The 288,358-nt window shown below is 44.8% G+C and overlaps 1 protein-coding gene across 3 annotated transcripts; it reads right to left on the bottom strand.

Annotated features, from left to right (window-relative positions):
- Nucleotides 1-127,436: 127,436 nt before the first annotated feature.
- Nucleotides 127,437-278,095, bottom strand: NPL (N-acetylneuraminate pyruvate lyase). Of its 3 annotated transcripts, XM_086955621.1 has the most exons (13): nucleotides 277,846-278,095; nucleotides 267,957-267,998; nucleotides 195,520-195,588; nucleotides 190,734-190,807; nucleotides 185,378-185,465; nucleotides 179,757-179,814; nucleotides 168,695-168,770; nucleotides 156,442-156,534; nucleotides 155,694-155,860; nucleotides 136,793-136,839; nucleotides 135,855-135,939; nucleotides 129,683-129,722; nucleotides 127,437-127,838 (listed from the first exon to the last, which is right to left on the bottom strand). In XM_086955621.1, exons 3-13 carry the CDS (start codon nucleotides 195,579-195,581, stop codon nucleotides 127,660-127,662), a joined length of 969 nt encoding a protein of 322 aa, XP_086811747.1. In that variant the 5' UTR covers nucleotides 195,582-195,588; nucleotides 267,957-267,998; nucleotides 277,846-278,095; the 3' UTR covers nucleotides 127,437-127,659. The 3 variants fall into 3 exon arrangements, with proteins under 3 accessions (XP_086811747.1, XP_086811757.1, XP_086811762.1); XM_086955631.1 differs by lacking the exons at nucleotides 267,957-267,998; nucleotides 277,846-278,095 and adding an exon at nucleotides 247,900-247,965; XM_086955636.1 differs by lacking the exons at nucleotides 267,957-267,998; nucleotides 277,846-278,095 and adding an exon at nucleotides 237,275-237,390.
- Between the last annotated feature and the right edge of the window lie 10,263 nt (nucleotides 278,096-288,358).

Below are 288,358 nucleotides of genomic sequence, written 5' to 3'. Positions count from 1 at the left end.
TGGCTGTTTTCTTAACTCCTGCCCAGATGTTACCTACACCCCCTCCTATATTTATTGGGCAACTTTGCATCATTCAAGGAGTTGTTGGTCGTTCAGTTTCCCTCTGCTAGGTCTAAGGAGCATAGAAAGGCTGCTCCATCCTGCTTAAAGTCCATGTGTATTTTTGTCTGTCTCTGATTTCACCACAATGAGTCTGGCACTGGAACATATCAGAGACTACTGACGGCAGTGAGAGGCCTGAGGGCCTATTAATCACTTCTATAGCAAATCCCTGCACCTCACTTACTGCTTCTGTCTGCCTTGTCGGATGCCAGTGACCTAGTGTACCGACCGGATTTTTGGACCAGATGGGATCCGCCCCTAGGGGCCCCTCTAACCCAGCCGGAACGTAACCATCTCCCTCCTCAGGACCATCTATCCAGGCACCTGGGTACCTACCTGAGGATGGGGAACTCGCAATATACAAGCTCATATTATCAGAAACACCACTAAATCTATAGGGATACTAAGAATACTCACTGATTACTAAGGATATCTATGCCCCACACCACACTCATACCTTATAGTCTCGCGACCACATGGGTCCAGACTAATCTACCCTGGGGCAGTTCTGATTATCTACCATTACACACCAACCTCAGTCAGTGTTCTTATTAACGCCTCTTTCTCTAGAGACGATCTCATTACACACCACAATCCTGTGGGTATACACACATGGGTCTGCAGCCCCAGTGCTCTCATTTACACACGGTTCACAATCTGGCGAACCTACACACCCCTCTGTCTTAGGTGCTCTCATTTACACACGGTTCACAATCTGGCGAACCTCCACACTGGTCTCCTCCCCAGCGCTCTCATTAACGCCACTTACCAATGACGACCACTTTCCTATGAATACCTTCAGCTCTCTGTCTCTCTATGTTGGGAAGTCTCTCTCTCTATTCACTAAGGGTTTGCTACTACAATAATAGAAATTGGTCAATATGTATACACTTTATCCCTTGGTTGCAGGTCTCCTATCTCCCTAATTATTCACTATTACTTACCTGATCAGGGGTAACATCTGTTCAAACAGTAATACCTGACTAGGAAATAAGGTTACCTTCACTGTATGGGGACAAAGATATACACCACACTAGTTCACTAAGAAATGGGGTGTTTTATTGTAACAATGATACAATACACATACATAAATCTATGTGGTCTCTATAACTAGCAGTAACTTTAACACACCGCTGAAAGAAAAGGATTAGACATACAATTTATCTGCGGGGTAACAGGAACTTTTAACACACCACTGAAAGGGAAAAGATTAGACATACAATAGCCTAGGGAATAAGAACAAGATTAAGGAACGAGGTCACCTTGGGAGTGTGAAGTCTTGCTCTAGCTGTCATCTGGGCTCCTCTCTCGTCTGTGTCTTGGCTCATCTCAGACTCTCTCTCTCTCCTGCACTCTTGGATACACCTCTGCGCTGATCACTTTGCACTGGATTTCTCTCCCCCACGGACTCTCTCCACCTTCCAACTTCAATCTAATGGTTTCTGCCGCTCTGATAACCGTTCATTCCACTAGCTTGTTCATTCTGGGTACGATCTCTGTGCCAATGTCCAATTAACTCCAGCTGCTCCCACAGGTTAATCCACGATATAACTTCAGTCTCTTCTAAAAGGCATTACTTCAGACTCCAGCTATTCACAACTCCTCCTGATAAGTAACTGCTTCTGACTGCTTCCTTCAGTTCCAGCTCACTGACTGTCTGTTTGTCTTCTCTCTGTTCCAAGCATTTTCTGTCTCTTCTCCTCCTGCAATTCCACTCCTCCAACTCTACCAACACTCTCTGCTCCTCCAACTCAACTAATGGCAACTTCAGCTCAGCTCTCTCTCTCTCTACTCTTCCAACAACTCCTCTCTCTTCTACCACTCCAGCTCAACTCACTGACTCCGCCTCTGCACTTCACTGATATAGAATGCTGTTTCCTCATGGAAAGTTCCAGCCATCAGCCTGCCGCCCATCAGATCCCTGCACCACTCCGCGTCAAGGACACACACCCAGCCGGCCGGCCTTTTGTTATGTCTTCCACACAGAGAATAATACAGCCTACCGATAAGGGCTGGCCCAGACCGGTTCTCTCCAAGTGAACAACAGCTTTAACTATAAACTTTACCTTTACCCCTGAAGCCTCTCAGCTCCATCAAGATGGAGTCCCTCTAGTTCTGGGCCTATACGCCCAAGAAGGATGAAATAACCCTTAGCTCTGTCAGAGTACCTACATAAACCATACCAATGTGTAATATAAAGTCAGGACCACAGGATCCAACCTCTACTATGAGCAAAAATAACAGGCCAAAGCCAATAGGCAATAGATGGCCTCTTCTAGGTCTGGAAGAAAGGGCTTAAAAGGGCCAACACAAGCTAAGAATACATATCCTAGATGTGAGCAAGATTAAAGTCTATATCACTGCTAAATAGAGCCAAAAACCTTGTCAAGACACCTAGATAGACATTGTTGTGTAGTACTAAAACAACCATTGACCTAGCACAATAGGACTTCGCCCAATAGCCTGCTGATGTTTGTGGTGGAGTCACTGTGTGATACCATTCTTCCTAGCCTTGGTACTGTGGAGTCCCAAACTGAGTTCCAGCGTTACATTTTAACTAAGGTGCAATATGGTTTTAGGAAAGGCATGGGTACACTCGAGCAATGTGTAAATTTGGATCTTTTAATTAATAAATACACAGAAGCTAAAAAGGGCAACCTTTTCTTATGTTTTGCTGACTTGAGCAGCGCATTTGATTTAGTTGATCATGGTATTCTTTGGAAGGTCTTATTAGAGCTAGGGGCACCAAAAGAAATAGTTCATTTTTTGGCAAGGATCTACGAGAAACTTTCTTGTAAAGTCCGATACGGCACCCTAGGCGAATGCACACCGTTTCTTAAAGTTTCAAGGGGCATCCTTCAAGGATGCGTGTTAGCCCCTCTTTTATTTTCCCTTTTTATTAACTGTATTGACCGCACTTTAGCCGCCATACCAGCAGACGCTCCACTGATTGGAGGCAAACCTGTCACAATCCTACTATATGCGGATGGCGCTGTTCTTTTATCCCGCACGCAGATAGGCCTAGAGCGTCTCATTGACAGCTTTATGCTGTTCATTCAAAATAGGAGACTCTGCGTGAATAAAACTAAGACGTATGTTATGTCATGTGGCCAGTCAGCTAACAAATTGAAGCCCAGTTTTTATCTAGATAGTGACAAAATGGTACAAGTCAAATCATTCTGTTACTTGGGAATAACCTATGCCAATGACGGGTCCTGGAAACCTGAACTCGATAACATCAGGATGAAAATGTTGCGAACCACCAGCAGCGTATTTCGATTTGCTTCCAAGCTCGGATCGAGAAGCATCCGAGATATGGTCAACATCTACAACATACGCTGTGTTCCCTCTGCACTGTATGGGGCGGGTGTGTGGGGTCACATCGATGGCACTCCTTTACAAAAAGATGAAAACACATTTTTAAAAAGAGTGTTATGTGTCCCCCAATCTGCTTCCGTTCAAATAATCCATGATGAGGTCGGGATCGAGTTTATCTCTGACTTAGCAGCCGTTCGTCCACTCCTATTGTGGCGCTCTATTTGGGCTAAGTCAGAGACTCGATTCACTCAAGAAATTATTCTTGACTGTATAGGATTGGACTTCTCTCCTGGATTCTATGGTTAAAATACATTCACTTCTGGTTTAAAACTCTATTTGATATTGATGTTTTTCTTGACCCTGAATCGGCAGTTGAAATCCCCAAAAAAGAAATTAAACAAACCTTTTTAAAATACAAAAAGAAAGCGCGAGATGAGGTTTATGGCAAGTTGGCCACTGTGAAGTTCTATAAGGAACTAAATCTACCATCGGGGTTCCAAGCCTACCTTCTGAAAGTCTCCCGCCCTTCTCATCAATTTGTCCTAACCCGTGTAAGGTTGGGTATTGTACACCATCTGGTTGCGTTCCCAGTACAGAAACTTAAATCTGATTCTCCCTGCCCTTGTGACAATATTTCACGCCAGAGCTGCTGTCACTTTCTACTTTTCCGCAAATTGTATCACTTTTTAAGAATAAGGTACCTAAAACCCATTTTTATTACATATAATATTCGGTCTTTTAAGAATGCCTTAGCGCTTCTATCATCCCTTGAGAATGTGGACATTTGTTTTTTTGTTGCCACTTTCATCTTGAAATGTACAGCTGCCAGGAAATGTATTGTATTGCAATAATTTTATCTACTCCTGTCTGTACTTATCAGTCCTTAAACTGTACCTTGCACCTGTAGCCGTAACATGTCTTTTTTACCCTGGGTCTGATTTATAATGTATAGCTGCCAGGAAGAGCACTTTGTGCGCTAATTACTTTTAATTCCTGTCTGTACATGTACCCCCTCACGCTTTTTAGCTTTTTAAATGTTCTTATTATTTGAATTGTACAGCTGCCAGGAAGTGTCTAGTACTGCTATAATTCAACTCTTTCCTGTCTGTACCCACAGTTCTTTAATTTTACTTTGCAAATTCACAATGTTCCATTATTTGGCTTGGTGTTTGTTTCAAAATGTACAGCTGCCAGGATACGCACTATATGTGATTACTATTTTATTCCTGTCTGTACAAGTATGATTCTCTCATTTTTCAGCTTTTTATTTATTCTCAACTATGAATTGTTGCCCAGTGCCTGTCTATATATGTCACCTCCCTCAGGAAACATTACGGAGTTCACTTGAATAATTTTGTTTTTAAATTTAATGAATTGTTTATAATTTTATGCTTGTATGATTTGTACTTTCAAATCGAATAAAAGCTTATGAACTTGAACTTGAGTTCCAGCCACTATAAGACCATCTCAGGGCAGACTTTTATCTCTCTATAAAGTAGACGCATTGAGTCACAAAGCAGGCTTTTTTTCTTCTTATCTGTCCATCTCTGCTTAGGAAAAAAATGGCAACATGTGCCATTTGAACAAAGTTATGCTGCAGGAAACCCGTTTAATGCTAACACACTTACTTAGCCAAAGAAGATGACCTTCAGCATTGATAGTAATATGCAAAACAAGCATTGGCATAGCCAATAGGTCTCACTTTGGGACCTTATAAGCGTTTGTTTATCCAGCACAATATCCTTGGTGCAACAACATCAACTGTTGCATGGCTAAACACTTAAAAGGTCCCAAAGGCGAGACCTATTGGATATGCCAATGCTTGTTTTAGAAGTCTTTCCTACAGTCTGAAATCCTCAAGGTATGCAATCACTGTCTGAGAGTGTCCTTCAATTTTGGACTTAACAAAATGGATTAATTGAGCTCTAGCAGCCGTTAATTCTTATGGTGCCTTATCAGTTTCCGTAAATGAAACTTCTTTAATCCATTAGGATAGAGCATGTTCCATATGAAAATTGCCCTACAGTCCTTCTGGTGTACCACTACATCTTATATTGGATCTACAGGAATGGTTTTCTAAACCCTCTGTTTAGCATTGGAGTTTCTTTAGAGCAACGTCTATTTCTGAATTTGGATTAGGTAAATCAACTCAGTTTTACACGTGTTTTTATTCCAAGTCCGTAATTTGTAGCTAGAACTGCTAGAACTGGGGGCTAAGGCCCCCTATATATGATTTAACCTCACTCTTTTCTTGTTCCAGATGTTCCTGTGTAGCACTGGTTTTGTTAACTTCTTTCAAAATTGTCCTTAGCATGTAATACCAGGAGGGAAGAGGTTCTTCTTTTCAGTCTCGGCATGTTCACTTTCCATTTCTTTGTTGGTATCTCATAATCCTGATGAACTCAAAAGTTCTTCATCAGATAAAATAGGGTGCATACTTTCCATTCTTTCATTCCCCTCAGTAATTGGATTTGGCTTGGATCGTACATTCTGTCTGATTAGACGATTCATTGTTTCGATTAAGTTTCTTATTTTCAATCTCTGTTCTCTTGAATTTGTTTTGTTCCTGTGTTGTTTCTTAGTGATTCCAGTATGGCATCTTGCAGCGGTGTATAGGGGTTCCCTAATAGGTGATCTGTGATTAAATGTGAGCCTCTTGAATTTATTCTACATTGTTCCAGAACTATTTCAGCCCTCTTAGGATTGTCCTGTCTTTTCAAATCTGTTTTAATACCGGTTCCTGAGTCAATGTCAGAAGGCTGTCTGGTGGGGAGCAATGGAAGGCTAAATCTTCCTTGTGCTCCAATTCAAACTTCTTGCAGACCCAGCGATGTGCTAGCTTCATACCAGTTATAGCTAGGCTTTATGTTGTGGAAGGCATATGCTGATGCCCCGATTTCCCACCATTTGTTTTATCTTCTGCTAATTCTGGGTTTTAGTAACTTCTCAATTTTCTCCATGACCACTGGATTAGAATGTGTTTCTTGTGGCATTTCTGAAATGTTCGGGAACAGATTTTTGTTCTAGTTGGCATTGTTGGGGCTATTGTTTCATTTTCACCTTTTTTCTGAGTGAGAGCTTCTGTAGATTAAAATGCCAGTTTCATCAGCAGGTTGCTGAACGACATCACATGGTTTAATCATACTATTGTTAAGGTCTTCTCTTAAATGCTGGAAGTCCTGATTTTTTCAAAACTTAGGGGTTGATAGCATTTCTCTCTTGCTGCGTACTTGAACGGGAAGTGGAGGTTTTTTTCTTTCTTCTTTTCAATTTCTATGATAGATTCCCCTTATATTCTCTATTTAGAAGCATTCCTTATTTAAGTTTGGAGTTACTGTCCTAGTTTTTTAGGTTTCGGCCTGATTCAGCGCATGCGCTGGTCTCGGCTGAGACATTTTGGGGCTCTCAGAAATGCTACTTTGCCAGCGATCGGCTTACTAGAACACGTACAAGAGCGCACGCGCATGCGTATTATAGCAAGCTGATCGCCGGCAAAGTAGCATTTGCGGTGACACGCGTGCACACACTCGCTTTTTTTTTCTCGCAGTTTTTTTTTTGGTTCTTTGCGGCCCGGCTGCACGGCCAATGCTTGTTCTTAACAGTGCGCCTGTGCCAGTCCTACTCAAGCACTCCAACTATTATTTTTTGTACATTAGCAGTTTACGTCCGCTCAGAGCTTTCATCTCTGGTTAAAACTGTGTATTCAGAAGCGCGTGCCGAACTTAGTCTGGATTATTAACGCAACCTTTTTTTTAAAAAGGAAGCTGTTCTGCCCTTTGGTTGATAATAAGTAATACAGCCATTCACAGAGGCAGTGTGACCAGGCTTCTGCCATTCTGCAACTTCGTGGAAAGTACGGCCTCACATCTCGTGATTGTGAATACTCTAAGCGCGAAATCTTGATCTCTACGTTTTCGTAATGTAAAATCTTATCTAAATAGATAGCTGTGTTACTTGGCATGGCTTTCAATTTACTGAAGTGACCTGCAGCCGTGGCTGTTTGATACCTAAGTTAGATGAACAGTTGCTGTTGGTCTCGCTGAATGTAGCCATCACAGGCAGGTGATCACTACAGACTTTTCTAATTTGCACTGCCTTCTAAACGGTAACAAAGGCTTTCCACGCCTCATCCTGCTTCAAAATACAAGACATTGGAGCTTCCAGTCGTTGCTCACAATTCTGCCTTGTCTTAGTAGTTATTTCAGCCATCTAAATGTGTTTTCCAGGGGTTGTCACGTGCGCAGATACTGCCTTTAACGGGCCCTGTGGTAACCTCAATTAATTTAACAGATCTGAGTCTCCTCCCCCCCTCCTTCTCCTACCTTCCATTGGAATTTCCCGACCTGTCATATTACCGCCCCTCCCCCACGCCCTTTGAGTTTAGCGCGCCTCATTATGCAGGAGCTGCGCCTCTCGCCCCGTTATGATGTCTCGGGGGCCTAAAAGAAAACCGTTATTAAACCGCAACACCTCGCAAGTTCCTTTTTTTAATTATTATTTTTTATACTTTTTACGATTTATGGCATATTTAATTTTACATTGTGTGTCATTTTATTAACCGATGTCCTGTCCCGCCACTCCCCCACTTCCCTCCTCCAAGTAATAAACCTCATTTTGAAAGGCGATTTAATTACAAGGACTCTGAAAAACCAGACAGGATCGATAGGTGAAAAGCAGACAGGGGGGCGGCCTTGCCAGGTCCCCCGCTGGGAGGGCTTGGGGCGCAGAGCGACACCAGAGCTCTGCCTTTCTCACTTCCATGAGTCTGTAGTTCATCCAATGCAGACATTTCTGAAATGAAGAATAAATTCAGGAGAAGTAGATAATATCCTTTAATCAATCGAAGAGCTCAGTACATGTCATCCAGTAGGTTCAGCATCACAGGAACAACTGTTCTTTACAAATGATGCACAATATTATGACATGTACAACATTCCGGGCCTGATTCCGATCCTGGATTTTTTTTTCCATACAAATAGGATTTGTAGTTTTTTTCCATACAAATTGTACAAGTCCATTCCAAACCGTGTAGTACGATTCGTATGAGAAAAATACATACAGATCGGCCCAATCCTTACAAATCGGATCGGGAAAAGCTGTACGACACGGACTTGTAAAAAAGACCATACAAATTGTAAAAAGGCTGTCCAACCCGTCAAGTACGATTCGTACCAGTTTGTCAGCATACGATTTGTATGGAAAATGGCCTATATACGGGGAATGACTCGTACCGGGCAACGAAGCGAACTCCTATACGCCTCATACCCTGGTATGACTCGTTCTGGGGGTACGACTCATACCGGGGTACGGGTTGTATAGAGGTATGAGGCGTACAGGGGTCCCCCCACATGTGAGGCATGTGTATGGTGCATACACCAAAATCGCATATGTGCGCACCGTACCCCAAAATCGCCCGTTTACGCACTGTACCCTAAAATCGCGTATGTACGCACCGTACCCCAAAATCGCGTATGTATGCACCGTACCCCAAAATCGCCTGTGTATGCACTGTACCCCAACATCGCGTATGTACGCACCGTACCCCAAAATCGCGTATGTATGCACCGTACCCCAAAATCGCCTGTGTACGCACTGTACCCCAACATCGCGTATGTACGCACTGTACCCCAACATCGCGCATTTACACACCGTACATACGTGATTTTGGGGTACGGTGCGTACATATGTGATTTTGGGGTACGGTGCATACATACGCGATTTTGGGGTACGGTGCGTACATACGCGATTTTGGGGTACGGTTCGTACACGGCCGATTTTGGGGTACGGTGCGTACATATGGGATTTTGGGGTACGGTGCATACATTCGCGATTTTGGGGTACGGTTCGTACACAGGTGATTACCCCACTTTCCGTGTCATCCGTACGCACTGTGCATACGCACCGTACCCCTGTATTCATGGGGTGTACGACGCGTACATGGGGGAGTCTGTCTCGTACTGTTTTAGGGGTGTACAAGGCTTTTCCTGCACTTTTTGGCTCTTGTAAAAAAAGAGCCGTACCGCATGCCGTTTGTACGAATCGTACTTGCCGGGTTGTAAACTGCTGCCGGGAATACATGGGAACGTCGCGTACAGAGCAATCCGAATCGGAATCGCTTGTATATACGAGTTGCATGGTCTTTTTTACAATTTGTATGGAGTGCGTCTATTTGTACGGATCGTACTTCCTAGGTTGTAGGGGCCTCCTTACAAGTACGAGTTGTATGGAGAAAACACTCCATACCACGGTTTGTACAGCGTTTTTCCAGGATCGGAATCAGCCCCTATATGTTCTAGCAATGACATAACTAGTACAAGCACAATTAAAGAAGCAGTACAATTAAGAATGCAAACACAACACATCCCCCTTTCCTAATAATAAAAGAAAAACAAAAAAATAAAACAATAACACAAAAAGATATAATTGAGACTCAAGAATACATACAATACTTAACTTCTGTCTAATACTTATTATTCACAATGTAATCTTTAAGCCAAAGAGGAACCACCCTCTTCCTTGAGGAATGAGGCCACAAAGATGAGTCCTCACTCACAGAAACAGAACTCCCTTCTTCTGGGACCACCATTGATCCAGAACTCCCTTCTTCTGGGACAACAATTGATCCTTCAGAATCCACAACACCACTCGCAGAAGGAACCTCACTTAAACTAGGACAATTAACCACTTCAGGATTAACATGCAACTCATCATTCTCAGAAGAACTATCTAAATCCAAATCCTCTGGTTTCCACAGAGTGCGAGAATTACCAGGTTTACATTTCGCAATCTTACTTAGATTCCAAACCTTCCCATTGCTAAGCTTAATAGAGTTTCTCAAAACCTCCGCCACCTGAGAAGGTTCAGAGAAATTAGAATCACCTTTTTGAACCTTAAAAGGTTTCTTGACTCTGATCCAATCTCCAACCTTTATCTGAACCTCCCTAGAACCATGCTTCAAATCATGATATTTTTTACTTTTGTCATGTACTTGTTCCAAACGTGCCTTAACTAAATCCCTAGACCAAGGTTCAACCTCACTAGAAAATAACCAAGCAGGAATGGTCTTAGAACGTGGATTCCTGCCTTTCATTAAGACAAAAGGGGAAATACCAGTAGAGTCATTATTGGTGATACGGTAATTCCAAACAACCTTACCAACTTGAGTAGGCCAATCTAAATTATTACCTATTGACAGCTGAATAGTATTTTTCAAAACCCTATTAAAACGTTCAACAACGCCATTACCGCCAGGATTATAAAGTGATGTTGTCCTATGCTTAATACCTAGTTTACTGAAATACTTTTTGGCTCTTAAAGATAAGAACTGAACTCCATTATCCGTGAGGATGCAAGAAGGAATTCCTTCAGTAATAAAAGTCTCATCCAGGAAAGAAAGAACTGAATCTGTGTCAGCCCTTTCGACAACCTTAACAACAGGCTATTTCGAGAAAAGATCCATAAGGACAATTAAAAAATGATGAGAACCATCCTGCTCCTGAATAGGACCCATAATGTCCACTGCTATACACTCCCAGGGATGTTCAGGAGATGAACACTCTAACATTGGAGGACGAAAGGTACGTAAAGTCTTATCTGCAGAAGCACAAATAACGCAATCTCTAACAACCTTTTCTGTTTGGGAATCACAACCAGGCCACCAAAACAAATGTTTAACCAATGACTTCGATCTTACAATTCCCGGATGACCCTCGTGGCAAAGCTCAATAATCCCTTCACGTAATCCACTAGGAGGAATTATCCTCTCACCTCTTAGCAGTGTTTCATGTGCCACAGAAAGTTCAGACCTAACCTCCCAAAAAGGTCTAATGGCATCATCCAACAAATCCTTTTTACTTGGCCAACCATTAACAGTAAATGAAATCACCTTTTGCAAATTCTCATCTGTAGCATATTCACTATTTCATTCCTCCTTACTGAAAGCTGAAAGACCTTCATCATGAACAAAAGCCACTTGCAATTCATTCCATTCATTATTGTCACACTCCTCTAACATGACCGGCATTCTTGACAAAAAATCAGCAAGAACATTGCTTTTACCTGGGACATACACAATCTTGTCAATTAAATTCTGTAACCTCATTGAAATTCTAGCAAGCCGTGCAGAAGCATTGATCACACCTTCTGTTGTTAAAATTTTCACCAAGGGTTTCTGATCACTACGCAATAAACACATTTTCCCCCAAACAAAAGATTTAAAATGATCCAATGCCCAAGCACATGCTAAGGCTTCCCTTTCTATTATTGGGTACTTTTCCTCACAAGGGGACAAAGATCTTGAAGCGTAAGCAATAACTTTCTCCATGCCATTCTTATCCACTTGCATTAAAACAGCTCCAAGACCTTTGTTGCTAGCATCTGTTGTAATTACATTCTCTAAAGATGGATCAAAACTATGCAAAGCAGTGGCCTTGGCAATAGCAAGCTTAATGTTTTTGAAATCTTCATTACAAGAATTAGACCACTCAAATTTTACATTTTTCTTTAGAAGTTACCGAATATTATAGGTAACATTTGCAAAATTGGGAACATACTTTGAACAAAATTCTGCCATCCCCAAAAATGACTTAATGTCTTCCTTACACATCGGAACAGGAGCCTCTGAGATAGCAGAAACCAAGGAGGGTTTAGGTCTAACGCCTTCTTCATCAATGATATGACCTAAATAAGTCACGCTCCTTTGTGCAAATTTGCTTTTTGAATGTTCAACAGTAAGGCCCTTGCTCTCAAGAATACTCAAAACTCTCTTCAACCTTGACAAATGCTCATTCTCATCATCCCCAAAAACAAGGATGTTGTCTTGGAAAAATCTGACTCCCTTTTCCTCCTTAAAAAGCTGATACATTAATCGCTGGAAAACAGCGGCTGCCGAAGCTAAACCGAAAGGCATCCGCTTATAACGGAAGCAACCAAAAGGTGTCACAAAGGATGTGAATTTCATTGACTCAGGACACAAGGAAATCTGGTGATACGCAGAGCAAAATCTGGCGGAGAAAACAAGGCTGCAACGCGTCCAAAATGCGGCAGCCAGAGCGCTGACCGGTATTCCCCGGCACCAGTCAGTGGCAAGCACCTTAATTAAACTGCACTGGCTCCCGGTGGAGAAGAGGATCCACTTCAAGACCTTATGCATGGCGTTAAAATCTTGAAAACTGTATCACCGCCCATGCTTACTCCCCTTCTATCACTTTACTTACCCAGACGCACCCTCCGCTCAGAAGGCCAGAACCTAGCAAATGTCCCGCGCATTAAGCTAGCCCGGATGGGTGGTCGCTCCTTCCGATATCTTGCGGCCAAGCTTTGGAATGCCTTACCTCCCCTGATCCGTGGCCTGAACGATCTTCTATCCTTTAGAAAGGCATTGAAAACCCACCTCTTCTGCTAAGCTGGTATTGTTATGTTCACTGCTAGTTCCATCTGCAGCTACACCTTTTGTCTTTAAGAGCGCCGGGACGCCCCTTTGCTGGGGCAGCCGAGCGCTATATAAGCTCTTTTAACATAACATAACATAACGATAGGTCTATAGTCGAGAACCATCGTGCGTTGCCTAGACTAGATACCATTTCATTAATCTTAGGGAGTGGGAACTTGTCAACCACAATGTTGTTATTTAAATATCTTAAATCTACACATAACGTAATTTTCCCGTTGCTGCGTCTCGCGACGACAATTGGAGAAACCCATTCGCTTGCTTCAATTGGCTCAATAATATCAGTAGATACTAACTTGTCCAATTCTTTACTGACTTCATCTCTCACTAAAATGGGAACATTTCTACATTTATGCACTTTGGGGCAAGCATCTTCCTTAATTATGATCTTGTGCTCAAAACCAATTAAATTTCCCAGGGTTTTGCTAAAAACTTTTGGAAATTTATGTAAAATTTCATTGGTGGCAGTAGTACTATCATCCAAAACCAACACTTGTTCATGGCTGTTTGGATCCAGAATAATGTGTAATTGCTTTTGGTCGAACCACCCTAATACAGGTGGCCCTTTCTTGGCAATGTATAATTTCCCCCTACATTCTCTGCCCTTAAATTTAAATATAAACCAACGGAAACCAAGGATAGCAATAGGTTCCCCCATATAACCTTCAGGATGAATATCTGATGGCAATAATTTCTCACCCACACGATGAACAAAAGAAGACCTCCACATTTCCTCATTAATAATTGTATAGGGCGAGCCAGAATCAGCATAGATCTTAACATCCACCCCACCAATATTCATTAAACAAATTGGTTTGTTAACTACATCTTCATCACGTATTTTCAAAGCTAACTTGTCATGTAAATTCATAACTAAATTGTCCTCTAAATCATTCTCAAAAATTTCCTCTTCATCCATGTCATTCACAAAATCCACTTTACTTTTCTTTTTCCTGTTGCAAGCTTTTGTCAAATGACCTTTTAACCCGCAACTAGTGCATTTTGCTTTAAGGCCAGGACATCCTTTAAAGTCTGCCAAATGCTCCAAACTACTGCATCTATAACACTTAAGCCTGGAATTTGAAGAGGTTTGGGAGAGTTTGGCATAAAATGGTCTGTTACCAGTGCTCATAGTGTTCTTTGAATTATAGTTCAACTTCTTTCTTTCAACAGCATTCACTTTACTAACGACCTCATTAGTGAGAGAACCACTATCAAGTTTAATTACATTAGCACACCTGCCAGACATTTCCGCTTTGCGTGCAATGGCAAGAATATCATCTAATGGAGAATCTCCATTAATCCATAATCTATCTTGTATGGAAGCATTGTACGAATGCATAACAATTTGGTCTCTAACAAGTTCTTCTTGTAAAACACCAAATTTGCAATCCAAGGACAATTTCTTAAGGTCAGCAAGATAATGGTCAATATTTTCATCTTTAGCTTGTTTTCTTGAAAAAAACTTGTATCTTGTTACACCTATACAAACTTTAGGAGCAAAGTAAGTATCTAAATGTAAGAGTGCTAACATATAAACATTTAAATCTCCCGGAAAGGAAGGTTTAGTCATAGTTTCAAATACTTTCAATCCCACAGGAGCTAAAGAGTGTAAAAGTAGTCTTTTCGTTTGTGCATGAGACATTTTTCCATCCTCATCCAAAGCGTCAATATAATTGCAGAAGTAAGGTTTCCACTCCAACCATTTAAGTGGAGGTTCACTGCCAGAAACCCAAAAGGCCTGAGGTGCACTAATATTATAATTAGGTTGAGTCATAGTAAAAAAAAAAATTAGCTTGAGTAATGTAGTCAATATGTTCTAGACAATACCCTCAATTAATTCAAACTCACTGAACAATACTGGACACATCAATTGTTAAAATTAACATATAATTATCGCGCCACTTAAAGTAAGAACTCAGTTTAAGAATTGTCAAAATAAAATAAATAAATAAATAAATAAAAAGAATTAAAATAACAGATGAAAGGTGTGCGAATCACCGATGATGGTAACGCACGATGGATGGTCCATGAAAAATGAAAGTTCGTTAACACGAAGAATCGTTGTGCATGCAGGATCGTTGATCGTTGCTGAAACAGGAAGGATCGTTGGTAACAAGAGTCAAACCCAATGACTTCAAGTTTAACAAAGATGGCCGCCAAATGCGTGTTACGTCACACGCAACGTACCCACAATGCAGTTCCGGGACGTTGAAGAACACAGATGAAGAAGAATCCAATCTCCGTTGAAGAACACAGATGAAGAAGAATCCAATCTCCGTCAGAATGGAATCAACTAAAAGGCGATTACTTTTGAAAAACGGTGCGTGCTGGTAACAGAACAAGGCAAAGTACGGTAACGCTGTTCCCTTATAAATAACAGTGATATGCTGTAAAGTGATGGTTTTCAACAGCAACCAAAAACGCGATGCTTGTTAAAAATCGCGCAAACACTGTCAAATCAAAAACAAATCTTGTTGAGTCCGTTTAAATATCCATCAGGAGTAAGGAAACACTTCTTTAATTCTAGCACTGCACAAATAATTCCAGTAAAATAGGATCGCGAGTGGAGAAACTCTTCCCTTATAGGAGAGAGAGTGTTTTAAACTCCTTTATTTCCAAATTTTCTTAAAGTTGAGAAAAATTCCGAAAAAAGAGCACAACAAGGAAAATCAAATCAAGTTGCTCACGTAGGTTCTGCTCTCCGAATCCCGTCGCCAGTGAAATGAAGAATAAATTCAGGAGAAGTAGATAATATCCTTTAATCAATCGAAGAGCACAGTACATGTCATCCAGTAGGTTCAGCATCACAGGAACAACTGTTCTTTACAAATGATACACAGTATCATGACATGTACAACATTCCATGTTCTAGCAATGACATAACTAGTACAAGCACAATTAAAGAAGCAGTACAATTAAGAATGCAAACACAACAATTTCGTTTGTATTCTGGGATCTGGAGTTCTGGTAGTATGGGTTCGTCAGGACTACAATTCCTCCCAGCATGCAACAGAAAATACCTAGACTTGAGCTATTCCTCCATGTAATCTGAGAGCCCCAGGACCTAACCTGAAATATAAAGGTCCAAACATCACATATTCATAGGTAAAACCACAGAACCGCACACATCTTTTCAAGGGAATACGTAATACTCTAAACAGTAATTATGAAACCACATAAAATGCCTTAAATAATGTCTTTCTGTGCTCATTTCTGGAGGGAAAACACCATGGAGGGCAGTGGTTTATTTGCCCTGAAAACTCGCTTCCAGGTCACTGTTTCTGTATTGCTGAATTGACAAAGCCAATCGGTTGACATTTTACAGCGAGAAAAGATTTTCCCACGTTCGAGTGAGCTAGTCTCACCCTCTCGGGGAGCAGCAGTGTATGTAAGCTTCAGAAAATAAAAGACTAAATTGGAAACTTAGTTCAGCTTATGGTGAATGCAGCAGCGTAGTGCGTCCATTCGTGCAGCAGGGGCAGTGGTACCGGGCCACAGAGGCTTGAGGGGCCCACTGATCCCTGATTATTGCTGTTGTTTACAATTTAAACAGCTGTGTGGGGGCGGCTTTATTGCATTGGAGCCCATAAGTCACTGGTTGGTTCAGATGAGTCCTGTCCAACATAATTATAACTCATTTTAATTTAGAGCTTCATACACAATACTAGCTCTAGGCGCTGTAAATACCAGTCGGGCCTGTTGCCCAATTTAATGTACTCCATTTATCTGCCGAACTGATATTGCCCAGATTCGAACTGTTGACTGAAGGTCATAAAAACCTTAACACTCCTAGGCACTAATGTGTACATTTTAGTGTTGTGCTAATTTATTCCCAGGTGGTGTTTATCAAAGGTTGGTAAATGTATCCTGCAAAGGGGGATTTTCATATAGACCAGAGTTGTGCTCGAGGTGCCAACGGGTCTAGGATTGTGCCAGTGACCAGCGTTCAGGTTTCCCCGTTCCATAGAGGAATAGCTCAAGTCCAGGTACTTTTTGTTGCCTGCTGAGAGGAATTGTGGTCCCAATAAACCCAGAAAAACAGAACTTCAAGTGCCAGAATTCAAAGAAAATCCCAGTTTTGGATGAACTACACCAAGGGTACTCGCAACATTTTTCCCAGGGGCCACAAAGTATGGGCTGTGGTGTACCCGAGGGCCGCATTTATACCAGCACAGTGGCAGTGGAACATTTTATTATGCTGTATCTGAATCACAATCCCTCTTCTGCACCTTGGGGTAAGCCTTCTCTGTTTTGTATCACTACCTTGGGAGAGTCAAGCGTAAAACAGAAGTAACTTAATTATTGAACTGGAATTAATTAGAATTGTACAATATGAAACCATAAAACATGGGATTAATCATGGCTTCCCCACTTGACCAAATTGCGCGATCTTAGGCAATTGTCTAATTTCACTTTGCCTCCTTTTCCTTCATTTTGTCATATACGAGCATCTTGAAATACAAGTGGTCGAGATGTACGCTGTATAAAACTGTCTCGTGTGTTTGATTTATTAAACCAAAATGTTGTACATCTTTAATAACAACCCAAACCATCCAAAGGGTTCCTCTTGATAACTGGCTTGTGACTCTACTTATGCGTCACTCTGCTACTGCATGGCAATGAAGCAGCGACACCGGAGGCTAAAGCTCTGCTTCTGCCGCCTGTGAGGACAGGCCATCGTGTGACGAAGCATTCCCACCACACCAAGCAGGGGCCCCTGCCACCGCCGCTCTGGCTGCCTGAAGTATCACGTTGAGCTTCCAGGATTCTTTGTTTTTTTAGATGAGCATAAAGTCTTTGCTCAAGTCCTGGAGCAGTAGCAGTAAGTATAGCCTCCTCAATGTGCACTAGAATTACGAGACATTTAAGTGTTAGCGACGATACACATTTTGCAGTAACTTAACTCACCGTACTAAATCCATTTCTGCGTGCTGTTAACTGCTCTGCTGCAACCAGAGCTGCATTAACGTTTGCTTTAAGTGATCTGTATGTTAAGACTTATAGCGGACGTTCATTCCGCTTAATAGTGAAGGTGTAGAGCCGGACTACTGTACATAACCGAATATTGCTGGAAACTTGCCTGGGCAGGTTTTGTATTCTAACCAAATTAGTGGTTGACTGCGGGGATAGAGCATGAAAGGTCAATATCTAGTTTAATGTGCTCTGCCATTGTTATTTGTATTATCAATACATCTAAGTCACGCAAATACAACACATATTGCATTACAAATGCTATAGGTGTCACATTTGCGAAAGTTAAAACTATTGGCATTGTAAATGACAAAGCTATTCATTTTGCTATTTTCAAAACCAACACAAATATAAAAATTGTCATTTACAATACCAATAGCTCAAACTTCCCTAATGCGAGACCTATTGCATTGCAAATGCGTGTTCCTTTTGTGGGCAAGTGATTACTTCTTGACAGGGCCGCTAATTAAGTAGATTTTGTCAATATGTGTTTTCCCCTTAAAGTAGACCTTAGATTTCTTTTTTCATCAGCAGATGAAAGCCCCAGTCATTGTTGAAGGGTAACCCATAATATTTTTGAAGTCAGGATGTTCTTGTTCTATGTCAGTATCTTGGCCAGAGTTATCATTTAAGTTTAAATTTCAAACTTCTTGAAAAATCTTTACTAACTACCTTGACCTGGCTTTGAGGGCAAGGGGTGACATAATCTAGCAGCACTTCATGAGGGCTCTGCTCTTTCCAAATTTCAAATTCAAGACACGTACAATTATGTGCACAATTTCCTTTTGTTGAGTCTAAGGCTACATCTCTAGGTCTATGTAAGTTAGTTGTGCCCCCATTAAATCCACCTCCTCCTGTCAGGCAGTTTGAATGCTGCTCTATCACTGCTGCAGTTATGATGTCCACAGAGAGCAAGATCATCTGGACACAGTTCTCCGTGGGATCCATTTCACCGGGGACGTCAGGTTTTAATCGTTGTGGTGTCCTCTAACCTGCAGTTCCTGGTTTCCTCACTAAGACAGAAACCGGTGGTGGGTGTCCAGCCAGGCGGAAACCCACAGTATCAGTAAGGCACTGTGAGGAGTGAAAGCCGCCTCCAATCTAGTTCAGAGAGCGAACCAAGCACACAATCCTTACTGTTGTTCTTCTCAGCCTTGCAACTGGGGTGCCTCGTATCCACCTTCAATGACACATAAGCAAACCCACTGACCATCCCCTTTGGAACTGGCATCAGCTTAAATCTATGAGAAATGTTATTGATTTAAAACTTTCTCTCCACACCCTTCACAGAGCTCAGGCAGAAGTCTGCTGCCCAGCGAGCTCCACAGCCTCAATCTTTCTGGACAGCCTTGATGTCTCAAATCATTTTGGATGCAGATTATAAGGGAGCTGTGCACTGTGTTGATCTTTCAGTGATCAAGTAGCTCCTGTCGTCCCAAAGCATTCCAACTCTTTCTTTCACAGGTCACTGCATAAGGGCTCTAGTAATCCAGGCTTGTCCCCAGCCAGCGGAAGAACCAAGACCAACAGGTGAAAAGCCCCTGGTAATTCATCTGCCCAACACTTTTTTGACAACTTTCCTGTTTGTCCAGTGTAGAATGTCAAAGACTCTACTTCACTTGTTGGGTTCTCTTTAGGTCTCACCTGAGGCAGCACCTGTGCTGTTGCTTGTGAGATCTTTTGTGAACTTAAGGAGAGCTTAGAGCCTGCCCATTATATTCCATTGGTTAGCTTCATCATCACTCTCATTTCCTTACTTTTCATTGCTCTCATGTAGGTTTCACTTTCTCTCTTCGTGTGTTTGTATCTTCGATGGCGCATGGATCAAGTGTTGATTAATGTCTTTATTAGTCCTCTTTGGCTGCTCATGCTTAAATGCTCGGATTAAGCTCCAAGATGATAATGCAGCAACTGACTTATTTAATGTTTAAAAGCATTTCGTATTGGGGGGCGTGGCCGGGGAAGATGGCCGATCGGACGTAATCTGTCTTGGCTCCCGGTCCACAGGCTGTTATGAGGGGAGATCTCGACGATTACGGCGATTACCTCCTGTCCACAGTAGCGGATTACGATGGGGGATCATGTGAGGCAGTAGCAGAGAGCGGCGCTTGGTGTGGATCGCCCCTTCATCCACTGCATTTTACCGGATTGTTGGCCCGGAGTCGGAGTGCCTCTCAATATGGCAACGCACTCTCAGCGCATCCTCCGAGGCGATCACAACTCGTGCCTCTCTGGGACCAACTCAGCTCTATCTACTCCTCAGGCACATTGAGAGGCAAGTGGGGGCGAGTCTGGGGGTGCTTTGGCGGGCCCCCCACCTTCAGCTGGCTCGGCGGATCCTCATCACCCTCCGGAGTGCCTGACTTTAAGATGGCGGATGCCGGCTACCGCGACGGCGATGTTTCGTGCCCACCGCCTCTTTTGCAACTACCTTTAGCATAGGGGGCCCCTTGCAAGCAATTACAACTGCCTCTATCCCACCGGCACTGAATGAGGACCCCGACCTCCACCTTAACGGTGATCTGTGCGACATTGCTAGGCCCCTGCACCTTTCCCATAAAGCGGTCCCGCGAAGCAGACACTGCGGATGCCTTGCAGCTTGGACCTTTTCCTTTGGTGCGTAAAAGCTGCCTCACCCCAACTGCGCCTCTTCCTTACCGGCGGGCTCCCCACAGAGGAGCGCTCTCAACAACGGGTCCCTTGGGGCTGTGATAGCCGCGCCCCCAGGACCGGCTGCATTAACAAGGGTGGCTCTCTGGCGGATTCCAATTTCGATCCTGCGCGGGGAGGTGTTTGACCAGCTAGACACCGCTACAGTTTAATTTTCATCCGGATAAGGCTCCCTGTGATACAGACAGCTGCATCAATCTGCGGTGCCGCCCTATCCGCCTAAAAAGACAAGGTCCAAGAGACCGGTCAGGGTCTCTGACTTCTTCACATCTACGGAAAAACAAGCAGCGCTGAGGGAAGACGCAAACACCGCGCGATGGGTCTCACAAAAGCAGAGCTCCAGGCCATGCTTAAAGACTTTAACCACTTCCATGCTAATGACAAGGTCAACTCGTCATGGGTTTTACCTGCCCTGTGCTTATGACGAGTTGACCTTGTCATGAACAATGGAAAATCTGAGATTGCAGCACCCAGCGGGAAAACCCCTTAGCAGCCAAGGTGTTAAATCGGATTTACGTAAGGACATTCACCAAGATATCAAAACCTCTATTGATAAGCTGCGCTCCGACTTGACAGAACGTCTTTCCTCCCTTACACAAGATGTGGATTCGGTTGGAACTAGGGTCCTTGATTTGGAGTCTCACCACCAGGAGCAAGAACGACTCTCAACCGAACTTCGGGAAGAAGTGAGTACGCTTCAAGATCAACTACATCAGACGCAACTGAAGGCGGAGGACCTTATAAATAGGGCTCGAAGGGAGAACCTCCGCATACGGGACCTGGAAGAAGGTGCGGAGGGGCTGGACCTAGAGGCGTTGTGATTGGCCTCTTCTCAGAGATTGTGTCCCCGCAGCCCCTCAAGATGAAACTGGACCGAGTTCACTGAGTGGGAGCCTTGCAACAAGGAGAGAAGAGGAGACCAAGGAATGACCTGGCCAAATTTCACTTTTATAAAACCAAAAAAGCGGTACTTCAGGCAGCCCGATCTCGAGACACCGTCGCATTCCAAAACTTTTCATGCAACATTTTCCAAGATGTCGCACCGGCAACTTTGGGGCAAAGGCAATCGTTCAGGCCTATTACTACCAAGCTGAGCGACGACAAAATCAGGTACAGATGGACTTACCCCTTCAGCCTCAGTTTTGAATACCAGAATGAGCGGCGCCATGTTACCAACCTCCAGGAGGGACTGGATTTGTTGGGCATCTCGTCAAGCGCGGAGACCACTTCACCGAGGAAGAGCGGAGAGACCACCGGGTAGAGGCGGTGCCCTCAGCATGGTCGCGAAGGGCAAGACGTTAACTACATGCAGATGACTGCTTGGATGGCACTCGACTCTACCCACTATTTGGTCGTGCCAGTAACTGTCCACGACCACTTCAGAGAATTGGTGGTGGGGGCCTGCATCTACCGGGTGAACACAGCAACCAACTCATGATTTGGGCCTTCTCGACTCTTGGCGCTTGCTTTTCCCACAGGCACGTGACTACACGTTCAATTCACATGTACATTGTACCTGCTCCAGATTGGATTACATCTTCCTCAGTCAGACACTGCAGGGTGAGCTCCAGGAAGCTAAGATTTCCTCCCTGTCGATCTCTGATCACAGCTTGTACACAGTGTGTCTTCAATGGAGGCGGAATGCCCCATCTGCCCCTAAGTGATACTTCCCCGCGTCCATTGCTCGGGATAAGGAATCTTGTACTAAATTACATTCTGCCCTCACTGAATTCTTCATGACTAACCGCCCGGAGGATACCTCGGAGTTCAATACCTGGGATGCTCTGAAGGCAGTTCTTCGGGGGGAATACATCGCTCTTAATGCTGCACTCAATAAGCAACGTGCTCGAGAGCGAGAACTCTTGGAATCTGAACTTTCTTCCATTGAACAGGCCCATACGGCTAAACCTACGAGACAAATGTTACGCCAACTCACAGCTCTCAGGGGTAAACTACGGTCCATTTATAATAATAGGGCGGAATTCACTCTCGTCAAGCTGCGGCATTTGTCTTACACTCAGGGCAACAAAGTGGGTAAGCATCTAGGAAGACAGTTGAGGGATAAACGAGAGAAGGAATATATAGGAGGCATCTTGGCTCCCACGGGAGAGTTGATGCACAGAGATGAAGATAAAGCTGCTCTTTTTGGTCTTTCTATAGGGACCTCTATACAGGGTACTCTTTAGCCGAGGAAGCCCTATGGGACTACCTTCAATCCTTACCTTTACCCCAGGTCTCTGAGGCGTGGAACGACCTGCTTACTGCCCCTATCACTTTGGACGATGTCACAGCGGCCATCCAATCATTGAAACCTAATAAAGCCCCTGGCCCTGATGGGTTTACAGCTCTCTTTTATAGAACATTCGCCCCCGATCTTGCTCCCTATCTTGTGACTCTTTTTAATAAAATGGCAGAGGAGGGTGTTACTTCCGACTCCATGGCGGAGGCTGTGATATCAGTCATTCCCATACCTGGGAAAGACCCTCAAAGCTGCCCCTCTTGCAGGCCAATAGCTCTGTTAAACCTTGATGCTAAACTGTACTCCTCCATACTTGTCAAAAGATTAAATGACCTCATGCCCGCTCTTATCCACCCGGACCACTCCGGTTTCATTAAGGGGTGCCAAACACATGACAACATCCGTAGATTCATGCATTTATTTGAGAAAGCCAACAAGCGTAAAATTCCGGCGATACTAGTTGGTTTGGACGCTGAGAAGGCCTTTGATAGGGTCGACTGGGCTTTCCTATTTAGCACACTCACGGCGTTTGAGTTTGCGCCCAAATTTCTTAACATGATAAAGGGCGAATTACCGTCTCCCAAATTCCTGAGTCGTGGTCAATGGAGTACAATCTCTTACCTTCCCGCACTCGAGAGGCACACAGCAGGGTCGCCCCCTCTCCCCTTTACTTTTTGCTCTCAGCATTGAACCACTAGCCCTCGCAATACGGAATAGGCCAGAAATTCATGGTATACCGTTCACGGGGGAATCCCATAAAATGTCTTTGTTAGCTGATAACGTGCTTTTATACCTATCAGAACCTGAAACTTCCCTTCAGGGCTTGCAGTCTGAACTCACAAGGTATGAATTAGTATCAGGGTTTAAAATCAATCTAGGTAAATCATATATTCTCAACCTCACCCTGTCATCTGGAGCAGCCCTCCACCTTCGTAACCTTACACCATTGGCGTGGGCTACCCCATCCATACAGTACCTTGGAGTTCATTTGACTCCGAACCTTGAGGGACTTTACGCTGCCAACTTCCCTCCTATTCTTGCGCGTATCCATGCAGAGCTTGTTAAGTGGAAGCCCCTTTTTCTCTCTTGGCTCGGTCGCATAAATGCCATAAAGTTGACTCTCCTACCTAAGCTGCTTTACTTATTCCAAGCCTTACCTATCGAGCTGGAGCACGGTTTCTTTCGGAGAGTGAAATCGATGATGCTATGCTATATCTGGCAAGGCAGGAGGGCCCGTTTCTCTTATTCTTTGTTGCGCCGTTCCCGCCATGATGAGGGAGTTGGCTTGCCCGATTTTCTTTTATACTACAAAGCGGCCCAATTGAGAGTCTAGGTTGAATGGTCCCAATTAGAATCTGAGAAACACTGGCTGCATATGGATCGTAGTGTGACTGGACGGACTATTTGGGATTTAATATGGCGCCCATGCACGGACAGACCCCCGAACACCTACATTAGCACCCCCACATGCACCACTCTGAGAGTTTGGTATATGGTTTCTCCGTTCATTCCGATCCATTTCAATCCAGCCTTTCCCCCAGCACAACACAAGGGACCCTTTGAGGCCTGGAAGAAAGGGGGGTGCCTAGCCTTGACTCACTTATTCCACAACTACGACCCCTCACCTTTGACCACTGTAAAAGGAATTTTGCATTAGAGAACTCAGAACGGTACCATTACACACAACTGATGCATTGGGCGCTTTCCCCCTCGGTTAGGGATGCGACTACTCGACCCCTTACTAAATTTGAGGCCTTCCTCACCAAATCCTCCTCTATGAAGGGGGTGATTTGGTTCATTTATAGCTTTCTGCTAAAAACACTTCTCTCCCAGCGCCCTAGATATATGTCTATGTGGGAAGACATGATCCAACGTCCGATCCTTGATGAGGAATGGGTTCATCTTTGGTCGGATATCACACGCTTTAATCATTCTGTGGACCTAAGACAGGCGCATCTCAAGACCATGATGGACTGGTATTTACATCCTTCAAAACTCAAATTGATCTTCCCAACTTCCTCAGATAGTTGCTGGAGGGGCTGTGGTCTACTAGGAGACTTCCGACACATATGGTGGGACTGCCCGCCTATCCGCCCATTCTGGGAAGAAATTTTAGCACATATCAAAGACATGCTCGGGTATCCCATCCCTACCACTATAGAGGGAGTCCTTCTGGGTCTTCGGGGTCCTTCCCTTGATCACCAGACTCGAGCAGAAAAAAAGATCATGTGGCTCTGCATCGGAGCAGCTAAGGTCCCCCTGGCAGCTGCCTGGAAAAGGAAAGAGGCCCCGGCTATTTCCCTCTGGCACTCACGGCTCTGGAGGCTGCTCAGTCTTGAACAAATGGCCGATATCTTCAGAGATAACTTTAAGAATTTCGAGTACCAGTGGGGGGCCCCAAGTTACCCATGGCCTTCTATCTGCGGTCTGTCCCTCTACCGTTAGAGCCCTCCATCTTTTTCAAGCCTGATGAACATGCCAGTGACACTTAATCCTATTCTTGTAGCTGTACTGCCTCCACCATGGGTAGGGTGGGGAGGGTAATGAGGGGGAAGGGGTTCTGGAAGGGAGGGGGATTTTGTAAATTTGGGGTATGTGTCCCGCGTTGGGACACGTTTTGTTATGCTCTGTTTACTTCGCCTAGGGCTTTCCAACTGGACTTCTTGAGAGATGGCGCCGCAGATACCTGTGGCGCACACTATTGCTCTGCTCAGAGGTACAGTCAAGTTGCTTGGTTACAAACGCCCTTTTAGGTTGATTCAAGGAAGCAGCTCCAGTAAATTAAGCAACTGTATCCCTCATTTTGCTTTTTTATTGTGCAGAGGAGCTGGTCTAGTTTGTCTTCTGCAATTTGCCTAAATGTCAGATCTCCTTGCTGGAACTCGTTGATCCCCTGCGTGGGACTACAGAGCTGTTGTTTTTTCATTTGTGGAATGCATGGTACAAATTTCTAATAAACATATCCTTGACCAAAAAAAAGCACTTCGTTTATTTTCCAAATGCAATTTTTAGTATACCATTGCTTTTATAACCTACAGGGTGACACTGTAGCCACGGACTTATGTAAAAGCATATTCTTTCCTTTCAGCATCCGAATTTACCTTTTTATTAAAGCAGTTAGTGGGACTGCATATTTTTCTTTGCTGTGCTTCTTCTCTTTGCTAACACTGTAGTCAAGGCAAGCAGTTTGTGGCACTACATGTTTTTGCCTTCTGTGCCCCTTCTCTGTACCAATACTTTTGCCGTGGACTTATTTAACATTTAAAAGCTCCAGAACAATACTGTAGCAATGGACTTATTTTTAATAAAATACACTTTGTTTTACAAATGCAATCTTTACTACAACGTTGCTTTCAGATTATTCATGGCGACACTGTACGTATGGATTTATTTATTTGTTAAAAACATTTCCTTTTTATCAACATGCAAATACACTTTGTCCGTTTTATAAATGCAACCTTTAATACAATGTTGCTTATATATCCTCTCAGTCAGCACAGTAGGCACAGAACTATTTAATGTTTTAAAGCATTTTCTTTCTTTTCAACATGCAATTTTATGTTTTTATTAAGGCAGTTTGTGTAACTGCATCTTTTTCTCTGATATGCCTCTCGTATGTGCTAACAATGTAACTATGGAAATCAGTATGTGCCATACCATATCATACAAGGAAAGACCATACTATACAATGACAGGCCATACCATAGCATACACAACATAATACACTATAAAATGACATACCAGACCATACCATTTCGTACCATACAAAACTGTACAATACCAAACCATGCACCATACCATACCTTATCATTTTATACTATACAATGAAAGACCATACCATACTACACAACATTGTACAAAAGTGCCCTTTTGGATGGTCCGCCTCACTTTTTTGCTCTAGCTGCTGTGGAGTGTTTTTGGTTGCTCCTGCGGCTTCCCGTTCAGCACCAAGGACAGCCAAGTCACCTCTGCACCCAGACTCTCTGGGCAGGGTAACATTGTTCTGATTGTGTAAGCTTGGTCTGTGGACCTGTAAGACCTTAACTCAAAGTGGGTTCTATGGAACTCACCCCACAAGTGACCGAGTGCCACCTGAGATTCCCAAAGGGATTGTCCCCATGTACAGTGCTGGAGATGACAGATATAAATGGTTTGCAGCTTTTGAAAGGACTGGCAAAATTAGGAAAGAAGGTCATCCACACGGATGCTCTCTACTCTGGGAGAGATAGAACTCTGACCCTTAATGAGGAAGTGGCTGAGTCCTACGAGCACATGAAGGAAACTCTCATAGAAGGATATGGACTCACCACAGAGGAGTACAGAGTCAAGTTTAGGGAAACCCAAAAAGGCAAAAAAACAAGCTTGGGTAGATTTTTTTGACTCCTCAGTCAAGGCACTAGAGGGCTGGATTAAAGGCAATGTAGTGGACACATATGGTGGACTGTGTAATCTGTTGATGAAAGAGGACATTCCCACATATTGTTCCACATAGCTATTGTAACAGCATCTAGTAGATTCTGAGTTGTCTTCTCCCAGAGTATTGGGAAGAAAAGAAGATAAATGGGTCAGATCCAGGGTATCCCAGAAAAAGACCTAAGGAGGGGGTGACTCCAAGAAAGGTCCACTGCCTACCCAACAGGAGAAGGAGGTGAGCACTTACAAGTTCACTAAAGGCCCCCCAAAAGACTTCTCAGTAGGGTGGGCCCTGAGACTTTTCCCAGTCCAAAAGAAAGGGGTATCAAGGTAAGAATTGGGATCTAAGAAGACTGGGACAAGCTTTGACTGTAATCAGCAAGTGCAAAAGAAGGGTGATGCCAAATTGAACAAGATGTCCCCCACTGGTGGACAGTCCAAGAGATTAGCTAGTGTTGGGATGTGAGTAGAAGTGTACTCTTGAGAGGCCAGATGCTACACTGCGGCTGTTTTAGTTTTCCTGGGAGGGAGTGGACACCTAAGCCTTGGCAGTTTTACCTCCAAAATTGGAAAAGTACAAACAAAGGCCAAAAATCAGTGGGACTAGAGTAGAGGCTCGGAGGGATACATGTGCCAGTGTCACCATGGTGGCAGCCAGACTGGTTTCCCCAGATCAAATGAACCTTGGTGTTAGTCACCACATTACAAAGGCAGATAATGATATTAAGCTTCATCCACTGCCATTGGTGACCTTAGAGTAGGAAGGAGTTACTGGCCCAAAGAAGGTGGTTGTGTCTCCTGCTATAGCAGTAGAGTGTCTATTAGGCAACTATCTGGAGACTTCGGCAAGGGCAGAGGTGAAAAAGAGGGCTCATGCAGAAATGCGGGGTCTGCTTGACCCTCTTGCTGCATCTGGAAACAGATTTATTCTAGTGATAGAGGACCATGCCACTAGATGATCAGAGGTAATTCCCCTCAGGACTACAATTGGGTGCTCAGTGCTGATGTGGTGGTGGTGTACTGGTGCAGAGGCAATGCTGAGTGATACTGAGGTGGTGCTGAGTGATGCAGAGGGGGTGCTGACTGATGCTGTGGTGCTGAGTCATGCGGAGATGGAGGTGCTGCACTGGTGCTCAGGGGGTGCAGAGCTGGTGCTCAGGTAGTACTGAGTGATTCTGAGGTGGTGCTGAGCTGCTGCTGAGGTGGTGCTGTGCTGTACCTGAAGTGGTGCTGTGTTGGTGCTGAATTGCTGCTGAGGTGGGGCTGCGCTGGTGGTGGTGCACTGATGTAGAGGTGGTGTTATGCTGATGCTTCGATGGTGCTGCGCTAGTGGTGCACTGATGAGGAGGTGGTGCTGTGCTGATGCTTCGATGGTGCTGAATGATGCAGATGTGGTGCTGAGTGATGTTGAGTGAAGGTTTGGTGAAGCTCAGGTGATGCTGAGTTGGTGCTGCGCTGGTGCACTGATGCTGAAGTGGTGCTGTGCTGATACTGAGGTGGCGCTGTGGTAGTGTTGAGTGATGCTGCAGAGATGCTGCGCTGGTGCTGAGTGATGCCGTGGTGGCACTGATTGATGCTGGGGTAGCACTGAGTGATGCTTTGGGGGCACTGAGTGATCCAGTGGTGGTGCTGAGTGATGCTCTGGTGGCGCTGAGGTGGTGCTGGGTGATGCTGAGGTGGTGCTGAGTGATGCTGTGGTGACGCTGAGGGATACTGTAGTTGTGCTGAGGTAGCGCTGGGTGATGCTGAGGTGCGCTGGGTGATGCTGAGGTGCGCTGAGTAATGCTGTGTTGGCGCTGAGTGATGGTGAGGTGCTGCTGATTGATGCTGAGGTGGTGCTCAGTGATGTTGCGTGATGCTGTGGTGATGCTGAGTGATGCTGGGTTAGCACTGAGTGATACTGAGGTGGCACTGAGTGATGCTGAGGTGGTGCTGAGTGATGCTGTGGTTTCGCTGAGTGATGCTGTGGTGGCACTGTGTGATGCTGTGGTGGCGCTGTGTGATGCTGTGGTGATGCTGTGGTGACGCCGTGTGATGCTGAGGTGGTGCTGAGTGATGCTGTGGTAGTGCTGAGTGTTGCTGTGGTTTCAAAACAATAAGATGTCCCTGAGTCTCTATTTCTTACAAGCCTTTCTGACTTATTAGCTTATAAGCCAAACACATTTCCTTATGTTTGTACTTGTATTTCATTTGTACTTATTTTTTGGTAAAGAACTATTTTCTACTTTGTCATACAATTTTTAGTGAAAAGGAAAAATAGTGCATACTTTACAAACATTCAAAGAATTATTTCAAAAATCAATCGACAAACATTTACATTACACATACTGTGCTATACATATTACATTACAATACATATATCTATATACAAATACCACATTAAACCAATAATAACCCTAATTGAACGTTATGCAATAAGTCAACTGATTTCATTAATTTTCCAAATCCATAAGAGCACAGAACCATTGAACATTCAATTATTCAAAATCGGACAAAATCCCTTGTTTTATCTGTGCTCTTTTTTCTCGATGTGCCGATGCGTTTCAAGTCATAGATACCCAATTTTTAGACTCTCATCAGGGCTCTCTGATTGTCTGTATAATATGTATAGAAATAGATACAGAAATACTTTTTTTAGTGAAAGGAGGGAATTTAAAAAAAAAATACTGATTCGTTCTCTTCTTATTTAAACTAACTCCTAGCTTCACTATCTTTGTACCTTCTGAGATGTGGCTATTCCTTATCTGATATTCCGCCAATAGTTCTCTGTTTGTTCCATTCAGCAGAATGCTTTCTTTTCTTTAGAAAACTGGTTCCCTGTTGGAAACACAGTGAATCAATACCAGTGATATCCGCATTTGACGCTTTTATTTATAGGAGCCTGTTTGGCCCATAACATACCTATTATGTTCCTGACCTCGACTTCAATTTTACCACATTGCCGCAGAGACCTTTTTTTTTTTAGGAGATTTTGGTATCTTGTTCTTCAGTTATATTTGGGTGCCCTCTCTCTCTATCTGTTAGGGAGAAAACTTTATTTACAATGTGCTACAGTGACCGTCCCTATAAATATATTAGAACAGTTGGGGAGCCATTCATACCGGTTTTTCAGTTTGACTTCAGATCACGTGCGCTTCGATCGTAACCAGCGTTTATTCTGTCTGTAACTAATGTAGCATTATAGAATTAGTTTAGCGTATCCTGCAACTTTGTTGCTGGCAGTTAGCTTGCGCCTTTTTTGCCAAATGCCTACCTTGCTCTTTGGTCTTTAGTTCTTGGAGTCCCGGGTCGCGGTATTCCAACTGGCTGCTCTTCAAATGTTTCGCAGCGCCCGTGTTGGAAATCAATTGTTACTATAATTGCCCAGAATTATCGCGTTTTGCTTTACAAACACGAGGACTAACATAGTTCTTGTCCTTACTTCTCAATCGCACTTGTTGGCCATATCTCTTCTCTCCGTGTGGCAAACCTCTCACAGGAAGGAAAGCAGTCTTTTTCTCAAAAAGACTAACACGTTTTTTCCCCCTTTTTTTCGTGTGGCTTGATCCCATTGGTGGCCACGCCGCACTGCATTATGGGACATGTAATTGATCCCCATTCTTCTGTATTTTTCTGTATTTTACTCATGGCCGGCACTCAACCCACGGATCTCACATAATTATATCCTTAGTTCTATTGACATTATATCAAAAGAGTTAAAGATCAAAAAGTGACTCTACCTATTTCATATTTTATGAATATCCCTGTGTGCCCAGATGCATTTTGGATCTGCATTTAGTGCCTAGCCAATGTATTCCAACCATATATTTGCGAAGGGGGATATCTCTATATCCTGGTGATTTCAGACATATTGTTTGGTCCAGTTAGAGCACTGTTGAATTTCAAAATTAAATAAGCCTCTTTCTGGAGCAGTGCTTTGTCGACATCCAATGGGCGTTTCGTTGCATTTATGTTGACTAAAACTGTCCATTTGAAATCAGTCTCTACGTGTGTTTTCTCAATAAAGTGTTCCACCATAGGGGCAGTGAGCACTTTCTTTTTAAGTCTGGATCCGTGCTGTGTGATTCTTGTGTTAATCTGTTGGTTTTCCCTATGTACACCTTCATACACGGACAAAGTATGGCGTATACTGCATTCCTAGTCTTAAAATTTGTAAAACTAGGATGCTTCCACACCAAACCTTGGTGCCTGACTTCAGTGCCTTCAATCGTACTGATGCAAGCCACGCAATTGCCACATTTGCGATGGCCCTCCACTGGTTTCAGGTTCCACTTAGGTAACAAATCGCTTCAAGGTTTTGGTCAAGAGATATCTGCTCTAACTATTTGCTGGCCTATGCTCTGATTTTTGAGCAATGAAAATATCGGTTTTGGAAAAGGACACTCTAGATTCTCAAAGAGATGCCAATTTTTGAGTACAATTTGTTTGAATTTATTAGTCTCTGGTCCAATAGTTGTTACACAGACTATTTTATCCAATTCTTTTCTTTCTTTCACTTGTAGCAATGTTTCTCGTGGTGTAAATGTGGCTCTTTCTAAAGAGTGTTTCAACAACTTTTTAGGATAACCTCTCTGACTCATTTCATTGCAGAATTCTGTAGCATGATGTTCAAAATCCCTGACTTCTGAGCAATTCCTTCTTATCCTAAGCAGTTGTCCATAAGGGAGATTCTCTTTCAAACTCCTAGGATGAGAGCTCTTGTGGTGTAAGATAGTGTTTTTATCTGTTTCTTTTCTTTTCTATAAAGTGATGTTTTCAATTCATCTCCCACATTATTTATTTCTACATCCAAAAAAGTCATTTCTGTTTTGCTCCATTGGATGGAGAACTTAATGTCTTCATGTCTTGTGTTTAGCCACTCATGGAACGCTACAAGCTCCCTCTGGCTCCCCTGCCACAGGAGCCAGATGTCGTCAAAATAGCGAACCCATTGCTTAGTTTGCTCTTTAAAGGGATTGTTGCATTCTACAAACCTTTCTTCGTACTGTGCCATATATGGCACTGCCATTTCTGTGGCATATGGACATCCCATGGCAGGGACCTTCACTTGAACAAAGAATTGTTCATCAAATTTAAAATTATTTATTTCGAGAGTTATTTCTGCAAGTTTTAGGATAAATGAAGTTGGAACTCTATGAGGTTGTTCTCGTCTCTCTAAATATAATTCCATCACTTCAAGTGCTTCGTCCTGAGAAATCTGTGTATATAGCGAAGTCACGCCCATTAGTTGTGATTTTTCATCGAAGGGCATCCCTTCTACTTTATTGAGGAAACCTGTTGTGTCTCTTAGGTAAGAGTGAACCTCTTTCAAAAATGGTTTCAGAAAGAAGTCCACAACCTTTGGGATGGGCTCTAATACGGAGTCGCACCCCGAGACTATTGGTCTGCCCAGGGGTTCCTCCAAATTTTTATGGATCTTGGGCAGAAAATATAAAATGGGAGTTAGCGGAAATTTCTTAACCAGAAATTCTTGTTCCTTTGGACCCAAGAAACCCTCATCAATGCCCAATTGTAGAGTTTCATGAATGGTATCTTTTATTGACTGTACCCTTTGAAGAGCAGCCGGTTGGAATACTGCAAACCGGGACTCCAAGAACTAAAGACCAAAGAGCAAGGTAGGCGTTTGGCAAAAAAGGCGCAAGCTAACTGCCAGCAACAAAGTTGCAGTATACGCTAAACGAATTCTATAATGCTACATTAGTTACAGGCAGAATAAACGCTGGTTACGAGCGGAGCGCACGTGATATGAAGTCAAACTGAAAAACAGGTTTAATAATTTATTTATTTGAAACCCTCGTGTGCAGTCTCCCGTTCTCCATCAAACATCCGGCAGTGAGAGCAAACCTTTTGGGGACCTTACAAGAAATCTATATCCTGGTTCTACAGTGTCAAACCGGAGTTTTGATTGACTTTTTACTGAAGATTTGCCATTCAGTGTGAATTTCACAACTACAGGACTCCCCTTCAAACACTTTTGAAATTTTGTTTGGATAAGAGATGAGTACTTTTGCGTGCCGAACCAAAATAAGTGGTCGCTTTCACTCTAGACGTCTATTGTCCTGATGACCCTTAAATCAATTTCAGGTCGAAACACCGTCGACGCTACTAACATGGCCTAAATCAGAGAGGACATTATTGTTTGATTGTGTACTGTGTTAATTGTTGTGTGTATATTTTTCTCTGCCCCTGTTTTTTGATTTCACACATGTCAATGTTATTTTAGTGTATAGTATGAGTGTAACTGTCTGAGCGCCCTTTGTTTTTCATTAAATTTATTTATATAATCACTTATGTACATGGTTATCTGTTAAATTATGTTAATATAATGTGTTTTCCCTCCCCCCCTCTCTTTCATACACAGTTTTCTTATTTAATTAAATTTTTACTCAATTGTTTAGTATGTTAACGTAGCTCAAGAACCATTGTTTGGAAAATAGTTACTGTTACCCCTGGTTCTTGCTCTAGGGTCGCCCTTGTGGTCAGTAAATTAAGCCAGTGTAGAGGCAGCAAAGAAGACCAACACTGCACTGAACAAATGGTATTCAGCAGGCGGGAGCTACATCCTTTACAGAATACTACAGGTCTTGCAGACAACACATGTGCTGCCTAGGCTCGACCTAAAAATAACACTGATTTTCATATATATTTTTTAACCAATAACTTTGTTCAGAGGTAAGTACTCTTTATCTTGTAAATTATCAAAGTTTGGAAAATAGTTCACAGTTGTGCGCAGTTGCGCACAATGGATTCCTATGGGGGGGGGGGGGAAGCAGAAATGCATACAAAATCAAGAAGACAGTTCTAGGGGTACACCTTCTGGGTTCGGATTGGTGGCAAATTAAGGTCCAATGTTCTACTAGCCGTTCGTCGGGAGAGAACCAGATTTGGCCGGAAGCAGGGTGCTGAAGGCATTGATAGCTGGCGCTATGAAGAAAGGAGGGGGGGTTCTAGAAACAGGCTGAAGAGGAGGACTTGTAGGCAAGTCCTAGAGCTCCCAAGCGTGGGTTCAGGTCAGCAGCACAGGAGCACAGCTAGCCGATTCATTGTAACCCAGGCCGGGCGGTTGGGGTGCAGAGCAGGTAATGCGGCTGGGCTCTGTGCGCAAAGGCAGTTTTCACAGTCAGATGCAGACAGCTGGCAGGGATATGTTTAGGACTGCTGAGCCACTCCAGGAGTAGTCTCAGGGCTACTGATGTCCCTTAACGGGTGCATGCTTCCTGGGCAGGTTGAGACCCGACAGGACTCTTTGTGGTAGGTCTTGGTGCAGGGCATTCGGTATCCTGGGGATTGGTACTTCACAGTTCAAGTAGGCCCTGGTGCCTCCACACTCAAGGAGGAGACAGATCGGACCTTTCAGAGCACTAGTACCTCTTCCTGGTTGGTTGCTGAGTCGGTCAGGCAGTGAGCTGCTAGTCGATGGACCTGACTCCTGCAGTGTTTGGTGCCTGCAGACTGCTGAGGAGTAACTCCTCTACTCCAAGGAAGTTCTTGGCAATTGGCAAAGGTTGGCATCCCCAGGGGTTCTTAGAGGCCACACAACAGCAGGATGAGACAGGTCACCTTGATTGTGGAGTCTTGGAGAGGCCGGCAGGGGTTCACACTAAAACTCAGCGGTAGGGTCTCAGTTTTCTATTTCAACAGCTCCTCTCTGTCCTTTTCTTCTTTAGGTCCATCAAATTTGAAGTTCTGGGTCAAGGGGTGCCACCTAATTACTCAATTTAGGGTGTTCAGGGGAGCACAAGGTTGTTGCCAATGGGCTACTTACCTTAGGGTGACTATGCCCTCTATATGGCCACTTCCTGTGGAGTGGGCATAACTCTGACCGTAATAGGCTAAATCGCTCCAACACAAGATGGAAGATTCTAAAAAGTGGGGTCCACATCAGCTAGCCCCCTTAGGGGTTGTACTGCCAAGTGTGGGCCCACCTCCTAATCACACTAATTTTCCCACCTGTCCTCCTGCCGAACAGTGGGGAGAGGACAGGGGGGTTGGTATCTTCCACTCTTTGGAGAGGCCAGAGTCGCATTTCAAAGGCTGCCTGTCCTTCAAAGCTTCCCGCCCTGGAAGGCGGTTCCTGCTTGGACGAGGTGTGAACACCTTTGACCAGAGCAGGCATTGTTCCCGGCCTCTAAGAGCAAAGGCTCTCACCCCAGAAAGTCAGAAACATGTCTAGTGGTGGCAGGCTGGCTGTGTGCCAAGTCAACTCAGTTTTGAATGCACCAAGACACGCAGCCTGCAGTGGCAGTTTTCATGATCTTGGTGGGGGGTCCCTAGGGTGGCATAATTTGTGATGCAGACCTAGTGGACCGTCTTCAGTCCCAATGCCCTAGGTACTAGGGGTACCATTTACTAACTACTTACAAAGAGGCTGAAGTTGTGCCAATTGAGGAACAATGGTAATTTTTGGGGCAAGAGCTCTGGCACTGGGGAAATGATTAGCAGGGACCCAGTGTACTACCAGTAGACATCACATCAGGCAAAAGGTAGGGGTGACTATGTCAAAAAGGGGCACTTTCCTACATCCCTACAGTGATCTTTCCATTTAAAGATACTGTAAGTGAATGGCAGTCCATAGGTTAACATGGACTGGCAACCGGATGATCCAAGCTAGCCAGTTCCATTATGGTACCGCTGAATTTATTTGTGTTTGGTATCAAACACAGTGCTTTTTCACCCCTGACACAAATGTCGTGTTTAGGATGAACTGGTATGTACCCAGGTGGTATCCTCAGAGATTGCCACAAAGATGCCCCAGTCTTCCTGTGCCTTGACGGGCTTTTTGGCTGTTTGCCACTGAGACAGAAGTCTGTTTGGGAAGTGCTATCACTCCCTGAGGATGGAAAAAAAATGCTTCGGCAGGTAGGTGGTCAAGCCTCCTGTTAGAAATTGGGGCTTCTAGATGCAGTGGCTGGCACCCTGTCCAGGTAGGGACCCTTGCTTCTAGTCAGGGTAAGGGGGTTACACAGCTAAGATACCCCTTGCTCACCTCCTTGGTATCTTGGCATGAGCAGTCAGGCTTATCTCCGAGGCAATGTGTAAAGCATTTGAACATAACACACAGAGTAACACAGTGAAAACAGTACAAATGGACACCACATCAGTTCAGAAAAAGAAAGTACCTTTATCTAAACAAACAAGACCAAAACGATAAAAATCCGTTGGATATATGTCAAAATATCACTTTTAAAAGAGTTAAAACAGTTTATTCCATATAAGACTATGGATGCGTCACTTTATGTGCAAAGTACCTGAGATGCGTCAAAATCACCAGATGAAAACAAGCACAGGATAGGTGAGGCACCGAAAAGCACAGTGATGTGTCTGTTCCTTACTCGCAATGAAGGTGTTGCACGGACTCCTTACTGCTACGCATAGGAGGTAATGCATCAGTTCCTTACTGGGGAGGAGGTGATGCATTAGTTTCAAATTGCAAGGGGAGATGAGGTTTTGGTTTCTTACTGATCTAGGAGGTGATGCATCGATTCTCTGGACACGGGCCTTGGTTCCTTACTGAAGCCCGGCTTTGATGTAGATTTGGCGCACAGGTGCAATGCATGGAAATCCTGACGCATTGGAGGTCGATGCGGTGACAAAAGGCGCAGAGTCGATTTCTTCAGCCGCAGTCCACAATGAGTCAATCTTTTCAGCCGCACAGCAGGGCCTGTGTCAGAGTACATGCGGTGGTTGTGGACTCTAGAGACCGGTGCACTGAACGGGCAGGCTCTGCTTCAATTTCACCTCCTCGATGTGGTCACCTCAGGGGCAGATTAGCCACAGGACTAGTTGCCCATTGGCTACTAGCCTTCACACACTTGCACACACTCTAAATCCAGGATTTAAGGAGCACTCCTGACACCAGAACTCCAGATCTGCTCTGAAGAAAGATAAAGAAGAGACCCGTATCTGCACAAGGCAGGACTCCACAAAGAAAAGGAGAGAAGCTCTGCACCTGTGCCAGCCCCCCTGAACCCATAGGATTACGACTCATCCTGGGCACCGCTAAGGACCAGCCTGAAAGTAACCAGCCAGGTGCCTTCTGGGAAGCGAACTCCAGAACCTCCTCGAGTCTCAGCCCTCTACAACGTTCCCCCTCCGCCTGGAAGATTTGCTTCATCGTTGCACTTGCCGTGGCCAAGTTTTGTTGGGGGTCTTGCTGACTACTGACTACTTTACTTGATGCTCCAAGAAGAGGGAATCGTTTGTTCCATCCACCTTCTACTTCTGTGGCACACTTGTCAAGTACTTGCATCCCAAACCTGTCTGCGTTGGCTCGCCTGGTAAAGTCAGCCCTGTAGCTCTCGTTCAGCACCACTGATAGCAAGGTACAACTCTGCACCTAAGACACCCGAGCTAGGCAGAGCTGTTCGGCCTGATGATTCATGGTCCTGTGGGCCATCCAAGCTTAACCTAAAAAGGACTCTTCTGAACCTAACCTGCAAGTGACAGTGTCACAAAAGTTTTTTGACAGCTCCTGTGACTCCCCGTTCAGCACCAAGGAGAGCTAAGTCACCTCTGTACCCGGATTCCCTGGGCAAGGTAAAATTGTCCTGACGGTCGAAACTTGGTCTGTGGACCTGCAAGACCTTTAACATTTTTCCCCGTTGAACACAATGGTAAATTTGATCAGTTCTGCAAAGTACTGAGTCTCTGAACACTTTAAAACCGATATTTCCGGTTATCAACATTGTATTGGCTTCATTTTGGTGTCTAAGTTTATGTAAAAACAAGCTATAGTTTTATAAATGGGTATCAGATCTTTTTCGAGTCGTGTCAATCACTTATCGTTGTACTCTGAAATGCTTGACCATGTTCCTCTAAGTAAGCCTGACTTCTCTTTGCCACTCTACCAGGATTGAGCTAAGGATTATTAGTCTGAATCCGAGGTCCACTTTTGGGTATTGTGTTAATATTACATGTTAAGGCTTCTCAGCCATACCACATAATATTTCCACCTTGCTACAAATATAATGACAGGTTACACCACACATACTAAGCGATAACGGGTCACACCATACCACGCTACGCTATCACAGCCTAAAGCATACCATACTGAACAATCACATACCATACCATACCATACCATACCATACCATACTATGTCAAGCTATGGCATAATATATAATGCCTGACCGTACCAGACCATGCTATGCTATACAATGACAGGCCATGCCATACTATACCATACCATACCATACAATATAATGACAGGTTATACCAAACCATTTGATATGTTATGTTATAGCAGGATTTATAGCGTGCACAACTACTCCAGAGTATCCTGGCGCGATATCACATCATAACATACAAACCATATTATACAATTACAGGTCATATTATACCATACAATGACATGCCATACTATACCATACCATACCATATCATAATTAACAATGGCAGGCCATACCATAGCATTCTATACAATGACAGGCCATACCATACCATACAATACTATAATATACAATAACAGCCCATACCACATCATACCATACTACACAATAACAGGCCATAACATAGCATACTATACAATAACAAGCGATATCATTCCATACTATACAATGACAAGCTAAGCCATACCATATCATATTGTACAGTGACAAGCCAATACCATACCATAAAATATCAGGTCATACCGTGCCATACTATACAATGACAGGCCATACCTGACCTTCTATACAACATAACTAAAAATCAATAACAAAGTCATTAAATCTTGCAAAGTTAAGACCTATTGGCTTTGTCAGTGTCTGTTTTCACACTGTGATTTACATTGAATATATGTGTGAAGCATATTGATCCACCTCATCACATGTAAAATAAATGAGATTTTATATTACTTGTACTTGTTTCTTCTAACAGAAATTTAAAAAATAAAAGCAACCCCTATCGCCACTTTTTCTGACTGTAACACAACCAACTAAAATCTCATAGTTGGATGAAAGTCCACAGTAGACTTCTTAAGCTGTTTTCACTTAGAACTTTTTATGCTGTTTTCATTTAGCTGTAGTTCTAAATGTGTCATAGTAGGTGTTAGAAATGGGGATCTCTAGTTGGCAGCGGCTGGCGCCGAGGTCCAAATAGGGATCCTTCATCCTAAGTCAGAGTAAGGGGGCTACACCCTTTGATAACCCCTGCTCAACCCTGTGGTAACGAAGCACGAGCAGACAGGCCTATCTCAGAAGCAGTGTGTGAAGCATTTATGACCATACCAAATAACGCAGAAGAGATGCTACAAACGGACACCATAAGTAGTTATACAAAAATAGTTATCTTTACATAAACTGAACACGAGGCTAAAAGCACTCAAGGAGCCACAATGCATGTAATTACAGATTCACTTCAAAAGCAATGAAGGCACTCGAAAAGGATGTGGAACGGACTTAGTTCGAGGCCTGGGTCCACGCAACCTGGAGATGCACAATGTACCTGAGATTTAAAGTTGCACGTCACGTAGCCTCACAAGGAAGCCGCGGTGATGACAGGCGGACTCGCAGCGGCCACAGCTCCCGGCTGTAGCGGTCCGCTGCGTGCACTAATGATAATCCTGGGACAGGGCTTAAAGGCGGGCACCCAGCGCACACGCATGTGGTAACAAGATCCTTGAAGTGGTGACTAGGGGCACTCAGCAGCACAGCTCCTCAGCTGCAGAGGCCCACAATAACGATAGCGATGATTCTCGCAGGACGGCAAATGCGGACACTCAGCGGCACAGCTTCTCAGCTGCAACGGCCCACAATAGCGATAGCGATGATTTTCATAGTACCGCAAATGCGGGCCCTCAGCGGCACAGCTCCTCAGCTGCGACGGCCCACACTAGCGATACGAAGACTTTCAGCCCCCATTCCCCGCAGTAGAACCAGAGGCTCTGGAATTCTCAACAGAGGCCTCACCTGCGAGTCGAATCCCCTTCAAATAGGAATCCAAATGGCTGATGGGTGAAGTCTAATGTCCCTAAGACTTCAGCAGGAGGCAAACTCAAATCAGGCCCTTGGGTAGTTGCTTCAGCAAGATGGATGAAAGTTTCAAAGTCCTTTACCTCCAGTTACACAGACAGAGGTTCGTCTTGATGCTGTAGGGGTTTTTGCACAGATACTTATACCCCAAAAAGTCTTTGTTCTCAAAAGTCATAAAACCCCTAAACCCAGCCAGAACCAGTTTGGTGTCGCTCTGGAGCACTTTGTTTACAAGGCTGCATCCTGCCTTTCAGGAAGAGGGGGTCTGCCATCAGACGCACAGTGGGAGGTGGAGCCATCATTCACCTTGCCAGGCACAGCCCTGCTCAGATCAAAGGGTCACCCCTCCCCATACTCCAATTGCAGATCTCTCTATTCAATCCAGGTCGGGTTCAGCCTGCCCTGTCCCTCCAAAACCAGACAGCCAATCCACATAACAGCAGAGCACACTGGAAGGCTTAGGCAAGAAAATACCTACTTTCTAAAAGTGGTATTTTCAAACACAGAATATAAAAATAATCTTCACTAAAAGATGCACTGTAATATTCTGAGCTCAGGCATACTAAGTTTGACTTTCCTATCATGTTCCTTGGGTCAATTAGGATTATAGAATATATTAATCAAACTGCCCATCCTGGCCTAAGGGAACAGACAGATAGCCTTGCAATAGTGAAAAACGGGAGTGTAATTCACTATCAGGACATGCTACACAGACCAAGGCATGTCCTACCTTTCACATACAATGCACTCTTTCATAGGGGTGACTTACATGATGTCAAGGGAAGGTTTAGGGACTGGGAAGTGGGTTCACTTCAGTCAGCATGGCAGTTCTGGACTGCATACAGACTCTGCAACGGCAGGGCTGGGATACACTTTACAAGCTGCTTCTGTGGGTGGCGCACTCAGTGCTGCAGGCCCACCAACAGTATTCGGTCTACCAGTCCTGGGCACGCACGGTGCACTATACTAGGGACTAATAGGCAAACCAAATGAGCCAATTATGAGAATACCAATTCATACAGTCAATTTACAATAGGGAGCATTCGCGCTGTGGCACTGAATGGCAGTGGCACAGCACCCAGAGCATCTAACACTAGTAAATACAGAGGAGACAAACGCGAAAAATGGAAGGGAGACCCACGCAAATGGTGCCAGGTCTAACAGTAGGCAACAGTTCTCCATATTTCCTCCACATCTGGGGCCAGATGTACGACCATTGATGTTTGCGACTCACAAATTGCATTAAATTGTGAGTCGTAATTGGTGAGTCGCAAAAACATCAATGTACCACAGTGTCAGAGACAGTTTGCGATGCCCAATGGGGTTGCAAATTACATGCCTCATGCTTATTAATGAGGCTGTTGCAATTTGCGACCCCATTGGGAATAGCTGGCACTCTCAGGGATGGTGGCCTGAAGGGGTCAGCAGGCCACCATGTCTGCGACTGATATGTCAATAAAGCTGTTTTTTTTTTAGAAAGGCAGCCCGCGTTCTTAAAGGAAAATGGGATACATTTAAAAAAAAGAAATTAAACGTTTTTGTTTCATTTTTTAAGGGCAGGTTGTGGTCCCTGGGACCACTGCCTGCTCTTAAAATGTTTTTGCACACCCATTCACAAAGGGGAAGGCTTCCCGTTTGCGAATGGTTTATCACCCTTTTGAAGAGGGCGGTAAACTACGAGTGTTTTGTGACCACAAATGTGGTCGCAAAACATTCTTACATAGGGTTCAGAGTCGCTATTAGGAAGGGACACCCTTGGAACGCCCCTTCCTAACATCGAGTCTCTAACCCTATTTTGCGAGTCACTATTACATTAGCAACTCGCAAAATAGGGTTGGTACATTGTGCTACCATTTTTTGAAATCGCAAAAGGGCAAAGTGCCCCTCTGCGACTGCAAACAATGCTCGTACATCTGGCCCCTGGTCTTTTATTAATCTTATCTGCAGAAATTCCCATATTTTCATCATGATTATCATCAGCAAGACACATATCAATTCTAATACTAGTATTCTTATAAAATCATGCAGAATAACGATTAGCAATTGCAAACTGTTGTTTTAATAAGTGATCTTCTTTCTCTATTATTATTTTTGCCCAACTCGTTATTTTTCATTATAAAGGTCACGGATCGTGCAGCTTTAGCGTTAGACGAATATCTATTTTCACTATTGGATTTCTTTCCAAAAATCATCTTTGTCGTTATAGTTAGTAGTTCCCTTCCCAATTGTGCTTTTTCTGTAGCCTGTTCCTCTGTGATTCGATCTGAAACTTACCTCAGCTATTTTTACTACTAGTACAATTAACAGTGCCCAAAGAAATTTCACTCATAACCTAATTTCCCAATGTTAGATGCTTTAATGCTTCACTTTCTAGCTTGTTTCACTCTGCAGCAGACCAAAAGTTTAGCAAAGACACAGGTTAATGTTAATTTCTTATATTCATGAAAGGCATAAGGTGACATGCATGCTGTATAGTATTTAAAAATGCATCTCCTGAAACAGGATGACCATGCCTTTCTCTTTTCCACCCTCCTAGACCGTTACACTTCTCTTACTCTTGATCCACAACCTCTCCGATCTTGTGAGTGACCTTAAGTTTTTCCAGTTTAGAGCCTCAGAGCGGGCTAATTCATTTGTGCACTTCATTTCATTCTTTTTGATCTACCAGGGGAGCCATTGAACAAAAAAGTGAAATTTGCCTGCATGTCAGACAGGCTGATATATATATACTCGTACCTTATCAACTTGAATCTAATATTACATTAAATTCTTTCTGGTGGGAACACACGTGATACGATTCTATATTGGGGTCAATATTATAAACCCAAATTAATACCAATCTCTGTACATCACCAAGCAGTACATCAGCAATGTAAGACCATTATTATTATTCTTATCTCCACAGATAGACTTTCCGTCGGTAAGTCGATGCAGTGGATGAAATATTATTGCCAAATTATATAATGCATGTGATACAGTAGCTTTTGTGGCCCTTTTTAACTTTGACATGTCACTCGCAGGTCACAAGACACAAGCTAAAAAACTGCAAAAGTAAGGATCCTATGCTTCAGCTATGGGGTGAAAGAAAAGGGGGGGGGGGACAGAAAGGCTAAATACAAAGAGAAATTATTAAAATGACAATTGACAGATAATGCAAGGAAGAGAAGAAGGAAATAAAAACAGAAAGACATTAAACAGGATGGAAATAAGGCACAAAAGAAGTATAGTAAGCAGTAAGGAAAGACGCAAAGGAGCAATGAGAAGGAAAAAGAACGGAAGAAAGAAAAAATGGAAGGAGGAAGAAACTATGGGAAGATGGCAAGAAAGTGAAATAAGAATAGAAAGCAGGATAGAAAGATGGAAAAGGAGGGAAGGAATGTAAGAAGAATTGATAGAAAGAAGGAAGGAATAAAAGGACAATAGGAAGAATGTATAATGAAGAATGAATGAAAGAGGATAAGAAAGAATGAATGTCAAAGAGAAGGAAAGAAGAAAAGAGTGAACGAAGAATAAGAAATGATGTAAAAAGCAAATGAATGACAGAAATGTCAAGACTTTCAAATGTGTACTTTTTGGTCACATTTCTTTAAAATCATGCTGTAAAATACATCAGTCAGAAGCATTTTTTTCACATTTTCATAGGCAGGGACAGTTCACTTGGCCTTAATAGGAAGGGTCGGGATAGCTCATTTGTCTTGCTCATTCAGTGCCATGTGGTTCATAGAGGGGGCCGAGATGCTTTATTTTTCTGGCTACTCCTTAGGACCAAGGCTATGATGCACTTAATTGACGAACGGGACATCCGCCACCTTGTGGTGGAGTATCCTATCCACAGAAACTCAAAATAAGGCCCACTCTCTGTTCTATACTCAATGTCAGAGTAAGATCTGGAAAGGATGTGGCATGTTTGTGTATAAGGTTGCCAGTCTCTTTCCAGAAACAATGTACTTGTTCGATAATCTATAATACTAGTTTTATGACACCATTTTATAACTTCCTGAGTGATTTACCAGCTTTTGTTTGCATTTAATTTACAATGATCATTTGTTTGTTGGAGCTGGTAAAAAAGGTGTGCTGCCTTGTTTTAGCATAAAGCAAAATAAGTCTTCATAAAACACGAATGCGGCCGTGGCCCGAGCCCATCCGGGGCATTGCGCCCCGCCTTGTCAGACTCCGACCTGTCTAGAAGCCCCGTGGCTCCAGGGATCCGGTGAGGATGCAGGAATCTGATTTGCAGAGTGTAAGAAAGGGGCTCTATATATACTGGACCAAAGTAAGGTACAGTGTGTATAGAGTCCCCAGTCTCCAGAGGTATACCAGAGGCTAAAGTCAGATATGACACTACTCTCTAAAGTGGTAGCTTGGTCGAGCAGTAAGGCAGTATCAGAGGACAGTGTAAACCATTTGTTGTACACACTCAGTCAGCAAATGGTTTCACACACTCAAGAACTGAACTCCTGGCCAATTGTTTTTATATCAAAAGATATAATTGTTTTATTTTTAGAACCAACAGGTATCAAAATATACTTTTCTCAATATGAGAGACTTTAGGTAATTACTTTGCAGAAAAGCAATAGACTAAGTTCAATAGCTACAGTGGTTGCAAGAAGCAACACAATTGTAAACACAATTTTACATTGAGCTCAATGGGTTTTTCTACATAAATGCAGTTGATTACTTTAAGGATTACTTTTCTAACCACATGACTGGATCCTGGATTCAGTCCCGGGACCTAAGGTGTAAACAGTTAAGTAAAAGCGTATTGGTTACAGTTGTGATTTTTAAAGAATATAAATGTATTTTCAAAGTTGACAATTAAAAGCTTTTCAGTGAAAAAGTAGCAAAGTTATCCTATGGAAGGAAATTCAAGTCACAGGTAGTAGGTTCTCGTTACTTTTGTAATCCAATACTGGACTCCTAGGTTCAGCACTGGGACCTCTACTTAAGACAGGTAAGCAATTACGTTTTAGTATTTGGTACAATTTTTAAGGATTATTTCTAGTTTGCAAAAATCGACAGAAGAAATTTCAGAGAAAAAACAGTCAATGGTTTCCTATGGAAGAACATTCAAGTTACTGGTAAGTACAGTTAGGTTTACTTTTTGCGGTTCAGTACTGGGCTTCTCTCCTGATCACAGGTGAGTATTTCGGAATTAGTTATTAGGCTGATTTTAGATTAATATTTTTAAAGTTTCAAAACTCCACACTTAAATTTCAAGTGAAACCAGTCAATGTTAGCCTTTGGAAGAAAAGAGTTATCAGCTTTTAGGTAAGTACTTGACTGGCAGAGTTAAGGTTCTGGGCATAGACTCAGGGGTCCCCCAGGGTCAGGTAGGTACAGTTGGTACACCCTCAGCGGCACAGGGGCAGCCGGGTGCAGAGGTAGGTAGGCCCAATGTTAAACAATGAAAGGCAGGGGGCCTTCGGTTGGTGGTTGCTGGCTAGCAGGCCACGAGGCTGTGGGAGCTGGGCTCCTGGTTAGTTGCTCAGGGCAAATTAGGAAGTAGGCTAGGACAAAGGTTGCACTGCCAGAGGCACTCGGGCGGCTGGGTGCAGGCTGCTTTTGAGCCGTTGGGCGCTCAATGTTATTCAATGGAGATTTTGAATAGGGAACAAAGGCTGCGAGGACGGAGGATCTTCTGGAGCGGCCAACACTTTGAGGGATAATTTGGGATCTTGGAGGATAGGTAGGCACCCAGGAGTTGGACACAGGGGGCCTTGGGGCGCCGGGTGCAGGGGTGTCTTTTGAGGTCAGGAAATCTTACCCCCTGCTGGTCGCGGGTGGAGGAGTCCCTTGTCCTGAGGCTGCAGGCGTCATTGGGGTCTTTGAGGAGGGTCCTTGGGCACTGGATTCCAGGTCAGAATCGCCGGGGGGACGTCCTCAGGGTCTTGATTCACTCCAGCACAGGCCAGGGTGCAGAGTGTGCTGGGTTCGCGGTTCCGGGCTGATGCAAAGGCTTGATACTTGCTATGAGCAGTACCACTGCTCGTGGGAGTCCCAGGTAGTCAGTCACATGGCAGTCAGGTCCTCTGGGGTTTTTTAGGTTGCTGACCACTGGAGATGCCAGGTTTTTGCAGGCACAGGTTCGAGGGTCGACGGGCTGGTAGGGCTGGGGCCAAATCAATTGGTGCCTTCCTCTTTTTAGCAGCTGCACGGCAGGTCTTCTTGATCCTTGTTCTTCTTTCTCGTTTCGTAATCCGGATCGGAGGAAGGAAGGTTCAGGGTACCCCTAAATACTACATTTAGGGGCATTACAGGGAGGGCGAGGGCAGGGACCCATTGATCCCTGCCCTGGGGTGGGTACACCCCTAGCCTGCTCCTCTCTTGTGGGAAGGGGGCAGGAGCCTAGGTGGGATTGGGCAGGGCTCCCCATCTTCAATGTGGCCGAAGCCGGGGTCGTGCTTCACCTCGCCTCTCCCACCTGAGGGGTGGAGTTGGCACAGGCTGGCACACCCCCCCCTTCCTGACGTAGGGTTTCCCGCCAGTCTTCCCGCCAGAGTGGGGTTCAGAACTGGTGGGGGGCAGTTGCTGAGTACAGCAAGTGGTCTGGAGAAGCTCACAAAGGCGGAATGCCTTTGAAGCTTCCCCTGACCATCCTGGGGTAGGGGGCTTGGCACCTCGTCCCAGGGTGTGCATTGTTGCTGGCCCAGGAGAGCGGGGGCTCTCCACCCAGGGGTCCAGCAACCTGTCTGCTGTGTGGCAGCGTAGGCAACCTCTCAGACAAGACATGGATTGTAGGTTAGGTTTCAGGGAGCATCTCTAAGATGCCCTCTGCAGTGCATTTTACATTAAATCCCACACTGGCATCAGTGTGGGTTTAATGTGCTGAGAAGTTTGATATCAAACTTGTCAGCCTTCAGTGTAGCCAATATGGTGCTGTGGAGTTCGTAATGACAACCTCCCAGCACCATATACTCTTAATGACATCACTGCACTTACAGTGCCCAGGAATGGCTCTGGGTACTGTAGGGGCACAGGGCTCATGCACCTGTGCCCACACTACTGGCATAGGGCACCCAGTTAGAGGGGTGGCTGATGTATGCCAGGGCAGTGGGGCTGTGGGCATGGCACACAGGGATGTGTGCCGTGTTGACTCTTTGTTTAGTTCTGCACCAGGACACTCAGCCTTCAAAGGCAGTGTGTGTGTGTCAGGGTACAGGCCCCTAAGGGTGGCACAATAAGTGCTGTAGCCCTTAGGGTCTTCTCTGGTCACAATGCCCTGGGTGCCTAGGGTACCATTTACTAGGGGCTGACTTGTGGCCAGAGATGCCAATTGGGTTTAGGCTTTAGTATAGTTTTTAGGGAAGGAACACAGGCCTTGGGTACCTGATTGGCAGGAACACAGGGCACACCAAGGAAAAGTGCATCAGGTATCAGGCAAAAGGTTGGGGGGTACTGCAACAGAAACTCACTTTCTCACACAGAGGTCCATGCGGCCGGAACTAACGCTGAACTCTTGCAATATTTTCAGTCAATAGGCAGCTGATGACACTATGACATCCGTCAATATGGAGGGGTTCATCATTGCCATGAACTGCCCTGCTAAACGTTTTTAGCTTAGCTATTGGTTATTGTTAACTTACCTTTTCAGGGCAACAGATGCTTCAGGTTTGGAAGTATAGTGTGGAGGGTGGTGGGGGGGCGAGGGATATTGTCCTTTGATTTGTTTTTGCCTTGACAACCTATCACCTTGCACATGCCACAACTTTCTATATTTTCCGAATGCTCCGCCCCCCCCTCCCCCTGGGACCCAGGCCCCTCTGGTCCTCCCTGCCCTCACTTTGCATACCATCCAGATGCCCACCAGCGGTAGACAACTCTATGTTCTGTCATGGAACGTGAATGGCTTGATGGATCGCATCAAACGTGCTGCGGTCCTCACATACACCCAACACCATGCTCCCGATGTACTCCTCCTAGAAGAGACTCACCTCACGGGAACCCACTGCTCATTTATAGCACGATACGGGTTTGACACAGTATGGCATTCTGGTTTCACGCGGGGCTCCCGGGGGGGTGGCTGTACTGATCTGGAGGGGCCTTCCCTTCATCCCTGCACAGGTGACAGCCGACCCGCTTCGTTTTAGTCACAGTTTTATGTTTTCAGTGACAACCAACCACTTGCACACTCCATTACCACCGGCAGACGGCATATCACCTTGCACATGCCTCATATTTCTACCCTAGCCGCGATGCACCACTTCTTCAGGGCTCCGGGCTCCTTTGGTCCTCAATGTCCCCACATCAGCTACTACCTAGATACATGCTCACGGTAGAACCCTCCATGTTTTGTTGTGGAATGTGAATGGTGTGTTGGATCCCATCAAACACACAGGGGTCCTCAAGTACGCCCAATGCCACATGCCTGATGTGCTTCTCCTTCAAGAGGCTCATCTCCTGGGTACCCATTGCTCCTTTCTTGCAAGATACAGATTCGATAGGGTGTGGCACTCAGGCTTCGCGTGGGACTCTCAGTGTGACCATACTAACACAGAGAGGTCTTCCCTTCACCCCTGTACACGTGTCGACCGACAGGCAGGGTCGCTACGTGGGCGTGTCTAGTAAGCTTGAAGGTCAGGTCCTGAACCTATTATCAACGTACATCCCTCCTGCCATGCTTCCCTCCACTCTCTGTCACCTTACGGAGGTAATCTCCTCCTGGCCACAGGGTCAGACAATAATTGGGGGAGATTTTAATGCAGTTATGCAACCGTCACTTGACACAACGGGTGACCCATCCTCGTCGCGCCTAACCTGCTCTAAGCAGCTATCAGATTGGTCAGCTGCCCTTCGTCTATGTGACGCCTAGAGAATCTGGAACCTCCGGGGGAAACAGTACACTCACACTTCAGCAGCCCACCATACCCACTCCTGAATTGATTTGATCCTCTTGCCCGCCACTGTCTACCAACGGGTCTCTAACATCGCTATTCTTCCCCGTGGAATCTCGGACCACTCCACCATTTCACTCTGTCTGGGAGGCACCACTGGTGGGATGCATACGGTCTGGCAACTGAACGCATGGTTCTTACAAGACACAGCGATTAGGGATCCGCTTGCTGTAGAGTTGCAGCACTACTCCCTTACAAACCAAGGTTCGGTCCCTTCCCCCGACACAATTTGAGAGGCTGGTACGGCTACCCTACGCGGCGTGGCCAGTGGCCTGGTGCACACTTAGTGGGCAGAGCGGAGTGATCGCCTGACCCAGCTGGAGGAGCAGGCCACGCAGCTAGAATTGACCCTCGCAGACACAGATGACGCTCACCCCACCAGACAGCTTGCAGTGCTTTGGGATGAGATCTGCCAGATCTCCCTGGACCCTGCCAAGATGCTGTGGCACTCCTCTGTGGCCCGTGTGTAAGGGTGGGGTGACAAGAATGGCAAATTGTTTCACAACTTGGGCTACTACCCCAAGGCTAACAGAATTGCCCCTGAAATTCGAGACTCTGCTGGAACCCATCACTGTACATCCCGGGCCATTGCCCAGGCTTCCGCAGGCTACTATGCCCAGCTCTATTCAGCCCGGACCCCTGGGGCTTCTCTGGTCGACTTGCTAGATCGAGCGGAGGCTGGCTACCCTGCCTTGCTCTGGCCGAATCAACAGACCTTGACCTTTACTTTACCCCAGAGGAGGTACACAGCTCTATTCCCTACTACGTTCTGGGAAGACACCGGGACCAGATGGCTTCCGGCAAGAATACTATGCCACATATCGAGACTTATTGGTGCCCCACTTGATCGACCTCTTCCGGCATGTAGCGGAGAAGGGCTCCTTTCCCACTGAGACTGATGTGGCCACCATAGTGGTCATCCCGAAGACCTAGCCACCTTCTCTCTCCTGTGCGGACTACCGTCTAATTTCTTTAATTCATACAGAAATTAAATTCTTTGCCACAGCTCTAACCCAACATCTTTGCCCTCTATTACACAAATTAATCCACCCAGACCAACGTGGCTTCATGCCGGCGCGTGGCATTCAGCACTGCATACGACGTCTCCAACTTGCCCTGGTCAACCGCCATCTCCTCACACCGTACCTGGCCTGGCTACTCATTGATTTTGAGAAGACCTTTCACACTGTTGACTGGAGCTACTTGGAGGACGTTCTCACCACGATGGGTTTCGGCCCCCATTTCAGATGCCTCATCCGTGTCCTGTACTCCAGCCCCAAAGTTCTGACCAGCGGCGTCTTCTCGGAGGCGTTGCCAATCCGCAGAGGCACGCGCCAGGGGTGCCCTCTCTTGCCACTCTTATTCATGCTCGCGATGGAGCCCCTGGCCTGTCTCATATGTAATGACCCCCAAACCCAAGGGTGGTCCTGGGACCCCCACCAGGTGGATAACATTGCCTTATACACAGATGACGTCCTTTTCTTAGCTGACCCAGAGAGCTCTGGCCCATGCTGTCTGGAGTTGCCCCAGGCCTCCAAGAACGTTTCGGTCTGCGACTCAACCCGACAAAGTCCACCCTGATCCCTCTCCATCACTCGAGGGCTTGCTTTGACTGGCAATCTAATATCCCCTTACGGAGACAATCATTTAGGTACCTAAGGATTTGGGTGACTCTGCTCCCGGAGCTGGAATGGGCCCTTAATATTACACCCCTGGTTACGAAAGCCAAAAGCGACTTAAGTGTTGGCTATCCCTTCCCTCAACCCCCTTGGAAGAGGGGCGCTCTTTAAAATGAATATCCTCCCCCGCTTCCAATACATTCTTCAAAACACCACCTTTCACCTTCCGGGTAGTTGGTTCCCGGACTTTGATGGGGTAATTACCAGGTTCCTGTGGGGGGCAGACCACTTATAGCCTTGGCTCGCTGCTGGATTCCCCCATTTTGACATGGGCATAAGCATGACGAATCTTCATCTCCACTATTTGGCCACCAAACTTATAATCATCCACAACTGGTTCACTGGAGGCTGGTCTGACCCTGCCTACAGGATTGGACTCCGCACTATGGACATCCCACAAATCCAAGCCTACTTATATGGAGTTCCCATTCCACAAACGATCCCCCCTATCACTAGAGCGATTTTAGTGGCCTGGCGCTCTGCCCTGCTCTATACGAGATGGGACAATAGACTTACCCAACATACACCTCTGTGGCACGGCACATGGCTACATGAAACATCGACCCTTGTGGGTTTCCGGCAGTGGGATCGGGTCAGGATCTCGCTCCTTGGGGACGTCTGGGAGGGTGACCTTGTCAGGGCCTTCCCCGATCTGCAACAGCGTCACTCCCTTCACTCTACCCAATTTTACAAGTATCTACAACTCCACCATGCCCCTAATACGCATATTCCACCAGGCACCTCGCTTCCTGAGTTCAGTCCGCTAGAATCCCAGGTCATGAAGAGGAATTTAGGCAGAGGAGGGGTGTCATGGATATATCGCCCCCTCATGAACAATGGCCCCACCACCCTAGACTCACTGTAAACCTGCTAGGAGGGATGGCAGGGCCCCCTAGAAGAGGCAGATTGGCACGATGCCCTTATGGCTCCCAAAACCTTGAGATCTCTAAACTACATCTCATCCAACTCTACTACCTCCACATTGGTTATCACACCCCTGCATGCCTACACAGGGCGGGACTGTGCCCCTCCCCAGATTGTACAGGATGTGGCCAAGCTCCGGACGATTTCTATCACATGGTCTGGTTATGCCCTAGTCTTGCTCCATTTTGGTCGGGTGTGGAGTCTGAACCTACACAAACACTGGGGTGGCAGGTTCATCATGACCCTCTACGCCTTCTTCTGGGAGTATTTGATGGTCTGGGAGGCTCTAGATCCGACAAACACTTTCTAAGCACAGTGGTGGCGGTGGCTAAGTGAGACATTGCAGCAGCCTGGGCTCAGGCCAAACCTCTTACCATTCGAAAGTGGCGACGGGGGTGGATTGGTGCGTGGCCCAAGAGGAACCCCTCTTTGAGGCCCGATGATGTCCTGAGAAATTTCATAAGGTATGGGGCAAGTGACTAAGCCTACTGTCTTGAGATATGTGGTTGATTTCTCTCCTACCTTGTTACATTGCTTCTCTGTGGGGTGGTTTGCTCGAAGATACTAAACTATGGCTGGGATTTTTGTTGTCTGCCAAACATGGACTTTGATTTACTGAGCAATCATATGCTGTCCTTTGTATGTTTGGTTTTTCAAATGCAAATACATTTGATTATCAAAAAAAAAAGAATGTGGCTGAAACATTGATTTGTTGTACTACATGAGTCTACATGCATAGAAGCCGGTCTCTTGTATGTCCTGATTTTAGAATTCTATCATTTTAGAAGTTTCTTTTGACATTTTCTGATTCTTATAGGACATGCAATGTTTTCTACCTTTTATTGTTATTTCTGATTAATACAATAAACATTATACTGATAGATGTGTTTTTGAGAAGCTATGCAATTTAACAAAAGAGGGAGGCAGAGTAATGATGTAGGATTCTTACTCCACAGGCGTAGTTACATAAACAAGGGGAATCCTACTGACAGTGACTAAGGGAAGTGTTACCCACAGTGGTGTGGGAGCACTTAGTGTTTTTTAAAATACCCCTCACACACCAAAAGGCCCCTTGGTGTCATGCTTCATCATAGGGGTCTTCGCACCCCTCTAGCGGGATGCGGCGTGCTACGACCTACGACTACGCGGGAGCACTTATAGTAATGGCTATGTGTGGTGCGTGTGGTGCAAGTGATAGGGATACTTATGTGAGTGGTGGAATTTAGTCAAGAGTTAAAAAGATACCTGGCTCATGGGTGTATCGGAAAAAACTTTATTCACAACCCCGGGCTGGTACTACTAAAAGAAGTGAAGTGCGAGGTTTGATCTGTCGTATTAATGGACAGTACCTCATTTGTGCGTCAACATGTTTCGGAACATGTGCTCCTTCTTCAGGACGGGGGCACAACTTCCCCACCTTACTCACGTTTCACTAATTTGTAACTTTAAAGTTTTGTGTAAGTAACAAAAAGTGAAAAAAAATTCTTTAAGCGGAGCAGCGTGTGGGGTAAGACGAAGGACAACTCATCCCGAGTTTATTTCACAAATAGCAATCACCCCCCAGACGTTCTAGAGTGCTCATGAAGCAAGCAAGCTATACCTATTAAGTCATGCAAATGCATGGAACTTGAGCAAAAACTGCTGTAGGCACATTATAGCCTTAATCTTTATACACTTAAATACATTTTTTTTCACTTTTTGTTACTTACACAAAACTTTTAAGTTACAAATTAGTGAAACGTGAGTAAGGTGGGGAAGTGGTGCCCCCGTCCTGAAGAAGGAGCACATGCTCCGAAACATGTCGACACACACATGAGGTACTGTCCATTAATACGACAGACCAAACCTCGCACTTCACTTCTTTTAGTAGTACCAGCCCGGGGTTGTGAATAACGTTTTTTCCAATACACCCACGAGCCAGGTATCTTTTTAACTCTTCACTAAATCCCACCACTCACATACGTATCCCTATCACTTGCACCACACGCACCACACATAGCCATTACTATAAGTGCTCCAGCGTAGTTGTAGCACGCCACATCCCGCTAGAGGGGTGCGAAGTCCCCTATGATGAAGCATGACACCAAGGGGCTTTTGGTGTGTGAGGGGTATTTAAAAAAAACACTAAGTGCTCCCACACCACTGTGGGTAACACTTCCCTTAGTCACTGTGCGTAGGATTCCCCTTGTTTTTGAGAAGCTATACACTGTGTGAGACGGAGTCCTGACCTACCTGAGGTCATGGGACTTGTGGCTGAAGTTAAAACCGAACTCTGTCCCCCTACAATAAAGGGTTACTTACCAGCAAGTGACAGCAAAGACTTTTGTAACTGGGAGACCAGTGGCGATTGGACCTGTAGTGGATTCCTCAGGTGGATCATGGGAAATCGAGTCCTTAAACGGCCCAGAACACTCAAGGACCAAAGGGGTGGCCCCAGAAAGACTTACCGGATCTCTGCAGTAACCTGTATCCCCAGCTTCAGGACCACTTATTTGCTGGACCACAATAATGGATAAAAATACAATGGAGATCCTTAGTCTGCTGGGCCTGACAGGTAACTGCCTCCCTGTGACTAGCTCCCACAAAGGCTCACCCAAGAGAGTACTAGGTGTTGTTCTGGACAATTGGCTCAAAATCAGTAAGCCACTTGGAATTATCGCATTTTAAGGATTGAATGACAATTATTTACTTTAGGGAAAAATCATATTTCTGGTTTCCCACAATAGATTTTTGTTATTTTGATGTCAATTTAAAGATGGAAATATACCCTATCTTTAAGCCTGGCATTAGCCAAGACCTTTTGACTTTACTAAAATATGTATAATGTACTTCCATATAGGGGCTTTCAACCACCTCGCTTAATCCATTGGACTGCCATTGTGGCATTCACATTTTGCTTCCGCCCACTGAGGCATACAGCATGGGGAAATGGGTCTGCCTATATAAGCACTGGTTAACTTCACTTTGAGTGACTGCATTTTGCTCTTCCCGAAAGAGCACATCCGCACACAAGCTTGTTCCTTTCAGTGCCAGTGTTTTTACTATATACTTACTTTAGGGTTGTCTTTGTGGTTAGAGGCTAAAGTGATTGGACGCTTATGATGTGATTTTATCAGATCCCATTCTCCTATCAATGCCTTTGCAAATTACTTTTGGGGTGTTTTCCTTTTCTTGCTGCTGCTTTTACATAGAATACCGTATTGTGTCCATTTAAAACTGTTCTGTATTAGGTTATCCTCTTTTTACTTTTTTCACTCTCTCTCCTTTCTTCACTTGTTCTCCTAATTTATTTCCTTATTTCTGTCCTACTTTCATTCTCTTCACATCTTTCTACCTTTCTTTCTTTCCTTATTTGGCCTTCTTTCATTATTTCCTTTCATTCATTCTTTTGTCTTTGATTATTGCCTTTTCATAACTTTTTTCTTACTTCTTTTTTCTTCGTTCTCCCCTTCTATCAGAATTTCCTTCCTTCCTTTTGTTTCTTTGTTTTTTCCTTCTAGTCCATTTTCTTTCACTTTCCTTCTTTCTTTACATCGCTTTCCTTCTTTTTTCCACTTTCCTTCCTTCACTTCTTTATTTCCTTCTCTTTAATTCCATCTCTTTCCTTTTCTTCCCTTCTATTTTTTCTTTCTTAACTTCTCTTTTCTCCATTTTTTCTCTTTTCCCTTTCTCTGTCCTTTTTTTATCTTTCCTTCTCTTGTTGTATTTCTATCTAGGACCCGAATTCGATATTCCCAATTCATGCCCTTATGTGGTTATAACAAATAGTATCCTTATAAAGGCATAAGAATCATATCCATATTTAGTAATAGCCCATGCAGTTCGAAACACGGCAAGGCTACTCCCATAGACTCCTAGAAAGCACAATGCGTTCTTTAAACAAACCAAGCCTCCAGCAGCCCGGGAATTCCCCCTGCTTTTGTTTTGATTTGCACAAGAACTCCTGGAGTCCAGAAAGAACTGTTAGTTCTTAGTGACGTCTTATGTCCAACCTTACGTCAAACCCGTCACCTTTCAGGTATAAATATACCAACGTTGCCTTAAGCAAACACACGGTGGTGTGGAGCAGAGAGGCTATCTACTTATCCGAAGCCCAGCTGAAGCGAGAGCCGAAGGAAGCCGCCCCTCCCTTTTGACGCGCTGGAGAAGCTGCCTTTTCTCACGCTGAGAAATCCAGCTCTGGTGTTCCCAAGTCACCCTCGCGGGTTGCTGGGAGATCGAGTCCTGAGAAGCGAGATACAAGACCTCCTTCATTCTATAACCAAGGTATGGAGCTGATTAAAACCTTAGAGAGAATTCTTAATTCCGATACTTGGCAAAAACCTAACTTAACTTAAAAACTGCAACTTACTTACTCCTTCCCACGTATTAGGCTTAGGTCAGGTACACCGGGGTAGGCGTATCTTAGAAGCACCAGTTGAGTTCGTTAGTCAATGTTTTTATGTATGTATATATTTTATCCATTTTAAAGTATCATATGGCTAAGAAACCATATCAATGCTTTCACAGTATTATTTCATAATACTACTTTTACTGTACGCACTTTACTTTATTATAAGTATTGCAATTGTGGCAATTCATTTCTCTTGCATGAGAAAGAAGACTGCTCAATAAAATAGCACCTTTTATTGAAAACGCCTGTCTCTCTATTTCTCTGCACTCTGGTGAAATTAAGCATGTACCATTGACTGAGTGAAATAGCTGTCTATTGTTTTCACACAACTCTAGAGATACACTCTTTATTCTGAGGGAGCAAAGTTGTCATGTTTATGCGGTTGCCAGAAACTAATCCCTTCTTGTCTAAATCAGGACGGTTAACCCTTTCCTGAACATTCGAGAAAGCTTCTAGTGACCTCTGAGCTAGCTGGCAAAACTAATTAAGTCTAGTAGAGACCTAGATGACCTCAGTCCTACGTCTACACTGCTGTTTGTGTTATTCCAATGCGCAGAGCCTATTGGGAATATAGGAACTACACTACATGGCGCCCAACGTTTGGTAAGGCGATAATCTAACGCAAGACACTAGAGTAACTCAGTCGTGCTTTTCACAGAGACCCCTTTCTCCCGTAAAAACTCCAATAGACGTCTGGAGTGGGTGAAAGGTTAATGTCCGCCGGAACTTAGTAGGATAAGAATCCTATGTATTAGTTTTTGGTTTAGTCAACGTTGAAGGATACAGTGTTCCAAAATATTGTGTACCTAATCTTTGTTTCCTTGAAACTTGCTCTGCAACAAAAACATTCTTTAGTCAATAAAATGACGGACAGTGAAGAAGAAAGAGAAAAAGAAGCATTAGCAGCTCAACTCTTAGCGGATGACACAACCATCTAAGAAAATGACCCGGGTGCTATAATCATTCCGGTCAATATAAGAAGAACTATAACTCTTAAACTTATAGAGAATGGTCTATCACCAAGAGGTGGTACGGTCATATTCGTGATAGAGGCACTTGAGTATCGGCAGACAGAGGTATTCTATTCATGGATACATTTTCCAGCAGCACACGCTGTGACAAAAGATTTCCACTATTACAAAATAGAGGAACCTCCGGATGTATACACTCCTTTCGAGGACGTTGAAATCCCACTAACTTACCAAGAGCACCTGCTCTGGTTTAAAGGCGTCCTAAAACATCAAAATCACATCACCAGGCATGGTCCACTAGGTATACCAGGAGCCACGTGGCCGGATCCAGCCAGCTACACACCACACCCAGACATTGATAAAATGTCGGACCGAGAACTTTTAGCTCAGCTAAAACTTTTAATTAAAATACATAGACAATTGGTCCAATATGTCATGCAGACATCAATAGTCCAACCAGCAATTAACATCCCACAACTGAAAACTCATCAGGGGAATACAAACAAAATTACACCACAGAACATACAATCATGTCTTGGTAAAACACCCATGAAACGGGAACAAATTCCATTCTGGTTAGCTCAAGAATTAACTCAAATAGAGGCAGTATTTCCTAATACTACACCTCATGAAAAACACAGAATTCTGACTATCTGCCTCCCAATGGGGGTCGCACCACATGTGGAGGACTGTGACACTTGGGGCATGGTCTTTGCTTCCATCTTCACAAAAACAAAGGGGTTCCCTCTATGGCGGTAATACCAGATGTACTAAGACAAATTCAGAATTAATACGGTCCAGAACCCGCTTTAACTCTGGGTATGAAATTACTAAAAGACTTTAAGCAGGTCTTGGCTATATTATTAGCCAACATAAAAGGAGAAGCAGCATGTGTGGCAATCCGCCAGAAATTGAAGGAGACCGATATAACAGACCAACCATTTGAACTTGCCAGAATCATAGAAAAATCCTATGAAGAGCTAGGAAGAGATAGTTTGGGTGGGAAACCAATAAAACCTCAATTAACTGAAAATCCTGAAAAAACATTTATTAAAAATAATCTAAATACTACAAAAAAGAGTTGGGATGGTAATAAACAAACCACTCCCAAGGAAAAACGATTCCAGTCCAGAGGAAGGTCTCCTCATCGGGAACCCTCTGAGAAAAGATACAATCTTAGAGATAGGGATAAATTCAGAAAACCTGATAGATATCAAGATATTGATACACGTCCCTCTCGCTCTTTTCAGACTTCCTCACAGAAATCGGAAAGAAGAGGACGGTCAGAACACAAGGAAGAGCACGTCAAGTCCAAAGACAAAGAACTTGCTCATCAAAGTAAAAAATCACAATTTCCCAGAAAGAAGGTAGCAAGTATTAAAATTAAACATGCTGAGGATTCTGAGGACAGAACTGAAAAACGGAGAGTGGGTCCAGACAATGCTAGACAGCGCAGCAGAAGTGACCATAGCTCGCAAGATCCTGCTGAATCTTCTGGAGACAGTGGACACGAATGAATACATTCAGGTGGAAACTGCAGACACGCGAGTTAGCGTGCCCCATAAACTAGATGAAATAACTTTACGTATAGAAGGAGATAAAACTAGGAAAATAAAAGGTCTCTTTTGGGAGAATCTTTATAAAGGCTATGACATCCTGTTAGCTGAAAAAGACTGGCCACCAGAGTTTGTCAGGGAGTGCCCTCATGGCGAAGAAACGATTATGCCTGCCTTCTCAAATCATATTCCAATTAAAAAAAAATACACATTCGCAAGAAAATGGGCAGTGGCCCAAGCCCCTGCATTATACAAAAAACATGTAGGATGGGATGAGAACACTCCTCACCACAAAATCCAGTTAAAAAAATCAACCCACTGCACAAAAGCAGTACCCAGTTAAACAAGAAGCTAAAAAGCAAGTCAGGGAGATTTTAGATCAACTTGAATATCAAGGGGTGATTGAAACATGCACCTCACAAATGAACAATACTTTGTTTCCTGTCTCCAAGCCAGATGATTCATATTGTCTAGTTTTGGACTACAGACATTTAAACTCCTGCTGCAAAACTTTTGCAGTACAAAATTCACACAGTGCAGCACTAATGAACAACATCGTGCGCAAAAAATATAAAACGACATTAGATATCTCTAATGGATTCTTCTGTCAAAACATTGCATCTGAAAGCAGGTATTTGACCGCTTTCTCAATAATGGGGTCACAAAAATATTTTTGCCGACTCCCACAGGGATTCAAGAATAGCCCAGGATTATTCTCAGCAAGAGTAACAGAATTACTACAAATATATGATGATGAGGCATTATCATATGTCGATGACATCTATCTTACAGACGATGACCTGGAGACTCACTTAAAAAGAGTGAACACCATAATTCTTGGGTTCGCATCAGAGGGTTACAAATTCAACTATAAAAAGTCAAGAATTGCCCATCTAACAGTCCTATTTTTAGGATATGAATTATCAAGTGAAGGCAAAAGCCTGTCAGACAACTTCTTAGAGAAGTGTGCAGTACTCCAAGCACCAAAAATGCTGAAAAATTTACAATCAATACTAGGCTTCCTGAATTTTGGTAGAACATACATTCTAACTTATGCAGAGAGGGTTGAACCTCTCTATGAATTAATAAAATCTGATTTCAAACCAATACATTGGACTGAAAAACACACACATTTTGAGATCATTACAGACAGACATGTTAACTAAAACAAAACTGCAAACACGCGAAAACGTACGCAACCTTGTAATCCGAGTCATCCCAGGAAAATGCGGATTCACATACCTGACCTCTAATGAGGGAGAAACGGCACCCATAGCTTACAAATCACATTTGTACACTCAAGCTGAAATGAAATTCAGCTCTACAGAAAAAATTTTGACAGCGGTTAAAACTGCTGTAGCAAGAGAAAGAGCCCTAGCCCAAGGTAAGAGAATAACTGTTTATACAGCAGAATCCGCCCTTGAGGCATTAACAAGTCCACGCAATCTGAAAACAGTGGCATTAGATCCAAAATGGATACAATGGGAAAATTCTCTTGCTACAGAAGACGTGAAATACTATTTTGACCCGAAAATGAAAAAAATAGATGAACTAGAATACGAACATGAATATCCTCTGCCAATCGAAATTCTACCTCTCGAACAATATACCTGTAATCTATATGGACAGATTTGCACATCATTACGATGTAGAGAAAAAGTCCTACAATGCAGCGTCTGCGATTGTTAAAGGTCGCTGGCGCTCTGGTAAATTCAAACTGATGATTACCAAAACTGAATCACTCAGTAACTGTTCAGCTCAGCGAGCTGAAATAAGATCTTTAAAGATGGCGCTTGAAAATGCAGATCGCGAATTCCCCGCACTAATAGTGTGCGACTCGCATTACTGCGTCAAGTCATACAACAGTGACATGCAGACATGGAGCAAAAACGGTTACAAAGATGACACAGGTGCCATAATAAAGCATAAAACGCTTTGGGAACAAGTAGTTCTTTTGCAGAAAGAACTACAAAAGACTCACGTGATACATACACTGAGTCATCAACGTGATGGCGTTCACATTGCAGGGAATTCATTGGCTAACAGAACCACACCGGCAGCGGTTCAACCGGCTTCCGTAGCCACAAAAAAGCGTTCCAAAAAAACTCATAGATGGAGAAACCATGCTGGCGGTAAAAGCGTTGTTAAAAGGCAATTATGCAGCATTACCTCTCAACTATCCACTCAATAATACATACATAATTGATGCAAACTCCGTTCCATTTGCTCAAATCCCTGGAGTGGGGGATAGAGTAATTCCAAACATGAACCAGAGAGTTTTCTTGATTGAAGACGCACACATGGAATTGGGTCTAAGGCACCAAGAGATATTGAAATCTCTGATAGAATTACAATCACAATACTGGTGGCCGGGAATGAGCGTAGAAATTGACAATTTTGCAATGAATTGTGAAGTCTGCAATAGAGATCGCAGTTGTGAACCGGACCAGACACCAGCCCAGACATCACTATTAGACAGCATCAGGCTATCTATGCGCAGACGTCCGACCGGACAAATGCGGTCCCATAATTATTAAGACTTGATTCACTAAAAATATGGCCCCTGCACTCGGCTGACGCCAGAACTGTTATAAAAGATTTGCGAGTCTTTATCGGCACATACGCAATTGGCATGCTACATTCTGACCAGGGTCCTGCGTTTAGCTCTCGAGCTTACAAAGAGGCCATGACCAGCATGGGCATTGCATTGCGGTACTCTTCTCCCTTCCATCCTGAGGGAAATGCGGTAGTGGAAAGAAAAAAACGTGACATAAAGCAATCTATAACAGCGAGGGTATTAGTTCGGGTGATGGGTGGGTCAAACATCTAATAAGTGTCCAACGTAGTCTTAATAACATGCCAAGAAATTCTCTAGGAGGTATCAGTCCGTACAAACTTTACTTTGGTACTAGAATGATTATCCAGGATCTGGATCGTCAAACTTCAGTGGTAGAAGAAAAACTTTTGATATCAAAGATCGTTTGGCTGTTTTACAGGATTTGAATGAAACAAGAAAGAGTCTAAGTAACAAAGTTTAAGCCAACAACCACTGAAGAACCACCTGTCCCAGCAAGACCTGTCTGGATTCCAAAGATTGCGGACCTGGTCAGAGAAAAGATCGGGGTGAAGAAGGAATTTGGACCTTCTTACAGAAAAACAGTACCTGCCTTAGCTGTCAGCGGAACAAGATCAGTAGTATTACCGCCACTTGCTGGTAAAAAGGAAAACAGAATTGTTTCCATCAACCTGGTGAAACCACAAACATGTGGCCGATAATAAATAGCAGGCCCAGTGGATTACCAAGAAGTAGCAGAAGACCAAACTTTGCTACAATCCAAGAGGTTCAAACAGAGACTAATCACATTCGATAAACCTGCAGTTTCTATATTCCCAATAGGCTCTGCACATTGGAATAACATAAACAGCACTGTAGACGTAGGACTGAGGTCATCTAGGTCTCTTCTGACTATGTTAGACTTAATTAGTTTTGCCAGCTAAATTTACAGAACATTATTATTTACAGGTTTCATCAAATTATGAAGAATTATACTGTTACAATCACTATGGTCATCACTATTTGCATAAATCTGCACAACCTAGAAATGTTTTTACTTATAATCAATGGGAACATTGTCCAACTCCACCAAAAGGAAGTTCGAAGACATTTTATGAGAAATTTCCATACTTCTCAGGATTTCACAACAGTGATCCAGAAACGTTTTATTTTAAAATGTTAAATAAGACAGGAATTCAAACAATGTTGACAAATACTAAACTGATTTATTCTGAAAAATTGTATGACAAAATGTCTACATTTGGTTTTGAATTTTGGAAAAATAACATTAAAACAAAAACCATCTGGGGAACAAAAGACTGGCAGGTACAAGGTCTAGAATCATTATTTAGAGCCTGCATGATCCCAGAACAAATAATATTCCTGAATGATACCATTCAACAAACTACTTGTCTTGGTTTAGCTAAGATAAAAGACTTAAATAAACCGTCTATTCCGAAGCCCATACCTGATAGTAATAGTATTACGGATGTGGAAATAGACGTATCCCATATTTTTCACCAAAACAGAACAAATCCTGATTGGAAAAAATGGTTGATCTGGCCCACAGACACAAATAACTGTCAAGATAGATTCCTGAACAAAAGACAGGGGTTCAAAGTGAACATGCCAGACCCAAGATATTCCCAGAGACAACATCCAGGGATAGTTACAACATACAGTGTAGGGAAATTATGCCTTGAGTGGCTACAGAAATCCACACTGGCTGAAATTAAGCAACACTTGACTTTACTTAAAGAAGGTGCTGACTTGCGAGATTTCATAATGGGACCTCGCAAACAGCTTCAAAAACGTTTCATAGCGGCCGCTATATACGCTGCATACAACGAAGCTTGGAAAGTAATGCAAATTGAAACACTAGAAAAAATACGAGAAATTGATCGTATAACTTTGGAAAAATCACTTTCTGTAGTGGACAATGGGTTAACGACTGTCTTCCAGAATATATTCACTGGACAGTATTGTATCATCTGCCTTTGATATAATAGAGCAAGACTTGCTAATGTTACAACATGGTCAGTCCCAATTGCGTTCTATTGTACAGCTAGGCTGGACATTGCAAAACCTACGTTCAGGCTACGTGCCATGGCGTCTAATCAACATAACGTCATTATTTTCTATCTTTAACCTTACTGATAAACAAATCAGTTTGGCACAAAAAGGAGCAGACTATACGATTCTGAGCATTGAAAAACTTGAGAGATTACCATTGACAACGTCAGAGAGACCTGTCATTGAATGGATAATACACGGAACAATTACAATTCCGATAACAACTTTCCAGTTTAAATATTGCCAAGAATATATACCAGCAGGCCAGTATGAAAGGTTGAGTAAAGGATACATCAAATCAACCTGGGATTTACCTTACACACACAAATGTTATAGTGAAGGGAAAAAGGAGGTATTCCTTAGTGGTAATAATTGTAAAATATCACTAAGCGGTACACTTCTGTGTCAAGGTATTAACTTGCATGGAGCTTGGTCTTCAAATAACCTTTCATGTTACCTGCAAGGCACTCCTGCAACACAGATAGAACCATTCTTCAGACAACTTTCCAACGGTAGCTATGTTTTAATAAATGACCACAGCTGTTGTGGAATGGTGCCAGGAGAATGCTATCTCGTAACTGTTACTTCCAGGGTCGTTTGCTGTTTGCAAGTATTGTATCCAAACAGCAATCCAGACATGGAGACGGCAATATGGCCTTATGTGAATATCTCTTCTATTCGAATTGATACTTTAAGCAGAATGAAGTCTATTCCTTTACAGACAACTGTGCCGCTGACCTCGTCCAAAGAAACGTATGATCTACAAGTTGCAAGGACAACGTCAGAGATACATACCTTTTATCGACAAATTGCCCCGTGCATTTCGTAGAAATGTTAAGTCAAATTTTAAACATGTCTGATACCAGTGGCATCGCACATGTATTTAAGACAATTTATTCGGGACTGTTAACACCATTTGAAACAGTTCTGGGCATCTTCCCGAATTTTGTCCATTCTGCATTCTGTCTTTGGCGGCCTACCTTTAATTTTGGGACTTGTAGCAGGAATTTTATTTTTGTTCCTTCTGCTCCGATATGGCAAGCCAAGCCACAAACAAGACTCCAGCAACGATGGAAGAGACAATCCTAGCAATACGCTACCGAGACCGTATCACTAAGGTCCCCGGCTAAGAGATCGGAGTACAACTTGGTTTCTTTCATTCAGACCAATCTGGCAGGATTGCATCTTACCTGTGCTTCGATGTCTGCTATGCGGAGAAGAATGCATGTTGGACGTCTGTCTTACACTACCATCAGCAGTACCAATGGATATCGATACTTTGCTTTGTCCAGTAACGTCTCATGCAACGTGTTGTCCCCAGCGGCTACCTATTCTGATGACGGCATTCGTTGAGACTTCACCACTACGAGTAGGTGGCGGTGAAGTACGAGAGGAAAGCAGCACCAAACAGGTACAACCTTCTGTGAGCATTGCTGATCCAAACATCGATGATAGCAATCACGCACAAAACTGTACAGTTACAGTATTTTCAAACTTGGTCGAACTTTCACCTGATGTTGTAGACCAAGTTTTTGGCAAGCCTGTCTGATATGATGATCTCCCCTGAACAACGAGAATGACTTTTAAAAACAACAACCACACAGCTTTTCCTGAACTCTGAATTTGGCCTTCAGTTCTGTTAAACAAAGCAACTGAAAACATTTGGAACTATTTTTTCTACTGAAAGCGAAATTATTTTTCTTTCAAATCAAAAATATTTACCATTTTTTCCGGCACATGGTACTTTGCTTAAAGTAAAACTATTCTTAGAGAACAGAGCTTCTATTTTTAGAGACATTAGAGACAATATTTTACCTCAGCCTCTAGCACTTGTACAGTATCATATAAATATGTGATGGAATGGTCTCGACCTTCTTTTCTGTATACAGAGCCATTTCATGTGTAATTTTCGCAATTCATTCAGCTGATATATATATGCATTTAACTGAATGATAACCCTGCTTGAAAAACACACAGTACCAATACTCATTTTCGTGTATAAACCATACACCATTTCAAATGCAATTATGTATTTTGGGGTGGGTTGGAAAACACACATGCATCGTATGTTTAATATTGCTTATTTTTTAGTAATGATGGACATTAATACGTGGAGTGGGTGTTGTATTTCTATCTAGGACCCTAATTCGATATTCCCGATTCATGCCCTTATGTGGTTATAACAAATAGTATCCTTATAAAGGCATAAGAATCATATCCATATTTAGTAATAGCCCATGCAGTTCGAAACACGGCAAGGCTACTCTCATAGACTCCTAGAAAGCACAACGCGTTCTTTAAACAAACCAAGCCTCCAGCAGCCCAGGAATTCGCCCTGCTTTTGATTTGCACAAGAGCTCCTGGAGTCCAGAAAGAACTGTTAGTTCTTAGTGACGTCTTATGTCCAACCTTACGTCAACACGGCACCTTTCAGGTATAAATATACCAACTTTGCCTTAAGCAAACACACGGTGGTGTGGAGCAGAGCGGCTATCTACTTATCCGAAGCACAGCTGATGCGAGAGCCGAAGGAAGCCACCCCTCCCTTTTGACGCGCTGGAGAAGCTGCCTTTTCTCACGCCGAGAAATCCAGCTCCGGTGTTCCCAAGTCACCCTTGCGGGTTGCTGGAAGATAGAGTCCTGAGAAGCGAGATACAAGACCTCCTTCATTCTATAACCAAGGTACGGAGCTGATTAAAACCTTAGAGAGAATTCTTAATTCCGATACTTGGCAAAAACCTAACTTAACTTAAAAACTGCAACTTACTTACTCCTTCCCACGTATCAGGCTTAGGTCAGGTACACCGGGGTAGGCGTATCTTAGAAGCACCAGTTGAGTTCGTTAGTCAATGTTTTTATGTATATATATATTTTATCCATTTTAAAGTATCATATGGCTAAGAAACCATATCAATGCTTTTACAGTATTATTTCATAATACTACTTTTACTGTACGCACTTTACTTTATGATAAGTATTGCAATTGTGGCAATTCATTTCTCTTGCATGAGAAAGAAGACTGCTCAATAAAATAGCACCTTTAATTGAAAACGCCTGTCTCTCTATTTCTCTTCACTCTGGTGAAATTAAGCATGTACCATTGACTGAGTGAAATAGTGTTCTATTGTTTTCACACGACTCTAGAGATACACTCTTTATTCTGAGGGAGAAAAGTTGTCATGTTTATGCGGTTGTCAGAAACGAATCCCTTCTTATCTAAATCAGGACGGTTAACCCTTTCCTGAACATTCGAGAAAGCTTCTAGTGACCTCTGAGCTAGCTGGCAAAACTAATAAAGTCTAACATAGTCAGTAGAGACCTAGATGACCTCAGTCCTACGTCAACACTGCTGTTTAGGTTATTCCAATGCACAGAGCCTATTGGGAATATAGGAACTACACTACACTCTATCATTCTTTTTTTATCCTTCCTTCTCTATCATTCTTTCTTGCCTGCCTTTTTTCTTTCTTCCTTTCCTTCTTTTCGCTCTTTCATTAATTCTTTATTTCTCAAAGGTCCGAGACTTGCAGCCAATACCAGATTGATTGACTTTTTTTTAGGTATGTGTTAGCTAAGACCTTTTGATTTGACTAAGATTATACGTATATCATAGTTACTTATATGGGCTTCAGCAAGTGTCATTCACATTTTTCTTCCACCCACTCCAGCATGCATTAAGGGGCAGTGTTTTAGCCCACTTCAGTCATTGGCTCATTTCATTGTAAGTTATGGAATGCTGTCCTTTGACAAGAAACACATCCACCCACAAGGTAGTTCATTTAGTGCCAGAGAGCACGGTGGCAATGTGTGTTTTGAGACCAAAACACAAAAAACATTTTCTGCTTGGAGCAATTTTTTTTTTTTGTAGCTTGATGAGGGCCCGGCCTATTTCCAAACAATAAAGTTTTGCATAACACTATGACACAACAAACAAATTATTGCCAGACCTATTTGGCTTTGCCAATGCTAATTTTAAATTGGTGCTGGATTTTTATTGTGTTGTGTTTTTTTTACTTACTGACTGTTTTGATACTTCTAAATGCTTTACACTTGTTCCTTGGATTAGCCTGACTGCTCTGTGCCGGAGCTACCCAGGGCTGAGTTAAGGATTTTATTAGAGAACATAACTGGATCTGATCGAGATTGAGACATTACATGGTGAGGTCTCACAGCCACACCACATAATAATTAACTTTTCTACATAAAAATAATTATTTGTGTTTCTTTAGTGCAGTGTTCAAAGAAAAAAAACTTAGTTGGAAACAGTTTTGCATCTTAGTGAAAGAAAAGATAAAGATTTCACACCTGCTCTCCGTCATACCAATAAAAGGTAAATTGTATATTATTGTTCTGTGTAAACAAAACAGTTCCTTTTCAACACTGTAGGAAGCAAGAAATGTCTTTATGACTTGATAACCTTTTCCAACTAACAGTAAAGTCATAAAGCCAAAAAAAGCGGACACTCATGGTAAAAGAAGGCAAGCTCTAGGTCCTTGTGTGATTAAGCTAGTATCCGTCAAGTGCTACTAAACAGAAACACATTTAAATACTTCACACTGTTTCCAGATCAAAATAATCTTATTAAAAACAATAACACTTTCCAAACATATTATAACTCAAATAACATCAGCTAAATGGCACACCAACAGATGAAACTCCACACACATCAGACAATACCACCCCCCCCACCAGCTTCTCTGCCATAACTTTTGTACACTGAGAGGCACAAGGCCAGCCTTTAAAATGTTGAATCATTCACTACTAAGTTACTACATGCAGCAGCTTACTACAATCATTGTAATTGGAAATTGCTTTTTTATATTGATTACTACTCTTGACAAGGTGTTGAAGCGCTTTGCGACGAGTAGCATGCTACTCAGGACCCAAGATTAGAGTGTAATAGTTAGTAGATTTGTAACAAATGTTTTTGGTATTTTTTTCATTTTGTGTTAGGTTTGTGCTCTTGATTTCTTGATTGTTTAGTTGAGTTAAAAAAAGCAATCGAATGAGGGGAATAGATTTGAAAGGAGAAGTAGTAAGTTGTTTTTGTATGTAGCTGTGTCGGTGCTTGTTAGGTGAGTGTTTTTTTTTCTTCAAAACAAAGTTTAATGGTTTTTGCACACAAAAACATACTTGAATATTACAAAACATGCATTCCTCTCATCTCCTGGAGGCATATCATGGGATACAGCATTTCTGACATTCAGCATTCTATTTAAACAAGGTTTCGATTATTCCCCCCCCTCTCCAACATATTTCTAGCTAAACCCTACCCTCCTCCCCTCCTCCCCTCCTCCCCAAACCCATCACCGACGCCTGCAGATGGATCGTACTTTCTATACAGGTGTGCGCATGAAAGTATGTGAGTTCCCACACTTGATGCCCTGTCATGTTTTAGGGTCATACCTCAATCAATGATCTAAGTCACATTCTCATCTTGCGTCTCATGGTCCCCTAACGCCTGAACTAGCGCTTCCCATGCGGTCGCTGTTTCTAGCATTTTGTCATTCTTGAGTCTACGCGCCTGTTGATACCTTAGTGTGCTTTCGCTGCTGGCCCACTTGAGTAATTCGTTCTTCTACCTATGTCTGCTGGGGCCTACTGCTGCTTTCCAGTGTTTTGTAATCTCACGCTTTGCCAGTAGGAGTCCCATGTCTATAAATGTGCTAGTGTTCTTATTTTTAGGTGTGTGAGGGAACCAGTGTAGGATACGGACGGCCATTTCAAAATCGAGCCGCCTTTCTGTTATCACGTTTAGTGTGTCTCCTACCTCCTCCCAGTATTTAGTCACTTCAGGACATGACCATAGCATATGTGCCAATTCCACTTATGCTCTCATACATCTGGGGCATGCTGCGTTTTCCACTTTAAAGAATTTCTTCACCCTCCCTGCTGTTAAGTACGCTCGGTGTAGGACATAGAAGTGTACTAGTTGAAACCTAGCGTTCCTTGTGCTTTTCCAGGTCCTTCGCACTATCTGCGCCCATGCCACTTCAGGGATGGCTTTCTCCAAGTCCTCCTCCCACTTCCCCTTCAAAGTGTCTAACGGTAATATTGTTTCATTAAGCATTCTAGAGTATAAGCACGTAACCGCCTTAAAGGTACCTGCTGCCATCATAACATATTGGCAAGCCCTCGTTGTCTTAGATCCGTTAGTCCTACTTGCCAGTGTGCCTGCATCGCTCTTATCACTGCTGCGTGCAGCAGAAAGTCACCTCTCGGTAATTCAAATCTGTCTTGAAGTATCTGGTAGGGCAGCACTGTTCCATCTTCGAATAATTCTCCCACAATTTGGATTCCCGCCTCCTCTCAAACTTGTAAGTGTGACCAGTCGCCTCCGTGTGGTAATGCAGTCATCATTCCTAAGGGAATTTCGGGCGCATACGGATGAAGCACCCCACCCCTGCTCTACGTTGAGATTGATTCCAGCACAGTCTGAGTGTGTTCTCTTCTAGTGTCAAGTTCCTGAGGTTCGGTTTCTGTTGTAGAGCTATGAATGATAAGACATGGCGTGGGGTTTCCCCCGTTCGCTTGTGTTCTGGCCCCCTGAACACTCTTGCTACCTCTTGAGTAAAAATCTGCAGTTGGGCCGCCAGGTAATATATTTCAAAATCTGGTACCACTAGTCCCCCCCTCGGCCTTAGGTCTCATTAGCGTCGATTGTGCTACTCTACGCCTCCCCGAACCCCATAGAAAGGATACTACCATAGATTTCAACAGCCTAAAGATAGAGTTAGGTATCCACACTGACAGCGTTCTGAAATAATACAGAAACCTGGGAAGCGCTATCATCTTTAACAGCGCTATGCGGCCTGTCATTGACAATGGGAGAGTGGATCAGAAGAACATGCTGCTTTTCAAGGCCCTTACTCCTCGTCCTATGTTTCCTTCCAGAAGGTCTGCCGCCTCGTGATATATGTGTACCCCCAGGTATTTCAGGCAGTTAGTTCCCATTGTACCGCCCGTGGTGTGTTGGGCCGTTGTTCCCCCTGCCGCATTGGGAACAAACACGTTTTGGGCCAGTTCACTCTCAGTCCCGAAAGTTCCCCGAAGTTAGAAAGCAATCGTTCAGCTCCTGACATTGCTTCATCAGCATCTTCGAGGAAAAGTAGCAGATCGTCCGCTATATATAGAGATATATACTGCTGTCCGTTTTTACTACTCAGTCCCTTGTAGTGGTTCCCCATCCTGATTGTGATCAACAGCGGCTCTACTGCTAAGGAGAATAATAACGGGGACAATGAGCACCCCTGCCTCGCCCCCCTCTCTACTGGATATTGTGAGGACACTAGTGTTCCCACCTTTACTCTGGCCATCGCAGATGTGTATAGAACTTTTGTCCATTGTAAATATCTGTCTCCCAGGCCGAATCGTCCCAGAACTTTGTATAAATATTCCCATTTCAAGCTGTCAAAGGCCTTTTCAATATCCACCGACAGTATCATCGGTTGTCGCGCCTCAGGGCAATCTTCTCCCAGTAGGCGCACCAATCGCCTGACATTCGCGGTTGTATTTCGCGTCGGTATGAAACCTGCCTGGTCCACGTGCACTAGTGTGGTCATATGTTGCAGCAACCGGGTCGCTAGGATACTACTCAAGATTTTATAATCAGTAGTTAACATTGATAGCAGTCTATAAGATGCTGTGTTCTTACCTTCCCTCCCTGGTTTCAGTAGGGGTATTACTAACGCTTCTCGCATTGATTGCGGCAATCGCCCTAACGTCTTCACCTCTTTGTAGACTTCGTGGAGTCTGGGTGCGAGCTGGTCTACATATTTCGCGTAAAATTCAATGGGCAGGCCGAACAATCCCGGAGTTTTATTGCGGGCCATATTTTTGATGGCGCTTCGTCTCTCTCCTATTTCAATATCTTTCCCCAGCTCCTCTGCCTGTTCCCGATCTAACTCTGGCAGTTGCAGGGCTCTGAGGAATATATCTACGGTCGGGTCTCCAGTCTCTAATCTACTTTTGTAAAGGGTTCCATAATAGTGCTCGAAGCATTGCAGTATTTCGTTTTGGGTGTGCACCTCCCATCCTTTTGCTGTATCTATGGCTACAATAGGGGAGCTTCTTTTCATAGGATTGGCCAACCATGCCAGCAGAGTTCTTGCTTAGTCGCCCTCCGCATGGGTCCTCACTGTGTATGCTTTGTAGTCAAAACTACGTAAGCGTTCTACTTCCACTGCCACTGCTTCTCTTGCCGTTCCAACTCGCTCTTGTAGCTCCGGCCAGCCAGGTCGTAGGAGCTCTATCTCCCGAAGCGCACTATCAGCCCTTTCCAAATCTCTCGTTACAGATAAGGTGGTCCTAGACGTTAACTCTACACACAATTCTTGATACTATGTTGTACAACTTAATTCAATTCTTATTCCACATGCGAAATGAATGCTGCAATGAAGAATTTTGGAGACAAAAAGGAGAAAACAATAGCCCAAAGATAAACAAAAGAAAAGACTCTACTATTTATTCTAAATAAAATTCCTCATCATAATACAATATACAAATATACAAATTTGGAAAAACAGGGGGTTACCAAAGGGTAAAGTGCATAGAATGAGAAATTGGTGCTCGTGTGGGATAGAAAAGGACCAAGATGGTCAAGAGACCTTAAATTCCAAATGTTTCTTGAGTCCAAGGTTTAAATAATCCTTGGAAAGATTCTGGAGGAGCCTGCCCTCAATGATTATATCGCAAAAAATGTGTCATTCTTTCTCGCTATATTACGGCGAACAGTTCATCCGTTGCTCTTATTTTCCAAGGGGGTGGGGGACAGGGGCACAGAAGATGCAGGCTCCAGGTAGGGTGAAAGATTGTCGACGTTTCGACCCAAGGATAAGAAGGGCGGTTGATATCCTCATGTGCGGGTCTTCATCAGGACGGGGTGGTGAAGGGAGGGAGCTAAGTTACATTGAAATCATGTAACCCCAGTGGTGTGGGCGGACACCTGTAACAACAAATGTTTGGGCTAAGTATCTCAAACAAACAACATGAAGGTCAAAACTGGATAACAGTACTCCAAAGGCACTCACCCTTTAATGGTGTGCCATGTGCGAAAAATCAATGGGTTTTTTGAAAGCCGTCCAAACGTGCTCTCGAGCACTGGAGAGAAAGGAGAACACATTGCCATCAATGCTGTATTCCCAAAGTTACAAATAAACATGAAACATTGGACCAAGACGTAACTAAACAAAGCGACATTACACAAAAAGCGCTTGGAAACGCTGGTTACACTCACCGGCAGTGGCGGCGGGTGAGTATTGATTAGTTTGCTGAACAGTTTACACGCTGCGTCTGTGGGCAAGAGTATTGTTAGCCAAATGGGTTATGAGTCCGAACCAGAGGGTTAGTCTGAGAATGACGGGAGTGTGTTTACAAACATACCTCCTATGTCGGACTGCGCGGGCTGTCAGTGGGGCTCTGTCTGCTGGCGACTGCTGAGAGATGCTCAGACGGCACCGACTAAATAGTAGACGTGACGGCAGCGTGCACGCCTCTAAGGCTCATGTTAGAGCCGGGGTGGTTGCCTAGCAACACCTAATGTTTGGAGTGAAGACAGACTCCGGGCAGATCATGAAGTTTAGGGAGACAGAGTAGACATAGGTTAAAAAGCTATATGCAGTTAGAATTATACAAAGTACATATTATAAAGTACATCAATACAGGATGTGAAATGAAATGTACACATACCGGTCAAAAAAGCTACATATAGTTTTACATGAGTGTCGACCGATCACATGACCCGCATCATAGACTGGAAATGAAAGGATTGCTAGAGTCAACCATTGTACAAGGTAGCCATTTGCCTCGTTGTTTCCTCATATTCATTTAGGCCCCGGTTGACCGTGTCAAATATATGCATCCATTTGCATTCTCGGATGCTTAGGGTGCTGGCAAAGTTCCCACCCCTTACATTTACTTGAACTTTCTCCAATACTCTCAGCAGAGTCTTCCTCACTCCCGCATATTTCCCTATGCAGAACCCCCTGACAACGACCTTGAAGGCATCCCATTCTAACGCCCGCGTCTCGGTCGTCTTAGCGTTCTCTGCAAATTACTGGGTAATCCCTTCTTCTAGTGCGGCCTGAAAGAGTGGGTCTTCCAGTGTGGCACCCATTGCATCGTGATCATTAAAGGGTTATGATCCAATATTGTCCTAGTGAGGTATTCAGAGTGGGCTACTGTGGACATAACTCCTGGGGAGCATAATACTGTGTCCAGACGCACATGAAGTTCATGCATGCCTGAGAAGTAGGAGTAATCTCGGTTCTGTGGGTGTTGTGCACGCCAGGCATCAATCAGTCCCCATCGTGTCTGCCAGTCCAATCGCCCTTTCGTTAAGCGGTGTATCGGAGAATCAGCTAAGGGTGGGTGTGATCTATCTAATGAGACGTCCGTTACAGAGTTAAAGTCGCCGCCCATCACCAATGGGCCTGCTAAATAGCGTGCCAGTGACCCCGAAATTCTTGTCAAAAAGCTCAGTTGATCAGTGTTAGGTGCGTATACGCCGCAGAAGGCAACCTCCTTACCCCTTAGTCTCCCCTCAATGGCCACATACCTGCCCTTTGGGTCTATCGACTGGTTTAATTAGCTGGAAAGGGACTCCTGCTCTGATTCATATCAGCGCACCCCTAGCATACGCCGAATAAGTGGTATCATAGACTTGGCCTCTCCACCTACTCTGCAGCGCTGCCCCTTCCGACTTCGTTAAGTGTGTTTCCTGTAACATCGCTATATGCACTCCCCTCCTAACCAAATAGGCATGAACTTTGTGTTTTCTTGTCATGGTGTGTAGACCCCGCACATTCCAGGTTATGCATCTCAAGTTGGTAAAATCACCCATAGTTCCACAGTTTCCCTCGCAATTCTCCTAGCATCTCTCCGCATCTCTTCCGTGTATCAGCGTCAGTGACAAACACTCCCACCCCCTTACTCAAACACCCCCCCCAGAACAGGACCTAGCAACAAACATCTAGTTCCCATCCAAATGATCACAACATTCAACATATCACTAAGCCAGTCAGTGGCCACTGCGGGCATGCCTTAAGGGCAAGGAGAGGGGGCCAGCAGCCGCTCGGTGGACACACGCTCAGATCGCTCCGTTCCCCGAGCCTTAGTGTGAAATACTCCCCTGTGTTCGTACCCCCCAGCGCCTCAACGCTCAGCAAACAATCAACCCCCTTCATTAAGCCATCATTGGAAGTCCTCACGGTTCCAAGTCCACAGTTCCAAGTTCACAGCTGAGTATCTTCCCTCCTCCGTCTATCCCTCATCTATCATACCTTCTGCCGTCGCAGGTGTAACCTTCGGTAGCTGTACACTGTCCGTTTCCGAATGTTCTGAATCTGATACAGTGTTCTCTCTCTCAGACCCAGTACCATCCATAGATAGGTTCTCCAGTGCAGCCGATAGCGTGGACACTGCCGTCAATGCCCCCAGCCTCTCCGCCCCTGCCTGCAATGGGGATGACCTTCTCAGCCCCCTCTGCTTGTTTTGAAGTCGTCTTGATTTCCGTTGTGGCAAACCTGCGGCAGTTCGTAGTTCTTGTTCGCTGCCGCCTTTACCAGCCTTGTATGTTTCCAGCCAGGCACTGGCATCATACGGGGTGTCAAAGACCCAAGTCTTGCCGTCAACGATAACCCTCAGTTTGGCCGGGAATAAGAGTGAGTACTGCAGACCCTCATTACGCAGCTCTCTCTTTATCGCTAAAAAGGAAGTCCGACGGCGCTGGGTTTCGTACGTGTAGTCAGGGAAAATGTTAACCTTGCTATTCTCCACCTGAAAGGGGCGGTTCACTCTCGCTTTCTGAAGGAGCAGGTCCCGGTCACGGAAATGCAGCAATCGGGCCACCACCGGTCTCGGGGGCCAGCCCTGTTGAGGTGGTCGGATCGGTACTCTGTGCGCCCGCTCCAGCGTGTAAAACGTTTACAAACCCTCCGGTGCTACCACAGTTGGAGCCAGGCTTCTAGGTAGTGTACCATATCCGATCCCTCAATTTTCTCAGGTAGGCCTACCACCCTAATGTTGTTCCGTCTATTGCGGCCTTCGGCATCCTCAGCTCTTTATTCTAGGGCCCCTACCCGTTCCAATACGTTGTCCAGGGAGGCTCTAAGGCTCTGTTGTGCCGGCGCTATGGTCTGGAGCGTGCTCTCCACTTTTGTGACTCTGTCCGTCAGTTTTCCATGGTCGGCACGGACAAAGCCCAATCCTGTGGCCACTTGCGCTCTATCCCGTTGGAGCGCTGCGCGAGAGTCTGAAATTGCTGATAGGATTTTGTCCAGCTGTTGCTGCAATTGGGGATCCCCCACCGGTTCGCCCACTCCTTGGTCTTCTCTATCAGGCGATTCATCTTCCGCCGGTTGTTGCGATCCGCTCTTTGGCCCTTTTAATTTCTCCATCTCCGGAAGACCCTGTAGTGACCTGGGTTGCTCTACTCGGCTTAATGGGCTCCGCAAAGGAAGGTTCATGGTAGCCCCACTCTGAGTTTTACCCCTCAGAGCGCTATCACCTTGTGCTCGTTTACAGCTGGTCGGAAAGGATCAGCCTCAACCTCCTGGTCCGGTTCAGGTCGACGTTCCTTATGGTTGTTTCCCAGGCCGTCAATGATAGGTCTCTAGAGTTATCGCCACCCCAATGTTGGAGCTCCCCTCCTCCGTGTGTCGCCTCTGGGGGGTCTCAGATCGCCCCAGTTGTAGTGCAGTATGGCCTCTGGTCCGTTATGCCTCAGGAGCCGGGCCGTTTCTACCGCTCCCAGTTTTGAGATGGTGTATTTGTCATCGGCACTGGCAGGCCGCTTCCACCTTCCGGGTTACTCCCATCTCCGCTTTTAGTGTACCAGGGGTCTTCCTCAGCTGTCTCTCAGGAAGCGCCCTCTCCCTGCCCTCTCCCTCAGCACACTCCGCAGCTTCAGCAGATAGCGGCGGCCCGCAAGTTTTCAGACCAAGGGCAGTCCCCCTCCTTCTCACTCTTGTGGCAGACAACTTTTGCGTGGGATCCCCCAATCTGCCCAGGCTCTTGAGAGGTCTCCAGGCTCCCCAGGGCCGACCTCAGCGCTATTTCAAAAGCTGTGTATCTCCGCCACAGTAGTCACAGCTCAGTTGCACCCCTGTACTAATTGGCGCAGGCGGCGTCCCCCATGGCTCTCCAAATCCTCGCTGCAATTCTCACCATGTGCTAGTGTATTAATGTCACTAGTAGGCCCTGGAGTATTTCTTAGCTGCCCCCGATGTTCTCTCTCTTGTGGGGGGAGGAAAGGAGGGGGGCCCCCAGGAGCATCCACCAATCCGCATCTCGCGGTCTTACTGCTGTCTCCCGGTCTTCAATATACTTGTGGCATCTGTGAACCGCTGCAGGCGTTTCTGTTGGTTTTGGCCGTGCACGCCTCGGGGGAAGTTGCGTGCGGGATCAGGGAGGCGTCTCGGGCCTCCACTGCAGCGCCCGTTGTCTCCATCTTGGCCGGGCGCCCCACTGTCGCACGCCGTGACCCGCCGTGCCCCCAAAGCTGGTTTCAGCCTCCGCCTCCTGATTTGGTGTCCCTGGCGCTCCCCGCCCGTTATCAGTGCTCCAACAGTGGCGCAGATCGGTCTTAGTTTGCGCCGCCAGACTAGGCTCACCTCCGCTGTGCAGTCGCGTTCCGCTGATGCCGGAGCACTTCAGGTCCCCTGTATGTTGGACCCGGTGTCCTCCTTTAATAGGCCGCTGCTAGTGTCGCCTCCACGCTTCCCCATGGTTCCTCTCTGGATCGGGATGATCCGTCCTCTCGGCGCGGCCGCCATTTCCCCCAGCATATTGGAGCACCCGGCTTGGTCGCGCAGGGGGTTTTCCTGCCCTCCGCTGCTCTTGCGTTAGTGGTCCAGAGAGGGGTGCCCCCTTCCCCCGCTTCAGTGTGCAATGGGGAGTGCTGGGTACCTCGTTATCAGAATAATTTCGGGCTCGGGTGCTGAGCTCCGAATTCAGGCAGCCACCATCCCTGGCTGCTAGCCAGGCCCTGGTTAGTTGAGTGCCTTGACTAAAAAAGGAAGGGGAAGTTTGAGAAGGATATTTGGGAGTTTATAGTAATCAGAAAGGTTTGGGATGAGTCAGAGAGGAGGGATGAGACAAAAGTTGAAGGGAGCATTTTCTCCATACTGTGTTGTGTTGTAAGTATAGTTGTCATGTGGGGAAGAACCAACTCTTGACTAATTTTCTGAAGCTAAGATGATGGTCAGAAACTCTTATGTCTGTGGGTAGCGAATTCCATAGTTAGACTACATGAACAGAGAAATATGTTCCACCCATGTTTTTTTTCCTCTATGTAGGACTTTTGAGGTGGTGGGCCATTCTCGAGCGTAGGTTCCTTTTTTGGACATATTTCTTGTTTTTCTTCCTGATGAAGAGTGGCCCTTTGTCATGTATTGCTTTGTGAGTAATAAAAAGCAGCTTGAAGGTTGATCTTCTGGAAACTGGTAACCAGTATAGGGCCCTCAATGAAAGTAAGATGTGTACGTGTGGCTTTATTTGTAGCGTTTTGAATTTTTTGTATTCCTCTGCGTGTCCAGTGATGTGCGTGACATTGGGACCAAGCGGTTGTAGGTTGTGTGTCCCTAGGCCAGTGAGGATAGTTGTGATATGTGTCATTTTAGGTTTTTCAAACCATCTGTTGAGGTTACAAAATATGCATGGATTTGAGTATATTGTAAGGACGTTAGAGATTGTGTCTAGCAAGGTGACTGGGAATTTTGGACTACTATGCGGTGGTTTGTAGAGAAGGAGAAAGTAACATGAAAACGTTGGTGTATTGTTGCATCTGACAAGGACAGCCTCACAACCTTCTAAAGAAACATCCTCAACTTTGGTGAGATTTATTTCTTTAAATATGACAACTAAGTAACCTCCTCTTTTGCTTACGCTATTTTGTGTTACTGTATGTTATCCTTGTGGAACAGCTTCACACAATACAGGTGACCTATTTTCCACAGCCATGATTCAGTTATGAAGAGCAAGTCAGATTCTGTGTCTATCAATAGGTCAAATATGTAGTACTTCTTTTATAAAATGGAATTAATATTTATCAGTAGGGAGTCTACAGAATCTATTTTGGAGGTGGTGTGAGGTTGTGCTGCAGGAGAGGGAGCATTGTCTTTTTGAAGGTGTGGGTAGTTTACTATTGTTGGTGGTGTTAGCTATGGGAGGACCAAGAAAGTGATGTTTTTATTCATTATCTTTCTTCAAAAGGCTTGCAAGACATTTTTTTGGTCTCGTTGTAATGGTGGTATTGCGTCTGCTTGAGATTGAGGGTTTGAGCTCGTAGTTATATTTGAAAGGTGGGCTTGTTTTACACTAGACAAGGAGATGAGAGGTTATGAAAAGTGTTGTGGAGTTGCTTTCTTTGGCATCGGATGAAGGTAGAAAGCATATGGGTGAGTGGTGGAGGAGGAGCATGAAGGTAATTTTCTAAGGCAAGGAATTCAGAAATGTATGGCAGACGTGAAGGAGTGTTGTGTGTTTTTGGACTGGGATATTGAAGAGATGGGGATAAATGCGTGTTATTTATGCTGGTATTCATAGAAGCAAGTATATGAGTAGTTATGTTGGCACAGTGGTATTTAAATGTGTAACATTTGGATGAGATACATGTTGTACATTTGTTTGTTTTTGTGGGGAAATATCTGGTATTTTGGTAGTGACTTGAGTGTAGGATTTGAGTGTGAAGGACTGGCGAGTTGTATATGTTGAAGGAGAAGGGGGATGGGATTGTGTGTGAGAGTAGAGTCTCTGTAGTGTGATCATTGTAAAAAATGTGTTTTGAAAGATGGTTGTAGGCTGAGTAGGGGGAGGAGTTTGCCTTATTGGTGGAAGGGAGGGTTGAAGGAGTGTGAGATGAAGAGGATGGTTGTGTGGTAAAGTAGTGAGATGATTGCTGGAGAAAGTGTTCAGAGGGGTGGCAAGGGTAATGCAGAGAGTACTAAAAGTGTTTTTGTTTGGCGGGGTGGGAGTTTATGAGATTGAATGTGTGTGTGTTTTATTGGTATACAAGCAAAATGTGTATTTGGTTGTACTGTAGTGCAGATTAGGGGTTTGTGTAGGAGTGTGTGAATGTAGGGTCAGAAGGATATGTATTTGTGTGTTCTACAACTGGTTAGTATGGTGATTAAGTAGCGAGTGGGTTGAACTTTTTTGTTGGTAGAGTGGTCTGTGTTTTGCGTGGCTGTTTCCTGGAATGTGGTTGTATATTGTGAAATGTGCAGCATCTCTGTCCCTCAACACGAACCGGCCCAAACAGGCAAGCTCTTGTCCTCTCGATCCCCTCTGTCCTTATCCACCACGCCTGACAGACACCCTGGTGGGAGGGCTTGTAATGGCTGCTGGGGAGGTCATCTGACCCTTTCACAGCCTCTTTGGCTCAACTGCAGGCCCAGATAAGTAGTTGCCTAGTAACCAGCAAGTAAGAGATAGCTTTTTAAGAAACCTGTGCCCTCTAAAACGTCTCACCACTCCACCAAACATAGGACGTCTCCCCCATCCAATCCAAATGCTGCTGAGGTTCCATTCATGGCCTAGTGAACGGAGTATTCACAATGTCATACTGTCAGTCAGTCAGTCAGTCAAAAAAAACTTTATTCGGTTGATTAAAACCATAAAAGCAATACATGTTACATAAAATCAGGCTAAAAATACAATTAAACAGATTTAAAGAATTGATTGCTACTACTTCCTAAAACACAGAAAAGACACATTCTTAAAAAAGCCGATAGATGTGCGGAACACCTGTAACAGGATGTTTGAAACGTTCTCACCGAAGTATACAAGAGTCAGATTTGGAGATTAGTTAATGCGGCGGCTCTAAGTTTGTTTCTCCTGGCGGCTGCAATCAGAAAACAAGCTACGCCGTATGTAACCTGTACCGAGTTCAACATCTGAAGATGTAATAAAGCTGGCCGTACCTGGGCAAAATTCAAATGTTTCAGAATAGGAACAAGGAATTTTTTCCGAGGCACCAGGTAATGCTCACAGAACATGACCAGGTGCAGAGTGTACTGTGTGGAAAAACAATCACAGGTGCAGGGGGGGAGATTTTCTGGGGTGCCCCATTCTGTGTACGAGCCAAGGACAAGCTGGATGAGGTTGAACCTGAACCTTGTGAGCAAGAGGCGATGATAGGGCTTAGTGACATATTTTAAATAAGGTTCCATAGCTGTAGATGTAGAAAGTTGGAAAAGTAATCTCACAGTAGGCTTACGAAGTTCAACCGTTTCCCTTTCCGATTCCATCAAAGTTCGAAAGTGCTGCTTCACCCACTTAGCATCCTCTTTTTTAAGATTTTGTGGAAGAGAGTACATTTCCGGGCGCCCTAGCCTCGCGCATGCCGCTCTAACATATGCCAGCCATGGTATATTGTGAGCTTTGTCCAGGGACATACAATCTTTAAGGATGCAGTGATTCAGACTGATTTCCTCATTTGTCCAGGTTTTAATCCAGCATAACACTGGGGACATTTTTAGGAGATCAGAGACATATCCCATGCCAATTTCATTGTGGATTGAATGTGTGGGGGAAGATTTCGGCAGTAACAACAGAGCTCGTATGAAATTGTTTTCAGCAATTTGTATGCCTGGGGTTGAGACGTAGCCCCAAATGTCAGCCCCATAGGATGCGATTGCCACACATTTGGCTCTGTAAATCCTGGTCATGGCTTCCATAGGTCTCGAGCCCAGTCTTTTGGAAAAACTCAGAAGCGCTGTGGTGGATCGGATGACTCCATTCTCCTTAAGTTTCATTTGGGCCTTCCAAGTTCCTCTCTCGTCGAAGGTGACGCCCAAGTAACAAAAGGAAGGGACCCTCGAAATTGGCGGGTTATTACAGCTAAAGGATCTAATCTTCGTGTGTTTCTTTCGTGGGCCTACGACCATGACATGGGATTTGGCGGCGTTAATCTTTAGGTCTAGGGCTTCCATAAAAAGTCCAAAATGATCCAAAAGTCTTTGCAGGCCTGTGCCAGTCCGAGCTATAAGGACAGCGTCGTCTGCGTATAGGAGGACCGGGACAGGTAACCCCCCCATACGCGGCATGTCCAGGGTGACTGAGTTCAAAGATTTCCCCAAGGAGTTGATGTACAGTGTAAAAAGGAGGGGGGCCAGGATGCAGCCTTGTCTGACCCCTCTGCCTGATCTGAACTTTGCTGTGCACCTTCCTTCCCTCGTTACCCTAACGGACGCAAACAGATTTAAATGGAGGTCGTGCAGAAAGTTAACCAAGGTAGTGTCCAAGCCCAAATTACGCAAAATAATCCACAGTTTTGAACGATTGACCAAATCAAAGGCGGAAGATAAATCCATAAACCCCAAATAAAGAAGCCCCCCCTTCACCACGGTGTATTTGCTAATAATAAGATGAAGGTTTAAACATTGGTCCATCGTCCCTATGTGTGCTCTGAAGCCATACTGTAAGTCTGAGAGGATCCCGCTCTCCTCCAGCCAATCCCCCAGTCTTTGCAGGATGACTCTGCCTAAGATCTTAACGGCAGAGCCCAGCAGGGAGATTGGTCTATAGCAGGCCGGATCCCCCCTGTTCCCTTTCTTGAATATGGGCACAATTATGGAGGTGGACCAGGAAGATGGGAAGCCAGCTGCCGGTATCGCGTTAAAAACGTTGGTTAAAATCTTTGACCAAAATTGTGGGTACTGGATGTAGAGATCTGCAGGGAGCCCGCCGGGTCCCGGGGCCTTGTGTTTACTTGTGTCTCTTATCGCCCTTTCTACCTCCATGGTGTTAAACTCCATGACCAAGTTGGATGAATCATGGGCATTGGCCGGTGAAGCAGGAACTGTGGATTCATAGATTCTTTCAAACTGGGCTAGCCATCTATTGTCCTCTATGACACAGTCTAAATCCGATTTCCCGTTTTCAGAAAAAAAGGGCTGATTTACAATGGCCCAAAACTTTTTACTGTCTCTCAGCACATCCGTGGATAGCAGGCTCTCCCATGCTTCTTCCTTGATTCGGGTTTTACGGTTAAAAACTGCAGTTTTATATTCCTTCCTTAAAGTGGCCACTAATGACCTATCCCTAGGTTTATGTTTTATGGCTTTCATCAAGGCACTATGTTTTTGCGAGCATTCATTATTAAACCATTTATGGATCTTTGTCTTCCTTTGCCCGACTGACCTTCGCTCCAGGTTCTTGGAGATCCTTGCACAGATCTCCTCATATGCAGCCAAGACATCAGGGCCCCGGGCGGTTGGATCTAGGCATACTGCCATATTAGACTCAGACTCTTGGGCAAGTGAATGAAAAGTGATCAGGGACAATCATCTCCCATTTTAGGCGCCTTCCCTGCTCTTTGGACTTCAGGTACCTTGGAGCTGCCACGCCAATCGTTCTCCCATTCCGGAAACAGTCTAAATCCAAAGTCAGGAGGACAGGATAATGATCACTAAAAGTGGCGGTGACCACCCCGTACTCACGTGCCCTTGCCAGCGCCCCATTTGAGACAAAAATATAGTCTATGACGGTGTTAGCGTCTCTCCCGACGAAGGTTGGGGCTCTAGGCTCAGTGATATTTTGGTCAAGTTCATAAAGGTTTAAGTTAGCTAAGAAGGTCTCGAGATACTCGCCCTCATTTGTGTGCGCGAAGTGGGGAATAGCTTCAGTCGGTATACCCCCGTATCTATCATTATAGCAGCCACCCTCACAGGGGTGAATGTTAAAATCCCCCAGGATTACCAGCTCTGGGGTGGTAGTGCAATCAGATCTATAGACTGACAGAAAATTTAACAAAGAGATCAAATGTTCGTTCACGGTGGAGGACTCCTTGGAGTTATAAAAGTTAATCAGTAAAAAAGTCTTTGAATCAGGAAGGGTCCACTCCACCGCTAACGCATTAATTGGGGCTGAATCTAGCTTTTTAAAGACCCCTGCCAGTTCCAGGGAACACAATGTAAGTAGGCCGCCCTTTGCTCTCCCTCTTGCACCTGGTACAGCAGGCGTGGAAAAGCTACAGAAACCATCCAAAGAAAAGGTAGTTGTAGTGTCCCATGTTTCTTGGATTCCTAGGATGTGATATTGTTTAATGAATGCTTGCCATATAGGGTCTAAAGCCTTTGCATTTAATCCCGCCACATTCCAGGTGAGGAATTTACATAGTGCTAAGTCTGTATTAGGGGCAATGGGCATGACCACGCCCGACTCTCACTCTCCACCAAGCTGTTTCCGGATGTAAAGGATGAATTATCTAAGGTCAGGTCCACCGTTGCAACAACCTTGCGCGAAGAGGTTGGACTAGTCCGGGTGCTCCACCCCCCTAGGGAGCCCTGTGCGTGTCAGTCCACCCAATCTGTGGTTGACAGACATTCGAAGCGATTCGCTATAGGGAAGTGCAAGGGGTTAGGTGGCCCATTTAGTGGCTGGGGGTATGGGTAGGGTTGGATGAGCTGAGGACCGTAAAAGGGACCACCTTGCCGTGGTCTACCTCCTCTACTCCTCGCCAAGTTCCAATCCCCATCCCAGCCCCTCTCCCTGGCGAGAAGTTGTGTGTCCCAGGGAAGGTTGGATCTCTGTCTGGGTATACGGTCGTGTGGTCCTTTAAACCAACTCCAGCGACTGTCCGCTTGATTGTGGGGAAGATAAAAGTACGAGAGAGGTCTAGCAGTCACCGTACTTGCCTGATATCTGGGGGCCCCGCTACAGCAAATAAAGTCTACATGTCATACTGAATCCAAATGGAAATTCACTGTCCCACCAGCCTCCATACTCCACCAAATGAGTACGTCCCAAACCAGATTAGTTGACGGTGTACTGACAATGAGAGAGCCAGGAAAGGGCAACAATCATGCTGGGAAGAATGATGGCACCACAAGAAATACCTATCCAAAACAAAATCCCTAGATCTGCAAAATGCTCTGCTGGCACACTTGGTGCAATCCATAAATCTGCCATCGTTCTCAACAGACAACCCACCTGCGCGCCATAGTTCCCAAAGTCCAAATCATGGACATATGCTCTCTAAATATAGTGAGACCCATTGGCTGTTGGAAACCTCTTTCTTTTTACAAATAATAGCAAAGTCGAAAGGTCAGCTAACATTGGGGTGTGGGGGGCAGGGGAATAAGGGTAGCAAGATCCAAGACAGCTTAACAGGTCGCAAGGAGTGGGGTCTCCAGCAATGAACTGTTGTGTTTCCTTGGTCCATGATTTAACATAAGTAATTAAAAAATAATTACATTTAAAATTCAGACACCCGATACTAACCAAGCAGTTTTTGAGCAATGCCGTGATCCACAAATGTGGGCAACATTTTTCTTTTTGGGTTGTCAGAGCCCATTTATAGCTCCACTCTAACCCCATCCAACTGACAAAAAGGAGAGGCATAGGTGTGATAGCAAAGAACCCAAAATGCACACAGAAACACAGGGAAATCGATGCACACACCGCTGACCTCCACCCCTTATTCTATGTTACATTTCTCTTCGTCAAAAATCTGCAACATTACTCTCTACCTCAGTCTTCAAGGTAAGCTCCCTGGCGTAAGTTGCGTGACTGAACGGATAAGTGTCATGTAGAACGACAATCCTGCTAATCTACTGATAGACCTGCCCAGGGGCATAGGAGACACTAAATATCTGGGGGGGATAAGGACAACCTGTTGGACTTTCCAGTGACCCTATACAAATCGGCCAATTATCCGAGAGTCGTACGCTCCATTAAGCGAATACAGTTGCATAGTTTTGTAGTGAAACATTAATAAAGGCAGGCATGTAGTCACAGTTTGTAAGTATGCTTTAATTGTTATTTATTTTCACAAAGTAATTAAGCTAAATGTGAAAAAAACATATTTTTGAATCTTACATCTTCATGCACCAAGCAAATAAAGGTGGGAAGGAAAAAAAAGCAAGAATAAACTGAATGCTCTTCATGACATTCCTAAACCTCAAAATGCAATTGGACGAATATTGGAGTGTATGAGACAGGCTGCAAGTACACACTGCCATAAGAGCAGAGAAATGTCTACTTTCTAAAAGTGGCATATCTAAAATAGTAATTTGAAATCCAACCTTCGCAGTAAAGAGGATTTGTCATTGCCATTCCAAAGTTATGAATGTAGGTGTTTTTCTCTACAAGCACATGCAAAACTTAAAAGTACATCTCCTATCTTTTAGTAACATAGCACCCTGCCCGATGGGCTAGCTAGGGCCTACCTTAGGGGGTGACTTATGTGTAATAAAAGGGAAGTTTAAGGCTTGACAAGAGAATCTTAATGCCATGTTGACATGGCAGTACATCTTTGTACAGGCTCTGCAGTGGCAGGCATGAGGCATGTTTAAAGGGCTACTTGTGTGGGTGCCACAATCAGCGCTGCAGGCCCACTAGTGATACAAAAGGAGATGATGAACGGAGCATTTGAGCAAATCAAACACTCGCCCCCAGTCAACTGATCTGGGTTTAATCCATCACCATTCTTTAGCTCACTCAGCCACCCCAGTTCAGACATGGCCATATGCAAATCAGTCTGACCCAGTGCCTCATGGGAACAGTCCAGCCCGAACTGCCAAGCCATGTCTTCCCTGGACCGGAAACAAGCATCCTGGGACCGGTTTCGGATTCATAATACTCATCAGCCAGGCTATCTTGAATCCAGTGGCCAAGTGAGCAAGGGACTCACTAGTAGCATTTAATTTACAGGCCCACAGTGTATGGTATACCACTGTACAAGGTACTTACAAGTACATTAAATATGCAAATTGTGTATATACCAATATTAACATGTTTAGAAGAGAAGCACATGCACCTTAGTATTGGTCAGCAGTGGTAAAGAGCTCAGAGTCCTAAGGCCAACAAAAAGAATCAGCAAAAAGAGGAGGTAAGCAGGCAAAACGTTTGGGGGAAGACCACCCTAAGCCCGGCAGGTCTAATAGTTTGGTATAGGATTATGTGTGTCTGTTTAAATATTGAAGTCAATCTGATCCCTTTTGGAAGCCCCTGGTTTAGCAGTGCACAAGAAGGAGTACGAGAATAGTTTCTCAAACACATTGAAGTTATCGCCTGCATTCCTGTGACTGGAGGGTGAAGAAATCCTTAATGTATCAAACTATACAACACAATACAGAAACTTTTATTGTCTAATCTATGAGAAGCGTTATTGCAGATGGATGACATGAGTATAGAGTGCACTCAAACCGCATTATCTTGCTCAAAAATATAAGAAGTCCTATGTGATAAATTTGCAGTAAGAATTAGCCTTGTGTGGGATGTTCGCAAAAATGAGATGTACAGGGTTTATGTGGAAGAGCGATGCTTACCAATGTAAAAAAGCCTGCTGCATGAGACACATATGAGATGCTCACAGATGATAGGTATAGTGACCTCTGCAAAATGAGGTGTGTGGGCAAAGCTCATATATGAGGCGTTTGTGATTAACACCAGAAACATAGTGTTGGTGCATGAAGCTTACAGTGGGTGTAAGTCCAGTCCTTGATGCCCTTAAACCCCTCCCAAAAAATAAATACAAACAATCTGGGAGGAAAGAATCACTTTCCAACATTGCAGTGCGGGAATATTCAGTGAATGAAAGAGCAAGGCAAAAATGCGGGCCCGGTAGCAGGGCATTGTTAGGGGTTCAGACTGACAGCACAAAAAAGTTTACTGTTAAAAAAAATGCCCACTGAGGTCTGAGTGATAATGCTACATTGTGAAGTGTTTTATTAACCCCTTTGCTGCGGGGTGTTTTCCCCCTGCTGTGCGGGGGGAGGTGGCCGCGCGTGGCGCCGCCGTGCTGGTGACGAGCTGAACTCGTCATGAGGCGCAGCAGAGCTGCACTCATGACGAGCTGAGCTTGTCACTGCCGCACCCATTTTTAGAACGTTCAGCACAGCGGGGTAATAACCCCCGCGTGCGAACGTTCCAACGGCCGTGACGAGCTCAGCTCGTCACGAGTGCAGCTCCGCTGCGCCTCATGACGAGCTGAGCTCGTCACCAGCACCCATGTGGTTAACACCCAACACAATGCTGAAATAACATTAATTACTGGGCTCAGTGTGCTGAAATGTGAGATTGTGATTTTTGAAGTGATGTTAATAAAACAAGTTCCCTGCTTTTATTACTAACACTCGCTAGTTAAAACACAGTGAAACAGCAACACTGAACTATCAATCCACCCAGTTATATTGCCTTCATATTTCTACCTGCAAGCATCCAGCTATGCTATCCTGCTTATCTTGCATCCCCGAACATCCATCCACACACACCCAATCATTATCTACCATCACCCATGTATATATTTACAAAAATAAACCCACAACCAAGCGTTCAACTATACCTCCATCAAAACTTGCATCCAACAGAGTATGCGACCGCAGCCATCCGTCTACTCACCTGTACACGATTGAATGCACCCACAGCCATCAAACCATCTATACGTCCAGGTATACAGCAACCAATCCATCCATCCATCCAACATTCACCCTTGCCTGCAAAAATCCATATGTCTGTTGTATGACTGCGCAAGTGTTTCTGTGGGTGGGGAAAGCATATGTGCCTCTTGGTATTGTCTGAATTTGATGGGTGAATGTTGTTTTTTTTTATATTGCAGCATCCAAACATCACAAAACTACCAGTCACTACAAAAAAGGACACGTAGTGAAAATAAGCCAGATCTATTATCTTTGCCTGTGATGTAATTGTATGTGTTCTGTCGATCATACATGGATGTGACATTCCCGCCCTGTGTACTGCAGTCCTATATTAATCCTATCTTACTGCAAATGGATCTCTGAGCCTCACCTACAAATTACATAGGAAGTAAAGTCATTTAAGAACAGCCTTGGTATGGCTCAGTAAGCAAACAGTTGAAAAATTAAAACAGTAGAAGCAATCCAGTAGACAAGAGAAGCTATCCCTCTATGCCGATGAGGTCTTGTTGTTTGTCACATGTCCAAGTTGCACGATTGTAAATGTAAACCCATGACAAGTTCTGACAATGCCCGGGCTTCAAGATACACTGGCAAACGCCTTTGGGGTTCAGGACACGGGTGGCTAGAATGAGAGACTCCATTACATTGGGGGTCGGAAAAGGTGGGTTTAGTTACTTGGGTATCGATCTAGCAAGATACAAGGCCTCATTCGGATCTAAAAACCTGGGCGGGCTGTGATTAAATTTAAGAGGCAGTAATGCACTGGTGGAAGCTGCTGCTGTGAATACTAGGGAGAGCAGCGCTATTGAAAATTATTTCCTTACTGCACTTCCTGTATATCACACAAAACCTCAATACTACCCGTCGGACTTCTTTTTCAAACAACTAGAGGGGGAACTGAGGCACCTACTATTGGATAGGACAAGCTCAGGCATAACACTCCCCACCCTATACAGATCACCCTTCACAGGTGGTATCGCACTCCCAAATATGCAATACTGCTATCGGCCCTCAGCTTTCAAGGAGTATTTGAAATAGAGAGGGAATTGAAGAGGAGTTATTTGTAGGACCATGGCTGAACAAACTCCCTTCAATTCCACCCGGAACAATTCTGCAGGAGCACCCGTCCTGCCGGCTTTTCCCTGCGAATCGGGGATCTCGCTGATGAGCCTCCACACTTTCTGTAATTACTAGTGGATGCCTTTACCATTTCAAGCCATTCTGTCACAGAAGTCGACTCAGAGCACCAAATATCCTAATTTTAAGTTTTCAAATCGCATTGAACATATACTGGTACTGGACAACACACTACGTCGATTTGAAACCACTTAACCTGGTCTCGAGCGGGGCCGGGTCGGAATTATCACCGGCTAAGCGACCTGTGGTTCAGCACCCTTCAACTATAGCCCTGAGGAGTCGCCAAAGTATTGTAATTGCTTTGCGACGAAACACGTGTCGGCTGGCCATCCATAGCAATAAAAGAGGAGCCGTGTTACCCTTCATCCTCTTTTTTCTTCAAACGTGGAAACTTGAACTTTTATATGTCCATTGAGACATCAATTTCTGTACTTTCTTTAACTGGTGTGCAACAGGTTTTCGTGTTTTGTGTACGGTGTGTGTCTCGGCACACACTCTTTGAGGGGTTTAGGGCGTTTTGTCCCCTCACCTGCATGCACCCATTCCGAATACCATTATTTCTACTAATGTGAGCAGGGCGCCCAGTAGTTCCCTCACTCTAAAAAACCCTGGACTCAATTGGTAGAACTCCCTTCAATTACCTGAGCTTTGGTACAAGTATGGAAGATGGCTTTAACAACTCTGGGATGGCATAATATTAGAACTCGAAAGATGCCACTGCAGCAAGGTTCCTTAGTGGAACAGGTAGCAACCCTGAAGGGCTTCAGAAATTGTGACAACAGGCATAACTGAACTGGGCAATATAATAGGTGCAGACGGGATAAAGTAATTTGAGCACCTCCACAAAAATAAGTATGCCCCAAGAAACAATAATAGGCTTCGGTAGAGCAGCAGGAACAACACTCGTCATAAAATGGTCCAAAAAATGGTCCTAGGAGTAAAGCTGGGCAAAGGAGCATTGCATTGACTTATCAAGCACTTATCAATAACAATTCTGATAACCTGTACCATCTTAGAGACAAGTGGGCGAGCGAAATCTGAGAATGCGAAGATGAGGATTGGTATAAAGCACTTCAACACCCAAGAAGGGTACTATTACATTTCATTTCAGGTTCATTCAGCTCAAAATATTTGCAAATAGCATAGTACTGTAGCACCCTCCTAATCATGATGGGCCTTGCGTCTAACTACTGATCGTCTTAAAAGCACAGTAAGGATAGGGAGTCATCAAGGTCCTGGCTGCAATTACAAAGGGAAAAGTCCGTAATTGAGAGAAGCCGTATAACTCACACCTAACCAGATTGCACTGTTTTCATCAGGGGAGACTAGGTTTACTAAACACAAAGCAATGTTCTGCTCTCTGGAGAATATGGTGGAGAAAGGAGAAATTATGAAACACTAGGAAGCTCAAACAGCAGCCACGCTCGAACAGTGGCAGAAGGAATGGATTATTGCATGGAAGCCAAACAACGATTTATGAGGAAAGCGGTTGCCTGCACAAGTTCCCAAAAATATGGACCCACTGGAGAGATCAAATGGGGCTGATGAACGACGTACAGTCAAAGACCTGAACAATACTCCAAATAGACCAGAACTACAGATGTGACGGAGGGGAGGAAAGGCCAAGCTGTGGGAGATAGTCTAGATTTACACATGCCACTTTTGGACACTAGAATGTGCGGTAAACTGTGTTGTTGAGATGTTGAAATGTTTTAAGAGCAATACAATAAAAAGAAATGAGAACAGTCAAAATTGCATTGCCACAAGATACACATTTCATGGTAAGATAGGTTTAGGAGGCTCAAGTTGAGAGAATACATTGTTTTGATAAGCAGACTGATTGCAAAACAGAAATATTTACAGACAATATATAAATTGTCCTTTGTCATTTTATGGGCAATTATCCCAGACAACCACCGGACAAACCACTGTCTGTGGCATATATTCTAGAAATTTACGCAGGTTAACCAGACCACCACTCCCTCCCATACAAGATCCGAGGACTCCTGAGCCGAGTTCCTGATGTTGAGAAAGCTCAACTGCTCCTTCCTGGGGACAGTTGAAACATCATTTTGTCTATTGAGCACTGCAGATCAGTTTAAAAAAACCTGAGGAATCTTGTACATTGTTCCTGCGTTATTTACCCATGATACCATTTTTCTCTGGCCACGGGTAAGGTCACTGACATGCACCTTTATGTATATTGGGGGTTGCTTAGTCCACTATAAGACACCAAGGCCTAGATTTACTAAAATTCGGGCAGTGGAGCAAGAAACTCTTGGATAAGATTTGTACTTGATCAACACCCTCCGGTACAATTTTCTATCCACAGATAACTGCCTTTGGGTAAATTGCATAATATGTGTCATATTAAATCATTACATTTAAGGAAACGCCTCTTTTTGCATAATCAACTACAAAGCTTTGGCCTGATGCTGCTGGTTTTCCGACTCTGAATGCATTGAGTTCTGCCAACCAGGCCTAAATGCCAGTGCTCTGACCCTTAAAACATATGTCTGATTGGCTTACTCATAATTGGCATGTTAACTTAATCAGAAGTCCCTAGTATATGGTATGTCTAGGGCCTGCAAGTTAAACTGTCCATTGTGGACTACAACACTTACTGTCCCACCTGGAGTGTGACAAAGTAAAACACTACTTCCAGCCTGCCACTGCAGACTGCTAGAGCAGTTTATGAACTGCTAACTCAACTTTGCCATTTAAAGTAATTGCGAAGCCCAAACCTCCGAACGCCCCACCACTCTCTGCCACCACACCTCACCTCCCGCCAAGGTAGGACTTTTCACTTGCACTCACTGTTCATTCACCTGCAACTCACCCACAAATACTCTACTCATCACCATACCCATAACGCTAGCACACACATGCAGCTCACCTGCATCCTTGTCAACAATTGCTCAGCAAAAATGTCACTGAGCTATGGGACCTCATCACCACCCTCTCACCAGACATAGCTTTCCTCACCAAAAAATGGCTCATCCCTTTGTTGGCTCTTGACATTGCCGCAGCAACACCAGGACCGAATCAACAAACCCATAGGAGGGATCGCCATCATCCACAAGAACCCCATCCAGTGCACCACCACGACGAACAATTTCACCCCAACATTATTCCTCGATTTCAGACTCCAAACCAATGGAAAATCGACCATCAGAGGCACCCTAACCTACAGACCTCTGAGACACCGCCCCAGTTTCTGCAACATCATTGCAGACTTCAGTGCCCCCCTTGCCCTAGACTTGAATGACTACATCTTCTAAATCTTATACAATGACATATGGACCCTTATACATGAAATACAGGCATTTTTAGCATGGGAGGGCAAGCTTAGTACGACCAAAGTTTTTAACTAACTGGTGTCATATGGTTACTACGTTTCTATATATTGTGTTAAGTTAGCATGAGCTTATTAAATGTTTAAACGCAATATTTTCTTTCAGCTTGAGTTTGCACACGACACCTAATTGTTATTGTAGCTTTCAACCTAGACGAAAGATGTGATTTATTTGAGAATAATATGTTATTGCTCTAGTATCAGTCGTGCTTGGTACACTTGGTACAACTGTCTGCACACTGAGAACTGCACACTCTAAGAATAACCTAACACAAGGTTGCTGAAGGCCTGATCCTCGTACCACGTTAGACATAACACAAATAATGTTGCTGCCAACATTGGGCTCTACGCGGGTTTAAGATAGAGTTACAGGGAATGAATCGACACACTTGATGCTTCGCATGCAGAGAGCTGGTAGCTGTTGATGTGATCTACTCCTACTGAGAATTAGAGGTATGGGCCCGCCCAGCTAGAACCCAAAAGAGACCTTCTTAGATATAATATAATATACTGAATAGGGTGCGCGAAATATAGGTGATACAGAATTCTATAGATTTTTGCATCATAACATGCTATCACCTTTTGCTTATTATGGATTAGTGACTATGCTGCTAACTCTGATTTTTATAATATGTATGTTGGTATTATACAAGATACTGCGTTTGAGAACTATGCATTGAAAAATAAACATTTCAAACTTGCACTTGTGTTCTTTGCCTCCCAGTTTCGGTTTGTAATGATTATATAACGAAAGAGTGTTCATGTGTTCCACGATACCTGAGGTACCCTAAGTTCATGTTCTGGATTGTCTAAGTCATTGGGAAGTTATTACTACCGATGAGACACTGTAGCTAGCTTGGTAAGGGGATTTCTGAACCAAAGGTGAGTTTTGGGTCACCCTAACTCACCCAGGTTCTAGATCTCTGTGCACAGTTCTGTGGGAGAACGGAAACCCTGCTACATGGCGCCCATACGTTGATTGGCCTTATATCATGACACTCTAGTAGTATATCATTCAAACCTTAACCCCTTCATTCCCGTTTCCGGAAGACGGCAGTGTCGGAAAAACCTACCTATTTTTGAAATAGATTCAAGCTTGAAAAAAGACATATCTAAAAACGGTTTCATTGAATTACTACCCAGTTGTGCTACAAAGTAATCTTTGTTTATTCACTTTCCTGTGCTGACATGGCACAAGCCGTGGACATCCCGCAGCATTGTCGCATTGCGGTGCGTGACCATTTGCGGGCTTATAATGTCCCTCTGGAAGGCTTGGCTGTTGTTCTAGTGGTAAGTGCGGAACATGCTTACCCGTACGAACTATTTTATTCGTGGGTGACATTTCCGGCGGTGAACGCCAATTCTGGTGTTTTCCACACCTACACTGCTACGGCTGTACCGGTTGCATATGCTCCGTACAGGGCACTGGAGGTTCCTATTGACCATGGCAGCATGGAGTTTGGTTTGGTGGCGCCCTACCACACGCTTTAACCGCTCCGAGGTTGGGTCCTTTGTCCATACCGGGCACACCATGGCCCGCTTTGGCTGGATTCACTCCTCACCCTAATCGCGCCACTTGTGGCATAGCTGATCTGCGGCAGCTTCATGAAGTTGCAGTGGAAGTGATTAGAGCGCTTGTTCATTACACTAGCCGTAATGTTCAGGACGTAGCCCCTAGGGGCGCACAGCTTCGTGCAGAACAGGCTGGTTTGAAAATCAATCCTGTCATGGTGAATTCCATGATGGGCAAAAAGCCGCAGGACAAGGATGATTTTCCGTTCTGGCTTGCAGAGAAATTCGGCCAGCTGGAAGCTGTGTTTCCTAATACAAATCCCGGTGATAAACACCGGATTCTTACACTAAGTTTACCGAAAGATTTGGCACCTGAGCTTGTTGACTGTGAGACCTGGGGTAAGACTTTTGCAGCGGTCTATTCGAGGTGCTACGGCACCCAGTCTGTGACCAATCTGGGTGCGGTCCTTAAACGTGTTCAAGATGAACACGGACCGGAGTCAGCGGTCGAATTGGGTATGCGCCTGTGTGGCTCCTTTGATGTAGTTTGTGATCTAATCCTTGCAAATGTCAAGGGAGATGCAGTGAACTTTCAGGTTGCTAACGCTTTAGCGTTAATTCCCGAGGCCGAGAGACCCCGTCAGTTGGCAAGGATCATTGTGGCTGCTTATAAAACGGTTGGCCGCAATGCGAAGGGGCTTAAAGCTTTTCCTGATAAAGAGAAAAAGCAGCCCCAGGGTCAGACATCGGAAATTAGTGGTCAACAAAAGTCCAAGAAACAAAATTGGCCTAAAAAGCAGAATCAGGGTAAGCAACAACAACAACAAACACAGGTTTCTACTCCTGCGTCTCCGTTGCCTGCGCAGTCGGATCGTGTTTATGATTTGCGCGACCGCGCGATGATTAAATCGCCTGAGAGGTTTCAGGCTTCTGACCAACGCTCTCCTCGTTCCTTTCAGGACTCATCGGCTCCGTCAACCGGTGGTGGAGGGGGCGGCAGGGGCCGGGGTGGCCAGCAAGGACGTGGTCAGCCCCGCCCGCGTAACGGTGGAGATCAGCAGGAAGGCTCTACGCCCAAGAGACCACAGTTTGCCACGAAGAAAGTCGCTGCCCTGACAGCGCATCGTTATGCCCCAGATAGTGAGAACGCGGCTTCGGAATCTGACGTGGGCTCTGACCTTGCTGGACAGCGCGGCGGAGATTACCATAGTGAGAGAGGCCCTCCGTCCACTGTTGAAGGTGACAGCGACTGACACTTATGTTGTGATTGAAACTGCTGATACGCATGTTGCTCCCCCTGAACGTCTTTTTGAAATTGTCCTGTTAATTGAAGGTGACATGCAGCGAACTGTAAAAGGGGTATTTTGGGAAAATCTCTCGTCTACGTATGACATTTTGCTTTCGGAGGCTGACTGGCCCCCACCTTTTGTTCTCGCAGCTCCGCGAGGGGAGGAGGTAATCCTGCCCAGTTTCGCGCACACTGTACCGAGAGTGGAAGCGCTGCATTTTGCAGAAGAGTGGGCTCTGGCGCTTGCGCCGGCTGTGTACCGCAATCAGTGTGGCTGGGATAAATTGTCACCAAGCCACAAGATTCCTTTACGGTCTCAACCGCAGCCTCAACCTCAATATCCCATACGGCGTGAAGCCAAAGCTTCAGTCGCGGCTATCCTTGAACAATTGGAATATCAAGGTGTAATTGAAACGTATGCGTCACCGATGAATAACCCCCTTTTTACTGTAAACAAGCCGGACGGCTCATATCATTTGGTTTTGGATTATAGGCATTTAAACTCGCATTGCCGTAACTGCGCAGTACAGAATACTCATGGCTCTGCTTTAGTGAATAGTCTTGAGCGTAAACGGTTCAAAACCACGCTTGACATTTCCAATGGTTTTTATGCCCACAGATTAGACGGTCTAAGTTCCCAATGGACCAGCTTCACATGCGGCGGTGTGCAAAAAATGTTTCGGCATCTCCCAATGGGCTATAAGAATAGTCTTGGAGTATTCTCCGCACGCATAGTCTCTCTTTTGGAGGGCTTCGACCCAGTTGCTTGTTCGTATGTGGATGACATTTATCTCACAGACGACGATCTTTGGGAGCACCTGTGTCGAGTGAATAGCATAATTTGTAACTTTGCAGACATTGGTTACAAGTTTAACTTTGCAAAGTCGCACATTGCAGAGTACACAGTGTTGTTTCTCGGTTACGAGCTTAACAACGAGGGAAAGGGGTTGGCACCTCATTTCCTGGAGAAATGTGCACAGCTGCGCTCTCCGACAACACTGAAAAAATTACAATCTTTACTGGGTTTTTTTTTAATTTCGGGAGGACTTACATTCCGGAATATGCCCAGCGTATCAAGCCTTTGTATGCTTTGATACAACCATCTTTCTCCAAATCATGCTGGCTGCCTGAGCATTCAGCCATTCTGCAGTCTTTGCAGGCTGATTTGCTCGCTTCTGAATATTTACAGACTCGTGATAACCAGACCAACCTGGTGATAAGAATTATCCCTGGGGCGGTGGGTTTCACGTACCTGACTTTTAATGAGGGAGATACAGTACCTATTGCTTACAAGTCACACTTGTACACTTCGGCTGAATTGCGTTTTTCCACTGTGGAGAAAGTTTTGACTGCTGTACAGATGGCAATTCTTAAGGAACGTGCCCTGTCACAAGGAAAACGCATGTTGGTTGTTACCCCGTGTCCTGCCTTGGAGGCGGTTACGAAAGCCAGTGTACCTAATTCCAAAGCTTTGCACCCTAGGTGGATTCAGTGGGCTGCATCCCTGACATCCCAGGATGTCACGTTTATTTTTGACGCCACTTTACGGTCGCAGGAGTACTTACAGTATGAATTTGTTCATCCTGCTCCTTTAGCAATGCGGCCGTTGGAGGATTTCCATTGCATCATTTACACTGATGGTTCGGCGCAGGTTGCGCATGGCTCTAAACATGCCTACGTTTCCGCTTGCGCCATTGTGGTCGGTGCCATGGTGAACGATGAGTTCAAGTCCAGTGTCGTGCACACGCAGACGCTTGGGGACTGCACCGCACAATTAGCAGAGCTTCGTGCTCTGATGCTTGCATTGGAGTACGCAGATCCTAGTGTGACGACTTTGATCGTAAGTGATTCTTACTACTGTGTCCAGTCTTACAATGAAAACTTGTTCTTTTCAGAATGAATTTTGTGATTCCAAAGGTAGCACAATAAAACATAAAATGATCTGGGTCCGGGTGGCGGAACTTAAAGAGAAGTTGCCACTCGTGTTTGTGATTCATACTCTCGGTCATCAGCGCGTGGGGGTCCACGCTGTTGGCAATTCGCTTGCTGATGAAGCAGCGAAGTCGGCGGTATCAAAATACTTAGTTGCAGCAGTCACGAGGTCCAAAAGCAAGATAGATGATGACATCTTGGCAGCAGTTGCTGCGACAGAGAAGGGAAGTAAATATCCTGCGGGGTTCCCTTCTAAATACACATACCACTTAAGTCCCGATAAGGTTCCTTATGTGAAAATCCCTGATGTTGGCGAACGTCTAGTTCCTAACTCGGATCGCAGGGCTGCTTTGATTACAGCGGCTCATGAAGGTGTGGCGTCTGCGCATGCGGGCGTCTCAGCCACTGTAACTCAGCTACAACAAAGGTTCTGGTGGCGGGGACTGTACAAACAGACGCGCGATTATGTCCTTCAATTTGACATTTGCCAGCAGATTAAGCCTTCAACTGCTGCGCGTCCGCCTCAGACACAGTTGTACATCTCTAATAAACCGCTTGGATGCGTTTATTTAGATCACTGCGGTCCATTTTCTTCTGATACTGCGTACAAGTACATCTTAGTAGCAGTTGATTCATGCACACGCTTTGTGTGGGTATGGCCACATCGGAGCGCTGATTCACGTACTGTCATTAAGGATTTGCGAGTCTTTGTGGGAATTTTTGCCTGTGGTACCTTCCATTCGGATCAGGGTCCGGCTTTCGCCTCTAAGGCGTATAAGGATGCAATGGTTTCGTTGGGGGTCCAAGTCAAATTTTCGAGTCCCTACAGGCCCGAGGGCAATAGTGTAGTTGAACGAATGAACCGCGACTTAAAGCAATCTTTGACAGCTCGAGTTATAGGCGCTGGCAGAAACTGGTTAGCCCACCTCATAGGCGTGCAGCGTGCGCTTAATAATCTCCCTAGAAGGTCTCTGGGTGGGCGGACCCCGTACGAAATGCTCTTTGGTATCAAGATGTGTGTCCCTGACCTCGATGGGCTAGACTGCAAGGCCCAGGCCACGGCCTTTGACGTAGATGAACATTGCAATGTTTTACAGAATCTACAAAAGACCAGAGACAGTCTTGCAAAGGAACATTTGCCCTCCACATCGGATGATGCGCTGCAGATCCCGGTAGTTGGCTGGCTACCCCAAGTTGGAGAACTAGTTCGAGAGAAGATCGATAACAAGAAAGAGTTCGGTCCCTCATATCGAGCACCGGTTTGAGTTCTTGGAGTGAAGGGCACAAGAACAGTCATTTTACCACCACTTCCAGGTCGTAAGGAAAACAGATTTATTTCTATTGACAATGTCAAGACACACAGGGTGGCCGATTCTTCATAGTATGACACCGGCTGTTTCCTGTCCTTCCATGGTGAGGCACTCTGTGCTGGCTATTACATCTGGTGCAGAACAGGAGGTGTCCCTCGAGATGCCTGCCATATCCAGTCCTTTATTAAATACTGTTCCTGTTACTAACGTTGATGAGCTAACCTACACCTATCCTGCTGATTTATCAATGCCTGATTTACAGACTCGTTTGGCCGACCAGTCCAGATTCTCTTTTGACTCTGTTTCGGAACCTTCAAAGAAACCTTCAACTATCGCAAGATATGCCACGTTGTTTAAAAAACATTTTTTAATTCCCCCTTGGACATACATTTGGTTGATCCTATTTTCATTTTATCTTTTTATGTCAATTGGTTTTGTGTTTTATTTTTTCCGCCTGATCGATGGTCACTACGTTAAAGAAAGAACAGGAATTCGGTACCTTAATGGAACATTGGCCCCTCTTTCCTCTTCACATTCAGCGCACAGACTGAAACGAAACTTAAATACAGTTAACATTACTGCTTGGCCTGTCCTTGATGGGATTGTGTGGGATGCGGTTAGGTTTCAGATACATGGGCCCACTGAAGTGATTAATGTTCCAAATGTGCTTAGAGTAAACATGGGAGATGTGATTAAACAAAATATATGTTCTGATGATTGGGATATTCAGGCCGTAGAAGCATTATTCTCTGATTTGAAATATTATGCTGCCTTCGATGCTGAGGATCTGTATTTAGATTCTATTAATTATGGTGATTTGTTTTGTTTTCAACACTATGGTAATCATTTTCTGCATAAGACAAATTCAAGGAGGGTTGCTGTAAATTATACACAATGGGAACATTGCCCTGCTCCATTAGGACGCAGCTCCGATACATTTCTGAAAAAATACACTTATTTCACAGACTTTAATCAATCGAATCCTGAGTCGTTTTATTTTAAAATGACACAAAAGTCCATGTCCAAAGTTAGACTTACCGATACAAAATTACTGTATTCGAAGTCCTTTCTAGACAGGTTGGCTGTAGATGGCTACGAGTTTTGGAAAGGAACAATTGACCTTAAATCGGTTTGGGGTACCAAGGATTGGCAGGTACAAGGCACTGAGGCTTTGCACCGTGCATGTCTCATCCCGAATCACATGTTGTTTTTAAATTCATCCATTTTCCAAACAACATGCTTTGGATTGGCTACTTCTAAAAAATTAAATACACCGACCATCCCAGATTTAGAGGAATATTCAGGTTGGGGTAACTTTACTGAATTGTCCATTCATGAGTTGCAAGCTCTATTGCACAATTCATCCTTTAACATTTCCAGTTTGGATTCCAAGGGTTGGCTGATGTGGCATAGGAGTGCTGATTCTTGCCAACGTCGTTTTCTAGGTTTGGCTGAAGGGTTCACAGAAGTCAGACCCGATCCCCGTTTTGAAGAAGATTATACTGTCACAACTTATTCTGTGGGGAAGCTGTGTCAGAATTGGTTGCAACATTCCACATTAGCTGCAGTTAAACTACACCTGTCTCAATTAAATGATAATGTGGATTTGAACGATTTTATAAAAGGCCTAGCTAAAGGTAGATCTAAACGGTGGCTTTATGCGATTTACAATGAAATTTGGAAAGTTTCCCAAATTGAGGCTGCTAAGCGCCTGAGGGCTATTGATCAAGCAAATTTAGAAAAAGTGCTTGCAGTTGTCGATAACAGTATTAACACGCTTTCTTCCCGAATTTACACGTTGAACAATATTGTGTCTTCTGTTGTTGACATTGTACATGATGAAGTGTCCGTGTTATATCATGGTCAAAATCAATTGCGTTCTGTGATGCAGTTTGCTTGGACACTACAGACTCTGAAGTCTGGTCGAGTGCCTTGGAATTTTATGAACGTCTCATCACTATTTGCCCCATTTAATTTGACTGAAAAACAGCGCATGCTTTCAATGAGAGATGCATCATTTTCTATGTTACACATTGAAAAATTAGAATCCTTGCCCTTTTCTGTGGCTGAGGTGACTGCTGCTACATGGCTTATCCATGGTGTTATTACCTTACCTTTTGCTCTGTATAAATTTACAAATTGTATGAAATATATGGCTATAGGGAGATATGAACCATTAGGCAGTGCTTTCCTCCATGAGACATGGTCTCTACCATACACTTACAGATGCCTAAAGGAGGGGAATGAAGTGAATCTGAATGGTGAAGAATGTACACAGTCGCCTGACCGCTCACTAATATGCAGACACATCCAGTTGCATGGTTCTTGTAATCAGGACAAGCCTAATTTGGCCTGTGTTTTGAAGGGGACACCGGTTCCTGCAATAGTTCCCACGTTCACGTTATTGTCCAACGGTAGTTATTTACTTTTGAATAACGAACTGTGTTGTGGGTTACAGGTCGGTATCGCTTATGTGGTTACTGTTTCAGAGAGGGTGGTTTGTTGCAAGAATGTGTTATATCCACCCACGCATGGGAATTCAGATGTTTCAATTTGGCCACGAATACCAACCTTGAAAGCCGAGTTCAATGGTTTAAGCCGTATAAGAGCCCTATTGTCTCAGAAGCAAGTGGCCCTGAGCTCTGCCCGCGAAACTTATGTCCTTCACATAGCTAACACACGCACAGAGGTGCAGGCACTTTTAAATACTGATTTGCCGTTTCATTTCTCCGAGCTGGTTCATCAAATCTTTAATGCCTCCTCCACAACAGGCCTGGCACATTTTTTTAAATTGGTTAGCAGTGGTCTCGTGACTACATTTGAAAAAGTATTTGGTATTATCCCTGCGTTCTTTCATTCTATATTCGCAAGCCTGTTTGGTGGATTTCCTGTTTTGCTGGCTTTGGCTGCAGGCGTTCTGGTGATATTTTGCTTTCTAAAACATGGATGCCCATCCTGCGCAAGGAAACGCTCAGCCCCTACTGATGCAGTTTCGCAACCGGATGCTTGATTACTATGGCTCCTTGCCGCTTGCGACTTTAAGCACGGCTTTTGGAATATCGTTCAGATTTTCCTATTTCACATGTGTCCAGCCCGTGTTTCATTGCCTGAGCTGTGATTTCGACTGGGCCATTGATTTGTGTCTCTGCTTACCGACTTCTCCTGACGTCAATTTTGATCAGCTGATGAGCCCCGTAGTTGCTCACGAGTTGGTTTGTTCTGGCGAAAGGGTTATGGCTGTGGCAGCGATGCATGGACTAATGGGTCAGTGGGACATATTCGCAGCGGCGCATGACTTTCTGGCACATAGCGTTCTCGAGAACCCACTGAGTTGTCCTCTGATGTTGCTAGAGGAATCGGTGTTGGAGGAGCACGTATGTTCTTTCCCATTGCTTAATTGGATGGCTGAGCTGTTTTCGGATGATGACAGTGATTTCATGTCGGAAGCTGTAGCTACCTATTTTGCATATTCATTCAACCCATGAGTGACTTTGAAGACTTTCATTATTATGGCACGTGACTTTTTAGTAATTCTGAATGGTGCCTTTTTTAATACGAACATTCGACTTTCGTATGTTCTGGGCCTATAAACTGGGAGTAGGCCTTAAGTTCGACTTTTATATTTGGTGTGGCCACTATAGGCATTCATACATATTTTTTATTAAAATCTTATATACATTTGCATACATTTAGCTTGGCTCAATATCATTGAACTCTGCTTTCATGTTTTACCTCTCATATGGTATTAGCTTATGTTTTCTCTTTTTTTACCGTCCTCGGATCATTGGGGGGGTGTCATATGGTTACTACGTTTCTATATATTGTGTTAAGTTAGCATGAGCTTATTAAATGTTTAAACGCAATATTTTCTTTCAGCTTGAGTTTGCACACGACACCTAATTGTTATTGTAGCTTTCAACCTAGACGAAAGATGGGATTTATTTGAGAATAATATGTTATTGCTCTAGTATCAGTCGTGCTTGGTACACTTGGTACAACTGTCTGCACACCGAGAACTGCACACTCTAAGAATAACCTAACACAAGGTTGCTGAAGGCCTGATCCTCGTACCACGTTAGACATAACACAAATAATGTTGCTGCCAACATTGGGTTCTACGCGGGTTTAAGATAGAGTTACAGGGAATGAATCGACACACTTGATGCTTCGCATGCAGAGAGCTGGTAGCTGTTGATGTGATCTACTCCTACTGAGAATTAGAGGTATGGGCCCGCCCAGCTAGAACCCAAAAGAGACCTTCTTAGATATATTATAATATACTGAATAGGGTGCGCGAAATATAGGTGATACAGAATTCTATAGATTTTTGCATCATAACATGCTATCACCTTTTGCTTATTATGGATTAGTGACTATGCTGCTAACTCTGATTTTTATAATATGTATGTTGGTATTATACAAGATACTGCGTTTGAGAACTATGCATTGAAAGATAAACATTTCAAACTTGCACTTGTGTTCTTTGCCTCCCAGTTTCGGTTTGTAATGATTATATAACGAAAGAGTGTTCATGTGTTCCACGATACCTGAGGTACCCTAAGTTCATGTTCTGGATTGTCTAAGTCATTGGGAAGTTATTACTACCGATGAGACACTGTAGCTAGCTTGGTAAGGGGATTTCTGAACCAAAGGTGAGTTTTGGGTCACCCTAACTCACCCAGGTTCTAGATCTCTGTGCACAGTTCTGTGGGAGAACGGAAACCCTGCTACACTGGGGAGTACTTTTAGTTCCAACTTAAGCTGGAAGGCACATTTCCAAATGAAATCCCAAAAGATGGGAAGAAACACAGAAGCCATTTTCTGATTTTCAATGATAGTGGACCAAAAAACATTGCCAGAGAGGATTACTTTATTTAAAACAAAATGCATTTCAGCCTCTATTTATAAATATGGGGGTATTATAACTCAGACACTCTTCAGCATATCAAAACGGCTTTGCAGCAAATTCAATTTGTCATGCAGAAGTGGGCCTTTAATTTTAAGAGGACCAAATAAAATTGGCGCCACTTTTGCTCGGGCTGAAATGTTGGCTTAATCTTGAGGCGGGTAGGACAAGACCGTGTATAACTGATTGTTTGTCTCTCCAAACGTATTTAAGATACCTGGCCTATGTAAAACATAAAAAGTATAATAGAAACATATAAAAACAAGGTACACATATATGACAAAATAAATTAGTTATTACAAAAATGATTTCTAAAACATTTTCCAAATGGGCACAATTGAGCATAATTCGTACATGTGAAAACCCAGTTAAAATAGTAAGTATAAAAAGAATTATTAAAAAAGTACAGGGAAAAAACCTTTGTCTGACATTCCAGTCAAATGCCACGGTGGCGTTACACATGAGTATATGCATCTATCCTTATACTCATTCAACAAAGTTTCTGTGCTTGTGCAACATAGCTGCCAAATATTGCGAAACTGCAAATACTGTAAAATCAGTTGTGTCATACTTTAACACTCTAAGTGCTTGCATACAATGACGAAAGCCCAGATTTTTACACAGAGGTACGAGCCAATACCTCCTCGATTTGTCATACGCCGGGCAAAGATTATGTAAGATGTTGAGCTTGAGACTGTGAAAACTTGCATCCCCATTGTGGCAATTAAAAACCTTGAATCATACTTGTGCTGGCTAGAACACAATTTTAACCCTTTTTAGATTTAATCTTATACATTTTAAAGTGGCTTTTCCCATTCAATGTACTTGGAAACACAATTTGCCACCAAGTCATTGTAATCGTGTATCTAAACAATGTACATTTTATTTTATTCTGTTTTGCCTGAGATCCGTTTTGCTAAAACCTTTACTGTGCCAAGCTGGTTGTATAAAATATATGCTCACTATGGAGTTTCTTACAAAGGCTATCCTCTTGATATATGCACTGGAACCTGAACTATATAAAGGGTGCTCTGAAAATTAACAGTTATGAACAGCTTAATTGCTAACAGGTCTCTTTTAGCTCCATGCACTGGATCTTTCCGTTCTGCTTTTAAGATTTTAATGGAATTGAGTTTTAAATTATTTTGCCATTCTATTGGATATGTTTCACGTATGTATTTATTTTATCAATGCACACTTTTATGGCATTTTAAGTGCTGAATAAAGATCATTTGACTGATTGATTACATCTTTATAAGCGACCTAAACTCCCACCTTGACCACCCTAGCGACCCTTTCACCAACAACCTCTTCATAATCATGAACAACTATGGCCTCACTCAACTTATCAACAAACCCACTCACATTGCAGGACATACACTGAACCCCATATTCACCTCCAGCAAACAAGTCAAATAAAGCCATGTCACGGACCTCACCTGATCACTTCACCATCTCCAACCTCCACTACCATGACATCCAACACCCCCCACTGCAGCTGGAGCAAAGTCACACAGACCCAATGGACTGACACCATCAACACATACCAGACACTGCAACAAACCTTGATCAGAGTGTCAAGAACTACAAAACCTGGATAGCCAACAGTTCGACTGCGTTGCCCCCATCAAGGCCAACATGCACATCAGATCCACCAAGCAAGCAAGATGGTACACCGAATAACTAAAAACAGTGTTGGAACCGGAGGTCTCTGGTTGGCACAGGTATGCACTTGTGACAAGCAAGGACCCTCAGCTCCACGTCAGGGCAAGGGAACTACTCCTTCGAATAACCCCTGCTCACCCTCTAGGTGGTGTGGCGCGAGCAGACAAGGCTAATCCTCAGGGCGATAGTAAGTTAAGCATTCATGATCACACTCAGTAAACCCACTGACCCACCACAAATGGACACCAGTCGTATGGTTGTATCAAAAATACGTATACTTTATATAAAAGATAGATTCAAGCAGGCTTATCACAAGACCAAATAACGTTTAGGAAGTTGAGGTCACCAGATTACAATAGGCAAACTTAGTCTTTCAATGTTCGTTGTTTAGCAAGGTACGATGACAGGGAAATAAGAACGTTGCGGACCCTGGATCCGATATGAACTCGAGACGGAGTTCAAGTGTACCTTGCTGGTGGAAGTCCGAGGCATTTCAGGCGTGGCTACTTGTGAGGGCGGACCCCGAACGAGGCCGACGGTTCTCCAGAGGATCTCTCCGGCTCAGTCCCCCTCGAGGAGCGAGGTGAAGGAGCTAGACTGTAGAGGGTTGCGGCGATCCGGGATCGATGCAGCTCACGGGGCGAGGCGCCGTTCAGGCCTGCGGGACGTACTACTTCTTAGCACGCCGGGTCGTACACATGGATCTGTGAGGGGCGTCGAGTTCTCGGGCAGACGGGTGCAGCACCAGGCTTCCGGTACCACGGTACGGGGAGGCCTTTCTTGAGGTGCGGCACGAGCCTTGGTATGCAGGAGCGCAAAGCGAGACAGTCAGGTACGTTACGACGTACGGACCGTCCAAGGCTATGAAATGCTCTCCGGGCAGATTCCGGCTGGAGAAGATGAGAGACACAGCGCGCTCCGTAAGCAGCGAGGTGACAGGATAGCAGGCGGCCCGGCACTGAAGCGGAGAGCGACTCAGGGATGAGCGGGGCTCTCTACGGCGGGGCGACCAGGGGGCAAGCTCTCGATCAAGTCCTTGGAAATCGTTTCAGGCACAAGTCTACAAAGTCGTTTCTGGTCCTTTCCTCTCCGTTCTCAGCAAGGCACCACTGCAGGCCAGTCCAACAGGATACAGACTGGTTTCCGTCCTTCAGCTTCTCTTGGTCCTTCTAGTCAGGCAGAGGTTCGTCGTGGTCAAAACTGGATCTGATTTGTAAGGAGCGGAGCTCCTATATTTATACTGAGTTTCTTTTGTCTTTGCAGGCCAGGGGGCCTGAGCCTGGTTCAACCCGGTTCTGAAGTACTTTGTTGACAGGACGCTGCCGTCTTCTTTCAGGGTGCAGGGCAGAGACATCAGACGCTCCGCAGGAGGTGGAGCCAGCATTGTGGTGGTGGAGCACAACCCTATTCAGAGTCAAGGACTACTCCGCCCACCCATCCTGGTGTAAGCACCCCATTCACCACCTGGAGCACCCGACTATCCCCGGGAAACTCCCAGCCCTGTCACTCACACAAACCCAGACAGCAGATACACATCCTGGCAGAGGCGGGCTGAACAGTTAGGCGAGCAAAGGCTAACTTTCTAAAAGTAGCATTTGCAAACACAGGATATTAAAATAAACCTTACTAAAGGAAGTATTTTATTATTCTGAGTTCAGGCATACTAAACTCGACCTGCTACCGTGTTCCCTGACCCTGCCAGGACTATATGGTGTAATAGCTCCGACAGCACATCTGGCCTAAGAGAACAGGTAGCCCTTCAATAGTGAAGAACGAGAAAGGGCGGTAATTCACTACTAGGACATGCCACACTCTAGGCTTGTCCTACCTTACGCCTACAATGCACCCTGCCCGGAGGCCTACCATAGGGGTGACTGATATGAAGGTGAGGGAAGGTTGTGGGACTGGCAAGTGTGGGCACTTGCACAGTCAGCCTGACAGTACGAGACTGTACGCGGGGTCAGCAATGGAGGGCCCGAGACATATCTTACGAGGCCGCTTCTGTGGGTGGCGCAACCAGCGCTGCAGGCCCACTAGCAGCATTTGTATCTGCCAGCCCCGGCACGCCTTGTGCACTTTACTGGGGACTAACAGTAAACTAAATAATCCAATCGTGGAAATCAATTACACATACACTTTACATTGGGAGCACTTGCACTGCGGCACGGATCGGCCGTGGCGCAGTGCCCTGAGCATCGAACACCAGCAAAAACATCTGAGGCACATCAGCAAAAAGTGGAAGGGAAACTCACGCCAAGGTGCCAGGTCTAACAAACAGCAAAACACGACTGCAAACAACTAGAGAAGATGGCAGGCAAGCAAAACCAACCTCGAAAGGTCCGCCTGCACCCTTTCATCTCCAAATCCAAAGCCATCTGCGGCATCCCCCAAGGATCATCCCGCAGCCCCACCCTCTTTAACATCTACATGACACCACTTGCAAACATGGTCAGATCCCACAGACTTAACATCATATCCTACGAAGATGACACCCACCTCATCCTCTTCCTCTCCAATGACCCTACCACCACCGTAACCAACTGCCTCAGATGTATGAAGAGCATTGCGACGTGGAACAAAGACAACTGTCTGAAGCTTAACTCTGACAAATATTAAGTATTAAGTACTGATCTTCGGCAACAAAGCCTCAGCTTGGAACGACGCATGCTGGCACACAAATTTAGGACCATCAATCACCCCTGCGGAAAAAGCTAGAAACTTCATCATCCTAGACAGTCCGCTGACCATGAGATCCCAGATCAACACAGTTTCCTCTGCCGGCTTCTTCAACCTATGTATGTTACAAAGAATCTTCAAGTGGCTCCGCCAGGACACAAGGCGTACTGGTCACATAGGCCCTCATCATTAGCCGATTCGACCTTGACAACTCTGTATGCAGGGATCCTCACTAACCTCCTAAAAAGACTTCAAATCCTACAGAACGTCGCTGCCAGGCTCAACCTCGACCTCCCTCACCCCACCTCAGAGGCCTCCACTGACTCCCCATACAGAAAAGATATCAATTCAAGCTGCTGATCCATGCCTACAAGGCTCTTTACAACCAGGGACCCATCAACATCAACCAACACCTCAGCTTCCACCACCAGTGAAGACATCTTTGCTCGCATCCCTCTCCCTCGCCTACACACCCCGTATCCACCGCAGCAAAAGTGGTGGGAGCTTCCTCTCATACCTGGTGGCCAAGACTTGGAACAACCTGCCCCAGCAGCTACAGACCTCCGGCTCTCTACTGGAATTCTGAAGGTCTCTGAAGTCCTGGCTTTTCGACTGAGCCCCCCAGCCCCTGCCTAACTCCCTGGGTAATTAGCCACGCTATATATAAATCCACTGATTAATACCTCCATTTTTTTAAGCATATATATCACACTTCATGCAGTCAGTCAAATTAACTTTATTCGATTCGATTAAAATCATACAAAGGACATAAAAACAGTATTATATACAAATAAAATAGAATTAAACAGTTTCTTTACAATCGAGTTCATTTGACATGGTATTATAATAAAAACAGTTTTAAAATCACTAAAAACGGTTTATACACACTGATTTGACAGGTTCTTACATCTTCTTGATCTGACCACTGCCACTAGAAAGTTTGCCATGGAGAATGTGATACGTATATTTCCCAGAGATTGTAAATAAAGCATGGCTGGTCTCACCTGGGAGAGACCAGCTTCCCTTAAAACAGGTAACAGATATTTTTTTCTTTGTGCGGAGAAGAAATCACAGAACATAATAACGTGCATCGTGTCTTGAACTGAAAAGTTGTCGCAAGTGCAAGGTGGTGCTAACTCTGGTTTAATCCAAGAGTTAAAATTGCCCAAATAAAAGTGAATAAGATTGAACCTGAATTTTGTTAACAGAAACCTATGAAAAGGGTTTGTGACAAAACATAAATAGGGCTCAATTGCAAGTGAATGAAGTGACAAATAATGCAGTCGGACAGTGGGCTTTAACAATTCTGTTTCTTCTCGCAACAAACTTTCCCTTGCCATAAATTGTTTTTTAATTACATCCACATTTCAACTGAACAGCCTCAAGTGCAATTCCGATAAGTCCGAGGTACTCTTCTTTGGGTGTGACACGGAGCCAGACTGGCAGGCTTGGTGGCCTATTAATATGTTCCCCCCAACTTGTTCATCTCAGATGGCCAAGAACTTGGGGGTCAAGATGGACAAGGGGTTGACTATGAAGTCCCAGATCCTGGGGGTGTCGGGCATTTGCTTCGGCCTCCTTAGGATGCTGCGGAGGTTTCTTCCCCTCTTATCGGAGGAGCACAGGAAGCTGACTGTGCAGGCCCTGATAGGCTCTAGGCTAGATTACTCAAACGTTCTGTACCTGGGCCTGCCAGAGTACCTGCTACAGCGGCTCCAAGTTGTGCAGAATGCTGCGGCGAGAGCGATTTTTGGCTTGAATAGACGCGCTAGTGCAGCGGGCTTGTTGCAGACCCTGCATTGGCTCCCAATCCGCAAGCGGATCGCCTTTAAGGCTTTGACCCTGACCTACAAGGCCCTCCATGCGACGGGAGCAAAGCACCTCCAAAAGAGACTTGCCTTCTACCATCCGGCTCGTTCTCTGAGGTCAGAATCCCTGTTTTTGGCGACTGTTCCACGAGTGAAGAGAGCGCGCCTGGGAGGTCGCTCCTTTGGACTACTGGCGCCACAGCTGTGGAACTCTCTGCCGCTTATACTTCGGGGAGCCACCAGCTTAATTGCTTTTAGAAAGGGCCTCAAAACCTGGTTGTTTACCCAGTAGGCCTTTTTTCTTGTTGTGTTCTTTCTGTCTGTGATACTTTCTTTTTTAAATGTGTTATGTTAGTATACTGTTGCCCTCCTTACTAAAAGCGCCGGGACACTCTTTTTGAGTAGCCGTGCGCTCTACAAAAGCCATTATAACATAACACATCCTGTTTTGTAATACCAGAGGGAGCAGTAAATAAGTCTGGACGTCCCAGGTCATTAAAAGATTTTTTTAAATAGGCCAGCCATGGAATCATGCTACTATTCTCCAAACTCATCACATCCCTCATAATCATGTGGTTTAGCGTTAGTTCTGTGTTTAGCCAGGTCTTGAGCCAGTATGTTAAAGGTGCCAATCTCAGTTTATCCTGAACATAATCCAGACCCAGTTCCATATGAATAGAAAAAGTTGGTGAAGATTGGGGAAGGTACAAAAGGGAACGCAAAAATCTATTCTCCGCCAGCTGAATTTTGTCCAAGCGTACATAACCCCATAAAGGCGCGCCATATAAAGCCACAGGGAGGGATTTGCTGTTATACACCTTTAAGATAGCTTGCATTGGTCTGTGGCCCAACCTTTTAGCGAAACCCAGAATGGCCATTGATGTCCTTGTTACCGCTAGGCTTTTGGCCCGTATCTGAGGTCCCCAGGTACCCTTGCTATCAAAGAGCACACCAAGGTAAGGGAAAACAGGAACGCTAGAGACTACCTCTCCTTTACAAAAAAATGTTTTTGCCTTAGCCTTTTTCTTATGTGGTCTGACGACCATAGTGTGGGATTTAGTAGCATTGACCCTCAAATCAAGCTGGTCCATGAAGGAGCCAAATGCGTCCAGCAGCTTTTGGAGACACACCCCTGTGCATGCTATGAGTACGGCGTCGTCCGCGTATAGGAGAGCAGGGATCTTAACTTCTCCTACACGCGGAACGTCTCTTGCTGCCCCTTCTAAGTGCTTGCCTAGGCCGTTGATATAAATTGTAAATAGCAGGGGTGCTAATATGCAGCCCTGCCTAACACCCCGTTTCGAGTTGAAACGGGTCGTGCATCTGCCTTCTTTTGTTACCCTCACTGCGGCAAATAGATCCCGGTGGAGGGAAGCTATGAACCCCACCAGGTCTTCATCAATCCCCAACTTCAAGAGAATTTCCCATAACTTTGATCTATTGACCAGGTCGAAGGCCGAGGAGAGGTCCATGAACGCTAAGTACAAAGACCTCTCCTTGGCCACCGTATACTTAGCGGTCAGCAGGTGTAAGTTTGAACACTGTTCAATCGTTCCTCTTTTTTCCCTGAAGCCGTACTGGATGTCGGCCAGACCGCCACATCCTTCCAAACTGTCCCTTAACCTTACCAAAAGGACTCTGCCCAAGATCTTTATAGCAGAGTCCAGAAGGGATATGGGCCGGTAACACCCTGGGTAGTCCCTTTGGGCCTTTTTAAATATGGGGACTATTGTGGAAGTCGCCCATGTGGTTGGAGGAGGCGTACTGTTTGCGGCTGTGAACACGTTTGCCAGGATGCCAGCCCATAATTTTGGTGAGTGTATATAAAAATCGTCCGGCACCCTGTCTGGGCCAGGGGCTTTGTTCCTTGTAGTTGCACAAATTGCCTTTTCCACCTCCGCACTGTTAAAGTGTAGGGGTGTGACCGCCAAACCGGACATGTTTTGTAGATGGGTGGAGTCGCCACTATCACCATAGACTGAGCTGAAATGAGCCAGCCACTTCTCGTCTGGGATTACGCAGTCAGTATCTGTGTTGGGTGACTCCGAGAAGTATGGATGGTTAATTACAGCCCAAAATTGCCTGCTGTCCCGCAATATGTCGGTGGAAGATAATTGTTCCCAAGCCTCCTGTTTAATGCAATCCCGTCTACTCTTAATAGCCTTCCTGTAGTCTTTTCGCAAACTTGCAACCAAGGCCCTGTCCCTAGGGTTTGCTTTAAGAGCTAATTTTAAAGCTTTAAGTGCTTTGGAGCAGGCGGGATCAAACCACCTACAGAGTTTTGACTCTCCCCTGCTCCGTGGCGCCGTAAGGTTGGAAGATACTATACTGCATATTGACTGGAAGGCATCCATGATGTCATGGCCTTGTGAGGATGGGTCTAGACAGATCATGATCTGATCATTAATCTGCGGGCCAATGTCAATGTAAAAATCACCAGGAACCACATTCCCCCACTTCAACCGTCTACCCTGGTCTATTGAGCGTAGGGCAGGTCCGGATCTGGCCTGTCCTGGCTTAGGGCCCATGGAATCTCCCCAGGACACAATCAAAAGGACAGGGTTATGATCACTAAAGGGGGATGGGATGGTACAATAAGAAGTAGTATAATTGAGAATAGCAGGGGTCACAAAAATATAGTCAATGACAGTCCCCAGGAATGACCCCTTAAACGTTGGTGTTCTAGATTCCCCCTCCCGCGCAATAAATTCATAGAGGTTGAAATTGGCCAGGAGATCCTCCAGTTCCTCACCTGCCCTAGTATGCTCAAAATGCGGCCCCTCCAGATCCCGTGTCTCCATACATTCAATTACAGTACAACCAAAATCACAAGGATGAATATTGAAGTCACCCATTAACACAAATTCATAACTAGTATGAGTATTTTGGCTGAATAGATTTAAGAAAGCATCCAATTTTGAGATGTTGTCCCCGCCATATTCCTTGTTTACAGAATTATAAAAATTAATAAACAATATACTCTTTGAAGGGCTAGTTTGCCTTTCTACAATTAGGCAGTTTGGAGAATCATATTTAATCTGTTTCAAAGATCCGATGAGATCAAGTGAAAAAAGAGTCAGGAGGCCTCCCCTTGCTCTTCCTGCATTACTAGGACTAGCCGCGACTGCAAAACCTGCAAAACCGTCCAACCAAAAGCGAGATGTCATATCCCACGTTTCCTGCAGAGCAATGACATTGTGGTCTGAAATAAAAGAAACACATTCAGTGTCACTCATTTTTGAGCTAATTCCTGCAATGTTCCAACTGAGTATTTTACAACCTACTTCCTTAGAAGCCCTTCTTTCCTCAGAGGGCGTGATTAACTCTTCCCTGGGTAGTCAGTCCATTTCCTCCAGGCCGGACAGGGGTGAGTACTGGTTACTTAGGCTCAAGCTCGGCCCGCCCTCCTTGGTTGAAACCTGAGGAACATGTTGTGTCAATGTGAGAGGGGCAGGTAGAGCTATTACTGATTGTGTTTGAGTAAACTCATTTGGGTTTCTACGTGTGGCTGCAGACCTCATACCCTGCCATCTAGCCTGATAATTTGTTTTGGGTTTATGGAAGGCTGGAGGTTGATAGAAAAAACCTAGGGGAACTGGTCTTAAACGATCCACATTTGATATTGCTGTACCGTCCCAAAAAAGTCTGTCAGCCACGTCAGCTCTACAGAAATTTACAACCACGCAATCACCATATGTTGTTTTTGGTTGTTTGACAATCCAGCCCACCCTCCTTGCATGAATAATCAAGTCCGCTATATTTCCCCCACAACATCTCACCACTTCAACACGTAACCTTAGCCATAAGTTCCCTGGTTGATTCCCGTTCCCATTCCCCCAGGGGGTCTACCCCAATAAACACTGCCACCAATGGAGACGCCTCCGGTGGGAGGTGAAGTTTGTATGTACTTGGGGTGACCCTTGTCCTAGGTGGTTGGTACTTTTGGGGCAATACCATTGGCTCAGGAGCCACATTGGGATCGTTTGCCGTGGCCTGCTGAAGGGATGTAAATGCAACCTGAGGCCTAGTCTCATTATGCAAAGTTCCGCTTGTAGGATTAGTCGTGGGTATGGCCCCCTCTACTCTCTTGCCCCTACCCGCCTCCTCAGGTTTGCCCTCACTCGTTAATATACTGTTAGAGGGAAGCGAGTGAATGATTCTGTCAATGAGGGAACATTTCTTTAAAAGTCCTTCCAGGCATGTGTTTAGGGTGTCCACAAGGTCTTTGGCGATGCCCACCAAAAGCGGTTCAATCCTAGCCACGAAAAGATCCTCCAGTTTGTCCTCCAAATTGTCTGAATTGTCAACAATAACTGGCATGGTGTTAGCTTTTTTCCCCTTCTTACGATTGTTTGTTTTTGTGGCCAACTGAGGTTGAGCTCTTGGAGGTGTAACAGATGGCCTGGGTGCAGGTTCGCTTACTAGTTGGGCATGTGGTGGGGGATTGACAATGGTCACAAGTGGTTCCAGAGGGACACAGGATGAAGTACTAGGAGAGGGGACTGCAGCCTCAGCTGTATGCGATGCTGATGATATTCTAGGGGAAGTCAGTGCAATGCCAAGTTCTTGCTCCGCACTAGCGATCTCCTTAGTTAATGCCCCTACTGCGGAGAAAAGGTAAGACATGATGGAGTTTGAATGCCTAGGCATTTTGGCATTATTACCTCCCTCCTCCATGGTCGAATTTTTATTTTCTCTTACCCATCTTGGAAGTTAGATGTTAGCGAGTTGGCCCAGCCCAGCCTCCTTCGGCCCCTGACGGCCACAGACGGCCCGCCCTCTGCCCGGGCTCCGCCCGGCGTCGCCCGTGCGCGTCCCGCGACGCGGGAGGTGTTTCTGGTGTTTATGCACCTCCGGGCGGAAGCTGCAAGGGTCAGGAGGCGGCGTCCCGGTCCCGGTTGTGCAGGGATGCTGGGAAGTGTAGTTTTCCAATGCAGGTGGCGCTCCTCCCCACTCGGCGGCCGGGGGCACTCGGCGGCGGGGGAGAGCGGCGATGTTCCGTGGCCCTCCACAGACTGCAGGTATGCTGGGATTTACTGACCCAAAAGCTGTAGCAAAGACCCCCGCTCCACTTCATGCAGGCTATTGAGTCCTAAGGCAGGGTGCAGTATATTAAGAAGCAGAACATATGCTGTACATGTTCTGACAATAAAAGTATTGTTTTTAATAGTGAATAGGGCTAGTAGCCCGGTTACACTGTGACAACTTAGCCATGCTAACTTCTGAATGGGACTACTAAAAAGGATACTTCAAGGTATTAAAAGAATTGTGACATTAAATCCAACATAATGCTTTAGTGAAATCGAAGGTAACTTTTCAGTAAAAGCCAACTTTAGAAAGTTGCCAGCCTCTCTGTTGCCCAAGTTTCCAGTGTCCATATACAGTTGCCAACTACAAGATGATTTTCTGCTCTCATGGGGAGGAGTGTGAACAACTCCCAGGAAGGAACAACAAGGGCCTGCCACGAGAAGAGGTGTACATTTCTTCCAGACTAGAAAGCAAACTGAATATCAGCCCAAAGGTTAAACTTTAAAGGTGAAGTCAACTTTAAAGGGCAGAGACTGCACACATATGGGATTGATAGCCCTTTTGTTTTAGTAGAAAAGTTGGCGGCAGGTACAGAGAGGGGAAAACTGTTGCTAAACTGTTTTGTCCGTGGGTGGGTATCCCTCTGGTAACCACAACTCTAGGGTGGGCTTTCAAGCTCCACACACACAGAAGGGTTCCACCATCTTGGGAGTGGACAGAATATTGCATCATGGGATCGCTAGATGCGACACATTACAAGACATTGTCAGACAAAAAGGAAGCAAGTATTGGTGAATGACCACTGCATCTTCAATGGCACTTTCTGGACAGAACTATGGCACTTAGCTCACATGTGGCCTGGAGAGAGGACCAAAGAAGGACTGCCTGCTGTTTCCTGGACTCTACCTTGGGCGGTTCCTTGGGCTAGTAGAGAGAGGACTGTGCCTGTGATGCCTGACTCAAGGAAAATTCATTCCTAAGCCCTAGACAGAAGAGGGTTGGCTGACTTCCCGTTTCCAGCTACAGGGCCACAGAAGCTGAGAAAGCCCACCTTGGCTAGACAGAAACTACAAAATCTTGATCGCCACTGACCGCCAACATGCAGCCTGGGAGATAGAGTCCCAACAAGCATACGTTTCAACCGCATCCACTGGATCTAGGAGAGTCGCTGGATTGCAGTTTGGTCGCCCAAGGCCACTAGCCTCCACCAAAGGGAACAGCAGATTTCATTGTGACCGAAGAACCGTAGTTCAGGAGCAACTGGACTTTAGCTGGACCATACACCAGGACTTTGAGGGACATGAACCCCTGAGGCAAAAGTCACCCCACAGAGTGTGCCGACCTACAAATAGCCCCAGGAAGCCCCTTGCCAACTGCATGGCATCCTCAGCAACCTACAGAATCCTGTGTCCCTTACATTGGGACCACTCCATTGAGGTCTATGGCGGTTTGCACATAGAGCTTGGAACTGGACTGGAGACTGCTTTGGTGACAAGGTAACTGTTCAACAATTCCTCACTGGCCTCTTGACTTGCTCCTTATAGGAGTTGGTCACCCGAAGTGGGCCAGAGAACCCAAACACAACTTTGCAAGAGTTTTCCAAAGTTTCCACTTACCGCATTTGCCAATGGTGGTTTGCATTTCTAGTAGAAAGCTGGGATTTATTATTTGCTTTAATCTTTATATCTCTGGAACCCTTTGGAGGATTTTGTTTTGGTGTCTAAAAATTTATAAAAATAAAAGCTATTTTAATAAATTGGTGATAGATTCCTTTCATGCAGCGCGACTTTCTCGTTTAGTTGTTTGGGTACTTCTGAATGCTTTGCTCTTGTTCCTTTGTTTAAGCCCGACTACTATGAGCCACAGCTACACAGGGCTGAGGTTTTACAAACAAATCTAACTGGACCCAACACAGTATTGTATGTGTATTATACAGTGAGGTCGCGTAACCTCACCACATAATACACCACTTTCCTCAGATACATTTTATGCATAGAATAATAGCACTGTTTTCCTTTTGCCCTTTGTATGCACCTCCTTCATTTGGAGATTAAATATGAAGCAAAGTCAGGTCCCTACATTAGTAGATCTGAGTTTGCATGGCATCCCAGGGGGTTTTGTGTAGTTTCCGCCATGTTTAGCCTCTTCTGCATACATTTACTGTATTTTGCATTAATCGCGAAAAGCTGTTTTGTTGTGTATACAAAAACATCTTTTGCACGCAAAAGATGATAAACACTGCCATTTGCACTGCTTTGTGTTGCACAAGCACTGGCTCAAAAGAAAATTAAATAAGGTAATGCATTTGCTTAAGAAAATATACAGAGAAACATCACTGGAAAAGAGTTTGTTTTATGTTGCCTTTCCCCATCTTATTGACCAGTTAAACACAAGCACCATTTATTTTTATTCAATATGAGATTATTTCATGGGAGGTAAATTTGAACGTTTTGTTTTGCAAATCCACAGTATTTTTGCACCCTTAGAAAAACAACGAATCAGCATTTGCTATAATGTTACGGTCATATATCGTACATGTTGGACTTACAGAAGATCAAACTTCAACTGTACGCAGGATAGTCAATTGTCATTAGTTTAGCGTTTGCAGAAAGAAAGCGAGGTATAACAAGGCAGGGCAGACAGGTGGTTATTTAAAAGATTAGAAACGCCCAAAACGAAAATTTTGTAGATTTTGACATACATTTGGAATGGAGTTTTCTAGACAGTTAACACACCTAAATCTACTCCCAGAATTCAAAAGCTTTTTAAAAAAAAAAAAAAAATTTCAGAAGGTTTCTAAAAAAGAAAAAAAAAATTCTTATGGATGAAAAAAAAACAGTAAAATGTGCTAATGCACATTTCTTTCTTACTTATTCAAATCAGTAAATATTGTAATAGACTTTAAAGTAGTACCTGTCAGGTTGACTGTGAATCCCAAAAAGTTGGAATTCTATTCCAAGTGTAGAGGGAAATCTATGGGATTAAATTTCCACTTTTTGAAGCACAGTTTAAAAAAAATCAAGCTTTCAAAAGAGAAAGTCTGCTGCTCCCCTTATATTGATGGCAGTGGGGTCACAGAGGAAGTCTATGAAGGCCAGGTTCTCTTGCATTGACTGCATCAGGTCAGCACTCCACAGTTCACACTTCAATGCAGCAATTGTTGACTTCTGGTCCCATTTAGAGTGTGCTACCAAAAGGCATAGAAGACAAATCATCAGTCAGTGCCTAGCTGGACAGACTAGCTCGTCTCGGGCTATAAGGCTCCCAGTCTCCACCAGACACACTATTACTCAAGCCCTCATCAACAGCCGCTTGGACTAGGACAATGCACTCTATGCAAGAATTACCACACCTCCTGAAGAGACTGTAGACTATTCAGAACTCAGTGGCCAGACTTATCCTCGACCTCCCTAGACGGACTCACATCACCCCTCACCTAAAGAAACTTCAATGGCTCCCCGTCCACAAAAGATATCAATAAATGATGCTGACGTACGAGTTACTTACCTTTGGTAACGGTGCATCTGGTAGAGACTATTCTAGCCGCAGATTCCTTAAAACAGAATTATCCCCAGGCGTGAGACTGGATCCGGAAAATTTTCTTTGCCCCAGCATCTCTGCGCGCAGGGTGGGTGCGGGAGGTGGGGGGATGGGGCGGTACCACGTGACTCTGTCCTGACGTCATCTGCAGGCATGACGTCAGCAAGGTCACATAAGCCCCACCTGGCGCGCTGATGTCAGTTTTTTCCGGAGAACTTTTCCGCACCACAACTCAGAGCCATCACAAAGAAAAACTGTGTGAATACGGGAACAGTGTGAGAAAGAAGCAGAGAAACAAAAAAGGGAGTAGCAAATGGAGAGTAACAGTGCCATTCAGAGAAGTGCCAGGCACTGTGGCACTGAAAGTCATAGAAGGGAAGATCAGAGCATAGCTACTGCAAAGCAACCTTGCAAGCAAACACGATATCCTCCCTGGAACAGAAAAGCTTGTGAAAAATGTCACAGCAGACGAAGAAGGTCTGCAACCAGTCTAATAACAGTGAAAGACAACAAGGCCATAACAGAAGAATAATGGCAAATTGCGCCAAGACCACACCAGCAAGGAGAGGCGCAGTCCCTGTAAGGAGTTAAAGGCTGAGGCACAGCCAAGAGACCCCAACTCAGAGGACTGCAGAGGAGTCAGAAATTCCAAGCAATGAAAAAGGGTAGAAGATCAAGAGTAGGCCCCACACTGGAAGCCCAGGGTGCAGGGATGCAGTAGAACCCATGAACCTACCAACCAATTACCAGAAAGGAAGGAGTGGATCAAACAAACAGAACGAAGCATCCCGCTAGGGAGGAAGTGAAAGAGCACTCGCAGAAGACAAAACCACCCAGAGGTGGGCGAGTGCGGAAGACCAAGCTGAAGGTCCTCGCAGAACGGGGAGGAAGGGCGGGTCGTGAAGGAATCTGCGGCTAGAAACATCTCTACCAGATACACGGCTACCAAAGGTAAGTAACTCGTACATATGATACAGACTACTAGCCGCAGATTCCTTAACGTAGAATTGATACCCTAGCCATACCCAAAGGGGAGGAGGGACTGTGGGAGAACCCCTTCAGTTGGAAGAAAGACAGAGCCCCAGCAGGGGACCTGTAATGGCGACAAGAAAGGCGGGCCAGCCCTCCCTGAAGCTAGCAAGATAAGGGGAGGGGAGGCCAGAAGACCCCAAGCCCAGCCAAGGTACCAGGGACACACTCCAGAAGACCTTGAAGGGACAGATAACTCCAGAGGAGTACCAAGGAAGAAGAATTACCTCAAACTCCAAGGAGAAGAGATAGAAGCAGAGGCAGAGCTCGCTGCAGGAGAACACACACAGTGAAGGGAAGCTGAACAGGCATCAGCATCGAGGCAGCGGACAGGGCAGAAGCGACTCCACAAAGCAGATGTGAGAAGCAAGACACAGACGCACAAAGCTCCAGCAGACAAGGGGCAGAAGTACAAGGGTGTATGCCAAGGCCCACAGCGGTGGACCAGAAAGAGCAGGCGTGCTCAGCCGGCAAGTACCTTGAAGCAGTGCGCCCAGAACAAGCCGAGCGAAAGACGAAGGCAAAGTCCAGGGAATTCCAGAACAACTCCCAAAAGAAAACAATGCCAGCCACAAACCGACCCACGAAAAGAAGTGGAACCAGCCAGAAGAGGAAGACGTAGGACGGACGATCCTAAGCCCTCAGCCAGCAGGCCGAAGCGCCGGACAAAAAGGGCTGAACATCACAATACAACGCCGTAAACGGCAAGCGGAAGCCGGTCCACTGATGCAGCGGATACTGAAGAGGACAGAACCTGGAGTAGTGCAAGCTGCGCCCAGACAAGATCAAAGAGACCGCACCAGCGGTATACAACGATGCCAGGAAAGGCGAGGAACCCGAAAATGTCCACACCCTCCCAGAAGGACAGAGCTATACAATAGGTACAAATACCCCACCTAGGGTATGACACGTCCCAAAGAAAATATGGGAACCACTCTTAGGGAAAAAATCCCGCATCAGAGGACAAGAACAACAAGCATTGGCATAGCCAATAGGTCTCGCCTTTGGGACCTTATAAGTGCTTAGTTATCCAGCACAATATCCTTAGTGCAACATCATCAACTGTTGCATGGCAAAAACACTTATAAGGTCCCAAAGGCGAGACCAATTGGCTATGCCAATGCTTGTTTGAGAATCTGACCTGCAGCACTCTACTGTAATTACGGCCCTGCTAACTTCGCAATTGCCTTGAAGAGACCCTTTCTCTTATTTTATTTAATGTAATTTTATATAGCGCGAACATTACCCGAAGGTGCCAGAGCGCTTTAAATAAGAACCAGTTGCGATACATAAGGACTTAGGATTACATGAGTTACAGAAGAGATACAAACAGAAAAAAATGCAAATGTACAAGTTGTAAAGCTCACGTGGAGGTCAATGCAGAGGCCTGCGACCGCCTAGGCCGCGCGTGAGGTAGGTTTACCAAGGTTGGGCTCCTCTGCGGGGCATCATAGTCCGGCCCCAGGACAGAGGGCGGAGGGTCATGGGAAGTGGAGGGAGACAGTGGGCGCCACTGGTATTTTCTTACAGACCGGTGCCCCCAACAAATTCAGGGGCCCAGCAGGGGGCCGCTTATCGCCAATGTATTTGCTTTGTTTATAACTTTTAAATCCCAAAGTCCCGGGGTCTCCGTCAGCAAACAGCCGCCCATTAGCACCCCATTAGACTCCATTGAACTGGCCGGGGTTTAAGTGCCACTTGTTGCCGTGGATAATCAGCCTAGGGTGCTATTTATGAGATGGGAGGGGAGGTACAGAGCATGCTGAAGACGGGGGGCTCTGTAGGGTGCTGATTGTGTAGAGGCTCCTCCGAGCGAGTGCTTGTGGCTTAATCTGTACCAGGGCCCTGCCTGGCAGCCTACGGTGAAGCCCCGCTGGGAGACATCCTGTACGATGGAAGCTACACAGCTGCAGTAACTGGACTGGAGAGGCCCCTTTAATTCTTAATTCTACAAGGTAGGAAGGCACCTGTGTGGTCTCACTCTCAGCGGCTAATGCACTGCGCCACCCTTGCATTTCTATTGTTGGCCCCGGAAAACTTCCCTATCCCTATCAAACACTTCTGCACAACTCATGTTACGATGCAGAGAACAATTTCGGAGACATCCCACTGAGCCACTCAAGATATCAGCCAGGTCGCTCAATTACATCTCAATCTGGTTCTCTGCATGAATGCTTTTATATTGTTGGTATGTGTTTGTCAGTTGGAGTGTGCCCATGGGTGCCAGTACATCTAGTAGTCTGGACAAGTCTGTCTAAGGGTGTGTTGGTCTGCCTGCAAGGGGGCCGGTTATATTTTGATCTTATATTATGCTATGTGTTTCTGGTTCCCATTTAACCACATCGCTGCGGCGGCTATTCCGCCGCAGCGCTAAGTGGGCGGGGCGGCCGCCCGGTGGCCGCATGCTGATGCCGGAACCGCTCCGTCATCAGCCGCGGTTGGGCTGTGCTCATGACGGAGCGGTTCCGTCATGGCCCGCCCGCTCAATAGAACGCGCCGCGCAGGCGCGGCGGCAGGGCCATGACGGAACCGCTCCGTCATCAGCACAGGGCCACCGCAGCTGATGACGGAGCGGTTCCGTCATCAGCATAGAAAGGGTTAAAAGGTTGCGGCCTTAGAGTGAGAGCTGCGGACTTTGTAGTTGGGGAACGAGGTTCGAGACTCTGCATCGGCTCAGCTTCCTGTGATTCTGGGCAAATCACAATCTCCCCATGCCTACCAAAAACAAGATGAGACCTTTTAGGCGCTGAAGCATCCATCACCAGACAGCAGGAAGCAGAAACTTGAATCAGCACATTACTGCATGGACACTAGTGTGTCGGCAAGCAAAACAAGACTTACGTGGGGGACAAGAAGTGGTCAAGACACCCTCACGACCAGCATATGTTACTTTTAGCTGTGGTGTGGATACCAAGTACATATGTAACCTATTCATGCTAAAAAAAAAAAAAAAAAAAAAAAAAGTCTATTTTCTATATGAATAGTTTTAGATTCGGGTTACCCACCAAAACTCCCCGAGAGGTTGAAATATGAGTCGAGATGCATAAACCAGCAGGGTGCATAAACGAGTCTAAAGATGGCCCTGACAGTGGGCTTCGAGGATCAGTTGTTAACATGGATACAATGACATTAACCCCTTTATTACTTGGGTACCTATGCATTGTTAACCTTTTTATGACACATTTAGACGTGACAAAGGCTATGAAAGGGTTGAATACTCCTAGGAATTATGTACACCCGTACTATTAGTAACATGTGCCATCTCACGGTGTATTCTACATAACGAGATACAGGGTGCTGCTTGGATGTGACTCGCGCTAGTACAGCCTCGGACGTCACAACCTTAGAAACCGGACCCTTTTAACTTAGAACTCCTATAAATTCCTAACCTTTTTAGCATCTTTTGTGCTAAAGAGAAGTCCGGAGAGTGTGAAAATGTAGACAAGATACGACAAAGACTCCAGGGTCAGCCAGCCCTGGGCAAAATACATTTTTAAGCTCATGAAATCTGCTAAATTAACATTTTATCATGCAGCTTTTTCCAGCACATAGATGACACGAGATATGTCCTACAGTAACGTACTATGTGCTTAATAGAACCAGTCATGTTCTTGGACCTACTGCCCGGAGTACTCGGCTGGACAGCTTTGTCCTCAGAAAGCATTTTTATGGTTTACTCCCTGTTAAGTGCAGCTTATGTTGCTCGTCCTTACTTCTGAAGATAATATTTCTTGAAGACCTTATTGCTTTAAGTTGGTGTGCTGCTTCCCTTCTTCCTTTTCTCAAGTCCCCTTAGCAGTGACTCTTCGGCGTTGCTTGTGTTGTGCTTGAAAATTGGCAAATTACCTATTGGGGAGTGGAAGGGTGAGGAGTGAGGGTGACAGAATGGATGCAGCAAATCTGCAAAGTTGTCTGCAATAATTTATGGCTGTATTTTAAGGTAACTGTTCATGGTCCTATGTACTAATGCAAGTTCTACACCCATACACCTTCCTGCCTTCTGCTCTGCATGTTCTCCTGCCATTCCCAGCACCTACTTGCCTAAACCCACCCTGTGCAATGAACTTGCAAACTGCGTCATGAATGTGAGCACAAAAAAAAAAAAAGAACCAGTCATGTTAAAGCCTCAAACTTGTATCTCATTCTTGTTTTCAGAACTTCACGATGCAACATAAAGGCGCTGCTGTTCGCTGGATTGATCTCGAGAAGCAAACTAGAAGTCATCATTGAGGCGTGGAAATAGAACTGCCACTCAATGAGTTTAAGAGTGTGACAGCACCACCTAGAGTGCATTCAAGGCAATTAGAAATGTTAACAAGCAATGGCCGCGCGGCAGTGAAAGTGGCAGCAGGCGGAGGGGGCATGGCAGATTTCCTTTCGGGAGCATGCGACCATATGGCGCCACCATCTGGCACCGCGCGCTCCCGAAAGGAAATCGCCAAGATGTACACGCGTTGCATTGCAAGCAATGAAGCGAGTGCACTTCTTTGCTGAAAAAGCTCTGCCGATGGCATTAGGTCCCCTCATATGCAACGCATACACGTTGCGTAGGACGAGACCTAAAAAGGACCTGCGGTTAGAACTACAGATGGCTTATTAATCAGCCAAAAAATACACGACTGCCAAAGGGGCTGTACCAGTGACCAACAGTAGAGAAGGACCAACCCAAGGACCCTGAAGGCACATCAAACCACACAGAACACAAAGACGGTCCAACCGAAACAATACATTCCAGAAAAAAGGTGGGATAACGTCTCCCATAAAGCACCAGAGGACCAACAAGCCAAGCTTAGGGGGGGGGGGGGAAGGACGGAGCCCTGCAAGGAGCCGTTGAATGGCAGAGTCCGCGTTTGTGTTGAACAAAAGAACCCCATCAAAAGGCCGGTCAACCAGACGCTCCCTAATATTTTCAGGAAAAACACCATTGCCCAACCAAGTAAGGTGACGAAGAGCCACAGAGCTGGCCATAGCACCGCCGAGAGTATCTGCAACATCCAAGACCGCACGGAGAATAAACGCGGCCCACTCCCGACCATCCAACACATGGTGCCGTAGATCAGCGCAAGCACCTTGGGAGACAAAAGGGACTCCACAGAATCCCACACGTTGGAGGTAGCCCTGGCCAACACACAAAGCATGTGGAGAGCTCGCAAAGCAGCACCGGAGGAAGCAAAGATGTTACGCCCCCAAGTATCCAACCACCGGGCCTCCCTTGGCGGAGATAACAACACTGAAGGCAACAAAGGAAAAGCAGCCTACAGGAGAGGGCCCTGAGTAGTAGGGTAGAAAGAAAGGCAGACTGGATCGTGCGGAGCAAGGCGGTGGTGGTATAGGAGTGGCTGAGGAACCGGGTCACCTGTGGCAGGATGCCCCTAGAAGAGAATTGTGGAGCGAAGCTTCGACTGGAAGAAGCAGCTCCCGTCCACCAGAGCCCTGGTGGGGAACTTCTAACAGATGATCCGTAGGAAATGGGGTGACGGGGTAACCCATCTGCAAAATGCCAGCTGCTGTGGAAAGGGCCCGAACAAAGTCTACACTCGCCTCCGTAGGGCTACGCGGGGGACAAAGCAATTCCTCCGTGGGTGACGGCTGTTCCCAAGTCCAGCTGGAGGAATAAACGTCCAGCCCCTGAAGAGCGGAGGATCCGCAGACGAGTGGCGGGTCTTAGGGGCCTCCGGGGAAAGCGGAGAAGCCGGCGGAGCCACTAACAATGAGCTGCTCAAGAGAGGGTCCGAGGGATGAGGCCGCGGGGCGGGGCCCTCCATGGAAGACGCCGGTGAAAAAGCAACAACACGGCGTCCCGTCTCCGGAGAAGAAGAGACCAGGAGAGGACACATCTCCGGGGAGGAGGGAACCTCTGGAAACGTGTCAAGGACCCGACGCCGGCACGGCGCCGAGGAGTCCGTCACAGGCGCCGGCGCGACTTTGATCAGCGCCAGAGTCATCGGGGGCGCCGAGTCTACCTCCACCACCACGTGCTCCTTAGGAGAATGGGGCGGGTCGAAGACAGGTCGGCTAAAGAACGGCCCCGAAAAGGCACCGGCTCAACCTCACATGAGGCAGCCGCCTGCGTAGAGTACAGAGAGGGGCTCGGGAAGGTGCCCTAGGCCCCGGCCTCCACTCGCGGTACCTCTGGGGCCAAGGAGGAAAGCCTTCAGCGCCGGAAAGGCATTAGCCTGGCCTCTGGCAAGACAGCCGCCTGCCCAGAGGACTGTGAGGGACTAGGGGAGGCACCTCGGATCCTGGCCACCACCGGCGGTATGGTCAGGGCCGGGGAGGAAAGCCGCAAGCGCCGGAAAGGCGCGGGCTCGGCCTCTGGTAAGACAGCGCCTGCCCACAGGACAGAGGGGGACTCCCGGCGATCTCCTGCGATGCCACATGAAGCCCCAAAGGGATTTGCGGCGAGGCAGGGATGCCGTGGGTCGAAGAGGGGAACCCCGCAGGACCGCACCTCAACGACACCACACCCCTACAACCTGAAGCCGAACTTGTCGGTGCCGGGGTCGAAGCCGCCGGCAACTCCGCGGAAGGCCCAGCGCAAGACAAGGGATCCGCGGACATCTCAGTGAGAGGAGGGGGGGTGGGCAAAGAAGCCTGCAGAGCTGCAGCCTAGGCTTTCATTTGGGCCCTAGCCGCCCCGACGCCAGGAAACGGTGGGTAGGGTGGCAACTGGCGAGGGCGCACCTCCCAAGGGGAACCCGCGCCCTCTGCCGAACGAGGGCAAGACCTCGGAGACCAGCTGCAGGACCTAGCAACGGCCCTTGCGGCCGTGGCGAAGGGCGATGCGGCAGTCGAAATCAGTGGATTCTGGTTTTCGAGGTGAGGGACGGACGCTGGGACGAGTGCGACCTGGAAAAGCGGGCCAACAGCAATTTCATCCGGCGCTCCCACTGGGACAAGCGTCGCAGTCCGTAGAGTCATGGTGCTTGCCCAAACACCACATACACATAGGGTGAGGGTCCGTCGCCGACATCTGATGCGCACAAGAATTACACGTCTTGAAGCCCGAATGCATTCGCACACTGTTCCTCAACGCGAAAGTGTAGATAAAAGGCCTGAAAACAGGTCTGGACAGGATCTGCTTCCGCGGTGCACGCAGAAAAGAGAAAAAAACTGACGTGAGCGCTGGGGTGGGGATTATGTGACCTTGCTGACGTCATGCCCGTGGACGACGTCAGGGCGGAGTCACGTGGTAACGCCAACCCCCCCAGCGCGCAGAGATGCTGTGGCAAAGAAAATGATCCGGATCCGGTCTCACGCCTGGTGATAATTCTACGTTAAGGAATTTGCGGCTAGTAGTCTCTATCAGATCAACACCTATAAAGCTCTGCACAACCTAGGACCAACATACATCAACCACCACCTGAGCTTCCACCAGTTCTGCAGACTCCCATGCTCCGCCTCCCTCTTCCTCGTACACATACTGCACATCCATCAAAACAACAGTGGAGGATGCTCCTTCTCCTACCTCACCACATACTCCTGGAACAGCCTCCCCCTCCATCTCCAGACCTCACCCTCTTCAGGTATTCAGGAGGGCACTCAAGACCTGCCTATTCAACTGATGCCACCCGAGCTGCTGGTCTCTCAGCGCCCTGATACCCTTGTGGGTGATTAGATGCACTCTATAAATCCTGATTGTATAGAAGAGAACAAGATACACCACTCTTAACACAGCTGGAGTACCCACCACATGTCTGTAGCAAATGACACATTTTTTCACACAGTGTTTGCAGGATCCTGTTCCATTGATGATCTTGAGTAATTTACTTGAAAGATCTTCCCGAGCTCTATGGTCGGGTATCTTTAATATTACTTCAACACTTTGGGCCTGATTAAGAGTTTGGCGGACTGGTTACTCCATCACAAAAGTGATGGATATCCCCTCCGCAATATTATGAGTTCCATTATATCCAATGGATTATAATGGAACTCTTAATAAGGCAGACATGATATCAGTCATGTTTGTGATGGAGTAACCCATCCACCAAACTCATAATTAGGCCCTAAGATTTAATCTCTTCAAAATAGAAGATTTCAAAAGTTACATTTTTCAAAAAAAGAATTTCAAAGAGCTATTACTTGCTAATAAGCTTTTGTTAATGCAGAACAAATTTATGACAGCACATGAAAAAGAGCCTAAAAGCATCACTGGGGCTTTATTAGTGGTTTTTCATTCAGTGCTTAAGAGTGGGAAGTCCCTGCTTCTAAACGCTCCCTCATTTATCATACATGGGATGCAAGTCAGAAAGATAAAGTCAGATAAAAGAAGTAAAAATAAAGTAAAAGCACGCAATTTGGTAAGACAGATGATGCGGGAGGCTTGCACACTTTCCGAAACAACATTTTTCAAACAGTTCCAGAACTCAAGTACACGGTTTGCCAACGCAAAGTGTGTTGTGTCATTCAGGCAGGTCTTTGGTTGCCAAGATCAAGTAGAAGTGAAAGAGTAAGAACACAGGACAGTTCACACCACTGCTACTCCAGTTTAACTCGAGATTTATTCTCGAACACCACCAAAATATGTGCCATAAAGCACAAGATTATACACCACGACAGACCCTCATCCACTGTTCCTATACAACCATTTTGCTTCTCTCAGGGGGTGAAAGACCACGTTTTATTCCATCCTTGAACGATATTCAGATTCCCACTGCGTTCCTGAATGACTGAGTGCACAAGTGGTGAAGGACACTAAAGGACACTTGGGATAACTGATCTTTGATTACTTTATTAAAGTGTTAATGTGAGTGTTCTTCCTGGTTAGGCGGCATAGTTAAGAAAGAACAGCGTTGCGTCCTTTGACAGATCCTCCAGAGGACTGCATTGGCTGACAGCACCACAGGACAGTCTGGAGAGGGGCAGTTAAGTAGCACACCACTTCTCGTTGCAAGGGGTCACCGTAAAATATGCAGGCTGGTAACAGGCAGTCCAGGTCTCATGGAGTTGAGGAGGTTTCAGAGGCTTGAGGAGTCACGTACAGTCCCAGTGCCTTCATTTTATCTAGTGCGCTAGCAAGGTTGGCGGCATCGTTTATCTGCATTGGGAGCCGTGGAAGGCCCAGGTCAATGTTGGAGACCAAGGACATGATTCTTTTAAAGTCTGCTAAACCCAGACCTACAATAAGATGGACAAATGTAGAATCAAAATTTACAAAGTACAATAATACAGTCGAAAAACATTATCCACCACATACTCTAAACATTCTCAACCTTGGTCTTGGCATCAGGGAAACCATTGTAAAAGGAATGTATAATGGTAACCACAAATAGATACAGAAACAATGTTGATTTACTTTTCTTAATTACAGGACAGAGCTACAGAAAATGTACACGCACTCCATCAGGCGGCATCCTCTTATTTCAAGCCTCAGCAACTCTGCAGTATACAGAACACTCACTCACATTACAGTGTACCGCATCACAGCTTACATTACAACAAATGAAGAAAGGGGTACACCTGCGATACCAACAAATGAAAAATACCTTACCAATGACAAGGCCAAATCACTACTCACATAATATAGTATGGTACTCAGCAACACGTGTCCAGAAGGATACAAGACAATGCATGGGCACACTATCCACAAAAGACAACACGCTCCACCATAAAGGGAGACTGGAGCAACACCCGTCACTCCAGGAAATTGTAACAAAACACAAACAAAAAACAGTGCAAGAGCTCAGCTGGTCACCAATGCACTGCAGTGTTTGTGGTGGGTGGACGGTGAGATTGAAAGCCACCATTTCACATCTTAAAACGAGATGGCCGTGAGGCATAGCGAAATCTTCTTAAACATAAGGATGTTGAGGCAGGGCAACAAAGCAGGCTTAATGTTTTTAAGGGGGAGGAGGATTGGGAGGCAAGATCATGAACTTTCCTGTGTAGATTTGAAATTGACACTTTTTCCCTGCAATCCGCAACTGGTGAGACAGGAGGGCTGGAGATGCAAAAAAACACTGTTATCTTAATCTTTTCTTGAACAGAAGCATCACTGACTAGATCCTGTCAGAGAAAACTAGGAACGTAAAGCCTTCTTGGCAGTTTGAAGACAAAAGGCAATAGGATTTTAATGACAAGGCGAACAACTGACACCTGCTAGAGTTTTTGGAGCTCGCGAGGAGTTGAAAGTTCTGGTAATTCCAATTTGGTCAAGTGGTGGTTTTGAAGTTAGATTGTCCTGGCTAGGACTGAAAAAATGGAACAGGCCTTGTAGAAAGTATGGGAAGGCACTGGATGTCCTTATCTATGTGACATTTTATTGCAGGGAACAGAACTATCAAGATTCAGGACTAATAAACACAGCAATGCACAGTGCATTTTTATGAATGTAAATATTCTCTTATGAAGACGGATGGCATCCATAGGTTTTAAGTAACTTTTTGAAGTGTGAATAAAAATCAAAGGAAGAGCACCCTTTCCTACAAGCGAGGGTTAGAGGCAAACCTCTGGCTATAGTTAAGGAGTAGAAGGGAAGTCCAATCTGAAAAAGAGTGATACAGCCAAGCCATGGTTAACGAGTAGTTGTGTAGGTACCCACCCTCACTTAAACAAAATAGTGTAAGGAGGCTTCTGTTCTGTAGACCAGGAGATGCAGTGTACTGCTGCAGAAAAAGCGCTTAACACCTCATCAAGGGTAGCAAGCGCTATATAAATGCAAACCATTTTCCCTCTTCTATCCCTCACTATCCTTCTCAATCCAAATAACTGATTAACATATCCAACACTCGAATTACTTTCATATATTTCACTATCCTAATTCACCACTAATCCTTTATGGGATCCGGTGTAGCGTGCTACTCACCGAAAAAGTGCTTTGGCGCCTTGTCTGGGGTAGTAAGCGCCATATAAATGCAATTACAATACAATACAACATGAAGTGTTGTGGGGGAAGGGGAGATAGCGAATAAAGTGGCAGAGTGGACAACGGAGGTGGTGAAAAGGCATGCAAACGTTCTTACCTTGGTGGAATAAGTAGCTTATGAACTCCTGAATCAGGAACTAGGAAAGAAGGAGACATGTGGTTAGCACAACACGTGACTAGACCCCTCCACCACTCCAAAACAGCCATTTCTCAGTTTCACTCATCTCTTCGTCAACCTTCATTTTACTATATATTTTACTTCTACAGCTTAATCACCTTACTGCTAGCAATCTGTATTCTAATTCTGAACATTTTACTTCATCCACTACCCCTCCTTCCCTCACCCATCTTCCTTTCCATATCCATCTTCCATTTACCTTGACACTCCTCCTTTATCTCCCTAAATGTGCAATGCAGTTTGTAAAGAGTTTTGAGCAGAGGAGGGCTCTAGTTTGAATCCTTTATCTCCCACTCTTTATTTATACCTCTGCTATTTCCTCCATTTACGGTGCCCCCCCCATCAAACTTTCTGCCTTTTTTGTTTCTCTTTTTCTCTCCAGTCTTCGCCTCCCAATTTTTTCATTGAGCTTACTCTCTCCTCTTTTTGTACAATCATTCATTCGTGCTTTGTGTCTCATTTACATTATTTTTCCCAGTTTTGGTACTGTCCCTCCATTTTGTCCGTGTAAAGTTCACCCACCCATGAGAGCACACTGCTTATCACCGCGTTATTTCTGACTATTTGGTGAGCTAAAAGTCTTCTACATATCTTGGAAAAGCGGTGTGCTTCGACCTTCGAAATGTTTTCTTTTTAGTAATGTCTTTCTCCAGGGAACTCAGCAATCATGCCGGTCCATTTTAGTTGCTTCATTTTTACTTTCCCATTGATCATCAGAACTGTACTGTAATGACTAGTGGCGGTAAGCCACTAACATGTTTCGCCTTCTGCGTTTAGAGTGAGGGTGGCTACAGCCCCACCATCTCAGGCTGTAACTAGTTAAGGAGAACAGTCAGTCAATGTTCCTTGTAATCTTTTGAGAAATTCATCGGCTTGCTCTCCGGTGAATGGTACATCAAATTGCATTGACTGGGGTGTCTTGCTTTGTCTTGTGTGCATGACATGGTTAGGAATTTTGTGTATGTTTGGGTTTCTGAGGCCATTTCAAGCTCATGTGCTTGCTGCATAAGGCGGTTCCTCTCCTTCATTTATGCAGTCTTTGTCCTGGAAAAGCCAGCGTGCAGGTATCCCTGCTCAGGAACCCTCTCGCTGAAACTGGTTGGAAGTCCTTTCTCTGGGGACCTGGAGAGCTTGAAGGTCAAGAAGCATAACCCTGTCAGGCTAGTGCTGTTTTCCACTGGTGTCTCAGGGCCACAATACTGGTGCACTACAACTCAAGCAGGGAAGACTTACTCCTGAAGGTTGAGAGCTTAGAGTAAGTGTGACACAATATATAACAATCAGTGACGTCAGTGCCCAAGTTACTGGGTGGTCCCAAATGAAATCCAATGAATCCGTTATGAACACACTTTGCGCTTGTGGTCAGCTGAAGAAGGCTGAACGCGTTTGCCCTGCCCATCAGTGTCAGCAGGATAGATTGAATAACATGGGCAGGCCGTGTCTGATTCTTCTAATACTGCTTTGCTTGGAGATGTACCCCCAAAACGAACATGACTGCAGCCCCTTAAGCCTCTGGAATAACCTGGAGTTATTTTTCATATAAAGAGATATTCTCTCTCTGGGGGCGGGAGGACCTTTCATTATCTGGAGGTCAAAATGGCCCCAATGAACTCTGTCTGTCTAGGGGTAACGAGGGTCAAATGATGCAATCAGCAGATGGCCTGGACCCTTACTGCTGCTGTAGAAACGCCTCCACCTCAGACAAGAGGAACTTAAAAGAACAACAGTCTTGAGACAAGCATTTGCAATGCAAACGGTCTCGCCTTTGGGACCTTATATGTATTTAGCTATGCAGCATATTATCCTGGGTGCTGAAACATCTACTGTTCTTTAACCCGTTCCGTGCTGCCGTCGGCCGTTGGCTGACGGGAGCACTACCTCCCTAGTGCTGCCGTCGGCCAACGGCCGACGCAGCCTCACCCACCCTTTACAACGCCCGCACTGCGGCGGAAAAACTGCCGCAGTTAAGGCGTTACCATGGAAGGAAAGTAAGCACCAAACTGCGCGACACAGCAGGTATGGGAACACATGTAGAGAAATATTGCATTTCAGCGGAAAATGGTATAGTCCAAATCTCTGTTTTTAATACAAAAGCAGGGCCTTCGGTGGTCATATCACTTAAAATACAAGATTTGAAAAAAATATTATTGTCTACGGGTGTTTGTGGAAGACTATTTATATGGACTGGAAACGAGAGAATGCTAAAGTGATTCTGGTATTTTACTGACATCTGCTAAAGTATATACTAAAGTATATACAAGAGATCTCGAATGCTAGACCTAAAAATGCTTTTTATTTGCTGTGGTTGCCTGAACTTTTTGATTTACTGACAGCAAGGGGCCCGAACTACCTTCCTATGGTTTTAAAGCCTCAACACAGATTTTAACACGTTTTAGATTAAATACTGTGCATTCCCTGTTTGCGTCCCTAACTGTGGTACTTGGTTTGAAAATGTCTTTGAATGCCCAGCACAATTATAATTATAGTGCACAGAGCACTTTGCACGCTACAACGCTGGGTAGAACTAAAAAAGTGAATAACGTAAGTGATATGGCATTTTGCTGATACTACTGTGGACTTGAAGCAGTGGTTACCTTCTCTCTGAAAGTGTTCAGGGGCACATGTTTATAGATATGAAAAACGTGAATTGTCAGGAACTGAATCTAGAGTTGGGAGGTGAAAAAGAACAAGCACTGGCAGAGCCAATTGCTCTTTGAAAAGACTGAGGAAGCCAAATAGTAGAGCTTTTTGGCCCCGTCAGTTTTTTGCTATCTTGTACATATCATGTACATAGAATTGTGCGGACCTGTGCAGCATGACGAAAAGTTAAAAAAAGCGATATGATACGGCCAGTGTTGAGTACGCTAGAACACTTTTTAAAAAAAACTTTCATCCATGTTGCACAGCAGATGCACTGCTGTACAACATCATTAAAAAAAATTGACAAAGCCAACAGATCTCAAATAGGCGAGCTCTAACTTTGCATATTCTTGTTTTACTGGGGAGTGAAGCTGAAGCGGATGTGCATGTTCTGATGAGAGGACTGCTTTCCTCGCAGACTCACACAGCAAGGGCTTGGCGACTTTAAACATTTTAACCCAGACATGGCAAAGGAAGTCCATCATTATATAATGTTGAGCTGTGACACTAGCACAACAGCGACTAAGCAAGTTTTACCTGTGCTGGGGAAAGGGTATCATTGTGCAGAGCCTACCTAAAGTATGTAAATGTTATTACGGTAGTCTTCAGCCGCCCCACGTGATTCTTAGCTTTTAGGCATTTAATACGACCTGTAGCACCCGTAACCAGCACTGTCAGAAGCTTTCACCTTAGAGAGAGGCAATGTGCCCTGCACCACAGATACCAATTGCCCCTTTTTTAGCAAGTACTTGGACAAGAGTCAGTCTGAACATCAGAGAGTGAGTCTGAATCCTGCACCTTAAAGAGAGGGGAGCAGCCTGTCCCTAGGGAGAAGGATTCTGCACCTTAGAGATATAGCATGGACCCTGCACATTAGAGAGGGATTCTACACCCAGAACTTCAGTGAGGGAGATTGCAACTCAGAGAAGGAGCCTGTGGCCTGCATTTGAAGGAAGGATGTGGCACTTGCACATCACATAGGAAGCATGGATCCTGTGCCCGCAAATGTTTTGAGGAATGAGTCACAAAAAATATAGATGAAGAGTGTTCCCTAAGGGACAGGTCGCACTTTAGAGAGAGAGAGAGTAAGTGCCCTGCAGTTCAGTGAGGGAGACCTGTATCCTGCAGCCCAAAGACGCCAGCATTTTAGAGAGGCAAGAGAGAGATAGAGAGAGAGCCTGTGGCTTGCACCTTAGAGAGAACATGAGCTTTGCTCCTAAAAGATAACCTGTAGCTCAAAGAGGAATCATACATCCTAGAGCGAAAAGACAAGCTTTTGACGCTGAAACACAACTTGCGTCTCAAGCGAGAAATAAACTGGCAGTGGCTCTGTACCAGAAGGAGAGAGATAGAGTGTGTGAGAGGGAGGAGAGACAAAAAGAGAGCATGGGAGATAAAAGTGTGTGCGCGAGAGAGACTTTCCTCTGCATACCTTTGGGACAGGTTGCAGCTTGGCGAGGGAAGGTGGTCTGTAAGCAAGAGTCTGTGTGTTGTTTTACAAGGGTACTTGAACAGCCCTGTCTCGAGGCAACGGATAGTACACGTTTTTCCTTAACTGCTTGTTATATGTTATTTTATTGAGATCCCAAAAAGCGCGGGAGGGACACGCCTACTCTCTGTGTTGAACCCAACATATTCCATCTTTTGAAATATGCTATAAATGTGACCAATTAGTGTTTTAAAAAAAATGATTTACCCTCAAGTAATTCAGCCTATTTTTAAAGACGTCGTTAACATCTTTACGACTTTAGTAATTGTAGTGCAGAGTAAGCATAGGTTGGTTGGTACACAAGGGGGAGGGGTCAATATAGGTTGAAAGATAGTCCGAAACTGAGTGACCAGAATGGCAGCCGAGAAGTTAGTCTTCAACTCTGCGCAGTGTATCTGGAAGCAAGCGATGGGAAACAGTCATGGACATAGAAAGGGGACTATTTGTTAACTAATGAGTAAACAAGCGATCACAAGTGTCCCGGCAGCATCGACAGTGAAAGCGTGCACATCACGCTGAATATAAACAAAGCAAGTTGCACTTTTGGCGCAAAGCGTACTATGTAAGGCACTGCTTTAAAAAAAAGCATTTGCAATGCAATAGTACTCACATTTATATGTGAGTCCTATTGCATTTTAAAAGTATGGGTGAGCAAAAAGGCACACACGGGTGTGCAGGGGTGTTGTTCAGAGAAGTTAAGGACTGTGGGAGGGGCCGGGGGAGGCACTGGGAACCAAATAGTGTTGACAGTAAAGGGGCCAGTAGCCATGGAAGGACACAAATGACGACATGGCCATCGGGAGGAGGGACTAACAAGACTAAAACCAATTGGAAGGCTGCATTTAGGACCTACGTTAATACAAAAGATGGGCGGAGAGTGGGCGGAGCTTCCACGCTATCGTATATACTGCATGCCTTGCAAAGCGAGCAGAGCATGCGCTGCAATGTTAGCGAGATCTAAAAAACGAGCTGTTACAGAGCTACTGACCATCAGGGAAACATATTCTATTCTACACTAATGGCTGGAAAAGAGAGAGAAGAAGGGGGATCACCATATATGGTGCACAGTTGTGTGCACGGTATTGGCCACGCATTGCTTTGCTTAAACACTTTCAGAAGCAGTTTCCTTTTCTGCCACAAGATAAATCGGTCCCTTTTAATGGAGAATGGGAGATGGTGAGGCTGACTAGTTACCAGTTAGATGGGTCGAAACTGCTTTAAATGGGGCAGGGATTGCATACCTGCACTTCTTTCATTTGGAAGGGATAGTACTAGCACTTCTCAGCACTGCTCCAATGCTTTTAATGTTAAAGTACCAGCACTTCTCAGCAGCAAACAGGTACTCCGGGATATTTCCATATCAAGCACAGGGTTGAAATTAGCTAGTAAGAAAGTATTGATCCTGTATGCAAACCATAATCGATGTTTGCAATGCTCCAGTGTTGGGACAGAAGTCTTCTGGATGGCTTTGTAAAACTGTGACACGCTGTCCTGTTGGTTTTCCTGTCTATGCGTTTGCTGTGAGTTCACGCCGCAATATGTTTATCCACCAGCTGACCAAAGCATGTAAAGTGAGTGTCAATTCTGATCTCCCATACCAGACGTTGACATGATTGATGCTTGGCCTCTGTATTCGAGAAACTCTTTTCGCTCCAACCATTTATATTATTGTCTGAAAATTAAGCTGGAGAGGGAGCATGCCATGCACGGGGATTTTCATTGGCCGTGTGAACAGCATCATTCTACTTGAGGGGTGGGCGGTACGGCACCAAAATCCTCACAGTAGCCCTGGATCCCTCCCATGACCAGAACAGGTGGGGTAGGACTAGGTCTCACCGCTCTGTTCTTCCCAGTGTCTCTTCCTCAGTTCCCCTTCCTTTTCTTTTCCCTGAAGCTGGATCTTAAATCAGGGGATCTTGAACTAACTTTGTGGACACAAGAACACAAGTTCCACTGAAGTACCTGTTTGTCCTGAGCACTGCGGAGGTCTCCCTTCTGGAAGTCAGACAGCATGGCACCGACACCTTTCCCCAAGAAGTTGTAAGTGCTGTTGTGGAATGGCGGCAGGAAAAATAACAGCTGCAGTAAGCCTTCAAAAGTATAATTCTGCATGCAAGTACCTCGTTTCACATAGTCAAACAGACAAAAGTCCTCTTCTAGATCCACTCAGGAAAAGTACGATTCATTCTCACAGGGCAGACACCGGGAACGTTAGTGTCTCATTCATTCATTCAGATATTAAAAGAGCAGATAAGAGTGCCTCTGCCTCAGGAGGCAGTGACACAGCAAACCAGGGAGTCCTACTCCAGAAATGCAGAACAGGAAAAGTTTTATTCCAGCAGCACAACGACTTACACGTAGGATCTCATTCTCTGAAAGAGGGATACAACGAGAATTACAGAATCATTCCTACAGAGCAGGCATACCGTTGGAAATTGGAGCTCGGTGTTGTAGACCAAACCATCAGCACAAGCAAACACGAAAATGACCTCCTCAATCTTACAAAGCAGAGGTACATAGGGAAATGGTCGAATTCTCATAAGGGAAACATACAAGGAAAACATCTGATGACCAAGACACACACACACACAACATCCTCGAAATTTTGTCACAAAGAAGACACATAAAATACCAAAGCATCTCTTTTGGAAAGAAAACAGACAGGAAGACATAAAAAAGAACATCTATTGCCACAGAATGGAGAAGCACAAGGAACCGGATCTTCACATGCACGGAATCCTCAGAGGTAGAACATCAGTCAATCAGATCGGTTGTTGTTTGGACACTGTCATACAAATCAAGTTTCCACAATTTTGTTTAAACTTTCAACTATCAAAATATTCAGTCATTACATCATCATCACATCGTCATTAAAATCAAACTAATTAAATGTGCCTTACCTTCCGACAGCTCCATTTGCTCGCAATACCACAGCACTGAGAAGTTGCTAATTAAAAAGAAAATAACGTTTTACTTTTACAGTTTTACTTGCTGAGAGAAATAAAAGTTATCGTGCAGATCACTCATCACTAAAAAAATTAGAGTGCTGCAAGCGCAGATTAGCGGTCAATAACATTTGGAACTCTGTGTGTAAATAATCTCTTGTTCAACAGACCAATTTTTGTTGGCAGTCTGTGATACGAAAAATGTGCCTGTGCATGGGTATGTACCTGATACTTTGAGAGAGAAGGCATTTTCATGCATTACATGAGGGTCACATTTAGCCGTTGAGTGCCCCTCAAACCACTGCCTTGAGAAAAACTGGGGAGAGTGTAAGTACGGATCCCTACATCTCAGCCATTCCAATTACCTGGACTTAGTGCCTCTTGGCAGCCATCTTTCTTTTAACTCAATTAAAATAAAGATGCTCACATACCCATATGCCCCTCGCACTGCCATGCTTTCACTTTCTATGCAGCTGCATCACTGCAACACTGATTGACAGTCACTCACATCGTTTCAGAAACCAGCTTCGTCCGAGTCATTTGAATCCTTGATTTTGGGAATGGAGTTTGTTGAAATAATGCAGCTGTACATAAGGGGTGGAGTGTATAACATTACCAGACCCCTGCCTCTTGCCAGACAAAGCCTTAATATTAGCAAGGTTAGCCCATTAAAATACTGCATTTTCATCTTCATTGTTACTACACCTTGCTGCCGTTCAAATGAGAATCCAATAAATTAACATATTTGGGGATCACTATGTCTAGAATTGTACAACCCATAATTAGTAGCAAATCTTGTTTTTCATAGTGGGCATTGATTTTTTACATTTGAAGAAATATCACCTTACATATATTATACACCTTACAAGAAGCTTAACGTTATCTTTCAAATTCTACGTCTGAAACCAAAAGAAGGGTTCACTTTAAAAGAAAATGATTAATGCACACTTGCCTGAAATTATCATGCTTTTTATATAGGTTTTTCTTTCCTTGCTTGAACACAGTCAAAGCCTACATTGGTCACCTAGACACTCAAGACCCTTTACTTATACACAAATACAGGGAAAACAAACTTTACTAACTGAAATGGATTACCAAATAGATGGCTACAATCAGCTAGTTACTTTGTGAATAACCCTGCACAATACATACCACCTACCAATTGCTGAACAAGCAAAATATAACCCGCTAAAACAAAGTCTTACTGTAGTTCTATCAGATACAATATCATACTATCTTTCTCATCGCAAACTGCATCAAATTTGAGTGACTCAAGTTTCATAGTTTATAAATTAATGATCAACAATGGTCTTCCTTTATTGTACAAAGATAGAACTGATCTCATCTACTCCATCTTCTAAACACCTGTTGTAAAAATCTGAAGAGGAGCATCAATATGCACACAATATACACATCCAAATGATGAGAGCCTGCTAGCCACCAAGTATAACGGACAAGCTGGGTCCTTAAATGTCAACAATCATTTTAAATGATGATTACAAATGCCGTATATGTGTGGGAAATGTAAAAAAAAAAAAAGTTGATCATTATGATTCTAATGGTTAAAAACAGAACAGTATTCGAGAATTAAAAATGTGTCTCGTCCGTCAAAATAGAATTCTTGATTTAGGAAGGGCCAATAGACCTTAATTAACAAAAGATTCATAAAATTGGTGACAGCATCAATACTATCCATTAAATATGGACCTGTTTTTGGATCTGCATGAATTAATTAAACCATTTTTCTTGAAAATCTACGCGAAGGTGTTTTGTAACATTTAAATCGTTAGCGATTTTAGTACAACTTACTAAACTTACTTCTCACTTACAGTGCACACTGTTTGATCAGAGAACAGCTTTATCACCTACAGTTACTACTATTTTCAGTTTCTCATTAGTAATATTACTCGGGGTTAAAATGCAGTTTCTCAAATAATCAAAGTTTGTTTTACAATATTTAAATTTTGTTTTGTTTGTTAGATGAAAGTGTTTAATATGTATTAATCTGAAATCATTCCTTAGACAGATAATCCTACATTAAGCAATAATAATTTTTAAACATAATATGGGTCTCAATCATGGTCACTCATTATGGTGAACAAAATATTGTGAGCTACGAAGAATATATATATATATATATATATATATATATATATATATATATATATATATATATTCACTGAAAACCCCACCATAGGTTTCAGCCACATTATAGTTAGGAATTAGCATTTAAAAAACCTTCGAAATTCCCTGAAAAACCATAGGTTTCACACATGTTTTAGTTAGCTGGACATTTCACTCATACAAAACCATTGAAATTCCCCCATTATAGTTATTTCAGCTAACTATAACTCGCGCGCCAGCAATGCACTGCTGATGACGTCACATATTACATCACTCATGACATGGTCTGTGACATCACTGATGACATCACCGATGACATCACTGAGGACATCATCCAGTGAATGTGTCTTTCTGAAAAATAAATATTTTTTATATATGTATATCTAAAGGTCGATGGAAGAATAAATGGGTAAATAAGTGTCTAAATGGATGTTTTTTTAGTAAAATTGATTGTATAACTGACTTATTAAGTATATCTTAGTGAATACATGTATTGGCGAGTAATGTTTAAATATGTAAATATCTATATCAGTGTCTCACTTTGGGTTTAAGTGGCTGCATGGGTTGCTGAGTAGCTACAGGAGTGTCTATATGGGTTATTAGTTGGTTTTTTGAGTATCCGAATGAGTGTCTGTATGGTTTGGTGGGGGTATTACTTAGCACACAGATGCATGAATGACTGACTCACTGTTTGTATGTGTTTTGAAGACAGCATGTGTGCAGGACTGTATGGGTGGATGAGTGTGTGTGGGTGTGTTAGTGAGTGAATGACCCTCTCAATAGTATCTTTACCTCGGTCTACCTAGCACAAGATGAATGCCAACACTTCCTGGTTAGAAGTGTTGACCGCCAATGAGCATGCTGCTTTCCTGTGAAAATTCGTGTAAGGGTAGGTTGCACACCTTTTTTATACTTCAATTGTCATATTACTTCACTAAACCAAGCGTGCTCAATGGTGACGTGCCCAGCCCAAAAGACACGTGAAGGTAAGACATAGCAACGTAGGGGCACTAGATAGTACCCCTGGCCAAGGCACTGTAGCTATAGTGGAAGCAGAAGTCAATGTTCCACTTCTCGATTTGAATCCTTATTTGTCATGTTTTTCACTATTATTCCTCATTTTATCATGTATTAATTCTTACACCATTCTTCATCCACTTGAAAGGAAATGCCAATTTCCTGTGCTTTTCATACTCTCGATGGGCCATCCGTGCCTCTTCATTCAACAATACGTAAAAACGCCAATTTCATCTGAAGCAGTTTATTTTAAACCCAATGCATTTCAGGCCTCCATGGGCCCTTCGTCAGGGGTAACTGGAAGTGAAGTAATATGACAATTTAAGTATAAAAAAGGTGTGCAACCTACCCTTACACAAATTTACTACATATCAGCCCTACTAGGTTAGCACCCACTGGAAAATTGATTACGAGCTTTCACGTAGAAGGAGCTACGACCCACGAGCAAGGCGGAACATCTAATTTCAAGCAGCAAGTCTATTTTGGAAGTGTCTGCAGCACGCTTGATACGACTTCATTAAATATGGGACTATGTTCACCTTGTTAATTTAAAATGTACTGAAAATGTTTTTAAAAAAACAGTCTGGACTTTAAGAACGCACGTGACCTGCCTTTGTAATAGTGTACCCTGGGAGTTGAAGTGTGGGAGGTAGTCAGTAGAAATCGCATAACGTCAGGTGTGAGTCCTGTTGCGTAAATGTGCGGCACAGACTGGGAACCAGGGGCGGGCCGAGGGTTTTAAACACCAGGTGTTTGTAGTATCACAAAAGATTTTCTCTGTTGGAGCGAGAGGAGCGCGTCGGCGTCAGTGGAGCAGGTATGCAATGGTGTTAGCGGGAGGTTAAGTATAGCAGATGGGGCAGCAACAGGGCGTTTCTAGTGGTCCGTGGTTACTGTTATGGGCAGAATGTTTGAGAGAGCTTAGGAAAGCGGTTGTGGAGTTGATTTAATACGAAGCATTGTCTCAAGTGAATCCTGTGTATGACAGCATAAACATGGAGCATCATTGGGAAATCTGTTGCTTAAAACGTGCATTGTAGCTGGGTATTATGAAGGAGTGATTTAACCGGAGGGATGCAGCGAGATGCATATGGGTTGGAGAGGAAGGGTGAGGACGCGTGATGGGTTCACTGCCGGGATGACAGGAAAACAGGAAAACGTTGTTTGCGCATAGGCAAATCTATGAGACCGGAGTGATTTATATTACCGTATAATATGAGGTGACTATTATGGGGCCCTTTGAGAATAGTTGGCAGGACAGTACTGCTGGTTGTACATGGGAAAAATATGCAAAACAACATGTTTTACTTTTACATAACGTGATGTACTGTATATTAATTTTGATAAATTTTGTTTAATTGATCTTTCCAGTTACCCCTGACGAAGGGCCCATGGAGGCCTGAAATGCATTGGGTTGTAAACAAACTGCTTCAGATGAAATTGGCGTTTTTACGTATTCTTGAATGAAGAGGCACGGATGGCCCATCAAGTGTATGAGAAGCACAGGAAATTGGCATTTCCTTGCAAGTGGATGAAGAATGATGTAAGAATGAATACATGATAAAATGAGGAATAATAGTGAAAAACATGACAAATAAGGATTCAAATCGAGAAGTGGAACATTGACTTCTGCTTCCACTATAGCTACAGTGCCGTGGCCAGGGGTACTATCTAGTGCCCCTACGTTGCTATGGCTTTCCTGTGAAAGGCATGCTGATTGGCTGCCACTGTCTGTCAACACTCCAAACCAGGAAGTGTTGGCAGCCATCTTCTGCCTCGGTAGAACCAAGGCACAAGAAAGCAGTGAAACAAAGGTGCACAACACGCAAAGGGCGCTGGGTAGAAGCACCCAGACCCCCTAGGCCTGCTCAGGGGGTCGCACAAGGCCACCCAGGCCCAAAAAAATAAAACAAATTCCAGAAAATCGCAGGGGTACGCGCACCGTACGCGTACGGTAAGCTTACTGTACTCTGTGTGTACCCCCGCGATTTTCTGAAAAAAAAAAAAATTGGGGGCCTGGAGGGGTCTTGTGGGACCCCCTGAGTAGGCCTAGGGGGTCAGGGTGCTTCTACCCTGCCCCCTTTTTGAGTTCAACACGTTTGTTTTTCTGCTTTCCTGTGCCTCAGCCTACCGAGGCACAAGATGGCTGCCAACAATTTCTGTTTTAGAGTGTTGACAGACAGTGGCAGCCAATCAGCATGCAGCTCATACTCGGGAAGTTAGAGTACAGTAAGCTTACAGTGCACTCACGGTGTCCCACCCATAGATATATAATTTGGGAAAATTCAATTTTCTCAACAACTACTGGAGCCATTTTCACCAAATTTACAAAAAGGCACTACTGCATACCAGTTCCTACCATTTTGCCAAGTTTGGTGTAATTCCATTCAGCCGTTCGGGCTGTAGCCGTGTCTAAAGGTCCTATGGAAAATTGCATTGGGCTACATTTCACATTCAATTTTTTCAAAAACTACTGGAGGGATTTACACCAAACATACAAAAGGCACTGCTGCATACCAGTCCCTACCATTTTGCCAAATCTGGTGTAATTCCGTTCAGCCGTTCGAGCTGTAGCCTTGTCAGAATGTCCCTGTGGAAATTAACATGGGGAAAACATGTTTTGGGACCCCCTTTTTTCTCGGCCCCCGCTTGACGAATCCCCCCCAAAACTTTCAGGGAAGGAGCGGAGCGCAGTGAGGCAAATTTAAGGAAAATTACAGGCAGATCCCTCAATTGGCGCCAAGGTTATTCCCAATAGAATGTTCGGAATTTCCTATGGTAACTAGGTCCTAACTATATATACCTACTGGCGACCGCAAGTAGGTAATTATATTATATATATATATATATATATATATATATATATATATATATATATATATATATATATATATATATATATATATATATATATATATATATATATATACACACACGCACACACAAACAAACATACACACAGTCAGTCCGGACTGGGAGTTGAATTTGAATTCGGCTGTTTTGCTGTTACCGCTGTACAACGGACCCTCTCTGCGCAAGTGGCTGGTTAGTGGCAGCTGGCAGCGCTTTGGCGATTTGTGGTTTACCCAGAAGGAGTATGTGGAACCAGACCCCGCAGCAAGCAAAGCAGGAAGCTAACGGCGACATCTGTAAAGAGGCAGAGCCTGAAGGTGCGGCTTGAAAGTGTTCAAGGAGTCCGAGGACCCAAGAGCAGCCAGGTTTTAACCAGAGGTGAGTCGTATGTGCAGCCATAGCAATTAAAGGCATAATTGCGGGTGCAGAGATTACAGGACAATTACGAGCCTAAACAAAGTCATTGCTGTAAGTTTGGGTTCTAAATTGAAAAGTGCATAACTACATTTCCAGCAGAAGAAGCCGCAATGGCGACAGCAACAGACGTGCTTCGGAACCGAGAAGCGGTGGCGGACACTTTGTTTTTAAATTTGCCAGATACAACTGAAAACAGGAAAGATGCAAGCGGTAGCACAAAGGATAAGAACTATGTCAAAACGTTGTTAAAACGGTTGGAAAAACTTCAACGTACCAAGCTTATAAAATGGTGGGAGAAAAAAATCCCTCGAGAAGTATAAGGAAGTGGGTAGAGTCCCAAGGGGGTTGCAGGTTCTTATTGCTTCATCTTTTGAGAACTCCAACCCCCTAATGCTGAAGGAATGGGCTACAAATAACCTCGAGGCTTCTATGAACATGGTGTGTATTTTTACAAAATATGCCGAAATAGAGTAAAGATTGTGAAACAAAACGATAGTCTTAATCCTGAATTGGATGCCCTAGGTCAACAAGAGTCAGTACAAAAGGGAAGAGATGATATAAAAAATGACTTGACAAGCATGAAGAAATAATAAATTCTCGTAAAGTGTTCAAATTTGCTCAAAATAAACAAGATTATGAAACTGGAATTTTTGTAACTTTTTGAGTCTGTTAAAAGACAAGCAATGAGCAATAAAATACCTCCGGTGCGGGCTCAACATCAAGGGGATGTGGTTACCTCCGATACAGACCTAAGCTCAGCAATCAGCAGCTTGGACTCAGACGAAGGTATTATAACAATCCAGCGGCCACAACCCCAAACTAATTTTAGTCCATTGGAGGAATTGGGGGTAATAAATCGAGGACCGCAGGCAAACGCTGAGGCCAAGACTCCCACAGAATACAAATACTGCAGGCGGAATTGGCGCCGTAAGCAGAGGCGCAAAGCGAGGCGGCAACAAGAGAGGAAAAAGAGGGAGGGGAAAAATAAATCCCAGTGCTGACACATCTACTAACACAGTAATCAATTTAACTGACAATGACCTTAATGTGGCTGAAATGCAACTTTTGGCTTTGAGACGGTTGTTCTGTCCGAAGACAAGTTTTAAATATGTGCAATCACGCATCGGTGTGTTCAAGTTCATTAGAAAGTTGAAATTAATAAAATTCTACAAACTGAACAAAGTGAGTGAGACTGTTAACTCCATCAGGGCCGGTTTTAGGATTTGCGAGGCCCTGGGCTAAAAGGGACCATGCAAGGCCCCCTCTAATTTAGATAAGTGGCCCCTTGCAAGGAGACCATTCACAGACACTGTGGGGGCTCCATTGTCCAGCATTTTGGCACCCCCACAGTTTTAACTTTTACTCCACAAGCATTTCTCACACCTTCAGTCCGATAGGTGTGAGAATTGATTGTGGTCTAAAAGTTAAACTGTGGGGGGCGCCAAAATGCTGGACAATGGGCCCCCCACAGTGTCTGTGAATTGTCTCCTTGCAATTGAGGGAGCGTCTCAGTCTCCCTCCCCTATGCCTCCTGACACCATCCATGAGAGGCCCAGGGAGGGGGCCCCTCCAATGGACCTTAATTGCAGGCGACACCTTTCTTTGTAATAGATCGCCAGGGAAACAACAGGACACATCACCAGTGCGTGGCCCCATGCTGGTGGGCTGAGTGCGAGGCCCTGTACAGCCGCCCATGCTGCCCATGCCTAGCGCCGGCCCTGAACTCCATCATTGCTGAAAGTCAACAGATTATGCAATTTCAGGCCTCGGATGTTCCCACTTTAAGAACTGTGTTTACACTGGCAGGGCATGCTGATGGACCTATTTTAAGCACGCAGGATGAACTCAACAAATGGGCATTCCCAGTGCAAGTGCAGTACAAACTCTTTTTCGCCTTCCATCAACGTTCATCCCGAAGATGCCGAGGGATGCTATTGACGTTTTTGGGGACTGTGTCACTGAGGATTTAACGGCGCTTAACAGAACTATGGTTCAAAAAAATAAACACAGAAATCATGTTGAACAGCAATATTCTCAACTTATGCGAAAGATCAGTAATAACAGGAACATCATAGTAAACAAAGTAGACAAGGGGGGCAATATAGTGTTATGGCCTCGTGATGCCTATATGAAGGAAGCCATGAGACACTTGAATTACCCCATGTGCATTAGAAAAGCTTTGTTTAATGAACTAAAATTGGTAAAGGAGCATGTGTTCAAGGAGTTATCACAATGGAAGAGAGAAGGTTTAACCAGTAAAGACGGACTCAACTTTCTTAAAACAGACAATTCTATTACCCTGACCTTGTACTTCATTCTAAAAGTGCACAAAAAAGTCAATCAGGTGCCTGGTCGACCAATAATTTCAGCACAATGTGGGTTATTAGAATTAATGTCTAAGTATGTAGACTTCTTTCTCCATGAATACGTAGAAGGCCTTCCATCCTATATCAGAGATACTGGCCACTTTCTAAACAAGTTGAAAGAAGTTACCTGGAACAAGGATTACTATTTTATATTAATGGACATATGCTCATTATATACGAGCATCAATCACTATGATGGTCTAAATGCTGTACGCCAGTTTCTTTCAGGGAGAAATGTGTTATAATCAGCACAACAAAATGTTATTGAAAATTATAGGAATGTGTTTAACAAATAACTTCTTTTTATTTAACAAAGAGGTGCACCAGCAATTGAGGGGTGTGGCTATGGGGGCATGCTTCTTCCCCAGCTATGCGTGCTTACACGTTGGTTGGTGCGAGAGGCATGTCCTTGATCGCACTCACGGAGACGCCTTTTCAAATAACATAATTAAGTGGTGGCATTTTATTGACGACGTATGTGTGGTGTGGCAAGGATCGAAAGAGTCAACACAGAATAATTTTCTTTAATCTTTAATCTGGAGAACCTTTGCTGCGATATCTGTAATGGCAATAATGAGATAATAACTAATCTATACTTTAATATATTTTTTTATCCAGGACCAATTATTTATTAGGATTTTAGCCTTACTTTTATCGAGTTTTAACTGGTTTTACTAGATTTCTGGTTTGACTGGTTTTTATTTGGTGCCTGTGGGGTATTGGATCCGGTAGTGGTTGGTCTTTAATACGTATATATGTTCGTATCATGGTTCAATTTTTTAGTTAAAGATATGTACCTTAAAAGAGATTGGATCTTATTCAGCTTTGGCACAGTTTTTTGCACATATTTATGTACAACCGATTTGCAATTCTCATGCTGAAATTTTGCACATATGTGTATTTGTTCGATTTATTTATTACAACATGATTCATTGTTGTCCAACATACGAACATGATTATGTATTAGCACTCTATATTTATGGTAAACATTTTATAAGTGTCCATTTCACCTATTCTATTAATTTCATTTATGTATTAGCAAGTTAGATATGATTCTAATAGTTATCATGCACGTTTTTGCACTAGAGGGTTAGTATGCACTTTATTTAGTCCGTTATCAGGACATGGAATTTTGCACTATGCAATTTAACGTTTCAACAGACATAAGTGATTTTGAATGTTTTATGTGTTGATAATATTTCAATACTAAACATTATTTGGGCACTCGCCCTTTGTTGCAGATATGCATTAAAAGCATACAAAGTAATGTGAATGAGAATTTTCCTATATGTTGACAATTTTACATATATAAAAACGATTACCCAATGGGAAAAGTTATATGTTAATTGATATTGTATTTAAGTATAGGATTCTCGTCAGCTACTGTTACAAATTCATAGTCTGTTTAGCTCCATGAACAAATAGGGCGGAGATTGTTTCTGTGCAAATGTATTTAAAGTCACGACTGGTCTCGACATGTCATGTGATAAAGACCGGTAAAACCCTGTCGAAACGATTCATGTTGCAGTTTGGGAAATAAAGAGCACTCAAGAAAAATTCACTGCGTGGGGCTCAGTTCTTGCATGTTTGCTGGAATAATTTCTTGCAGTCAGGACTGGGAGTTGAATATCGTTGAGAGGTGTTTGTTTGATATATATATAATGCTACTTACCAGTATGCATCTGTTCTTGGCATGCACAGCTGCAGATTCTCAAACTGAGCATTAGATCGCCACCTGGTGTTGGGCTCGGATGATTGCATGTTGTTGTCGTCTTGGAAGAAGTCTTTGTAGTCACAAGATGTGCAACTCCTCCCTTGGACGATAGTGCGCATTGGCATCGACTTCATCCTTAGATTGTTTTTCGCCATGATGGAAAATGATAGAGTTAGTAGAAATAGAAAAAAGGGATGTCCATGTGTGTATATCTAATTAAGATAGAACTGGAACAGATACAGGCCCCGGGGAGGCGGGTGTGTGTGTGATAATCTGTAGCTCTACATGCCAAGAACAGATGCATACTGGTAAATAGCATTTACCGTTCGAGGCATATGAGCTGCAGATCTCACACTGAGCATGGACTATACAGCAGTGTTTCCCCTAGCGGTGGCCAGCTGTATCTGTTGCAGTACTTTAAAAAAGAGTTTTGAGGACAGCTTGGCCTACCGCAGCTTGCTGCTTTGCTTGCACATCAACACAATAGTGTTTAGTAAAGGTATGTATTGTAGACCATGTTGCTGCTTTGCATATGTCTTCTAGAGGAATGTTCCCTAAGAAGGCCATAGAGGCTCCTAGTTTGCATGTGGAGTGCGTTCTAGGAGGAATTGTTAATGTATGTTTTGCTTTTTGATAGCATATTTGTATGCATTTTACAATCCACCTAGCAATTCCAGCTTTGGAGATGGGGTTGCCTTTATGTGGTGGTGAGAAAGCTATACACAATTGTTTTGTTTTTCAAAAGGTTTTAGTCCTAACAATGTAATATAGAAGGGCTCTTTTTAAGTCTAGGTTGTGTAGAGCTCTTTCTGCTACAGAGTCTGGGTTTTGAAAAAACACTGGCAACTCTACTGATTGGTTTAGATGAAATGGAATAACGACTTTTGGAAGGAATTTTGAATTTGTTCTTAGGACCACTTTGTTACGGTGTAGTTGTAAAAATGGTTCTTGTATAGTGAAAGCCTGAATTTCACTTACTCTCCTCAGAGAGGTAATAGCAATAAGGAACGCTGTTTTCCAAGTGAAGAATTGCAGTTCACATTTGTGTAAAGGTTCAAAAGGGGGTCCCATGAGCCTGGTAAGAACAATGTTTAGGTTCCACACTGGAGAGGGTGGTAACCTAGGAGGAATGATGCTTTTCAATCCTTCCATAAATGCTTTAATTGCAGGTACCCTAAATAATGACAGATGTTGTCTATTCTGTAGGGACGCAGCAATGGCTGCAAGATAAAGTCTTATAGATGAATATGCTAGACTACATCTTTGTAAGTGTAGAATATGCAGATAATATTTTGGATAGAAGTATCCAGTGGATCAATTTGATTTTTGCTGCAGTAAATAGCAAATCTTTTCCATTTTGCTGCACAGCAGGCTCTAGTAGTAGGTCTTCTGGCTTCCTTAATGATATTCATACAGTCTGGTGGTAGGTTAAGGCAACCAAACTCTAAGACCTCAGGAGCCAGATCGCAAGATTTAGTTGATTTGAATCTGGATGTCTGACGTCTCCATGGTTCTGCATTAGCATGGATGGTGTCAGACACATTTTTTGGTGTGGAACTATTGAGAGTTCTAGCAGAGTTGTGAACCACGGTTGTCGTGCGCATGTGGGAGCTACTAGGATTATCTTGAGAGATTGTTGTCTTAACTTGCGTACTACTAGTGGGAGTGGCGGAAAAGCGTACCCAAATCCGTCTGACCAGTTCATCTATATTGCATTGCCCTTGGACAACGGGTGTGGAAACCTGGCGGCGAAGTTTGGGCATTTTGCGTTTTCGTGTGTGGCGAACAGATCTATGTCTGGATGACCCCACTTGTGAAAGAATGGTAGAAGAACTTTCTGATGTAGTTCCCATTCGTGAATCTGTTGAGTCTGCCGACGTAGATCGGCTATCTGATTGTAAACACCTGGAAGGTGTTCTGCTAGCAGATATATCTTTTGTGGAATGGCCCATCTCCAAATGTTCTGTGCGAGCTGGGACAGTTGCAGAGAGTTTTTCATCCCCTGTTTTTGAATATAGTACATGGCTGTCATGTTGTCCGTCCAGATCAGGACAGTCTTGTTCTGTACATGTACTTGGAAGGACTTGAGTGCTAGGAATATTGCTAGCAGCTCTAGGTGATTGATGTGGAGCATTTTTTGTTGAGTGGTCCATTTTCCTCGAGTTGTATGGTGTAGGAGATGGGTTCCCCATCCTGTAAGGGATGCATCTGTTGTAAGTACTATTTGTGGAACAGGCTCGAGGAACTGCCGCCATCTGGACACGTTTTTTGTGTTCCACCACTGCAGAGAGCGATGTGTGCGGCTGTCTACCAACACCAGGTCTGTAAGTTGTCCTTGAGCCTGGTTCCACTGATGTGCTAGACATTCTTGCAATGGGCGCATTTGCAGTCTTGCATATGAAACAATGAAAATGCATGATGCCATCATGCCTATTAGTTGCATGAACACTTTGGCTGGGAGAGAGTGTTGTGTTTGATACTTTGCGACAAAGGCTTGGATGCTCTGTATCCTGGCTGGACTGGGATAACCTAGAGCTGTAGGTGTGTTTATTGTCGCCCCTAGGTATTGATGTACATGAGAGGGCTGAAGATGTTGTAGTTGGTGTAGTTGATTGTGAATCCCAAGTTGTGCAATGTTTGAATCGTTTGTAATGTGTGTTGGGCACACTGATTGAAAGACTTGGCTTTTATAAGCCAATCGTCTAGATATGGGAAGACATGGATGTGTTGTCTTCCGAGATGTGCTGCTACTACTACTGCTAGGCACTTTGTAAACACTATTGGTGCAGTTGTGACTCCGAATGGAAGGACTTTGAACTGATAGTTTTGTTCTTCTAGCACAAACCTTAGATACTTCCTGTGAGAAGGATGTATGGGAATGTGGAAGTAGGCGTTTTTGAGATCTAGTGTAGTAAGGAAATCACCTTGTTGCAACAATGGGAGAACTTGTTGTAAAGTGATCATATGAAAATGATCTGAGTGTATATATAGATTGAGGGGCCTGAGGTTGAGAATTGGTCTTAGTGCCCGTCCTTCTTGGGTATTCGGAAATACACGAATAAACCCCTATTCCTTGATGTTGTAATGGAACTATTTCTATTGCATTTTTAGGAGCAATGATAGAACCTCTTGTTTGAGCAGAGTTAGATGTTCTGTAGGCATTGGACGCTATCTGGGTGGTATATGTGGAGGGGTAGCTGTAAGTTCCAGGCAGTAGCCATACTGGATAATTTGTCTTAACCACTTGTCTGTTGTGATGGAATTCCAGACAGGTAGGAACTGTGTTAGTCTGCCCCCTGTGGAGTGGAATTTTGTTGGGGAAGCAGAAGGAAGTCACTGTTTTGTGTTGGGAGAGGTTTGATAATTGTTATTTCGTTGAGGTCTTCCCTTGTTGTTGTTGCCTCTATAGCCTCCTCTAAAATATCCTTTACTGGAGGATGTTTGTGTGTTGGTTTTAAAGGAAGCTGAATTGTCTGCTCCAGCTTGTTTAGAGCCTACTCTGTAAAAGGAGCGACGAAAGGAGCCTCGTGCTTGGGTGGACTGCAGAGCTCCCATAGATTTGGCTGTATCAGTGTCTTTCTTAATTTCTTCAAGTGCTGTGTCTACCTCTGGACCAAACAACTGTTGTTGGTTGAATGTCTGATTTAAGATGGATGTTTGCACTTCCTGCTTAAATCCTGAAATGCGTAGCCATGCAGGTCGTCTAAGTAGGACACTAGTGCTTATTGCTCTAGATGCAGTGTATGCTACATCTAGTGCGCACTTGATTGAGGCATTTGACATTAGCTTACCTTCTTGTATAAGGTCATTTGCCTGTGCTATATATTGGTCAGGTAGATGTTGCAAAAGTGTTTCTAACTGATCATAGTGAGCCCCGTCGTATCTTGCGAGGAGGGCTTGTGTGTTAGCTATGCGCCATGTATTGCTAGTTATGAAGCCATTCGCTTCCTGAAGCGCCTATTATTTTTGACTCCTTATCAGGAGGTGGTGCTTCACCTGATGTCTGTGAATTTGCTCGTTTTCTGGCGTTTGAAACAACTAGGGAGTCTAAGGGTAGCTGCCCCTTAATGTAGGCAGGATCCCCAGGAGCAGCTCTGTACTTTTTCTCTATTCTTGGATTTATGATCCTAGCTCATACAGGATCTTTAAACACTTCTGGGGCATGCTTAATGACCCATTTAACATAGGTAGTATTTGAACTGACTTTTGGGAGTGTTCAAAAGTATCTAGCAAAATATCTTCTTCTGCCTCATCTGAGTGCATTGTGACATTATGATAGATGGCAGCCCTATTGAGTAAGTGTCCAAAACCTATATTATCTTCTGGAGGAGATGGTTTGGATGGGTATGGATGTGGATCTGGGATAGCCGGTACATCTTGTGGGTTTGGGTACTCCCAGTCTGCTGTATCACTTGGGTAGAGAAAGGCTCATCTGGGTCCCCCTTCTACTAGGTTATACTCATCATCACTCTGAGGTGGTGTATGTGGAGGTGAAGAATGAGGAGGAAAATTTTGAGGTGAAAGGTTTGAAGGAAGAGGAGGTGAAGGAGAGGGTACAGGAGAAGAAGGGTGCATAAGTGATGTGGCAGAATCCTTCTTCTTGACAGGCACTGGAGGTGTAGGCGCTGTATCTTATTTCCTCTTTCTGTATGGCATAGTAGAGGCATGTCCTGTTTGTGGATCAATGTAGATCTTTTTGCAAAGGATCAGGCTGAAAAAGCTCCTCTTCTCGAGGAACCGCTTTCGGCGTCGATTTTTTCGGTTTCTGGCATGGTTGTAGCTTGTCATTAGCCTTAGGAGCTGGTATAGAGTCCTTCGGCCTAGTTTTCGGCACCGAAGATATTGTCTTTGGAGTCTAGGCCTGTTTCGTGGGCTTGGAAGCATCGGAAGCAGGCTTTGTGGGTTTCGCCACCTAAGATTTCGGGCTGGAAGCTGTTTTGGTCGGCTTGGAAGCGTCGGAAACAGGCTTAATTGTTTTCGGAGCCGTCTTATCTTTAGGAGTCGATGGTTTCAGAGATTGTTTCGGAACCGGGACTTCTTTCGGTTTCGGTGCAGATGGAGCTGGTGGTATCGGCATGTGCGGTTTGCTCGGTCCCGAGCTATCGGAAGGCTTTAATATTTTCTTCGGAGCCGGGCTCGATGGCGGGGCTTTTGAAGCAGTGTTTCGGTCGCGACTGGGCCCTGAAGGCGGAGTTTTCACCTTTGCCTTCGATTTGGAGCTGGGGCAGGGGCAGTAGTACTCATGAGTTGACCCGAAGGTATAGAGCCATCGGAGTTGCCTGCCTCAGATACGATTTGGAGATCAGAATCTTCCTCTGGGACGCATGGACCTTCGTCAAAGATATCCACTGGTTCCGGAGCCGATCTCTGCATATCGTGGCGACGGGCCCTCCGATCTCGAATGGTCTACTTGGATCGAAAGCATGCACAAGCTGTACAGCTCGATCCGTCGTGTTCTGGCGATAAGCACATGTACACACCTCGTGATGGTCGCTGTGTGGTAATTTTGCTCCAAACCCGGGGCATCTCTTGAACGTCCTTTCCATGAGTTGTAGGCATCACGGCGTGGATAGGCCCAACGACCCACGTCGACGACCGGGATCGATGTGACGAGGTCGAGTCGATATTTACTGATATTGAAACTTGTTTGGATAAGTTTTTACTCGAACTACTGGAAAAGTAGATTTCGAACCAGGGCGGAAAAGTTACATCCGAACCCCGTGGCGGAAAAAACAATCTAAGGATGGAGTTGATGCTCATGCGCACTATCGTCCAAGGGAGAAGTCACCTATCTCATGACTACAAAGACTTCTTCCAAGATGACAACAACATGCAATCATCCGAGCCTGTCGCGTTCTAATCTAGGACCCCGATCAATACTGTGACCTTATGCCCCTATACGGCTATAATCCATTTATACCCCTATAATGGCATGAACGATCAAGAGTGATATTTCAGAAACTCGTCTCTGGCCTAACACGATCTGAGCCACATTTCAGAATCTCTTCCTCTGCAGCTCATTAGAGCAAATGACACAGCAGAAGCCACTATCTAAGAATCCTAGATTACAATCAGAGTTCTTCAACAAGATAAAACTCAGCAACCTGGGAAAACCCCGCTTGCTATGTTTTGATTAGTAATAGAACTCTAATGAGCACTGAGGGACGATCACTTCCTAGTGACATCTTTATTGATGTCTTATGTCCAAAAACTTACGTCAAACCAGGCACCTTTCAGGTATAAATATTACCAACGTTGCCTTAAGCAAAGGCTGCCTCAACGACATCGATGATAGTGATGGTGTGGTGAATACAGGAGCAGAACAGCTGTCCCTTACAGAGCCCAGCAGAAACAAGCTGCCCACGGACGCTGCCCCTCCTCCTCCTCGACCCGCTGAGAGAGACGCTGTCTTTTCTCCTGCCAAGAAAATCCAGCTCCGGCGTTTCCAGCCTACTCTTGCGAGTGACTGGGATATCGAGTCCTGGAAGGAGATACAAGACCTCCAACATTCTATTCCAGAGGTATGGTGTTGACTAAACCCTTAGAGAGAATTCTTGAAGCAAACCTTGGCAAAACCAACTTAACTAAAACTGCTACTTACTTCCTCCCAAGTATTAGGCTTAGGTCAGGTACACTGGGGTAGGCGTAGTTAGAAGCACCAGTTGAGTACGTTAGTCAAATGTATATATCAATGTATATATTTTATTCATTTTCACCATTGTATGGCTAAGAAACCATATCAATGCTTTTACAATATTATTTCGCAATCCTCATTTTACTGTACGCACTTTTTATAATAACTAGTCTTGCAATTGTGGCAATTCATTTCTCTTGCATGAGAAGAAAGACTGTTCAATAAATACCTTTTTATTGAAAACGCCCGTCTCTCTATTTCTCTGCATCTTGGTGAAAGTAATCTGCACAACTGACTGAGTAAAATAACTGTCTATTGTTTCACACGACTCTAGAGATTGACTCTTATTCTAAGGAGCAAAGTTGTCATGTTTATGCGGTTGTTGGAAAACTGAATCCCTTCTTGTCTGTACCAGGGAAGCTGATCACTTCTTATTCAGTCAAGAAAGTTTCCAGTGACCTCTGAGCTAGTTGGTAACAAACCCAATTAAGTTTAGCATAGTCAGTAGAGACCTGGAAGACCGCACTTCTACGCCTATACTATTGTTTGTTATTCCAATGCGCAGGGCTTATTGGGAAAATAGGATCTACACTACAAGCCCAACAGGTGGTGATCTAATGCTCAGTGCGAGATCTGCAGTTCATATGCCTCGAATATGCCTAACAAAAGGCAGGCTCAAAATATCAGAAGAATCACTCACCATACAAAAAATATTCAAGTGAAAAATATATGGATGCCTTTGGTATCTTTATATATTTAGTAAGCTTTGAAATAAGTTCGACCTTTTTATGAGAAATCATACGTATGATGAGTAAAAGCAATTATTTTACAACTTGACACCAACCACCTACGCATATCCACCAACCAGAAAAAACCTAAATCTACAACAGCTGGATAATTCACCTTTACATTGAGAAACAACACAGGGATCAAGTTTCTCATTCTTCTTTTGTACTCGAAGACACTCCACTCGATAATACTCTACTCTTCCCTACTCGATTCAAACACTCCAATCTAAGACAGTCTACAACATCCTAATCCACAGTACAACAGACCAAACTACTGTTTCAGTCTACAATACTTGACTCCACTATATGAGACTGCCACTACACTATATAACACTTTACTACATTGTATGATCCACCACTCCACTCTATTCCATTCGACAATATTCAACTCTACAACAATAGATTTTACAACACTTACATACATAGTTCTTACTCAATGGCTGTTTGTAGGTTCTTGGCGTTATAGGGTTTAGAAGTAGTGATAATTTACCGTGCACTGCCAAGATTGCTTCCATTTTTCCCACTGGACATGCCACACCAGGACTGCATTCCACCCTCTTGCTCCACATACGTTCCAAGACCCAAGGTTATGCACACTCATCCCCCACACGCATTCAACAGCAGAGAAACTCAGTACATACTGGAGGTACCGGTTGCCCTTATTATGTGGAACTCCCACAAGTCCCTTGTAAGGCCATCCTTTTTACTCGGCACGACCACCTAGTAAGGAAGGCGCACAGGTGCTCCTATTTCCCAGCAATGACAACCCCAAGACATTCCTGATCATAAAACATTCAGATGCGCCATGTACATGTGTGTTGTCATTTGATCCGTTTTTTATTTTGGTTTATGTAGAGATTAGTTGCAGTTACAAGTACCCTAAAAGAAAAATGTTGTCAAATCATAGTTAATTATTTTACCAGTTACAAAACAGAACTTTTACCTCATCCACGCCATATAAGAAGGAAAGTTCCTGGCCATATCGATGTATACACTGCCCGAAGTCCAAGAGGTCAAGGCCAGTGAACTTCACGCCCCGGAAGTTCCGATTTAAAACACATTTGTTTGAGCTGCGTTTTTTCATCTCATCCAAAATATCTTCCACGCGGACTGTCGGGGAACAAAACCAAATATACAGAGCTCCTTTTGGGCTTGCCTATTATCAGTATCAAACTTGCAAAAGCGTACGCACCTCACACAGTCTCCCTTTCCAGTACGCTCGTATAGCCCCATATCAGGCCCCACCTAGCAAAGAAACCACAACAGCTTGCCCCTAAAAGCCTCAACTCCACCAGGGACAGCCCATCACATGTGACAAACTTTTCAATGCTACATTAACCAATACTCCAGTCCGCTGAGGCAATTCCAGAGGAGTGCTGCCTAGCACCAAGGGAGATGTGGGTCCGACACAAACTTCCCAAATTATCCAGTCTACCAGTTGCAGCGGTGTTGAAGTTATGGCCTGCTGCAGTCACCCTGCAGATTCTCTGGCCTGATACTTGCCAGCATGTGTTCTCAGCCTCGCCCTGATGCCCCATAGAATGCCTTGACCTGGTTCTCAAACCTAACACAGAGCATCAGTCAGTCATGCCCCAGCTGAGGCCTAAGACTGTTAATAACCCCAGGTCCCAAGTACTTAGCATTCGCTCGTTACACACCGCCCCCCCCCCCCACCCAGATGCAATGCTTACAGTTCAATCCAGTGAGGCTTGGAATGTGGTAGTAGTAAAAAGGAACTTCCGGGGCTGCCGATGCCACTTCATTCAAGTAAGCGACGAGTGCACCTGCAAGAATAGGTGAAAGTCATCAGGGAAAATCATGCTTTTTTCTTATCCTTTTTAACTGTGTGTTTAAGATGAACTCCATTCACGAAAACCTCCCAAATGTGAATGATTCAAACATAGTAGATTGGTATTCACTAGTCTAGTGCCAGCTCTACTGCCAGGGCCGCTCCTGGGCTATTGCTATCACTTACTGTCCATCAGTGGCCATTTAAAAGACAACCCCACGCTGGTCTAAACTTTGAACACACTTTCTTAAAAGTCAAAAGGTCAGGCTCTGGCATTTGGTGGGTGAAAGCGCTTTTCAATTATCTGTGTTCCTCTTGGCCATTTATGAAGGCTGCAGTTGAGTTTGAGCTGGCTACCACAGTGCTTATTGTATAACTTTGTGCCCACTCCTACCAGCCATAGTCCCACTTGCCAAAAAGTCCCCAGAAGCATTATTTATTCGGCAACAAATTCAATGAAATAATTTCGGTATCAAAACAAGTTTCAGTCAAACTAATACTGGTGTCCCTAGAGCTGCAAATATCTGCATCTTAAGGAATGACCAAAAGCTTCACAAGTTCTTAACCATTCACAATTGAGTCCCTCAGTCTCTTTCGTATACAATTGTGTGTAATCCCCAGGACCCTTAGACCACAATCGCACAGTGGAACTTGAGGGTGGTCTCACCCTGATTGCACTGTAAGAGATGAAGAGGTGTGTCCCAAGTAGTTCTATGGTAATATGACTCGTTATTTCGAATGCAATTAGTTGGCATGCCATTACTACGCTTTTTTTCTTAGCAAAAAACGTTACTACGCAAGTTTTTAGTTCGCATACCATTGCATTGAAAGTGTTAATGTTTGCGAACTAAGAACTTGCCTAGTAATAATAAAACCCAACACTACATACAAATACACTACACTACACATCCCAGAGTTAAACACTACCAAAACCCTCAAAAATACACTACTAAAACACCACTACACTACCATAAACACTAAATCACTATCCCCTGCACAAAACTGCCCTTAGCCCCGGTCCTGTCCCTACTCCCCAACACTACCCTGCATGACCCCCGACACAACCATAAACCCTACAATAGTACACTACACAAACACTAGTACACTACCTTAAAACACTACCTCAGCACGACCATGGCCCTACCCTCAGTCCATCCCCTACACTGAAACACTACCCTGCACAACCCCCAACACTACCCTAAACCCTAAAATACTACCCTACACAACCCTACCCCTACTCCCAGTCCGTCCCCTTCACTTAAAAACTACCCTGCATGACCCTGTGACACTACCAAAAACCCTAAAATAGTACTCTATACTACACAAACACTACTACACTACCCTTATTCCTAAAACACTACCCTAGCACGGTCATGCCCCTAACCCCAGTCCATCTTCTACACTGAGACACTACCCTGCATAACCCCCAACACAACCCTAAACCCAAAACCACTACCCTACAACACTACTCTAAACCCTTAAAACACTACCCTAAGCATGACCCTGCCCCTATTCTCAGTCCTGCCCCTACACGCAAGCACTTCGCTACACGACCCCCTGACATTACCCTAAACCACTATCCTACACTACAAAACTACTACTACAGTACCCTAAACCCTAAAACAAAATCCCAAGCACGACCCTGTCCCTAACCCCAATTTGCTCCCTACATTTAAACACTACCCTGCACGCCCCAGACACTACCCTTCACTACACAAACACCACAACACTACACTAACCCCAGCACGACCCTACCCCATCCCCCACTCCTGTACCTCAACACAAACACTACCCTACACGACCCACAATACTACTCCTCAAACACAAACCCTAAAAAATGAAACAGTCCCTCTTACCTGTATCTCCTCGGTGGGTGCCCGGAGCCGTCATCGCTGCCTCCTCGAATCCCATATTACTACACATGCGTTGTAACAGCGCATGCGAAGTAATAACATGCATACTAAAGGCTACGCGTTATTACAGCGCATGCATTGTAACACATGCGTAGTAATTGTACGCGGTATAATGACCGCGTATGGATGTTTCCCGTTCTATGGGTCTGTCACCAATTAGTGTGAGCAGTAAGGGTGGTGTTCCAGGTTAAAGGTTGGTGATAGAGAGCTTTGTCATTCAGTAACCTTTTGTAAGTTTGGCTGTGTAGCCCTAAAGTTATACAATCTATGGTCACTTCGAGAATCAAACATGAGAAAACTCACAGGTCTCATAAGACCAGACATGCGCCCTTCAGAGCAGCCCAAAAGTCTTCTACTAGGCTCCTCTCTTTCACTGAAACAATCTACTGCATTCCAACTGGCTTCGCATCAACTACATGGATAGCTCTAGAAGTAAGCAGTACAAGCAAGACAGCAAATTTCAGTAATAAGGCACTACATTTCACACTCAAAAATACTTTACAAAAAATCTCACCATTTTTGTTGAAGACGCAGAACTAAGGGCGAGATGTAGGTAATCCCAGATTACCGATTCTTAAATACCGAATCATACAGATTCGGTATTTAAGAACAGGCAAATGGGATGTAAGTAATTTTTCCGAAAAAATTACAGAATCGGTAAGTTTCGTAATTACCGAATCGGTATTTACCGAATCGGTATTTACCGATTCGGTAATTGCCATTCATTCCAATGGGCCTGGAGGCCCATAGGAATGAATGGCAATTACCGAATCGGTAAATACCGATTCGGTAATTGGGGGAAACATTGAAGGGTGGCAGGGTGTCACTTTGACACCCTGTTGCACCCCTCAATTGTGTATGGGTGCACATGCTGTAGACATGCATGCCCTAGGGGCATGTATGTCTGCAACATGGCACTGATGGAAAAGCAAAAAAAATGCTTTTTCAAGGGTTTTCATTATTTACCACCAACTTCTGGTTGGTGGTAAATAACGAATCCTTAACTGAGGAATGCACTAACTTAGAGTGCTTCCTACATCCTGGATTCGGTATTTTACCGAATCGGTATGTTAAGAATTCAGTATTTTACCGAATCCTTAATTTATCGATTCGGTAAAATACCGAATCCGCAAAAAATGCCACCTACATCTGGAAAGCCCAATAGCAGTCGGTAACGACCGAAATTCGGTAATTTCGGCCGTTACCGACCGGTATTGGGCGACCTACATCTGGCCCTAAGAAACAAATCTTTCTTCCAAATATTTTCAGGTCACCAAGTGAAACAAAAGGTAAACTTGGCAGCTTGTTCTCACGTAACATTAACCCTATTGCTAATGAGGTCTTTGCACACCCCTGTGCCACCGATTTTGTTTTAATGATGTTAAGGTGTCCAAACCCATGTACCTCTTTAGTATTTTGTGCATCCGAGAAAAGCATTTTTACGAGCCCATTCAGACCAATGTAATGGTGTATCCTCTGCATCAGTGCCACATTGTACCCCAACAATATAGTGCAATAATGCGGAGATGCGTTTTTATTTTTTTTTAACAAATTTGCTTACTATTTTGTTGCATTTCTCAAGTAGACAAGCATGAATTCTAGAATAATAACTAAGAACATGCTGCCCTCAGAGTCTGGTGTTTGGAAATACTAACTGTATACGGGTTTTCCTAGGGTATGTGGTGTGCAGTAAATTATGTACTATCACAGGGTACCGATCTGTGGAGGGATCAGTTTATGTGCACTGTCAATTTGATGATCAATATCAAGCCCATTACTACTTGGAAAGTATAAACATACGTGATTTCTAATTCTGTGCAACCTAAGGTAGCATTTGGTGTAAGCTTGAGCTCCCTCGCCCTGCCTGGATAGTGAGAGAACTCGCTGAACATGAGGTTTTATATATTCTCAGTACTTTATCCCCAAAAGATGGTAATTCTTTCCAACAGTTCTCGCACAGAAACGTATCCTGCCCCGAGTGTGGGGGACATAGGACATGTGGGTTTTCATTGGGATGCCCACAGGCAATAAACTTGGAGCAGTGCATTGAGGAAATGAAGCATAAAGAAGTGTGGAAGGGAATGGATAAGGAACAATCTTAGCTCCTTCCCTTACAATCTCCACATCCCGGTTAATTTCCACGGTTGGTGGAGTGGGAGTAGTGGTCTGAGCAGCTAGGATGCTCCTCCTATCCTCCATTTTTCCCTACCTACAAAGTAGATCTGGCCAGTGGACATTGCCAAGGAGAAGCTGGATGCAGGGGCAGCTATGGAAGCCCTCTGCTCTTATGTATGTTTGAATTCAACAGCCAGTCGCTGGCTGTCAAAGCTGCGGAAAGTTGGAATGCGCTCCCTTCTGCTCTTCAACTTATTCATGAGTTCCAACTTTTTGAAAAGCACTTAAAAACACATCTAAAAAAGCAAGTCCAACTAATCTGACTCCCGCCTCTACCCCAGCTCTCTATCGCGCCAGGACACTCTAGAGTAACAGTGCGCGCTACAAATTCAGTATAACATAACATAACAAGCACATTAATGACGCTCGCTGGAAAATACACATGGCCACGTCATTTAGGAGTGTGCTGGGTCCCAGAGGGGAACGGACACCACTAATTCCTAGTCACGACTAAAAGGAGATCACCACACATCACTAGGATGGCAGTGAGTGCACAATTAAAAAAAAAAGTGCGGGTCCTGAAGGCACAAATTGATTGGATAACTATAAACATAATAATGGCCGATTTTAGCAAACTTTCCAAAACCTTATTTGCCTTGCTGCTTATATAAAGAATTCAAGATGTGCTTAAAGTGCAACCTACTAACTACTGGTGACAGCAGTCAGTTGTCAAACTAGAGCAATTTATCTGTAATTGCTAGCTGGCGAGCTTTTGTCCTGCCAATTCCATTTAATAGAGAAATTCCCTTGGCGAAACAGCATTTAGAGCGCAGGCGGAACCACGTGTTCTGTTACCCACAAGTGTTACCACACATGCCCTAACCACGCATATGCATAGTAAAGGCAGTCAGCGCTCTAGATACAGACTAGATGGGCGGGGAGAATAGAAGGATAGGGATGCGGCTTGGTATGTAGGGCTGAAGGCAGAATGTTCAGTGCATGGGGGGGTGGAGGGGGGAGGTCGTGGCAGTTTTTAGGGCTGGGGGGGTCTGTGTTAGGGCTCTGGACAGGGGGCAGGTAATTTTTAGAGCATGGGTCAGGTTTTAGGTCTCAGGGTGGGAGGTTGTGGTAGTATATAGGGCAGGGTGGTATGCAGGGCTGGGGCCAGGTTTTAGGGCTCAGAGTGGGGGGCTGGAGTGTGATTTTTACCATGCATATGCCTTTACCAATCATGCCTTTACAACGAAATTTGTGGTAAAGGCATGTGTGATAAAGACGCGGTCATGGCAAAGACGGCGTTTTTAAGGCATGCAAAATAATCACTTGTGTGGTTCCTTCATACGACCATTCCCATGCGATATCCGCATGAAAAAAAGCACATATGTGCTCAGGGTAATTTACAACCTGAAGCACATTTGTTTTGTAAATTGAATAATACCTGCTTTCATACCAGTTAGGCTATCCGCTTTTACCTATTGTTGTTTCTAATTTTCCCATTCTGTAAAGTGCTCTACCGCCCCACAGAGGGATCAAGTTTGTGATTCACAACATTTTATAAATAAATAAGAACTACGAGATCTCTACTCAGGATTCATGTAAGGGGAAATGAGTGGCAATCTGAGACGGAGGGCAGACAAAGCCTTTCTTTAAGCCTTTCTTTCTGTGACAGGCGAACCGCCCATGAAGTGGCCTGAATGGACTAACCCCCACATGCATCAACGTGTTTAGGAAGTGCAAACGGTGCGAATCGGTAAATTCGGCCGTTTGCACTTCCTAAATACGTTTTTGGGATGCATCAAACACTTTTTCAATATTCGCATTTTTTTGCATTTCTTAAAAATGCGAATGCATTTAAGGAATCGCATTTGTGAGATTCCTTAAATGCAATGCATCAATTTGAAAAAAAATGCGATTTTTGAAATTGGAAGTGCAAATTAACACGAGGTTGACCCTCGTGTTAATTTGCGAAAATCTTTCAAAATGCAAAAAAATGCATTTTTTACACTGTCATGTTACAGTCACACATGTCCTTAGGACATGTGTGTTTGAAACATGCACTTTCAAATACATTTCAGGGGTGCAGGGGGGGGGTCCTTAGGACCCCCCTGCACCCTTGTAATGCATCAACAAATTGCGAATTCGTAAATGCCTTCCCATTGACTCCTATGGGCCTTTCGGCCCATAGGAATCAATTGGATTTGCGAAAAAGCAGTTAGGAATTCGGTATTTATTTGCGATTCGGTAAAAATTGCGATTTTTACCGAATCACAAATAAATACCGAAAAAAATGATGCATAGTATTTTGCAATTCTTAATTTGCGATTCGGTAATTTTCGCAAATTAAGAAATGCAAAATGTATGAATGATGCATGTGGGGGTAAGTGTTTTTAAAAATATATATTTATTTCCACAATTGAAGATGACACATCAAAAGGAACTTACTCCCATGAGAAAGAAGTAAACTCTTCTGCACACTCTAAATTCAGAGGAATTAAGAATTTACAATCAAATGGAGAAACAAGTCTGAATAATAGAAGAAACATAGGTGAACCAACCGCCTAGTAAGACTGTGGGGACAGGGGGTCATTTAAACATGCAATTGTCTGAAGTCTATGAGAGATCAATATAACTGTTCTGGCGGTTACTGATGCAGAAGTAAAAACGAGTCTGCTCAGTATAAATGTTGTTGAGAAGATAATGAAAAGTGTGTGTTATGTGGCATTACAGGGTATAATGTCAGTAACTGTCAGAAAAAAAGCAGATGAATTCCAATGTGACGTTTAATGTGAAGTGTGTCAGATGGATCAGATTCTCAGTCAACATGAACTGAAGAAAACAGTGGAATGGAATAAGTGTAGAGCGTGGCTTTTTGGGTCTAAATATAAATAGCAGCAATAAGCAGTATATGAGATGGAAATTGGCAGAATTTCAGTAGCAATTCTCACAGATCATGGTACACTATTTACTATTGTTGATAAGAATGTATGGGCTGATAAGTTTGTATGTATCACTGGAAATTAATAAATGCCTTCAGACATACATCCATTACGCTTCATACGGATCCGACCATTATGCTGTGTTAGAGGACCTTGTCCTATGATTTTAAAGGAAGAAAAGCATTAGGAGTGTTATATGTAGCAGAGAATGGTTCAGCTGTCCTAGCGTAGAAAGAGCAGAAAGCTGTAGACATCACATTATATCCTAATAGGAAGGAACACATGTTATTACTAGATTGCAAGAGGGATTTTGGACGGGTTGTGAGCAACGTATGTCCAAATATCTTGCCAGGATGAGTTCGGAAGCTACAAGGATTTTGTCACATCATCATTCTTAGGAAGGACTTCACTCAATCTCATAAAGTCAGGAAAATCCCCCTGGGAATCACAGCCAAATAAATAGTGATTGTGTGCGTTTCACCTGGTACGTTTTTGCAGCAATTTGAATTGGTTTCCTAATTTTTTGATTTCCTAATTTTTTGTGCAATTAGACGTAACCACTTTATGTTCACTTTTTGACGAACAAAAGATATAAACACACCCTACCTTGGCTTTCTTTTATTTTCACTGTTTCAAACAACTTTTTCCAGTACCAGGAGCTTCACTCACAGAGGAAAAGGAAACCCATTTAACAAGAAACAATTATACTATTAATCATATTCTTCCTCCTAACACCAGAATATGCGCTTTTCAGGGGCACACAGATCACTGTAGACCAGCTTTTTAAAACTCTTGAATATTTATACATTCATAGAAAGCAGTATTGTTGTACAATCAAGCACATTTAAAACAATCAATGGCAGGTCATAATGGTGGAAAATCATGGGCTGATTTCATGCAGATCTTAGGACAATTCTTGCAATATTTTTAGATCATTTGATTAATATTTTCACTGATTTACTGGGGAAAGGTACAATACACATCAGAGATTCTTTCAGGAAAATGAATCCATTGTGTTTTTTTAGGTAGAAGTCTACTAGACAGCGCAGCTGTCTGGTTTGCTATCATCATCTTGGGGACATTCTGAAAACTTCCCTGCGAATGAATTCCGCTCATTGCTAACCCTTGGCTTCGTGATTTGTAACTCACATTTGCTAGCTTTCTATGTTCCAGCTCTATTTGTTTTAGGCTGTCCGCCTGGAGTTTATCCCTTCCGTTGCCCAGTCCAATTTACTGTTTTCTTCCACCAGTCCAGGATTTCTGTAAACAGACCTTTAAATCATGTTCTGAACTTAACACATTTACTGTTCATTCAAAGACAGAGGTCAAATGTCAGGCTCGGTCTTCCAGGGAGTTTGGGTCCACATGTACGAAATTGTAGGATTGCGATTTCCTAATTGCGATTCTTAGCGTATTGCAATTAGGAAATCGCAATTTAAGAAAATTTAAAAGTTTTCAATAGCGATTCCTAATGGGTCACAAATCGACCTACTTCATGAATATTAATGAGGTAGGTTGCAATTTGCGACCCATTAGGAATCGTAGTCATCAAAGGGATGGTGGCCTGCTGGGGTCAGCAGACCGCCATGTCTACGATTATTTTTAAATAAAGCAATTAAAGTTTAAGAGTAGGCTTTGGTCCGCGAGATCACTGCCTGCTTTTGAAAAATGTTTTACCAACCATTCTCAATGGGAACCTGGTCCCTTGGGGACTCCTCTTCCATTTGCGAATAGGTTACCATCATTTTTCAAATAGCAGTAATTTGTGAATGTTTTTCAACCGCATTTCGATTGCAAAACATTCATACATACCACGGTGATGCAATATTAAGCAAGCCTGTTCATAATACGGAACCACAAAACCCAAATTGCGATTCGGTAACAAGTTAGTGAATCGCTATTTGGGATTTGTACATGCCAAAAAGCATTTTTGCTTTTGCAAACGCCGACAACAAAAATAGTTCGTAGATGTGATCCTTTGTGTTTACTTTTCTTTCTCTCACTTCAAAGCGAGAAGACTTGTGACAATCAGGCATACTACTGGGGGTGTACTTGAGAAAGACGGTATGATACTTTTTTTTCTAGCACACTACAACATTTAAATGTCTGAATAAACTGCAGATATTTCAGAAAATATCAGAATTCGAAAAGCAGAATGAAGCACATTTTTTTGTAATTCTGAAGTTTGGTGGAAACAAATATTTTAATCCGATCAGAACAAATCCATACATTAGGTGATGACATTTCTCCACATTATCAGTATTAAAGCTGGGGAATTGTGTTCGAGTCTCAGCAGGGATACTCAACATCCTGTGATTCTGGAGAAGTGTGGCTCAAGTGGTTGGAGCGGCAGACCCTGATGCAGAGGTCTGGCCCGGACCAGGGTTCAATTCCCCGCCTCGGCGGATCTTGGGCTCAAGTTTCCCCGGACCTGACAATTCTCGCCTCGGTGCCAATTCCAATCATGGAGTCCCACTCTGTAACTCTGGGCAATAGCTTGCTTAATCTCCACAACGGCCCCTCGCAGCGGGATGCCTGGCTTTCACCTTGGGGATGCCCAGTAATGGGTTATCTTGCAGGGGAATACCAGGACGGGTTCCCTAAGCAAGCGCTGGGACGCTTTCGGGCAGCCATGCGCTCTACAAATCAAATTTCATTCATTTCATTCATTCATTCTGGGCAAATCACTTAATCTACCCTTAACTAATACAATGAATGTGTTCATCTGTAACGTAACTACTCATGTAAAGCGCTCTGATACCTTCGGGTCTAGTTTGCGCTAAATAAAACTCCAGGGAAAAAAACAATGTCTGTGCAAATGTAATGGTCATTTCAATTGAAGATGTGTTATCCGAATTTACAGTACCCTACCGCGCCATGCATACTTCACTTTAGCCCATTACACTACTCTGCATCTCAACGTCACTGCAATCTACTCTGAACCATTCCACACTATGCCACTCCACTCCACACTGTCAGAACACTCTATTCTACTCCACTCCACTCTATGCCCCTCTATTCTACAGCACTGCACTCTTCACAAATGCACTCTACGCCACTTCAGTCTATGACACTCTACTTTCCAACACTTCACTCTATGCCGCTGCACTCCACGCCACTCTAATCTACACTGCACTTTACTATACACTACTCCACTCTGAAACAATCTGCTCTACACCATTTTACTCTGTGCCACTGCAGCCTACACAAATTTACTCAAAACCAATGCACTCTGTGCCACTATACTGTACTCTGCAATACTTTATGCCACTGCACTCTATGCCATTGTACTCTATGTGACTCTACTTTACACAGCTAAACTCTACTCTGCCCCACTGTACGTCACGCCAATGCATTCTACACCACTACTATACACCACTGCACTCCATGACAGTCTTGTCTGCAACACTGCATTCTCTGTCGCTGAACTCTATGCCACTCTGCTCTATGTCACTGCACTCTACTCTGCACCATTTTATTCTCACCATTGCACTATACACTACTCTCCACCACTCCACGTCACTTCACCACTTTACTCTGCCACTTTACTCTGCAACACGGCACTCACAGCCACTGAACTGTAGGTCACTCTTCTCTGCACTCCATGGCACTGCACTCTACGCCAATGCACTGTACACCACTATAGTCTCTGCCACTCTACATGGCTCCACTCGATGCCACTGCCCGCTACACCATTCTACTCGAAGTCACTCTAATCTACTCAGCACCACTGCACTCTACCCTTCACCACTCCACTCTTTGCCACTGAACTCTACATCACTCTTCTCTGCATCAATGTAATCGAAGCCACTGCACTCTACTCTGCTCCACTCTAGTCACTTCACTCTCCAATACTGCACTCTGTTACCGAATTCTACGCCACACTTCTCTGCAACACTGCACTCTACTCTACGCCACCAAACTCTATGTAACTCTACTCTGATCCACTCTATGCCAAGTATTCTACTATGTGCCATTTCACTCTGCGTCGCTGCAATCTACCCTGTGGCACTCCACTCTATTCCATTACCCTACACTCCACACCACTTTACTTAAAACTAATATACGCTATGCCACGGCAATCTATACCAATCTACTCTGCACCACTGTACTGTATGCCACTATACTCTACAACACTCTACGCCACTGCACTCTACACCATTGCATTCTCCGCCACTACTCTGCACCCCTGTACTCTACCCCAGTCTAAGCCAATGCACTCTACTCTGCACCACTGACCTCTATGCCACTGCACTCTACCTTGCACCACTCCCACTCTACCCTAAACAACTTCACTTCATTCTGAAACAATCTACTTTACGCCACTGCACTCTACACCACTTTGCACCACTGCACTCTATGCTACACCACTGTACTCAAACCCAATGAACTCTATGCAAACTACTCTGCACTACTGCACCCTACACCACTATGCTCTACTCTCCAAAACTCTATGCCACTTCACACTATGCCTTTCTACTCTGCAAGACTGCACTCTCCGCCACTGAACTCAATGCCACTTTACACTGAACTCTACACCATTTCACTCTACATCACTGCTCTACAGCACTCTATTCTCCTCTGCAGTAGGGACTCCACTCTGTTCCACCACCCTGCTCCACTCTGCTCCATTCTGACAGCCTACTCCACTGTACAACACTCTACAACGCTCTACTACCTCCAAGACACTCTACACCACTGCATGACACTCCACACCAATCATCTCTACACTACTCCATTTCCCTCCACTCTATGACGCTCCACCCTGCTCTAAGTCACTCTCCTTTACCTCAATAACTTTTAGCCATGCTGAACAGCAGCCCCACTGGTGTACAACATGGCTAAAACATATTGGCAAAGCCAATAGCCCTTGCATAAGTGAGACTTATTTGCTTTGCTAATGCTGGTTATCAAACCGTTTTGATCAGTTGCCAGGAATGCAATAGATTAGCTCTGCTTTTTTCATCTTTTAGAGGAGTCATTTTGCAGAGCATGCCAACGTCACTCTCTGTAGTTATATCTGATCTGTTGTGCAACATGAAGAAAAGGAAAACAAAAAACAGAGGAACCACCCCGCTTACTAACCATTTCCTAGTTACAAAACATTTCTATGCTTAGTCCGGATTAATGTTCTACCCTTTCCTACTTCTTCCTCCCAAACATATTATTTGTGCGTTGAGTAGATTCTTACCCACACTGGTTGGTTTCAGGAATGAAGGACTTATGGCACAGATGGCATCAGCTTGGACTGTTGCTGCATGACGAGCCTGGAAAGAAAATAAGTCAGCATTTTAATCAAGACCCCCTTTGATGCACAAACACGAGAGAACAAGCATTAGGACTTAGAGACCTGTTGGCTCTGCCTGTGTCTTTTCCTCATGCTGTACAGCTTCAAAGCAGAGGCTGTACAGCTTATAGAACATATAAAAATATATATATATAAATAAGCACAATGATGTGGGCCCTGAGCCATGTCCTTTTGTGGGCATGTGCATATGTCAAACGCGCATATTCGCACCAACAAAATGACAGACCAGAGGCTGCTTTGTTGCATTTTTTTTAAAAAAAAAAGGCTATTTGGGCTGGATTTGAGCGAACAGGAGGTATGGAGGAATTAGAGAAGCACACAGGCGAGAGAAAGAAACAGAATGAAAGCAGGAGAATAACATGAATGAGTGGGAGTGGAGAGCAACATGGAGGAGAGCAGGAAAGGAACAGAAGCATACAAACAATTTACAAAGGAGAGCAACACTGGGGGCGGTCACACAAGGACAAATTAAAAATGAGCGAGACTACTGGAATACATATGCACACTTATGGGGAATAAAAAGAAAAAAAGGTAGCTCCAAAAAACGTGAGCAGTGCAAGGACACAAGTACTTTGGCCACGCCACAGGAGAGGTAAAGAAAGTAAGGGAGACATATGCTTGCAATAACAAAATAAAACAGCAACGAGTGTCAGTGGTTTGTACGTAGTCGATCCTTATGTTAAACATCCTAACATGGCTGCCACTTTTAAAACCAATATGTTGACCATCTTGGAAAGGTAAAACAATGAGACACTGTGGTCAACAGAATACCATAATGGTAGACTGGTTTAGAGGAAGTAACCCAGTGGAATGCGGCTCACTGCACATGAAATGAGTGGCAAGCAAGAAGCCAGTCAGCACTGCCTGGGGATCTGTAGAAGCATCTATTCAAAATTAATATAGAAAGACGGATAAACTAATGAAGAGAAGAAAAGAGAAGTGAAGGAAAAATAAATGGAGAAGCAAAGAAATAAAAGGAGAACTATAAAATGAGAAAATTGAAAGCTAAAAGGGCTAGCCAACCGGTCCTGACACTGAAGCACACTCATTTTCAGGTGAATATTCATTCACAAGTGAACAGAATATGCAGTCATTCACAGAGACCCAATTACTAATGTAAAATGAACTAATAGCCGATGTAGTACGTGGTCATGGATGGAAGCATATTGTAAACGACACTCCAATGGCAAAGAAAGACGGCGGACTGAAAGGGGCCTCTGTGTAAAATATATACATGCACCGTTCTATATGGCATAGTCTCCCGTAGAAGATATATATATATATATATATATATATATCACTGAAAAAAACAAAGGTTACAGGGACGTTCTAGTTAGGTTCAGATTTCACTCTTACAAAACCAGTGAAAATCAGCAGTTATAGTTACCCTAACTAACTGTAACTTACGTCCCCGCAATGCACTGCTTACGACCTCACACATTACATCATTAGGTCTCACCTATTCTACCCCGAAAGGATAAATAGGACGAGAGTAATGCGGTTAAAACAAACTCTCTTGAACAAGCATTTCTCAGCGGATTTCTCACAATGCATGTTAATTCTTAAAGCGTGACGCTTCTCGAGCGGGGGCTTGGGCTCGCACACCACATCAAAGGCTTCTGCTCCCACTCACACCCCATCCCCATATGCTCCCTCCCTCCCTCCCACTCGCTCGCTCCCCCGCCCCTCCTCCCCACCAGGTTCTCAATGCTGGTTATTCGTGGAAGCGCCCGAGGACCGGTTTTGGTTTACATCTGTGTGAAAGTTGTGCGTTTGAGGCACGCGACCCGTGGCATTTGCCTTCAAAGGCTTCAAGTTAATTTGCTTTTTCGCCCCCCGGTGTTTCTGGCTTTTGTCTGCTCTGCCCTGTCGCCCCTCCCCGGTGTTTCTGGCTATGGTCTGCTGTTCCCTTAGGCTCTTTCCACCCCCTTCCTCTGTTTCACAGCGCTTACTAAGTATTTTGTTGTTCGTTTCGATTTGCTTTCTCGCCCCCTTGTTGTTTATGGGTTTTGTTTGCTCTGCCCTGTTTAGCTTTTAGTTGTATACATACATATACACAGACAATAGGATACACCGAGTATCACATACATTTAAACACACCGTTATGTCTCTGTGGTCACAGTTACCCACAGCCTCTGACCCCCCTCCTTTTCATCATGTCTTCCGCCTCTTACAAATTAATCTATATTTCTCCCGGGGGTTAACGTCTCGAATAGGGCATGTTTTTGCATATGCTGATGACAATGAACCTCATTCGTGAGTCAGAGCATGTTAGGCTACTGTTGGAGTATAAACAAATTCCACAGCACACAACGGGATCTCTTGGGTCTATGTTCCAATTCGTGATAGAACATAACTTGATATCACATACGCATGGATCACTTTGACATGCACGTACTAACAAAATGCAGAGATATCTGTATGATAAACAAACAGAATAACATGGCTTGCATCACAGATGCTCTCCTCAAACTAACGTTATTTGAGCTTTACAGTCACACTAGAGGAATCATAAGTATGAGAGACTTACATAACGAATATGAACTTTAATATCCTTTCCCTTTCACAAAATTAACGTTCCCTGGTTGTTTGCGCTCTAATAGAGACTTCACAGATCGAACATCCACTAAATTATAGTACAGCATAAGACGAAAGGGGGCAACTCGGGCACCATTTGCATTTGGGCATTTGAATTTGCAGCCTTCTGGGACCAGTGGATTATACCACAATGTGTTAATGTACAGAAAAACGTTAGACAATAAACACAGAAATCGTACAATTGGGGATTGCATGTTGTTTAAAGACAAACCGTTAGAAAATCTGCACTTGCATTTATATTATTTTTAAAGGAAACTTAACACGAAATGCAAATGTGCCCAGACAGCCTGTGATTTTTTTTTAAAACAAAATCCAGAGACAATTTTGGAACGCGTGTCTGTAGGCAACTTTGTAACACATCACATGTTTTGTTTTTACACTGTGCTCAACGCAACATACACTCCAAATACCACTCAGTGCCACATAATTACACTCACTTAATTACACTGCACTCAATGCAACATACACTCCAAATACCACTCAGTGCCACATAATTACACGCCACATAATTACACTGCACTCAATGCAACATACACTCCAAATACCACTCAGTGCCACATAGTTATATGCCACATAATTACACTGCACTCAATGCAACATACACTCCGAATACCACTCAGTGCCACATAATTACACACCACATAATTACACTGCACTCAATGCAACATACACTCCAAATCCCACTCAGTGCCACATAATTACACACCACACAAATACACTCTGATTACAACATACACTACACACAATACCACTCAGTGCCACATAGTTATATGCAATATAATTACACTGCACTCAATGCAACATACACTCCAAATACCACTCAGTGCCACATAGTTATATGCAATATAATTACACTGCACTCAATGCAACATACACTCCAAATACCACTCAGTGCCACATAATTACACGCCACATAATTACACTGCACTCAATGCAACATACACTCCAAATCCCCCTCAGTGCCACATAATTACACTGCACTCAATGCAACATACACTCCAAATCCCCCTCAGTGCCACATAATTGCATGCCACATAATTACACTGCACTCAATGCAACATACGCTCCAAATACCACTCAGTGCCCCATAATTACACGCCACATAATTACACTGCACTCAATGCAACATACGCTCCAAATACCACTCAGTGCCACATAATTGCATGCCACATAATTACACTGCACTCAATGCAACATACGCACCAAATACCACTCAGTGCCCCATAATTACACGCCACATAATTACACTGCACTCAATGCAACATACACTACACACAATACCACTCAGTGCCACATAATTACACGCTACATAATTACACAACACTCAATGCAACATACACTCCAAATACCACTCAGTGCCACATAATTACACGCTACATAATTACACTCTTCTCAATCCAACTTAAATACACTCCACATAATACCACTCAGTGCCATATAATTACTCAAATCATACTTACACTCTACTCAATGCAACATACATACACTGTCTAGCTATCTATCACCCTCACTCTATATGTCGATCTATTGCCATCACGCTAGCTATCGATCTATCTATCTATCTGTCTATCTATCGCCCTCCCTCTATCTATCTTTCTATCTATCTATCGCACTCACTCTACCGATCTATCGCATCACCACAGCATCACTCAGCACCACCACAGCATCACTCAGGGGCACTACAACATCTCTATGCGCTACCACAGCATCACTGAACGCCACAGCATCACTCGTTGCCACCACAACATCACTCAGCGCCACCACAGCATCAATCTTTGCAACCATTCAACAACAACTGGTTCAAATATGTTCTCTCAATGTTTCAAGCTTTATTACAAATGTCACAAAAAAGATGTTAATATTTCACTTCTGTTCTTGGATTTTCGTCACAATAAAATACAATGAACATAATCACACAAAAGTTATTTACAAAAGTTTAAGCTAGTGCCATTATAAATTACAAAAACTTTTATTTAAGTATTAATTATTAAACAAGCATTTGCAATGCAATGGTCTCGGCATCATTAAAGGTAGAGCTATTGGCATTGCTCATGACATTTCTTTTTTTTTTCTTTAAATCATAAATAAATGGCATTGTCATTTACATTGCCAATACACAGCACTCTGCACTCAACAGCACACACCACTCTGCACCTGCACTCACTGCTCTGCACACTCACTCTGCACTCACTACTCTGCACTCACTATTCTGCATTCTGCACACTCACTCTGCACTCACTACTCTGCACTCACTACTCTGCACTCACTACTCTGCACTCACTACTCTGCACTCACTACTCTGCACTCACTACTCTGCACTCACTACTCTGCACTCACTACTCTGCACTCACTACTCTGCACTCACTACTCTGCACTCACTACTCTGCACTCACTACTCTGCACTCACTACTCTGCACTCACTACTCTGCACTCACTACTGGCCCGGATGGCTACTTTCAAGAAAGCACAGACGTGGTAGCAGATTTCAGGTGTGCTCAAAAATTGTAAGTGGAGCAGATGCATATTTAAAACATTTCTCACAAAAATACTACCGCTGATGGCTGACCACCATTCATTTCACATCTATGGAAACTGAGGGGCAGATAACGTTTAAAAATATTTCATTTAACGTTTTCAGCAATTTTGTTTGTTTTGCATGTTTAGCTAATTCTCTGCTTTGAGTGACGTTTGCCAGACGTGAGAGTGCTTAATTGATTGCATAACACCGACACAAGCACCAATCTGGCATGGCAATGAGTTGTAGTGTCACTCACAATGAGTGACAGCTGACATGCAGAAAGGCACCTCAGTGAGGTAGCTACAGATAAACCGAGTTAAACCAGGGAAGGACCCCCCTCCCCCTCCCACGAAAGGCGTGCATCTGGACTCTTTTATGCGGCTGAAAGGAGACCATACAGAAGAAAGCGCGCGGCACATAAAGGCAGATTCCTGGAAGGAGCTGAAATGGGAGACGGCGAGGCCTTTTTCAAAGCAATTTTTTCTGCTGTCTGTGAAACAATAGCAGCGCGGATGAGAAAACAGTGAATCATTGTAATTATTGCTTACTCCATATTCAGCGGCTGCTGATCTTTTTTCAAAGCTAAGGGTAAGGTGCGTACAGCACCGACTCAATTAAAGCACTGAATATAAGATCAGTGGCTGGCTGTCTCCACACTTATTAACCTGGTTGTCCAATGGTCATTGAGAAAGATTCTCAAATGGAGGCGGAAGCAAAGGTCCAGGATTAAAGGTGCTACCGTATTGGACGATGCCCAAGGCTTGCTGTGTTCGAGTGTGTGCGCTCGTGGGTGTGCAATTTACCTGACGCACGTAAGATTAAAATGCAAAATAAGCCTTGACAAATTCAATAGGTATGATTTTGCATGGCGTGCAGGTCAGGCGTGCACGCACCATACACAGCCGCACCGGAAGTCAGGCAAGGTCGCATGTGACGGGGGCGGAGCCGCGACCGGACCGGAACAGGAGGCAGGCGGAGGAAATGCGTCGAGCGGCCCGGGGCTCCTGCGAGCGTGGAGAGCCCCGGGGCCGACAACAGGACGTTGCACACGTGTTGCGGGACTCCCTTGACCAAGAGGGAGTCCCGGGAAAGGAGCCGCAGCGTCAACTCTCCCTGCCGGTGCGGAGAGCGGAGTCCCCCAGATTGCCACAGTAAGTTAAAGGGGAGAGGGGGGGGCCGGTGCACGTGTGTGTGTGTGTGTGTGTGTGTGTGGGTGCGTGTGTGTGTGTATGAGTGGGGGGGTTCTGTATGTATGTGCGTGCGTGAGCGCTTCTGTTTCTATGTATGCGCATGCGTGTGTGTGTATGAGTAGGGGGGTTCTGTATGTATGTGCGTGCGTGAGCGCTTCTGTTTCTATGTATGCGCATGCGTGTGTTGTGTGGGAGCCTCGCGCAGCGCTCGTACTAATGCGCGTGCCAGTTTAGATTCGCCTGCGCGCGCCAGGAGTGTCTCCTGGGAAGCACACTCGCTGACAAAAGATCTCGGTGGAGACGCGCTTCCGCGCGGCTAGCCGAGACCTAAAAAATGAAAAGCCATTGTTATTTGGAATATCAATACATCCAAGTCACGTAAATACAACACACATCGCATTACAAATATGTAACGGAGTAGCAGTACAGGATAACCCTGTCAATAATCAAGGGACATTGCAGGACGTTTTTCCACCTTCAACACCCCTCTTCTACCCTTCACAGAACATTGATGTCACAGCCAGCACACAGGAGAACGAAGAGATACACTGGCCCTTTAACGAGGAGACAGCAGAGGAATGGGCGGGCTGTATGATGAGGCGGAAACGTCTTATACGAAGGAACGCCAGAACCAGGTGTGCTTGTTCACCCGGAGAGAAGAGGACGTACGGAGAGAAACCGTCGAGGAGCGGAGGACTACGGACGTGGAAGCAGAAAGAACGGAAGGATCGAAGTGCGGTGAAGCTGCGGCGTCCGGACGAGAAGCCAGGAGGCCAACGTCTTTACGAGTCACCCAGCCACACATACAGGGAAGGTGTGTGGCTAACTCAGGTACGCAAAAGTATCCGGAACTGGGTGGGACGTAAGGGCGGTTCGCCTAATTAATCTCGATACCTCCTTTTCCCGGTGTACCCTTTCCCAAGCACTACCTTGCACATTTAGCAATCCGTATCAAAGAGTGTTACACTGATTTTTGTGTCCTCACTCCCTTTCCCTTCACATATATATATGTAAAGCACCCATCTCATGAGAGACTATTTCTGTTTGTTTAATCAGAGAGTCAAAACGGACCCGGACGAAAAGCCCCGACGGAGTCCAGAAGGGTTTCGCCGACTCTACCCATCTGAACGTCACCACAGGCGGCCCAGTAGAAGTAGATCTCCACGACGGAATACACCCTTAAGGAAAACGTGTACTGATCACCTGTACAGTATAATAAAACCCATTAAAACTAAGACCCGCTTATTGCCGATTCCTCTTGACCCAGTCACAAAATGCTATAGGTGTCACATTTGCGAAAGTTGAAACTATTGGCATTGTAAATGACAAAGCTATTAATTTAGCTATTTTCAAAACCAACACATAAATAAAAAACTTGTCATTTACAATACCAATAGCTCAAAATGTCCTAATGCGAGACCTATTGCATTGCAAATGCTTGTTTATGACCTGGTCAGTGACATATGATGTTGCTTGTGGGGATGTACATAGGATAGTAGGAAAGTTAGCATTTTTTGTATTTAATGAGGTTTCATATTGAGTAGCGTGTTACTTTTGCTTGAAAAGGTATTAGACATTGTGAACACTGCATGCTGGGATGTCCATTAGGCTGTCTTAATACGATGGGGTAGGGACACAAGCTGAAAGTAAGACCGTAATGCCTGAATTTCATTACTTTTTAGATTTACTGTTGACATATTATTCAATCTTAAATCCCTTTAAACTTAAGTTATTTACACTTTTCTGATTTTAAGTAATGTGGAAGTATGCAGATAGGAGTGTTCGGTGTGTGATGTTGGATGTGTGGAAATATAGTAGTGAATGGAATGCTGCGTTATCGTTGTTGGTGGACATATGACATTAGTTTTCATATTACTTTGCATGTGTTGTCAAGGGATTTAGGTTGTTTGCACATATGGTGGCTCTAATTGCCCATGATTGTGTGTTGGTGTTTGTAATGGCGTATGATGGTGGGTGTGTCCTCTGTCTCCTGCTGACGCTATGTGTGTTCCCCACTTCCTCTGCATCCCTGCTTTCTGCTCTCCACCGCCTGCAGCTACTATGTGCGCCCATGTCCTTGCTACAGGCTGTTTTTGCCCTAAGCATAGCCCCGGCTGACAGGGTAAGTGCAGTGGGGTGGGGCATGGCGCGGCAGTGGATATGCTGACAGATGGAACAGGTATTTATTTATTTATACCTAGTCCGTCATCTGTTTGACTTCCCCCTACGTGTTTACCTGTGCCAGCCGCCACTGCCCGGCTAACCCTATGTCCCCCCCCCCTCCTACAGTCCATCTGTGTGTCCCCCCTTCCACCTCCTTTGCTGAACTCTTAGGACCAAGCACAGCCCATGTGCTTCCCTGACCATCCCAGGCAGGCGCTCAAGTGTGTCCATGCCCTTCTCCATTTCCTCCATATGCCATCCTGCCATGTCTCTGCAACTTCTTAATGTGCCCTCCACACCCCTGCAACCCTGGTGGTTGTGAAGATATACGATGCATGTTAGTTTTGAAGGCCTCCAATGACAGATGCATTGGCATGTGGTGGTGTGTTGGAGTATACGTTGGTGTAAAATGGCAGGCATGTACCTTCAACCCCACACTTTGCAACCCTCTGCATGCTTCTGCACATCATGCGTGACAACCTTCCTCGCCACAATGATGCTCTTTGTGATACTACCCGCATAGCAGCCTCTCTTCTTGGTGAGAATCTTGGGGATCCGTGGGGTGTTTCTTTAAAACCTTCCAATCTGCAGACTCACTATTTTAATAAAAAAAATCTTTCACAATTAGCAAGACATTTTGCAAATGCTGCTAGGGAGAATTGGGTTTAATGTAAAACTATCCTCTGAGGAGGGGGCCCAGCGGCCTCTACCATCTGCTTTCCCAGGTGTCAGGGGGTGTTTGATAATTCTTTCCCAAACCTGGACCAAAGACAAGGGTAGTATTTGGTACCAAACTCCCCTCCCACGCCTTGCCTAAGGGTGAGTGGAGTTTGCTACTTAATTACCCCATATTACCTAAAGGCAGAGGAAGTATCTGCCCCAAGCCACCAATTTGCGTTGACCGGGGATAGTGAAGCTTTCTCTCCTCACCCTTTGACAAGGAAACGAAGGCAGGGACAAACACACCAAGGTATCTGTAGCTGCCCCGGTGCAACTTAACTTATCCTTGTGCAAAGGATGGGTGTCATAGTAAAGGCCAGGGATAGAAATAATTAACTTCCCCTGGTGAGTGGAAGCGAGTTGTGTATAGCTACTCTAGTCCTCTTTACATTGTCTATGAACATTGACTAAACTCTCACGCATCGCAGCAGAAAATGCTGCTCTACGTTTTGTCAGAAGGAGAGAGCAGGAGAGCACCATATCTACAGAGATATGGCTTTCTCCTGCCCTCTCCCTAGCACCAGTGCAGAATTTTGCTGCTGAGAGCCACACACACCTTTGCACCTTAGTGCAAGGGTGTGTGCCCGAGTCTAGCATAGATTTTGTACTTGCAGTACAAAAAATACTATGCCTAGACAACTTTTCTCTTTTAATGCCTGCTTTCAAATGGCGATAATATTGGACACAAAACCCGGTCTCAAATTTTTGGTGCATAGGGTTTTGCATCAAACAGAATAGGTACGCCCATATACCACCAATGTGACATTCCTTTGGATGCTAAGTAACGCAAAGCAGCACTTCACACTGCTTAGAATTACTTGTAGGCAATTTCCAGCGAATAAACAAGTTTTGCACAGGAAAGTAAATAAAATGTTACAAACATTGTGGTGGTTTGCGTCAAAACCGCAAAATGTTTGTAAATCTGGCCCTTTCTGCCTTGTGCTTGCAGTGTAGACCTACAGTCCATGCATGACCAGGCCCCCCCACAATAAACACAAGCGACATACTTCCACATATGCCTCATATCTCCAAAAAGCTGAATACGTTTTACCCAAACCCAGAAAGGGCACTGAATGACCGTTTTACCATAAAAACGTGAGTCCCATCTGTTCAACAGTTTCGCAGTTAACCATGTGCAAAACCTTCCCATGCGACCTCCCATTATATTTAGGACTAAAAAATAATAAAAAAAAAAATAAAAAAAATCACATTTGGGACCCTTTCTCCTCAATAACTTCTGAACCATCTCTCCGATGTGCATCCGTAGAAACCCTCTTCTTAAATGCCTTCAATGGCTCTTGGACAGGGCATCACTTCTATGCTCAAGCATGCAGAGTAACTCCTGGGACGAAAAACAGCTAACTTGGACGGGGTCATGATCGGTTATCTACCCGTTTTCACCACCTTAATATAATGCTTTTATCGAGGAATACATCAACCTCGAATGAAAAGGCTTGGTTTATAGCAGAATATTTTCTCAGGCTAATTCTCATCAAGGCAGAGGTCACACTGTATGATGCAAGAAGGAAATGGCCAAGCAGCACGGTAAATCAACCCTCTGCCCTCACTACAGAAATCCAAGCCATTCATCATGGATCCATATTTCACGTTTTGCATCAAACCTATATTATTTATGAACTCCAAGGCTTTAGTGGGAGGAAAAGTATGCAAACAATTATCAAAAGAGATGGGAAAGCAGAGACGTTACCAAAGAAAGGAAGGAAGGAACCAGGAATGGAATATAGTGCTCACATACCAGTTCCTGAGCTTCTCTCAAAGATGATGATCCAACGTGAACTATCACTTCATCCATCCTGCGGAGAAAGGGAAACAAACCTTCAAAAAAGAATTCGGGACAGAAGCAGAGACGGGGGGGGGGGGGGGGGGGGTGTATAAAACCCACCTCGCGTGGTCATTTGTGAACAGGACACTGAAGCATGGTTTGCTTTGCTGAAATACAAGTAGGTTGTGGGGCCGTTTTAGGATGACAAATACTTCACACTGCTGTGAAACATCCATTAGGCATATATTCTAGGCAGGACTTTGGTCCGAAGTCAGCCCTGGAAAAAAATTCAAACCAGCTCCACCATGCCACTGTATGCGCGAGGGAAATGGGTGAACTCAACCCTCTCCACTATGATATACTTTGTTTCAAATAGATTAATTAGCTAACGACTCGTAGGAGTTAGAGTTCTGTATGTTCTGAATGTGAAACAATGAAAAATCCAGGGGGTAGATGTATCAACATACTCTTTTGCGATTTCTAAATAGCGATTTTTAAGGAATCGCTATTTAGAAATCGCAAAATGGTATGTATGTAGAAAATCGCAATTATTTTGCGATTTCTTAATCTTCCTTATTTACGAATTCGCAATTTGCTAATTAGCAATTAAGGAATAATTTCCCATTCATTCCTATGGGCCAGGAGGCCCATAGGAATGATTGTGAAATAATACTCAATTTGCGATTCGCAATTTGCTAAATCGCAAATTGAGAATAATTTCAAGGGTGCAGGGGTGTCTCAAGGACACCCTGCTGCACCCTTGAAATTTACATGTTTGTGCATATGGCGCACATACATGCCCTATGGGCATTTATATGCGTCACATGCCACCTTCACAAATGCCAAATTGTGCATTTTTAAACGAATTTGCAAATTACCACCAACTACAAGTTGGTGGTAATTTGCGATTTCTTAACCTAAATTTGCAATTCCAAAATGCTACATACATAGCATTTAAGGAATCGCAAAAATTGCGATTCCTTAAATGCTTAAGCAAAATAAGGAATCGCAAATTTTTGCAATTCCTTATTTTGCGAATTTTTGTTACATGCCAAACAGCAAAAAGACCGTTTGCGATTCGCAAACGCCGGAATTCTGCGAATTCCGGCCTTTGCAAATCGCAAACGGCTTGATACATCTAGCCCCAGTTCTTATGTCAGTATTCAATTGAACTATTTTTCCAAGCCAGACGTATACCAGATACAAAATAATATACAAAGATAAATACATAGGTGCGTGTTACATTTTACGCTAGTGTAATGCTCGTCAAAAGTTCAACTAAAGTTTCTCTGCTCCCAATGTTCGATTGCTAAACATGACAACGTGTCGGGTGTGCCACTCACATATATCAGAATCTTCTAAATAGAATTTTCGAAATATAAGACAGCCAGACGTGGTCGCTGATGCTCATCAAAGGGAGTGCCATTCCTTAGGTGGAGGAAACACTTTTGTCAGGGAGCCGTGGTGCTAAACGTGGTGAAGGTTACATATGATGCGGGCGGGCATACCCTTATCCTGTGACTTCAACGTAGTACTTAGTGAACAAAGGGTATTGTACAGAGTTCCCCTGTGGGAGCCAATAGTTTAGCTCAGGTTGATTTTTCTCTCACAGATTAAGGGGGGGTTTGAGTGCATGGTGTAGACCCTTTTCAGAATGTAAGGATACCTCACACAGGTTACCGGCAGGATGGCAACTGACATCCCAACCGATGACCGTCCAGCGTCATCATTGGTATCCTGCTCCTACGGCAGGCTGGCGGTGCAATGCCCGTCGGGCAGCGTGGGGAGCTGCACTTTGGCGGAGATCTTTTATTCCGAGCCAGCGGGTGACTGTGTGTGAGGGGCCTAAAAAAGTGCAATAGTGAGCGTGAGGAAGTGAGTGTAAAAAAAGTCAGTAGAGTCCTATGAAGAATACTTTACTGGTCAGGCTCACTGCTTTATTAAAATTACAGGGGTATTAAGGAGTGATGGGCAATGGGACCAATCCTTATTCAACCCTTAGTGTGAGTGCGGTCGACATGTTTCTTGCCCGAAAGGGCAATTCATCAGGACCTTGGTGCTCATATAATTGCTGGAGTCCTCTGGAAGTAGAGGACTCCGGTATACGACCTGTACAGTGTCGCACAAAAAGTAGTTCCTTGCGGGGGACCTCCTGGGAACCGTTTGGTTCCTGCTAGGGGTCTCACGAGCTGTCCAGGTGGGGCCAACAGCAAGTGAGGAGGACCTCAAAGTATGCTGATGGCAGGCGTCTAGGCACCTACCCCTCCCACGAGTCCGCCGAAGTCGGGACAGCCAGCGTAGTACTGACATAACCTGGAGTTTGCATTTCTTTAGTATTAAAACCACGCACTTAAACGGCTGTTTCTACAATACATAAAACACCAGTGCCGTGCCAGCATGTGTCGGCTGTGCATGTAAAGCAGGAGTGGCATGCCAAAATCCACATTACTTTAGCATGCAGAGCAGACTCATTTAAGAGACAACACTAGGTACGTGTAGCTACAATATCCTGGCAGAAATCAAACTGTCCTGCTATGTAGAGCAACACTGCAGTGCAAACAAGCACACTGCGCAGGTTCGTACCAAACCGATGTCCCTTTGTCTAAAGCTCCATTTCGGCGCAAGTGGCATTGCCAACATGCTATCCCATCTGCCCTCGTTCTCACCTCTCCTCACATGTGCAAGGGGCAGCTGGGATTGAGTTTGATGCAAGAGACTAAAATAGCTCAAGTGTGTGGATTCAACATGCTGATTCTGGCATAGATGGAAATCCATGTTTTCTTCTTCCTTTGAGGTTCCTTCCATTTTTGCCAAGCACTAAGGTATAGTGAGCTTTCAGCCCCAGGTGTCGGCTCCTGCTCCGGTCTCCTAAAGGTGAAACAGTTTAAGGGCAAACAAATGCCATGTTGAAGGATTTTACACGTTGTCTGCTTCTTAAGAATATAAAATCAATCTTCCCATTAAAAGCCTGGTGTTCAGTCAGGAGAGCTAGTGGGCTGCTCAAATGTCCTTTCCCAATTTCCCTCTGATCACCAAGGAGGTTTTTTTTTTCTCTCCTTAGCAAAGTTCGTTCCGGTTCCCCACGGGACAGCTGCCCCCCCCCCCCCCACATTGCTCGTAAGATCTTTCTTAAACTCCCTGACCCACCAATCTCCCTCTTGAACAACTCTTACTTCCTGGGTGGTCCCTTTTTCTTTTAAAATCAGCAGTTGTTTCCCCCATCCTCAAAAAACCGGGAGCTGACCCTGAGTTCCAAAGTAACTTCCGCCCTATGTCGTTGCTTCCCTTTTTGGGTAAAGTCCTGGAGGCCTTCGTACGAAACAGCCTCAGCACCTTCGTGTAAGATTCTCACTTCCTAGACCCCCATCAAGCGGGGTTTAGGCCTCAACATTCCACTGAGTCTATTGCCCTGGCGGTCCATGATGAACTCAGAAAGGGGGCTGATCAGAATATCTCACAAGCCTTGGTGCTCCTGGATTTGTCGGCGGCGTTCGATACCGTTTACCATACCATCCTTCTCGATGGGGTCAAGAACGCCAGCATTCGGGGAACACCACTGAGGTGGCTGACATCATTCCTTCAGGACCGAAATCAAGCAGTCCAACTCTCTACTTTTACTTCTGAAAAAAGTCTTACCTGCGGAGTCCCTCAGGGCTCCTGTCTTTCTCTTTATTATTTAATTTTTACATTTTTCCTTTGTTCTCAGAGCTTCAGAAAAGATCAGCAGTCATCTTTAATTATGCAGATAACCTTCAGCTCATTTTCAACATTGATTCTTCCTCTTCCTCCATCGAGAACGTTCAATAAACTATGACCTTTATTAGTAGTTGGATGAACGCGAACCAGCTCAAGCTTAATCCTGATGAGACCGAGCTGGTTTTGACAGGGCCCCCAGGAAACCCTTGGAACACCAACTTTTGGCCACGCTCCCTGGGCTGTCCACCATCCCCTGTTAACTCTGTAAAAAGCCTCGGAGTTACCATTAGCAATGATCTTTCTATGAGGGCCCAAATTAAATCAGTGGTATGGGTCTGTATATTCCACCTACGTCGCATTAGGAAAATCAGCAGATTTCTTTCTCAAGACACCTTTGTTCAAGTCACTCTGGGATTGGTCATATCCCGGATTGACTATGCGAATGCACTGTACGTTGGAATACCTGCCTACCAAACTCATCAACGCCAACTTATTCAGAAACAAGCAGCTAGACTCATTTATGGCCAGCCTAGGTCTAGTCACACTACACCTCTCCTCAGGAGCCTTCATTGGCTCCCTGTGGCCCAGCGTAGTTTCTTTAAACTGGGTTGCTTGATTCACAAGGCCCTCTCCCTGCAAGGCCCGGCCTTCATTGCTTCTCGGATCCATCGTTACGTTCCTTCCCGGGTCCTACGATCTTCATGCTCAAACCTGTTGTCAACATGCACCTTTAGACGCAGGAAACATGGTGGCCTGAGGTTTTCCTCACAGGCTCCACTCTTCTGGAACTCACTCCCCCCAGCCCTCAGACTAATCCCCTCCTATCCACAATTCAGGAGAGCCTTGAAGGCCTTGCTCTTTTCCCAAGCTTACAACTGACGGATCATTCCACGTTGCAGTGTTCTCAGCCTGTCCTTGTAGCGCCAAGAAACCGTTGATGTACGTGCGCTGTATAAATAACTTTTATCATATCATATCATATTATCAAATGGGTGCAGGCACTGGTTGGGAATTAAGGCTGGAGTTGGGTAGATGGGTCTAACAGGGCTGAATTATGGCAGCACACTATACTAAATTTGTAACAAACAGTGACCTATTAGTCCTAAGGAATTATGAGCAGTAGAAACACAGCAGTTCCCTCAGACTCGCTCAATAGCAGCTTACTCGCTCATTCACATACATTTTTGTGCTGCATTGCTCCCTTACCATCCTGGACTATTCTATGGAAAAGGTATGGGGTTTCTAATCTAATAATTGTTAAGAGTACCACACCTCTGAGTGAACTTGGATTTATTTGCCCATTCTGGTTCTCAAAGGGCTACGTAATTATCTGTCCTGATGAAGACCCAGGTTAAATGAGCAACTGCAGGGGTTGAAACGTTGATAAACAAATACTTTTGGAGCTGTTAATAATACATTTTTAACACTTGTGGAGCCCTCACTTAAGAATATCATTGAGGACCGCTCTATTCTAAACCAACAGCCAAAATATATTTTATTGTGTGGTGTGTGTGTTTCATCAACTTTCTTACTTAGCACTACATATAACGTGATGGTGCATGCATGTTGACAGTGACTGTTTTTGAACCATGTTTATTACCATATGTTCTTCCATGTCATGAATTAACTTATGGTTGCACAAATTACTGCAAATTTTATATTTCATCATGCTATTTTTGCCTAAGCTTTTGATCCTTGTATGCAAGAATAATATACTACTAATTGATTCTGGAGGACCCAACGTGTTGCTATTGTTCACCATACATTAAAAGCAGCCCACTGGAAAAATGTCTGGATACTGACGCACTAGTCCAGCCCTGTCAGTTTAAGCAGGGTTGGTATACCAAAGCTTTCAGTGGCATGCAATAACATCCTTTCACAGAGGATCGTCTACTCACTTCCCCTTCCCTTGTTTTATCCACTCCTCCGCCAGAAGCTTCCTCTCCTGGACGCTTAGGGATATACCCTCGCCTGTCGTGCCATTCACTGCAAGAAAAATTTACAATCCCAATTAATCAAGGTCCCTACTAGAGAAAAAAGAAAAAAGAGGCTAACAGCAACATCCACCTGGAAAAAGGATAGGTGTGAAGGACTGTGGCAATGGTGAGCTATAGTGAAACAGCTCTCTAGGGAACAAGGGGTAGAACAATCTGCTACAAACTTAGTGCCGTCACAGGTGCCTGAAGCACATCAGTCTTTCACACCTCCAGTTACTTTAGGGTGGGATGAGGTTACATGTGTAAAAATGTTAAAGTTACTACATTCTTCAAGAAGTCTAAGTACTTCTATGTTTAAAATGTCGGGAGTGAAGCACGTATGTGACGACAAAATGGAAGCTAATAATTAGGAGTGGTTTTGAATAGAATCCCAATGTTTTGGGATTTTACACTAAATACCCTGGCTTGTACCAGTTTCCATTGACCCATTACCTGCTCATTAGCAACCCGTTATAGTTTACATTCTGGAAAATAATACATCAAACACAATTCCCAATCAGTCAACGAATCACCACAGCTGGTAATTAGGTTTTAAAAGCACTGAAATCTATACATATTAGGTTATTTCCTGGCTCATTAAATGTTGGTTCTTGTTAGAAATAAGAACATCCAAAAGTGTCTTAACTGAAGCTTTGCCTTCACAGGAGTGATGTAAAGTGGAATTAAACTATTGAAAAAAAGCACACAAACTTTTCCTGTCTCATGCTAAAATTGAGGTTTTCACACCATCATGAGAGGAATGTCCATAAGGCAACAAATTCCATTAAAAAAAAAAAAAGGTCACGGTTGGACTATCTACGGCGGCGGACGTTGGGGTCCTGACTCTGTCTGACCATGCGCCGGTTACTGGCGCGTTTGCGTGGCCGGCGGCCTCCCCCTCTCGGGGGGTGTGGCGCCTTAGGGACACCCTTTTACACACGAAAACGGTGGTGAAACGTATTGAAGAGGTCATACAGGACTATCAGACACACAATAGTAATACAGACACTTCACTAGCGACACAGTGGGCTGCATTGAAGGCGGTTCTTCGGGGGGAGTTCATCTCCATCTCCTCGGCGGAAAATAGGGAGCGGCAGCGGAAGAGGGATGAACTGACTACTCAGGTTCGGGAGCTTGAGCAGGTCCACCGCCGTACGGGTGCTCCGAGGGTTTGGAGGCAGCTGAAGGCGGCAAGGAAGCTCCTGTCGGCGCTGGACCTGGATAGAGCGGAATACGCTGCCTTGCGCTTGAAGCATGCCTACTACACAGGGGGGGACAGGTGCGGCAAGCTCCTGGCGCATCGGCTTCGGGTCGCGCAACAGCGCAACGTAGTGAAGGAACTCTTGAGTACAGACGGAGTGGCCATTTCCGGGGACGCGGAGGTGGCGGAAACCTTCTGCAGTTTCTATGAGGCGCTGTACGCTGGGGAGCCCTCCTCGCCGCGGGACACCGAGGAATATCTAGCGTCGGTGCCCCTTCCGGCGCTGGATCCCGTTCAGGTGGAATATCTGGAGCGGAATATTCACGTTGAGGAGGTGATTTCCGCTATAGCTAGGTTGAAGCACGGGAAGGCCCCGGGCCCAGACGGTTACACGTCCCTGTTTTATAAGACCTTTTGCCCGGTTGTGGCCCCTGTCTTAACTCGGCTATTTAACTCCTTCTCCGACCCGGGAGCCATCCCACCGGATCTCCTGAGTGCGACGGTCTCGGTGATTCCGAAACCCGGGAAGGACCGGGCTTTATGCGGCTCGTATAGGCCCAACTCGCTTCTAAATGTCGACCTCAAGCTGTACACAGGGATTCTGGCGTCCAGGCTGGCCCTGCACCTCCCCGGTTTGGTTGAGGCGGACCAAGCTGGCTTTGTGCCCGGCAGGCAGACGGTCGACAATACCAAGCGGGTGACGCACGTTTTAGAGAAGGCTTCGCGAATCCCGGGGGAGCGGATGTTGTTGGCAGTGGACGCGGAGAAGGCCTTTGATAGAGTTCATTGGCCGTATCTCGAGCTGGTCCTCAGGAAACTGGGAATTGGTGATAAATTACGCACAATGGTCTTCAACTGCTATAAGTATCCTTCAGCGTCGGTGCGAGTCAAAGGGTGCAGCTCCCGTGGTTTTGCAATCGAGCGCGGCACGAGGCAGGGCTGCCCCCTCTCTCCACTCCTCTTTGCTCTCTACATGGAGCCATTCGCCCAGAGGATCCGCCACAATCCGGATGCTATTGGGATCAGGATGGGCCAGTATGTCCACACGGTCAGCCTCTATGCGGACGATGTCCTGCTGACCCTGGACGACCCTAGGAGGTCCTTACCCGCCTGCATCCGCGAGTTGGATGCCTTTTCACGTGTGGCCGGCTTTAAAATGAACATGAGCAAGTCGGTGGCTTTAGATGTATCTCTGGCTGCGGACACTAGGAGGGACCTTCAGCGACTCTTCCCTATGCAGTGGTCATCGTCCCTTGTACCATACTTAGGGATCCTACTGGCACCCACGTTGCCAGCGATGGTGACGGCAATTACACTTCTCTCAGTAAAAAGATCAGGGAGGAGCTCGGCCGCTGGAGTAAGGGCCTACTATCCTGGCTGGGAAGGATCGCGGCGGTTAAGATGACGGTATTGCCCCAGATACTATATCTTTTCCGAGCCCTACCTCTCCAGCCTCCAGTGGGCTGGATTAGACAAACGCAGGCCGACATCTCCCGCTTTGTCTGGCAAGGCCGCAAGCCGCGGATGAAGAGGGTTCTCTCCACGCTTGCCCCGGAAGCGGGGGGCCTTGGTATTCCGGACCTCCGTAAGTACTTTCAGGCGGCGCAGCTACGATACCTTGTGGAGTGGAGCAGGTGGGAGTCCGATAAACATTGGCTTTTTCAGGACCAGGCGGTGGCGGGCCGCACCCTACAGGAGGTTCCATTCTTGCGCCGTGCTCACCGCCCCCCCCCCCCCAACCTTTACGCTTCTTTCGTTACGCGGGTTCCCTTGAGGGTGTGGGACACAGTCTGCGAGGCCCGGGACCTTACCACTTTCCCTTCACCATTTACACCCATAGTGGATAATCCTGACTTCTCCCCGGGGATGGAGCCGGGCACTTTCTCCCATTGGAGGACTGCGGGCTGCCGGGCGCTCTTTCAGGTCTATGGGCCGGAAGGCGTGGTTCCCTTTCAGCAGCTTCGGCGGGAGTTCGGCCTGACGGAGTTGGATAGTCTACGTTACATGCAGGTCCGACATTGGGCCCTCCAGCCCCAGGTGCGGGACACCGCTGATCGTCAAATTACACCGCATGAGCGGTGGCTGGTGACCCGAACCTCTGATGCTAAATTGATTACTGATCTTTATAAGCATCTACAGCCCCCACCGTTCCACTATTATAACCCGGGGAGGGAACGATGGCACAGGGAACTGGGCAGGACACTCAGCCACAAGGAATGGGACCAGATCGCACACCGGGCAAGACACTCTGCGTACCATACCGGCCTTACGGAGACATTTACCAAGGTGTCCACGTACTGGTACTACACCCCAGAGAGACTGTATGAGATGAATAGGCACATTGATAAGGGGTGCTGGAGAGGTTGCGGGCAGGTGGGGACCCTCTCACATATTCTTTGGGATTGTACCTTGCTGGCCGCCTATTGGAAGGAAGTTCTGGATGAGGTGGATAAGCACTTTGAAATTGAGCTCCCGCGCTTTCCGGCGTATGTATTGCTGGGCCTCCCTAATGGCCTAATGTATCCGCTGAAGTCCCGCAGGGGCAGGCAGATCGCAATCGCGCTGGGGTCTGCGGTCCAGAATATCCTCATCCATTGGCGCACTACCACTGTCCCCTCCATCACGGGTTGGTTACATAGACTCTGGCACGTGTTGGGAATGGAGAAACTGTCGCTTGCGGTGGCGGGGGAGATAGATCAATTTGATGAGCTGTGGCAACCCTTCCTTACGCTGTTAACCACCGAATTCAGGGAGCTCACCTGCCCGAGGTACCTCAGGCTTCTGAGGCTGACGCCGCCGGCGACTCCGGCAGAATAGAATGAGTGGGAGGCGGGTTCTTAGTGAGGGGGGGTGTGGCTCTGGGGCGGGTAGTACTGGTAATGGGCCATTGGACGGGGGGGTTGGGGGGAGTTGGTTTTTTCTTTGGGGCGGGGGTTCTAGAGGGGGATGGGCTGTGCTTTTTGGTGTCAATTTCATTGCCTTCTTTGATCAGATTTGGGGTGCTGGATATGCGCTGAGTGGAGATATAAATTGCATTTCATTTTCTCATCTGCTATTGCTTCTCCTCTGGCCTAACGAACTGTTCCACGAGCACGCTCCTGATGCTACGATTTTTCTCTTATTGTACTGTATGTAACCCTAACCTCCTGTTCCCTCTCCCCGTGTTCTTTTGTCTTAATAAAATGCTTTAAACCTAAAAAAAAAAGGTCACCAAAGCCAATCTAATGCTAAAAGTTTCTATTGAGCTCATCTTGGTCTCATCATGGACACTCATTCAGATGACAAAATTATTTGGAGTTTTCAATCCACCTAATTAATGGCAGAAGCTAGCATTTGAAACTAGGAAAAAAAAATCAAGAAGGCAAATGCTGCACTATTAATGTGAGTTGGGCCTCAGAGAGGCTTCACTGTTCTAACCTTGCACCAGATTTAATGTTCAAACTACCTCAACACATACCACTTTTATCCTAAAGGCAGGACTTTTGCATGTGTATTATGAGCAGAAACACTGGTCTGAAAGAGGCTAGTCCCACACTACTGAATCTCATATCTGTTCATTAGATGAAAACATAGAATTGTACCACTGATGTTGAGAAAGGCATGGAGCAACCTATGTTACAGTATTACTGCATGGAATACTCATGACTCAGAGTACCGCCTCAACTAGACCCAGAGTAAAGCCTCAAACTGTCCCAACGGCTCCCCTTTACATAATCTTTTATCATAGAGTGATCAAGTTTCTACTTGCTATTTCAGTTAAGGTGTCCTCTGTCCACCACGGCCACCAGGAGTGTGAATAGGAAATGTCTGGCTTAATGTTTCAAAGCACAAGCCGGGCAAGATCAGGGAAAACATGCCCTTCAAAAACGAATTAACAGTGGACATGATAATCAGGGAGCACAGTCTCACTGTAATTGAGAACATGAACGTGCATGGATAAGATAACCCATTGCTTTGTTTTTTTTTTAAGTGGTAGCAGCCAGACTACACACCGTCCTGGTGTTACTGTACGGTCAGAGGTGTCTGGCTAACATCAGAAATGTGAGCAAGTTAAAATTACAACCACCTGAAACTTACCAAAAATTTTCTTTACACCTTGGGTATGAATGAGATAATCAACATATCTGCCAATCACGGAGAGGTTTATTTCACTGGAAAATTAACAAAATCAGTCAGTTATATCCTTTTGCCCTACATCATAATTCTAAACAGTTTAATTTCCAGGTCTAAACAACATGTCCTTAAATGGTCATGGGCACATATTCAGGGTACCCCTATGTTGACACAGAAGGAAGGAGCATTTTATAATTAAATCTCCACACTGGATGCTCTCAATTCACCATGTATGCTTTTATGGAATACGATTTAATTTGCTTGTGAAAGGGGGTTGCGTCCTCTGCGATCTTCTGAAAGATTGGCTGATTCATGCATTTCAAATAGGGAAAGACAAGTTCGCTACACTTTAGAATAGAAGATACATTTTTTATAAAATGTATCCAATCACCAAGTTGGCTTTGCTATTGTTCAGCCAGGTGCTCAAAGCACCAAAATAGAATACCAAGGTCACACTAATTATTGGCAAATCCTCCCACAGAGTGACTCGACAGATCCTGGCACTTCCACAATTTTTAAGTTATTAAGTTAGCCCATCACTGGTGGGTGGGCTAGGTTTAAAGAGCCATGATAATCTCATTAAAGAAAATGAGGTCACTCTATAACCCTGTGGGGATCTGGGCACACATTAACCTCAATCAAAAGTCGCCACAGAGATCACAATCTCTGCCAAGTATATTGGTCTCGCATTTTCAGTGGAATGAGTAAAAAGCACCTTTAATGAACAACAGTGGCAATAATCTTAGTTTCAGGGTGTATTTTGTGTGTGTGATCAACTGGTATATCACGAATATGCCTAATAAAATAATCTCAAGATAGGCTTGCAACATTTTGTAATAGAGTATGTGTACATTTACTAGTGCCATTACAAAGTGGCAAACACTTGGCACTACAATTGTTTCCACCCCCAACAAAGTTCTGGAGTGTTTTTCAGGACCCCCAATGTAAACACCATCACAGTACTAAAAACACCGGCCAACATCAATTGTATAATGTACGGGCTCTGTGTGTTTCAGCAGGTACTTATGCAGAGAAGAGTAAACTTCATAATTCACATAATGGGCTGTGTAGTTACATCATTCAGTCAATAGTGATAAATTAACATTGACAGGCTGCAGTTGTATTTGATCTACAAGGTCAACAGTCCCTGTGTGTGAATTGCAAGGGTACCACTTCCCTGGCAAAGAAGAGCGCTGAGCAGAACCTGCATCTCCACACTGCTTTTGCAGCCTCCTTACAAGCAAACTGGTGCCCTTATAACTGAGACACGTGTAACCCTGTTGGGTAAAAACTTGGTAGAGTGTTCATTTGCCTTTTCCCATATGCTGTTCATTGCAGAGAAAATAAACATTCTGTATTTGTAAGACCTCAAGCTTTAAAACCTCTTTTCAGTTTGCATTGGCGCACATCGTTTTGCTGGCTACTTTGTCAGTGTTTTGGAGCCCTAACACGGTTACTTCAGGTAGCACATGAAGCATAAAAAAGGATTTCTAAACACATCTCTCTTTTCAAAATTTAGGTTTCATTTTTTTTAGCTTTTGATTTCTACAATTTATATAAGAAAAAGGAGACAAGTTTGCAAGTGGACAGCATTACACATACAAGCATTCCATTATAGTTATCACTTTCATTGATGACAAAGAATACAACCACAGTATTCTGCAGGGAAATCAACCTTGGAACACTGGGAGGAATCATATCCAGTGAACATTAAAAAAAAAAAAAATCGAGAAATAGCTGCCACGTGGAAGGAAACGACCCACCAGTTCCACTAAGAGGACCGTTGCAGGTTAGATATTTCATTCTACAGGTGCTCGTTTGTTTAGAGATCACAGCCAGATGCGAGAGGATCGGTTACGTAATCCATGGATGGCACAACTACAATCTTACTTGATGAAATGCTTCGCCTGCCCTTCTTTTAAATAGCAAAATGCCTCATAAGTACAGTTCAGTTTGTATCCGTTTTTAGGTCGAGCCTGGGCAGAGCATGCTGTATTCAGGTAGGGAATTGAAGCTTCGCCCACTTGCCACTCATATTTATCATTCATGTCTTTGTCCACTGTAAACTGTGCCAGTTCATTGGTCAATAGGCTTGGTAGTCCCTCCTTTGTACCGCCTTGTCTGATTTTGTAACCTACGATGGCAACAACCCCTGTTACCTGTGCTGTTACTCGGTAGGCTTTAATTACACTCTCCGAGCACAATTTTCTTAATAGTTTTGTCCTGCCTGATGTTGGAGACAGGACAAGCTCTCTCGTAATGCTTTAAAAAAATGTTTATAGCAGGAACGCATTTGCAATGCAATAGGCCTCGCATTTGCGAGAGTTTAAGCTATTGGCATTGTAAATGACAATGCCTTTTATATATATCGGTTTTAAAAACAACACATAAATAAAAGGCATTATCATTTACAATGCCAATAGCTTAAACGTTTTGTAAATGTTAGATCTATTGCACTGCAAATGCTTGTTAAAGCATGTCAGAGATGTTAGTTAAATACTTCATTACTTCCATCCAAAACACTTCTATTTTGAACACAGGAGGAGCACATCCATGAGAGCGCTTGTCCCACACACAAATCTAATATACTCTGGATCTATACAATGCTATACACCACCAGCTATCTGCAGAACGAAATACAGAATGTGACACTTTAAGGTGGTCTTTTGTGACACCCTCTATGTCCGACCTTGAAGCACGCTCTTCACTCTTACTCTTTAAAACAGGTGTCAAAAAGGTCAAAATTAGGTCAGTTTTTTGGGGTTTGTGTAGGATTTCTTAGAGAAGGTTGCATCAATGGGGTGTTTCATCTTATTGGGTACTGAATACATGGAGAATTACCCTTATATGTTTTACAATAGTTTTAGGAGTGTCGCTCAACCCTTTGTAATCCTCGTTCCCCCAGCATCCTAGCCGAACGGGTTGTTACCCTGTATGGACAATCCGAATTGTTTAATCGTCAACTCTAATCTGGGTCTGTGTAAAAAACACCAATAAAAAGATTTAAATAAATAAATAAATAAATAATAAGGAGAGTGATAAGCAGGACCCACAACTGGAAGGCTGAGGCGGATGACTTCGGCTATGGGTGGGGGGGGGGGGGGGGGGGCGTGGTAGTTACAAGCTTTGTTGAGAAGTGACATAATCTTGCCAATGGCTACTAAGTCTTAATCTGGAGCAAACTAGAAGCAAAGGAGGGGGGGCTTTTGCTACCTAAGGCGACGTTAGGCTGCGATATATGGGCCTTAGACATGCTCAATGTGCTGTCCGGGCTGTATAAGAAACAATGCTTCGTTTATTGGCCTCAAAAGGCAGTGATGATGCATCTAAAAAAGTACTATGGTGTAACAGATGTTTTAAAAAGGGCTGGCGAGTGAAAACAAATTTTGAGGTTGAGTTCTAAATTCATATTAAACTCTGGAGCTATTTATTGGCTTCCCACAGAACATACAGTCGGCTGCTACATACTGCACTCTATTATCTGCATGCACCCTGTAGTATTGTGCGAGTTACTAATTAAGGAATCCTTCGGGCTTCTGATGGACTCCGTAGAACTTTGACACAAGCATTAGAGTGTACACCAGAAGAATAAAAAAGTGTTATACTAAGCTCTGTGTGTGGCGTAGTCGTTGGCAAGTACCTAGGTTGAGGAGAACACTACCCACCATGATATGCAATGAGAACAAGTAATCATTATGGGACAAATGCTTATTGCAACATTGTTATCTTAACCTTTTCAATGAGTCTGACGGCTACCGACCGTCTAATGTCACGGTGAGTGTGTGCGGACTGCGGTGTAATGTCTGCCACGGTGAAGCGGTTAAACCAACTTCTTTTCAAATATAGTAAGTAGACTTCCACATATAACTTGGCACAACTCCACTATCAGAAAACGGTGTGTTTGCACATGTGCATTAACTTGTAAAATATTTCCCCTTCGTAATATAGTTGCTACTATTTTCATTACTAAAACTCTGAAAACCAATAGGATTAGAGCAGGCTTCTCCCCCTTCGACCCTCAATACACCTAGCCTAGAAAATCAATTATTATGAAAGTTCAGCCCAACTCAATCAGTAGTATTTTGCACATGCAGAGTACCCAAAAGCATAGTTCTTAATGAAAGAACAAGCATTGGTAAAACAGATATATCTGGCCATGGTAAGCTGATGTTATGTTTTTATATCAAGCATGTGCCATAAAAGTAAGGAAAAAAACATCCTGCCCTCCAAACCAGCACCACATAATTAATAAACATGCTAGACTAAAATAAATGTCAGTTGAATTGACCAATGGATTAAGACAGCTTATCCAAAGCCTAGTTATGTAAATAATGAAGTACATAATTTTTTTTTTAAATGTATTACCCAAGACTGACAACCCTACTAAAGAGTTCTCTACTCCAGACCTAAAGGAAGAATCTGCTTCCTCTAAAAAGATTGAACACGTTTACGAGCCATTCTAAACATCTCAACCATGACTGAAAACACATCTTTAGTTTTTTTGCTGCCACACTTTCCACACGATACCAAAGAACTGCACATGTAGTATATGGTTATGATGCATCGTGATTCTTGTCGTTTCTCTAATATTCTTTAAGCACTTATTCTATGATTCATAAAGGTGTTGTAAGGGTGCTAAGGCAGCAATCATCTGGAAGTCAAAGTGAGTGAGAGTAGAGGTGACCGTTCTAGAGCACTAGCTCCGAATGGTTGCATGTACATTTATAACCATAGCGAATGGTTACCTTACCTGTCTTCGGTCATTGGAGTGAAGGTGGCAGCCACCAGGCCCAGAAACTCTTGAGTAGCCATGTTGCAACTGGAATGAAAAATATAAGATGCGATTCATAAACAGGAATGAATAGATAGCATGTCTCTCTCCTGCCACTAAACACCAAGGTCCCCTAATGTGCACAAATTTCACAACGTAGACACGCTTCTTAGGAGTGGATCCCCTACCACTTCCACATCACATTAATTGATAACTTGCCTGCCATCCATTGATCTACTGGTTTTGTAAAGGCTGTTGGCATTTACATACTTACCTGCACATATTACACAGCTCTCCTAAATCACACATGCCACATGAAAATGTACTCACTTTCAAAGGCCGATGAGTGTCATCAACCGTATCCACTGATCTACTGATACAAACACACTACAAGAATTGCTCCCCTGAGCTAAAACACCTTGTTCATGTACCGACCACAACTCTCATTCCGGACACATTCACACCAGAAGCATCGATCTCCTGGCCCATGTATGCCAAATTTGGATATGGTTGAACACACCACACATCCACTGACCTAGTTCCTGCCAGCATTACACAGCCACGACAAGCAAGCACCTCCGCAACTCAAAGCTCTTTGTCACCCCCCGGGGGGCGTGGCTTGCGCGCCGCTTCAGCATGGCGTGTTGCGCTTGAGCTCCGAGGCGAGTTTGTCCCGTTGGGCTAATTTCTCCGTTTCCTGCTGCCCTTGTATGCGGAAAAGGCAACCCTCAGCAGCGGAACATGAAGAGAGCTGTTTGACGATGTTTTCCTGATGTTTTGACCACCGGCTGCATGATTTCTGCCTAACGCTTCAGAGGCGCTCGTCTTCCTCACGAGCGGCCGCCATTTTCCTGCTCTTGACGTTGCTGACATCTTACCTCAGATGCGCCGCTTTGGATACAATTTTGCAGTGTCACTTCGCTGCCCAGTGCGTTTCTTCTATGCGACCTACAACTGGTAAAATTTTTTCCTTTTTTTTTGTTATTTTATTGCTGCCTGGCTGGGTCATAAGCTGCTCACGCGCTGTCTCTCTCAGAGCGCTTCTCTCACAGAGGTGCCGATATTTTTCCTACGAACTCATTACTGTGCTCCCCTGCTCTACACATAATTTCGCCGCTAGTACTATCTTAGCGCACACTGAGCTCGGGTTGCTATACCTATTTTTGTGAGATATTCTGCGCAGCTTCTGTTTTCCTTTTGCCCTCACGTGGTATTCTTGGAGTTTACTTCTTCAATACTGCAAGTATGAATCGCTCTACGACCACCAAAGACTCAAAGGATGTTGGCACGTCGTTGAAAAGACTTAAATCAGTCTCTCCGACGCCCGAGTCTCCTCAGTCAGACACTGCCTCCACATTGGACACGATATTAGCGCGCCTTAATGAAGTGCATGATATTGCGCAGTCAACAAAAACTAACAGACTTGTTACAAGTGGAGGTGTCTGCTATCAGAAATGACTTTAAAGCCCTTTCTCTTCGTGTATCTGCTACAGAATCACGAATCGGTTGTGCAGAGGATGGTATACATAAACAATCCAGATCCCTCAACCACTTGGAGCGCTCAATGGCGGCATTGCGCAGAGATCTCACTGAGCAGGAGGACCGTAATCGTAGATCTAATCTACGCATCTTTGGTTTACCGGAAGATTCCGAGAAATCATCTTCCTCTATGATAGAGTTTCTATCTCATTGGATTCCGGACACCTTACAAATCTCATTCCACAGAGAATTTGAGATAGAAAGAGCACACCGTGTTCCAACGTTTAGGCCTAAAGCAGCAACCCAGCCGAGAGCAATCATTTTTAAACCACTGCGGCATCAGCATACTGAATTGATTCTCTCTCATATGAGGAAGGCTAAGCAAGTCATCTGGGATGGTCATCGAATCTCCATTTCTCAAGACTTTGCCAGAGACACGGTTATAAGGAGAAAAGGCTTCCTGAACCTTCGGAAACGTCTCTCTGAAATGGGCATTCCTTTTTAGGTTTTGCCTCGCCAAAAAGATGCGCTCTGCGCATCTTTTTCGCGCAGGCGAAAACCTGATGAGAACTGTAGTGTGGCTTTGGGTCGGCCCTCGTCATTCATTGGCTGGCTCCATAAATGGAGCCTAGCCATTGGATGAGGGGCCTGTCCGTCAATGCCGGACCAGACACGGGGGCGTTCCCGACATTCTTTGGCTTTTGCCGACGTCACGCGACGCCGGGAACGCCCCCGATTCTGGTCCGGCATTGCCGGCACCCGCCTTCCGTCGTCAGCGTCTCTCCTCCCCCTTTCCCGCCCCCTCCCGCTTGTTTCCTAGTGCCCGCCTTCGTGCTCCGGCCTCTCGTCCCCCTTTCCCGCCCCCTCCCGCTTGTTTCTTGGTGACTCAGCAGAGCCTGCCTGACAAAGGCGACGCTAATGACAAACGCTCGCTCTCCTCCCCCGCCATCTTACCACAGGGCCGCTCCCTCCCCTGCCTGAGCTCGCATCTCCCCGGCAGCATGAAATGCGCAGATCCGGTTGGCTGGCCAATCAGCGCTCCGCCACCCGGATCACAGGGTGACAACAGTGTTCCCACCGGTGCGTGCCTGGGCCTGTCACCCCTTGCGGCCTTTGATTGGTCAGCCTTTCAGGCAGACTGTGCTTCTCTTCCGTGTTTGGGAAAGCAACGAGACACCCAACAGACCCCTGCATTGTTCTCTAAAATCTAATATTCACTGTGCGTGCGGGGCTCATCCGAAGTCTCCCACAGCAAGGCCTGTGCAGTCTCCATGACAGCATTTAGCCCGGCCGGCCAATCCTAGCGCGGCCGGCCGGAAGTGCCCGCCCCCCTGCCGCCCGGGGGAAGAAGGAAGACGGCGGCCCAGAAGCAGTATGGCGGTCCACGCGGGGCTCCCGTGGCCTGCCTGGAGGGAGCCCCGGAAGAAGCGGAGGACGTTGCCGGTCTCCCATGCCGAAGAGGGAGACCGGAGAAGTGCCCAAGACATTGCCGCCGTCGACGTTGCCGGTCTCCCATGCCGAAGAGGGAGACCGGAGAAGTGCCGCTGTCGCAAGGTGCAGGTGAGTCGATTTGTTTTTTTATTTGGGGCTAGGGGAGGCTCCCTCCCGCTACCCGTGGCAGCAGTGGGTGTGGGGGGCACGCAGGAGTGTTGAGGTACGCCCCTGTGGGTGTGGTGAGGTGCCGCTCTCCTGGGTGGGGAGGGAAGTCTGACTCTCTTATGTCCCTGGGGGCTCGGCTCTAGCCGGGCATAGGCAGGAGATGCTGACGGTTTTCAGACCCTCTGCCCCATCGGGCACACTGCATGGTGGTGGTGGTTGGGGGACTGCAGAGCGCTCACTACCGGCAGCCGCAGAGGTGTGGAGAGTCCCGTGTTGTGTGTGTTCCCCTGTTTCTCGTGATCCCACAGACAGTCCCGCGCTGTTTACGTGCCCGCCGCTATCCCGTGCCTTCCCTCATCGTCCCGCTCTGCTGCTGATGAATTAAAAGTGAGTATTTCCAAAGAGAAAATGTATTTAGCGTGAGAGAATATCAATCAATTTCAAACGTCAAAGAGTCGTTTTCATCAGTTTCCACATTCTTAGTACTAGGTCTGGTGGTGATTTGATCCTGTGATTTCCTGGAGTGAGCATGCGTGACTTGCCTTGGAGCAGTAGATGTATTTTAATTGCGCGTTATGTAATATGTAAGTGGGGTTGGAGTGGCTGCGAGTGACTTGTATTTATATAGCGCTTACTACTCCCGACGAGGCGCTGATGTAAAATACACGTCCACATCTACCCTAGCAGGAGGCGAGATGATTACAGCGACTGCTTCCCAGAGTTGTCAATCACGCCATAATGTTTATAGAAGTATAATGTAAGTGGGGTTGGAGTGGCTGCGAGTGACTTGTATTTATATAGCGCTTACTATTCCCGACGAGGCGCTGATGTAAAATACACGTCCACATCTACCCTAGCAGGAGGCGAGATGATTACAGCGACTGCTTCCCAGAGTTGTCAATCACGCCATAATGTTTATAGAAGTGAAAAGTCAATGTGCAGTTGTTTCATTTGACACGACTCGGGTTCAGAAAGTGCAGTTGCTGGAGGGGACAGATAAGTAGCTGTGCTCCATGTCAGCCTGTCTCGCTCCACCTGCTTCACTAAACGCTTTCCTGATGAGAGAGAGAGATTTGTTTAAATACCAGGATAATTGCCGGCAGCAGCACCCTTGCCGTGTAATGCCTTGTACTACATCTGTGTTAGCAGTCGCCTCAGGCTGTTGTTTTTTATGCAGGGGACGGGATTTGATCATGCCCATTACGCCGTATTGCTTTTCAAAGGCAACTGTTGCAGAGCCAAGTGGGCTGTTGAAAATTGTGTTTTCTCCACCTGCCCCTGTTGCCTGCTTGTGCCTCCGTTTTCGTGCCCCTGTTGCCTGCTTGTGCCCCTGTTGCCCGCTTGTGCCTCCTTGTGCCCCTGTTGTCCGCTTGTGCCTCTGTGTGCCCCTGTTGTCTGCTTGTGCCTCTGTGTGCCCCTGTTGTCTGCTTGTGCCTCTGTGTGCCCCTGTTGCCTGCTTGTGCCTCTGTGTGCCCCTGTTGCCTGCTTGTGCCTCTGTGTGCCCCTGCTTGTGCCTCTGTGTGCCCCTGTTGCCTGCTTGTGCCTCTGTGTGCCCCTGTTGCCTGCTTGTGCCTCTGTGTGCCCCTGTTGCCTGCTTGTGCCTCTGTGTGCCACTGTTGCCTGCTTGTGCCTCTGTGTGCCCCTGTTGCCTGCTTGTGCCTCTGTGTGCCCCTGTTGCCTGCTTGTGCCTCTGTGTGCCCCTGTTGCCTGCTTGTGCCTCTGTGTGCCCCTGTTGCCTGCTTGTGCCTCCGTCTGCCCCTGTTGCCTGCTTGTGCCTCCGTCTGCCCCTGTTGTCTGCTTGTGCCTCTGTCTGCCCCTGTTGTCTGCTTGTGCCTCTGTGTGCCCCTGTTGCCTGCTTGTGCCTCTGTGTGCCCCTGTTGCCTGCGTGTGCCTCTGTGTGCCCCTGTTGCCTGCTTGTGCCTCTGTGTGCCCCTGTTGTCTGCTTGTGCCTCTGTGTGCCCCTGTTGCCTGCTTGTGCCTCTGTGTGCCCCTGTTGCCTGCTTGTGCCTCTGTGTGCCCCTGCTTGTGCCTCTGTGTGCCCCTGTTGCCTGCTTGTGCCTCTGTGTGCCCCTGTTGCCTGCTTGTGCCTCTGTGTGCCCCTGTTGCCTGCTTGTGCTCTGCTTGTGCCTCTGTGTGCCCCTGTTGCCTGCTTGTGCTCTGCTTGTGCCTCTGTGTGCCCCTGTTGCCTGCTTGTGCTCTGCTTGTGCCTCTGTGTGCCCCTGTTGCCTGCTTGTGCCTCTGTGTGCCCCTGTTGCCTGCTTGTGCCTCTGTGTGCCCCTGTTGCCTGCTTGTGCCTCTGTGCCCCTGTTGCCTGCTTGTGCCTCTGTGTGCCCCTGTTGCCTGCTTGTGCCTCTGTGTGCCCCGGTTGCCTGCTTGTGCCTCCGTCTGCCCCTGTTGCCTGCTTGTGCCTCCGTCTGCCCCTGTTGCCTGCTTGTGCTGTGTTGGTGTGTGGCTGTGTGTGTAGGAAGCTTTGTGTGGCTGTGTGTGTGGAGGGCTCTGTGTGGCTGTGTGTGTGGGGGGCTCTGTGTGGCTGTGTGTGTGGGGGGCTCTGTGTGGCTGTGTGTGTGGGGGGCTCTGTGTGGCTGTGTGTGCGGGGCTCTGTGTGGGGGTGTGTGTGGGGCGGCTCTGTCTGTGAGAGAGAGAGATTTGTTTAAATACCAGGATAATTGCCGGCAGCAGCACCCTTGCCGTGTAATGCCTTGTACTACATCTGTGTTAGCAGTCGCCTCAGGCTGTTGTTTTTTTTTATGCAGGGGACGGGATTTGATCATGCCCATTACGCCGTATTGCTTTTCAAAGGCAACTGTTGCAGAGCCAAGTGGGCTGTTGAAAATTGTGTTTTCTCCACCTGCCCCTGTTGCCTGCTTGTGCCTCCGTTTTCGTGCCCCTGTTGCCTGCTTGTGCCCCTGTTGCCCGCTTGTGCCTCCTTGTGCCCCTGTTGCCCGCTTGTGCCTCTGTGTGCCCCTGTTGTCTGCTTGTGCCTCTGTGTGCCCCTGTTGCCTGCTTGTGCCTCTGTGGGCCCCTGTTGCCTGCTTGTGCCTCTGTGGGCCCCTGTTGCCTGCTTGTGCCTCTGTGTGCCCCTGTTGCCTGCTTGTGCCTCCGTCTGCCCATGTTGCCTGCTTGTGCCTCCGTCTGCCCCTGTTGCCTGCTTGTGCTGTGTTGGTGTGTGTGGAGGGCTCTGTGTGGCTGTGTGTGTAGGAAGCTTTGTGTGGCTGTGTGTGTGGAGGGCTCTGTGTGGCTGTGTGTGTGGGGGGCTCTGTGTGTGTGGGGGGCTGTGTGTGCGGGGCTCTGTGTGGGGCGGCTCTGTGTGTGTTTGTGTGTGTCATTTGCGATAGATAAAGCTAGTGGCATTGTAAATGACAATGCCATTTATTTATGTTAAAAAAACATAAATAAAAATAATGTCAAGAGCAATGCCAATAGCTCTAACTTTAACAAAGGCAAAACCATTGCATTGTAAATGCTTGTTCGTTTTCTGGTCCTTCTAAGTTCCGCATCACTTATAAAGGACGCTCTAGAATTTTCGATGAGCCAGCGGACTTGGCTACATTCCTGGACAACCAGTTGGAGATAGAGATGGAGATCCAAAGAGCAACGTCGCAGACTCCTGGTGCCTCGGGCACTTGAACTGTTTCTTGTTTGTTTTTTGGATGTATTTTTTCAGCATGCCTGATTCTTTCCTCTCTCCCGTAGAGCTTATATGCTGGTCTTCCTTCTGGAATGTTCGTGTTAAATCTGTTCTTCTTCTTTCCATAATGATTTGATTTTTGTCCGTCTCCCTTGCGCTATACTTGCCTATCTTCCTCATGGCATTCTTCCTGAATGTACCCTGTTGTTTCTTTCCACTATTTTCTTAATCTTCTATGCTACTTAATTTCCTGGTATGCTTTACCTCTTTTGTTCTTCTCTTTCATGATCATGCCTTTTGTTTTGGTTGGTTTTTCTCCTCTATTCAGGGCTTCCTGTCCAAATTCTCTATCTTTTATTTCCTACATGTCGTCTTTCAACGTTTGCATTACTTTTTTTTGGTTACAGGTCATTTTCTTTCTCTCTTTATCTGCCTATTCTGCTATTTTCCAACATTTATTTTCTCATGCGTATCTATATGTTTGTTTCTGCAATTCAGATTCATAGTATTATTATATACATTTATAGAATGTTCTTTAATTATGTTGTTCTTTTTTAGGATATTCATATTGTTCGCCATGCATATATCTAATGTTCATGATTTACCTTTTATAATTATTTTGCTTACCAATTATTCTAATAGTGTTGCTTAGTATAGATATTTCTCTTGCACAGATGCTATTTTATACATTTGAGTGCTGTAATTTCTTCTTTATCAGTTTTGATATTTACATTATTGCACTATCTTGCAATGCTATGTTTTGATTGTTACCAGTTCCGATTTTTTCCCTGCTATTAACTACTATATTTCAGTCTGGGCTATTGTTATTATTCACTTTTGCTCCTAGTACGGGTCCCTTACTCGCCTTTTCCACGTTCTCCCTTGCATGATGTTGGTCTCTTTTAGGCCTCCCCTTCTGCTTCTTATCTCTCTCTTTTCTATTCTCTCTTCATCTCTTCTTTCTTTTTCTTTCTCCTGGTTTTCCTACATGGACGCTCCCTCACTGTTTCTTTTGTCTGCTGGTTGGTCCCTGGTGTTTATGACGTTGGTTCTTTTTCTGTTATCAATTTTGTCTCTTTTTTATCTTTCTCTGTTTCCATGCCGGGTTTAAATGTTTTATCCCTTAATGTTAAGGGTTTGAATCACCCAGTGAAGAGGTCGAAAATCTTAGATTACTGTAGATCTCTGTCTGCAGATTTGGTTCTCTTTCAGGAGTCCAAAATCTCTAATAAAGAAGCGTTGTTTTTGAAGAAGGGATGGGTTTCGGATGTTTCTTGCTCTGATGCCTCTGGCAAACGAAATGGGGTTGTTACATTAATTTCAAAGAACTCTGGTTTATCGATACTCTCTTCTGAGCATGATTCTGAGGGTCGGTGGCTGCTTTCTAAACTGTCGGATGGTCAACACGATTTATATGTTATGAATATCTATGCTCTGAATATTGATGACCCGGCTTTTTGGAAATCCATTACCAAAAAATTAAATGACACCCCTCACGCTGGTAATCTCATTGTTGGTGGCGATTTTAACTTACCGATGGACCCTCTTTTAGATAGGAACTCTGCTTTTCAGTTTCGACCTCCTAAATCCCACAAACAAATGCTTAACATGTGTTCCATTTCTCACCTTCAAGATATTTGGCGTCTCCATAATCCCATTGGTAGTGATTTTTCTTTCTTTTCTTCGCCTCATTCTTCTTTCTCGCGTATTGACTATCTCCTAGTTCATTCTTCTCTTGTTTCTTCTTCCTCTTCTCCGCTTATACACCCCATTTTGGTTTCGGATCATGCTGCTGTCAGTTTTTCGTTGTCATCCTTTGCCCCTAAATCACGCGCTCGTTCATGGAGATTGAATACTGAAGTGTTACATGATTCCTCTCAGGTTGATGAGTTTTCTAAGGCTATAGACACTTTCTTCCGTGAAAACGAAGGTTCGGTATCTTCCCCATTCGTTCTTTGGGACTCCTTTAAATGCACTTTCCGTGGTCAGGTTATTAAATGTATGTCCAAACGTAATTCAGATATTAAAAAAGAACTTACAGATTTATCATCTGAAATTAAAATTCTGGAAGCTTCCTTTCGGCATTCTAAGGATCCCACTTGTTTACAACAAATAAAGCTACTCAAATACAAATATAATACCATTGTAACTAAAAGGGCCCATATTGGTGTCCAAGCTCAAAAATCCAAAAAGTTGCTCTTAAAGAAATCGGGCTGGGAAGCTGTTGGCTGCTACCTTAAAATTTCAGGATTTCTCTTTTAAGTCCTCGCAAATCTCTTCTATTACTGATCACACCGGCTCTAAGAAATTCCAAACAGGGGAAATACTTGAAGTTTTTCGCGACTTTTATAATAAACTGTATACCCCTTCTAACCAATCCTCTTTTGACAAATGCCAAGATTTTTTAAAATCGGTTCCGATTCAGTCGGTCTCTGAGGATGATCGTTCTTTTCTAAATAGACCTATTTCCCCCGAAGAAATAGTGTCTGCGATCAAGGCTACTCGTTCTGGTAAAGCTCCTGGCCCTGATGGCTACCCAATACTATTTTATAAAACTTTTCTCCCTTCGCTTGTCCCTAAGTTGCAATCTGTCTTTGATTCTTTTGTTAAGGATGGATCTGTCTCTGGTACGGCTGCTGAAGCCACCATAGTTGTGATCCCGAAAGAGGGAAAAGATCATTCGGATCCTAAAAACTTCCAACCTATTTCTCTCCTTAACATGGAAGCAAAGATTTTTGCTAAAATCCTGGCTAAAAGATTAGAATCCTTTATTCCCCATCTTGTACATCCTTCCCAAACCGGTTTTGTAAAAGGTCGTCTTGCAAGGGACAATATACGCACTCAACTTCTTGCCGCGGCCTTGGCCCTTGATGCGGAAAAGGCCTTCGACAAAGTCTCTTGGCCATTCCTTCGAGCGGTCTTATGCGCGCATAACCTTGGAGACTCTTTTATTAATATGGTTATGTATTCCCAACCTAAAGCTAACATTAGAGTCAATGGTGCTACGTCTTCGTTTTTTAATCTTCGCCAGGGCACGAGACAGGGCTGTCCCTTATCCCCACTTTTATTTTTATTGTCTATTGATCCTCTTCTTCGTTTGATTGAACTACACCCGGATATTAAAGGTTTTTCTTTTGGTTCTCATTGCCTTAAAACCGCTGCATACGCGGATGATGTTCTTATTTTCTCAGACGATATTGCCTTAGCCATCCCTGCTATTTCTGAGACCATCTCCTTGTTCTCAACGGTCTCGGGTTATACCCTAAATAGGGATAAGACAGATGTTCCCTCTTAATGCCTATTGTTTTCCTGCTCATATGGGCTCGGCTGGCTTTACGTGGCAGGCTACACATCTGAAGTACTTGGGAATCTATTTTTGTTCTACTCTTTATGCCACCGTTGCTTATAATGAATCTCAGACTCTCCTCAAGGTGCGTCGTCTTTTGGATACGTGGTCTCCGAAACATATCTCATGGTGGGGTCGCTTACAGACTCTAAAAATGACGATCACACCGATTATTAACTTTGTTTCCTCCATGCTTCCGCTTAAATTGTCTGATTCCTTTTTTCGAGAAATTGATGGTCTGACTTAAGTTTCTGTGGAATGATAAACGGGCTCGACTGGCATATACATTTTTACGTCGACCTTGTGATATGGGAGGTTGTAACTTTCCTGATTGGGAAAAATACCAAACTGCATTTTTGGCCTCTCAAGGTGCTTTATGGTTTTCTCCTCCAACTCTTCATGTTCCCTCTTGGTTGCTCATAGAGCAGGAATTAGCATCACCTTTACCTCCTGCCTCTTTCTGTACTACATCTACCTTGCATATTCTGTTTTCCCGTTCTATCATTATTGATACAATTGCTGCGGTCAGGAAATTAGATAAGAAGGTGGCAATTCCTCTACATAAAACTAGATGGTCATCTATTTAGCGGAACTCCAAAATTAAGCTTCATATTGATACCACCCTCATGGCCTACTGGGCGGACAAAGGAATCTCTCTTGTTAAGCATCTTTGTAGTGATTCTGGTGAACCTTTACCTTTCTCAACCTTAGCTCAAAAGCACTCTTTAACAAATCTTGACTTTTATACTTTTCTTAAAATCAAGGTAGCCGTTTCTAAAGTTCGCCTTCATTCCTCTTCCTCCTCCATTTCGCTTTTTCACATTTGGCTCAAATCTGGTCATGTTGCCTCCAAAATTTATAAATTTTTGTCCTCTGCTTCTCTTCCTGCACAGACGGTTGCGCAGCAAAAATGGTCACGCCATTTTGATAACGCTATTACAGACCATATTTCTTCCGAAGCTTGGCAATCCATTGGTAAACTAGCTCTCCATAATAAAATAGCTCCTTCCCTGATGCAATCTAAGTTCTTCTCTATCAATCTCCTCCATTGGACGCCTGTGCATCTTCATTCGCTCAACCTTAAGGACGATGATCTCTGCTGGAGTTGCGGGTTGGTGGCGGGCGATTATCCTCATATGTTTTTTCATTGCTCCTTGCTTCAACCTTATTGGGACCTCATTCAAAGACACTTATCTCTTATTTTTAACATTGAGCTCCAACTTTCCTTTCCTTTAATATTATTAGGCCCATTGGCTGCTCCTACTCCTCTCCCTTTAGACCCTTTAGAATTACAGCTACTTGATCTTCTCCTGACTGTAGCGGTCAAAATCATTCTTATGGAATGGAAATCTTTTTCGTTGATCTCTTATCATACATGGTGGGCTTGGGTATCCTTTTTACGCAGTGCTCACACCTCAGTCGACCAGGCACACCTTTCGCCTTCCATTTCTACAGGGGTTTGGTCAGCCTTGGACGAGTATATGGAGTTATCCTCGAAAGATTTGGTCCCTCAGTTTCCTTTTGATTTGTCTGTCTAATGGTTGTCTGTTTTTGTTCTAGGTTGGGTCAGTCCTGTGGGAATCCTTCTTCCTCTTCTTTCTCCTCCTTTTCTTTTTCCTGTTTTCTCTTTCCTGTCCTCTCTTCCCGTTCATCTTTTCTATTGCTCTCTCTCTTCTTTCCTTTTTTCTTTCTTATTTTTCTGCTACCTCCCTTGTCCCTATCTTTGGATTTGATAGTGATACGTTTGCCTATTGTTTGATAAAGACCATTATTTGGTCAGATCCTCTTCCTATAATCGATTGATTTTTGATTTTATATACAGCTATTTTATTTACTTCTCAAGTCTAGCCCATATTTGTATTTTTTCTCTTGTGTCAAATTGTATCACTTATATTGTATTTGGTCCTTACTATTTTTATTATTATTTATCTCAATAAAATCTCCTTGAAATCAAAAAAAAAAAAGCTCTTTGTCACCCCCCTTGATTTATCAATCAATCAATCATTTTATTTTTAAAGTGCGCTACTTACCCGTGAGGGTTTCAAGGCGTTGAGGGGAGGGGGGAGCTGCTACTGTTCGAATAGCCAGGTCTTGAGGAGTCTCCTGAAGGTCAGTAGGTCCTTTGTCTGCCTTAGGTGGAGGTGGAGGGGGAGGGTGTTCCAAGTCTTGGAGGCGAGATGGGAGAAGGATCTACCGCCGGTGGTTGCTCTTCGGATACAATGGCGAGGGCGTGGTCGGCGGAAAGGAGCTGGTGGTTGGAGCTGTAGAAGTTGAGGCGGCTTTTGAGGTACGCTGGTTCGGTGTTGTGGAGTGCTTTGTGTGCGTGGGTGAGGAGCTTGAAGATTATCCTCTTGTTGATGGGGAGCCAGTGCAGGTCTTTCATGCGGGGTGTGATGTGGCTGCGGCGCGGGATGTCGAGGATCAGACGTTCTGAAGCGTTCTGGGTGCGTTGGAGCCGTTTCATCGAGGCTGCGGCGTAGAGGGCGTTTCCGTATTCCAGTCTACGGTTGACGAGAGCCTGGGTGACCGTCCTTCTGGTTTTGGTGGGGATCCACTTGTAGATCCTGGGAAGCATACGGAGGGTGTTGAAGCAGGAGGAGGAGACTGTGTTGACCTGCTTTGTCATGGAGAGGGTGGAATAGAGGATGACCCCCTAGGTTGCGTGCATGGTCTGTGGGTGAGGGCTGTTCCTAGCGAGGAGGGCCACCAGGACACGTCCCAAGCCAAGGGGGTGGACCCGAGGAGGAGGAACTTGTCTGAGTTCAGCTTCAGCCGGCTGTTACTCATCCAGTTGGCGACGGCTGTCATTCCCTCGTGGAGGTTGGTTTTGGCTGTGTGAGGGTCTTTGGTGAGGGAGAGGATCAGCTGGTGTCGTTGGCATAGGAGATGATGTTGAGGTTGTGCAGTCAGGCGACTTGTAGACGTTGAACAGCTTGGGGTTGAGAGAAGAGCTCTGGGGTACGCCAGAGATGATCTTGGTGGCTTCGGAGCAGAAGAGAGGAAGGCGGACGCTCTGTGTTCTACCGGAGAGGAAGGAGGTGGTCCAGTCAAGGGCCTTCTCTTGAATCCCTGCGTCGTGGAGGCGTGCGCGTAGGGTGTTGTGGCAGACCGTGTCGAAGGTGGCCGACAGGTCCAGGAGGATGAGGGTCGCGGTTTCTGATGTCGTCGGTGGTGGCTAGGAGGGCTGTCTCGATGCTGTGCTTACGGCGAAATCCTGGACTGGGACGAACCCAGAATGAGGTTTTCCTCGAGGAACCTGGTTAGTTGTATGTCAACGGCCTTCTCAATGACCTTCGCTGGGAACAGGAGCATGGAGATGGGTCGGAGGTTTTTGAGGTCCTTGGGGTCAGCTGTGAGTTTCTTCAGTAGGGCGTTGATCTCGGCGTGCTTCCAGTCCTCAGGGAAGGTTGCTGTCAAGAGGGAGCTGTTGATGGCCTTCCGGAGGTGGGGTGCAATGACGGTGCTGGCCCTGGCCCTGTTGAAGATGTGGTGAGGGCATGGATCTGTCGGGGATCTGGAGTTCATGATCTTGATGGTGTTGTTGTTGTCTATGTTGGTCCAGGAGGTCAGGTGGTTGGTGCGAGTGGTGGTCGTGGGTGTCTCGGTGGTTGCCCGGGCGGTCGCGGTGTTGAAGTTGTCGTGGATGTCCATGATCTTGCAGTGGAAGAAGGTGGCCAGTGAGTCGTACAGTTCTTGCGAGGGTGGGATGTCGTTGGCGCTGGAGTTGGGGTTGGAGAGTTCTTTCACGATGTTGAAGAGCTCCTAACTGTTGTGTGCGTTGTTGTCTAGGCGGTCTTTGAAGGTGGCTCTCTTGGCAGATCTGATGAGGTGGTGGTGGTTGCCAGTGGCGTCCTTGTGAGCTGCGTAGCTTTGCGGGGTTCATTCGCAGGTCCAGTTCTTCTCTAACTTACGGCAGGTTTTCTTGGATGCATGGAGGTCATGGGAGAACTAGCTCGCTTTCTTCCTGGTGTGGTTGGTGGGGGGTTTCTTGATTGGGGCAAGGGTTTTGGCGCAGTCTTCGACCCATTGTCTGAGGTTGTGGGATGCGGCGTCCGGGTCGGTCGGGTCTGCGGGTGGGCTTTGGGCGAGGGTGGTGGTTAGCTGGTCATTGGTGACTTTGCTCCAGCAGCGGCGTGGCATCTGTTGGGTGCGGTGGGGTGTGACGGGTTTCCGAACGGTGAAGTGGATGCAGCGGTGGTCGGTCCAGTGGAGTTCGGTGGTGTGGTTGAAGCAGACGTGGGTGCTTGCTGAGAAGATGGGGTCCAGCGTGTGTCCAGCAGAGTGGGTGGGCGTTGTTACAAGTTGTCTGAGTCCGAGGTTGGCGAGGTTGTCGATCAGGGTAGAGGAGTTGGGGTCGTTGTTGTTCTCGAGGTGGAAGTTCAGGTCCCCGAGGAGGATGTAGTCCGTGGAGGTGAGGGCGTGCGTGCTGACGAGGTCGGCGATAGAGCCGCAGAACTGTGGTCGGGGTCCGGGGGGTCTGTAGACGAGTGTTACTCTGAGGGTGGTGTTGGGGCCGGTGTGGATCTGGAAGTGCAGGTGTTTGGCGTGCAGAGGGTGTCAGCGTCGTTAGTCGAGATGTTGAGGGTGTTCTTGTGGATGATGGCGATTCCTCCTCCTACTCCGTTGGTGTGGTCCTTGCGGATGATCTTGTAGCCTTACGGGATGGCTATGGCGATGTCGGGTGCTGAGGAGGAGTTCAGCCAGGTCTCGGTCAGGAATGCAACGTCAGGGATGTGGGTGTCTAGTAGGTCCCAGAGTTCTACGGTGTGTTTCCTGGCGGAGCGGGTGTTTACGAGGATGCAGCGAATTTTGGTTGGCTTGATTGGCAGATGGGTTGGTGGGTTGGATGCAGGTGTAGCTGCAGTTTCAGCAGGTGAAGGGTCCATGGGTACGTTTTGGGGCAGCCAGGTAGCAGGTGCTTGATCATCCAGTGTTGAGTGCGTGGAGGGTTCCGGTGGCATAGTGGAGACGGGTGTTGTGGTGGTCGCGGGGGCCAGGGGCTCTGGCGCTGGGCGCGGTCCAGGCGCGGACGGGCGCAGACGAGCTTGCCTTAGGCGTGTCCGCTGCACGGCCGCTTCATGGTCTGCATAAGAGCGTTGATGCGAGGGAGGAGCAGCTGGGTGGCGGGAGTGGGGCGGCGAATGGGCTGTCAGGGGGGGCGGGGCTGCAGGGAGGCAGCGGCGGGAAGAGTGTCACGAAGGTGACCGGCTCAGCAGCGGCTAGGACCGGGGGCAGGCAGAGGCAGCAAGCATCGAGAGGGTTGGTCTTAATGCCTGCTTATTCACGTCTTCACGGTCACTGTCACGGTCACTGTCACTACCACTGATGCTCTTTATAACTCAATCATAGTGCATAGTGGAGAAGTGTGGCTCAGGGGTTAGAGGCGGCAGACCCGGAAGCTGAGATCGGCCCTGGACCAGGGTTCAATTCCCCGCCTCGGTGGGTCTTGGGCTAAAAATTCCACGGGCTCGATAATTCTCGCTCCGGTGCCTTCTCAACTCACGGGTTCACACTCTGCGACTCTGGGCAATAGCTTGCTTAATCTCCACAACGGCCCCTCGCGGCGGGATGCCTGGCTTTCACCTTGTGGATACCCTGCCGGGGTTATCTCACAGGGGAATACCAGGACGGGTTCCCTAAGCAAGCGCCGGGACACCCACTGCGGGTAGCTGTGCGCTATATAAGCACAAATACATTTACATTTACCAAGGGCTCTACGGATATGTGAACCTATGTGGTTACCTTGATGCGCGGGTTTTGCACAACAACACAAATGCACCAGACTCTCAGTGCCTTCGAGCACTGCTTTGGTGGTCACGGATCTCAAGTTGTTTTTACTGTCCTCAAATCAGTTTGACAGCATCTTAAGGTGGTCATTCAGCACCCTGAAGTTCTCTCCAGCAATGTGTGGAGCTTAAGCTCACCCAATACCACAACCTAGTTTAGGTTTTATTGTATTGCACCGTTTTCAGGTACACCGGCCATGAGATTAATGAGATGCAGGAGTTCATTGGGACAGTGATTTGCTTTGGATATGTACTGTAGCTGTAACCATCGGAGGTTGAAGCAGAGTTTATCATTGTAAAAACACAATAAAGATATGTCCTGTGGTGGAATAAAAAAAGTTTTATTGAATTTAGCACATCTGAGCCTATGCAAAGAATAAATAAGGCTTTCAAAAAAGATCCCTTAAACAGGAAGGGACACGTATAATTTTGTTAAAGGTAAAGAGTCTAGGTAGAGGAAAGGGAATACTTAAATCACAAAACTGGAACAAAGCTTAATATGGTGCATTTCTTGAGGTGCGGATGCAGAAGTGATTCGGTCCCAAAATTTAGTTTTCTAGTTCTCACAGTCATGCATTCGACTTTTAAACATTAACAGTACATGGAAAGTGCATTGCAATGAGGTTTTTCTATAATCTCTTGGGGTCCCGATTGCCTCAGCACACAGAAATGCAAATTGTTTGCAGTGCTTTTGACGGACACTCTACTGCTTAGAAGGCAACCAAATAATGACCTGTTTGGAACAAAGAAACTATCAAGACAACCAAATCAAAGCAGTAGACATTCAAATCAGAATCATGAACTGTGTAATGAATGATGTCTTGAGGGAGTAATGAACTGAAAAAATCTGAAAGGGGTAACTATCCACCCAAAGCAAAATAACTATTCCCTATTAATTCAGAATCCTGAATTGTAACTCTGGCCATGTGTCAAACCTCTGCTACCCTAGTAGATCACCCTACTGGTAGGCGCGGTACACCAGAGTCCTGGAGGTTCCTCAAGACCCAATCCCATCCATTCCTCTCTCGCCGTGAGGTCTTCAAGGTCTGTCATTGTGCTATAAAATCAATTGTTCCTTGGTACAGGCTGCAAAGGCCAGCTCAAAACTTCATTCCGATATTTTTAAAGTCTTTTTATTACGTTTCCATGTTTTATACCCACATAGAAACGCCCCATACTCTCCTTCCCCCAGCGGTTCTTCTTCAACCTATTATAGTAACTCCCACTATCCGGAAAACCCAACTCTCCATTTGTGTGTAGGTTGCAGAGGTTTCTTTTGTGTTAAATATTTAAGCCAGTATCCTTTGACAGACAAAATGGAGAAAGGCGTTCTGTATATTCTGTAATGTACTTGGGTCTACTCTGATGGGCCAGGCCCGATTTACAGATAACACCCCTGGGTTACGGTCATTTCAAGTGTTCATTTTCCCTAGCCACGATATGTATTGAACGGTCTATTTGCATAGTTCCTTTTTAGGTCTTCTTTCTTGTGGGTGGTCAGCTTTAAAGAGAGCTTTTATGGTCTTGGTAATTAAGACACATCCTCAAATATTTAATGATGTGGTAATTTACCCACAATTGGACAGCTCCTATATTATTTACTCTCGCCTGACATTTGTTTGTAGTGACATCTCCGATTTAACGTAGTTAAATTTATAATGTGAAACTCTAGCATAGTCTTCCTGCACTGCCAGTAGATGCAGGAGTAAATCCAACAGGCCCCTAACATATAATAGGACAACAAGGGTGAATTGCGATATTTTATGGAGAACCCCGGTAAAGCCCATTCCCTTCATCCAATTGACCCACATGGCTGGTGCTAAAGGCTCAACGGCCATTGCAAAGGATAATGGTGACATCATGCACCCTTGTTGAGTGCCTTGTTTAATTTCCATCTCTCCTCACAGAATCCTGTTAAGCAAAATTTTTAGGTCTCACCTAGGCAGCGCGCATGCGCTGTTCTAGGATGTCCTTTAGCCATCGATCTTCACTTTTCAAGCACTGCACTCGTGCTTGTGGCGGCATCCACCTTGCGGGAGAGAGCAGCGGCACGCCACAAGCACGAGTGAAGACTGATTGTTTTTTAATTTGGTGGATTGCCCTTTGACTCACTGCCATCTAGTGGTCACTGCAATCACTCTGACATGAGTTAGCATCTGCTCGAGGCAGGATGTGGTCGGCATGGGGGCTCCTCCTCCCCTCACTACGGCAGGTTGACAATCCCGGTCAACCTGCCGCCCTGATAACACAGAGCCTTGCGCTCAAGACGAATAATATGTGTGGGATGACGAGATCTCTGTAGCCACGCTCCCCGCCTTGCGCCCTCCCCAGGTGCACATTGTGCTCAACAAGTGTGAGATTCTGTCAGTCGCCTGATTGTAAATCAGCACAGTCCATGAGGTGGTGTCCTGCCGCGTGGAGGTACTCCAGAATGAAACTCGTCCTTTTATGAGGTAATGTCCCTAAAGAAAACACCTCTCCTCAGCACTGGCTGGTCCCCTTCTCCTACATACCAACATTTTAGAACGCAGGAGGTTTTTAAAATAAAATGAGGGGGAATGCATTTTCTCTATTAGCGCCTAAAGAAGCAGAGGCAATTTTATGAGGGAGACAGCTCAAAAAAAGAAAGCAATTTTTGGCTTGAAAAATAGTCGGTCTCCTGCCTGAATCGGGTCAGTTTGTGTGCATGCCTTACTTTGGAAGTAATCGCGATTATTAAAAACAATCTAGAATATGAACCCTTAACCACAGTGCTAGCCCTTCACTTTCAAGAGAAGATATGTCTTTTATAGCACTACTGGAAGGGCATTTCCAGCGCATGCTCTGAGAGTGCCGCCGTGCAAAATAATTCTTGTGACAAATAAAGTTAGACGACATTAAAATATAAGAGGTTTTATATAGTCTTTTTTTTAATAACATTTTATTATTACACACTTTAGGGTGCTCAAAATTAACTCACCTCGTAAGGAATGAAAGAAGAGTCTGTATTTTGCTGATTGAAATTCAAGCCCTTCAAGTTCACAGCATTTGTCAGCAGGGAGCGATCGCCTCTTTGCGCCATCCCGCCGTATTATTTGACATTGCTTGACTCTGCGAAGAACTAGTTTATTTTATGAGAACATTCCCTTGACAGGAATATCTCTCCGCAGCTGCAGAGGGTCGGTCTCTACAAAATGTGTTTATTTTATAAGAAATCCATAGACGAGGTAAGAAGCTCGACCTTTCTCCTCCATACAGTAGTCCCTGTTAAGACATCCTTTTTGAGGGCCGTCTCTTGACAGTATTTGCTCTGAAACCTGACATAATCGACTAGTTTCTCCCTTACTCTGAGCTCATTCTTCCTCACTCAAGTAATTACAAGCCATGCAAACCTGCTCCCCCAGGTTGGCACATGCGGACATATTTCCACATCTAACTAAACATTTATCATCTACCGCGGGTTCCATTAGGCCCTTTTCAGGATGGTACAAGGAGACATCCCGCTTTGTTCCTGCACAGTCAAGTCATTCAATCGAGCTCCATCATAATGAGTGGGGAAAAGGAGAATGCAGTAATGGGGTTACCAGTAAGTAATTTAAACACTACTTCTTGTCTACTTCCTAGTGACAACATTTACAAGTAAGGAATACAAAAGCTAAACACTGCAACGGGCTGCCAGACACATATCCAGACAACACAGCACCACACAGACATCACACTGATGCAGCACCCATGCAGAACAATTATTGTATCATTATATCATAGCAACTCCCATATTGCAGATATTACAGCATGGCAGAGAAGTCAATAGTACATACCTTGGTTGGCCACTCTCACAGGAGATAGTACCTGAAACTGCCGACGTCTCAGCCCTGCAAATCTCCAAAACACAGACCACTCGATGCTCTGTCCGGTATTGGACATCTCCTGAGTGAAACCTCCCTGACCCCCTCAGGCAAGAGGACCTGACGAACCAGGAGTCAAAGCAATGACCGACCATACGCAACAGCTCAAAGTGGGCATGCAGTGGTGAATCTAGGGTGAGGCAGATGTGGCTCTTACCACATCTTGATTTGTCCTGGTCAGTCTTGAGACGACCCACCACCAAAGCTGTGTATTTGTCCATCTACCTTTCACTGCAAAGACGGGTTTGTTTGAGGTCATAGACAAACCTAACTGTTTGCTTTAAATGTTTAAAACTATGTATGTGTATCTCGCTCCCTCTCCCTCTCGATATAGATATAGATATAGATATATATATGGTAGATAGATAAAGCTATATGCACATATCAGTCAGTCATTTATCTATCTAGGTCTGTGTGTTTATATATCATCAACGACAACTTGGCAAGATCCCCACCAAAGTTACCATAGCACAGAGGGAGTCCACAACGCTTTTTCCTTTTCCAGGTAATTTATTTCATTTACACCTTGTGCAAAACAAAACAGGACGATCAACGCGTTTTGGCTGTTGCCTTAACTGGACTATAGAGTCCCACCGTCTAAACAGTCTATTTAAAAGTGACTAAGTGCATAGATCCCTCATTTGCGTTGATTAAAAAATAGACTAAACCATTAACCCACAGCAATGTTTTTGGCGAAAAGTGGCAGTCATTTTTCCACTTTGAACTACGTTTGTAAAGTGCAGTTTTTCATTTTCATATATTTCCATTTTTAACAATAGTTAAAAACATTTTTCCACTTTAAAATAAGTTTGTTTATAAATTGTGAAACACAAAAAAATGAACAGTGAAGTACTAGAATTTGACGTTTTCGAAACCCAATAAAGTTTTCATGAAATCCACTGTTTTGGGATAAAGTTCAATAGTGCAGGAAAGAAAGGAGAACGAGTACAGAAAAAAGAGCAAAAAAAAAGAAAGAAACGGAAAAGGGGGAGAGAGAGTTGGAAGAGCGATATAGAGAGTTGGAACAAAAAAACAAACCTGAATACCCCTGCACACTCTAAAACATATAAACAGTCATGTTAGTGTTGACTTAAGAAAGCAAGGACAAAGTCTATCAGCTACACATAAATAATAGATGTCTTTTCAAGTCTTTCGTTGGTGGGTGCTGTCTTTAATGTTCATAACAAGAAAACCAGCAAACACGTGTTTCGTCGCGTGTGGGATAATCTTCCCATGACTCCTCAGGGCTATTGACGTTGTGGACCAGTAGTGGAAGTCGCTCTGTCGGTGATAATCCCGACCTGACAGGGCCCTGGACTTGTAGGTTGAGGTGTAGTAGTTGTAAGTTGATTCGAGAACTGGAGGTGCGGATGTGCACGTTGAAGAGTGGCGAGCAAATATTAACGAATACTTAGTGAGAATCTTATTTCTGTTCGACGGGTACGTCCGTATCAGTGAATCGCTCCGTGTATCCGGTAGTGGTCCACTACCGGGGACACAGAGCGTCGGGTCGGAATTATCACCGACAGAGCGACTTCCACTACTGGTCCACAACGTCAATAGCCCTGAGGAGTCGCGGGAAGATTATCCCACAAGCGACGAAACACGTGTCGGCTGGTTTTCTTGTTATGAACATTCAAGACACCACCCACCAACCAAAGACTTGAAAAGACATCTATTATTTATGTGTAGCTGATAACTTTGTCCTTGCTTTCTTACGACAACACTAACATGACTGTTTATATTTTTTTAGAGTGTGCAGGGGTATTCTAGTTTTTTCTATACGCAGTGCCAACCTAGGTTGACACTACCTGGAGGGGTATAGGGCTTTCCCCTCAGCCCCTTGGTTTTGCACCTCACATCCAACAGTAAGTTTACTGATAGTATTTTGCTAAATTCTAAGCAGCGCGCCCCTTTTAAAAAAAACCCTTTCTAAGACAATTCAAAACAAACAAACCCCTCCATTGCCGAAAGAGAGGCCACGCAGGGAAATTTCACTCAGAAGCCCTTTATTTAACCAGCTGTCTAGCGCGATGCATTTCGGCTGGTTTAGCCTTCCTCCGGTGCCGCTGTAATGCCAGGATGCTGCCCCACCTGTGTTTTAGGTAGTCCTGCATCCCTCCGATTGGTGGAAGCGCACAGTCCTCCTGATCATGTGCTCACCCCTCGCGGTTTAATGCATTACACACTACATCTCCCAGAATTCCTCTTGCCTGGGTGGAGATTGCGCGGAGCCGGATTGAACAATCCTCCCTTCTCTGCTGGTGCTCTGCAGAGGAAATATAGGTGACTGGTTGAAAGTGTCTTGGTTGCCATGTAAAATCACAAAGTGCTTCCTCGGGTCCCCTTATGCTCGAGCCACCTGAAGTTAGTGTCCAGCGGGCTGTGGGTTTACATTACAATGAGGAAAACCCGTTGTGAAGTCACAAGCTGCATTTAGCAGCAGCCCTTGTATCTCCTATCCCACCAAAATCTTTTCAAAGAAAAGACCAGAGCCACCTCGGATTTTGACACACGTAGCACCTTTAATTTTCATTCAGCGGCAATGAGCGTGATGACGCGTTTCAGCTTTGTGTGCTTTCATCAGATGCCTTCTTTAGATGTTATGCTCAGAGTTCACTGATTTGTACAGCACGCCCCACTAACGATTGGTGGAGGCACTCTGTCCAGCGTGGAAGGATAGATTTTATATATACACACACACACACACACACACACACACACATACACACATACACACATACACACATACACACATATACACACACATGTCCGCGCACACACACACACTTTACAATTGCCCTTTGCTTGTGGCTCACCAGTTTAATGTGTGGCCCAGTGTATGCCCTCCACCCACTTGAAATCACTTAGAGATGCCACTGAAGGCACGCCTACTGGACTGTGTAGGAGGAGCTACATTTTTAAATAGGTAAATATGGTATAGGAGTGCCTGTTCAAAGGAGGGTTACCCACCTCACCTTGAATGACTTGAATGAGGAAGAAAAATATATTCTATATATATTCACTTAAAAAACCATAGGTTTCAGGCCTTATATAGTAAGGAACTAGCATTTAAAAAACCATTGAAATTGCTCCTATATAGTTAGTTGTACTAACTATATTTCGCGCACCCGCAATCCACTGCTGATGATGTCACATATTACATCATGCATGACATGGTCAGTGACATCACTGATGACATCTCAAATGACATCTCATTTGACATCACTGATGACATCATCCAGTGACTGCGTTTTTCTGTAAAGTTTAAATATATTTTACATATTGGAAAATGAGTGGATGTATAAGTGTCTGGATGAAGGGTTTAGTAAGTGCCGGACTGACTGTATGAGTGAGTGATTAAATGCGTCTTACTAAATGCATGGGTTAGTGACTAAACTGTCTGAATGTGTGCATCAGTATGTCTGTTGTTGTGTAAGCTGCTGCATGTGTTGATCAGTAGCTATATGAGTGGCTATATGGGTTATTGATTGGTTGCCCAAGTATTTGAATGAGAGACTGAGTGTGTGTGACTGTGCATAGATGTGTGAGCAGTTGATTCACTAGGTGTATGAGTTCAAGAGTGCATGTGGAAACAGCTATATGGGCGGTTGACTGTGTGCATGGGTGTGTTGGTGAGTGAATGGATATCTCAGTGCTACATGTGCAAGTAAGTACATATGTAAAACACAGTGCATGTGAGAGTTGGCATATATAAATGACTATACATGAGAGCCAGTGAATGCGCGAGTGGCTATATGGATCATTGTGTACTTGTATCAGTGATTGTATAAGAGAGTAAGTATATGTTAGTATACGTTTGAATAAGTAAGGTGTTGTGTGTATAACTGTATGTTGAGGAAATGGAAGTGGGATTGATTCTTTGCATGACTGACTAGGTGTGTGAGTAACTCCATGGATGAGTGGCAGTGTGTGTGTGTCTGTATAGGTGTATGAGTGCATATGATAGTGTTGTATTGATGAGCGACTGTATGTATGAGTGATTCTATGGGTGAATGAGTGAATGTGTGTGTAGACCTAGAAATCAGTGAGTGCGTATGTAGTAACTGGTATTGGTGTGTCAATGGTTTCAAGAATGGTAGTCTGTATTTAACACTGGGTGAATCAAAGGTTATATTCGAGTGTGAGGAGGTGCATCGTATTATCACATGAATGCTATCATCAGTGATGTCACTGACCATGTTATGAATGATGTAATATGTGACATCATCAGCAGTGGATTGCGGGTGCGCGAAATATAGTTAGTACAACTAACTATATAGGAGCAATTTCAATGGTTTTTTTAAATGCTAATTCCTAACTATATAAGGCCTGAAACCTATGGTTTTTTAAGTGAATTTGCAAGGTTTTTAAAATGCTAATTCCTAACTATATAAGGCCTGAAACCTATGGTTTAAGTGAATTTGCAAGGTTTTTTAAATGCTAATTCCAAACTATATCAGCCGTGAAACCTATATTTTTTTTCTATAAATTTCAAAGGTTTTGTAAATGCTAATTCTATTAGCGGATAAAGTTTATATATGTTATTATCCTTCTGTGACCACCTGAGCAGCCATCTTTTTTCTCAGGAGAAATGAGGCACAAGAGAGCACAAAATAAAGAGTGGAAAACGCGAAAAGGGGGCAGGGTTGAGACCCCCTGACCCCCTAGCCCTTCTCAGGGGGGTCCCAGAAGGAACACCAAGTGCAAAAAAATTATTATTATTTTTTTTAATCGCGGGGTACGCGCACGGTACGCGTACCCTACGCGTACAGTGCGCGTACCCCGCGATTTTCTTTTTGGATTTTTTTTTTGCCCTTGGGGGTCATTTTTGGACCCCCTGAGAAGGGCTAGAGGGTTGGGGGGTCTCTACCCTGCCCCCTTTTCGTGTTTTCCACTCTCGTTTTGGGCTCTCTTGTGCCTCAGTTCTCCTGAAAAACAAGATGGTGGTCAACGCTTCCTGGTTTGGACAGTTTGGAATGTTGACAGTCGACTGCCAGCCAATCAAACTCGCTCGCGCACGAAAGGGTACGCGCACGTATGTGTACGGTACGCGTACCGTGCGAGTACAGTGAGCGCATATAGATATATAATTTGATCAAATTCAATTTTCTCAACAACTACTGGAGAGATTTTAACCAAATATAGAAAAGGCACTACTGCATACCTGTCCCTACCATTTTGCCAAGTTTGTTGTAATTCCGTTCAGCCGTTTGGGCCGTAGCCGTGTCTAAAGGTCCCATAGAAAATGCCATTTGAAATTGTTCAAATTCAATTTTCTCAAGAACTACTGGAGGGATTTTCACCAAACATAGCAAAGGCACATCTGCATACCAGGCCCTACAATTTTGCCAAGTTTGGTGTAATTCCATTCAGCCGTTCGGGCTGTAGCCGTGTCTAAAGGTCCCTATGGAAATTAACATGGGGAAAACACGTTTTGGGACCCCCCTTTCGGCCCCCGCTTGACGAATCCCCCTGAAACTTTCAGGGAAGGAGCAGAGCAGAGCTTGCTAAAATTCTGGAAAATTACACACACATTCCTCAATCAGCGCCAAAGTTATTCCCAATAAAATGTTGAGCGCATATAGATATATAATTTGCTCAAATTCATTTTCTCAACAACTACTGGAGGGATTTTCACCAAATATAAAAAAAGGCACTACATACCTGTCCCTACCATTTTGCCAAGTTTGGTGTAATTTCATTCAGCCGTTCGGGCTGTAGCCGTGTCTAAAAGGTCCCATAGAAAATGCCATTTGAAAATTTTCAAATTCCATTTTCTCAAGAACTACTGGAGGGATTTACACCAAACATACAAAAGGCACTGCTGCATACCAGTCCCTACCATTTTGCCAAATCTGGTATAATTCCGTTCAGCCATTCGAGCTGTAGCCTTGTCAGAATGTCCCTATGGAAATTAACATGGGGAAAACACGTTTTGGGACCCCTCTTTTTCTCGGCCCCCGCTTGATGAATCCCCCGAAACTTTTAGGGAAGGAGCGGAGCGCAGCGAGGCAAATTTAAGGAAAATTACAGGCAGATCCCTCAATCGGCGCCAAAGTTATTCCCAATAGAATGTTCGGAATTTCCTTTGGCAACTAGGTGCTAACTATATATATCTACTGGCGACTGCCGATAGATAGATAGATAGATAGATAGATAGATACACACAGCAACAGCAGTTTTCAAAGGCTCCGCATTTCCATCGACCCAAGAAGACCACACGAATCCAAACATAAATAGAGGCACAGAGTTTATTTAAAGCTTAGCCCAACAAAATCTGACGCGTTTCGGGCATCCGCCCTTGCTCACAGACAGTCAGTTAGTGCGGCATTCACATTTAAATACCCAGTGCTTCACAGTTTTTTTGTTTCAATTAGCATTTTTTTCTTTTTTTCAAACACTACACCATGTGATCATGGAAAGTAAGGACATACTCCATTTTGAGCACTGAAAAGTCTGTTTTCCAAACATATGTGTCAACAGTTGTCATCTACTACATTGTAAATGGTTAAAATCCACAATATAAAAAAGAGAATTACTAGAGTCCATTATTCATGACAAAAATGCATCTAATGGCCAACAAATGCGACAGACATAATATAATCTGACGCATATGATATGATTGCCTATAATGCAAGCAGAATCAAGCAAAAAGAGCCATGTTAACATCCATTAAAAAACAATGCAATCTTTTTAGGTAAAACCCATACATTGTGCAAATTACGCAATCATGTGCAAATTTTTAGTAAATATCCCAATAAAGTGCAAATGCAATGTGCAATTTATGTTGTTTATGTAAACATTATAAAGTGACAAAGTGCAATTTTGTGCAAAAAATGCAGAGATGTAAACAATTGTTTTATATATATATATATATATATATATATATATATATATATATATATATATATATATATATATGAAACAAACAACCACCTCCCACAGAAGCTCTATGGAAGAAGGCACGGACTCGAGGTGGTTCCAGATTCGGCATCTTTTTATTTAATCAGGTCGCCCTCAATCCCAAGCACAAGGAGAGACGCGTTTCAGCCTTCAAGAGGCCTTTGTCAATCTAGTTTGGCGCGATCTTGCACCTGCATTAAGTAGCCCTTCCCACCGGACTGATAAATAAACATAAACAACATACTATAAAGTATGTGATCAACTCACAGACGAAATACTACATGTATATATTGTCCACAGCTAAAAAAACACAGCATACATGCAGGAAAGGCATAACTTCGTAAATATTACGCACAATGCATGTATTTTGTTTGCTTAAAATACCGAAAATGCTGCCCCATGGAAAATTATGCCTGTGAATCACCAGCATCGTTTATCACAGTGGGATTAATGTGGGTATTTGAAAAATGCAGCCAAACTCGTAATCCTGTGTTGCCTTAATAAAAATATATAACTCATAATTTAAAAATGCCACTACTGTCAAACATTATTGTTCATGCCCGCTTTTATAAGCCAAAGTTCCGAAAGCTCAGCTGATAACAAGTCCGCAGCAGCATGACCTCTAACCTCAACTTTGAAATTGAAGTGTTTTCCTGGCATAATGTCACAATCCTGATGAAAACCGAGCACCGGGACTGGATAATTAAAGTCTCATCTCGGGGTTGCATGTTCAGACAATGAGTATACTTGCAACTCAAAATCTGCCGAGCACGTGCTCCCAAACCCTTAGGACTCCAAATCCCATAATGCCATAGAATGGTGAACTGTTAGGTGGTTGATGAACATTAGATATTATTATTGCGGGGTCAGTGTCAAAGGCGTCTCACACCCGGGCAAAGGCATTGATTAATGAAAAAGGGACGCTGACAGTTGGCATACAATTAGTCACAATATGGCATAACCTCGGGGTTGAGAGGGACCCATCATCAAAATTGATAACGCCAAAACCACCTCACCACATCGGCGTTGGCGTCTGCGGTGCCCAGTCACCAGCTGGTACCAGTCTTCCGGGCAAGGCCTTTCTTGCTGGTGAAAACAAAGATCCCATGCTGGCAGTCGCAAAGACCGCCCCGCTACGAGACCCTCATCCTCTGCCACAGTCATCCTCGTTCCTCTTCCTGGTTGTACAGCTGGGGGCTCACCCATTAGCACTTATATATATATATCTAATATAGTTTTTATCCCCCAGCGAATTTGCACAGTGATCATTACATGGATGTGATGATTTAGCTCAGCGTATTTGCACAATTATATCTTTGCACTAGTGATCTGGACTATCCTGAAATAAGGGTTGCATTGAGTCCAGCCTCTTTGAGCTCGGCCGAAGAGTTGTAGGTAGGGTTGTCAGCGCGGGGACGCACTGTTCTCTGTGCAACCAAGCGCTTAACAAATGCCATAAACTAAACTAAACTAAACATGTCATTTAATGTTTTTATTGTATTTGTACGATTATTGTTGCACTGGCACCTTGTTCCATTTCTGCGAATTTTGCACAAACATGCAGTATTTTGCACAAGTAAAGCAGGATCATCCTGGGTTCGGCCAATGCACATAGAGCTTGACTCCAGACAGTGTCATCTACATAGCATTTTATATATATAAAATTGTTGCCTTTATACATATTATTTATGCAATGTATAAAATATTTGTATATTCATAATGTTTTTAATTGTATTTCTGATACATTTAATTGTTTTTATCTAGGCACTTTGCACTTTTTATAAGCAAGCCACCATATATTGCAATACATATTAGGTTATGAAATATTCGAACTGGAGTAGATTTACATTATGTGCATCTAGTTCATTGTGGTTGATGGGAACCCTTAGACGATCTAAAATTGTCATATTGTGCTCAATTATACGTTTGTTATATGAAATTGGAACATATTGTAAAACGGCTCTCTCCGATCATAACATTGGATAAACAAAACAAGTCTGTTTTCTGTGTTTATGACGCAATGCTCGTACTTGGTTGGCGCCAAATGGGTGTTTTAATGTAATGTTTACGCCTCCCCGTTCGTTGAGTGAACAATGACACAGCCCCGTGTCCGAAACGCGTCTGAGGCATGCACCGTTCCAGCATTGAAAAATGAAATAAATTAAAATCTGGCACCAGCATACTCTGGGTCCGAGATCCTGTTTTGTGCGAGGAGGCACTAAGGAAAAGTGGAGTTGATATAGATATATAAGCACCAGTTACATTACACAAGGTCTATTACAGTGGCGTCACTAGGGGGGTGCGGACCGCACCGGGTGACACCAGTCACAAGGGGTGACACCGACGTGTGGGTGTTTCGTGTCAAGGCAGACTTTGTGAAGGTTAATTTTGCAGGGAGTTTCTATTGGTATTAATTATCACGCACAGCCTTTGTTGGCGCTGCTGCGATGTTTTTGAAAATAACCCAAACAGGTTATGTAGTAAATTTGATAAATCTAGAGGACCCAACCATAGGGGTGGGGCGCGCGGCGGAGGGGAGACTCCTTTCTCTGTCAGCTGTGCGCTTAAAAGTCTCTTATAATTAATCACCATCCGAGATGCATTCTGTGTTTAAACAATAATTCACTGCGTTCTTACTCGTGCAGGTTCCTCTTTTTAAATCGTTTTCATAGTTTCTGTTCCCTTCTTTTGCTCCAGTGCAACATCATACACAGGGAATGGCTGTCTCCTGATAATAAGTGCAAAGTGCGCAATGATATGCTTCATGCAAATAGTTGGCCCAATTCCTTCTGTGTTCTTTTATGGAGAAAAGATTCATGTTATGTCCGACGGTTTACTCTCTTCATTGCTGCCTGAAAGTATTTTTGTCTTGGTGGTTTTTGGTGTGATTCCCAAAGTATTGCATTGTTACTTGAAAGTACAGTAATCCTTTGTACACTAAAGTAGCATTTAATTCAGCGTTAGCATTGATTTTAATACCAGCGCCAGGACACCTCCGGGTAACAGAGCGCTCTACAAATGTGCCAAATAAATAAAAAATACTAGATGGGAAGTTATTCTATTTTTTGCAGTTTTATATAGCGCCAACTCGACCCGATGGTATTGGAGTGCTTTACATGAGCATCAGTTACATTATATAAGGGCACATTCATATTTTGTAGGCGCAGGGAGATTAAGTGATTGCCAAGAGTCACATGATGTTGTGCTGAAGCCAAGACTTGATCCTGGTTCCCTAGCTCCAAAGTCAGTAGCTCTGGACATTTATTTGACATCCAGGGGCCTATGTAGGAGAAAATGCCAGCGCGTGGTGCTATGTCAAATTTGGCAGCGCTGCGCTCCGACATTTTCTAACTGCAGGGATGCGCAGTATTTACAAAAATACGGAGCACCCCTGTGTTTCTCCTAGGGCTGGCGCAAAAAAAGCTGCCTAGCGCCAGTACAGGCCCCTTGCAGCCAAGTTGCAAGGGTGCCTGCGCTGCAGGGGCTATTGTTTATGTGCAGGAAGGGACACTTTCCTGCACATAAACAATCAATAATGGCAATTTGCTGTTTCTATGTGGGCTGCAGAACACATAGAAAGAGCAAACAATGAGGAGAAATAGATAATTTCTTGTTGTGTCACCATTTTAAGACCAGGAATTACCTGGTCTTAGTTTTTGCTCTGCACCGGCTTTGTAAATCTGGGCAGCGTCAAAAAGCAATGGGTGTTGCAGTGGAAGGCCCACAGCAACACCCATTGACCGCCCCTTGGCTGCAAAGGACTGTGGCAGAAAGCGGTATATTTACAAGGTGGAGTTAAGCCACATTAAGTGGCTTAGCACCATCTTGTAAATATGGGAAATGGAGCATGGGAACGTCACTGGAGTATCAAAAAAGTGACGCTACGGTGGCAAAAGGGGCTTGTAAATATGCCCCCCAGTGCGTTGTAATCAGAGATTTATAAAACATAGGACTTTATATATGTTTGACCTCACCCTTAGTCTACATAGGCAACAGATTTTCTATCCTATGCTTTTTTTTAAAACTTCCTCTCCGTCTTTTCTCTTCCACTTAGAGGCCAATTTCAAGCTGCACAGTACAAGGATCCCCTAAATTAATGGGCCCGACTCACTGATTCAGACTAGTAATAGCACTGTTGCACCACGCAAATACAATTTTTTTCAGTAAATAATCTTAAAACCTGAGAAAAGTGGGTAAAAAAGTGCATGATTTTCACAATTCCAGGGAAATTATGCTCACATTTAGCATCTGCTTTGAGAAAAGTGATACATTTGAGCAGTGAGGAAAGGTCTGGGGTTCACATGCAGGTCACTGTGTGAAGGTCATGATGTGAGGAGGGTGTTGGAACGGCGGCCAAGTTCTATGGCTGCTGGGGGGTGTGGGTGTGCCCTCTGGATCTCAACCATGCCTGCAGGTGGTCTTACAATCCCCTGTGCGTCTGGTGGACCCAGCTCCATGAGGTAACACCAAGTGTGAGTGACAAAACCTTGTTAATGGCCAGGTCTGTGCCGGCCCCCAACTCCTGATCGGACTCTGAGTACTCAGTCAGGCACAGTGAACGCCCTTATAGAGCCACCCTTATAGAGCCACCCTAATAGAGCGTCATAGGTGTCGGGCTCTTTCTGTCAGTCAATCATTCCGAGTTTTCCGTGCTGCCACTTGCAGAGCAAAAAGCTAAACCCTAACCAATTGTATTTGAATTATCTGACCTTCAAACACAGACGTTCTGCCCCAAGATCACAGAAGTGTCTGAGCTGCAGGACTAATGTGTAGGTGCTCCTCGTCCTAGGGTGGCCAGTACACCCCTCCCAAAAAAACCAATATGCTCCCTCAAGGGGTATTTTTCACCTTAAGAGTGCATTTTAACCAGTAAATGTTAGAACAAAAACACTTTAAATGGGTTACAAAGTTTTCCTGATGATCATAGCATAGTGTGTCGTGGGTGCGGGCTTTTGCAGATTCTTAAAACATGAGCTGGTGGCCTGCATTTCTCTCTGGGAAAGGTGGAAATCCTACAAGGGTGTCTTGCCTTTGAATTCCAGTCCGTTTCCTGCAGCACGGGGGAAGGCGCGTGCCGCACAACAAAATGGCGAAGCACCTAGTTCTGCACAATGGTGCACAGATTACTAATATTGCTTCGACCTGTCCTGGTCGCTCCGATTCCTGGATTTTTTAATCAGGTGTCCGTGAGTCACGGAGCGGGTCTGGCGGACTCTGAGAAGGTCCATCGACAGTCAGTCTAAGGGTACCCTCTAGTCTAAGGGTACTGCTGTGACTTTGTGTAAAGTTCCACTTCCAGAAAAATATCAAAGTGACATTAAACATCAGGTATAGCTACATTGATTAATTTACACCCACCCGGTCTTTGCACTGTGCACCTGACAAATCTGTTGCTGTGAGTGAAGTTCATTCTGGCCTTAGAAAAATCTCATGAACATGCAGTGATAAACAGGGATCTCGGCCTTGCATGTACATAAACATGAAATAAAGCTGGCACCAAAAGACTTCGGCAGTGAGACAAGTTATTGCAACATTGCTGATATTTTCAATCAGAATATGTTTTCCCGAACCTTGCGGTCTGTGCAAGGCATGGGGTTAGTCGTGAGGGGGTGACACCATGAGTTACCGCACTGGGTGACACCAACCCTAGTGACGCCACTGGTCTATTATTTTTTTAGGCACGGTGAGATTACGTGATTTGCCCAGAATGACAGGATATTGCGCTGATGCAAATAACCAATCCCAGTTCGAAAGTTGGCAGCTCTGAGCGAAACACCACATCCTTTCCCCGTGTTTATTCTAAAAGGCTGTCGGGCAGGGATGGCACCAATGTCAATGCCTCTGCTCTGATTTCCTCATCGTAGGGCCAAGAAGCTGCTCCAAGTATCTAGCAGCTGGTAAGAGCGAGAGTTTAAGGGCAATTGTCTCCCTTCCAACTTTACTAACAGTGCCATCATTGTATTTGCTTAGTGTTTTCAATTGCCACTCTTTCTTTAACGGATTCTCACATCTGTGAATTCTATTTTTTACCTTAACAACTGGTCCAAAACTCCAAAATATGCAAATTTCACTCCCTCAGGTCATGGGCCTTCGGATAACTCCTTATACCTCTTGAGAAAAGTCACACAGAAAAAGACATCAATCCTTCCTGAGCCTGCGGTCTCAGTACTGAAGCGGACATCATAAACAAGCATTGGCATAGCCAATTAATCTCGCCTTTGGGACCTTTTAAGTGTTTAGTCATGCAACAGTTCATGTTGCACCAAGGATATTCTGCTGGATAACTAAACACTTCTAAGGTCCCAAAGGCGAGACCTAATGGCTATGCCAATGCTGGTTTCTTTTGGATTCTAGTAGGGTGCCATAGACCCAATCTTGCACCAGTCTATTTAAGCATTACTTTCCTTACAAATTAACAAATTACCCTGTTGAACGCTTTCTTCTCTGCATCTAAACCTAGCAGAATTATTTTTTAAAGTGCTTTTTCTTTTTTTATTAATTAAGCAAAAAGAAAAAAAGACATGGTACGGTGCTTTAATAAGTCGGCATATGGGTCCACTGTGAAAACATGGAAAATACATCTTATATAGTATGAATGGAGTACAGTCCACCACCCTGCATACATGTGAATAACATAACTGTTAGGCAGCAATCCGCACCCGGGAACAGTCATTCGCAGTAAGAGTCCCATCCCTTTCGGTGACATGCTATAGAGCAAGCGTGGGGTTCTCATCAGGGCGGAAGTGTCTAGTCAAATCCAGAGACCTCCAGCATGAGGCGTCTATCTCGCTGTAGCTCAAAGGTAAGGGATACACACAAGTCACTTCTGTATTTATTCCACCTCCCCCACTTGTGGTCTCATTTTCTGGGGCACCGTCTGTGTTTGAAAACATCTTTTTCAGCAATCATTGCCCTGTTCATGTCTATCACCCAGTCCCTCAGGCCGCCTCCGCTCCCCATTTCTGCGCAATATTGTGTTTCACGAGTGACCACCCAGTCGAAGCCCAAGCCGGTTCTGCTTGTCTAAGATCTGTGGTGTCCCACATGTTGAGTAGATAGAGCTGGGGGGGTAGCCTTCACAGATTTACCACTCGCCCTCTCCATCTGCTTCTTAATGTTCTCACAAAATGTTTGCATTTTGGGGCATTCCCATTATGTGGAAAAAGGTGCCTGGCAAATTACAGCGCCGAAGGCACAGAGGGTCAGGTCGTCTCCCCATTTTAAACAGCGTGCAAGCGTCAAAATAAACTCGATGTAGGATTTTCAGTTGTACCAAAAGCAGACGCAAGGAAATGGCCACCTCCTTAGGGGACGCCAGGGCATCGCGCCAGTCCTCATCCTCGATCTCTCCCAGGTCCACCCCCCAGCACTGGCGCAATCGGGTCATGGGGTCTGGCCGGTTGTTCAGAAGCTTCTTGTATGCAAGGGATATGGCCTTTGAAGGCATAGGGTTGAGTAACAGTCTATCCTCCAGCGGGGTGGATGCCACCAAAGGGCCATTTTTAGGCAGGGCAGCCGCAATCGCCTGGCAGATCTGTAAGTATGTAAGTCTCTGTATGAGCTAGGTGGCATTTGGCCTGCAAATCTTCAAATGTTGCTAGCTTACCTTTCAACCAGGTCGCCCACCGAAGAGATCCCTTTCATGTCCCACTTATCAAATTCAGGGCACTGACTAAGTTGGCCTAACATGTCGGGCTCCCAGAGTGGGGTGGCCTTAGTGAGTGTGTTATTCCAACCCCATTTCTTATTGACCCCATGCCAGATCTCTACCGTACGCGCTGTGGGTCCAGTACGGTGGAGGTTGTGTGGGTTTGAGAAGAGGGTCTGATTATAACCGCCCCTACCCAAGAGCCATGGGTAGGTATGAAAATTCGGGTCATCATGCTCACCGTGTGCTGACTTACTGATGGCGATCAATTGAGAAGCTTGATAGTATTGCCTAATATTAGGCAATGCAATGCCCCCATCATACCAACCCATCGTCAACTTATTGATGGCGATCCGTGCGGCATGTCCCTCCTAGAATAGTTCTCGCACAGTGGCCTCCAACCCAGTGAAGTAAGCGTCGGGAATAGTGTTGGGGGAGTTCTGTAACATGTACAGAAAGCTCGGTAGCGCCAGCATTTTAAAAAGCCTTAGAAAACATAAAAGCTAAAGAAGGACCAATTACTTCATTGGATCAGAAGAGGACTGGAGGACGTAAGTCCCAAATATTTTCTTCTATAGCAACGTTACATGAGGACAATTGTTAAACATACAATGTATATAATGAATATTTACATAGTGCGCTCAAAGTGACATGGAAAAGGAGACAGTTAGGTAGGTTGGGGGTGAATGGGTAGAGGTGAGGACTGGGTAAAGGGTGTTGTGATCTTAAAACAATCACAGTGGTTAGAAATGCAACCTTTACAGACTAATTTAGTTCATTAGTTCCATTCATTTCTTTAACATAGGGTACGTGTTACTCAATGGGTTGCTTCCTATGTTAAGAAGATCGGATGAAATCAAGTCTACGTTTCGACCCCTGAATGGTGGGTTGATTGGAACCTCAGGCTGGGGTCTTCTTCAGGACGGGTAGGAACAGGAGCGCCTAAAGGTTAATATAATATTTTAGAAACTGGACGGCCCTATATGAAGTAAGAAGCCCATTTTGCTAATTGAGCCCTTGGTAATTACACAGATTTTTCTGCGAATATATTGATACAATTCCCCTTTCTAAAATATTATATTAACCTTTAGGCGCTCCTGTTCCTACCCGTCCTGAAGAAGACCCCAGCCTGAGGTTCCAATCAACCCACCATTCAGGGGTCGAAACGTAGACTTGATTTCATCCGATCTTCTTAACATAGGAAGCAACCCATTGAGTAACACGTACCCTATGTTAAAGAAATGAATGGAACTAATGAACTAAATTAGTCTGTAAAGGTTGCATTTCTAACCACTGTGATTGTTTTAAGATCACAACACCCTTTACCCAGTCCTCACCTCTACCCATTCACCCCCAACCTACCTAACTGTCTCCTTTTCCATGTCACTTTGAGCGCACTATGTAAATATTCATTATATACATTGTATGTTTAACAATTGTCCTCATGTAACGTTGCTATAGAAGAAAATATTTGGGACTTACGTCCTCCAGTCCTCTTCTGATCCAATGAAGTAATTGGTCCTTCTTTAGCTTTTATGTTTTCTAATGCTTTCGTGTTATTCATAACGCTACGACAATGTTGAAATAAATTTGTTTTGTGTATTACACCTCGGGACTTCATGCTAAATAATTCTGTTTTGAAAAAAAGTAATTTATGATTAATTCCTGACCGAGAATTCATAGAACCTGACCACTTTATACGTACTTATGTTCACTGACCCAGGTCAGAGAGTTCTTAGGGTATACCCCATTGTTAACTCACTAGCATTTTAAAAAGGGCAGCCCGTCCCAGGAGAGTACGGGGAAGAGATGCCAGTGCTTAGCGTCAGAGCGGAGGCGGGAGCAGGTTAGACTCCTGGAACAAGACCGGGTCTGCGGTGATAAAAATGCGGAGGTATTTAAAAGCATGTGAAGCCACTGGTATGTTATAGCCCCTTGGGTTACGCGGTGGGTCACCCCAAAGGACGTACAACAGCGACTTGGACCAATTGATCGTGCATCCAGAATGGGCTCCTAACACCCTGAAAATATTTAGGGCTTGTTTGAGAGATTGCGCAGGTGAGGCTAGGTAAAGAAGGATGTCGTCCGCGAATAGGGAAATACGGTCTTCATGGTCATCGGTCCATTTCAGTCCTCTAATCATCGGATCTCCCCTGATCCCAACCACCAAATTTTTAGAGAACTAAAAAGAAGGGGCGACGGGGGGCATCCCAGCCTAGTACCCAGTTACAGTGGAAACGCTTTCAATACATTGTTATTGACCACCACCTGCGCAGTCGGCAGAGTCTAACCCATTTGATGAATTTGGGGCGAAACCCAATCCGGGCCAAGACTGCCAAAAGGAACGCCCATTCAATAATGTCAAAAGCCATTGTTGCCTCAAGTGACAGCAAAATGGCATCTTCCTTTATGGTGTCTATTCGTCCCAAAACCCATTCAAACAGCGTAGATTTAAGGCCGTGTTGTGGCCTGGCATGAACCTGGACTGGTCCAGATGCACCACTCCGGACAGATACGGAAGAAGCCTGTTGGCCAATACTTTGGCCAGGATTTTAGCCTCTGCCGTGAGGAGAGAAATCAGACAATAAGATTTGCAGTCCGTCGCAGGTTTGCCTGGTTTGTAGATTACCACAATGGAAGCCATCCTGACTTCAGAGGGCAATACCCCAGTGTCAAAACTCTCCATATACATGCTTAACAGGTGGGGGGGGGGAGGTGGGAGGGGGGGGAAGAGCTTGAATGCCATTGGCTTGAAAAGTTCGATCGGGAGCCCATTGGGTCCATGGCTTTACCTGAGGGTTGGTCTTGAATGGCCTTCTGGATTTCCGTCACCATAACATCGCCCTCGAGGGAGTCCCTGTCTTGTGTAGACAGACAAGCAACCTTAATGGTCAACAAGAGTTCCGAAGCCATGGCGGACTGCAAGTTCTCGCCCGGTGTATACACCGAGGAGAAATATGCTGCAAATGCGTTAGTGATGTCTTGGGGGTCGGTAAGGAGATCGCCATCTGTACCTTGAATCGAATGTATCCACCGAGACGCAAGTTCTTTCCTTTCCAACCAAGCCAACATCCTGCCCGTACGCTCGCTATGTTCGTAAATTTTATGTTGAGTAGCAGTATATCGGGCTGTGGCAGCTTCATTTAGAAGCAGACGGTAGTCCAGTCTCATCATGTCCAGCGAGAACTGAGCCTCTGCGTCGGGCGTCGATGCCAGGGCCTTTTCTCTTGCGAGGATATCCTTCTCTAGTTCAACCACGCGTTTGAGGAGTTCCCTCCTGTGCCCAACCATGAGTGACAGAGCCCTACCCTTTATGGCTGCACCATATGCTCCAAGATCAAAGACGACGACCAAACCTATCCTACATTTACATTAAAGTATTAGTCAGAGTCCTTAAGTAAAGCCTCCTTGATATGAGGCAACTTAAGTGCCCATGGGTTTATTGTGAGGGTGGAGAGACTTCGCGAATGCCCCATGGTTAGTGTCGTCAGGAATCAGGGAGTGATCTGAAATTCCACAGGCTAAACACTCGGAGGCCACGAAGAACTGGACATCCTGAGCAAGCGTGAATATATGGTTGATGCGGGACTGGCTATTATGGGCACCTGAATAATAAGTAAATTGTGTGGTTGTAGGGTTGCCAGCGCCACACTTCTACCAGACCCAGTGCGGACGCAAACCTGGACAATCAAGATCCCCCCTGGGAGGAAAGCGATTCATAGAGCCATCCATTGCGAGATTAAAGTCGCTGCCCAATACCAGCACTCCTGTTGGAATTTTGAGTATAGTTTGAGTATGAAGGTGGCTGAGTGGCTTTGAATGAAAGTTGTGCGATGGGATCGGATTTATTAATGTACTAATATTTTTGTATTGCAAGTATATATAACATAAAAATTAAAAATAAAATAATGAATCAAATAATGAACACACCCTCTTAAATATCTTTAAATGTGTGTTAATGGTCCAGCCAGAGTGTCTGACTTAATATATGACATATTGCATAAGTTTAAGTGAAATAGGTAGAGCTCATCCTTAGTAAATATTGGTCCTTTTTCCCCTGGTCCTCTACCTACATCTGTCTTCAGGTGTCCCTATTTTGTGATAGTGGAAGTTTGAGCAGGAGCACCCAGATATCACAGTACTGGTCGCTGAAGGCCTAGTGGGGCATTTACGGACACAATATTGATTACCCGACCCTCCCAAGTACCAGAATGCGCAAGACATCTGCCCTGGGCGTCTTCCCAAGTCTTATTCACCATACATGGACATCCCCTGCGCAGAAGCACCCCATACCCTCTCAAACCCGCGGTGAACCCCGACTGTCCGACCAAGCGGTAACCCCATCTGTTCAGTGCACTGCATGAATTCCCAATCAGGTGCGTCTCCTGAAGCAGTACTAGGTCTGGTGTCTGACATTTAATGTACTGAAGGACTACTCCTATGCTTGATCCGGTCCCCCAAGCCGTTAACATTCCATGTTAGTATTTTTAGCACTAGATTAGTCCCCATGAGTGTATTGGAACTGGGTTAATGCAGTGTAGTGTAGAGATCTATATGTGCTAAGAACTAATCCTGAAGCTTGTGATCTCCGGATCCTGTGTATACAGCGAAGTATAGAAGAGTCTTTACTGTTACCCCGTTTCCCTGTCACTAAATTTAAAGTGACCACTTCTGGCTCTCAATCACAGAATCCGGGATCTGTGTGGTTTTACATTCAATGGTCGAGTGCTTTATTTCCAGATTTGTATGTCCTCCGATGAAAGCGCCAGTAAAGTTTTCTCTGATCTGTTCACCAGCAACGTGTTCAGTTGTCCTCTTATTTACCTTGAACAGGTGTGCTCTCATTCCCGATTGCTTATGTCTTTCTTCTGTGGTTTTTAAGACAGTCTCTAGATTGTTTTGGAACAGTATTCAGTTCCTTGCATCCACCAGATCAACAGCTATAACCCCCTCTTTAATCACTGCTTTCAGCAGTTCTCCCACAGATTTCCTAGAAAGGTCAACTGCATTGTTCGCGTCTAGGTATTCCCTAATTATATGGACAATTGTTCTCCTACCTACATGACGTAAAGTGTGTCTACCAGATTTCCACCTCCTATTTCTTGGAGTTACATCAATACCTTAAAGTGTACAAATCAAGGGGGTGTAATCTGACAGGAACATTACTCCTATATTTGAGTCGCTTAACAGTGGCCTCAGCTCTCCTCGGATCACAAACGTTTCTATCCTAAAGTATGTATGATGGACATGGAGGTAATATGTGTAATCATTCTCCTCAAGATGAAGTGCCCTCCAGAGTTCTATCAGGGCCAAACCTTACATATGTTCAAGTGCTTCTCGAGACATGTGGCTAGTCTGTACCGCTCCCCTGACTGCTCTTTTTTTGTATGTAGCACCTGTTTGATGTCACTTCCCATTATTATTTTTCCTTAGCAAAGCAAGAGTCTCAAACCTCACTGATTTGGGGCATACAGAGTGGCCAGAATGTAGAATTGCTGTCACAACTTCCCTGTTTGCGTTTTTCAAGGATTACTGCTGTAACCGAATTTCTCATTTACACTGACACCACTCTGGTTTTGTCAGGATGTAGAAGGATCTAGGTGTTATCTTTTGTGTTAACCCTGTGTACCCCCTTGTTCAAGAAGTGTTCCCTGTAGTATGACAACTCTACCTTTATCTCGTAACTTGTGGTAGACCCTCAAACTCTTGTAGGCAATTTTAGGCCTGTAACATCGTACTTTAAACCCGGTTTGCTTTTAATTCTTAGGGTTCATGTTCTTTGGCACCTTTCTGGATTTGTAGGACATCTCTCTGCAGGTTATAACAGTTCCTCCCCCTCCTGCCTTTCCCAACAACCCTCAAACCCCCAACAAGGCTCACAGGACCATGTTAATTAATCAAGTCATGTAAATGGAAACTTTTATTAGTTATCACTTGGTTACCCAGGCTATGATGCTACGCAGTTGTAGGAACTCGCCTAGCTTGTCAGTAAATTCTCTGAAAATGCTGAGTGAGTTCTCTTGTCCTTGGTGTGTAGGGCATCAGTTTGTAGCCTCTCCTATGTCATGTGCAATCATCAACTCAAGTGAGACTTGGATCTTGTTTTTCTCTGTATTTCTTGCTTTGGATTGGTCTCTTAAAGAGCTTCCTCTTGCAATCCTGTTTCTGTGTGCCTTCTCTTTTTACTAATTATCATTTATTTACCGGTGCAGATCTTTGACATTTCTAGGTTTCCATGCAGTCCTACCTTCAGGGCTCAACAGCCCTCCTGAATATTAATTATATAGTTCTACATGCTTTCAAACACTGAAAATGTATGCTACATGAGTTAGTCTATAGGAAACCGCGATCTCGTTTAGCCAGTTTGTCGGCTACTAGTCAAAGCCATTCTGTTTATTAGCATTGTTGGTGCTAAGCCCTGCAGATTAAGTAGGGAGTTTCTTCTTGCTTTGCAAATCGACGTTTCCTGTTTTTGAAAAGATGTCAATTTGGGCAAAATGTCTCATGGTCAAGCAGATGCGCTTTTGAGGCTTTGGGCCCACTCTGTGTCCTTTCTGTGCCTATTGATTCTCCTTAAAGATTATACTTCTTGCGAACATTGAGTGTACATAGCCCATGAAACTTGTTCCTTCTGCGACAGTTCTAATCCTTAAATTGTCTCTCCTAGCGCGGTTTAAAAAATGCTCACATTTCTCTAAAAATACATTGCTGGTTTCCATCGCTACCATTTTGTCGCTGCCTGTTTGCCCTGTTGACTCAGTTTCCTATTGTCATGTGCTCCTCACTCAGTTTGATGGCATTTGTTGACTCAGTAATTGTTTTGCAGACCATTTGTAATTTTTGTTTACAGTCTTCTTCCCGTATGCTCTTAAGCTCTGTAGCATGGCTCTAAAGCAATCTTTTGTTATCATGGCTTCCTCTATTGCTAGCTATGTCCCCGATTGAGTGACTGCCATCAGAAAGAATGTAGTCTTCAGTAACCCTGGATTCTAGTATGTCATCTAATAGGGCCCCTTGTGATTAGCATGGCACCATGGTCTTGCATGTTGGGACCAGATTTCCGACTTCACGTGGAGCAGGCCACGGACTGCACCACTCTCCTCCCAACAGCGAATCTGTATCCATCTCCTCACAATCCAAGCTATGTCAACTCACTTCCCCAGCCCGCTGGTTGTGGCTGGGCCAGAGGAAAGTGCTCCCAGGCCAAAAAACCTGGAAATCAGATAGTGTCAGGATACACAACACCTTCTCTGGGACCCCTAAATCCTGCCAATCCCCCAGGTTCCCTCCCGTCTGTCTGGGCTACATAAAACTGAATGCGGCCGGACCTGGAGTAGCCCTACCTCAAAAGATCGGCACTGTTCTCCAAGAGGATCCCTTTGGTCAATGCGAGTCATCTGCTCCTTTTCGTTTTTCACACACCTCAACCCATCTCTTCTGGGGTCTCTGGTTACTAACCTTGGTTCGTGCAGTGGGCCAACTCAGGCTCCAGGGTCTTAAGTTAGGTGAGCCTCTCCTTGATCTCGGCTTCCTTTCAGCCAGATTTAGATTTGCAGGAATTCACCAGTTTATGTCTGACTGCATAAAAAAAAAAAAATGAGACAAGCATCGACATAGCCAATAGGTCTCGCCTTTGTGACCAAATAAGTATTTATCCATCCAGCACATTATCCTGGTTGTTACAACATCTACTGTTACTTCACGTGCCACTGATGAACAGCCACATACACCCAAGAATGGGCTTCTAAGTGATTTAATAAAGTCTCTTCAAAATTAAAATAAGTACATTTCTCTGGCAAAGAAGCGTTGCCACTAATAGGCACATTATAGTACTGCATTGAGAAGTACTTATATAAAGTGTTTTTTGGTACAACTAATAGCCTGAACTTATATATCTGGAAGTGCTTTTATACGCGATAAGGACGAAAAAAGTAGTTTTAATGAAATACGATATAATTGAGGCACGTTAAAGCAGGACATATTAAATACGCAACTAAAAACTAAAGTCAAACTGCAATTTACGAAAGAAAAAAACAGCAGCGCTTACAAGCCAGCACACACGTCTGGAGTACCACAGGGAGCATAGGTTTTCTTTTGGCGCACCTCACAAACGTCCTTCCACCTGTGGGTTACTATTACACAAATCGAATCCATCTTTGCTCCACACTGGAGCTCCACAGCTTACACAAGAAAACGAACTAGATCCAACAACATTACATTAGCAAACACAGCTGCACTGATTAAGCATACGACACTTCCTGTCTGGCAAAAGAGAGACCTGCAGACACCATCTGCTGTAGAAAATCCACAAAGAAAAGGAACAAGTAGCCCTGGTGGCGGACTTAAGTTCTGACTGCATGCGGACTCGTTGTTGAGGCTCTGAACGCATATAATCTTTAAAAATGACCCAGCTAACATGCATATATCAGCAGCCAATGAATCTCAAATTGAGTTATTGAAATACAGTATTGTCAAGGGACAGACTCCCCAGAAAAGCGGTTGGTTACACTCTCAGCCAGGCAACCAATGAAATACGCTCCTCAACATGTAAAGTTCATGGATGTAGTCATATCACAAACTTTAAAGAAGGAAACGTGAAACCTTAATCTATGCAGCGCCCATAGAGATATGTGGATCCTAGACATGGGGAGATCCACGATTAACTTGTTTTCAGTTTTTATTGGGATATCGAACAATTACTCTTAGGAGTTGTGTTAAACAAGATTCTCTTGTTTTATGTAAAGAGGTGCAAGGAAGGAGCTTAAAGTCAATATTCGCTTGCCCACCTTCTGCATTCGATATCTAAAGCAGCAAATACTAAATCAAGTGAGCAGAGATTGGCAGAGTCAGGGCTCCGAGCAGTGGAACAGACTGCGGCCCAACTGTCACTCACAGAAGAGCGCCCTCGTCACGCCTGCCCTCCGTGAAAGCTTAAGGCGCTATTTTCGATGCAAGAGCATCATGGGAGCGCCCTTTGCTGATGCATGCATAGAGGTGATTTACTCTGCATTGTTACACATCACACAACCGAAAAGACAGATATATGGGCTGAACTAAATTAAAATCATAACTGATACATTTTGTCTAGAAAAAATATTTGATACCTTATAAAACGTTGGTCAATAAATTTGAATTATGGTGAAAGATCTTATTAACGATCAAAGCAGGTGGGAAGGTGGATTAGCGGACACATGGTGGCACGCTTACTTCAGAAACTCAGGTCTTATTACTGGCCAAAGCAACACTCTAGCAATCCTGGTCTTCGCGACTGTAATTTTTATTATCTGCCGGAACACAAATTCACTTTATAATCCACACTCCAAGCTAGGTGTGGCCTGTAATTATAAGGCACCTGCACTGAACCAATCACATCCTCCGGCCAGCGTAAGGTTGTATCAAAAGCCAGTGACAGCTGATGAAAACCAACCCCATCTCTGGCAGTCCACCATCGGCAATCAATGCCAAGTGGGTCCCCAACAGACTCGAACCAATAAATCCCAGTTAATTTCCCCAGGGAAAAGCTGGCGGTGCCTGGGATTCACGGAGCCCACAGCCCACCAGCCCTTCCCCGTGCTTGCTGAACTGCTTCAACTTCAGCGCTAGGCGGTTGGTGTGTTGTGTCAACCATTTGGCAGTGCTAAAAACAAAAGACTTCAGCTGCCCGGGGTCGGAGGCACAAACAAAGGCCCACCAGCACAGATAGTCTCCCTATAATGTGGAAATGGAGATATGCGCAGTGTTTCTAAAATACAAAATAAACTAAAAATGCATGGTGTATTTTACAGACCAGTAAAAAAAGTTTTGCTACGTGAATTTAGAGTATGGGTTGGCTTGCATCTCATACAAATACACAATGTATGCATGTGTTGTTTATATACCCCTCGTCTTAGGGATGTGTGTGCCTTGCAATGGCCAACCAAAATGATCCCTGTGCCAACCAGAATTCCGCGACTAAGCTGCGTTGCCCAGATGGGAGGAGGGGCCATTGCACGCAGTTTGAGGAGGAAGCGTGCGATGGTCAAGCAAAACCATCAATTCGCCTGGCCTGAACCAACACCCAAAGGAGGGACAATTCAAAGCAATGGACCAATAGAAAGCCAGCATTTCTAAATGGAACAACAAAGAACCAATGGCATTACATGGGCGTGCTTACAGCCCACAGACTAAATACATTTCTCACATACAGAGCAAGACCTAAAAATTATACAGATGTGTGGGTTTCATTTGCTCGGAACTAAAAAAAAAAAACCATAAAAAGGCATATCTTGGGAAGCTCCATTAGCTGTTGCGTGTTCGCCGTCATTGGCGGCAAAGCCATGTGACCTTGCTGTGATAAGATGCAGGGGCTGTGATAAGATGTAGGGGCTGTAGATAAATTATTAGGACTTGGAGAAAATGCTGGGGCTTTGGAGAGAAATGACAGTAAAGGAATGCAGGATATTTGGAGAGAGGTGGAAGTGAAGTGTTGCAAAGGATGTGGCAGTTAAGAGATATAAAATCTGTGAATTGATGAGGCAATGAATATAAACAGTAAGTGTAGGATGAGTAAGAAGAGAAGTGATAAATCAGAATGATGGTGAAGTGAAAAGATTCAGGAACAGAGATGGCTGTATACAAAAAATAAACAACAGCACAATACTTGTTGTGAGGTTTTGTATAACGAGGATTTTACATTTTGTAATGTACTCATGTTTGACTTCAAACATTCATGTTCTTCCTACAATGTGACTTCCACCCCAGCCAAAAAACGTCATCACTTCCATTACAAGATTGCCAGTGGACCCTATCTCAAAAAAGTCACAATGGTCCAATCCGGAGTCTTCTTTTTACATGCCCCCGTGATTTACTGACAATTCACAGGGATAAAGACTAAAACCATCACAACGCATTATGTTGTGAAATAAAAGCTCAGTACTGGAGCAATGCACTGCATTCTTAAGAGGCATGGAGCCATCTTTTCACCTTAATAATGAAGGGGGTGCTTGTGTTGCTGGAGTCATTCAAATGTATTTAAATGTTAGGCTAGTACAAGCCTACATTTTCCGATTTGTGACACCTTGGTATTCAGAAGCATAGTTTTTGCTCAGATCTAGAAAAAGAAAAGAAAAAACAAGCATCGGCAAAGCCAATAGGTCTCGCGTATGCGAAACCTATTGGCTTGGTCTATGTTTTAACTAGGTTATACAGCATCATGGCTAAAAGTAAGGGGAAAAACACTGCCGCGGTCAACACTGGCCACATCGTATACTTTTTTCCTTTACGTTCAGCCATGCTGCACAGCAGCACCACTGTTGTTCAACATGGCTAAACAAAGCATTAAGAAAGCCAGTCGCTCTTGCTGAGGCGGGCCCTATTGACTTTGCCAAGGCTGGTTGAGTTGTGGCGACCTGGATTGAATAGGAGTCAGCAGCATCCTTGCTGACGGAATCTAATTTTTATAAACTTAAACCTGCTGTTTTGTAACATTGAAAGGGTAGCTTAATCAACACTAGCACTCTTGTCCTTTTCCAGTGCTCGCAGCAGTCCAGGGATACTGCTTCAAGTTCAAGGAAACAACTGAGGCCACATACTGCAGCCAACATTTACCTGGAATGACCACACACTGATGCTTTACTGCGCCCAGAGGGAAGTTTGAATTTTTGGATTATGGCTTCGTGCCGAGTGTTCCCATAAATCACAAAAAAGTGCCTACACCCGACATGTTTAACCAAAATTATTTATATGGAAGGGTATGGTATTGCTTGCTCCTTCAGGAGCAAGCAATATCATGAAGAGTTTTTGAATCAGTCAAGGCTGATTTATAGAAGTTATTTCCATCTTGCTTCCATCTTCCATATTGCTCCTTCAGGAGCAAGCAATATCATTAAGAGTTTTTGAATCAGTCAAGGCTGATTTATAAGTTATTTCCATCTTTTGGCTTTGCTCCTTTGTTTTGACTTTTACCTTTGATTGTGATTGAGTCGATTTAATGAAATTATAAATCTTTCATGTGTATTTGTAAAAAGTTTTGTTTTTGGAATGTATGAAATTTGTAAATATGTGTTTGTAAATAGTCATGTATTGTAATGTAAATATAATAAATGTATTTTCCTTTTTGGTGAAATTTTGAAAAAGGTATAGAAAATGTTGATAAAGTAAATAGGTATAAATAAAAATACCAGGTCAAACTCATACACTGCGCTTGTCCCTTCCATATAAATAATTTTGGTTAAACATGTCGGGTGTAGGCACTTTTTTGTGATTTATGGTTTAATAGGGTCCAGCCTACCCCGTAACCCACTAGGACCTAACTCCTTAGTCTTATAAAAAAGACTGTTCCCATGAGGCAGAGGGTCAAGACTGATTTGCATATAGCTATGTTCCCTAATGACAGAGAGAGATATGCATTTGACACATTTTGATCATACTATGATGGGGGACTTGCTTAATGAATTATTATTCATGTTTGATTTAGGGTTTGCAAATGAAACTGCCCTAGAACCCACACCCTTTGCACCGACCTTTGTTGGTAGAGGCTTAGCAACAACCATCGATTTTATCATCGCCTCCAGTAATCTTAATCACAGAATGTTGGGGGTTACGAACATCCAATTACCCATAAGTGACCACCTCCCACAATGTCTTAAAGTAGTAGACTTGTTCCCAGACCCATCGACGGCCGCGCCTCTAGTCGAGACAGCGGTTGATGTTGTCCTTGGGAGACAAAATGGGTACACCCTTAATTGGAGCAAAGTAATCCCCACAACCTTTTTTAAGGAACTCTGGGAGGTGTGCTCAAATAGTTTTAGGATTTGCCTAAGTGACAACTCCACTAATGATCAAATTATTGAGCATTTTGGAATAATAGCTATAAACATAAAAAGCAGCCTAAGGGTGGAGGCAAAACGTAGAGGTAAGGGACCCAAGAGTTGGTTTAATAACGCATGCGCTAGGGCATTGAAAAATCTAAAACAGGCAGTACACAGATGCCCTAGGGTTAAATATGAAATAAGAGAGTGCAGATACACATATACTCAGGCCCTGAAAGTAAGGAAAACCGCGTTAAATAAGGAGGCACTAGATTCCCTTTGTGAGGCCTCGCAATCTAAAGATTCCGCTGCATTTTGGAAAGTAATTAATACTCCTTTCCCATATGAAACTCATACGGCGCGAATCGAGATTGCAATAGACGAGGACAAATGGGTAGATCATTTTTCAAATTTTTATAAGGCACAGGAAGACATCCATGGTGGGGGTTCTAACTCTAGCTTGGATGCACAACAGAGTTACAACTTGGTTGTAACACTTGATGAAGTACTTCTAGCCTTGAGATCTACCAAAGGCGGTAAGGCTGCCGGACCTGATGGGATTCCGGCAGACCTATTTAAAGCTAACACTGAAATCTGGGGGCCTATGTTGGTACAACTTTTTAATGCAGCTCTCTCAATGTGTCTGAAAGAATCCTGGTTCACCTCAGTCATTGTCCCGGTTTACAAGAAGGGGGATAGGAACAGTTGTGCCTGTTATAGACCAATCTCCCTTCTTGACTCATCAGTAAAAATCTTAGGACGTGTTGTGCTGGCAAGACTCCAAAGCTGGGCAGAGGAAAACGACATTATTAGTGATTTGCAATTTGGTTTTCAAAAAGGGATTGGCACAATTGAGCAAGGGTTAAACCTAATGCTTTTGCAGCATAAATATATAAGGATAAAATCTGAACGCTTATATTTTCATTTTGTCGACCTTTCATCAGCGTTCGACTGTGTATCACACTCTAAATTGTGGGGTATAATGAAAAGTTTGGGAGTGGATAATAACATTATCTGTTTCTTGAGGGAACTCTACAGTGGAGCCACAGCTTCTGTTCGTTACGGCAGGGGAGGAGAATGCTCCAGACAATTTAGTGTAGGTCGCGGAGTGCGGCAAGGTTGCGTATTGGCACCTTTTTTATTTCTTCTTTATATTAATGGGCTCGAGCGTCACCTGCTGCAAGAGTGTAGGGATATGCCCAGGGTGGGGAGGAGGGAAATCCCTGCGCTCATGTATGCGGATGACGCAGTACTCATGGCACGCACTCCTCGCGCTCTGCAAAAACTAGTAGTTAGTTTTGAGAAATTTATGCTAAACCTGGACCTACTAGTAAACTGTAGTAAGACTTTTACAATGAATTGTGGCACAAAACCAGTTAAACTGATGAAGCGTATGTTTTTAAACAATGTGCCACTGGATAACACCTCAACCTTTTCTTATTTGGGCATTTTATTCCATGAGTCAGGTTCCTGGACAAGTGCAATTAAGGCTAGAACTCTTTTATTTATGAAAACGATCATGGCCTTACAGAATTTCGCTAGAAAAATGGGCAGGAAACCGATAAAAGAAATGTTAACCATATATAAAGCTACATGCTAGTCTGTGGCTATGTATGGTTCAGGTTTGTGGGGATATGCAAATGTTGATCAAATCCAGCTGGTAGAGAATACATTTTTGAGGGGAGTTCTAGCAGTTCCACAGTGTGCAGCCACATTCAATTGTCACGCTGAACTTGGCCAACCTTACATAACGGACATTATCAGAATTCAACCTATCCTACTGTGGCATAGGGTATGGACTACTAATGAATGCGTTATGAACCGGGCCCTGATACGTGACACCCTCAGTTTGGACCATGTGGACAGAATGGAATGGCTGGGTCATGTAAAGCATTTTCTAACCGAGATTGGATTACATTCATATTTTTCGGACCCAACCTCAATGGATACCATTTCCAGGAAGACACTAAAAACCATCTGTTTGGACCACCTGGTGGATAAGAGGAAGAGAGTGGAAATTTTGAAACCCTCAGTACACTCATCTTCCTACTCTCTGTGAGACTAACACTGTACAGCCATATTTATCCCTGTCCATGACTAACTATGATCGTTTTCTTTTAACTCGTTTTAGATTTTGTATATTTTTTAGATTAGTGTCTTTTCCATGCATGAACTCATGGAACCACATTTTGCCCACCTGTTTGTGTGATGGTACGTCACAACAATCTGATATTCATATCCTTTTTTTCTGCAAATTTTATAGTGCCATACGTAGGAAAATTATTGTCCCTTTTTTAAAAAACGTGAATTTAACCAGATGTCGCCCAGCTTTTCTAGAAGTACAGAAAATGGACACGATTTTAACTGTTACTGTGATTTTAAATTATTTAAAAAGTGTTTTTAAATTCAGGAAACAAATGCTAATTGAAATTGTTTAGACCTCCTACTGATCTACCTCACTGCACCAATAATCATGAGATGTAATTATTGTAACTATTGTAATCAATGTATTTTGTTTTATGTCTGTTACTTTTATGGTTACTTGTTTTTTAACCGAATAAAGTTTATTGAAAGAAAGATTTATAGCTATGTTTGAACTGGGGTGTCGAAGTGAGCTAAAGTATTATGATGGAGTCAACCCAGATCTGTGACTGTGGGCGAGTGTCTGAAAAGTTTCAGTATTCCGTCCATCATCTCCTTGTGTTTGCTTTGTTCGCCCTAAGTTGGCAGGGTATGCCCAGACGTAGATCCCTTGCTCACTTTGCCACTGGATTCAAGCTAACCTTGCTGATTAGGGCAGCTAGCCCGAAACCGATCCAAGGATGCTTGTTTCTGGTCCAAGGAAGACATGGCTTGGCAGTTCGGGTGGACTGTTCCCATGAGGCACAGAGTCAAGACTGATTTTCATATAGCTGTGTCTGAACTGGGGTGGCCAAGTGAGCTAAACAAAGATGATGGATTCACCCCAGATCTGTGACTGGGGGTGAGTGTCTGAAAAGTTTCAGCGCTCCGTCCATCATGTCCTTGTGTACTTTTCCAGATCACTCTTCAGTGTGGTTAATTACAGTCTGGTGCAAAAAGCTCACATGTCTTTGTGCTTTGTGTATGGGTGCTTCATGCTGGGGACTATGATGATGTGAGGGGAATCACTCTACACAAAGGCTATGCCTGGAGAGCAGCCTGGAAGGGACACTTGAGGAGAACCACCCCAAACCGGTTCTGAAAGCAAAGACTGGGTCTCCACATCATATGCCTTAAATGTATAAAAAATATTAATAATTACACACTTGTTATAAGAGTTCAAAATTCTCTGTTACCAACCATGGTAGTAGTCCGCAGAGTACTCCGAGGACTGCTGTGCAACCGCAGCTGGTGCATGCCTGAAAGCCAGCTTCCCAGGGTTAAGGGGATATCGCATAAGCCTATCCCTTGCTGCAAGAGGAGATTATCTATCTTGAGGCACCTAAAACCCAGTCTCCCTGTTGAGCAAGAGAAGGATCCTGCGAACCCTGCTGGAGTAGCAAGATGCAATGTGACGCAGTGGATCTACAGGAGAAGAGGACTGTAAAGAGCGAGCTGTGCACCCTATTGTTGGTGATCTCCAGACTCGAAGATTCTCAACAGGAACGGTGAAGACATGATGCAGCCTGAGCTGATGCACCAGACGTAATCGACTGTCACTCCTTGAGAAGCTGCCTGAAGCGTAACCATAGTTGCTGCACAAGAAGCAATAGACCATGACGTGACCAGAATCCAGGCCTCTCACCCACCTGGTGAGGTGCACCAGGCTTGCACGTAGCTGCTACCATCAAGTGCCACACAGCACTAGCATGGCTGCACCACGTGCCATTGAACTGCCCAAGACCCAGGACCCTCCTGAGATGCCACTAACAATCAGAGCAGCTGCAGACGCAAGCATGGAGAAGCTCCAACAGGATGACTGGCTCTGGCTCGGGCTCAGAAGTGGGGGAGTGGCTAAGCGGGCAAGAGACAGGGTGGCCACTGATAATTAGCCCCATCTACACGCTTGCATACTCATGTGGTGAGGAACTTTGCAAAAGACTAGCAGACTGTGTGCTATCTTGAAAGCATATGGGTAACACTGCACCTGCAACGATTCTCACTACACTGTGCTCAAATAGGGGTGAATCCATCTGAGCCAGAGTAGGGAGGTGGTATGGGCCAGGACACTAAGTTGATATATATATATATCTTTTACTAGCCTAGGTGGTGTTTAATCTGCCCCCAGAAGGAGTCTCTCTCTCTCCCTCTCTTTCTAGCGGGTGCAACCTGGAGCCCCTTTTTCGGCAGTCGGAGTAGCGAATAACATGAAACCTCCATTTATATAGGATTGGATTGGATTTGCGGGTAGCTATCGCTCTATACAAAAACCAAATCCAATCCAATATAGGATGAGGTCGTGTATAGCTAGGAGACCCCTTTCACTCGTCTCGGACATAGTACAACTTGAAGAGTCCAGGCCTCTAGTCCGTGCAGTCACAACTTGAAGCCGCCCTTTCTTCAGGAACGGGGCAGGCTCCTGGCCAGAATATACCTCGCCGCCTGCATAACGGAAGGCCGCAGACAGGAGAAAGGGGTTCGTCGTGTCATTTGTGACCCCTGGACTATAGAAAGGCGAACTCCGGGCTACACACTGGCCAAGTCTAGACATGCTCTAGCCTTTATCAGGCTGGGTAAAGGTGGTCCAGGGTTAAAGAAAGTGCTTCACTATCGACGCGAAAAACACGCATTATTGTGCACTGAACGGAGAATTCCTTGGAGACTGCCACGGGGCATCTGCCGAGGATCAGTGCCGCCGCATCTAAAGTACCCGCTGAAGCAGTACGGAGTGCGCGCATTCCCTTTTCCTCGAGACGATTCCAAGAAATAATAATACAGTGAATCCCACTGTTGAATCAAAACGGCGCGGACCTTGAGCCTGTTGTGGCAGTGGAAGGTTGGAGTCAAGGGCAGCTCGGCGTGCGTCTCCAAGTAGAGCAACTCGTTGCCGCAGCTCGGAGCACAGACACTGTACTGTCTCCAGCCCAAAAGCAATGGCCCCATTCAGCACAGACTCGCACTGGAAAGGTGTCATTGCTCTGATTCAAGAAGGAATGGGAACCCTGCTCCTGTTTGGGTAATAAAAAAAGAACGCCATAGCTGGTGCAGTGGGCATCCTACCCCTCTGGGCCCGGTGCCACTGCACGTTTACAAGAATACTCAATCCAGGGAAAGTAAGTTCACATTTGGGTTTAAAAAGTTAACTTTTCACCCAGAGTCTTCAAGCCGCCCTACCGTGGACCCTTGCACCGGAGATCTCTGCGTCTGCTCCCCTCAGCCTTCGGCGCTCAAAAGAATCAGGAAGGCAATGATCAGCAGAGGAAGTCATGCGGCACGTGCCCTCTCAAAAGTGCAGGCTCAGCGCCACGTTCCCAGAGAAGACAGGGCCGTAGCTGCCATTGGTCCAGTAGGTGTGGGGGTCGCTAAACCATGCATAGTGCTCGATAACTTGGACAGAGGTCAGGGGGCGATTTCCTTCCTTTCACTACACCCAAAAACACATTGCAACTGTAGCGGTAGTACAGGATGAGAGTTTCGTGGAAAGGAAGAGCAACCTATGACACCGTCCCCCCCCCCCCGCCGTCGTCGCCCAAAACTGCCAATCGCCTCAAAATATCGTAGGAATAAGTGGGCACTGAACTAGGGACTCGCGCAGACACACTAGCTCCTTGGTTACAAATACTAACACAATTTTGGTTAAAGACAGGAGAAGGTATGCCATGAGCGACCCAAAACGTACAGACTAAACATCACATGACTCCCTTATCCAGGGCTTTAAGTGGGCCGGGTCCTACCGGTGCAAAGCATCGGCAGTTTTAAAAAGCAGGTGTTGAGACGGGTCTCTCTCGGGCTCTCCATTTTTGCCCTCAGGGTGGGAAAAACAAATCTTAACTCTGCAGCAGTCCCACCCTTCATTGCCTTTGAAGTAACTTTAAAGAGACTTGTTATTATAGTTCTTTCAGTCTCATCATTTCATAACTGAAGCATTTTCAGTATTTATACAAACACGCCATAGTTGTTGCTTTTTTTTTTTAATCTTACACAACTATAAACAGCCATTGGCAAATCCAATAGCCATGACTTGTAGGTGTAACGTTACTTGTATTTTATATCTGTATGCAATGACAGAAGCAGCAAAATACGAGTCGGGTGGCACGTTATGCTAAGCACATATTTTTACCTGGTGTATTTTTAAGCCTCGCCCTTGATTACATCGGCAGCGCCCTTTTGAGAGACCCCCTACTTCTTTCATCCCAGTTAAAGCCCTGCACTTATCCCTCAAGTTACCTAGAGGTCGCAGTCATTTGTATTTAAACTTCAGGCTTACTTAACCGGCTTCAGAAACACACAGACTCGGTCTGGCCTGCCCCACAGAGCTAGCCTTGAAGCGACAGACCTAGGCGGCCTGTAGCTTGGCACAAACTAGCTAACCGCCAGGTAACATCATACATCTTACAGTTGATTATCTCTCAGGTGACACACACGACAACAGACTTCGGTAATGGACAGAACTATCATACTATATACATAATGTATAGGTTCAGGGCACACACAGAGCAGTAACAGGGTTACACAAATCTAGACAACATGGGGATCAGTCGGGTGACAGAACTTTCAAACTCAAACCTTCGACAGGATCACCACACCTCAGTTTAAATTCGTGTTGTTACATGGCTTACCAAACTTGGGAAAAAACATATTGAGCCAGTTGTTCCGGGTCACCAATAAACTGGGGCAAGCTTCCCAAAAGCACGGACCTTGAATCACACCATGCCAATTCGCTCACGGCTACTAAATCAGGGGTTCTCTGTTCAGGTCAATTTGGTTATTTTCATCACTTGTCTTCGTTCCAGGTGTGCAGAAACACTGGTTATTGCATAGCGCAAATATACTTCTGGGCCAATTAAGTTGTAGTACACTACAGTACAGTAGAAACGGAGGTATGATTAGTACTTCTAGGTTACAAGAATATCGGGCAATCACGAGCTTTCCCCGAAGAATGAGAAATATAATTTAACATGACTCGGGAGTCCTCCAAATATTTCCTATTTGCAGGCGTTTCTTCACTAAGACATTTTGCCTGCTTTGGGCCTGTGAAATTCGTGTATCGCATTCACTATGCATCACTTGTGAACCCGGAGTGGACGTGTAGCAAAGGTTGGTTCCATCCGAAACTCGAAATTCAAGGAGGTATTTTTAATAGGTTTATGTTAGGATAACAGATTGGAGACAAAAGCATGCGCCACCCGAGCCTCAGGCAGCCACTGTAAACTGACTCAACCGAAAAACAGGCGACACACAACAAGACTAGCATAGTTCAAATAATAACAGGGAGGTGCACGAGAACAACAACTTAAACATCTAACAAATGATATACAAGATTGTTTTACATCAGGCTGTCCTTGAGTGCCACGCAGCGACTGAGCGTACACAGTCTCAAGAGCAGTGCTTACAACAGCATAAAGTCATAGTACAACACCTTCCCCTTAAAATGAACAAAAAGCAGGCACAGAACAGAACAAACGCAGATTAAAAGAAAAACTAATACCAAATATTACTATGAAACAAATAATCTTTGAACTTCACAGGCATACCTACATTATGAGACACCTTATTTAGTGAAGGGCTGAACCTCTGCAATGTTTGACTGTACTTCCTGCACAGGAGAAGGCATAATATAATCTAAAAACTCACATTCTCCAACATCCACCTGAACTACTGCATCCCTGGAGCTTGAAAGCTAGACTGGGCAGGAGCATAATCTTGATCCCCCCCAAAAATCATAGCCATCATCAGGTGTTATCCTTTGACCGCCATCAATCTGAGTGCTTGATCTCCTGTGATTCTCACAACATCTCTCCTGCTCTACCACTCCTTACCTTGCACCAGAAGCAAACATTTAGATACTTTTCCCATTTAGGATGGTGAAGACTGTAGGAAGGTACATCCTGACTATGGTTGCCCCCAACTTTTTGCCCTGTGTTTTAGCTGGTTTTGGACATAGTCGACCTGGGACCCTGCCAATCAGGACCCCAGGCCTACTGCTCTCTCTTTAAAATGGATTCCAGGTACCCTAGGTACATTTCCAATTGGTACTGGGCCACCTTATCAGACCCTGTAACACAGGGCATAGGTGTACCCAGGGCCGCCAGGGGCTGCAGCATGTATTATGCCACCCCTGGCTGGCCTCCTAAATTTGACACAACTGGCTGCATGACAGCTGGGGCAAAGTCGTGTAATCACCCTTTGCTTTAGGTATAGTAGCTCTATATCTAACCATACAATGGACACCCGAGTTCCTATCAGTCACTCCTATGGCAGGCCTTGACAATCCTGAAGGCAGAGTGCGTGGGCTCGTGTGAACTAGGTTCTGGCCAGAGCCGAGCCCGGTTGCAGCTTGCGGAATCAAGACCCAATGGCTGTTCCATGATAACGCGTACCACATCGGTAACTTCGGTGTCGCGTTATCAAGGCATGTCGAGTAAGGTGTCATACGAATCGGGATGCTGCCCCCTCACCAATTCTGGCGACGAGGTTAGCATTCCGCCCTTCTAGAGGGACACGACATGTACGTAACTGTGAACCCCGGTTAAAGTTAACTAAAGCCTCAGCTCCACAAAATGGATGCTGCCACCACAGACACGAGTCTGACCTCCTGCTGCTGGGAGTCCTTCCAGCGAGGAGAGCTTGGACAAAGGGTTTCCTGTCGAGGGCGGTGTTCGCACCGTCCCAGACAGGGTTTGTGTATTCTGGGTAGGTAGGGCTTTTGCGAGAAGGTGACTGCGGAGTGGCACCCCGGTGCTCACTACGCATCTGCGGGTCAGAACCAGTTCCAGGGGCGCCAGCCCTGGCCTGGGGAAAGTCCGGCAGGGGAGAGGGGTGTAACTACCCCCCTTCCTGGTCCCACCCTTAGGGCAGGACCTAGTCATGTACCCACCCCTTTCTTTAGGATAAAGACCGGAGCGGGGACCCTTCCAAATTAGATCATCTTTGAATCAAGAACTACTTTCTACGAAAGGACATTCGAGACTCTTCTCAAGATTTCTCCCTTGTGACTAAGGAGTAGTCACCCTGCATCAGCGGGCACCATCTAAGAACTCTGCGGTTTGCTGTAAGTCCTTCCTCAAGGAATCCGACGGCCCAGCTCGACGAGAACCGGCTTCCCTGGCACCTCTGACCTCTACCCACGTCATCAGCTCAGCTGTGATCTGTGGGTGCGACGAGACCTCGAGGGACCGGCCATCATCAAAACCTGCACGCTTTCTTAACCAGCACGACCATCGAAGTAATTCTCTGGTGAGTGCTCTGGGGTCCGAGAAGCCCCGACCCTGAGCCGCTCCAGCACCGAAGTGCAGTCTCCCAGCATCTCCACGATCTGCGTGGGGCCCTTCTGCTCGCTGCTCGGCACGTTGTCTGGTCACTAGCCGCTGGCTTGTGCCCTTCTGTGACGACATCCGACAATCAACACTGCTGGTCTGGTTGCTCCAGACTGGCCCTTGCTTCCATCTTTGCGAGAAGCACCCCGGGACCTCCTGGTCCACTCAAGATGCCATCTTAGGCCCACCACGTGGCCCTGAGATCTGCCAAGGCTTGTTGCCCCATCCTGGGCCCAGCGACGCCGACAGCATCATCCTTCGTGGGACAGCTCGCACCTCCACCGTGGTCGCCGACAACGCCTCCTGGTCCGTGAGACTGCAGACCCTAGCGTCGCCCACTCACCTGGTCGAGGTGACGGCCAACCGGTGCCTTCCTGGTACCCTCTGACTACTGGCTAGTAGTACGAACTTGGTCCCCTCTGCTTTCAGGTATCATCGATCTCTGATCCAGGCTTGGATCTCTACGAACTATTCATCACTGGTCGCCGGCCAGCAACTCCTTTTCTTCCGGCTCCTGGCTCGTCAGCGAAGACCCCGACGCCTGTAAGACTTGTGCAGCCGCAGCCCTCGTGGCTAGGTAACTCGGCATTTCGGTGCCTGCATAGCCTCTTTACTCTAGGGTCCCGAGTCCCTCGCTTCCGACTTGCCTTATCGGGTCCGCCCGAGACCTTAAACTTTCCGTGTCCTCGGACACTTGTTTTAATTGTGCACTTGAAGTATTTTCCTAAGAGATTTGGTTTGTGCTTAGTACCCTGTCCTCATAAAGAGTCCAGGGCTGTTGTGAATCTTAATAAATATCCTGTTTATTTTCATAACACTTGTGTGGTGTCCTTTCACTGGGTGTTCAAGGGGTACATGTGTGGTAAACAGCTGGCTTAACGCGCCCTCTCGAGTCTTTAGCCTTAGACTGCTCGTATCCACGCTACTAGGATAGCTGGTCTATAGGTTGACTTACAACCAAACACCATAAGGGTCGTTGGAACGATACATAGCGGTCGCTAGAATAGCGAACGTTGCATATCGGGCCAACTTCTCACAAAGACCATTTAGATTGCCCCTTCTTAACTCTTGTGGGAATTCTTATTAACACCCAATCACCTTTCATTACAACACGTTTTAACTTTGTGTTTCATATCATTAAATTCCTTTGCATGAATTTGCTTCACAGCTACTTTGGCTGAAATGCTCTCAGAATCTTCACTTTTTCCCTTCTGTAATTCCCCTATCCAATCTGGACAGATTAATCGCCTGGGAAGTCTTTTGCGCAACAAAAGAAAAGGAAAAACCCCAGTAGTGCTATGAGGTGTGACAAAACAATACCACATTTTCTTACTCAAAAATCCCTTGATCTCGTTAATTCATGGCTAATGGAGTTTGTACTACATCTTTCAAGAACCTATTCATGTGCTCCATAAGACCAACAGATGACAGTGAGAATAGAAACACGTTAGTGTGTGCAATCTGAGGATTTTCCCAAAACGTTTTAATCGTTTGAGAAACACAAAAAAAATTGTGCCATTATCGGTGACAATTTCCTTAGGTGCACATTCCACCCCAAAACATTTCTGCAACACTTTTAACAATGGATTCAGTATTGGGATTAAAAAGAAAATTCATTTACACCTACGTTAAAAAAGATTTTAATAGCACCATCATGTATCTTCGACTAGCCTGAAGCAACTCAAATGGCCCAGCAAATTCTAGGGCTACATTTTGCCAAGATTCCTCTGGAAAAGATACAGGAAGAGGCGTTTCACATGTTTTCCAGTGCTTGTCAGAAACCAAGCACGCAGGACAACTATCAACAAAAGAAGCTACTTGGGTCTGTGATGGCCATCAATAAAACTGCTTAAGAGCCTTAGACTGCTACTGACTCCCAAGTGCCCCTTATGGGCCTCTTCAATAAGAAGTTCTCTTAATGAAGAGGGTGGTAAACAACGGTCAGACCAAAATAAAACACCATTGATTGAAGATAATTCCTCTGAGACATGCACATAAGGTCATAATACAGCTTCCACACTCCTTTCCTTAGACCACCCATTCTTCACAAAAGAAGCAACTCATGTTAATGCAGGATCAGAAGAAACAGCTTCTAACCACCTCAAATGCTAATGGGGCCGGAGTTATGCAAAATGTCATCCACTACTGCCACTACACATCCAGGTTCACAAACATCACTCCAGGAGTCATCAGAAACAGGTAACCTTGGCAGGCAATTTGTGCGGTCATTTTTGCCACCATGAATATACTTAAAAATAAAATGGAACTCTTGCTACTTGGACAAAAGTCTGACTAGGCATGCAGAGACTCTACCAGAACCCTTACTGTTGAACAGATGTATTAGGGGTTTGTGATCCGAGAAGACCTCAAAATGAGTTCCCCATAAGAAATATTTAAATCTTTCCACCGCCCAGGAGCAAATTAATGCCTCATGTTCATTCGTGCTGTATGCGACTCAGAGCATCTTCAATTACCCAGTTTCCATTGCCTAATATTGGGTGACTGATCCCGAATTGGACCTCTGCACCCTGCTGCTTCTGTGCTGTTGGTGGTGCATTACTGGTACCAATTCGAACTTTGCCTGGTGTTGACCTGAAACTCCGAAGACAAGATCTATAAGTTATGTACTTAAATGAAAACTACATTCTTATTTTCCTTTATAGGTTAACATTGCACAGCCTGAAAATTGCTTTGTGATCACTTTTTAAAATGTAAAGTATTTTTCCTGAATAACTTACTTACCTTTTTGTGTACATCTTGGTCTTAAAATAAAACTTAAAAGAAGCTCATTGTTTATAAAATTGGAGTGCATCTCCTTTTAGAGTCATGTATCATTTATTACTCGCTATGTACATAACAAATATCTTACGCTCCTCTGTGTTAGGCCTAAGGCTGCTTGCCCATACTTCCACAAACAGAATACGTTGGTTTTACATTGAGCCCTGTACACTTCTGGGGGAACCTCTACACCATATATAGAGCCAGCTTCTTACATCTTGGTCACAGTATGCAAAACAGAGTCCAAAGTGTCTTCTTTGCACCATTACCTTTATTAACGTATACTAACTTTGTGAACTTTAAGCACACATGTTGTACACAGAGGTGGCTTGAGACATTTTTGGTGGCCCACATAACAAGAGCTCTTGAACCAAACTAAAACCTTTTGAATTCCATCTCTTTCACACCTTGGGATAGAAAAAAAGCCCATGGTTGCTACTCTATGCAAGGTTATATTTCTATGTTTGATACGTAACAACGCTTGCACCATTTATGGAGAACACATGCATACTCTAGGAGGTATTGGATTATTCTCTTTCAGCCATTGACTTCTTTGGCTCTGGTATATTCAGCCACTGGCTGGAGACATTGCCAGTCACATCATGGATCAGCCATTCTTGGATTTACCTCCTTATTTGGTTTACACTGCACCAAGGGCCCCTCTGGCTAGATTGATGTGGTGAAGCTGCCTATATATTCAAGTCAGTCTCCCCCAAACTGGACTAATTAAAATACAAACCATCTAGGTAGATTACCTGCTACCTTCTCCTTTCCTCCTCCCATTCTGCCCTATCGATCACACTTCCTCATCCATCAAACTGCTGGACACTGCACCCCAAGACTAGATAACAGCACCTCCCTGGCCACTAACGCACAACACCTTCACACTTCCCACATAGCTCAGATTAAATACTACACCGCCTACCACGCACCACCCTAAAGTGCGATGGATGTTCGATAATGTACTTGGGCGCCCCATAATGCAGTATTAACTATATAAATGGTATAGTACAGAAGAAACCAGTCCACTCACACTCCTCACAACATTATAAATCAACTTTTTAAGTTCCCCCTCCCCCGACCCAAAAACAATCACACATTCCCATGTTAGTGGATGGACTCACAGAAACATTCCGAGCTGTGAGGTAATGATAAAGAAGTGTAGTTAATGGAGTTTCACAAATTTCTACAACTCACAAAGATTTAGGCAGTGATTAGGCATGTTTAGTTTAAGTCCAACACCTATGCAAATTAGTCTGCGTGGATGTCAGAATTACGGGTTTGTCGATTTTTTCGCAACCGGTATTACCGGATGCAATAAAAAGTGACCTTCAGAAATTTTCTCCAGGTAAACATCAGCAAATTAAACCTGCTGAAGGGAGCAGAGAGCACATCATAACACACCCCACTTTGAACTAAAGCCATGATGGCACAAATCGGGTGAAGCAAGTGAGCCCAAACATCACTAGAAAACCTCCCTGGTCTCTTCCATTCAAGTTTTTATTTCTTCATACTCACATCCACAAGCCGATATCTACCATTTCATTTTACATTCCGACATCCATTTGTTCGTTCATCCCTCAATCAATATTTTACCATTACATTCAACTGCCCTTCCATACATCCATAATTTGATGTATTCATCCATCAATAAAGCCTTTCACCCATTAATTGATCCTTTGGCCCATCATCGATCCTCGGATTTCCATTTTTTTTCTGCAATCCATCTTCTCAGATTTCCATTTAATCATATATTTATTCACTCACCACCAAACCATTCTCTCAGATTTCCATATACTCTACCATTCACCATCCATCTTCTCTCCTATGTTTCCATTTATCCATCCACCCAATTTCCATTTACTCAGCCATCCTTTTACCCACCATCTATCCTCTCAGGTTTCCATCTACTCTGCCATTCTTTCACCTACCCATCCATGCTACCACCCGCTCATCCACCCATTCGCTCACCCACACATCCATCCTCTCCTATCCAACCATTCTTTAATATATTCACCCACCTTGCCATCCCTCCTTTCAGCCACACATGCTTCCGTTTACCCACCCATCCTTTTACACACCCGTCAATCCATCTCTATAAATTGCAGAAAGAAGAGGCCTATAAAGAACCCAAACTCCGCTGAGGCTACAAATTGGAAGGATCAGTGTAGTTCACAATGACCCTGAACCGGCTCTTATTTACTGGGGACAAAAGGGTCCGGAAAACACCAGGAATTTCAGACTTGGGTGGGGAAAGCATCAAAATTTGTGTGATACTCCCCAGTTTCGCAAGGAAAACTATAATTGCAGATTTTTACTGGATCTGAGAAATAACAATAACCAGGGTGTATTAATTTATTGGGTGCATTCGATATCGCACAAACACATTGAACTAGTGATCAAGACATACATTTTCATGACAGCTTACCGACAATAAAAGGTGATGATATCACCAATCATGTAGTCTGTGACTTTTCTGAACAATAACCATGGTGAAACCAATAGCAACATTACAGGTCTCACCCCAGAACCCTTCTCTTAATATCTGGAGCTATAAAATGGTAGCAATGTCATCACCACAGACATCAAAGAGGGGTGGTGGCATGGTTGTGTCATTCGTGTCTTGTAAGAAGTGTTCTTTGGATTCAGAAGGCGACCACAGAACACATGCCTAAGCCAGACAGGCGGCTGTGATGTCAAAGAGATACTCCTGAGTCTTGCAATAACTGACAGACCTAAAACCTTCATCCGAAGGAACCACAGAAAATGTTGGTCTTCACCAGGCTTCTAAATTTCAGACTATCTTCTTCCTGGACGATAGAGAAGAAATATTTCTACAGGCCGGAGCTGTAAGGAGCTAACGGCAGCCTCTTGGCTTTGTATTTTTGTATTTCCTGCCATGGCAAGATTACTCAAGGCAGATCCACAAGATATTTATGGGTGTATATGAAATCGCAGACCAAGGACTTCATCAGAAGCGAACTAGATCAGCGAGAGAGCATGGGACACAAGTAAGGTGTGTAGAGCAAACGTTTGTATGCTTAGGTCTTTACTTTTTTATGTTGATAACATATAGATACATCAAACTGCAGAATACACTGTATGGAACGTTATTTCTTGGCTAACACGGTGCACAGTCTCGACAGCCTTTTGCAGCATGGACAGTATATGAAAATAAATCTGCAATGATTGCATCAACTTTTAAGAAAAAATTGTAACTGAAAAAGTATCATGGGGACCTGCATATAATCACCCAAGTGAGAAACCAGGACACTTCATACCATGGGTCAAATAGTGAAGGGAAATAAAACAACAAAAAAAGTAAATCAAAACGGCTTGAAATTTCAGGCATGGAGTTGATAAAAACGGAGTTACGTGGTGCGTTTTGTAACACATACTTTGAACCACAAAACCAAAGTTTTAAAGTTTCAAAGAAGGACTCATCCATCTTTTGAGGTCTACCAAGGTACACACAATGTTACTCCTGTGACGAACAAATATACTTATGTGCCCAGCGTACTGTTCTAACTAAATGTTTGTGCTGCAGTAAATTTAAAGTTTCTGACAGTGTGCCCAAGTTATAATGTTCATAAATTGCATCACTTTTTATGTACCAGTATGAAAAATAATTTGAGCTGCTGCTGCCTTATCCAGGGCCCTAGTATTATAGGAACAATGATATCCAGGGCAAAGTTGTCTACTGACTCTTTTGGTATAATCTGTGCCATTACCCAAAGTTGGAACCTTCCCTTCATCCCTCCCAGAATGTGCACTAGGTGGTTAAGTGTACATATGATTTGCGTGAAGAGTTATGAAATATAAATCAGGCAAGTCAATCTGTCTTCTCAGTGTCTTGCAGCACCCTCTGGGTCTGGTTGTTCATGGACCACATCATCAAAATACTTTATTTGGGTGCCATAACTATCAAAGTGTACAATAAAACAAGGTATAATATTAACAATCAATTAATAAAAAAACACTGTTGTAAAATTCTATTCTCACAGCAATAACCATCGCAAAGGACTTCTCAGCGAATAATCACAGTGTTTCACAAAAAGAGAAAGTACTATGTCCTCTACACATGTACAAGGTGATCGTCAAAAAATATAAAATCAAATTTGACAAGTTAAAAATCTAGCGTGGCCCATCCAAATAAAGTGCAGAGATATCAGGTAATCTGCAGGACCTGAAAGTCTAGACAAGGTAGACAATGTAACAGACCACAGTGCAAAATTGTTAAATGCAAGTGCTTACGTAATTAGCTTAAACCTAATTTTGTATGTTTAAAAGAGATTGTGACAACCAGTACAAACTGATTTTTCAGGTGTTCTGACTTAGGTCAGAGAAGCTAGCAAAAGAGCAAGAATGAATTTGGAGCAGGCTGCTATCAGAGAATATAGTTAGGTCAGGAACATTGCTAGTTTGAACCAAACATTTAATAGGAAGTGGCTAACAGACAATCCAATTGGACTGGAAGAAGCAGTTTTTAAAATTCTCTAAGCAACTGTATAATGGATGATCCCCAAATTCAGGCATATCCACTTCCGGTGGAAGCCGCAATACCTCGAATAGAAGAACAAAATATGTTCCTTTGCTTCAGGGAATAAATTACAGGCTGGACACAAAGCTGGAGGCCCTAATCTTTTTCCCACTTGCTACTAAATGCCTTCAGGGGCAAGCTGCCTACCAAATGAAAGTTTACATATGAGCTTATGGCTGGGGGGGGGGGGGGGGGGGTGTAAATGGTAGCCATGTATAATTCAAAATACGGGCTGGTTTTAAAATCAAACTGTTTGGTTAGCTGCCAATCTGTCCCCCCTCTTAGCTTGTTGATATTACACGTAAGCCCAGTATTTTGATTCCAAATGGGCAATTTCTGACTTGCAGATCTTTCCAGGGTCCTTCCAGTCTAATTAGGCCTAGCTTCTTGAACAAGCTAAAAACAAAGTGCAGCCAAGGAACCTTCATGGGACTGCCCATTTTCATCAGATCCCCCAAGACGTCCCTATAGTCTACTAGCTCAGGGGTTGACCAGATGCGAATCCAGTAGGTTAGGGGTTTCAGCTGTGGTACACCTGAGATCCGTTGAAACCTAAATCAAGGCAAAGGGGAATAAGAGGAGTGCTGGTCGGGTCAGAGATAAGTGACCTGCCTTGTGCCAGATGAACCTGACTTGGCCCAGCTCAGGCTTTTCCAGGCGCAGAAGGGCCCTTCCTAGGCTCAGGCTTTGTCCTGGTGTGTCAAGCATGGTGGGAAGCGGACCTCGCGCATTATAGCGCTAATAGGGCACAGGTGTTGCTGTAAGAGGGGCTCCTCCTGGATGCCCCTCAGGATACTGGGACTTGTAGTCCCTGATGCGCCCCTCGCCTGAAAAACTACCCACACAGCAGGAAGCGGACATCACACTTCATATAGATAACAGGGCACAGATGTTGCCCCCTCACAGGAAATACCGCCCACCGTGGACCACATAATAGTTTCACTATTTCTAGTCTACAGTCCATAATGACACCATAGATCTGACCTAGAACAATAAGTTAGCAAATAGTGGTTATGTTTCTTGTACAGGCTCCTCCCCAGATCTGCCCAAACTCAAATTGCTCCACCTGAGCTTGCGCCAAACCCCCCTCTGCGACCATTGCTTTCCATTCTTCTCTTGTGCTGGGAACTGTTCAACTACCCTGAGACCCTTCTTAAAATATCACCGTTTTTGTGGAGAAAAACACCTATATTGGTACCCATGCTAAACAGCTCCGTCAGGACACCCTCAATAACTTCCCCCCGCCACTTCCAACAAACAATTTAGCAAAACCGAAGGAAGTGTACTGAAAGTGTATTTGGGAAGCAACGTGTAGAGTAGTCAAAAGGGAACAAAGTTATTGGCAATGGAGTCTCTTCAATTAAAAGCAAGACTTAAGGGAAGTGAATGCAGTCCCTTTGAAAATATACATGTACTTCACTGAAAAAGCTATGTTGAGGTGGTTGTTAATCAAGAACATATAATAAACTACATGCTAAAAAAGCGTAGACATTTATTGGGAAAACTAAGTTCTGTAGGAGTGACGCAGTGGTCATTATTTAACATAAAAAGCTGAAAGGTCAGTTATTTTTAGCTACACAGCTATTCACCCCACTACACCGTCCGCCACAAGAAACGCTCAGAGCTTCAAATTACTTGAAGTACATTATTGCATGCATAACATTACTGGGGTTTTATATAGAGTTTACAGCAAGGACGGTATTGCCTGTGGCCATGAACCATGGTGAATACCATACAAGGCACACCTATAGGAGTGTAGTGGGCACAGAGGGGGTGGCCCATGACTAGTGCCAGGAACCCAGGCACCAGCAGCACAGGGCATGAGGAGATGAGATGAGGGAGAAGCCTGTGCTCAAGTGCCTAAGGTAATCAAAGGAACTAGCAAATCTAAAAACCTTCCAGGCACACAAAGTAGGAATGGGACACGAAGATGCCAGCCTCTGCATAGACACAACACATCAACTGGCATGAAGACAAAATCGCAAATACCCAGACACACAATGGCAGACACCATTACATGTCACGTTGACACAGACACATGCAGGCAAGAACAAACACACCCAGAAATAACCTGGTTACATTGTCAGAAAAACAAGTAGTAAAGATAGCAGTATCTGAGACCAAGTAAATAACTATCTACAATGGTCAACGTTCCAGTCGATCATTTGTCATCACTGTGCCACTATAGGCAGGGGCGTGCTTTATTTGTAGCAGGCCCAAGGATGGTTTATAAAGGTTGATGTGCATCTGCAATGGCAGTCAGCAGAAAGGGAAAACAAATCTGGAGTGGAGTTATTCCCAGTGACTAAAGTTAATTCAAGCATTAATTCACCCTTTATTGTTTTTCAGTGTTCCATAGTCACACAGATACCCAGGGCTTTAAGTGGGATGAAAATACAGGTGTCTCTTCAAGAGGGGTGGCCAATATAATTAAGTGCGTGGCTTAAAAACATGTAAGCTAAAAATCTGTGCTTAGCATAGTTGCCGCACGACTTGTATTTTACTGTTCCTGTCATTGCATCCAGATATAAGATACAAGTAACATTATACCTACAACAAGTCAGGACTATTGGCATTGTCAATGGTTGCTAATTGCATAAGATAAATAAACAGCAACTTTGGCTTGTACATAATATTGAAAAAGCTTCCACTTAAAGCCCTGTTGGCACAACGACAATGTCGCTGATCGTGAGTTTCAAAAAGAGAAGGGAAATCCAGAGAGAAAATGACTCTTTAAAGGAAAGCTCACAGGGCATTCACCTGGCATGACGTCATGCCCCAACTTCTCCACTAGTGAGAAGTGAGCAGTGTGAGCACACTCACATCGATGTGCCTGCTGTCACTGTACTCCGGAAAAAAAACGGACCGCCTGTGCAAGGGCACCAAAGAGAGCCCGATAGAGACTCATTTCGAGGCCCCCTTTAGACAAGCATTTGTAATGCAATCGGTCTCTCATTTGAGGAGTTAGAGCTATTGGTATTGTACATGATAATATCTTTTACCCATGTGTTTTGGTTTGGAGTGGCGTGAAAAGTGAGAAAAAAATTTAACAAGAACACTTAAAATGCTTCCTTAAGAAGACCTCAGATCCCACTTTTAACATACACATCTGGGAAAAATTATGTGCACAGAAGAAGCAACGCATGAGGTACACAGCAACAGACACGTTAGTTCTTAAGCACCCCACCATATCCCTTTCACCCCTTCTAAAACGATATTGTAATTGGATTTATATAGAGCTTACTACCCCTGACGAGTTGTTGAAGCAATGTACGGCGAGTAGTATGTGACTCCGGAAACCAAATAAGATTCTACCTGCTTTTAACAGTCCCTTGTGTTCACATATAACTACAATAGTACACATTTAGTGCATTGCATTTGTGCCTTTGGTGCGACAAAGTGTGTTGTGTCTATAAATAACATTCTCTGGCCATGGTTACATGTATTGAGCAGACTGTTGATCCATGTCAAACTTCAGTTTGTACACGCATCAGAACTCCGGGTTGAGTGATGATTATTGGTATTCAGTTACCATTCCAAAAATAGCTCATCCTGTTTCAATGCGCGCGTTGTTCAAGTTATAGACAGACAACAAGCAAATGCGACGTCCTTTACACATCTGGTGAAAAATAAAAATTGGAGCGTTCAATTCACTTAGGACGTTTGAAGAGTTTATACGAACCCAAATGATCAGTGTTCAGAGCGCCCACTGCGGAGATCTGTCTGGTAACGATCAGTGCTGTAAACCCACTTACTTTTGGAATTTTCACTTAGTACATTAAGGGCCCGATGTAGGTACCAAATACCGGTCGGAAACGGCCGATTTCAGCCGTTTCCGACCGGTATTTGGCCTACTGAGATGTAGGGGACCTTTTTTTGTCCGATTCGGTATTTTACCGATTCGGTAAAATTACCGAATCGCAAAAATACCGAGTCGGTAATTTTACCGATTTTTTAAATTTGGGATGTAGGTGGGACTACTTTCAGTCCCACAGGCCCTTCAGATTCGGTATTTTAACACCCAATCCATCCCACTTAGTGCATGTCTGTGTGCCACATGGCTCACATGCCATTTTTTGGGGGGCTGGAGGGTGTCAAAGTGACACCCCCTGCACCCTTGCACAAATCGGTAATTACCGAATCGGTAATTACCGATTCGGTAATGCCCGATTCGGTAATGCCCATTGATTTCTATGGGCTTCAAGGCCCATAGGAAGCAATGGGGGATACCGAATCGGTATTTACAGAATCGGTAAATACCTACATCTCCCCCCCTCTAATTTACCACTTCATAAATACCGATTCGGTATGATTCGGTATTTATGAAGTGGTAAATGTAGATTTACCTACATCGGGCCCTAAATCACTAGTACCAACAAAAGGTGAAGTTGTGCAGTCCCAGGCAGTAGAGGTGATCTCCTGGCTAAAACCTCCAAGTACTCCGAACCACACAAAACTGTTCTAATGCCCGCTTCCGGTGATGAAAGCCACACCTTCCTCTCAGACACCCTCCACCACCAAATCAAAGAAGGACCCCGATACTCCAGAAACTCATAGATATTCCTAGTCCTGCTTACCTTATTAGGCAATTTTTGGGCACTTAGAAACAGGTAAGCACCAGTAAATCGATAGGGCAAAAAAAAACCAATGATTTGACAATGTGGCACATTAGTCTTAAAACGATCTGTACAATGTGTAGAGCATCCTTTGCAGGTGGGACAGGGGTCTGCCTGTGTTTTAGAACAGGACATTTGGGTCAAAGTGTGTGGACCAGGGCAATTATGTAGAGAATTAAACACGTTTTATAATTTGGTGCTTTATGCCCCCGACAAGACGCTGAAGCATTTTCAGTTAAGTGGTAATATCCCTCATGTGTTTATAATTAAGGCTCCATGTTTTTCGTTTTTACAGATGAATACAGACAGAAAAAACATTACATTTCATGTCTGGAATTATTTTTAAAATGTTAACAAAAACGGAAATTACATTCTTTAAGTGTTTTTAAATACTGCCAGCCATGTCTGTCAGGCCAATAGATGTGTGGATTGACAGGTATAGGCAGTTCAAAAAAGTAAGTGATTTTATGAATGAGGCTTAAACATCAGTAGATATGCATTAAGTTAATATAAAGCTTTCATATTTTCGTATCTCTATATTGATTTACCACTTTATCTGTGGGTATATATATCGTTGAAACTTGTCAGACATTCAAATAAGAGCATACATTTATTAGTTAAATAAATGCAGAAATATACTAGTTTCAGCTTCATTTTTTCACAAAACGTAAAATAAATACAGATATGCTACCCCTTTCATTTCAGTAACACTCATATGAACGCGAGGAGGGATAAAAGGGAAAGAGCACAGAAGAGAAAAAGTGTGATAAAAAAAAGCATCCAGGAAAGTACATACATAAGGAGGAAAAGTGGGGGGGGGGAGCGCGAAGAAGAGTAAAACTACTGATAAAAAACTTTCAGGAAAAGGACAAAAAGAGAAAAGTAAAAAAAGGAGAGAATGACAAGCCTTGGCAATGCAATAGGACTCGCATTTACGCAGGACCTATTGCATTGCAAACGGAGTGCGTGCAACAAGGCAAGAACGGGGGGGGGGGGTGGGGGTTGCAGGCGGCTGCGAGAAGGCATCAGGAGGAGGGGGACACAGTAGGAAAGTAGTCTGTCCAGTAAAGGGGCAGGTAGCCATGGAAGGTCTTCGCCATAAGGAGGGACTTGGAAGCCTACAACCAATTGGAAGGCAGCATTTGAAACAAGCCAAATCCTAAAAACTGCTGGTGCTCCCAGCCCACTTACAGCCCTGCAGATACCGTACCACTACAACACGGATGCAGTCATAAATAATACTGCCACAAAACCGAAAGCAAATATAAAATGTCTGTTGTTAGAAAGAGGGGGGATGGGGCTTAATTTTATGTGCGTGTCATTTTTATCTTCTGCACTTTTAACATAGGTTCTATTTCAATTAGATACATACGAGTTAGAAGGTTTACTGTAATTTATTAGAAATCAGGATTTTTTTACTTCAAAACCTAATGCTGCATTAACCCTTAGATAAAAAGTGGATCTCACTTAGGGCCGTATGCATGAACACATTTTCCCATAGACACAGAATGGGCAAAACCCTTTGATGCATCTGGCCCTTACTCTTGAAGGCTGCGAGTATTTAGAGCTGGATTGATTCTTCTTCCGCCTGCCCAGGTTAGAGGATGGCGAAGCACCAGGTTTCTGCCGGGGGATCCTCAGCTGACTATGTCGCATGAAACTTTTGCCCGACGGCCTGTCTGCTAAGAATGTATATCAAAACATTTTGCAGAGTGGACACACCAAAATGTGCTGGCTCTGGAAGTATCTGCGCCTTCAGTGGAGTTGCACTGAAGGATCTGGGTTCCCTGCCAGGTGAGCAGGGATCTCTAGATCTGGTAGGTGTCCTTGTTCGGGCAGTGAAGGCCATGGCCTCTGGTAACCTGGTGACCAGTTAGCCATCAGTCATTTCTAGACAGCCCCATCTCAAATGTAGGTATCTATAGCACTGCTCTCCTATGCAGATCATCTCTCCAGCTCAGCATCCACCTCACTCACTGCCCATTGGTACTTCACCCTCTCTCTTTTCCAAAAACCCCATTCTGCAGCTTGGAACAAATACTATTAGCAAATGTCAAGTCTTCTAACTAAAAGATTCCCTTCATAATTGCATTGTCTCTGCATTTATTACTGAACGAGAACTCGTTTTTGGCAAGTCTTCCTTACTCGTAAAAAACAGCTTTTCAGATTAAAATTATTAATCTAAACTGGAAGTGGTGGACTGGGGCACCCCACTATTTGCAAGTCACAATGGCATTTATCAATCTTTTAGGACTGCAAGTGCAGTTGCAAACACAGGTCAGTTAGAAGCGGTCTCCTTTCAAAATCCTTCCTGGCTTATCCTTTGGAAATCCTTCCTGGCTTCCCCTTTGGGAAAAGGGGTTGGAAATGTTTCCTGGTGGTCTTGAGAAAGAGGGTTGGGTGGAGGGGTGTTGGAGACAGTGGTGCAGGAGAATCACTGTGTACTCTCACCCATGTCTTCAATGAGAACTTTTTCGTTTATTTAAAAGTGCATCTTTGCCAATTTTTTGTCTGCTGTTCATTGAAGGCCTCCATCCCTGTGCTTACAGGCATTAACAGGGAGTTGAAATCACTTCTGTTTTATTAATATTCATGAGGCAGGGTGTCTTGTGACCTCCTGCAAATATCCATTCTGTGATGCAACTTATTAGTATGTTAGTTGAATTGCGAAATCGGGCCTCACTTTCTACAAAGGTAAAGTGGATTACAGCTTTACTGAAAAACAATAAACAATCCAGCTGCAAATCTCAAGGATTGCTTGAAAGTTTCCATCTTGGGTGGCCATTTTTGAAGTTAATAAACCCTTTTACTTAGCATGTTTAATGCCTGCATCTCTTCTGCAATACAACACTCAAATTACTTTCATGTTTCACTATACTAATTCACCACTAATCATTAATGGGTTCCGGAGTAGAGTGCTTCTCGCCGAAAAAGTGCTTTAACCCCTTCCATGCTGGTGACGAACCCCAGCCGTCACGCTCCACGGTGCTCGTGTGCTGATGACGGCTGGGGTTCGTCACGGCCCCTCCCTGTTCGTTCGGCGGCCGCACACGGGGGGAATCGCGGCCGCACGGAAGGGGTTAATGCCTCATCAGGGTTAGCAAGAGCTATATAAATGCAACCCATTTTCCCTCTTCTATCCCTCCACTATCCCTCTCAATCCAAATAACTGACTAACGTATCCAGCACACAAATTACTTTCATATTTCACTATACTAACTCACCACTAATCCTTTATGGATTCCGGAGAAGTGTGCCACTCGCCGGAAAAGAGCTTCAATGCCTTATCAAGGTGTCACCGACTTGTTGGATCCAGCACGTCGGCCGGCTCCTACTTCCTTGCCTGTCCAGGGCATCAGGCAGAAGGGAGGAGCGATATCTCAACGGACGACCCGTAACAAGAAGATGAAGAGTGGGGGGGGGGGGGGGGGTGTCGGACCGGAAGGAGAGCAAAGAAGTAGAAGGAAGCCGGCGTCGGGAGGAAGGAGAACGAGGAGAGGACGAGAGCACTGATGAAGTCACCTGGAAAGAAGTGTGCGGTGAAGCAGCTTGTCGAGGACCGGGCCCTTCAGAGGAGAAGCGGGAAGTACCGGCCTAGGCAGAGTCTCTTGCCCGCCCATCCAAAGAAGCCTGCCGCGTCCCAGGAGGGACGTGGCTCCATCAGGTGCATGCCCAGTTCCTAGTTAGGAACCAAAAAGTTAAAAAATAATAAAAAGGAAGAAGGGGGAGGAGAGGCATACAAAAAGCTGAAGAAAGAGGCAAACCAGACAGAAAAAAATAAAAATAAAGAATCCTTAAGTTACAAGGAAAGAGACAGAGGGGCAATCAGTTAAATAACTGATTTTGGGCTATCTAATTCTTTCATTTTTAGCCAGACTCTTACTTTTGCTTGCTTTGCTAACAAGCACTCTTCCAACATACTAGACTGAAGTCACTCTCACAAACCTACCTATTCTAAGTTAAACAAGGGTAGACACTTACCTGCTTCTTTGCTTCCACCGAGGGTGCTGGCGGAGAGGAACTCTGAAGGACCCGGAAAAGAAGAAGACGTTACACAACATGACAAACTTTTTTTTATTTTTACAATAGAATAACTTTTTTTTTTTTAAATAAAACATTATAAAGACCCTTGTAACTATCCGAGTAATCAATTAAGCACCAATTCCTACGGACGGTCACACAGGGGTAGTAAGCGCTATATAAATGCAATTACAATACAATACAATGCATAGTGACAGATGCACTGCAGCTGAATGAACACGCAGTGCTTTTTCTATGGTTGGCGAGTACCTAAATGCTTGTGGACACTAGCATTTAGCATGCTTATTTAGTTCTAACTTGACACCTGCGCTGCTTCCAAGAACTTATGTGATCAACAGATAAGAGCATTCAGAAGCACTACCGATTTTTTCTGAGTAGAGTATGTTAAACGTCAATAGGTCTTTAATGTTGGATTGGGAGTACACTGTGTTAAGGTCTCTCAAGAGACATTTTGCATGGGCTCAGAAAGATCATAATACTAGTCAGGATTTATGGCACTGCCTATCCACTCTAATATACTCTGGGTTTGCACTCTGATAAATCTCCATTAGGCCCCCTTAGGTGGATTAGATTTTGTTGTACAGACTGTATTTTTGCTAACTATTTATAAAACTGTATCAGGCCTCCGAAATTCTACGCGCCCAATCGATGCGGCAAGCCGATTTGGTTTAGGATGAGTACTTTCAGATCTTCTTGTCCTACTTGGTGAGAAGTCCAAGCAGATCTTATTGAGCGTGGAAGCCCATCTGCTGTTAAAAGTAAGCACTAGCTTGCACTGCTTGCTCCATTTAAAATGCAGGCTGATAATCAGATTGCTAATGACAATCAAACTGCACTGTGGATTGAAGATGCCTAGGTCTGCCAAGACAGGGGGTGGGGTGCACGCATATACAATTTTCATTTTGCCTTGAGGCAGCCACATGCCCTCTGCCACCATGGAGACCCTTGCAGTGTAGGGTCTTCCCCAGCCCTGGATCATGCAAGCAGATTACACCCCAAACATGGGACCAGCAGTTGAACATGTCTTTATTCTCCAACAGTAATACATACTCTACCCATTACGTCAAACTTCCCAAACCACACCCTAACACCTACCCCGCATATCACATAGTTTCTGTTCAGAGTCTGCCAAGAACCCGCAGGACCTTAGTGCGCATAGCATCGATATGCTACATCTCCGACTTTGGTAAATAGAAGAAGAAGAAACTTTATTGCATGATTTTAAAAAACATTTGCACGGTACAAGAGATAAATCTTTTGATACTTATTAAATTGATAAAAATATAGATAAAAGTTTGACACTTATTGGGTTGGATAAAAGTAGGACCCTGGTAACAGTGATAAAAGAATGCCCAGCCCTCCACATGTGCAAGCTCTCTTATTTGTGCCCTGCACTGCAGGTACCTTTGAAAACAATCCCTTCAAGATAATTGTGGCCAAGATTGTGTTTTGCAGTCTAAAGGTGTCCAGCTTGTGCGCACAGCCCTTTATTTATGTCAATTGTGCTTTTGCAGTTCCGACGGGTTTTCTTAGGTCAGGGTGCCCACAGGGCAATAATTCTCAATATTGTGGAGATCCATGGATCAGCGCCTCTGGCTGAGGTAGCGATCGGCATCTCCCCTTCCCTAGTTTTTTTACTGCGCAGTCCATAAACCTCACCAGTGCGCAGTTTAAATGTGTGTTCCGTGGGTCGAAGCAGGCCAAAACTGCAGATCTACATGATCTGACTTCCTTGTTATTTCAGGCCCTCCGTAGAAGGAACCTTCTTTCTTTCAGGAGGCTGGGGTACAGGCACCCAACGTGAATTATGTCTTCCCTATGGTTGCCACAGAATCGACATGTCTCCGGGGCTTGCTCTCTTTTTCATTTGGGAAGGTGGCAGGACAAGTTAATCACCCCCAATCTTAATTTAGAAAAACAGTTTAGTGGTGCATTGAAGGTACAAGTTAAATAGCTCTGAGATGTTAGCTGATCGTATGAGGTGAGGGTCATCCAACCATGGCTTCTTCTTGCAAGGCTCGCTTTGTCTTCCATTGAGGAGAGCTTTTTTGTACTTTTTTGCTAACCTTTTAATCTCGTTTTGGCTGAAATGTAGGTCCCATACATCGCTCAGGCCTAAGGTTTTTAGCCCACTTGACAGATATCGATGCCCCACTTGACAGGTATTGATGCCCCGCTTGCCATTGTTTTGTATTCAGATTGGATCATAGGTGTTCTGCCCTCTTTTGTTACCTCAGCTTGTGGCAGCACATTAGGAAATTCATCATTCTACCCAATGTTTGCTTGCAGATGCCCAGTTACTGCCCGATTTGTGCCGGTGACATAAAAGATGGTAACTGGAAGACTGTTCTATTTTTTTTGTTGCTATGATTGTGTCTAATTGACCGCTGTCCAATCCCTTAAGCACCTCACTTCCATATGTTAGGGTTGGAATGACTTTCGCCTGCGCCACCTGTAGTGTTGGAGCGAATGTTGGGCGCCATCTTAGGTAGGGCTGGGGCTGCGCTCTAGTCGCGCTGCCCTCCCGCCCTCCCAGGCTATTTAGAGCCCGTCCTTCTAAGCCCTCGCTGCCTTTTTAGAGCTCTCCCTAGTGAGAGACACTAGGGCTGCGAGTGATTTTACTGGTGTACTGCTTCTGGCAATTTATTGATGAATTTGGGTGAAAAAACGGCAAATTAGCGTTTTTATGAGATTTTACATTGGGGGGCTCTAAATAATAATTTTAGTTGGGGAATTGATGTAGGCACACTGACACCTTCTTTCACGCTTTAATTCCTTCGTTCTGCCTCGCCCCAGCCGTTTTTTGGAACTTGCTGTTTGCGGCGGTGGGCGCCATCTTAGGTAGGGCTGGGGCTGCGCTCTAGTCGCGCTGCCCTCCCACCCTCCTCACACACTATAAAATGTGTATACCGGCCAGACGGCGCAGCGGGCTGGCGCAGCGGGCGCGCCGGATGCGCGCCGAAGCCGCGCCTAAGCCGCGCCTAAGCCGCGCCTAAGCCAAGCCCGTCTGCGCCCGTCCGCGGCCGACCGGGGACAGGGGCCAGGACCCCTGCTCAAATCATGGGTAAGATGCCGGACTCTAGCGGGAACTTCACTTATACACGCCGTAATTTGCTGGATCTGGCTGGCATGACGGCCATAAATACATCTGACTGTGCCCACATGGGCCCGATGGATACTTATGGCCCATTCAGCTGTTATAATTGTAGATGGGAATGCACCCCCACGCTGTCCCCTGTGACACTAAATGTACCTACAGTTCCCCTTAAATGCCTATACACGAATGTAAGATCATTACCCAAACATTCCACCTATATTTGGGATCTTCTTAATGAACACCAACCCGATTTATTGTGTTTATCGGAAACTTGGCTAGATGACCATAATATCCCTGATATAGTTACAGCCCTTCCCCCAGACTATAAAATATTGAATGTTAATAGAGCCGATAAAAGGGGTGGTGGTGTAGCTCTATTGTTCAGAGACCACCTCTCATGCAGGCAAGAGACTATCGTGCCGGCTGAAAAATATGAAGTCTTGGCATTTACTGTGTCCATGAACACCAATGTACTATTCGGAGGCTTTTTAATCTATAATCCCCCAGGTTGCACTCTAAATTTTAGCACACAATTACTTACACAAATCATGCCTGTCTGCTTGAAGAATAAGAATATCCTCCTTCTTGGAGATTTTAATATACATTTGGACAACAGTAGTAGTTCCCTGACGAATCTACTAGTGGAAGACATGGCTATCCTTCAATTATCTCAGAGAGTCCATCAACCAACTCATATTGCAGGGCATACATTAGATTTGATATTCTCTAATATTGAATCTATAGACATTGACCCTTTAACACCACTGTTATGGACTGATCATTACTTGATTACCTTTTGTATTAATCTTCCTATCCCCCAGACCAAAAAGCACAATGTTTTTACAGTAAGCACGAGAAACTGGAAATCTTTCACAATTGATAAATTTAGAAATCATTTCTCCCACCCCTCGTGCACAAGCACCAATATCCATGAGGAGATAGATCTCCTTCACAAAAATATCAAAAATGCTCTTGAACATTGTTCGACCACTCAATCTCGTCATGCACCAGGCAACAAAAAATCAGAGAGATGGTACGGACCTGAACTTAAGCTTCTAAAAAGAAATTGTACTTCCTCTGAGCATAAATGGAGATTATCCAAAACTGATGAGACCAAAGATAACTTCAGGAAAGCTCAAACACTCTATCACAGGGCAATCAGAAAAGCGAAAAAGGAATACTTCACACGTAGAATATCTGAGAATAAAAATTCCTCAAAAGAACTTTTTAAAATCGTCAAAGAATTGTGCAACCCAACTAATCTTTCCCTACATCTTACCCCCTCACAGGAAAATTGTAATAAGCTCAATGACTTTTTCTGCGAAAAAATTGATACCATCTACGCCTCCTTTCCAAATCATCTGACCGAAATCCATGAACAGGATGTACCAACCGTTGCACACACCATTTGCCATGGTTTCGGCCCGTTCTCAGAAGAGGAGGTAGAAAAGGTTATGCTTGAGGTCAAGTCGGGTTCTCCACTTGACCCTTGTCCACATCACATTTTTTCCCAATTAACTCCTGTAATATGTCCAGCAGTTACCAGAGCACTCAATCTCTCCCTTAGTTCTGCTGAATTTCCAGATTCATGGAAACAGGCCCTAGTCACCCCTTTAGTAAAGAAGGCTGGAGCAGACGTAAACAATCCGGCCAATTACAGACCAATATCCCAGCTACCTTACTTATCAAAGGTTCTGGAAAAGTTAGTCAACAGAAGTCTGTCCACATTTCTTGAAGCAAATGGCCTGCTGGATGATTCACAGACAGGGTTCCGGACAAACAACAGCACCGAAACTACACTCTTAGCGGTGACAGACAGTATCAGAACCAGGGTAGATCAGGGTAGAACAGTCGCACTGATACTTCTTGATCTATCAGCGGCTTTTGATACTGTACCCCACAACCAACTGTTGAACATCCTGGCAGAGAAAGGAATACTGGGCAAAGCATTGGGATGGCTACAATCGTTCCTAGCGGATCGAACCCAATCAGTACGTTTGGGTGACTACACATCCCCTCCACGACTCATAAAACATGGAGTTCCCCAGGGGGCGTCATTGAGCCCAACTTTGTTTAACGTATTCGTCTCCTCGCTGGCAAACATTGGCAAAAAGTGGGGCGTAGAAATGTGCTCCTATGCTGATGACACTCAGCTGATGGTCACCATTGATGGAAATGATGACTCCAAAACTAGACTGACGAACTGTTTGACCGAATTAGCAACTTGGATGCAGGACCACTGTCTTAGACTAAACGCCGACAAATCCGAAATCTTACTGTTCGGCAGAGGCACACAGGCCTGGGATAACAGCTGGTGGCCAAGTGACTTGGGTTTACCTCCCAACCCCACTGCTAAAGCAAAAAACTTAGGTATAATACTGGATAGGGATTTATCCATGAAATCCCATGTTTCTACAACTTGTGGAAGGAGCTTTGGACTTCTGAAGTTGCTTAGACGTGTCTTCCCCTGGGTGCCAACGGATTGCAGGAAAACCTTAGTCCAGTCACTACTGATGAGTAGGCTGGACTACGGTAATTCTCTGTTTGTAGGTATGGCGGATTATCTCTTTTCTAAATTACAGCTGGTTCAGAACGCCGCTGCCAAAGCCATCTGCAACAAAAGAAAATTTGATTCAGCTAAAAGTTGCATGCGTGAACTTCATTGGCTCCCAATGCGGCAACGAGCCATCTTTAAGCTGTTGTGCATTTCTTATAAGGTACTCCACGGCACAGGCCCCACCATCCTACATGACAGGGTCAGATTTCATAAACCTTCTAGACACCTACGATCTATGACGTTAGGAAGAGCAGTCATCACCCGAGCTCGTTCTGTCAGGATGGGAGAGCGGGCCTTCTCTCACATTGCGGCAACAAAGTGGAACGAGCTACCCCCTACAATTAGAACAAATGACTGCTTTGTCTCATTTAAGAAACAACTGAAAACATTCCTCTTCCCCAGGTCAGATCAATAATTTTCAAACAGAGCCGATGCCAAATCACTTGCAATGTTCTTCAGCGCCGTGATGTCCTCTCAGGATGAATGTTTGCGCTTTACAAATAAATAAATACAAATACAAATACAAATACAAGTAATTCCTTATGGGTGGAACTGAAAGCAAATGCTAGCACTGTACCCTTCTTTTTTTTGTTCTCCCATGTGTTTTTTTGTATCTTCCGTTGTTGTTAAAGAGCACGCCTAGATACTTGTGACATATGGATTCTGTAATTCTTTCTGAATTTAAGACCCATGTCAACTTTTTTAGCCTTCCTGGGCAAACTGCCAAGATTTTTGTTTTCTTCTTATTCATCTTGAACTCGTTCTTGTGCGAGTTTGCAGCAGTTTCATCCATAAGTCTTTGTAAGTCCACCTTTGTGCTACTTAGGAGAACCACGTCATCTGCATATAAAAAAATTTGACAGCTGTAAGCTGCCTAGTTTATGAGCATGAGAATTTACTGTGCTAAAGGCTTCTGGGAGATCTGCTAAAAATAGATTAAAAAGTGTGGGGGCCAAGACACATCCTTGTTTCAGTCCTTTTGTTGTGAAAATTGGTCCTGACAGTCTGGAGCCGTCGCCAATCTTAATCCAGACCCATGTGTCCTGATGCAGTAGTTGTAAGGCTCTTAGTAGACCATCTGGGATGTTCAGAGCAAGAAGCTTCTGCCACAACGTGTCCCTATTGACTTTGTCGAACGCTGAACTAAAATCTATGAATCCCATGTAAAACGATTAGGTGCCAAGCTCTGCCTGATCTATCAGACACGAGAGAGCCATGAGATTAACCATAGTGCCCATTCCGCTTGTAAACCAGTTTGGTTTAGCGGGATTATTGAGTGTTCCTCGACCCATTCCCGTAATGAATTCAGCAAAATCCCTGCAAAGTACTTGGCTTCATTATCAATGAGAGCAAATAACCGATAATTGCTAGGGGATTTTTTTATCCCCTCCTTTAAAGAATGGAACAAGGATCGATCCTCACCAAGAGGGTGGAATGTTGTTCTTTGCTAGAATGGAAGTGAAAAGTAGAGCTAGTTTGGTCGCCCAGAAAGCTGGGTCCTCCTTGAACAGAGCAGGAGGAATTCCGCCTGGTCCTGGTGCCACATCTTTCTGACCCTTTTTTATCTGCGTTTAAATTTGGTCCTCCGAAACTGTACTGTACTCAGTGTAGTTATCATGATTTTGTCTCTCCGATTCCTTTTCGGTTTTTATACTTTTTTGGGAAAGCTCGTCCATTTTTGTTCCCTATTCGAAAGCTGTTTGAAAGTAAGTTTGACTCTGTCAGAGTGTTGCTGCCCTTTGTGCCACTTTGGTAAATAAAAAATGGCATCACTTGAATCGCATTTCCTCAAAAAGTCTGCTAAGAGCTCAGACTTGTATGCCGGCTCGGGTGATCCCAGGTGATAGAGGCCCACCCTTATCAAGCAACGGAAGCTAAGGCTCGAGAGCCAGACCTGAAGGTGTGGTCGCATCCAAAGTAGATTCAGGAACTGGCAAGTGTTGAAGTAGATGTTTAACCCCATGGCTGCTAAGGCAATTCCCCTCCTGTGCTGGGAATTGCTATTTTCTATTGTTTCATGACGAGCTGGGCTCGTCATCAGTGTACGAGGAGGCTACACCATGACGAGCCCAGCTCGTCATGAGTGTGGAAGGGGTTAAAGTCTGATGTGTCCCAAGTGATGGACTTTGCAGGACAATGTGCGGTCAACATATATCCCTTGCACAACATCACCTGTAAAGGATCAATGGCGTGTCTGTCTTTCCTTTCTGTATCTGCTTTACCAGTACCCAGTTTCCTTTGTCAAAGACTGTTTCCTGTCATTTTATTCTTACCAGTAGAGTCAGTGTCACAAAGTTTGTCAGTGTTCACTGACCGATCTGATTTCCATAGAGTTAGTTTTGTTCTGATGGGTCTCCAAAACAGCAATGTTGCTGGGCTCTTGCCCATTGTAGAACGGAGTTGATTGATAGACCAGAAGGGCCTGGCAAATAGCTTGGTTAAAGACGATTCCTTCCATGGAAATTCATTGGATTACCCTTTTGAGGGTGACCATATATCTTTCGACGACACCATTAGTTGGAGCGTACTCTTTTAGTGTTTAACTTTGAGTTAACCACATGACTGCTGGCCGTTTTCCCCCCCTGTGCTGGATTTTGCACTTTTGCTGCCACCATGACGAGCTCAGCTCGTCATCAGCACACGACACCCGTGGGTGATGACGAGCTGAGCTCGTCATCAGCATCGAAAGGGTTAAACAAAACACTAAACTCTGGCATAAAATAACTACAATATTCAAAACTACAAAAGTTCTGACCATTCTACCCATTAGGAAGAAGGTTGTATTAATTCAACCTTAAAGCTAGCCACATCACTTTGGCCCCAACTCCATCTTTTTTTTTAATGTAAACAAGTGTTATATTTTTGTATTTCTGTCTTTTAGAAGGAAATTGTGACTGGGTGCAATTGTTCCACCCCAAAGGAGACACAAATAGGGTACTTATACACTAAAATGTTGTTCTACCATAAAGTACTGAATAATCAAAACATTTCTTTCCAATTTGTGAATGATATAACATGAAATGCAAAATAAATTAATTCATAGATTTGTTTGATGCACAAGGGGCACTTTTGTTGGTTTTGATATAAACTAGAAGTTGGCTCCCCCGGCATCCCATGATGAGTGTTTATAAATAAAATATATTTTTTTTAATACTATTCCACGCCCTTTCAGGGTCTTTTGGGCATGCTAAAATCACAGCAACTGTGATTGTGGCACTTATTCTCCTGAAGGTTGCAAGGCCCAAATCTGCTGCACCCTGGACCAATTGTTCAGCCTCACTTGTTGCGTGCAAATTGTGCAGGACTGTTTACCTTTAAATGTCCTGTTTTTCTCACTTACTGACTGCCATGCTCCTGGTCGTACCAGGGCTTAGATGCCTAACTCGGTCCTAAAATATCTGTCCTTGACCTATGTGCAGGGTGACTGGAATTATACGATTCTGTGGCAGCTTCGTTGAAGCATAATTTTGACTTAGCCGCCCTTGCCACATAATCCACAATTCACAGCATAATCTGCAGATTTTCACCTAAAAAATATTTCTATCTTAAACAGATCAAAGTTGCTAAATATCAGAGACCTGTGTTGTTGCGCAGCGGAAGGCCCAAAGCAAAAGTTGACTGGTCATCTTTCAGTGGCTTGCTACTGTATCTGGAACTTAAACTGGTACTAATGAGATGAAACCTTAGCCTGGACAGTGTTAACGTGAGAAAAATAACAAAATCATTAAAGTAAAAATATTACAAACATTACCACTTTCGGTGTATAATATGGCTTTTTTGCCGCATAATTTAGTTAACTCTGCCGCATAATTCCAGCGGGCCTTGATATGCGTCTGACTTATGCTTTACAGCCCGGTTCCTGTCTCGGTGCTGCATTGCCTACTTCTGAAGTCGCCCGCATGGCTGCGTGCTTCAGGTGCAACTCCTTTCGTGCTTCTTGGACTCGGGCTGAACTGGCTCTTGTTCATTAAAGCCATGTTCTGTGATCTTAGCTTCAAATGACCATTTGCCTGCTTTTGGCTTCTCCTGTCCGCCTCGGGACGACTCTTACTAAAACAGGGCAATACAATACTTCCTGGTCCTAGTCCTAGGCTCATTCTGGGTCTTGCATTTCTGCTTCCTGTTTTGGGGTCTGCTTCCGCTCTCAGAGGCACTGTACCTGACATTTGGCTCACCTGTCGTCTCAGCGTTGAGCTTCCTGCTCCGGCGTCGCACTGCCTATTGCACAGCTTTTCGGAGCAGCCTGACAGCGCGCTCCTTCACAGCGAGTACCGGGCGCGCGCTGCTGCCGGATCAGCTAGAGCTTGTTGATTGAACGGGATGCAGACATCACTGGAACAGAACCTCACGTGACAAACCAGTGGAAGGTCACGTGGCTTCTTTTCTGTTTTAGCATCCAGTGATTTGTTTTGCCTCTCTACTGCCATTCGCCTGCACCGACACAAGGAGGGAATTAAAAAAAAATCTCCGCGCAATGGCACTTGTTCAAGTTCTAGCTCCCAGAGCCAGGAGCTAGGGCTGCTGTGTTGCCAAGTGGAAACCACCGGTTGCCTAGTGAGCAAATGCATGTCACCAGCCACCAGTGCTTGTTAAACAAAGTGTCCCGGTGTCCGAAGCTCTGTTCAGAGCTTCGGACACCGGGACACGTTTAATTGCACCAGCGCAGCTGGTGCAATTAAACGTTGGTGAGGCCAGAGCTTTAAATGGGCAGGTACTGTCCGCATCTGAATGGCTGCACTTCTTTAATTTGAAATGGAGGGTATGTGCACTTTAATACATTAAATGGGAGAGCACCACATACCTGCCAACCTTCCTGATTCAGACTGGAGACTACCCACTTCAAGGCTAATCTCCCGACTCCCACCTCTGGATTCCTGCATGCAAAAACACGATTCCTCGGTGCACTCCAGACTGCAGGGACTGGTCTTGTGTGAATCGAATTCTATGTCAGGACAGGAGGCTCCAATTATGCTTTCTCATTTCTTTAATGAAATGCTCAGCAGCCAATAAAAAACAAAACTACATTTCCCATGAACACTTAGGGAATGACCATAGAGATTATGCTATAAAAGGTCCAAACATTAGTCTTTCTTCCTCTTTCTTTGCTGCTCCGCAGCCAGTTAAGTCTCTTTAACCTTATTCTGCTTCAATTGCTGTTATTGCTATTACTTGCTATTGTTATTCATACACTTGCCTTGTCTTGCGCAGCTTTGCTTTAGTGCGCGGTGCTTATGTATGTTTCTAGAACCCGGTTCCTCCTGCGGTGTGTACCGGTGTTGTTTCGTCCGTTTGCGGCGTGTTTCTTGGGAGCGTGTGTTCACCTCCCTGCGCCTGGCCGCTTGTGCCCGGTTGCTGTTTATGGAGTGGGAGCAGGGGTCGCCAGCTCACACGGAGAGCGCGAGCTCTCTCGAGCCGGTGTTCAGTAGCGGCAGCGTCGCGCATGCGCACTGCATTGTTCTGGTTTGAGGCTCTTTTTCCTCACGCTGGTTGAGTGAAGGACCGCTTTGACAGCGCTCACGCCCACAGCTCTGAACTTTCGACCCCGTTCGACGCCGGAGCACAGGAAAGTGTTTTGGTTGTTACCTTGTGCATAGGCTCTGCCTAGAGTGAATTTGGTCGGCAGGCTTTACTCCCTCCACGTGTACTTTGTTTTTACTTGAGTTTTCCCTCAAGTTAGCCTGCCTGGGGTGTTCACTCCCCCTTACTTGTATCTTCGATACTCCATATTTGTGCCAGTCATCTTGTGGGCTCTGACTCTCTGCACACCTGTGCAATGGCGGATTATTATGAGGAAGACGATGACTGTTTCTATCATGAGGAAGAGGATGACACTCTTGAATATGATCTGGTGGAGGAGTTAGATAAGGGTGTGCAGTTTTCTGTCAACAAGGCGCTTGTTCGGGCAATCAATCCCCTGAAGCGCCATTTGAACCTGTATGCGGTGCAACAAGGTTGGTTACCTCCTTCTCAGAAGACCGCCAAATCTCCACATAATCCTCACAAGTCGGACTTTCAGAGACTGGCGAAGACTTTGAGTACTGAGACGTCCAAATCTTCAGGGTCTCGTTTTGCGGAAGACTCCGACCATGCTCAGGCCTCTTCTGGTACGGACTCTCCTCCCAAGAAGCGACTCCGCAAGGAGCATTTTGTCGACGCACCTGAGCGTCCCTCCGTACTTAATTTTGAGCCAGAGGACATTGTTCATCCGAACTCATCGTCGTGGTTGCCTGCTCCGGCAGTAGCCGCTTATCTGGAGGCTCATATTCGCCAACCTTTTGAGGCGTCGGTTCGGGCCAGGCTCCGTTCCGAATGCTCTAGACCTGACCTTGCGGACCACCTGGCCGAGACCCCGGAGGTGGATCCGATGATGGTCACTTACCTCAAGAAGTATGCAAAGGACCCTAAAAAGGGTCTGGACCGTTCCTGGAGGTCCGTCCAGGATAAGTTGCTGGACTTGCTTGGTCCCCTATCCAAGATTCTGGATTTAGGCTTCAAGGCGAAGGAAACTTCGGCTCTCGTGGACCCAGATGAACTCATAGAGTGGGCGCAGAGGGCAGTCTGCCAACTGGGGAATGTTAACTGCGCAGTTTCTGCGGAACGTCGTAGATCCATTCTACTCAAGCTGGATCCCAAGTTGGCGGAATTGGCGACTTCGGAGGCAGGTCCTGAGGCGCAGGGCCTTTTGTTTGGTCAACCATTCTTGAAGGAACTGACGAAGTTTGTGTCCGCCTTCAGCGGCATTGATAAAGCTCAAGCCTCCTTACGCCGGGCCAGGCGTCCGGTTTTTACCAAGGCCGGACGACAACGGGGACGCTCGTTCGGCCGTGGGTCGCAGCAGCAGTCCCAGAGAGGAGCCTCGCAGCAGCGTGGGGGACAATATGAGTCAGGATACTCCACTCGTGCCAATTTCTACCCGTCCCGCAAAGGAAAGGGCCAGTACGGCAAAGGCCGATCTGGCGGACAACAAGGCCATTACCAAGATGCCGGCACTGCAGGTGAGCCTAATTCAAGCATGCGATGTGATGTTGGGGGGCAGAGTGCAGTTTTTCCTAAACAATTGGCGCTTGATCTCCACCGATGCATGGGTGCTAGAAACCGTTTAGGGTTTCAAAATAGAGTTCTATCACCCAGTGCATCAGACCCATCTTCCCCCTCCCATTCTTTTTTCCCGTCCCGCTCAAGTTTGTCTCTCAGAGGAAATCGAGGTTCTCCTTAAAAAAGGAGCGATTGTTCCAACCGAACGCCATCCGCAGGGCTTTGTCAGCTCAGTCTTTCTGGTCGAGAAGAAGGGAGGCGGGTCTCGCCTGTTCTCAACCTGAAAGACTTCAACAGCGGGGTAGTGTACAGTCACTTCAAGATGGAAGGCATCCATCTTTTGCGGGATCTCCTTCGGGAGGGAGATTGGATGGTCCGTCTGGACCTGAAGGACGCATACCTGTCAATCCCGATTTACAGGCCCCATCGGCGATTCCTCCAGTTTCAATGGCTGGGGCGTTGGTACGAGTATCAGGTTCTCCCATTCGGCCTTTCGTCAGCACCATGGTGTTTCACGAAATTACTGAGGCCAGTTGTGGAACACCTACGTTCACGGGGGGTCAGACTGATCATTTATCTGGACGACATTCTTCTTATGGCGGATTGCCCTCTCAGGCTTCTGCAGCATCTGGAGTGGTCCATCGAGCTCTTGCAGTCTCTAGGTTTTCTGGTCAATGTTCCGAAGTCGGTTTTGAACCCCTCTCAATCTATAGATTTTCTGGGCTTTCAGATAGACTCTGTGACTTGTCAACTTCTCTTACCAGGTCAGAAGCTACGCTACATCAGGAGGGAATTGACGTCTGTTATTTCCAAACAGACTGTGTCGTTGAGGTCATTAGCTCGGGTGGTAGGCCTTCTAGCGTCCTCCATTCAGGCGATTTTTCCAGGTCCTCTACATTACAGAGCGATGCAACGCCTGAAGATTCAGCATCTCCGGAAAGGCCTCCGCTATTCGGATCAGATTCCTCTTTCGGAGGAGGTGCGGGGGGAGATGCAGTGGTGGCTGGACCACATGGAGGCCTGGAACGGTCGAGCCCTGTTCGGTTCGTCTCCGGAACTGGTGATCGAATCCGATGCCAGTCAATGGGGTTGGGGAGCCCGTTGCGGATCTGCCTCGACGGGGGGACGTTGGTCACCCCAGGAATTGTCTCTCCACATAAATTGTCTGGAACTCCTTGCGAGTTCCTTTGCGATCAAGTGTTTTTCTCCCCTTCAGACGAATTGTTGCATTCTTCTTCGAATGGACAATGTGTCCGCAGTCCGCTATGTCAACAAGCTGGGCGGGACTCGGTCCAAGGTGTTGGCGGAGATAGCCAAGGATTTTGGGCATTTTTGCCTGCAACGGAAGATCACGGTTATTGTTGAGTATCTTCCGGGTCGCAACAATCAGATTGCGGATTGGCACTCCAGACATCTTCGGGATTTCAGCGACTGGAGGCTTCATCCTCGAGTCTTCCGTGCCATTCTTCGGCGGTGGGGCCAGTGTCATTTAGATCTGTTTGCCTCTCGCCTCAACGCGCAACTTCCCCGGTTTTGCAGTTGGAGACCGGATCCCCTGGCTCTGGCCACGGATGCTTTTCTGCAGCAGTGGCCATCGACTCTCTGTTATGCGTTTCCCCCATTCCTGATGCTTCCCAGGGTGTTGGCTTACACCAAGCGGTTTCGAGCAGAGCTGATTCTGATTGCTCCTCTGTGGAGGGCTCAGGCGTGGTTCCCTGTTCTCCTGGAGATGTGTTGCGCTCCTCCAATCCTTCTTCCCCTGAAGTGGAATCTGTTGCGGGATCCTCTAAGGGAGCTGCATCCCCTCATTCTGTCCGGCTCTCTCCAGTTGCTGGCATGGCGAATCTCGGGGATCGTTGGTCGATCCCGGGCATTTCTGGCGACGCTGCCAAATTCATTAGTAACGCCTGGTCTCCCAATACTCACAAGCGATATCGAGGGGCCTGGAAGCGCTGGTGTGATTGGTGTGTTCAACAGGAAGTTGATCCCGTTTCAGCGGATGTCAGTCTGATAATTAATTTTTTGACATCCTTGGCCACTTCAGGTCTAGCCTATCAGACTGTTAATAGTTTTCGCTCTGCTATTTCTGCTGGCCACATCCACATTGATGGTAAGCCTGTTGGTGAGCATCATTTACTTTCCAAACTACTTAAAGGGATTCGTCTTGCGAAACCTCCCACTCCTAAATATGTTTCTTTATGGGATGTTTCTGTTGTCCTGAGGTTTTTGGAAGCTTGGCCTTCTAATCTTTTACTGTCTCGTAAACAATTGTCTGCGAAACTGACCATGTTACTGTGTCTAGTGTCTTGCAAACGCGTTTCTGACATACGCACTTTAGACCTTGCGGGTCGCAGTTTCACCCCCGAGGGTGTTACGTTCACTCTCTCTAGGAGGACTAAGTCTAATACTTCCTCCATTACGTATCCTTCTTTTCCTGATCATCCCAATCTTTGTGTTGTCCAGTGTTTGAAGGATTATGAGGTGAGTACCGCTTCTTTGCGTACGGACATGCAGGGTCAATTGTTGATTGCCTTGCAGAAGCCTTTTCGCCCTGTTGCACCAACTACTCTGGCTCGCTGGGTGCGCTGGCTCATGTCTGAGGCAGGCATTGATGTTTCTGTGTTTGGGGCACATTCTGCAAGAGGGGCAATGGCCTCTAAGGCCTTTTCCATGGGTGTCACTCTATTTGATATTATGAAGGCTGCAGATTGGTCTTCGGACTCTGTTTTCAAGAAGTTTTATTATAAACCTATTGTTAGTGTTGCTTCTGTTGTGGTGGACCAGCTTTAAACAAGCATAATCGGAGCCTCCTGTCCTGACATAGAATTCAAAATTTGCAAACATTTGTGACAAGAATTTTCAATTCTATTAAGGACTAGGAGGCGAGGATTATCCCACCCATTGTTATGACTCTGTTACATTACTGTACTGTATGATATTTGCATACTTTCGCAGATTTATGTCTCCTTGTTCTTTTTCCCCCCCCCTTGAATTGCCTTGACTATATCTCCATTATTTGGATGTTACGGCTCTGTATCTTTTTCAGGTTCAGACCAGAAATGATGTTGTTGATCTTCTTCGGGAGCCTCCTGTGTTTCCTAGTTCTCGGACCCGAGATTCCTCCATCCTCTGTTACAAGTTCCTTTGGATTTCGGCAGCGTGCTTGGAACTGTTGTTGCTGCTTTACTTGGGATTATTTTTCGATGTTGACCTGTTTCCACAAAGAAAGAGGAAGAAAGACTAATGTTTGGACCTTTTATAACATAATCTCTATGGTCATTCCCTAAGTGTTCATGGGAAATGTAGTTTTGTTTTTTATTGGCTGCTGAGCATTTCATTAAAGAAATGAGAAAGCATAATCCTCGCCTCCTAGTCCTTAATAGAATTGAAAATTCTTGTCACGAATGTTTGCAAATTTTGAATTATGCACTGCCACTAACTTGCAACTGCAGGCAAGTGCACAACGTTTTTGTCACGCTCTCTCAGCCTGCAATAGAGATATCTCTGTGCTCCTGACAGGTAAGAAAAAAACATATTTGCATTTTGTAATGTTGTAAAATACCACGCAGACACAAGTTATAAGGTAGTTAACTTGTTTAATCCCCGGAGCGCCGGGAGCCGTTACTTCTATCAATAGCGGTCGGCGCCAATGACCAAGATGGCCGCCTTCCGCTTCCGTTCCGCCCTTTCCTGTTCTGGAGACGGAACACTAGACCGCTACTACATATCTCCCCCCCTTTATGCAATAACAAAACATTAAACTCTCCAGTCCTTACTTCCAGTTCATGTCAAAGTCTTTGAACTTCTCAGGTACCTTTACAGTTCTCCTAGCTCTGGTTTTCATCACTCCAACTCCTCCATCTTCCTCCGGTTCCATTCTGTCCAACCTTCTTCCTGCACCTTCTCTTTCTCTGTCCATCATGTCCTCACTACGCTCTTCCTTGCACCAGCCCCTCGCTCCTTCGTTCACACCTTCTTCGTTGCTTTCTTCCACTTGCTGCACTCCTTCTTCTACATCCTCGTTTCGCCTTCCACTACCTTCTTCATCGCCTTCATCTCCTACATACTCTGCTCCTTCTTCTGTCTCCTCTCCCCACTTCAGGATCTTGCTGCATTTGGCCATCCTGTCCTGTGACCACACTTTCCCATCACTGAGCAGGGCAGACCTGGCGTAGGGCTCCAGCACTTGCAGGGGTGGCGAAAATTTGCTTTCCCCCTTCTTCTTGAGGATAGCCAGCTTCACTCTTAGCCAGTCGCCCTTCTCCAGTTCTACTCCTTCAACGTTACGTCTCTTATTAAAGTGTTCAGTGTATACTTCTTGAGCCTTCTCCAGATTTCTTCTGACCACGGCAGGTGACCATTTGCTTTGCACCACTAGTTTCCTCCACGCTGTGTTGTCCTTGGTGAAAGCTTCTCTCTCTCTCAACACCTTGAATGGACTGTAACCCGTGCTTCCCGGGGTAATCCGATAGGCCCAGATCATCTTCTCCAGTTCCTTTTCCCAGCCCAGCCCATCATTAATGGCCGCTTGAATGGTGCCCATAATCACACGATTGAAACGCTCCACCTGACCGTTTCCCGCAGGATGGTAGATGGGCGTATGTTTAACTTCTATCCCGTTCCTGGCTGTGAAGCCTTCCCACTTTGCTGAGGTGAATTGCGGCCCATTATCGCACGTGATGACTTTTTGGATTCCTTCTCTGACAAACGTGGCACGTAAGAAGTTCACCACTGCCTCCGTGTCCACACTCTCCATTACCTCCACCTCTGGCCATTTGGAATACTTGTCGATGAGGACTACAGCATACTTCTGTGTTCCTGCTCTGTTGAGGATGGGGCTCATAATGTCGACTGATACCATTTCCCACGGTCCACCGGGCACAGGGAATTTTCCCAGCGGTGGTCTTAACATGCTCTGAGATTTGTCTGCCTTGGCACATGATTCACACTGTCGTACATATCGTTCTATCTGAGCATCAATGGCTGGCCACCAGTACGCTTGCCTGGCGAGGGCCTTGGTCTTCGGGATGCCCTGATGCCCTTCGTGCAATAAAGTCATCAAGTGATCCAGTATGCCTTGCGGTGGGATCACCTTATCACCTCTCAGGAGGAATGTCGGGTTCTCCGCCAGTGACAGTTGGTCTCTGACTTCCCAGTACCTCCTAAGTTCTTCCTTGAGGTGTCTCTTCTCTGGCCACCCGTGGACTACGTACCCTTTGATGGCCTCCAAGTCGACGTCTTCTTTGTATGCTTCTTCCCATTCTTGGGCACTGATCACTTTCTCTGTATCCTGGATGGTGGCTACCACATATCCTTCTCATCTTTGTTTCTCTTGGTTGTCTGCCCTCTCCATGCCCGCAGCTCTGCTGAGAAAGTCCGCCACTTTGTTTTGCGGCCCCGGAATGTGCTCCACATCATACACAAAGTCCAATAGCCACAGAGTCATTTTTGCGATTCTCGGGGTCGCATGAGTATGGCCACTGGAAGTCAGTACCCTGACTAAGGGTTTGTGGTCCGTTCTCACGAGGAATTTCGCTCCCCACAAATACCGCCTGAATCTTTCCATTGCCCATACCACCGCCAGCATCTCCTTTTCAATGACGCTAAACTTTTCTTCGTTAGGCGCGAGTGACCTGGAGGCAAAACTGACCGTCAATGTATCCCCCTTCTCTGACCTCTGCATGACTACCGCTCCCAGGCCACGGTCACTGGCATCGGTTGTGAGAATGGATTCCGCATTTGGGTCGAATCCCTTCAGGGGAATGGTTGCACTCATCTCACGTTTAAGGGCGTCAAATTCGTTCTGTTTATCCTGGCTCCATATTAACTTGTTCTTTTCCCTAAGTAGCTGGCGTAGGAGATGCGTTTTGATGGCAAAGTGAGGGATGAACTTGCTGTGGTATTCGGCCATTCCCAGGAATGACCGAACATCCTCCTTCTTGCTAGGACTGGGAGCTTCCAGAATAGCTTTCATGTTGGCCTTTTTTGGCTCAATCCCCTTTTCGCTCACCTCGTGACCTAGGTACGTTACAGACTGCACTCCAAATTTGCACTTTGACCATTCCGCCGTTAGACCATTGTCCTGCAACGTACGCTTCACTTTGTGCAGTTTCTCGTTGTGGTCCTGTTTGGTTCTTCCCATTACTAAGATGTCGTCTTGGAAAAACTGTACGTCCTCTACGTTCTTCAGTATTCTGTGCATCATCTTCTGAAAGACCCCAGCCGCTGAGGCTAGGCCAAACGGCATTCTCACAAATTCGTAGCAGCCGAAGGGCGTGATGAAAGACGTGAGATGGCTGCATGATGGATGTAGTCTTACTTGGTGGTAGGCTGACGATAAGTCCACTGTGGAGAACCACTTGATGTCCTTAGTCTTCGCCAGCATCTCGTTTATGCTGGGGCAGGGGAAATTTGTCGATCACGATGTTCTTGTTCAGTTCCCTGAGATCGACACACAGCCGTACTTTACCATTGGGCTTCTGGGCTACCACCAGAGGTGAAAGCCACTCCGCACTCTCTATGGCTCTGATCACTCCTTCCTTTTCTAGCCTGTCCAGTTCCGTTTGCACCGCTTCTCTGCATCGGAACGGGATGTTCCTCACCTTGTGAACTACGGGTTTCGCTCCCTCCTTCAGTTTTATGAGGTGCTTGTACTTTGTCAGTTCTCCAATTTGTCAATTGAATACTTTGGGGTATGCCCTGTGCCATGATTCCACATCGTCCTTCCCTTCCATGTCCATTAGTAGGATTTTTTCAATGCCTCCTGGATTGAGTTGTATTCCCAACGCTCCTTGGTCCTTCCAGCTTAGTACTGAAGGGCCTTTCTCGGCGATGTACAACTTGCAATTTGCATGGCGGCCCCTGAATTCGAACAGGAGTGGGCAGTACCCCAACATGGGAATCCTTTGACCCGTGTACGTGACAGGTCTTAAGTCCATCGGGTGTAGTTTCTCATCGATCTTGGACACAAACTTTTCCTCCCAAACTCGTCTCTGTATGATGAGATGGGTGCCCCGCTGTCTGCAATCATCTCCATGGGTATCCCACCGATGTGCATGTTCGGTCTGGGTTTGTCCGATTCTGAGCCGTCCATTTCCAATACCTGGACATCAATGTAGAGGACCTCTTCCAGGTCTTCAGTTTCCTCTTGGTCTTCTGCAACGTCTTGCTGCTCTTGGTCCACATATCTGACCATCGCCCCTTTGGGCTTCCGGCGGCACACCTTCTCATAGTGCCCGAATACACTGCAATAAGAGCATTTCGCCCTGAACGCAGGGCACGCTTTGTCGTTACCTAGATGTGAAGTACAACCACACCTGTAGCAGCTCGGTCGACCCCCTTTATTCGTCCTCTGGTCCGTCTGGTTGGTTTGGGCGGGTCGACTTCCATCTTGATTCCTTTGTTGGTCTCTCTGCCTCGGTCGTTCGCCCCTCACCGGCGTCGTTATCTTGCATACTGTTTGCGTCCCACCTGCCTCCTTCCTGGCAGCTTGCGCACATCGTTTTGACAAATTCAGCCTTCTTCACCATCGCCCAGATTTCTTTAAGGGGGGGCGTCCCCATTCACACACAGTTTCTCTTGGACGTGGGTGCTGGATGTGTGCATGATGATCTGGTCTCTGATTAGGTCATCGTGTAGAGCGCCGAACTTGCA

Source organism: Lissotriton vulgaris, chromosome 1_1 (genome assembly GCF_964263255.1).
Source record: "Lissotriton vulgaris chromosome 1_1, aLisVul1.2, whole genome shotgun sequence".
Lineage (NCBI taxonomy): Eukaryota > Metazoa > Chordata > Amphibia > Caudata > Salamandridae > Lissotriton > Lissotriton vulgaris.
This window is presented reverse-complemented; position numbering and strand designations above follow the sequence as displayed.

Coding starts and splice junctions, on each gene's coding strand:
- NPL (XM_086955621.1), bottom strand. CDS start 195,581: ATGGCTACTCAAGAGTTTCTGGGCCTGGTGGCTGCCACCTTCACTCCA. Junction 190,808..195,519: donor ACTCCAATGACCGAAGACAG/GTAAGGTAACCA, acceptor TTAATTTTCCAG/TGAAATAAACCTCTCCGTGA. Junction 156,535..168,694: donor CCTGAAACCAACCAGTGTGG/GTAAGAATCTAC, acceptor CTATTCTTGCAG/GTGCACTCGTCGCTTACTTG.